The sequence below is a fragment of the Dermatophagoides farinae genome, chromosome 8 (genome assembly GCF_024713945.1).
Source record: "Dermatophagoides farinae isolate YC_2012a chromosome 8, ASM2471394v1, whole genome shotgun sequence".
In the NCBI taxonomy this organism is placed as follows: domain Eukaryota; kingdom Metazoa; phylum Arthropoda; class Arachnida; order Sarcoptiformes; family Pyroglyphidae; genus Dermatophagoides; species Dermatophagoides farinae.
In genome coordinates, this window is record NC_134684.1 from 3,005,608 (window position 1) to 3,293,965 (window position 288,358).

Here is a 288,358-nt window from a genome sequence, read left to right on the forward strand (position 1 = left end):
TGTTTGACCAAGTTAAACGAGCCATAAAAACCAACTGGCCAAGTGAATTTGTCAATTTTCATTCAGTAAAAAAAAACAGATTTTGTTTCGTTTTGTTGAACAAATGTATCAAAAAAAAAAAAAAAAAAAAAAAAAAAAAAAAATTATAGACCACAGTGATGAAAACAAAATATTCAGATTTAAAAATTTATTTTTTCGAGTTCAAGTTCAAATTAAATTTAGTTTAATAGATAATCTACAATATAATCGAAATGATGAAATGAAAACATTTTTTTTTTATTTCAAGCATATATACAAATGAATGATAAGATAATTTTCTGACAATAGCCCTTGGATTTTTTTTTCTTTCTTTGGGCCATCCGTCACCTACACACACACACACACACACACACACACACACACACACTTGATTGCATTATTAAAATCCGGTTATTATTATTATTATTATTGGCCAAATCAATTGTATTCATTCATTTTGGTGTGGTGGTCATCTCCATTGTCATTTTTTTTCTATTAATGGTGGTGATAGTGGTGGTGGTGGCCCACAGTAGTGAATGGTGGCTGTTATTATTATTTCAGCAGCAACAACAACGACAACAGTTTTTTTTCCTTTAATATTCACACAAAAGTGAAGGATACCTTTTAATCTTAAATTGGATCAGCCAAATTGAATGGATGGATTTTTTTTTTTGGCAAAAATTCAATTGGATTTTATTATTATTAGAGTGTTTTGTTTGTTTGTTTGTTTGTTTGCATATATTCATTACAATTTTTGTTGTGGTCAATTTGTGTGTGTGTGTGTGGGTGTGTTTACGTTGATGACAGATTTTACAATTTTTTTTTGTCTCATTTATTCTCATGTTTCAAAATGAATGTTCATAATAATAGGAACTCTTATTCTTATGGCCTTGTCGTCGTTGCTGTTGCTGTTGTTGTTGTTGTTGTTTATGGTCATATTTTGTTGTCGATAATGAATAATGTGAAAACAATGATTGACAAGAATTGACACATTTCTTTCCATTCTCATTTGTTTGATTAAATTTTTTCAAATTATTTGCCTGATTTATTCGATTAAAACGTTTCGATTGTTGCTGTTGTTGTTGTTGATGATTATTTTGTCGTTTAAAAAATAAAGATGGTAATGATCGATGTTCTATGGCCACTGATTTCATATGTTCATTATCCTCCGATTGTCGGCTATTTCGATTATCCGGCTTTGTTGTTGATGTTGTTGTTGTTGTTGTTGTTATCGTTTTTCGTCGTCCGCTGCCTACGGCGGCTGCTGCCCCATTACCACTTACAATACTTATACCATTTGATATTGATGATGATGATGATGTGGAAGGTGATTTCATTGAAAATAACATTCGTTTTAATCGATTTGGATATTTGAAATTTGAAACAATTAAATTGGTCGATTGTTGCTGCTGTTGTTTTTGTTGTTGTTGTTGTTGTTGCTGTTGTTGTTTTTTTTGATCAATCATTTGATTAATTTCCATTTCAACCTCGCTATAATCTGGATTTTCACTGTGGCTATCATTATTGATATTACAATTATCATGAAAATGATTATGATGACGACAATGATGATGATGATGATGATGATGATGATGTTGATGATGATTACGAAATTCAACCGATGTAGTTGATATTCTATGACTACAAACAGTAGATGGTGTCTGTGATAATTCTGCTTCAGCATATGAAAATGAATCAGAAATTTCTGAATGTGAATTCTGTTTTATTGATGATGATGATTGTTGATTTTGATTATAATGATAATTTTCTGTTGAAAATGATTGTGCTTGTTGTGTTGTTTTATAACCAGTGGTTGTACCTGTACGTGCCATAGGCAAACAAGATGTTGTAGCCATTGCTTCAGCTAATGAATTATTCACTGGTGTTAATGTACCGGTACGTTGTTTACGATAACGATGTCTATGTCGATGATGATTACACGAATTCATCATCATTCGTCTTGTTTGATAATAAACGTAAGAAACGTAAACTTAATTTAGTTATAGTTAGTTAAAATTTATTATTATCAATAAAAAAAATTTTTCATTATAATTCATTTAGTAAAATAATATCAATATATTCTCACCGAAAATTGGAAGACATAAAACCATAAACAAATGGATTCAATGCAGAATGTATAAAAGATAAAAGATAAAAATAAACTCTTGCACTATATGCAAATTTATCGAATTGACCGATTCCAGTCGATTTGATTACATTGAATATTAGTCTTGGTCCCCAACAAACATGAAATAATATCACAATGAACAATAACATTTTTATCACTTGACAGTATAGCTAATTAAACAGGTTAAAGTGAATTAAAAAAAAACAGAAAAAATTATTCTGTAAATAAAAAAATTCCAAATTCTTTTTTCATTTATCCACACATTACATACCTGTCGTCGTGCATTACGAACATCGGTAACAGTGGATGTATTGTATTCGCTGGAATTCACTGTTGGTGTTGGTGCCGGTGCCGGTATACCGATCATCGATGATGATTGATTATAATGGCCCAAACATGATGATTGATTATCCTCTATTGGTGATGATTGTTTGTTCAATTTTCGATGATTACCAAACCAATCATGAATTCGTGATATTGATCCTATATTTTGATTCGATTGCATCGTTGATTCTTGCCTATCTAATTGTACTTTATTATTACAGCCATGATAATTAATTATGGACGATGAAGCCGATAAATGTGAGAATCGTTGATGATTTTGTTGTGATGGTGATGATGGTATTGATTTCATTGATTGTTCAATTGTTATACCATTCAGTGATTTAGTTTGACAACAATAATGATGATCACAGCTAATAATTTTCATTCGTTGTAATATGGCACGAATATATTGAAAAATTTTAATGATTGAATTATTATTCGATTCTTTATCATTATCAACCGGTTTTGGTTCATCCAATACGATACTATGATTATTATTCTTGGAATTATTATTCACAAATAATCCTGTCGCATTTGTAGGTGTCATTATGGCAATTGCTCGTGAACTAGAACTTGATGAATTTGATATATTCGATGATGGTTCACAATTGATTGATATTTCAATCATTTTTTTATTTGACCATCGTACTAGATAACTACGTGGTCCACTACTAGTATTATTAGTGCCATTAGTTAGATCATTACCATTACCATTACCATTATTATTATTATTATTATTATTAACAACACTTCCTCCTATTGATTGTGTTTCACTAATGGCCGATTTATGATTTGGCATTAAATGATTTGATGTTGCTTCCGAATGTACTGGATGATGATGATGATGATGATAACCATTAGTGGCACTTGTCAATATAGTAATCACACGTGTTGATGTCCATAATTCACGTATTACACGTGAATAACAGAACATCATGAGCAATGCAGGTATTATGAATAATGTTAACAATTCATAAATGGCAAAATATATTGCCCAATTATCATTCTTTTCAAAACAATAATAAGCTGTTATAGCTGTTTCATTATTATAATAGGTCATTGAATAAGTGCTCTAGAATAAAATCCAATTTCGGTTAAATATTCATTTTGTCAATCAAAACATTGAAAACCTAAAAAAAAAATTTCGACTGACCTTGTTAAATACAGGCGGTGCAGCAAATATAATGGCCAATAACCAGACAAATATGAGACTACGTCTGGATTTTGTCACCGTACACCAACGTCTTGCATGGATCGGATATACTATCACTAAAAATCTTTGGATGGTTTTTTTTATTCAGAAATTGTATTTTTCATAAATTCTTGATCTTTATCATACCTTTCAACAGAAACGGCCACTAAATTCAATATGGATGACATACCCGATAATAATTCAACGAATGAACTTAGCTTACAAATATGTCCATTATAATCCCATGTGATGACAAAATATTCCAATGTTTCAAGTGGCATAAATATTATGAGCAATAATAGATCAGCACATGCTAATGATACAAGAAAAGTGGCCGTCGGTGAACGAATTTTTCCACCACGAGCCCATGTAGCAATCACTACTGAATTACCGATAACGCCAACAATAAACGTTATAGCATGTGTCAATACAATGGCCATAAAATTCTGATTCGAATGAAATGGATCGATCATATCATGTGGATTTTCAATATAAACATAAGTTGTTTCATTTGTTTGATGCATAAAACCAGGTGTCCATAATGCATCAATAATTGATGATGCCATTATTGATGATGACGATGATGATGATGATGATGATTGTTCAATCATATTTAAATCAACAATATCCGGTAAGATTTCATCTTCAATCATATCCATGATGATGATTAACATTTATATTAACAAAATCATGATGATATTCAAAAAAATCGTTGAATGATGCTAAAAATAAGAATAATAGAAAAATTCATTTCATTCAGTATATATATATATATATATATAGGATCACATTATTCTGTATTTCATGTCTCCAATTCATTATGATGTACAGATTCTATGATTCCAGCATAAAAAACATTTATCATTAAACAGAAACAAAAACCATATGTGACTAACTACTATAATTATAATTAACTATAACTCAACAAAGAGAAAAAAAAATAAATAAACAAATAAACAAATATATCTATAAACGCCGTTCACAAAACGTTACTATTATGTGGCATATGTCTATGACAAAACCAGAGATAACCAAAAAAAAAAAAAAAAAAAAAAAGACCAGAAACAATTCATTTGTTCATTATTGTTATATATATCAGGCGATGTGCTTGGATCCATTCAAACGAAAAAAAAGAAAAATTTTTTTTTTCAATGGATCTAATAATACTGGTGTCATTATGGTTGGAACCATTTTACAACAATAACCACCACCACCACCACGTAGTTAATGCATTTGACATGTTTAATGTATTCTATATGTACATTCTCATGTGTGTTTGTGTATAAATGGATAATAATAAAAATTCTCATTGATTATATAATACAAAATGAAATTGTTCTTTTGTGATCATTGCTGAAGGGGTGATCTGTTGTTTTCCGAAGGTCTTTTTTTGAACCAGAAAATTTTTTTTTTCTGTTGAAAATTATTTCATCATTCATTTTTCGATGAGAATAAAGGAAAACGTCTAGAATTGAAATGGAAAGAATTGCGAAAAATAAACATTTTTACGTTTTTGAAATTGATTTATTAATAGTTTTGTTCATCATTCTGGTTATATCCTGATGGAAAAAAAACTGGTCAAAAACAGGAAATAAAATTCTTTGTGATCAATGAATGATGTCTGGAACATTTTTCCCCCGTGGATTCTTTTTGAATATTGATTTCATTATTACGGAATATTTCCTGGTTCATCATATTCACCGCTAAAACTTAAATTACAGAAATCGCTGATGAAATGACATTGAGGATCGATTGCAGTTCGAATTGTAAATTTTTGTTTGTTTGTTTAAAAAGTTGCTTTAATCGAATAATTTGTTACAAATCTTCTCAATCGGATCATATGAGTCTTTTATTTTGGAAGAAAAATTTCTCGATTCCTGATCTTTGATCCTGCAAAGAATTATTGATTTCTGAAACTTTTCAAAGTTGAACAAAAAAAAAATTCTAGAAAAACACATCATTCACTTATAAGCCATAAAAAAAACCGTTGCTGTACAAAATTTTCATCAACCATCGTTTTGTGTGATTTTCATTTCAAGATTAGATTACTGAGAAACAGAGAGAGAGAGAGAAAGAGAATCAGAATTTATGTTCTCTTGAGACCAGTGTATTGAGAGGGAAAAAAACAGAACTGATTGAATGTTCGCCACTTTTCGAGATGTTTCAAAGTTATTTTTCGAATGATTTGTTTCAAATAATTTATTCATGTAAAGTTACGGAGTATTGTATATAATGGAACGGTTGGAGCTTCAGGGTTATTTGTCTATGATGACAATAATAACTTTGTTGTGTAATATAGTAACAGTAGTAGTGTAGTAGTGATTGGTAAGAATTGTGAAGACAAAGAAAAAACCACAAAATACTGGATATATAATGAAAGAAACACTTCATTTTCTACTGAAGATCAAACATAGTGAGAAAAAGTTTTCCAAAAAAAAAAAAAAAACTTTTGTCATTAAATATTTGAGATACGGGTATATATATGAAAAAAATATATATTCACATCAGGAATGAAAAGAATTTGTTTCGGAAAAAAAACATCAATGCATGAATAATGATGAAATAATGATGATTGGTTAATGTCAGCACACATACACACACACACACACACATGGCGGCTAGAATCGGTTGTTCCGATTTCAATATGGAAAAAATGAATTTTTTTTTCTTCAATTTCATTCGTTGTCTCTTTTTTTTCACTATTTTTGTTTTTGTTTGAACAACACTTCAGGGTTCTTTTGAAATTTGTCAACAAGTTTTTTGTCTCTTTCTTACTTTCAATATATTCATTCCTAGTGCCAGCGTATCGGCGTTATAAATTTTTTGGAAAACTTGTGGAAAATATAAAAAAAAAACTTTGCGTAGGTATATTGAATTAAAATTATTCATTTATTCAATTTTCTTCTGGTATTTGGCCATATGACAAAATTTTTTTTTTTTGTTACAAAATGATGAACAATGTGCATATGTTGTTGACGTTTCATATGCGCAAATATGCGCATAGTGGTGGTAGATATGCACAAATTCTGTTTTGTTTTGTTTCGTTTTTTTTTTTAGAAAAAAAGGAAGAAAAAAGTTTTTTTTTTTGAAATCAAAACTAACAAGCAATTTGCACCCAAACTTATTTTGTCATGTGTTTTTTTTCTGTTTTTTTTTTGTTTTGTTTTGTTTTCATATTGATCAGCAGAAAAAAAAACAAACACATGACAAACATGAAACACAAATCATTGGAAGAAGAAGAAGAAAAAAAAATCCAAATCCAAACAAAAATCCAAGTGAAAAAATAATTTTTTTTTTTTTTTGGCAACCATTGAACCATTGTGAATATATATGAATAAACGTATACGCTACATTACACAGGATGATTCATTTTGTTGTTGTTGTTGTTGTTGTTATTGTGCAATCAATATTAAATTTTATATACCGGCAAACGACAACATTGGCCGGCGGCAGCCATCAACAACAGCGTATACGACAAAAGTCAACCAAGAATGAAGCAGAAATTTTTTTTTCCATTCATTCATAATTGACCAAAATTTTCAGTGGCGAAAAAATATGAATTTTTCACTTTCTCTTGGAGACATTAAAAATAATTTTAGCAGAAAAAAAATGCATGAATAATGTAAATGCAAAAAAAAAAAGAAAATTATATGAAAATTCTGTTCATTCTTGCATGATGATGATGACATGAAAATGAAACAAATAATTCAGAATTCTATTTCATTCATAGAAAAAAAAGTAATATTCAAGGATTCTTTTTCAATCAATTTTTATTGTAGAATTTGGATTAGAATAATGATTTGCTTTGCTTATTCCTATACATTCATCGAATCGAATCGAGTTGTTGTTGTTGTTTGTCTCTGCCACTCTCTCTCTCTCTCTGTAAAAATACGATAATTCATTAACAACAACTGATTGTCTGTTTGGAATTTATTTTTGTCATCAATTTTACATTGAAATTGTAATGTAAATTTAATTTATTATTCTTGATCAAGCATACAAAAAAAACAAGGGAAAAAAATAGAATCAGTTTTAAACACACACACATTCAATCTGATTGTTATACAACAATTCATTATGTTCATGATAGCTAGAATTTCGATTTTTCTTTTTTTTTTATGTTTCAACTAAAAGACACCATCATTTGCTTTAGATTCGATTTATGTTTCCAAAATGGATCAATAGACTTTTTTTTTATCATAATCAACTGTGTTCATTTCAACATGATGAATGTAGCTACGAATGAATGGAAAAAATGTAGATGAAGAATAGAAAAACGAACAAATAGTTCCTGCGGTGTTTCCGGAGTACCGTTGTCAACAAAAAAAAAAAAGAACACAAATAAAACAATTGAATCGAATGAATGGATAAAAATTTGTAATGAAACGATTGATGTTGAATGTTTTTCCGGTCTACTATATATATATTCATTTCATAGTTATTGTTTGTTGTTCTTTGTTGAACAAGTAATTCAACTATCATATGATCACATTGGTATTGTAATCTAATATTAATGCCATTATCGTCATCTTGTCTGAATACAACAAAAAAAAAAAAAATTGATGAACTATCATGTAACAAAGAACAAATAATTCGAAAGGATTCGAAACTTTGCATAGAATCGTTCATCATTCATCATTGATTGATAGCCAAAATGAATAAACAAAACAAAACAAAACAAAAAAATTCATTAGTAAAATTGAATTAAAATGAACAAAACAATCGATTATCGAACAAAAAATAGTATAGCAAATTTAAATCAATAATAAATTTTGATTGCAACATCATCAAACAACATATACAATACCACCAATCCAACAAAAAAAAAATAGATACAAAGGTAATATAAATATCACTACAAGTTCATTGATTCCGTTTTTTGTTTCGTTGTTGTTGTTGTTGTTATTTTGTCATAAATCACATGAAACAAAATTAATGAACCTCGACAAAACAAAACTAAACAACTTTTTTTTCTCGGATGAAAAGAAAAATTACAATTTATTCTGAAATCTCATGAATCTTCATTCAATCTACAGTAAAAATTCATTGTGAAAAAAAAATAAAAATAAATTGGTGATTAGTGTCGTTTTGTATGACAACAATAAACAAACGAAAGCGAGGAGAGAGACAGAAAGAGAATGGAAAATGGAAATCCGATTATCCATATGTGTGTGTGTGTGTGTGAATGTGTAACACACCATATTAAATTCCCGTCCAGTTTGTCAGACATCAACCGGAACATAATATAAAAATACTGAATATTCTATGTTTTTTTTTCATCATCATCATCATTTGTGGAAACAACTTGTTCAGGTTTTTTGTTGTTGTTGTTGTTGTTGTAACTTGTTTTCCAATGGAAATTATTGAAACAATGAATCAGGTCAGTTTTATCATTTCCTTGTGAACAAAAAAATTGTAAACCGTTTTTTTTTTGTTTTGTTTTTTTTTCAATGTTTGGCATATACAATGATCGATTGGTATTATTAGGAAATGTAAATTCTGTACAATTAATCTCAATGAATTTATCTTTTTCTCATCAATCGATCCATCCAATTGATTGATTGATCGATCGATCGATTGGTTGGTTGGTTGGTTTATCTCCTAATCAATCAATTTGATGATGAATGAAAACCAAAAAAAAAAAAAAATACAGAAAAGACTTACATTCAAATTCTTTTTTTTCTTGTTTTTATTGTTGAAAAAAAAATTTTTCAATCACTTTATTTATTATGAACAATGTCTACGATAAATACATCCGCTGTACATTCATTGTTGAAATCATAAAAAACTTATTCAATAATGATGACAATGAATCGAATCAAATCACTTGATTCATCAATTTTTCTTCAGAAAAAAAGATGAAACTTTTTTGCCGTCGATGATAATGGTGATGACGATGATGATAATGTCAAATAGTTTGAAGCACATACTTTTGTCGTTGTTGTATATCATATTAATGATAATTGTTCTGAAACATTGCCCACACATTAATTTTCAACCAACCACAATGTTTACGTTGATAAAATTAATTGATTATAGTTAATTCGTTGATTCTAAAAGTTTCATTAATTTTGTTAGTTTTTTTTTCCTCTAAGAATTCTGTTTTTAGATTCTGTTGTTGTTTTTGTTGTTGTTGTTGTTATTGTTGTTGTTGATAATGATGATGTTTGTTTGTCGACTGATTTCAGATACTGTTTATTTTTATATGTTGTATTGCATTTGGTCCCTATACGTTTATTTTACACACACAAACACGCACACACACACAATCTAAAATGAACATAGAGTCAACCGACCAATCGACCAAACATCATATACAATCCCTAACCAAAAAAAAAAAAAAACACTAAACTAAATAAATGTGGAAAAAGAATCCAATCGTATGCGTGAAAATGAGAGGCACCATTCACAATGAAACTAATGTATATGTGTGTGTGTGTCTGGTACCCACAATACACCGTGTTGACGTATATTATACCATTGGGTTTTTTTGGAAATTTGTTTTGCACATGGCGTTCATAGCATCATCATCATCATTATTATCATCAATGATATAATGACTATTGGGCACATATAAACACACAAACACACGCACACATACTCATAAACAATGACAAGAAATGAAAAGTCACGCGTTTGCATTAAATTCATCACATTAGCATTTAATGATATCTTTGTATAACCATTTAACCAATCAATGACCAACCAATAACCAATGGCCAATCGAATAAAAAATTGTTTCAACGATAAATAATCCCATAAGAATTTCATTAGATTTTTCTAGATTTTTATCATGCGCATTGTAACCTTTATGAATTCAATATTCAGATTTTTTTTTTATTATACAAAAATAATTAATGAAACTAATTTGATAATATTCCATTCCATTTGGATGTAAAAACAAATATTGATTCAATAGAAACAAGAATATTAAGGTAAACTAAAGAGAAATGTAACAACTTCAAAAGGAAAAAAAAAACATAAATTCAATAGAATATTCTGCATCGGATGTAACATAACAATGTAAATCAATATTTACGAAAAGAGAAAAACCGAAAAATTCCGAATTCATCATTAGCAGCTGTCATGTCATGTTGCCATAAAATCAATAAAATTCATAATCATTTTTTTCCGTTTCATTTTTGTTTTTTTTTTGTTTCATTCACACAAATTAATCGCGTGCAAGATGTGATGAGAGAATCGTAGCGTTTTTTTAAGACCAAAAAAAAAAAAAATTCCTTGAACGTGTTTGAATGTGTGGATAGAAAAAAAAATTTCAATATTTTCACTTTTTTATTGTTCAAGAGAATTTCATATGGAGATGAAAATGTTGAAAAGAAAAAGTTTTCGTGATAAAGATTCAAAGAAAATAACCTCAACATCTGTTGTTGTTGTTGTTGTTGTCGTTGTAGCCGTAGTTGTGGCAGCCCGAAATCCAAATACAATAAACTGATTATTGGTTGAAAGAAAAAAAAAACAATTTCAATTCTAATCATTTTTGTTTGTAAAAAAAAAAAATAAGAAAAATGAATTCTCGAAGAAAAAAAAAGAACTAAACTAATGCACAGATTTCAAGTGTTCATACACAAACTAAACTGTGAAATCTGAAGTTAATATTTTTTAAAAAAATCAATTTCCAAGAATCGTGTTTGTTTTTGTTTTTTTTTTATTTCATTACCACTAATAGATTTATAATTTGCAACAAAATATAAATTTACTTAATGAAAAAAAAATGAAAATGAAAACTTTTTTTTCCATGCTTCGTGAATTTATTTTCAAACGACAATTTCCGTAGTTTTTTTTTATTTGATCAATAAATCGATATCCGTTTATTGTCGTTTTCTGTCGGAAATTCATCGAATAGCGTTGTATTTATTATATTTAAATTATGATTGTTGTTACTGGTTTGTTGTTGTTGTTGTTGTTGTTTTTTGATATCTATTGTGTTTGATTATCATCATTTTGTCTTTTCTCTATAGATGAATTTCCAAATGTCTCTAATGATTTGACGATTTTTTTTTCATTCTTTGGTTTTCACACTAAACATCTTCATCACGTTTATTATTGACATTTGGCTCATTGACAATTTTTTTTTTAGCATTGGGAAATTGTTTACGTAAACCACGACCAGAATCGTGTGTGTGTGTGTGTGTGTATGTAATGTCGTTGGGGCCAGATTTTAATATTCATCACATTCATGTTTTTTTATTCAATTTTCATTACCCACACACATTATAAATGATTATATATCAATTTGGTGTTAAAAATAATTATAATAACAATAATAATCAAATTCATGTAGAGAAAATTTGTCAGAAGAATCCAAATAATGTAATTGTATTATTCTTGCAAATTCTGAATCTGTTTGGAACATTAATAATGGTTCATGTGTGTGTGTGTGTGTGTATGTAGAAAATTTCTTTTTTTTTCTCTCATTATTTTGACGCATTGAACGCATTCAATTCATCATCTTCATCATCATCATCAATATTCTCATTAATTATAATTGATTTGAAACACAATGATGGTCAAAAAAAAACAAAAATAATGATGATGAAACAAAACAAAACAAAAATGAAATGTATCAAATACACATAGACATTTTATCATTGATTTTTTATTTGCCCATTATTTTTCAATCTAATATTACAAACAACATAATATTTTTTATTATGGCCATGACAAATTGAAACCAGAAAAAAAAACAACAAACAAACAAACGAAACCCAAAAAGAATCTATGAAAAAAAAGACTCAAACAGATTTCAAATACAGACATCCGAAAATTGATGAAAAATGATTCGGAACAAGCACAGAAATAAACATACATTAACAACTTTGTTGTTGTTGTTGTTTTTTGTTACTAAATATGTTCGCCCGTTATAATTGTTGATTTCGTCATCATTTTCAGTGTGTTTGTTCATAGATGTTTTACGGAATCTGATATAGAATAATGTAATGATTATGATGATGTCATTCGGGTGAAATATGAATTTCATCCAAAAATAGTAATTTTGAAATTGAATTCCATTAACTACTTAGACTGTTGTTGTTTTGATTTTGTTTTTTTCTTCTTCTGGTGACAGTTACCAAGAAAAAGAAACGAAAACATTGAAATTGAAATTCTTCGACAGTTTTCCACACAATAATGTGTGTGTGTGTGTGTGTGTGTATGATGGAAAAATTTGAAAATTTTTTTTTTAGACCAAGACAATAGAAAATAAACATCAACAAAAGAAAAGAATGCCATCATTTAATCAGTGTACAATCATAATGATGTCAATGACGGAAGTTGCCAGAATTAATGTATCGGTGAAATTTTTTTTTATGGTTTTTTTCCGGAAAGACCTCGTATTTTTTTTTTTTTTTGTTCACCAGTGTATGACATTGAAAACACGAGAGAAATGAGAACAACAAAAAAAAACATGACCATAAATTATTCGAAATGAATTTAAAAAAAAAATTCGAATCTCTGATGATCAACAACTATAGAGACTTTTCATTCATTCGTTTCTTCATTTTGTTTTTTAAAATTTCAATTTTCATTTTTTTTCCTGTGGAATTTTAATGAAATTCTTCATCATCAACTTTATTTGATTTCTTCTTTATTTTTTTCTTTTCCAATTCCAATTCAGAATTCTGCGGTCTGTGTACAATAAATTTTTTGGGCGAAAAAGGGGCAGAAAATCTATGAATTCATTCAGACAAATAACCCTTTCTTTTTTTCTTGGTTGTCAAAACCTTTGAAAAGGTAAGAGTCAACTGTAACAAAGAAACAAAAAATGATGACTTTAGTATTATTATATATTTTAATTTGAAAATACAAAGAGAAAAAAAAACCTTGTGATTTTTCCTGTCAGATGTTAGATGACTGAACAATTTCTTTTCATCTATTCATATGTATACCCAGTGCATATAATAAATTGTTGTTGTTGTTGGTTGACATATATCGCAACATCAGCCAAAAAAAAAAATAATAATTCCAAATAATGATGCGTAAAACGAAATGAGAAGAAAAAAAAATTCCAACAATAACATTTATCGGACAAATTTTTTCTTTCTTTTCCTAATCATAAGGCAACGAAAACAAAAAGAGAATGGAAAAAAATAGAGAAAAATTCTTTTCATAATTTCCAACCGGATACATTTATGAACAAGAAATATTTACCGTATGTATAGAATTACAAAACAGAAAACAAAACAACTTTTTCAATGTTATTTGTTTGTTGTTTGTGTTGTTATTTGGTTTTTTTTTCTACATAATTTCCAATGTAAACATTATATATTATAGAATAGAAATTGTTTTCATGTTTGGTTGAACAACAACTTTTCAAGAATGAAAATATTATTACCATTATTATCCATATACACACCGACATGTGGATAATTAAAGTTCGTTACTGTTACATGACGACACATTTCGATAATATTGTTGTCGTTGTTGTTGTTGTTGTTGTTGTTGTTCATGATGTAGTTATATAAATGGCTATATTCGATATGTTGAAATTTATACATTTGGATTGACTTGTTGATACAGTTGTCTATGGAATATTCGATGATAATCTTGTCGGATTTTGTTTGTAAACATTTTCAATTTCAATTATCATTGTACACATCAGATGGATTGAAAATTCGAATCATTTTTGGCTATTTAACTACCTTACGCCATCTATTGTCATGGAATGTAAACATTTGAAAGTATTTCAAATATTTTGAAAGTTTTTTAATTTGAAAAAAAATTACAAAAAAAATGCATTGCATTGGATCCAATATGATACAAAATTTAATCGATTAATACACGATTGTATCAATAAAGAATTGGAATTTTAAATGACAAATAAAATTGCAATAAAAGCAAAAATGAAATGAAAAAAAACAATGATCAACAACAATAAATGTGGAATGGTTATATGGAAAGGCCTATTTTTTTCAGATTAAAAAAAAAATTACATCGAAATAAATAAAATCAATGAAATTGTTTTGTTTTGTTGATGTGTGTGGCTCTATTAAAACAGTAAATCAGAAGCGGTTGCTGATCTTGAAAATGGTACCGTATCTTCAATGCTTGCCGGTTTGATTGGTATTGGCCTTAAGCTATCAAAATCACTCATACTATCACAGTGATCATTATCATTATCATCAATATATTGTTGTTGTTGTTGGCTTTGATTGGAATGATTTTGGGCAGTTTTCGTTACACCCAATTCGAATGTAGATTCTCCGGACATTTTTGATGGTTTATATGATGCAAGATTACTGTTGCCTATTTTATAAAAAAAAATTGAGAAAAAAAAATTAACAATAAATCTGCGATACAACAACAAAAAAAAGAATTACCAGTTGGAAATGATTTTTTCAATACACCATTAACAGTGTTTGCACCATTGATCGATTGTGATGCTACTGAATCGGATTTAGTCAATGTATTGACCAAATTGGAAACTAAATTTGATTTTTTTATCGGTTCAACATTTGTTTTATCCAGTTCATCACCATCATCATCATCTGTATCATCATCATCATCATCATCGGCCATTGGATATTCGAATATGGGCGGTCGTGAATGATCAAAACGTACAGAAAGCTAAAATGAATAAAAAAAAATGGGAAAAAAATGATGAATAAAATTAAAGACTTATTGCATTACAGAGAAAAAAACATGTATAGAATAATAATACACTATCATCTTAACCTGAGAATTGACATTGTAATAATAATAATAATAATCATCATCACATTCATATTGTAAATGATAGTAATTATCAAAACAAAACGAACCATTAGACCATGACATGTGTAATGATTCAAAAAAAAACAAAAAAAAAATCTTGACCCAAACAATGTTGATGATAATTATCAATGAAAAATGATGATATCATCATTATCATTTATCGTTCCATGTTCAAACAAGTGAAAGTGTTGTTGAAATCAAACAAAACAAAACAAAAAAATTTTAATTAGTCCGGTATTTTCATCTTGATGATGAAGATGACCACGTATCAAAATATCATATTCATTCATCCATCCTTTTTCTGTGATTTTTATTTATTATTTCATTTGAAAAATCCACCATTGGTGTGAATGTGGATAATCAAATGGTTGCCATTATCATCAACAATCTTGGCAAGATGATCAGAAGAAGAAGAAGAAAAAAAAAATATCAAATCCAATGATGATGAATGAGAGTGAGGATAATCTAAAATTATAAACAAAAAAAAAAAAATCCAATCGCGAATCAAATCAACCACACTCACACACACACACACACACACAAACCAATCGGGCGTCGTCAACAACAACAACAACAATAAATATGTTTTTTTGGTGCTTGATTATGAAAATGATAATCAAAATGGATCAACACACAGCAACAACAACAACAGTATATATAAAGATGAGAGAGAGAGAAAAAAAAACATCAAATCAATCAGAAGCTTAAAATGGAATATATACTAGCGATCAATGAAAAAAAAACAAAACAAAAATCGGTTCACATTGACTACATGCACCACATCGATCTATCTATATTTGAAAATCATTTGTTCCAGTTCAATTTCTTTTTTTTTTTTTTTTGATCATCTCCTATTGTTTGATCGTTTTATTGATCACATGTCTTTTTTGGATTTTGAAAAAAAAAAATTTTTCATTTTTTTTTCTTGGAAGAAAAAAAAAATTGAATTGAAATTTTTTGCTCTCAATGATTGTGATGATAGAGATGAACAACAACAATCAACACCTAATACATCATTGAACATTGGTTGCAAAAAAAAAAACAACAAAGAAGCAGTACTTGGACATTAGCATAAAAAAAAAATTTACAACAGCAAAGTATTCACCATCACAATGATGATGATGATTGTCGACAACAATTTCAAATGACTTTCAAGATGATGATGATGATGATGGCTAAAAAAAAAATTTGACTTGTCTAGAAATTTAAGCCAAAAATGACTGAATAAGGAATCCAATTTTTTTTGTTGTTGTTGTTGTTGAAACAACGTTGTTTGTTCCAAATTTTGTTCTTTTTTAAACAACAATCATCATCATCATCATCATCAGTATTTCAACGTAGAAAATGAAATGAAACTAAATCAGGCCAAAGAGTTTTTTTTTTTGTTTTGAAATGGGAGGTCATATAATGACGATGATGATGGTGATCATCATCATCATTTCATTGGAATTATACATATATTTTGCAAAGTAAAACTGACCATTATATAAATGAAAATTATAAAGAAAAAAAAACAATTTTTTTCATTTTCCATATTTTGAACATATTTGGTATTCAATCATAGTCACTGTATTTCAATTTTTGAATTTATTCTCGGTAAGAAGAGAGAATATTATGGGTGAAGCAACATGTTTTTTTTACGTATGTAAAAAAAAAATTGTCAAGAACAATGACCAATATTGGTCATAAAATAAATATGTGAATGAAGCAAACATACAAATAAACAAATTATCCACAACACACACACACACAAAAGTATACACGTACAAGAACATGGTCAAATAAAAAATGATGGCAACGAATTTTTAATCCAGTCTCGCGCGTGTGTGTGTGTGTGTGTGTGTGGATTATCATAATTATTATTATGATATGGATCCCAAGCAAGCAAACAAAAACAAAAACAAAAAAAAAAACACGTGGGCTACCGTGAATGTAATGTGATGATACCAAAATGGCCCCTTTTAAAATATCTATTAAAACAAACATAAGAAGATTATTTTCATATTTTGTTTTCTTCATCATCATTTTGATCATGGTCAAACAAAAAAAGTGGCATGGAGAATGAGATAACGAAAAAAATTTTACCAATCCTATATGGTTGTGATGATAATTGATGATGAATCGAAATACAACTAGGTCATTACCGTCGTCGTCGTCGTCGTTGTTGTTGTTAGGCTTGTCAACCACATTGTGCTATTTGAATGATTGAAGAATCTATTCTTCCACTATCTTTTCTCATATAAATCTAAAAAAAAACAAAAACAAAATTGTTCATGAGAAAATCTTTTTCCTATTTGACAATGATTGATTTTGGGAATTGTATTTGTAAATTTGAATAGTCGGATGGATGGAAGAGTGAAAAAAAAATTGAAATCAAATTTTTTTTTTCATCTTTACCATCTTCAAATTTCGGATTTAGGTCAACCAATATATATTATATCAATCACAAAGAGATGTTTTTTTTTGTTATATCTTTTTTTTCAATTTGTAAACTTTGAACACATTTAAATTCAATTATTCATACACAACAATCAACAACAACATGAAAATCAATTTGGTGCTCGTGTCTGTGTGCGTGTGCTTGAGGTCAACAAATCTATCGAAAAATCGATTCACCGACTTTTTGATCCATGACTAATGTCATCATCATCATCATCATCATCTCTTGATGATCCATGATGCAAATGGATGTTGACCGTTAAAATTGAATTTTCAATTCAGTTTCTTTGATCTTGAATGTCTTTGCTGAAGTGATTACAAACAAAACAAAACAAAAAATCTGAAAATCATTTGAAAACATTTGAATCACTTACATTTTTATTACGTTTCATCATCAATGATCCATTACTGATGATTATATTTTCACCAATAAAATTAATACCACATGGTGGTGGAATTTCAGTCATTCCTGAATAATTACTATCATCTTCATCATCCGTATCATCATCATCATCATTGTTGATTGAAGTGGACAAATGATTATGATTTCGATTACCATTACCATTTACCAATTCTTTTATAATACGTTTCGGTATCGGTTTAGCACCGAATGGTGTTGGCTGTATGGCAATATTTGGCTTTACATTTTTTGTTGTACGAAAATCAAATACCATCGATGAACAACCATTCTGTATGGTTGATGATTTAATTGTAGAATTTGTAGCAATCGTTGATGATGAGGATTTTAGATTTGTTGTTGACCACAGTGTACTTTTTGTTGTTAATGGTGATGATGATGATAAACTTACAATATCATTATGGCCATTTGTCAATGAATTTCTATGTTGTTGTAACAAGCTCGGTTTCAATGTTTTTATCGGTTCATCAACCAATGATGGTGGTTCATGACTATTGATTTTATTATTTGATGAGATCGATGATAATTCTTTTCGGTCATCATCACTATTACTAGCTTCCGATTCTTTTGATTGTACATTTTTCACAATTGTTGTAGAATTAAACGGGCGAATATTGGCCACAGGTTTTTTTGAATTTGTCTGTATTTTTGGATTCATTGAGGAATCGTTTTTTGTAACCAATGAATCAACAACATTATTATTGTCAATTTTTTCATTATTATTTTCAACTGAATCATTTTCATCATAATGTTGACCATTTACAGGAAATGATTTGTCGTTATTTTCTTGTTGTTGTTGTTGTTCGTCATATTTTTGATTATAATCATTTTGAATGGCCATGACGACATTATCATTAATGTTGTCAATCTTTTTGTTTTCATCATCATCATCATTATTATTATTATTGTTGTTATTGTCGTCATTGTCTTCAAGACCGGATATATCAATGACCACACTATTGTTGTTGTCTTTTTTCGTTTGGCTATCATTATTATACAATAAATCACTTGTTGCTGTTGAATTGTTTAAATCACATAATAACGTTTTTGTCTCTGTTGTTGGAGTTGTAGATACAAGTTTCGGTGTATTGGATTTTTTTCCATTTGATTTTTGTAGATCATTTGTTACTGATGATGGTGGTCTAGGTGCTTGATAATTTTTACTACTACTAGTACTACTAGTAGTAGTAGTCAAACTTTTATTTGTCGATACACGATTCGATCCAACAACATTGTTGTTGGTACCAACAACCACCACCACCACCACCATTCGATCGATTGATTATCGTTCCATTTACATTTCGATTCAATGTTAATTCTATGATTATGGATGAGAAAAAAAAATGGAAAAAAATTAAAATAGATTCGATTTTCAATGTTAACAACAACAGCAGCAACAAAAGAGAACAAAAACCAGATCAAAATACCGGGTCAACAGAAAAAAATGGGACAATTTTTTTTTTTTTTCATCACTCGATGAGAAAATTAACAAACATCATGTCTATTTTTATATGCCATATGCTAATTCATTTCCTATTCGTTACTCTTTTTTGCTCCATTGTCATTTATCAAGCAAAAAAAAAAAAAAAATAGAATAACCCACCTGTGTGCCCACCATACACAAACATTACTTAAAACAATTTCCTTTTCAACATACAACTGTTGCAGAATTTTCTTTTAACTTTTGAAAATGGCTTTGTGAAATGAAATGTCCGAAAAAGAAAAATATCTCACGAATTATGTGTATGTGATTAATTTTTGGTTTTTATTTGAATTTTTTTTTCGTTTGTTTGTTTGTTTGTTCGTTCGTTGAATCGAATTGTTGTCTGAGCAATTTATTTTTCGCCTACTTTTTTTTGGAATTTATATATAAAAAAAAAAAAATTCATCGTTACCACGATGCCATCACATTTGGTCACACATACACACAGATACGATGGACTATACACACACACACTAAATGACAGGTTGCGTGAGGAAATTCAATTTTCAATATAGAAAAAAAAATAAATCATGAAAAATAAACAAAAGAATCGAATGAAATGGATGCAAACACATAGTGTGTGTATATATATTTGTGAGTTGAAAAAAGTGGAAAAAACCATCACCAAAAACTCCCATCATAAGAAAAAACTTCCATCTCATCATCATCATCATCATCATTGTCCATCGGTCTTATTGAATGACCAAATAAGAAATTGGGCTACTTATCCAGCCATGCATGTATATGTGTGTGTGTGATTCTAAATCAGTAATTTTCCTTTCTTCAATTTCATTTCATCAATTTTTTTTCTAATTCAAAAAACATTTTCAGATCGTGATCCACGGTGGAGAAAATTGTTTCAAATTTTTTTTTTACTGGCTCTTTTTTCTTCATTCTTTAATTAGTTGTTTGTGTATGTGTGTGTGTGTGATTATTAGTTATTACAAACAAAAAAAAATACCATCATGACCAAATGATGATGATGATGATATCATCGATTGATCTCTCTCTCTTGGAAATAAATTTAAAATTAATTTCATTCATTTTCTCACCTCTGTCTCCCCCTTACCCCAACCCCCAAAAAAAATGATTGCTACCATACATTATTTTCAAACTGGTCATTTTCTTAAGATTATCATCAACAAGAAAAAAAAATAAAACTTAACGTTGCAATTATTACATTTTATTTTATGATTTTGTTTGTTTGCTTCCGATACGCATCTTTATCACAGACAGATCGATCATCACTATTGATCGAAACTAGTGAACAGGAGAGAAAGATGGTAAGAAAGCAGAGTTGAAAACAACACACACAAAGACTTCCTGAATGAAAAATTTTTTTTGAAATCAAAAAAAAAAAGATGAAAAACCCATAAAATTTTGTGAAATCCTGGGGAAAAAAAAAGATTTCATTCAAAAAAAAAAAAAAAAAAAATAATCCACAAGGACGTTATCGTCTCTGATCGATATAATTATTATCTTTCCATCATTGTCAAAATTGTAAACAAAATCATGTTTTTTTTTTGTTTGAAATTTTAAATTTTAAAACTTTTTTTTTCAATTAAAAAAAAATAATTTGATGAAAACAAACAAACAAACGATTAGAAATCAGTACATATTTTTTCTTCTTCTGCTTGTTTTTTCTTGGCCATGGATGAGTCTTGGCCAGAATGAAAATTGGAATTAACGAATTTTAATGTTTTTAATGCACATGGAAAATGTTCATTATTATTACTTGTTTGGCCTTGTAAACGAATATCCATTACAATTCCGTTTCATTGTGTTCATTAATTCAATTTTGGATTTTTATGTTGTTGTTTCGAATCGGATTTTGACTTTGAATTGGTATTTTCGTATGTTGTTTTTTTTTATTTTGTTCATAATTTCAAAACATTCAGTAAAATCATTAAAAGTGAATGAATGAATGATGAATGCTTCTGTTTGTCATTTCAACAATTGATTATTATGAAGATGATGATGATGACAAAATATCCTTGAATAATTCAATTCATTTCTGAAGAAATGAAATAAGAGAAAACATTGGAAAAATTTTCATTAGACTACTACCTGGAAACAACAACAACAATCTCTGTTTCATTTGTTTCATCAACACATGTATTATGAATCGCCCACACACACACACACACACACACACGCAGCCAACAAGCTATTATGTAAAATTTTGTTATTTCAAATACGATGATGGCACCCCAATCTATCTTTTACATCGATTCGAATGAATATACCAATCATCATCATCATCATCATCATCATCATCATTCAATTATTTTGCCTGCCATCATTGACATCAATGTCATCGGTAAGAAAAATCTAACGGGAAAAAAATGATCAATGATGATCCAATAATAGCCAGAAACAAAAAAAAAACAAAAAAAAATCCTTTTTTTCTCTTTTCATCATTTTTAATCATCTAAATAATGAATAAGGAGAAAACGACGATGGTGATGATGATGATGACGATAATAATCGACCGATAAACCGAAACAAAACACACACACACACACACACACTAAACAAAATGAACAAAATAGATCGTGAATAAAATTCGTATAATTGAAATCTTCTTATTACCTGCTTATTATTATCATTGATCGAAAGATCAATCAATCAAATCAATGGATAAAATGAGTGAGAGAGAGAGAGAGAAAAAAAATTGATCGTTTTGCAATGAAAACAACAATTGCAACTCAAAAAAAAATCTCATCAATTAACCGGATGGATTTTTTCACATCATCATCATCATCATCATCAAAATAATAATCATCTGTCTAGATGTAACAGTAACAGAATGAGTTCAGGCCAAAATGGAATCCTATTCATATGACAACTATTTTCAACGAACAAACAAACTAATTAAAACACACACACACACATATTGCAAACTACCAATAAATAAAAAAAAATCGATTATAATCGAACAGAACGGAAAACAAAACAAGTCAAATTAGATATAATGTAACAAAAAGGTGGCCGAATTTTTCTTTTTCTATTTCATTTTATCAAACTTTTGATGATAATTCGAACGATTCTAACTGTAATATAAATGTATTATATGTAAATTTCATGAATTTGAATAAATTACCTGTTGATTCACGTTGTTGTTGTTGTTGTTGTTGTTGCTGCTGTAAACGTTGTTTAGCAATAATATTCGATGTTTGTGAAAGATTTTGTCTAGTTGCTATTGCTGGTTTGGTCACGGCATTCGTTTTGGTCACTGTTTTTGCAATTGATCGTGATGATGTTGTTGTTGTTGTGGCTACACTATTAGATGATGATTTATTCAAAATAATTGGCTTTCGTACATTCATCAATGATGACGATGATGATGATGATGATAATGATTTTGATGGATTTATAATTCGTTGATTAGAATCACTAATTGTTTCGGATGTTGTTGAAAGACTAGATGTTGACTTATGATGATGATTAGCATTATTATTATTATTATTATGATGTTCAAATATACGTTTAACTGTTTTTACTGTATCCGGTTTCGGTAATTCATTTGATGATGATGATGATGATGATCGTGTTGTCATTGTCTTTGTTTTTGCTGAAATCATTGTTGCCATTTTCGATTGTTCTGGTGATCTGATACGTATGTTTTGTTTTTCAAGAATATCACTATTTTCTTGTTCACTATTGTTGATTATCGTTGATGTTATCAGACATTTATCCAATAAATCAGAATGATTTTCAACAATTGGATTTGTAACATGTTGTTTTTGTTGAATGTTGTGTAAACAATCATCATCATTGTTATTATCGACAATATTTGATATATTTGATTGTTTTTGTTGTTGTTGTTGTTGTCGCTGTTCAAGTTGTCGAGTTTGAGTTTCTTCAAGAACTAGTTTGTTAACATCATCATCATCATCATCATCATCATCATCATGATCAGCGCTACAATTTGTTGTTGTTTGTAAAGCAGTAGTATTATGATCAACAACTGGATTCAAATTTAAAGTCGAACTAGTTGTTGACGCTAAAACAGAACAAGTATTATTATTGTATATGGCTGCTGTTAATGATGTCGATGAAATCATTGCCAAATCTTTTACTACATTCGTTGTAATTTGTTTTTCATCATGATCATCAATGAATATTTGCCGTTGCTGAATATTATCGTTGTCGAAGTCGTCGTCGTCATCATCGTCATCGTCATCGACATCAGCTTTTTTATTTTGTTGTTTTACTAGTTGATTATCATTATCATCATTGTCGCTTTTTGCCCGATTCAGATTAAAATTATCTATGTGTTGTGATTTCAGTGAAAAGATAAAAAAAAATTTACAAAGATTCGGGAATTTAGATTTGTATATATATGAAATATAAATTGATAATTTTAATCATCGATTTGATTTGAATGGAAGAATAATCAATGCCCATCAATCGATCAAATCAATTTATTAAACCAACCTTGTTGTTCATGATGTTGTGGATGATCAATGATTGTCAGTGATGATGATGATGATGATATCGACGTATCCTCTTTCAATGTTAATGATGGCAATGTTGAAGATTTAGAATAATCACTTTCATTCAATAATTCTTGATCATCATCATCAACATCATCGTCATCATCATTTTTGGTTGATTTATTCAATGTTGTTGATGATAATGTTTCAGCACTTTTTGCTCGTTTAATATATGGCTGTGGTGTACTTAATAATAAAATATTTGAAGTCGCTGTCGTTGTTGATGATGTTGACGATGATAATGTGGTGCTATTTGTCGATGTTTGTAATGATTTAATATTATTGCTCGCCAATGAAGTGGTCGTCGTCGTCGTTGTTGTTGGTGTTGGTGTTGGTGTTGTTCCATTCATGTATCCATTGCCTGAATATGATGATGATATTGTAGTAACAGAAGTAGCACTATTATTATCATTATTCACACTAACACCATTTGGAATTTCATTTTTTCCTATAAAATGATGCTGTTTCATTGTTGTTGTATGAAGGTAATGTTGAGGGTGTTGTCGGCTACCTGTTTCATTCTGCTGTTGTTGTTGCTGTTGCTGACAATTCATTGATGATGAAATGGCCGCAGGTGATATTATTGTTGTCGTTGTTGCAATATTTGATGATAAAGTAGTTGCATTATTGGACATTAATGACGATGATGATGATTGACAATGATTCGTATTGCTAGAATTGCTATTATTATTATTATTGCACAATCGTCCACTATTCATCATTGTTTTTGTCGTCGTTACCGTTGATAATGATGAATTGATTCGTTGTGGTGGTGGCGGTGGTGGTGGTTTTTTCAACTGTTTTTGTTGAACATTTTCAACAAATTTCTGTACAATATTTTTCGGATATAATGATTTTGTTGTTGTTGTTGTTGTTCGATGATTTAAATTTGTTGTTGAATACGATTTATTCACTATCGGTGCTGGCAGTAGTGGAGGTTGTGTATCATTCTTTTTATAATTATTTGATTGTTGTGGTTTCTGATGATAATGTCCATTGGTCGTCGACACCTGTTGTTGTTGTTGCTGCTGCTGTTGTTGTTGAATAAATAATAGCTTTTTCTTCGTACCATTCACCATTTGATGATGATTATTATTATTATTATTAATTAAACGTTTATTCACGGCGGTTATTGACTCTAGTTGTTTTTGTGGTTGTTGTTTATTGTCCGTTGTTTTAATCATTGATTGTTGTTGTTGTTGTATTTGTATTTGTTGTTTAAATTGTTCAAATGTTAACTCTTCTAAACTTGAACAACGTTTTATTAATGTCGATACATTAATACTTGAAAGACATTTTTTCTGCAATCGATTCGGTTTTTGTTGCTGTTGTTTTTGATTTGATAATGTCATAAATTTATGACGTAAACGATGTACAATTCCTGGTCCATATTCATAATCACCACTACTACTATTACTACTATCACCATCTGTATCTAATGACCAATCGATACTTTGTCCACTACTACTACTACTGCTATTTGTATTCGAATCATTTGAAGAATAATAATATGATGATGATGATAATGAATCAGAATTTGATAATAATGATGATACTGAAGATGGACGTTGTTTATTTGTTGACAATTTTGTTGTTGTCGTCGTAGCTGATGAATTATTATGGAATCCATTTGTTGTTGATGTTTTACTATTTATGGCCATACCACCATTTGTATAATGTGATCGTTGAAAGGTAATTTTACCATTACTATTTATATTGGTTCCATTACGATGATAATGTCCACCACCACCACCATTGGTAATATTATTACCATTCAATACACGTGTAACGGATTTTTCATCTACCATTTTTTCCAGATAGTTATCGTTTTCAATAGTTGTCGTTAATATACAAGGAATGGTTATAAAATGTTTACTATATTTATCACACAAAATAATCTTTGTTGAATGTAAAACGGTGGGCAATCGTATTGATTGATAGCGAATCAAATGTTTGTTGACAACTATTACAACCTTTATCGTTTATGATTTTTAAAATTGAATATTTCTTATCATCATCATCATCAGCATCATTATTATACGACAAGAATGTTTGAAAAAGTTCATCCAACTGCAACCGATGTTGCTGTTGTTGTTGTTGTTGTTGTCGTTTCTGATGTGTTGCTATTTCGACAAACACATCATCACCATCATGACCATATGTTTGTTCATTATTTGTTTGATGAATAGCCGATGATGATGATGATGATGGCAAATGAATTTTTTGATTTGTATCAATAGTAGTAGTAGTAGATTTTAAATATGATAAACGTAACCGTATTACCAGAACGATTCCGTTACTGTTGTCCTCTTTGTCGTCGAGGAATCTGGTTCAAATTGAAAGAAAAAAAAACAAATTCAACATGTGAGACATTTAAAAATTAAAATACGCATGTGCGTGGATGTTTGTTTGATTATTATCATTCTTTGTTGTTGAATGGATTCGCTTGGTTGATTAAGAAAAGTGGTAATATTTTTTTTTCTTTTTATCTCTATCTATTTAGTCTTAATGGATTAATGGGTTTTAAATGATAAAAATTTGATATTTATAAAAGTAATAACCCAAACAGCAACCTAAACAAACAAAAAACGGCCAAAATGACAACCACACATACTTGTTGAATGCAAAACAATGGAAAACAATATATATATATAAATGGTCAACCTGTTGATATCAACGTATGTCGTGTAGAAAAGGCCGGATAATCTGGATCAAATGTGGTATAAATGATATAAGAAGATAAATTGCTGCTAGTGAAGAAAATTTTTTTTTTTTGCTGTTGCTTTCACTACAATTTTTTACTTTATAAAAAAAAATTTGTCCATATTTTCAAATGGTCGATAATCATTTCGATGATGAACAAACAAAACAAAAAACAAAACAAAAAAAAAAAAAAGATTTTAATGAAAATTGAATGTTTTTGTTTTCCTGTAACCAAAAAACATTCCTATATATAAAATAAAATTAAAACTGAAAATAGCATCAACAATTGATCTTTGATCGGCCAATCAACCGAATATATAGTAGTAATGATAACAATGGATGAAATGAATGAATGAATGAAAATCGTCTTAACATTCATTATTATCGGATGATTGTCGAATATAAAGATTGTCGTCCATTAGTGTTTGTTGCTAGTTAAAACGATTATTTTTTTTTTGTCCTAATCAATTGAGGAAACTGAAATCAATAAATGATTGACTATCCTTAATGATTGTAAAATGATCAATACAATTCATCATCATCATCATCCTAATCATGATCAGTAGAGACAATAATCATCATTTTTTTTTTAATCACATTAATTTGGATTCATGAGTTAAATACAATATAAAACAAAACGGGAAAAACAAAAACACTGAAAATAAATGATTATTCATTGAAACAATTCATTTTGGGCCAGCCAAAAACACATTGTTTGATTTTTTTCTTTAATTCAAATGATGAATATTTTTTTATTTATATATATTGATCCTTGAATCTGATTGAATGAAGGATTGCCGATACAAATGTAACAATCATTTATCTCGTTGTTTTTTTTAAAATGGATTCAGATTGTCAAATCTGATTTTTATTATTATACCGTTGTCATATTCAATGTTTTTTTTTTTGCATAAAGAATGATTTGACAATTTAACCATGGAGCACCAAATATACACAAAAATAAATACAGCACACACACAACACAACACACACACACACATAGAGACCAATGATTCTGGATGATGAAAAAACCAATATTTGGTAAAATCACTGATGTGACTGGACATGTTATTATTATCATCATCATCATCATCAACAACAACAACATCGACCGACGAACTCGATATATCTGCAAACAAATTATCTTTCGATATAAATATTGTATGCATGTATAATACAACAATTGAATTGAATAGTGGAATTTTTTACAGTATAGTTCTCTATGACAAATCATCATCATCATCATCATCAAAATGGAGGGAGGATCTCACCTGGATTGCACACATTGAAAACATTTGAATTATTATTATCATGAAAAAGGAAAAAAAAATTGTCGAATAGATCATCATTATCATCATCATCATCATCGTCATGAAGATGAGAATGGTGATGATAGTCATTTGGTTTTTTTTTATCATATACAAAAAAATGAACATACAAACACACATCACATCATCAACTATCATCACGATGGTTACCTTTCCATTATTATTATGATGATGATTCATATTTTTGTGTGTGTGTGTGTATATGTTCCAACAGTAAAAGTCTAAAACAGACACACACACACACATAAACACGAATACAAAGATATGAGAAGGAATCGAATGCATCATTCATTCATTTCATCCACCTTTCTTTCTATCATTGTATATATTACGATGATGATGATGATGGTTATGAGCTTCGTTTGTTTTTGTTCTGTTGTAGATTGACAAAAAAAAAAAAACAAAAAATATAATGCCATGCCATGACAATAATAATACAGAAGATGAACAAAAAAAAAAAAAAAACAGAACGTTTAAACCGGATAATCCATTTGAAATGAACAAATGATCCAAACATTTAACAATTGTTTGTGTGTGTGCAATCTGAAATTGTAACAACAACAACAACAACAACAACAACAGGATTCAAAATAATAAATTGTTGTCGTTGTCGTTTTTTTATCAATGATAATGATCACAAACTGGTTGAAATGTCGAAATTTTTTTTTTTTGATATTTTTCCCGCATAATCATGATTTTTTTTTTTGATCGATCAACCAAAATAGTCATGTTTGTGCCTATTTTCAAAACGGTTAATTTCATAGGAAAAATATTCATGACCATCATTTATTGAATGATTATTATTCAAACAAGTGATTCAAAGATTGATTTATCAATATTAAAATAACGATATTATGATAATTGAATATGCGTGAAATGGTTATCATCATGTTCAATTTTTTTTTCTTCTCATTTTCATTTATTTCAGTCTCCTATCCAATATATAATCTGATCGATCATTATTGATTTATCTATATTGATCCTTTTTTTTTCTTCGGCTCATTCATTCATCATTCTAATTTGATTGTAAATCTAAAAATATACAATGATAGATTATCCCCACATTCAAATATCAATATGGCTAATGCAACAGGTTGTTGGTCTGGTTTTTCTCCTAAATCCATTGCCTAAATCGATGAATATTGGCTATATTCAGATGAACAACAACAACAACAACAACAATTACAATAGACTATGGAAATTGTATTAAAATAAAAAATAAATTAATCAGAGGAAAAAAAATGACATCCAACCATCATTCTGGTGATCAATTGATTTTTTGCAGATCAAAAATCGATATACGATCAAAATAACTTATAGTTTATGGGGTTTAACAAATAATAAATCATTCGAATCATGTATCATCATCATCATCATCATGGTTTGTTTATTTCATTTGTTTGAAATAATAGTAAAACAAAAAATTGGGTCGCCAAATGACCAAACAACAACAACAACTGCAACAAGAACCACATCAGCAGTAGATTTTGATGGTTTTTTTTTTAAATTTCGATGATGGATGCGGTCAAGGATGAAACAAAAACCAAAACAGAAAACCAACCGTTCGTGACGTGACCATTGTCGTGATAGGTTGAAGACAAAAAAAAATAAAATAAAATAACAAACAAACAAACAAGCCCAATACATCATCATCATCATCAGATGTATGAAAATTCAAAATCAAGATCATAAATTGTTAAGATCATCATACACAATTCTTGAATGCTATGTTTTACCTTTTATTTTGGCTAATTTGTTTAAGAAAGAATTTTTTTTATACACCTATGTATTTGATCAAAAGTAAAATAAAATATAATCTGGTACCAGTCTGCTACCAGTTTTTTTTTTCGTTTAATACCATCATCACATAAAACGGATTGATTCAATCAATCATTTTATGGTACACATTGTTTGTTAAATATCTGGACAAATGAAAACTGAAAAATTTTTTTTTTCTTCAAAAGTTCATTCATTTATTTCATGGTAATAATTGGATTTAGGTTTTGCAACCAGCGAAAACAAACAACAACAACGTGTATCAATGTTTGTTTGTTTTTTTTCTTACTGGTTTGATTTGTGAGAACTTTTTTTTTTTTTTTTGGTTAAACTAATAAAATTGTGTACCTAAGCATACAAGTATGGTATGTGTTCATTTGTAAATTATAGCAAATATATTTCTTTTAACCCAAACTTGACTTTACGTTATAATAATGATATTATTATTATTATCATGATGATGAAAAAGAAATGAGGACATTTTCAATGGTGGTTGTTTTAGAAACAACAACCAACCAAAAAAAAAAACTTTGTCACTCTGTGTCTGAGTGGATTAAGAGAAAAAAAGAAAAAAAAGAAAGAGAAACAAGAGCTAAAGTCATTTGGTGGCTGATGGATCGTTATCTGGATAATAATAATAATGAAACAAAATGAAATTAACAAACACACACACACATGCACATGTACATTGTACAATGATAAAACGAAACAAAACAAAAAAAAACACCAAATAAAATTGGTGCCATTTTCATGGTGGTTAGTGATTCGTTAATTTCCTTTTTCAATCATTTCACAATTTAAAAAAAAATGAATACAGAATAATAATCCCGGTGTTTAATTCAAAATCATACAAACAATCGTACAAATGGTGATGATAGCACCATGTATCAGAATGTTTCAGAAAATTATTTTTCTCATTACCATTATATTGAAACTTACATTTCTTTGGATTTGTTTTCCGGTTCTATTTGATAATAATGATTTGCAGCTAAACATTCATTACATTCATATGAATCAAATTCAATGATGTAATCATCGATTTGATTATCAATTATCGAAATTTGATTATTATCATTATTATTTTGACATTGATTATGTTTATGTTTGGTATTTGTTGCAGCTATTTCATGATGACCGAGGTTATCGTCGATATTGATGGCAGAATTTGATGAGATTTTTTTCGATTTCGTTGATTGATGATAATGTTGATGATAATTAAATTTATTTCCACATAAACTATTGTCGTTATCGTTGTTGTTGTTGTTGTTGTTGTGGTGATGTTTATAATTATCGTTTGGCTGTTTATGATAATCAAATTTATTTATATCATCATCACCATTATTATTATTGGCACTGATTGAATTTTCAATCATAACATTATCACCACCATAATCATCACAATTATAAGGACAACATGAATGGCGATGATCTATTCGTATTAGATTAGCCAATTGTTTTATCGTTGGTGTCGTCGTTGTTGTTGTTGTTGTTGCTGGAACAGTTTTGGTAAAATTTTGTAAAATCAACGACAAAGATGACGATGACGATGAATGCAGTTGCTGTTGTTGTTGTTCATTCGGCCGTTCGTACCAATCTCGGTGGCAGCTGCGGCTGTTGACTTTTAATGGCAACGATTTTGATGTCGATGGTAACCATCGTTGTGATTGTTGTTGTCGTAGTAGTGGTGATGATGATGATGATGATGATGAAACATCCACCGTTTCAATGAATTTTTCTATGTCATCAATGTCTGTCTTATTTTTCCGTATGAAATCAACAACAACAGGTTGTCGCCATTGTTGTTTTGCTTTGGTTATTGCCTCTACTTCGGGCCATAACTCCACCTCAATGTTCTCTACATTTTCATTTTGTTTCTGTTGGTTATATTTCCGTAATAATAATGGTGTTTCGTCGTCGTCGTCGTCGTTGTCGTCGTTGACGAAGACGACTTGGAAATTTTTGCTTTTGTTATCATTATTATTGCCATTTTCTTTGGGATGGCCAGATTCATTGTGTTGTTGATCAATGTTGTTATCGTTGTCTTTATTGTAATGGTCCAATGCATTTGATAACTTTGAATTATTATTTTGAACAAAAAAATTTTGATGATGGCCACTACTACCATTTTGTGGCTTCTTTTGTTGTTCATATAATAGATCCTGAATAAATGTCCGTCGATTTTCATTCAACAATGATGATGATGATGATAGTGGTAGTGGCTTCACAGGTTGATATTGTTTATTCTTAATTTCAACTGACCATGGTAGTGGACAATCATGTTTTGTTGAAATTTTGATCATTGTTTCTGGTGGTGTTTTAATTTCCATTTCATTACATTCATTTGAATATTCAGATTCTTCTGGCATTTTTTCTGTTTGATTACTATAAATAGCCAAAAGAAAAAAAAAAGAAGAATTGAGATTAGATTCTTTCTCTCATCTATCATAAGTGTCAACCAAGTTCATTCATCCACATATTCAAACAGAATCTGGTTCATAATTTTAATAGCAACAACAACAACAACAACAACAACAAAATTGAAAATCATCCATCCGTTAATCATCAAATGGCTATAGTTTAGAATTTATTCACATTCACATTCACATTATTCTGCAAAATGGTCAAATTCACATTGAAATGGCATAATATCCTGTAAAATAGAAACCAATGTCTATGAAAATTCTAATTAACCTTTTACTGCATCAATGATTCTTTATCATTTCATATTTTTGATTCATTTTTTTTTCTATTATTCTCATTGAGATTATAATAACTTTTTGTCTATTCATTGATCCATGGATTGTTTTTTATTTTGCACATTTATGGAGATCAAAAACAAAAAAAAATCTGTCCATTCAACATGATATATATATATATGTCATGTACTAGATCCTTTCTAGATTTCACTGTATTTGTGAATGTCACTCAATACAGGATTCTAGGGTGCAGCTGATGGGGATTTTCATGACACTGGAAATGAATATTAAGTCGCCAACCTCACTAATAACAAGGAAATTTATTTAACGATTAAGGATGAATGTTCGATAAATTATTTTATTTATTTGTGGATATAAATCATTCGATTGAAAATACAATAGATTAAATAGAATTTATATGATGAAAGTGTCGATTAGTTTTGTGAAAAGAAAAGGGATTGTTGAGTCGAATGTTGAAGATGAAATGAGATGGTCAATAAATTCTATAGAGATAGAATTTATCGAAATGCGTCAACCATGGAGGTCGAAGAAAGTGATTAGTCGAATATTGAAGATGAAGTGAGATGGTCAATAAATTCTATAGAGATAGAATTCATCGAAATGCGTCAACCATGGAGGTCGAAGAATAATTAGTCGAAAATTGAAGATGAAGTGAGATGGTCAATAAATTCTATAGAGATAGAATTCATCGAAATGCGTCAACCATGGAGGTCGAAGAATAATTAGTCGAAAATTGAAGATGAAGTGAGATGGTCAATAAATTCTATAGAGATAGAATTCATCGAAATGCGTCAACCATGGAGGTCGAAGAATAATTAGTCGAAAATTGAAGATGAAGTGAGATGGTCAATAAATTCTATAGAGATAGAATTCATCGAAATGCGTCAACCATGGAGGTCGAAGAATAATTAGTCGAAAATTGAAGATGAAATGATGAGACGATCTAGCCGATGGCGATCTTGGTATTTAGTCGCTCGACTTCAGCTAGACGGGCACTCGAGTTGGATTTTAATAGTGATCTTGATGCAACAAGCACTAAATTCCAAATGAGATTCGAAGGCCTCGATTGGCGATTTGCCAATCGTTTTTATACTTTCGGTCGTTTCAAATGACATTTCGGGACAGATGGTTGGCAGACCAGGTGCGGACGCTGTCAGTTTTGACAGGAAACCCATTGTTCCATTGTAACCAAGAAATCATAATGGGCTTTTGTTCCATGTTGTCCAGGTGTGTCCAATTCCATTGTTGTTCGGGCAACAGTTTGATTCATTGCCCGTCAGTCCTTTGTTCTCGATGCCAAATGTCGTTGGTCAAGCGGATGACCATTTGTTGTTTAAGGATGACTCTCTTTTGTTCTCACTGATTTATGGCTAGGACTCTAGGTCCCGGTATCAACAGATGTCGATAATCCTGGCAGATATGTTGGATGGAAATATCTCACGGTCTCATTAACAATAGACTTCATGGCATTTCCATGCGTTTTGATTGATTATCGTTATAGCCAGGTGTTGGTCGGTTGGTACGTATCGACTCGTGAACAATGAACAGATTAAACTGCTCCGTCCGAATGATAGCCAACCATTCCATTGTTTACGATCCATCTGTTGCTTAAAGAAAATTGACGGTTCCACGGTTGGGATCCGTTCATAAATCAAGTGATAGAGGCCAAAGACATGACATATATATAAAGACAAGGACAAACCATTTTACATTAGAGAATAAATGAGAATGAATGTCCGACTTGTCAATTTATCAAATATAGGGTATAATAATAATGCATGCACTAATAGGAATGTGATATGTAAAGTAGTATGAAAAAAAGGCCGGAAAATATCTATTTACAACAACAACAACAACAACAACAAAAAAAAAAAGAGAAAAAAAAATATTGTCGGTGACAGGTGAGTAATTGATGTGTGTGTGTGTGTGTAAAATGTGTATATATGTAAGAAATATAAATGGAAACATTGTTGTTGTTGTTGTTGTTGTTTTTTCATTTTGATTACCATAAATTTGAATGTTGTTGAAATGTTGTTGTCATTGATGAAATTTTCTTTTTTTCACCATTATCAGGATTATCATCATCATCATCAACATCAACATGGATCGATGACTTTTTATTTGTTACATTGTGATCCGTTGAAATAATCGTTGATGTTGTTGTTGTTGTTTGATCTTGATCTTGATCAATATTGGCATTGATCATCATCATTGATTTTGATTGTCGATGTTCATGATGGCCAGAATGATAAACAGGTTTTATATCAGGTTCTATATTGATAGGTGTGGGGGGTGGTGGTGGTGGTTAGAAAGACAAAAAATTTGAGAAATTCTAAATCATTTATTCATTGTTTATCATTTTGATTGATCGATAATCGATCCATATCTAAAATATTGGCAGCAACATAATTTTGTTTTGTTTCAACGAGAGAGAGAAAGGGAGGGAGAGAGAAAAAGAATAAAAGGCTACAGGCTTTAGGCCAAATAAACACATTTATTCTATTGTTTTATTCCAAAAAATCAATTGTTCAAATCTTTACAATCAATATGAATGAATCATAAGATTTTTAATGTCCTGAAAATGATGATGATGATGTTTTTTTTCAACCAAACGATGAATCGATGACCTTTTTACGCTCAATTGAACATATGTCGATGATTGGTGGTTGCCAATCGACCAATTCTGAATTTTTTTTTTTATTTTATTTCTATTCATGATTCCTGCATTTAGCCCGTCCAATCATCTATACAATATGATTTTATTTTATTGTGATAAAATTGGAATTGATTTATGGTATTCACCACCACCAACACGAATGATGAATATAATCACTGTGTGGTGACCAAATAATCAATCAATACATGTATTGAGATCGATAAAATCAATAACAATCAATATATTATCAATTAATTTGAAAAGAGGCGAAAAAAAGATCATTTGGTAATAAGTAGAGAAAAAAAATGCTGAAAAATGAACAAACAAACAACAAAAAAAAACAGCGAAAAGAAAAAAGAACTAAATAAACTAGAACAAAATGGTTAGTGTCAACATTAAAATAGAATGAATGGAACAAAAAAAAAGCGGTAAAAAAAATTTTTTGTTCCAATTTGCATCAATTTTTTTTTCTTCAATTGTTTTTCTCCATTACTGACCGTTTAATGTTGGTGAATAACCAAGTGGATGATGATGATGATGGACCTTTATATTGTTATCATCACTATCATTATTTGAATTGTTACGAATAATTGACAATAATTTTGTCAAAGATTGTTGTCGTCGTCGTTGTTGTTGTTGTTGTTGTTGATGATGATTGTTTTTGTCTTTGTCTTGTTGTAATTCATGAAACCATGGTGGTAATGATGATGATGATGATGATGATGGTGATGATGGGACACCATTCTCATCGTTGATTGTATTTTCATTCATTTTGAGAATGGAAAAAAAAATTTGTCCAAAAAATTCTATTCAATTTTGATTGGAATGAACAACAACAACAAAAACAAAATCAGACCATACTAACACTAAAATGTCCTCCTTATTGATATTGGTAACAAAATCTTTACCATTATGAGCTACGGCACTTTTTTTTCTTTTTTAATTGAAAAAAAACTCTAATCAAATCTCAAATAAAAGTGTTATGAAAATGTTTTTTTATGTTATCATTTCTCAATCCAGTATCACAAAAAAAAGTCAGGTATCAATGTGTGTGTGTGTGTGTGTGTGTGTGTGTGGATGATAAAACAATCAATTATCATCATAGAAAATGGAAAAATGTCTGATGATGATTGACAATCTGTCGTCAAACAGCGTTGACAGATGTAATAATTGTAATCAAACTGATAATGAAAAAAAAAAATTTTGACAGATTTAATTTAATATAATAGAGAAATTCTAAGAACTTGAGATTTATGTCAATAATAATGATTTTTTTTTTTTTTTTTGGATTTCTTGTACCATATTTTCCATTATTGTGATAGAACATATTTATTATTGTTGAATGACGTAAGCAAAAAAAAAATGAAATATATAATTTTATTGCTTTACAGAATCATTCATTCATTGATCAAGAATCCTGAAATTGAATCAATATTCATGATTTAAACGGATTCCCTAATATTCGATTGGTTAATGTGTGTGTGTATGCGAGCACAAAAAAAACATGCTCAAATAAAAAAAAAACCAGTTCAACCGGAATGGTCAGGTTGAAAATGTATGGATTACAGCCTGTGAATGGTAATCATATATGATGATGTTGAGCAACTCTTTTATTTTATTTTATTTTTTTTTCATTTCAATGCCTGGAACAAACAAGATTTGACTAGTGATGCACCGTATACAGTGTTATGGCTATTCTTAGAATTCAACATCATCATCATCTTGTCCATATATATGAGAAGAAGCATTGGGAAAGAAAGAAAGATGGAAAAAAACCTAAAATCCAATAATAATGATATGGCAATAATTATTGGAAAACACCATGCACACCATCATCAAGGATATTGAGGCATGTGTTTATGGCATGTGTTTATAACAATGTGTGCATATGAAATCGAATTATTAGAATTATAAAAATGTGTGGAGAATAAGAAATTTAAACTTGTATATATTAAGAATCTTATGATTATGATGATGATAGCGATATTATTAAAAGATTTATAATATCACCAAGACAACGCAATACTCTGTTTTTCTATATACATCCAGTGAATAATCATCATCACTTATATAGAGACATCAGAATCGGACAGACTATAGAATATTCTCATTCACGATAATGTATCCATATATCGAATATCAAGAAAACTTTTATATAGAGAAAGATTCGAGGGTAAAACTTCTACCTCTTCGCTATCAACAAACAACATTGACATGTCGATGACAACGATAGTTACCAACAACAGCAGCAGCATCAGCAACAGCAAAAACAACAACAACAACAACAACAACAACAACAGAATTACTAAGAATAAGTTGTTATACTGAAAATTCAAAGCAAAACAATCAACCAACAATGAAAAAAAACATTTTCTAAATGATAGAAACAAAAAACCTTGTCATGATTCTGTTTTCATTCTATTCTGTTTGTTGTTTTTGTTTATGTTGAAAATTCTTGTTTTTGAATTGTCATCATTTGTTACAAGAATAATCAAACGAAAAAAAAACACACACATACACACAGACAGACAAAATACTCCTACTTAAAGAATGTGTACATTTCGGCCATCACGTCGACGACGTTTGATGACAACAACAACAACAACAACAACAATGATCAACAAAGAAAGTAATAAAAAAAAATCAAGCTATCATGATAGCTACCATCCACCACAACCATACCACCATCAACAATACAATAACCAAAAGAAAAAACCTTGAAAAGATCAACAAAAAAAAAATATCAACATGGTAGACATTTCATTTACGAGTCAGAAAAACAATCAACTATACTACTAAAAAAAAGCAATCAAAATTTAATTTACAATAATATAATCATCATCAACAACAACAACAACAACGACAGCGTTTATAATAGAATTCGACAATATTTCAAATGAATTTCATATATTCCTCATGATGAAATCAATAATCAATAATCGATTTTATTATTTCGTTTCATCATCATCATCATCATCATCGTTATTATGAGCTGGAAGAAAACAAAAAAATTGTCAATCATTTTATATTATAATAATGAAATTAATATATCTATAATAACTACTACAAATACAAAATGTTGATCATAATAATAGCCAAGTCATGGTTATTTACTTTTGTTTGAAAACAAAAAAAAAATGTTCATGTGATTTCAAATTGATTGTCGTTGTTTTTGTTTGTTCGTTTGTTTGTTTGTTTGTTTGTGATCATTCATGACAACAAACCATCATATATATAGAATTATTATTTAGACAAATAGAATGACAGATATCATAATTTGTTCTTGTTTTTTGTATTTTTGAAAGATAGTCACACCTCGTACACAGAGAATATAGTATCTCATCGTCATCCTTGATCTAGTTTTTTCTTCTTTTTTTTGGTTTTGGTTTTGAGTCTGAGTTTTCTATATTTCGGTTTTGTTTTTGTTTTGTTTTTTTTTCATTTTGAATATTTGTCGTCTGTCATTTGTATATGATTTCAAAATCAAGTCATCATCATCATCATCATCATCATCATCAACATTCATTCATTCATTCATTATTTCCTCGTGTGTTTGCCATTTGTTCATTTTGTGTACATGTGTCTCTGTTTTAAATATTTGTGAATTTCAATTTCATTTCGATGTGCACGAGAAAAAAAATGTGGTATATATAGAAAATTAAAATGAAAAGAAACAAAAAAAACGTGAAACGTTTACATTGAGCTTTGAAAATTTTTATTTTTTACATATACACACACACATACAAGAAATGATCATCAACAAATTTTAAATGTGCCCGAATCTGATTCAATAACGGGAATAAAATTAAATTTTTTTTTCTATGAATTTTAATCTACACACACTCTATATATACAACAACGAAAAAAAACCTGGGTACGTAGAATGTAATGATGTATTTTCACATGTGAATTATTAATTTTTGTGTTCATTGATTTTTAATACTGTTTTTTTCGGTTTTTCTTCCAAAAACAGAAAAATTGAACACCCCCCTCCCCACATGATCAATAATCATGATCATACTGAATGAGCAATCATGATCATCATCATTTAACATTCCATTTATTTGAAATGTTTTTACTGTTATGTTCATTTATTTTTTTTAATGGAAAATTTTCCTTTTTACTACGATTTTAAATTTTCAATACGAAAAAAAAAATTGATGAGAAGATAAAAAAAATGGCATCAATCGATTGGAATGACGAAACTATTGTTATTAAAGATAATAAAGGCCAAAAAATTCATTTATTCAATGATGATCAATATCGTTCGGCCATGTTGGAAAATCTAAACATGTTACGTAAGAATCGACAATTCTGTGATGTCATTCTACAGGTAATGACTATTGTTTGAATCTATTAATAATAATAATTAATGTTCATTTTTCATGTCCACAGATTGGAACCAATCATCAAGACATACATGAAATATATGCCCATAAAGTTGTCTTGTCCAGTTCGAGTACTTATCTTTTTGAAATGTTTATGAATCATGAATATCAGCCAAACATCACTAACAATGGCAACATGAATGGTTCATTACAATCGATCAATACTTTAAATGTACCGCAACAATTTCGTTTGGTTTCCGCTACAAATTTTGAATCCGATCCCGAAGCATTCGGTTTGATCATCGATTATGCTTATACGGCTACATTGAAAATTCCTGAATCAAAAGTACGAGAAATTTATTCCATTGCTTCACGATTGAAAATGACCAATGTGGCAAATAAATGTGGTCAAATTATTCTTTCAATGTTATCGGCTAAAAATTGTTTGGAAATTCGTAATATGAAAGCTGTTTTGAACGATGTTAGCCTTTTGCAATCAATCGATGTTTTCATACGACAACATTTTGAACAAATAGTCGAATCATCAAGTTTTATCGATTCACAATTAACACAGATAAAAATTGAATTTTTATTAAATTCAGAACAAGAAGAACATTCCATCAATGATCGTCATATGCTTAATGAAGTTTTAGAATGGATTCGTAGTTCATTGGAACATGATGTATTCGATTTGGATCGATTCAAAGATGGAAATACAATGTTAATGTTACATTATGATAAAACAAGAAATGAAATTCAGGATTGTTGTCAAATTGAATCCAATTCACCGGAAGAATCAGAAATGATTGAAGATTATAAAAAATTGAACAAACGAATTGCTTTAATTCGAAAATCATTGTCACAGGACAATATACCGAATGGTTTGGTTAAATCGTCTGTTCCATCATCAAAACCAAGGCAATTCCTTTTTACAAGATCAGATTCCGAATCATCACTCTGTTCATCGGCAACAGATGGCATTGGTGGGACCGGTGACGACGATGTTCAAGATCATCAACACGATTGGAAAGTATTGGCCAATTGTCGATTAGGTTCAGGTAATCATACACTAGTTGGCTTGGTATCGATCACTGCTGGTCAACTTTGTCTATTGTCCATCACATTACGAATCAAAGAATCGACATCCAAACAGAATAGCCTAAGTGAAAGTGGTCAATGTGATCAGGATGATATTACACAACAATATTGTCTAATACCACCTATGAGTTCGGCAAGATGTGCTGTTGGTACGGCCAATTTCAAGGGAAAACTTTTTGTTTGTGGTAAGTTTTTGGTTAATTTTCATTTGCAAATAACTTTTAATTCAATTTAATATAGGTGGATATGATCGTGGTGAATGTTTGAAAACTGTTGAACTTTACGATACGGTTGAGAATCGATGGCAACTATTGCAACCAATGCAAGTACCACGTGGCCGATTTTCAGTTGCGGTTGTTGATAATTGTGTTTATGCTATTGGTGGTTGTGATGGACATGATGAATTGAATTCGGCTGAAGTTTATGATAAATCACAAGGAGAATGGAAATCAATACAGAGTGCACCGGTTGCACGGTCAAATGCCGGTGTTTGTTCAATGAATGGAAAGATCTATGTGATTGGTGGTTGGAATGGCAATCGTGGAATGACTAGATGTGATAAATATGATCCACGAAATAATCAATGGACAGATATGGCACCGCTTAATATTGGTCGATATCAAACCGGGTGCTGTTCATTGGATTCATCTACAATCTATTCGGTTGGTGGATGTGATTCGTGGTCATGTTTGAATACTGTTGAACAGTATTCAAGTTATACTGGCCAATGGCGTCTTGTTGCGCCATTACAAACGGCTAGACGTGGATGTGGTGTTGCATCCATTGGTGGTAAAATATTTGCCGTCGGTGGACATGATGGTATTCATGCATTATGTTCAGTTGAAATCTATGATCCAGAAGAAGATCAATGGACCTATGGTAAATCAATGACAATGGCTCGTGCTAATGTAGGCGTTGCTGTTATTGATAATCGACTTTATGGTAAGTTATTATAATTATATATGGAATTTTTTACTAAATCAAAATGCCTATTTCAGCTGTCGGTGGATTCAATGGTAAAGCATTTATCAATACAATCGAATATTTTGACATGGAAAATGATCAATGGACAACATCGGTTACAATATTGGATTCAATTTGTTCAGTAAATTATTTGCTGAAAAATGGATGTGATAATGATAAACAAGAAGAAAAAGTGAAAAAAATTGACACAAATGACGGTGATTCGATGAAAGATACAAATAATAATAACAATAATAATAATAATCAAATAAATTCGAAGAATAAATTTGAGAAAAAAATGTCTGGCAACACTTCATTCAATCAATCATTGGGTTCGGTTATGGAAGTGGAAGAAACATTAAAACAGGCCTAAATAAATCCAATCATAATGAATGATAATAATAATCACCATCATGGCCATCATGATCATCATCATCATCATCGACCCCTTTGTTTGGCACAGTTTATATTTTCGAAATTATTATTTGATAAAATACTCAAAACACGTTGATTATTCACTCTATTTACTCAACCTCAACAGCATATATTGACGAAAATTTTGAGATCAGATAAAACAAATTTTTAACAAAAAAACAAAACATTTGCTATCAGAAGCTATTTCTGTTTTTTTTCTTTTTTTTCAATTTATATCATGATGTTTACACACACACACACCCACGCAAAATCAAAACATCTATATGAACTATATATTTAATTGATTGATAAAATAAAAATATACCATTTGGATCAAGTAAAATCAATTTTTCTTATTGATAAAAATTTTCAAATCTTTCCTTATCAATAATGGTCATACCACCATGAATATTCTTGTATTCCATCAATTGTTCATGATTAATGGTGAATAATCGATAAATTAATATTGACCAACGATATAAATCATCAATAATTTTATGAAACATAATTAAACAATCCTGATCAAATCGATTTAAAATGATTCGTTCATCACCATTATGAATATGACGGATATAATTGACTATTCGATTAGCTCTACGTTCATTATAGCTCATCAACCATTCATATGCTGATTGTAAACATATATATATATCGAATACAAAAAAGAATAGGAAATGAGATTTTTCTTTTTTGTTCGAATGAAAAAATAATGAAAATTGTTCTCGAGGAACAAAACAAAAAAAAAACATTACCCGTTTGAATTTCGCATTGAAACGATTCAATTTTATCCATCAATTGTTCAAGTAAATCAATGGCCACATATTCACCATCACGCAATTTTGGCATTATTAACTGTAATGCATAATGAACACGATCAATATCTTTGTCAATATCGATCATAACAGGTAAAATTTGTTCAATCAATTTAACAATACAATCATTTGTATTAATGTAATTACAATTCATCAATAACAGTGGCTGTTTATCCAATCGATAGCATTGTAATGATGGATTTATCATTGGCCATTGATCCAATGGTGTTTTCCGTATTTTATTGGCCACTTGTTTTATTGAACATGGAATCGGTATCAAATTATCCGTTTGATTCGTACTACGAAATGTTTCGGATATATTACCAAAGATAATTTGATCAAGATTTTTTATTCGTTGTATATAATTGTTAAATTGTTTCGATATTTGATCCATTTCAAGAAAATCAATATACAATAATTTCAATTCATTTAGTCGTTTTTCATTAGGGTTATTCATTTTATCTTTATCGATCAGAAAATGAATCGATTCAATTATGAATAAATATCGATTGTAATCGAATTCAAATGATTCGATTATTATAACTTAACTTTTTTCGAATAAAATCTAAAAAAAAATCAAAACAAAACAAACTTTAATTCAATATAAAATAACACATGTTGTTGTTGAATATTAAATGGAAAAAAACTGATTATTGTTTTTTTGGACATTAGAAAAAAAAAATTGACAAATGACAAATGTACATAAATAAAAAATGGGTAAATCCATGTAAATTACAGCCATGTATAAAAGATTATGAAATTTAATAATTATTGATTGATGGATAATTGATGTAGCTTTGTATGTCATGTTCGAAAAAAAATGTCCAATCGATAACAACAGAAAAATCGATCATCAATGATCATTATTTAGAATTAACGGTGTTGTCGTTGATGTTGAATGTAATTGTATGGTTGTTTTAGCTGGTACGGATGCTGCAGCGGCTCTTTCCGTTGATTCATTTGTATTACCATGATTATTTGAATTAACATGATACCATGATTTAGATGATGGACAATCAACATTATAATCCCAATCACAAACACGATACATTTGATTAAACATTGTATGCGGTGGACAATGCATTGGAATACGGCGGCCAAAATTATCGCATATATGAAATATACGGCATTCAAAATCAGGATCAGCATAATAACCTAATGGTCGTCCTGAACAGGTGAATTTTATTGCCACACCTCTACTTTTTCGATTAATTGATGTCAATGATGATGATGTTCTATGATATCTACGTGACTGGAAAAAAAAATTTCACCATTCGACCATATCACAACAACAACAACAAAAAATCGTTTAAAACATTAATAAATTGGTAAAATGACCAGAGAAAAAAAACACCATTGATGTGACTTACCTTTCGTAGTCTACAATCTAATCATTAAGTCATTGTCACGCAATAAATGTTTAAATCATGGTGGAAAAAAAAACATCGGGAATGAATAAAATAATCATGAAAAGTGGAAAGAAATTATGAAAAAAAAACAATGAATAAATGAATAAATACCGGCAATGGATGTGGCCATAATGGCCAACAATAATAACATTATGGCAAATGATTTTGTTGACCACCATTGATATTGATAATTATGATGATGATGATGATGATGATTAGGGTAATGTCCACCATTTTTATCGCTACTATTGTTGTTGATCATCAAAGCTCGATTTCTTTTATAATTATTATTCTTATTATCATTATTATTAAATGATTGATCAGAACAGGAAAAGGAGGTGGATGATGATGATGATGATGACCAAACGGATAATGGAATGAATATCATAGACATCATTTTTATGTGTGTGTGTGTGTGTATGTGTGCGTGTTTGTGTATGAAAGCGAAATTTTCTTTGAAATTTTTTTTGTTTTGTTTTGTTTTCACTTTTTATTATTTGTATATACCGTCGTATATATCATTCGATTCTCAAAACAAATATGGTTTTCGATTTTTTGCTCTTTCTTTCTTTTTTTTCTTATTTTGATGAATCGAATCAATTGATAATGATGATGATGATGATGATGATTATGATCAATGAATGATTGATGATTATCGTTGTTCCGGAAACGAGCAGCCAGACAAATAAACAAACAAACAAAAAATAACGAGAAAAAAACGATGTAATAAAGCTAAGAAATAACAACAACAACAACAAAAAAGAATGAAAACCGTATCCTTTCTGTTTTTTTCCAATTGACATTAATTTTTCATTTTTGATGTTGTTTTTTTTATGTTGAGAATAATAATAACCGATGACGATGATGATGATGATGATTATGATGATGGTAACACCAATAGAGACAGGAAAACGCCCTAAAAGATGATTTCAAAAAAAAATGAAAAATAAATCATAAAAAAATACAACAAATTAGTATCGATTGTCATGCAAAAAAAAAACATTTATACGGTCCGGGTATGGGCAAATGAAAGCAAAAAAAATTGACCATTCATTCATTTATTTATCCGGAAGTTTTGGGTTCAGAGTTACCCAATTTGAATTTTTTTTTTTAAATTTAAATTCAAATGTGTAACTAAATTTTAATTTATACCTTTTTTTCATATATTTATGAAACAAAACAAAAATATTCATGGATCCAATACAAAATCAAAAAATGATCATCAAAATAATATATCTCTAATCGATTTGATCTACACAATCAAAAAAAAAAGATGGAGTTCTTGACAACATAATTGTAATGTTTTGAATAATTTTTTTTTTGTGTGTGTGTGCCAATCCATCATCAATATTATTATTGTCATCAAGATATGTTTCATGTTTCACCAGGTAAAACGAACATCATCGAAACGTTTACATTAATGATAAGTAAATTGAATAATTTTCAATATAAATCAATAAATTGACAATGAAAATGAGATAATAATCAAGTCATCATCATCATCATGATTGTGTCCGGTGAAAACACATTATCGTGATGTTGTTTTCGACTTTGACATTGTTTTTTGTTGTTGTTGTTGATCGAATACAATTACCTGATTCTATGCAAAATCGATTGCAGACAAATTTTTTTTTGCATAATTTGACAAAGCCGAAAAATTGGCTGCAAAATAAAATGGAAAAAATTTACGAAAAAAAATAAATAAAAAATAATTTTTTCGGCTACAATTTGTTTGTTTATTATTTTGGAGAACACAACGACCGGATGATTTCCGGATGTTGAATTTTTTTTTCAATTTTTTATTGCTTAAAAAAAATTGGAAAAAATGATTTTCCATTTGATATGAAATTGATCCTGGATGAATGTGTTTTGATTTACACTTCAATGATGACGATGATGATTAGAAATAGTTGATTGATTTGACACTTGTTTGTAGCATAAAATGATGAGCATAATAATAATCACATGAACACATGTAATCATCAACAAAACTAACACATCTTCACATATTCATTGATCATCATATACATTATTATTCAATAACAGGTTTGACATATTCTATCAAGTGATGTCATCGGTCATGAACATTTTCTAAAAAAAAAAAATTTCATTTTGTCTTGATATAATTTTCTAAATCACAATTCTATACAATATCGTGATATCAACAAATGATAATCCACATTGAACAGAAAGGAAATCATTGAAAATCAAATCATTTTTTTCCATTTAGTGTTCCATTTTTGATCATCATTCAAAATGGTGGTGGATTTATTTTATACAACTATTATTATTTAATTTGGAATTTTTGTGTTCAGGAGAGGAGGGGGGAAAAATAAAATTTTTTTTGATTGTAAAATATAAAATTGAATGATCAATGAATTGTATTGTGTAGCGTTGTTAATCAAACGAATACAATTGTTAAGCTGTAAATTCTAAATTTAACTGGATGAAAACTGATTTTTCGCGCCTCAAATTTTTCCACATTTTATTTGCCATTTGCCTGCCAGGTATATCATCATCATCATTTTCATGAATTAAAGTCAAACCAAACCTATTATCATCGGATTTGATTGTTTTTTTTTTTTTTTTTGGTTGGATTTAAATTCAAAAAATTTTTTTTTTGTTGATTTATGAGAGATAAATTTTCCAAACTACTCATCTGATGGTCAATGGAAAATCAAAAAAAAAGACCACCGTGTTGAAAAAAAAAAAATTTTTTTTTTGGGCATCAACAATATTATCGTTCTAAATTTTTTTTTCATTCCATACTTATTACTGTCAATCGATCAATCGATCAATCGATTGATTGATTGATTGAACCGATAAATCTATCAGAGAGAAAAAAAAATCCTAAAGCAATGACATCATTATAATCGAGAAAAAAAACCAACAATAATCATCAATGATGATTGATTTGATGTGATGTGATTTCTGGTTTATTTTAATACCTACAATGTAAATATGTTGATTTGAAGTGAGAAAAAAAAAATGACAATCATCCACCATTTTATATATGTGTAAATTATTATTAATTTGAATGACCATGCAAAAAAAAAAAATTAATCACGTGATTGTTTTCAATTGATTACAAAAAAAAATTGGTTCAAATGGAACAAATTACAAAGCATCATCATTTGTTTTTTATCCAACCAAAAAACATTCACTTGTTCATTTATATATATATGTGTGTTCGCCCAATCCATTATAATGGCTATTAAAAATTACACACACACACACACACAAAAAAATAGTAAATTATGACGGGCGTCGTTATGTCGGTATGTGTACTTCTCATCCATTTCAGAATGGCAAAATAAAAATAAAAAAAATTTTTTTTGGCTGTCGAACAAAAATACGAAAATCTTTTTCCAATTTGAATAATGATTTTTTTTTTCGTATACGAGCTCATCATCAACAACAACAACAAATGATAACGACAACATTCATATCATCATCATCATCATCATTGGTATATTAATGCTTGTTGTTACATGTCATTTGATGTTGTTGTTGTTGTTGTTGTGAAGCAAAAACCACCCGATGAATATATATCATAATATAGCCATGCACGGTGTATAATATATCATGATGATGATGATGGGAATGAATGTAATCGTGTGTTCCGTTTCTTATTATATATATATTCGTTTAAGAAGCAAACGATGATGATGATGATGAGGAATGTAACAAACGAAATTTTTCGTTTTTTTTTCTCGTTCATTCATTCATAATTTTTGTATCAAACTAACCATATAAAACCAGCCAGCCAGCCAGCCAGCTAGTTAGCCAACCGACAACGGTGTTATTTTTTTTTATTTTTCTTCTTCTAATGAAATGAAATGGAAATTATTCAACTACTCATGTCATGATCATCATCATCACCATTATAGTCATTTTTATTATTATTATTGAAAAAAAACACATACATTGATTGATTGATATATGCATGATAGAATATAATTGTAGAATTAGATTTTTTTTTCCATAAACACACAACAATCGGTTAATGTATGTAATGTGTGTGTGTGTTTATTTTATTAACAATCATCATTATCATTATGACTCGTTCATCTTCAATGATCACTGATCATTTTTCTTCTCTTTCTCTCCGGTAATTTTAACATTGAACGAACAGGAAATGGTCAATTTTTTTCCAAAAAAAAAAATACTTACAGATGATTATAATGATGAAAATTGAATCATTCTGATGATAGATTGATAAGTATTTGAAATGAATAAATAAATGAAAATTTTGGGCAAAAAAAAACACACACAAAACACGTTACGGGTGCGAAATATTATGGCGATGAAAACATAACACAACAGAACGGAAAGAAAAAAATTTTTTTTTTTCATTTAAAATGATATCATCACGAATCATAATAGGAAAAACATTTTGATTTTGTCGATTTTATTTTCAAATACACACCATCATCATCATCATCATCATCATCGACATGTATGACATATACACATGCAACCAAAAACGAATGATTATATCATTTGACACTGTCGTTGTTCGTTGTTGTAATGGAACAATTTCTGGAACACACACACACACAACACACACACACAAACATAGCCGGTAACTGAATGATTCAAAAAAATTGAATGTGAATTTTATTTTGGAACCTTTAAAAAAAGTAAAAAAAAATTTTTTTTTTCACTTTCTCTCGGCCACACACGCACACACACACAGTCATTGAATTCACTCTCACTATTCAATATTTATTCATTTCAAAAAGTAAAACATCCGTTCTCTTCCATCATCATCATCATCATCATGTTTTCCCCCATTTTGAATCATTAAACAAAAAAAAAATTGTTCGTTCTATATGTCTGTCTGTGTTTATCTCTCTTACAGATGAATTTTTTTTTTCGTTTAAACATCTTTAAAATATTTGGCGCGCTCGTTTTAAATCCATCATTTCGTTTGTTGTCGTTGTCGTTGTTGTTGTTGCAGATTAAGGGGCGTACATGCATTTTATCATCATTAGTAACAATTTTCATTATAATGAACAAATTATGGAACACATACACACACGAAAACACAGAAAAAATGTCTTTCTGGACATTTTTCTCTCTCTCTCATTCATTGTCTGTTCATCTTGGAACATTTCTCTTCTTTTTCTCAATACCAATGTTCAAGATTTATGATCATCATCATAAATCTTCAATTTCACTTCATCTATTATTTTACCCAAAAAAAAAAATTTCAAAAAAATTTTTCCCCGCAACTTTCTCTGTTTCACAAACCAAAAAAAAAAACATGAAAATAGGCAGCATTTTTTTTTTGTTTTGTTTTCGTTTTTATTTTAGATTTTAAAATAATTTTTTTCATTTCATTTCATATCTATTTCAATATTGAATCTTTTTTTTTCTTCTTTACATTTTTGGCATAATGATCATGATGATGATGATGATTATGTTCATTGAAAATTTTAACATCAGAACACAGGACTATATATTGAGGATTGAAACCATGTTCATAATGATGATGATGATGATGACCAAAGTATGTATGGATGTGAATAAAATGGTAAAAAAAAAATCTTTGTGTCCCAAAAAAAGATTCGGCCAACGATGATGATTTTTACAGATATTCAAATATTCATAGTAGTTGAATTGAACATACACACACACACACACACGATATGATCATATGGAAAAAAACTTGACCAAGATTTTTTTTTGTTACATAGATCTGGAATTGATTTTAATTTTCTTATATATATAAATTTCGTTTATCGTTCTGTTTCTTATCAATCGAATTGAATTGAATTGAATTGAATGACAGAAGAAAGACGATGATATATATGCAAATTATGTAGATTATCCTTGAACGTGTGTGTGTGTGTGTGTGTGTGTGTGTGTATTTGCATGCAACAATTAATTTGTTTTTTTTTATTTAAAATTTGAAATTTTTTTTTTTTTTTTTTGATTATCATCATCTCAATTGTCATGACAATGATAATTCTATTCGAATGAAAATGAAAATGATGAAATAAATTTTCTTTACCATGAAATTCTTTTCTTTTTTTTACTTCTGGACACATTGGTCATTGAGACAATGATGATGATGATGATGATAATGAAAACAAAAAAAAAAACAACAACAAAACAGTTCACCTTGAACAAGAAAATTTTTCATGATTTTTTATTCAATTTAATTCTAATTTATTAGTGAAAATCTATCTGGCTCTGGATATATATATATATATATTATCATCATCACGAATGATAATAATGATCATACATGAAAAGAGAAAGAGAAAGAAAATTCTTCATCGTGAACGATAATTATCTTGTTGTTTGAGAATTTTAAATTAAAAAATAAACACACACACACACACACAGACAAACATTGAAACAATGAAAATGAATAATTGGATCTGAAGGCCTGATTATTCGTGTTTTATTGCAGCAAAAAAAAAATTCAAATTATCATTTCATTCAAATTTGAAATTTTTTTTTATGTTATGTTCCATAACGATTTTGTTTCATATCATTACAATTGAAACTTAATCACAGCTACTACATATCATCATCATATGTGCATAACAAAACCAGGTGATGATGATGATGAAATAATGGTCAACAAATAAGATAATCTAATCATTATCATTGTGATTATAATTAACAAATTATTATTATTTCTCATCATCATCTTGACCATATGATAAGATTCAAATTCAATTTTTTCTTTCATTCCAGTGAACCAATGAACAAAAAAAAAATCTCATATTGTCCCATTGAAAAGGGGAAAAAATCCCGTGAAAATGTGTGTTTGTGGTCAACGAATGAAAACAACGAGCAAAAAAAAAATTCCCGTAAAGCAAAAAAAAAAAAATTTGATCCGAAATTATTTTTTTTGTCCTCATTCAAATGATGGATCCAAATCGATTGATTGATTGATTGAATGAGTATCGATCAGAATTCAATTTTTAAACATTCATCAATACATTGTTTGAAAATAAATTTAAAAAAAAAATCCATGTGTGAGAAGAAAGAAAAAAATTGAACTATGATGATGATCATGATCATGATGATTATCCAAATCATCAAATGGAAAATTGACACAAACAAAAAAAAATGAATGGCAAAATTCTTTCAATTTAAATTGAACTTGGACAATATGAAACTAGGTGAATATAATCGATTTTAAAGATGATTTTCATCATCATCATCATCAACATATAAACAACATTGATGTGAAATGCATTTTATTAATTCAATTTAGTCGAATGAAAAAGAAGTTTATTCATCAAATTTTCACAGCACACAAGAATATCAGGTGAAAATCTGCATTTGGAAATTTTTTTTATGAAAAATGAAAAAAAATTCATCTTGTAATTGCCATGGATGATCATTTCACATACCTGTCATATATATGTCCATGATGATAATGATGATCATCATCATCAACAAATCATCATCGAGAATGATAGGTCATGATAGTTGTCTCAATCTGCCATCTTGTTTTTTTTTGCATTCAATTATGCCATCACACTGTTATTAGATTGATTTTTTGTTGTTGTTGTTGTTGTTGTCATCAAATTGAATCGGTTTGAATGGAATAAAATTCATTTCAATGGTAAAATATTTAATGTATGAATGTCTTGAAATAGTCATTTTTCACTTTATCGTTATATTGAATATAAATGTCTGGGTCAAACTGAAAAAGAACAAAAAAAAAAAAAAAAAGATTCTCATCAAAAACAAGAAAAAAAAATCTCCCAAGAAATTGATGATTATGAAATCTATACCGAATTTCAATGAGAAAAGATTTTATCGATTCATTTGATTTTTTGTTTTCTATTGGAATCAATTCAATTCAAGATGATCGATGAAATATGATGGATAATTTTTGGCCAATAACGAACGAACTCATCACACCAGTATGTTACCAGAAATTTTTCGAATGAAAAAAATAAATAAATTACATTTTGTGGAAATAGGAACAACAACAACAACAACAAAAAATTCGACAGTGTTATTATTAGAAATCTGGTGCAAATCCAGATCTTATTCTCATCATCATCATCATCATAAGCATCGGATAATTTTAAATTCACAAACAATGATCGGCGGTTGCAGATGATGATGATGATGATTATGATCCATGGATTTAGTTCATTTTTCATGTATATAAATAATCCACCATTGTATTAATCTTTTGTGTGTTGTGATTGTTTCGTCTTTTTTTTCCATCCAGCTGCTGATCGATATATATTAGTTGCTATACTGTCATTTTTTTTTTGCAAATGATGAATTATTGTATCAATTTTTTTTTCTATATATTCAAATTTGATTGATCATCATTCATTCGTTCATATATTCGTGGCTACTGTTGTTGTTGTTGTTGTTGATGATTTGATTGATCAATTAATCTTCAACACAGTATATAGCCGGTGGTCATAATCATCATCATATGGTCAATTTTTCCACACTACTCATATTCTTATTTCATCATCATCATGTTATTTAATATGATGATAAAGTTGTTTGTTTCCTCAATAATCCATCTGGTGGTGATCGAAATATATTTTTTTCTTCCGATTTGTCAATCAAAGTTGAATGTTTTTTTTTCTTTAAAAAAAAAAATTAAACATTTTTTTTTCTCATTGTTTTGACTTGATTTATTTTGATTATTTTTATTGCTGTATTCTTTCTTTTTTGCACTGCCCTCAATTGAAATAATTTCTTCATCTGGCAAACAAATTCAATGAATGGGAAAAAATCTAAATATGTCATTCATACTCAACAAGTTACTCGTGACATTCAAATTGTTGTTGTTGTTGTTGTTGATTTTTTTTTCTCAAAAACGATTATCAACCATGTATGATCGATTCGAACATTTTTTTTTCAATCTTTCGCCATTCCAAATCCGATAAACAATAATAATCTGCAATGATTGAATATGGTGAACATGGATGTTTGAAAAAACAAAACAAAACAAAACAAAAACGTCGACACACACACGCATTTTCAAGAGATTTGTAAATGTTGAATTTTGACAATTTTTTTTTCTGTTTTGTTTTCTCTCATTCAATTTGTTCATCTAAATTTTTCATATCACCAACACATCATCATCATCATTTGGATGCATAAAAAAACAATGTAACATTTCATACAAGTAAGAAAAAAAAAACTTGAACGTGATCCATTCGAATGATGATGTTCATTTTTGATGACTATGATGATGAATGGTTACAAACAGAACAAAAAAAAATTAGCAAATGCTCAATGGTTATAATGGTTACATTATTCAGTTAGAAACGACAAAAAAAAATTGTGATCCATATCCGGATTATTTCATAATGCATAATCTTTATAAATTAATTTATCAAAAAAAAAAAAAAAAAAAAAAAAACATTTCGAACAACAAAAGAAACAAGTTTTTAGAACATCACACACAAAATAAAACAAAAAAAATTTTAATTTTGCTTTGTATTCATTGTCGAAATATACTAATATATAATAGATCAATAATAATAATTCGAATTTAATCAAATTCCACAATTTGATGACCGTGATCAATAATAATAATACTGCTGATGACAATGACAATCATCACTCAATAAATTGGAATCGATCGATTGTTTTAATTGATTGTTGTTGTTGTTGTTGTTGTTGATTGAACTTCCTCAATCAATCGTCATATATGAATGAATGAATTTTGGTGAGTAGAAAAAAAAGGGAACAAAAAAAAATGATTTCATGACAAAAAAGATTTGTTCCATTCATGTCATAGTTAATGACAATAAAATTCCTCAAGTACAAAATCGATTTGTCCAAGAAAAAAACTGTGGTGGTGGTGGTGGTGATGTTGAAGAGTGTGTGTTTTTTTTCTGTGAATAGAGAAAACAAAAAAATCCTTTTTACATTGACTAATTTGTTCGTGTTTGTGTGTGTTTTTTTTTGATCTTTGTATATAATGTGTTTCGATGGAACTTGAAAGAATAAAACTTCCGATCTAAACTTTTTTTTGTTGTATGGCCACATTTTATCATCATCATCATCATCATCTTTTGTTATCGGTAAGCTGTGAGAAATAAGAAAATTGTATTTTCTTCAAATGATTTTTTAATATATATTTCATTTCTGGATCAGGGCCACCACACATTCAGACAATCAATTGATGACGATGAATTGATGAGAAATGAAAATTGGAAAAAAAAGAAGAACAAGATCATCGATATACATACAAAAGTCTAAGATCCGATAAGAGGATCTCAATAACAGCCATAACAACGAAAAGAAAAAAAAATGACAAAGACAACTATGAAGATGATATTGACAACAACAACAACAACAACGTTTAGAGTTCTTCCGCAAATAATCAACCAGGTTCTCTTTTTTTTTCTTGTTTTGTTTTGTTATGATCAATGATAAATCGAATTAATCCACTCAAATACAATGTAATTGGTCATTTTTTTTTAAATTATAAGGGCGATAATTTTTTTTTTCATTTTCTCACAAATATTATCACTCATATATATATTGTTGAAATAATATATTCAGCTTGTTTGTTTTGTTCAATTTTCGTTTCTAGTTTAGTGGGATGATGATCATTTTTAGCCTAAATTGAGAAAAAAAAACGAATGTTGAACGATACGATACTATAGTGGTGGATAATAACACAATGAATGATTGAAATGTATGAATTGAATGATAACAACAAGAATAACGATGCCATTTATGTGTGGCTGTTGTTGTTGAATTCAATTATACATTATTCAAATCAATATATTGAAATTTCAAACATTTCCGATATCTTATGGATAGTTTGAAAAATTGAAGCTGACCACAATGATGATGATATCATTTCATATATGTTTATGGTGTATACAAGAATTTAGAAAGGTAAAATGTATGAAAAGAAAAAATTTATAGTCCAAATGCACTTGTTGCTGCTGTTGTTTTAAGATCAATGACCACATCGATTCACTGATAACATGATTTTATTTGATTCTGATGATGTTATTTTTGGCAAAATAGTCATGAAAAAAAAGAAGAGGGAGAAAGAGAGAAAAAAAAGTGATTTTAAACTTTTATTTTTTCCTATCAATAATCATGAATTTACAATTTTCACATTAAAATTTTTTTTTACGATTATAGATTTAAATGGTAAATGACCATTGGAGATTTAAAATGCAAATGAAAATGGCAATGACCATCATCATCATCATCATCATCATCATCACTATATTCGAATGGCGTTTGACGCCAAGATTAATGAGTTTATTGAGCTCTAGTCATAGTCATCAGTCGATCATCATTATCATTATCAATTGGTACCGTCGGGCAAAGAAATGAAATGAAAATCAAATAGAAATTCTTGAAAGTGAATTTTTTCTTCATTTTGAATGAAAGAAAAACAAAAATACATCAATGATTAGCAAAAGAAATTATTATCAGCCATGATCATTCGGTTGGATAGGTTCGGTCTCGATTGAAAGAAATAAAAAAAGAGAGATGAAAGAAAAAAGGATCGTCAACCATCAACCACCTGTTTTTGGCCATCATCATCATTTATTTTATTCTCGATTATTCTAACTACATTACCGATTTGTCAGGGTACTCAATCATTCTATGCACACCGTAGGATTATTTCAGACAAAAAGCAAATGGTTGATAACAACGAATAATAATAAAATTCAATGACCACAATAACATGGCAAATGTCGATGTCATCGTAATGGTGAATTTTAATTTTATTTATTTATCGTTTTTTTCAGAATAACCTTTAATGTTTTTTTTTCTCTTTAGATTATGGACGATTCTTGAAGATAATATTGACGATGATAAAGAAAAAAACTATCTGACTGACTGACCATGGTAAATAAATATTCGGCAACAACAACGAAATAGCCAACATTATTAATCCGGTTGTATATAGTTGGTTTTGTTGATTAGCAAGTGAAAAAAAATCATCCAATTTTAATTCTGGTCAAGTCACTTTTGCTCTCAAGTATTCATGATCAGTATAATCAGTATCTGAGAAAAGTCAGGTATATATAAAAACCTAATCAACCATTTGTCAAATCTTCAAATCAGGTGTGTGTGTATCTTTTGTTCAGGTGGTGATCGGTGCTGTCGATCACTTTTCATTTTTTTCATTTTTAGTTTTTACTTTGTTTTGTGGTCAGTTTTTTTTCCTATAAACAATGCTCAATATATGGTTGTTGCTTTTATTAATAATCGGATCGTCTATAGCTGATCCGATTCCATTGACATCCGATGTAAAAAATGATTCTGAACATTCAATCGTTTCGGTTGTTCCATCCGATTCGACACAACAAGTTCCGATTGTTGCTGGTCAACCAGAAAAACAACCACGAACAGCAGCTGCGGCAGCAGCAGCATCGGCCGCTGCATCAGCAGCTTCTATTGTTTCATTGGCCAATATTACATTTAATCCTGGTCCAAATTCATGTCCACCATCACATCTATTTGCACCTTGCGATTGTTTTGTTTATGAAGAACGAGCACGTATTATACGCTGTATGGGCGAATATAATATCGATTTGAATTCAATCTTTCAACGATTATCAATATATTTACCGAAACCAGAAAAACATTTCCATATGCTGTACCTGAATAATACAAACATTTCCTATTTGGGCAATGTACTACATGATATTACATTCGAATACATTTGTAAGTCGTTTTTCACTTGTTTTATTATCAAAAATGATCTGAATTGATAATTTACATTTATTGTGTTTGAAAAAAAAATAGATTTCGATGGCGCATCAGCATTGGAATTTATTGATCCAAATGCATTCGATATAACAGGACCGTACGTGAAAGAAGTTCGGGCATTCAATACAAAATTGAAACAAAAATCTCTTGAAGATTCATTGATGGGTCTTTCTAGTCTACTACATTTAACCGTATCAAATGTTGGTAAATGTCCACCTGAAGAAGTGACTAGACCTTGTCGTTGTGAATATCGTATGGATAATTGGCAATGGGTACAAGCAAGATTTACAAGATTTGTTTGTGGTGAAGATTCTGAAGAAGATCTTCGTATGCAATATGTTCTTAATGCTAATCGTACACGTGAACAATTTGCCTATTCACAAACACGACGATTACAAATTTATTTTGAACGTTTAAGTGAAAATCTAGCCAAACTTGGTTGGCAAAAACGTTTTGATGAATTTGTCATTCAAAATTCGGCTATATCGGAAATTCCTCGAAATCTTTTTGGTGATATAATTTTTTATGGAGTTAAATTTGATAATTGTCCTGAATTGACGGCCATTCATCCACAAGCATTTCAAATAACCGAGCCATTCATTGAAGAATTGACCATACGTCGTACACGATTAGGAAATGAACGATGGAAATTACGTGATACATTCAACGCCATTACCAGTTTAACTAATCTGCGTGCACTTTATCTTCAAAGTTCCGGACTGAATGTAAGTGATTGATCAATCAACAAAATGAAGGAAAAACTAATTTGCAAAATTTGTATGATTTCATCCATTCAACATTATAGGCAATACCACATCACGCTTTTCGGCCATTGAAAGGACGATTCCAACGAAAATTGGTCAAAATTTCCATCAATTATCCAAATGTTCGTGAAAATTCCATTCGTCAAATTGGAAGCTATGCCTTTTATTATCTATCCAATTTACGATCAATAGATTTGTCCGTAAATTCGATTGAAAAAATATATAAAAATGCTTTTTCATTCCGTTGGGAATCAACTGAAATGTTGACAATAAATTTGGCTGGAAATAATCTTACTGATAATAATATTGAATCTGGTGCATTTGTTGAACTACAACGGCCAGTGAAAGTAATTTTAGGACAAGGTGAATTCGGTAATCCTGGACTTCGACATTTGGAAGAACGTGTATTCCGGCCATTATTAAACGAAAATGAAAAGAATATAATTACATTAAGTTCATCGGAACATCCAACCAATGGTAATCGGCTACAATGTGATTGTCAATCACGATGGATTTTCAATGAAATTGGCAAAGTACGTAATGGTCTTCGTGATATTATGTGTGTAAGTAATGGTAGCTGGGAATGTTTACCACCATGTCTTGTATTTGGCCAAGATCTACTTCATTGTGGTTCGAATCAATATTTCAATATTGAAGATGTATTCTATTCATTAAATCGTAATCTACAGCCGGAAGAAAAACATTTCAAACGATTTATGTTGTCCAATTTACAAATCGAATCGATTCCAAACAAAAGTTTTGGTGATATAACATTCGAAACATTCGAATTAGATGATTGTCCTAATCTTAAATACATCGATGAAAGGGTAAGTTATTTATTGACATTAACATTGATTATAGATGTGATCAATCAATTTTAATCGTTTTGTTTTGTTTTTTTATTAAGGCTTTTGCAATGACAAAACAAAATCTAACCAAAATTGTCATCAAAAATACACCACAATTACCTGAAATGCGTTTCTCATCATTTCAAAATCTAAAAGAATTGGCCATTAGATTTGTTGGCAAATATCGTTTAACAGATGAATCCTTTAAATCAGATCTTCCCACAGAAACATTGCTTCGACTTCGAATCGATGTTGATGGCCTACTACCATCATCCATCGAATCAAATGCATTAAGCTATGCTTATCGTCCGATTAATGTTCTTCTTGAACATCCAGAAAATATTAGGTAAACAAGAATGTAAACTATTGACATTGGAAGAGGAAATTTATGCACCATTTTTGGCTGTCAATCCAGAGAACAAAATTCGTATCAATAATTGCCCGATTGTTTGTGATTGTTCCATAAAATGGCTGTTTGATGCACCGAAAGATTGGTGGATGCGTGTCGAAGCTGGTGAACCAAACATAGGTCTACAATGTGATGATTCACGTTCATTGTATTTTTATTCGGATTATGATTTCCGTTCATGTCCAAAAACAAATCTATTGAAATATTTTATTCCGGATTCGGAGAGTAAAACTACAAGTGAAAAATCAACATCGTCTATCATAAGTCCGTCATCATCTTCAACATCGGATTCTGAAGCAATTTCAGCTTCATATGCATCAAGTGATACGATAGCGATTACTGGTGCAACAACCGGTGTAGATAAGGTAAAAATTGACGAACAAATTCCAATTGAACCAAAACAACAGTCAACACAATCTATTGCCGAAGTTAGCGAATCAAAAACCTCAGATGTTGACGTCGTCGTACCGGAATCAAAAAATGAGCCGGTAATTACTGATGGTGAAGAACATCCATCAGCAGCCACAAGTGGTGTTGTCATTAAACTTGCAGATGTTTCTGGAGCAAGTGTTCCATCATCACCGGCAATTGCCACAAGCGATCCAATAGCTGCTATTCCATCGGCTGAATCATCATCATCGTCGATCGTCAAAGATGTTTAACCAAAAAAAAATTAAAAAAAAAATCAACAACAGAGATCTCAATAATGAAAAAACCAAATTCCAATCTAACTATCCATTCAGTGCCATCTATCGGTACTGATTTAAAAATTTATTCAAGATTTTTTTTTTCAATCCCAGTTTCTTATTTTTTTTGTCTCCTTGATTGATTAATGAATTTTTTTAACTTGTGACACACTACAAGCTACAACAAAATCAATCTACTTATATACACACACACAAATAGAACCTGGCCAAATAATGGGCCAATTTAATGTGAAATGTGCCAAATTTAAGGAATGATAAGCTTATTTAAACAAAAAATTTCAAATTATACCGAAACAAAAAACAACGGCTAACGAGCTTATTATTATATATTGCCTTGATTAATTCGATTTTTCTTTTGATTACATTAAATAAAATTAACGATAATTAATATTCGATTTGATTTTGTTTGTTTGTTAAAATCTGTAAGTTGAGAATAATTTCACTGTTGTTGTTCATTTCATTTTGTATACAATTTTCAATGAATTTTTTACAGATTTTTTACCTGACAATAGCTATGACTGTCGTTGTTGTTGTTGTTGTTGTTGCCATCGATCGTTATGAAGATTATTGGGGTTTATATGTAACTTGTGATGATTATCAATCATTTTTGAATCGTACCATTTCAATGGCTATTATTGATAAAGATTTATGGCTATTCACTACAAATATTCAATTAATAGTATATCCACAAGTTATTGATGATGAATCAATCAGAAATGGCAAACCAATAACATTATTATGGGGATATATTTATTCATTGAATGATACATTTCAACAGATACAATATGAAACAAATCTAACACAAATATTGAATGCATATCAAGGTTCATCAATACGATCGGCAGCTAGTTTTGGTATAAGAAAATATGGCAAGGATCCATATAATCCAAAAGATTATCTTATTCAATTGAAAATTGCAATCGATATGAATTATGCCATAACAAGTGTAATGGATCTATTCACAATAGTCAGTGCTATACCTGGTGCAGTTATATACCAACTTCGTCGATCAATGCCACGTCATATGAATATATTTTCATTCATTGAAAATGATTATGAATATATTAAAGAAATAAATGAAGAAGATTACTTTGAACGAAAATATCGAATTGAATTACGTTTTATTTCAATTGAAAATTTCATTCTTTCATATGTTTATGAATTTTTAAGTAAAGAAAACATATTGTTACGAATTTATGATGAATCACTTAAACATTTAGTCGGACAAATGTGTCATGATCTATCGATTGATCGTATAACGACATCGAATTTTGCCACCGATTGTAATGTCTATCAAACAATACTATATCCACCATTTGATTTTGGTTTTTTTCATGATGGTTTTCTTTATCTAGTGTTTACAGCAAGACCAATGATTATAAAAATTGATAAAACTATAGAAGATTTTGCAAATAAACAACATCGATTTGAAATACTTCAATTAGATCAACTATTCATTTGTCGACCGAAAAATTGAATATTTATAAACAAAAAAACACTAAATAAAACACTAAAAAAACAAATTCGAATCATTGTTTCGAGTTTAATTTTTTTCATCATCAAATTATTATGAATAAAAATCGGTTGTTCAGGTTATTGGTGGAAAATTTTAAAATTGGTTCAATCATTAGCATTTGAGTCCAAAACAAATGGATATGTTTCCAATGTAAAAGAAATATCTGGATATTGTTTTTTCAATTTTTTCACAATGCTTCTTTGTTTTTTTTCCGACATTGTTGTCGCTTTTTTTGAATTTCGATTAGCCAATTTTGTAAACAATGTATATTGATACATTTTTTCCATTGTAAATTTTAGCATATGATAATTAAACCATTCTTTGAATGTTGTTAACGGATATAGACTGATGTCTAAGCCAAGAAGCGGAGCCACATAATGCATTATTGATGAATAATTGAAAGGAAATACATGACCATAGAATGCTTTGATTATAGCACTACTCATCGGGTATCGTTCAGCACATTTTCGAATTTTTGGTAAACAATCATAATGATAGATTTGTCGACACATCTCCACCACTTCTTCATCACTTCCATTGCAAAGATTGAATTCATCCTCAGTGCCCAGACAATAGCCAATTACACGCCAAAAATGATAAATAGCATGAAAATCTTTTTGAGTAAATTGATGATAACCCAACTAAATGTATTATATGATTATTAATAAAAAAAATAACTTTGATTATATTACATTTGAAACCATACCTGCTTAGGTATGTAAGTTGATATGCCAAAAAATGCACATTGTGTTAGAAACATTTCTCGTTGATTCATCCGTATTTCTATTTGACTATCAGCTGGTTGGTTGTTATTTAATTTATCGGCAACTTTCCTATGCATCGATCGTACCATTTTCAATGACTTAAAGGATTTACTTTCCGTATCAAATGGATCATAACGATACCAATCTTCAACATGTTTTGCAGTGGATAGATAACGTGTGAATAATTTATCAACAGTTTCGGATTTTCCCGTAGATAATAACACACGTAAAATATCATCATCACACATTAAACCAAGTATTAGGCCCATAAAATTTGTGAATACCATTCTATATCATCAAATAATCAATGTATGAATGAATTAATATTTACACAAACATACAAACAAATTAACTTACATCGAATGAAAATTATCAAATAATTCTTGTGCATGTTTAAATGTTTGTGGTTCATACCATTCCGGTGGTACATTACTTGATTCCGATTCCGGTCTAGTACCATTGAATTTACGTCCATTTTCATAAATGTAAAGTCGACGACGACGTACACGTTCGTATAGATCATCATCATCCATCATTAAATCAAATCGAAAATGATTTTATTAGTTGATTTTATTTCTAGTTTGACCAATAATCATTTGATTGCCAATTGGGTTGTCAATTTCATTCGAATTAATAGGACCACTGTTTTGTGTGAATTTATTTTATCTAATACAAAAAATAAATAAATTGATGATAACCGATGAGGGAAATCCATCAAATACGACACAAAATGCAGATTTTATCATAAACATTAGAGATTGTAACCATTGCGACGCAAATTTTATTGACATTAATGATGATAATAATTCATAAAGCCAAAAAAATTCTCTGAAAAAATGGATTTCATTGTCATTTTGTCAATTCGGAAGTATTTCCATTTCCATATAGCTCATCATTTTGTGTTTGTTGTTTCATGTAAAAAACACAACATAAAACACCGTAATTTGAAATTTGATTTTTATTCAATAAAATTGATAAAAATATGAAGGAGAAGAAAAAAAAATCACATCATGAGTATATACTACTACTAAATGAGCTTGTAATCATCATCTAAAATTGAATTTTGTTTTTTTTTCTGTGGTGAAAATATCCATCAAATCACCGTCTTTGAAAAACAAAATGAAAGAAAAAAAACATCATAAATTAGGCAATATAAAAAAAAAGAAAATCGATCATTCATCAATGATGAATGAACAAAAAAAAAAGATGAAAAGAGGGAGAAAATGGAAATAAAATCCTATTTAGTGCAAAATATGGCCACAAATTTGTTTTTCCTTTGGAAAAAAAAGTTTATATATTATTTATGATTATATCGATAAATTCAGCTTGAATTCAATTCTTCGAGTTCATTTCATTTGATCATACATTTCATTTTCTAAATCATCCGCCATTGAAATGGATGTCAGATCAGTGGACTCATTTTCTGTTGTTGGGAAATCTGTATGATAAGATGCAATCATTGAATTAACTGTATTCATTGTTGCCAATGTTTTTGTTGTCGTCGTTGTCGTTTCTGATTGATTATTATCTAGCTGTTCATCGGGTACAATTGTAGCATCATCAAAGTTTAACATTGTTTCATTTATGATATGATCAATATCAATCATTTCCATTGAAAATATTGACGTATTTGTTGCTGTTGATGATGTTATATTTTCAATAAAATGATCAATATTTGATAATAACGTTGGTTGATTATACAAATCATTTGTTGAATTTTTCAATAATAATGATGATGAATTTTCAGTCGAATTTTCATCAATAAATAAATCTATTTCATTTGTAAAATTTAACGAACCAATTGTAGTAGTAGTTGGTATTATAGTTGTTGTAATCATTTCCTTTTCAGTATCATTCGATGATGTTATATTGGTTAGATTCAAATCATCATTATCTATGGTGGTTGTTTCAATTTTTGTAACATTCAATTGATCGGTAGAATTCTGTACAAGAGTGGTTGCAGTTATATCGGTTTTAAGAGTCGTATGTTCATCTTCATTAATCGTATTCGTATTGTTGATATTGAAACTTTTTTGTTTTCTTGCATCCTGTTCCAATAACCATTGTTGATCTTCTACACTTCCAGAAACAATGAATACTGCACGTTTTTCTTCATTTGCATTGCTCGGTTGTTCACTAATATTCGGTCTATCATTTTTGTTTATTTCGTTCAATTTTGATCGCTTACGACGATATGTTCCACGACCAAGTGTTTGATCAATGAATGAATGCATTGAAAATAGATTCGAGAACAATGTTGGATGTGGTGAATAACCACGAAATATTGGATGACCAGTCAATGGATCACAACCATATTGATAGGAAGAATAGCCAGCTATATACCAATGTGATTGACTACTTAAACATATTAATGGTAAATATGGCGGTAGACAGATACCAGGTTTTGATTGGATAGCACTATTGCCACTATCTTCAGCTGCACAAACATGACGATTTGTTAATAAACCAGCAAAATGTTCAGTTGTATTACAATAGGATGATTCTAAAACTTTAAATGCTGTATCACTATTTCGATAATTTCCAATAAAACATGTTATTTCTGGATCCAGTTTAGAACTAGGTAAACATATTGATGAATGATTTAATGAATGTTCAGGTATTAATTCACTAGTTTCAATCAATGCCATATCATAATCGGCAAATCGGATTGTACGAAAATTTGAATATTTCGGATGAACACGTACACGTTCGATTGGCATTTCTTTGCCACCAACATTAACAGTGAGATTTTGTTTAGTAAATTCTAAAGTCCTAAAATTTGAATTAAACAAAATCATTAAATGATTCAAGTTACAAAAAAAGATGACCGAATTACTTACATCAAACATTGTCCACTTGTGAGCAACAATTTCGGTGACAATGTATATGCAAGACATGTTTGAACATGATTGGTGGAATTATGAATAGAAATTGGAGTAGGAATTTCTTCTGGCGTTTCAATGGCTATATTTGTTTTTTTCAATTGTGTACGAGAATCACAATGAAGTTGTTCACATTCAATCATAAGCGCCAGGTTATCGGAACAGCTGGATTCAAATGAAATAATTTTTGAAGACGATGATGATGATGATGATGAATTCGATAGAATAGCCCAAGTTGAATCATTCAAGAGACGACTAATTTTTATGGTTGAAAAATTAACGGCATATGACATTCCCATTTTTGTACATATTTCATCAGCATCATCGTAATCGAATAATGGACTAACACATAATAATGACCAATGATTTTTTGCTCCATTAAATGCATAAACATAATCATCCAAATCGGATTCGACTGTAAAATTGCAATTGAAAAAAATTGAAAATTGAAAAAAATCTAGAAAAAAAGTAGCAAATAAACAATACACTTACAACAACGATCCTCATCGGAATAATCAATACAATCAACATGTCCATCACAACGTTTACTACGATCAATACATTCGGCTGAATGTTGGCAAAAAAATTTCGAATCTTCAGCTCGACAGGTTTCCGGTTTTACTGTGATTTAAATTTTTTTATTTTATTTTATTTTAAGTTATTATCAATCTTTAACTATAAACCACTTACGGCAATCTTTTTCATCGTCACCATTAAGACAATCGGCAATACCATCACATACCAATGATTTGCTTATACAAAGTGAACTATCATCACAGTAAAATTTGCCCTTAGATTCACAACTGGATTTAGTGCCTAAATGAATTAATTTAGATTTTGTTCTCACACATATGGATTTCATTTTATCTATAGAGCTATTCTATACTCACCACAACCGGCTTCATCAGAACGATCACGACAATTATATACACCATCACATGCTTGTTTTCCCGTTATACAGGCACTATTATCACGACATAAAACTTTACCAGCTTCACATTTATCGATATGACAATCGATTTCATCGGAACCATCATGACAATCCCAAATACCATCACAATAATGTGATCGTGGTATACAATAAATGTTTGGTTTAGATTTTACTGAAATTGTATCCATTGCGATTGAATGATTATTCAATGGTAAAGTTTCATTCGAATCTGATTCAGAAATCGGTGGTATCGTTCGACCACAACGGAAATTTTGTCCACAATTTTTTTCCATACAATCTAGTTCATCAAAAAGATCCTGTGGACAATCTACAATTCCATCACAGATACGAGATTTATCCAAACATTCCGATGACGTGGTATTTGGACATTGAAATTGTGCATCCAAACACAATGGTGGTTCAAATATTGGTAAATTGGTTACATTATTCATGGCCATTATTTGATTTGATCCATTTGTTACATTGAACATTGTTGTATTATTCTCATTATGAATCATATCATGTTCATCAATAATTTCTCCATCTACATTATCATTATTTTCATTATGACTAAATATACGTCCAGTTCGATTAGTTTCAGGTACTAATGTAGTTGTTATGAATTCATTAGTTGGTTCTACAGTTTCGGTATAATTATCAGGAATATCCGTTTCATTAGTGATTAAATCAAAATTCGATAATTCGGTTGTAAATTCATCATCGTTATCACTGTCGGTATTATTCAATGTTGATGTAGAATTTTCATCATCTATCGTTGTTCTTTTTGTTGTTGTGGTTGAAAAATTTGTTGTTGTCGTCGTCGTCATTGTTGTTGTTTCTGCTGAATCAGTTTGATCGTATGTATCATTTGGTATTAGCCAACTAGGTACGAGATATGAATCCGGATCAATAGAAGAATTATCATTTTGAACATCAACAGAATTTGGTATCAATTCAACTGAAGACGAAGAATTATTATTAGATGTTGTCATCATTATTGTTGATGTTATATTATCATCACTCTCATCATCATCATCATAATTATTATCATCTAAAAATTTTATAGAATATGATTCGTAGATATTGTAATTAGAAATAAAAACATTTCATGTTTCTAAAAAACTATTTATTTAATTTAATAATATATTATGTATCTCTAACAAAGATGACCATTCCGGGAATTGGTAGCAGATTAAAATTAAAATAAAGCTTAGAACAACACACAAATACAAAAAAAAACTAACCTTTTGTTGAATTGAACACCAATTCTGTTGATGTTGGCGGAGCCAATGTTGTCGTTAGAATATTAGAATCATCATCAAAAATGGTTGAATTGAGAATTTGTTCATTGGAAATAATTTCCGTTTTATTTGATTCTAAAAATTCCATTGATGTCATATTGGCGGTAGGTGTGGATGAAAAATTGAATATAGGATAAAAAACATCACCGGCTTCATGGCTAGTCTGTTTTATTGAATCATTCAATACTTGATTATATTCATCGATTAATGTGGATAAAAAATTCGAAGATTCACTGGTAGTTGTAGTCATCTCGGTTGCTGTTGGTGGCGTTGTTGATGGCGATGACGAAGGTGATAAAGTTTTCGATCTGGGTGTTGTATTTTCATCATTGTTTTCAGTCATTTTTTCTTCTTCATTCGATGACGGTGCAGTAGTAAATGGTAAAGGTGTTTCCGAAGTGAATGGTTGACCACTGATTGGATTTTGTTGTTCAAAATTTCGAGTTCGATTTGAATCTTTATCAATATTTGATTCGGTCGTTGTTGTAAAATTTTGATTGATAATTGGCACAATTTTATCGTCATTATAATGTTCTGTAATTGAATCATTTCGATCATCATTGATCGAATCAACACTATAGATGACCATTGCAATGGGTTTTACTGTTGTCGTATTAATATTCAATGTACTATTTTCAATATTACTGCTAACATTATTTTCCGGCGTTTTCGACGTATATGACCATATATGACCAAATCGATTGAAACGTCCAATACGTTGATTTTGGCCATCATTCTCTTGTGATGATGGCTGATTATTTGATGAGATTAAATGATTTTTTTCCGATGAGATTGATGATACATCACAGTGATATTTGTAGATATCTTTTCAGTTTTTTTTGTGCAGGAATCATCATATGTATTAAGAAAACAAAAATAAAATAAAATTAACATAATCAATAATCAAAATCAATAATAAATTACTTACATTGTGCAGCCAAAAATCCACATACAAATGAGATACCAATAATAATCAATATGGCCAATATTGTCAAGATCCATGAACACAATATCATTTTCCAGGATTTTTTCCTATGACCATTTAATGATAGATTTGATGATAATGTTGTTTCTGTCGTCGTCGTCGTCGTGGTTGGTGTAGATGACGATGATGATGATGAACCAAAAAATTGATGAAATCGATGATTATGATGATGATGATGATGATTAGAAAGGGTAGATTTTTGATCACTTTGTTGATTATTATGGCCACCATTATTTATCGATATGGTACATGATGGCACTGTTGTCATATTTGAATCATGTCTATTTAATAATGGTACAATACCGACACCGATACCATTGTCATTTTGTTCAATGGCATTGCCATTATTTTGTATTGAATATTTTTTTTTTCGCTGTGGTCTTTGTTGATCATTTGGATTCATTTTGGCCACATCATTTTTATCACCAGCATTGAAACCAAAAATTAAATCCGATGGCGATGAATTATGACCGGGAATATGTAAATGATAATGATGATTATTATCAATATTTTTATTTGGATTATGTTCAATATTGATATTTTGCGTTAGTTCACCATCGACATCATCATTCTTTTGATTATGATGATGATTAGAATGTAAATTTGTTTCATCATTCATTGGTGGTTTGATTAGAAATTTGGCCGTTGGTCCACCATTACGAGCCAATGATGGAATGGCCACACCATTCATAATCATTGTGGCCATTGATGATGATGAACTAAATGAATCATTTCGTTGGTGTTGTTGTTGTTGATGATTTATATCCAATAATGATGATGTTTTTTGTGGATAAAAAAGATAAAATTTATTAGTTAATTTAGAGAATAAATTAGTTATCATTTTTTTTGAAAAGAAATTCAATTTCGTGTGGAATTCAATTCTTGACATTCGTTGCAATCAGCAATGATGAAGTTTTAAAATAAACTAAAATGATCACTTCACATATACAGAGTGTGTGTACGAGAGTCAATGGACTTGGATGAAACAAATTCCTTGAAACTATATATATATATAAAAAAAATCTTGTTGATGGCATCAACCCTTTCATCAATATCTTTTTCAAACAATTTTTTTCATTTCATTTAACAACAAAATAATCAAGAATGTAAAAGGTTAAATCACTGATTGACCATTGATAACAAGAAACGAAAACGGAATAACAAATCAAAAACAGATCAACATGTTAATCATACAGTGAAGTGAAGGATTTTCAAAAAAAAAAAAAAAATAATAATAATAATAATAAAGTGTTCAAACACACAAAATACACACACATATATAAAAATAAAAATGCAAACATATATGGTAAGCATCGATAAACTTTTGCCTTTGTTGGATTTATGGATAAATGACACACACACACACACACATAAAGACAAATACCGTGACCGGTATGTATGAAGCCAAAATTGGAATTGGATAGCAAAAACTAAGCTTGTAATAAATATTATTATTATTATTATTATTCATAACACCATGATGGAGGTAGGAAAAAAAATAAGGATAATGAGAGATTCAAAATAAAAAAGAAAAAATTCAACATATCAACCACTTGTTGTTTTCATCTCTCGCACGCTCTCTCTCTGTCTCTCTATATGCCGTTATATCTTGTCAGTTTTAGTTTTTTTTTACTCTTTCAATTTTAAATGTTTAAGCTCATCATTTTATTATTAAACAACAACAACACCGTAGAATTTAATCATCAAGACTGTTTATTAGTTTAGCTTTAATCAGTGTTTTGTAAGCGAAAGAGAGAGAAAGATATTTGTCAAACGGACGTTGACTACTTGGTGACGAATGAAGCAAAAAAAGATGAAAATGAAACAAAAAAAAAGGTGACCGAACTTGGCCGTAATGATCAAATGAAATTAAAAGAAACAAAAAAAAAATTCAATTTTTTTTCTCGATAGTCTGAGATTTAAAAATAACTGTTTTTTTTCCACCATCGTTGATAATGACCATTGAATTTGACGCAAAAAAATATTTTTGTTGTTCACCCAAAAATATTTTTGTTTTTTGATGGCCGGTTATCAGATTGAATGATGATTAGATATGGGGGCCAATAAATAGCAAAAAGAAAAAAAAATACCTGAAACTAATGATAAATGAAAAATTAAAAATGAAATGAACGTCAATCTTGATAAGGTCAAAAACTTTTTTTTTATTTAGAATGATGATTCAATTTATATAAACATTGGTGTGTGTGTGTGTGGAGAAAGTTGAGATATAGCTGTATTTATATTTATTATTTATATTATAAATATAGATTCATAATTAAATTGCCATCAAAATCCATAAATGTAAGAAAAAATGGTCATCCAATTATAATCACCATATATATATTTATATGAAGGTAATGAAAAATGACAAAATTTTTTTCTGCACAATTTCAAATGGAAACGAGTTGATTTAAAAAAAAAAATTCACCAAGGTTCACACCAATCGATAATCAAGTATAATTTCGAATGCACACACACACACACACAACAACAGGTTACATAATCAATATGTTTCGAATAGGAAAAATATGAATGATTTCAACTGAATTGAAAAATTGTTGATAATTTTTAAAGAAATGAAATTTTTTTTTCTTTTCAAAATTTTCATCCCTTTCAATCTTGTTATGATGATGATGATGATGAGTTGAATGGACAGCGCACATACAGACACACACACACACTCAAAAAGCAAAAAAAAACAATGATTTTCAATTTGATGACAACAAAATTTTCGGCAAAGAAAATGTACAAGTTTGGCAAGTAATCGTCAAAAAAAAAAAAAAAAAATTTCGTTGTTCATAATAAACACAATTTGAAAAGTACAGCTTTTTTTCCGCTTTCTCTTTCCATTTGAATTGGCTTTTTTTTCTTTCTTTCTTGTTTTGTTTTGTTTTGTTTTGTTTAGTTTGTTGAATGAATCAAAACGAAATATAATTGTTAAAATTAAACATACCGGTGACAATGGTGACATTAATAATTGCATTTTCATTATCATTGTTCATGATATAAATATAAATAAATAAATATATTACATTATCAAAAAAAATTGAAATCATACATCATGCAAACATTGACAATTAGATAACTAATTTTTATCCAATTTGTTGGGCAATGAAAATTTGCTATTCCAGGGCCAATATAATTTTTGGCAGGATTTTCATTTTCATTTTCATTTTTTTTTTTGCTTCAAATTTATTTTGATATTGAAAATAGAAAATGTAAAGAAAAATCTCTGTACCTTTTTTGTTTTGTTTTGGTAGTTTTTTTACCATATTTTTTTAGTTTTTTCTTTTTTTGTTGTTTTAATTTTTTTGTCGATATAATTGCCGGTTGTGATGACGACAATGGTGATGGTAGTGGCTGTTTTTGATGATGAATACCAATCGTACGATTTATTGAGAATAATGATGATGGTGGTAATGTTATATGACTTTTATGACCACCAACAACACCATTTCCTATTAAACTATTATAACCAGGTGCAATATGATATTTACCACCAACACCGATACCACCAAAATTATTGAGATAATATTGCCGATAATAATAGGGATAATATGGTTGTGTAAAAAAATAATCCTTTTTATTTGGATTACTATCATGATTATTGTATCGTTGTTGATGGTGATGAGAATTTTGAAAATTTCGATTAAATTGATTAGCAGAAAATTCTACACGTGATCTTGTCCTATTGTTCGGCATTACTGATGTTGATGATGATGATGTTTGTGATTGTGTTTTTGTACGCATCGATAATGGTGGCGGTGATGGTGTTGGCGTGGATAAATGGACAACTAAATTTGATTTTTTAGTTGATAAAAAAGTTGCAGGGGGTGGCGGCGGCGGTGGTGGTGGTGGGGGTATTGGTATTGAAGTAAAAGGTTGCTTTTGACGAATTGGATTCATAATGACCGGTTATCAAATGTCTAAGAGGAAATTTATGTTGGCATTTTTGTTGATGAGGTAATTTCTGTTGCAAACATTTTCAATATCATTTATCTGAAAATTAATTTCATGAGAAAGTATGGAAGGTGGGTGATCGGTACAAATCAATCATTGATTGATTGTATCAATCAATCAAATATATTATCATTGATAACGAACAAAAAAAATGGGAAAAAAATCAATTTCCATCAATTATTGAATAATGAATAATGAATGAACATTGTAACGTTGAATTGATTGATCATAATGAAGGACAAATCGTTTAGAGATGATGAGAATTGGTGAAAACCCAAACAATTGTCATGAATTCTTTGATGACGATGATGATGATGATGAAAGCATAAGAAACAAATCCACGAATACAATGGATTATCCCCAGACACAAACACACACACACACACACAAACAGAGGAAAAATCCTTTGTATACAACAATCTATTCATTCCATAATTATAATGTCTATTATTTATCATTTACCATGTATGTATCAAAAGTCAAAGTTTCTTGGGCAAAGAAAAAAAACGTTTTGTTACATTCACCTGAAAAAAAACTGTCCACAATGTACGAAAAAAAACAACATTACAATGGATAATAAACAGACGCATACACATAGACACACACAATGGAATTGCATATGGAAGACAAACACATATATTGGACAAAAAAGAAAAATCTAGATGAAATGCAAAAAAGATTTTGATCAACGTTGTTGATTTACAAGATGACTGAATATTATGATGATGATGATCACTACATCAACGAAATAATTATAACCATGACCATATAAACAATGAATGATAATGATAAGTATTAATAGAATGAGCTGACTAGAAATCAAACAAGTGGATATGATATTTGAATCGGAAAAAAATGAAATGAAAATTCAGGAATCAAATTCAATTTGAAAATAATGTGATTTTGTAAAAAAAAATTTCAAATCCAGAAACACACACACACACGTATGGTATGTGATGAATGAATTTCAAATAAAAAAAATTTTTTGTTTTCATTCTATCATCATCAAATGCAAAACAAAACATGTCTTGATTTTTTTTTCCATTTTTGAACCAATGGAGATTAAAAGCGACTGCACGTACCATTTGTACGTAGTACGCATTTGATTGTCAATATATAGGAAAAGAGAAAGGATGAAAAAAAATATATATGAAAAGAGAAATACGCGCCAATTGTTGAAACAAAATTCCAATTGAACCATTATTTGGATGAAAAAAAGAGAAAATCAAAAAAAAAACATACAGAGGGAAATCCGTTGTTACATTAGGCAATATTTTTCAACAAAGTTGAAAAAATTTTAATTTATCACTAATCAACAACGATAAGACATGTTCCATGATGACATAATCAAAAGTGAATGAAATGAATGAAAATAGAAATCAGAACAAAGAATTGAAAAACAAAATAAACGAAATTGAATGAACAAAAGAACAAAAGTCTAAAAATTGAACAAATCAAACAAATGAATTCAAATCAGTACCGACAATGTAATATTACCGTTGTTATTGGTCCAATGATTGGAAAATGTTTCAAATATCTTCATCATCAACTATGTACAATTTGATCAAAAAAACAAAACAAAAAAAACCACATGTGGTTATTGAAAAACAGAAAAATGCCGGAAAATCATAAATCACATGATATATAAAAAAAAATACAATGAACAGCAGCAGATTTAGCAAGTGGTTGCGATCAGTTTGGTACAAAAGATCAGTGATTTTTTTTGTCATAATCATATATGAAGTGGTTAAAAAAATGGATTGTAAAATTTGGTATTTTGTCCAAAATTTGGTCAATTTGGTCATCATCATCATCATCATCATCATCCACAACAACAACAACACCAGGTAGTATAGATTAAATGTTGGACAGACATTTTTTTTTAATTTCCAACTAATTGAATGGATAAAACGAAGAAAAAAAACAACTTGAAGATTGATTGAGATTAGAATTAATTGATTGAATCAATAACGGAACACCTGAGGTCTTATGAATTGCAAATTTATTCATTTTTGTTTTGTACATACATATTTCTATCTGTTTTCTTGGATAGAATGATTGTTTTTTTTGTTGTTGTTGCTGTATCGATCATGTTCGATAATGACTGGAAACATATCCACATAGTTAATCGAGATATCATTGTACTATAGACATATGTTTTCATTTCCACTTCCTGTCTATTGAGAGGATTTTTTTTTCTTTGGATTTTTTTCTGAACACTGATTGATTGTGGCCATATGGCTAATAGTTACGATGAATATTTTCAATTTTTTGATCAAATCTTGGATGAAAAAAAAGATTGATAAAACGAAACGAATCGTTTTTCGATTTTTGAATTAAATAATAATAATGATTTATAATTATCGATAATTGATCATATTTGGCCATATACAAACAAATTAACATTCAAGATAAATGGCAGGGCATGACCTCTTGTTGATGGATTTTTACATTTCTGTTTTTTTTTCGCAGGGAATTTTTCTCCCATTTGAAACTCAAAAGTTTTTTATGTTAAAAATAATTTTTTTTTCTTTGTATATCATCACAACACATATATTCATCTTAAATTAAAGTGATGATGATGATGATGATGATGATTTCAAATCATCAAACTCATTTAATCCAAAGGATTAAGGATCAATGTGAATATGAATAAAGTAAAAGAAAAAAAAATCAGGCCATAGATGTTCAAATCCGATACGGAAATCTATCATTTTCAGTCAATCAATTTGATCAACCAAATCAGTGAGTGAATTGAATTTGTGTGATAAAAAAAATCTAAATTAAATTTTACTGAACTGAAAAAAAACCAGTGAACAAAAATAAAACACACACACACACATTAGATCACAAAAAAAACGTGCAAGGTCAAATTGAACAAAACATTTTATCAAGCAGAAATCATTGTTATCAGAAATCATTTTTTTTATGGGAGAAAAAAAATGTATTCATTATATGCAAATTAAAAATTCACTTGAACTGATTTTAATTATTATTATCCACTTCATAATGATCATGATGATGATGATGATGGATAAAAATGGACTTCAGGCCATAAATGATGATAATGATAATGATGTTGATGATGACGAAAAAAAAACGGTAGCAAAATGAAATTTTTTTTTGTTATCATCTATTTTAATGGGACATTTGTTATTGTATCGAAAATGAATCTAATGATATTGTTTGAATTCATTATGGATTCACACAGACAAACAAACACACACACTGAAAAAAACAGTGTAACAAAGAAATGAGATAAAAAGTGTTTGAATGGTGGGCGAATGAATGAATTACGGGCTCCTTGAGATTGTTTTCATTTTCCATCATTATGTGGTGGACGTGTAAAAACATTCAGAAACAAACAAAACAAAAAAAAATAACAGATTTAATGAACGGAAATTTTTTTTTCTTTATAAAATGATAATATTTGCCAATTTGGAATTCAAATTCATATATGTACAAAACAAGTAAATGCAATAAAGAAAAAATGGAAAATATACTTCATATACTTACTTTGTTAGTTGCTTGAATCTTTGATCTTGATCTTGATCTCGATTATAATGATGATGATGATGATGATGTGATAATTAATGATGAAAAAAAAATCTCAAATCTTGACAAGATTAAAAGAGTTTTGAATAATAAAACGAAAAATAAAAAAAAAACCAAAGACAAACATGCAATTGAATGAGCCAGTTTTGAAAAAGATAAAATGTTTAATTCAATAGCAAACAAAAAAAAAAATTTTAAACTTTAATGTCTGATGCTAAAAAATATTAATTGGTCAAGAAACAAAAATCACATTAAAATTCAATGTTTTTTTTTCAGTGATGATTTTTATCACCAAATCAGCAATATGACGATTACTCGATAATGAAAGTTTTTTTTTGTCCATAGCAGCAATCGACGATCATTCACACAATCAAAGAATCGTTTGAATTTTCATGCACCAAGGATATGATGATGCTAATAACACAACATCAAACAGGAAAAAAAATCACCAACAACAAAATTGCCGGTTTTTTTATGATTGGTATGGGTAAAATTTGTTGAAAAATAAAACACATAGAAACAAAAAAAATGAAAATTTTTTGATTTTAGGTGAAAAAAAAATTTTTTTTTTAAAATCACGTTCATGTACAATGTGATTAACATACAAAAATAAAATAAAATGAAAAAACGAATGAATATGAAATCAAATGAAACTTTCAACATTGACAACAATTAATATATAATATATCCACAGCAATTATTATGGATTGATTGATTGATTGATTGAATGGCATCGATGAAAATGGAAAAAACACAATTGGTCGTTCGTTCGTTCGTTTGTTTTTTTTTCGCTTTCGATTTTTTTTTCTCACACATTAACATTACATATACGAAGGCGTTTATTTGTTGTTGCTGTTGTTGTTGTTGTGGAAGAAAATGATTCATTGGAATTTACCATTGAATCATTGGCAATGTATATTCAAATTCAAATTAATTTTAATTTTTGTTCATGATCAACAGGTTTTTCACACACGTACTATATGGACGGACAAACATATCCGTCATTGAATTGTAAATATCTATCTATCTCTATATCTATGATTTCAATGTAATGAAAAATTCAACAAAAAAAAAAGTAAAATTAAATTCGGAAAAACTGATTAAAATTCAGATTACATTCATTCATCATTTTGGAAACATTGATGATAATGTAAGTGTTCCAAAATGTTTCAATTTTTTTTTCTGTCTGTTTCATGGAAGTTGTTTTGAAATTGTTTGAATTTTAAAATTGAAATTTTTTTTTTGTGAACATGAAACGAACAAAAAAAATTAATTCTCGTTAAAACACGATTCAATCGATTTTTTTTTTCTCTCTCTCTCTCTTTCTCTTTTACTCTCTTGATTTGTGGTGGTTACAACAGCTAATTATAGCCACCGTCACCACCACCACCACCACCGCAATCAATAGCAACAACAATCACGACAAACTAACGAATCGTAACGAATTACGTACAAAACGGGCACCAATAATCAATGTGAAAAAAAATAAAAAAAAAATTATCGAGAAAAAAAACCATTGGCAACAAGAAACCAGAACCAGAAACCTGAATTTCTATAGAAAACAAAATGAAATGAAAAAAATCAATTGGAAAACACAACAGATGCCTGGATACAAAATAAAAGGTAATGTTTTCATTTAATACAATAGGATCGAGGAAGATTATATGATCCTGTCAAATTATTTCTATGGATTGAAAGGCGAGAAATGGCATTTTTTTCTGTAGAAAAAAAAATTCAAAAAAAAAAACGAAATGAAATTCATATTGTGAAACACATCCTATAATCAACAACAATAATAGGTATGAGTTTTTTTTTCTGTTTTCCAAAATAAAAAAAAAATTGTCAATCAAAAACCTTCAAAAAAAAACCTTAACACACACGCACAGAAAATTTGATGATGATAATTTGATAATTATAGAATCGTTGATAAGAGAAAAATGACAAAAGAAATTTCAATATTTGACAATGATGACAGTCAAATTAAGCGGCAATCAAACAAAACAAACAAACGAATAAAAAAGGAAAAAATTTTCCACATTTTATTCGATTCATAAATATAATCGAATTGAACGGAAATTGAATCAAATTTGATTTGGTCATTGTTGGATGACAAAGACAATGGATAATGATGATTATTATTTAAATGTACTGAACATTTAAATATCGATGACTAATAGATAATTTTTGTTTTTCTAATGCAAAAAAAAGATGATTAAATATTGAATATTTTATCTGATGGAAATATTTATATTTTTTTATCTTTCACTCTTTTATTCGAATGTCCAATGTCGTTTATTTGTCCATCAACAAAATAATCATGGACGTCATTTCAAATGATGTACATACATTCATTAATGAATCGGGTTTTTTTTCTCGTCCAATATAACTATTTTAAATGCAGAAAATTTTTTTTGATTCAGATTATTATTGGCCGGCACACATATTACACACACACACACACACACACAAATATTTATCGGTGTGCAAAACATTGACCGATAAATATATTGGATATTTATCATTAATAAACATGAATATATATCGTCATCAGGTAAAAATCATCATGGCAAACGTGATGCGTATACATTGACAAACACACACATACACACACACACAATTTATACCTGTGATGAGATTTTTTTTCGTTTATCCAAATGTTCGGTTGTTGTTGTTGATGATGACCGAATCAAGTTCTTCTTCGAACCAGTTTTTTTTCATTTCTAAATTTTGTCGCTTATTATGATTAGTTTTTTTTTCATTCATTCATTCGTTAGGTCAATGTGCAAGGTGATTTAGAATTTGGATTTTAGAAATGGAGATAGATAATGTACAAATATAGGTGTATAGTTGAAATGTTTGGTTGAAATACTGGATTTTTTTATGGTTTATTTTAACTGTTTTTTTTAATCTAAAAATTTAACCGAGTATCGTTATATTTGGTGTTTTGGACAAAAAAGTCTGATGATGATGATGATGCAGAGACATTTCGGCGATGTATACCGTTTCTCTTTCATTTATTCATCATTTTTTTTCAAATCATAAAATTTTCATTCAACGACCTCACCCAAACAGTAAAACCAAAGAAAAAGAGAGAGAGAGAGAGAGAGAGAGAGAGAGAGAGAGAGAGAGAGAGAGAGAGAGAGAGAGAGAGAGAGAGAGAGAGAGAGAGAGAGAGAGAAATCTTCTCCAACAACAGTAACAACGACAACATCTGAATCACAACTATTAATTTTTGGAATAACAAAAAAAAAAACAACAACAAAGATGATTATTGGTAAATCCTGTGTGTATATATTATCATTATGAAATGAAATGTACCGTTCGATTGTTGGCATTAAACATTCACTGTGGATGGAAATAAAATAAAATAAATATAATCGTCATAGGTTAGAAATAAAATTTTTACAATCCTTTTCCAAATTCACTAGTTTCACATATAAATAGATGTCATCAGATTAAACAATGCAAACATTTTAATAACACAGACACACACACCTATGTATCTGAAATATCAAACTAGAAAAAAAACTTTTGATTTTCTTTTGTTGTACAAAGAAAAAAATGAAAATGAAAATTTTCTACTTACATTGAGAATGGGGAAAAATGATCCAGATCAAAAATGATGATGATGATGATGATGGAAAATTTGTCTTAAAATATACAGATCTCATTGTGTGGATCGATAGAAAAAGAACAATTTTTTTTTCTACAATGAATATTCAGTAAATGTTGAAAAAGGAAAGTTTCCAACATAATTTGTGCCATTAAAGGGAGATATAAACTGAAATCAAAACTTGAACTGATGATTGAACACAGCTTGATTGATTGATTTGAAACAAACAATCAATCAATCCGCCACACACACACACACTCATCACAATTACACCTTAATTGATTGAAATGATGATGTAAAACGGATTTGATTACAATTGAATTTGATTTTTGAATGTCAATACTACTAAAGCCACACACACCCACACCCACCTGTTTATAATAATTTTGTTCACTTGATTAATCACAATGGATAAGTTTTGGCCATTCATCGATTATTAGCATTTTGAATACAACTTTTTTTGATTGCTACTGTGATGGTGATTATTTATTATCAAAATTTTTCTTTTCTTTCAATTTTTTCTTTGAATAGATGAGAATTTTCAAAAAAAAAAAAAAAAAAAATTACGTGACATTTATATCTCTTGATGGGGAAAATTGTTTTGAAAATTTGACGCAGGTTTTTTTTTCTTCCCATTACTGGGTAATAATTAATCGAAAAGTAATTTTTAGTGGAAAAAAATAGTTGACCAAAAAGAAAAAATAATGAAATTATCACAATTATCGACACACAGACACACACACACACACACATCAACAAACATCTTGCGTAATTATTTGACAAGAGAAAAAAAAATCACTCGAATTTCGAACCATAATGGAATTGGTGACAAAGTTCAAATTATTAGATTAGTTTCGCTTCGCCGGTTGTAAACTTTTGTTGTTGTTGTTGTTGTTGTTGTTGTTTATAATTTGACAAAAATGTTATTTTCATTCGATCGATAACTTGTCCAATGAGAAACGTTTTTGGACAATTTTGTTTTTCATCACCCCCCCCCAAAAAAAACATGACAATTTTTTCTTTTTCGACAATAATCAATCACAATCAACCGGCTCAAATTCAATTAATTTCATTGGATGAAATTGAAAATTGATTAATTTGAAACGAAATTTTTCGACGGAAATATCTGGCCGATAAATAAAATTTTGTTTGACGAAAAACAACGTGAAAATTGTCGAAGACAATCATTTGGAAGGCTTCCTTGTTTTATTTCGTTCTCAATATTTATGGCCCAATTTTTTTCGCAAAAATATCATTAGTAACCAAACAAACTGATCTGTTTTTCAAGATGAATTTTGTTTGAACTTTTTTTTCATCCATTCTTCAAATTCGATTGATGACTATGGTACAATACCGTTGTTACAGATGATGATGATGATGATGATGACCATTGCCATCATTATCCAAATACAATGTTTGTCCTTCATTCAAATCACACAATGATCTTAATATTGGTCAAATCTTTTTGTTTGAGAATACGCAAAAAAATATTCACGAAATTCATTTGAGAAAAAATGAAAATATTATAACAGCATTAATTCGAATTGTTAAAATGGCATTTCGACTATATCTACACATTGGATGCAATAGATCTGTTTTTTTTCAAATTCAATCTCTCTTGATTACCTTCAAAGATAATTTTTTTTTCTTTTGATTTTAATCATTTCATTTGGATTTTGTGTTTTTTTTTCATCCTTTTGTCAATGTAAGTGAATAAACAAAAGAAGTGGGAAAATACAACAAAAAAAAATAGTAATAAATTAAGATGAAAAGAAAAAAATATGACATGATACGTGATTTATTCGAAATGAAATTTCTTTTAGCGGAAATCACGATTTTCGTTTCGATAAATATTGATTCAATAAAAGTTGTGTCTTAATTAATAACGTTGATTATATTGATGTCCACCACCTTTACCGCTTTGGCTATTTGTTCCATTATTACCGAACAATGATGTATTCGGAGGTGGTCCTTGTCCCATTCCACCAGGCCCCAAACGTACACGTTTAGCTGATGGTAAACTATGATGAGGATCATGTCCTCCTCCACCACCATGCATCATACTACTAGATTGTCCATGATGTTGTTGACTTTGATGATGACTCATAGACATTTTATTTGTTGGATGATTAGATGAATGATGATGATGTCCCATTGGTCCATGGCCATGTCCTCCCCCACCATGATTACCATGTTGATTTTGTTGCTGTGATTGTCCTGATTGTTGCCCACTTTTCGATACCATATCTGATGATGATTGACCATGATGCCCTGATTGACCAGGCGGTCCTTGTTTCTGCCCGACACCTTGATTCTGTTGATTATTATTAGCAGCTGCAGCTACAACAGCAGCGGCTGCCGCAACTGCAGCAGGATTCTGTTGATTAGCTTGACCATGATTGGCTTGATTATTATGATTATCTTCATTTCCTTCATCGGTAAGAAATTCACGTTTAGGATAAGGTATAGGCATTGCATTGAATACACTGTAAAATCAAAATCAAATAAAAGTGAATCAAACGAAAATAATAAAAAAAATACACACGACTTACTCTTGAGTTGGTTCAGGATCTTCACTAAAATATGGATCTTGCATCGCCTGTTCCGATGTAATTCTTTTGGTGGGATCCATCGACAATAAACGTGACAAGAGCACAAAGGCTCGTGTATCGGATTTTATTTTGTGTTTATCCATATATTTCACTAGTGAACAATTGGTATAACTATTTTTCAAAAAAAAAGAGAAAATAATTTTCATTTCATCAGAATCGATTTATACTAACGGTTGTTTTTTGAAATCTTTTTGTAATTGATTATATTCGGGCATCTTTTTAATATCTTCCCAGTCTTTATCCATAGGGAAACCCATCACATTGAATATCCGATCTAATTGATCCTGATGATATGGATTATTCGTTTTAATATCTTCTTGACGACAATGAAATATTGGCTCTGAAGTTAATAATTCGGCAAATATACAACCGATTGCCCATATATCAATGGCTTTCGTATAATGTCGTGCACCTAATAATAATTCAGGTGCACGATACCAAAATGTTACAACCACTGGATCAAGATCTGCTAATGGTTTCAATGGATTATTGAATAATCGAGCAAAACCCATATCAGCTATTTTTACACGGCCCCGTTCACGTCCTTCACCCATGACCAAAATATTGGCTGGTTTCTTTTTAAATTGGAATAGAAAAATAATATTGGAGCTAATTTCAGAATTATTTCCAACATACCAAATCACGATGAAGTATCCAATTGGAATGTAGATAATGAATACCGGCTAAAATCTGATAGATTAATGATTTAACCATTCCTTTTGGTACGTGTACGGTTTTTTTATTTGCTTTAGCGCTACGATGAAATTTAATTATATGCCATAGATCGTGTTCAGCATAATCGAATAATAACCATACTCTTCGATCAGCATGTGATAGGAAAACACGTTGTAAATTTATCACATTTACATGTTTCAATTCTCGAAGTAGCTATTTAATTTCAATATAAATAAATGAATGAATATTTGAAGATATTTGAAATCATTTTCAAACTTACGGCAATTTCACGACAAGCTGACATGGATATGCCACTACCTTCAATCTGTTTTAACGCATATACCCGATCATCGTTACTGTGAATGAAATCAACGATAAGAATGAAAGAAATGTGAAGATAAAAAAATAAAATCATCAATTACCTTTCTTTTGGTCGAGCTTTATATACATGACCATAGGTACCACGACCAACTTTACAGCCTTCATATTCGAATAAATCTTCCACTTTGGCTCGTTCTTGAGCCAATTTTTCTTTAAATTCATAATCCATCGTTATACATGATGATTGATTTTTTACAAATTTAACAAAGTTAAAAGAATTTATTTATTTATTATTATTTAAATTCCTGCATTCAAACACGGGCCAACATAAAATTCGGCTCGAAAAAAAAACTAAAAAATAAAAAAATAAATCCAGAATACATTCATAAATGTCGTACAATAAAATTTAAATTTTCACTCAATAGCTGGCGCCAAATTGCCAAATCGTTACACAACATTTTCCAAAATAATTCAGCCAAATTTTTTTTTCTGCTGATCATGATGAAATTTTTTTTTCCACCAAAACCGGACACAGATATTGTTCCACACGAATATTGTTTCTGTTCAATCAAAAATCTTCAAAACAAGATGTTTCAAGTTGTCAAATATCATGTAAATGGAGTTTGTCATTCTTTTTTCACCATTCGGTTTTCAATAAACAATGTCGGCAGCATGTCTTAATTGAACAACATTCACATATTAGTAGAATCGGAATTTTCCAATTTTTCTGAATTCAACAAAAAAAAAAGAATCAATGTATCATTTTCATCATAAATTACAATTTGAAAGGTATGTCTCGTTTGAATTATTAGATTATAATTTTTTTTTTTTTGTTCACAATCATCAGAATATATATAAAAATATATGAAATCAGAAATGAGAATGTTCAGCCTCAAAGAATTAGAATAGAATCAGCATAAATCAAGTTATGATGATGATGATGATGATGAATCACACTGTAATCAGAAAGTGAAGAAATTTTTTTCCTTCACCATGATGATGATTATTGTATGGAATTAAATTTTCATTTGATGCATAATTCAATTTAGTTTTGAATTTTTTGAATTTCTTTTTTGTTCCATTTGATTCTTTTCTCCACATTTGCATGGAAATTTTAATAATTTTCATTAAATTTAAATTTTTCTTTTTCTTTTTTTTCCTGTTGTTGAAATTTTTACATTCCATGAAGATGATTTTGGAGGTTTTTCTTTTGAGAATTCACTTGTTTCATCAACATCAAATCTGATTAAAATCAATTTGATGAGAAAATTTTCTGGAAAAAAAAATTTTTTTCCAAATCTCTTTGGAGTGACGATGGAATTTTTAAATTCCAAAATCCTTGTGAAGAGAAATGTCATCATTTACCGAGATATACTATACTGTAATCCATATATGGTTGTGGTGTTGTTGTTGTTGTTGTTGTTGTTGTTGTTGTCACTACTTTTCAATGACATATGGCTGTAATAATGTGTTGTAATATTCTTGTTCATAATAATGATAATGCTATGGCTTGATAAATCTGATATGATGTGACCAGTGTTTCTTATATAACAACAACAACAACAACAACAACAAAATTTGTATTTATATGTATTTCATGACTTATGGGGCAATCTATTGCTTTGATTTTGCAAAATTTTTTTCCTATTCTTGTTCCACTACTACTACTATGCTGTTTTTTGTTTTTGTTTTTGTTTATGTCTGATGTGTTTTTTCCCTTGACGATCATCACCATTTCATAATCATGGTCGTTAAGATAATATTCTTGTTGTTGTTCATCTAAAGCCAATATTCTAAGTGATTTTTATTTCCATTTTCATTTCATTTTTTTTTTTGCTGATCTTTGCTTTGAAAAAACAACTGAAATATGAATTTCGAATTTTATATGGAATATGAGATGATGAAAAACATGAACAACAACAAAATCATATTTATATAAGAATGGCTGGAATTGCAATTTTTTTTCCCATTCTTAAAACAAGAATTCTACGTGATCAGTAATGTGAATAATCACGACTAAATTATAGTGTGCATGTGGACAACAGAAAAAAAAATTTGCAACTTTAGCCAAAAAAAAAAAAAACGTTTTAATCGTTTGATACTTGAAAATGCCATTGCCATTGATTTTCATTTACCTTATTATCATTGTCATACGATCAATTGATCATTGTAGATCAATAGAATGTTGATGCTCATTTTTTTTTCATTATACGAAAAAAAAAACGTTAGTCATTATCATGATGATCATCATTCATAATTCATTTTTTTTTCTTTGCGGAAAACTTTTTCCTAAAATGCTGAATCTTTATCTTTATCTTTATCGTTTTTTTTTTCATTGGATTTAGATTTAATTTATAACGGATATATATATGTTGATAATTTCCCTCATTGAATAATATTACAATCAATCAAATAATGGACCATTATTATGATAAGATTTGCCTGTTTTTTTTTTTTTTTGCTTTACAAATAGAATCTGGCCATTATTTAGCAGAAATGAGAGAAAAAATACCGGAAACGGAACATTTTCATATAAACAGTGGTGGGAGAGAGTGAGAGAGAGAAAGATGAATGAAATAAATCCGGAAATGGTGAATTGTAATTTTTTTTTTGTTCTCCTTATTCCGATTTTTTTCATGATGTTTCTTGTAAATTGAATGAATGAATGAATATCAAATTTATCGCCACATAAAACATTGATGATGATCATGATCATCATTGATGAACAATTGTTACATATCATTTGTTCCATCATCATCATCATCATCATCATTAATATGTTTCCGAAATGTTTTCATTAGTTATGTACCCAAAAAACCGAAAGAAAGAAAGAAAGAATTGTCACATTCATTCATTCATTCATTCATTTAATTAATCGTTTCATTAATAAATGACAATTTCAGTTTTCTATGGAGAACAAAATTTTGTTCATTTCAAAACATCAATAACGGATTTCAAAGATCATAGATCATTTAAATGTCTGTGAATGTGTGTGTGTGTGTGTGTGTGTGGGTTCTATTCAATTTTTCCTTTTTTTTAACAGACAAGAAAAAAAGAACTGTAATTGACAAAAAAAATTGACTGAACAAAAAAAAATGAAAAACCATGATACCCAAACACAGGATTTCCTTCTCGTAGCCGTAAAAAAATGATGGAAAAATTAAATTTTTTAAGACAAAAAAAAATTTTTTTTTAATTCTGCTTCATCATGCCAAGGAATGGGTAAAAAAAATCGCCCTTTGTGTGGCGGCCATAATGATGATGATGATGATGATCAATCAGTGGAATTAATCGTCATTTAATAAAACTAATTGTCATTTTTTTTCACAAAAATTTTCATCACGTTGATCGTTTCATTCGGACCTGATCATACACACACACACACACACACACATTGGACTGAATATGAAGAAGAAAATAACCGATTTTGTTGATGTAAAATGACGATGATGATAATGGTGATGGTGGTGATACTTGCAACAACAACAATCATAATAATGAAATGAAATGAAATCAATGGCAGAAAAAAAATAGCTGACAAAATATATATCATACGGTAATTATTCTAATGATAATGATGATGGAACTAGGGAAAACAATCCATTTATCTGGTACTGATGATGGCGATGATGATGATAATGCTAATGCTAACACAGAACATGTTATTCATTCTGGCATCGAAAACAAAACTGAGAAAAGAAAAACTTTCAACCATTTTAGGCCATATTATTTGTTATGATTCGGATATGATGATGATGGGCAATTATGTAAATTAATTTTTTCTGTTTTTTTCATGTATGATTTTGACATGATTTTATGGGATTTTTTCTCTTGAAATGATGGAATTGTTTTTATTTTTAGAAGAAGGAGAATGAGAATGTCTTATTTGTGGATTTTCTCGATCCAAATACAATGTTTTGATGAATGAATTCTGCTTTTACTGGGTGATCTTTTGGACCACCACACCAGTTTCGTTGATGATGAATGAATTTTTAATTTACATAAATCTAACTGTGTGAACATTAAATTTTTGTTCTGGATTTCGACCACAAACTAATCATGATAATTGAAATTTTAGTTTTGAATTTGTCATTTTTTTTTAAATTCGTAATAATTACTTTTTCATTGATTTTTTTTGGTGCACATTTGTGCACCTTCAGGCAATATCACATGTTCACATGCCGAATGTCGAATGAGAATTTCAACGGCTGCAGCCTACGGCTTGCTGGCTAATGAATTTGTTTCCACCATGAATTTTAAGGTCCAGAATTATGATTTTATTACAAAGTTTTATTTTTTTTTTCTTTCACAAATCGATCGGACAAAACTTTTTCTATTCGATCATACACAGTGTGTGTGTGTGTGTGTGTTTTCGGTAAATTAATTACATAAATCTTTTTCTTGGAAAGAAAAAGAGGAAAAAAATCGATTTTCCATTTTCTATGCCGACTGATGAAAAAAAAATATGATCGTTTTCGATACATAACTGTAACTTTTATTTTTCTTTCATCATAAGACGCAAAAAAAATGAATATGTGTAACTACAAGCGGTCTTTACAACATTATATAAATGTGTGTTTCTCTTATTCTTATCAATTCTTGTTTCACATTTTTATTCCTTAATTTTATTAAAAGCATTTTGATCTTTTGTACATTCACATACAAACGCAAACACACACACACACACACGATACCGACGTTGAATAGCCAAATTTCATTCAATTAGAATGTGGCGAAGAAGAAGAATAAAATTTAAATTGAATTAGCTTCTTCTTCTTTTGGTTATTATTAAATTTCTTGGACTACAATTTGTTGGTGGTGGTGGTGGTGGTGGTTAACAACAATGACACACAAACAACATTTGGAAATGATTTTTAATTATAACCATCATTTGGTAGTAGTAATGAATGATTTCAAGCTAATTGAAATCTGTTTTTTTTTGCAAAATATTTTATTACATGAAACAAAAAAAAACCGGTATGTTATGTGTCAATTTAAATAAATCAAAATGACCACAATGAATACAATGATGATGATGATGATGATGATGATAATTGAATTGGACAATTTGAATTTCGGTTTTTTTCTTCGTTTGTTTGTTTGTTTCTAACCAGATGAAAAAAAAGATGAAATTTTCATTAATTCTCAGTCACATTTTACTAATTGATTTATCACTATATAAATGATGCAAATGTGAAATTTGCCATTCGTTTGAGATTAAGTTATTTTTTTCTTTCTAAATAATGGAGAACAAAAAAAAATGAAATTGATTGCCCGGAATTTTTTTTTAAGACATAAAATGTGATAATCATTACTGCTACTTCACATTTTTTTTTCAGAATCGTTGATGGATGGATCGTTGATCGGGTTAACATTCAAAAAGCCGAAAAAAAGGCTTTTATGAAAACACCCGAACACACACACAACGACAACGACAAGAATGAATATTTGGAAAATGGATTGATAGAATTTTTTTTTCTTCAATAATAATGGCAATAAAAATTTCGTTGTGGCTGTGTGTGTGTGTGTGTGTGTGTGTTTACGTTTAAATAAAACCAAATAATGGAGAATAATGTGTGTAGAATCTAGAATCCAATCTACACACACATTATTCAATGTAAAGAAAACCGAAGCAAACAAATTAAACACACACACACACACACAACACAAATGATTGATGAGACTTTTGGTTTTTCTCTGGCTCGTTTGAAATCAATATTGAAACTTTCTTCATTTCTTTCTTTCTTATTTATAATAATAATCATCATCATACAGAATAATAAAGAGAAAAAGAGAAGAAAAAAAACGGATTGATCATGATGAAGAATTTGGTCGCCAAAAAAAAAATTACCGATTCTGTTACTTAACTATGCACAAGTAACAGAAAAAAAACTAGAAAAAAAGGTGATAACGTCAATCAATTTTAGGCTTTCTGATTGAAAATGAATTGTTTTTCGACAAGAGAGAGAGAGAGAGAGAGAGCAATTATCAGAATTATTTTTTCATCGATTTGATCCGATTCTATCAATTCTTATCTTTTTTCAGAATAAAAACAAATATTCTTACCCCTCCCATATTCTTAGATTGTGGAGAGAATATTCTTATTAATTTAAAATGTGTGTTTCATTCTCGAATTTCCACCGATCGGTTTTTATCATCATCATCATCATCATCATCACAACCAACAAACAAACCAACCAGTAAACAACGGAATAAACTGAAGATAAATAAATAAATAAAAAAAACATGGTTGAATGACGATGACAACAACAAAAATTCTGATTCTGATTCTGATTTAATCTATCATCATCATAGTACTGAACCGAAAATGAAATGAAATAAAAACAATTACAATATCTGTGTATGGTTTTTTTTTCGCAGTTGAAATATATGAACACACATATATGAATGAAAAACAAAAACAACATGGTCGACCATGTTTTCTATTTTGCTTTTCGAAACTCTTTTCCATCTATTAATACAATATATGTAATGAAATTCAAGCTCATCATCATCATCATCATCTTAGATTCTCTGTGATTGTCGTTTGTTGTTGTTGTTGTTGTTTTTTCATTGTTCTTGCTTGTTTTTTCCTGTTTTGTTTTGTTGTCGTTTAGTTGTTTAGTTGTGCCTGTAATCACCAAGAGACAACAACAACAACAAAGACGACATAAACATGACATACAGTATTCTGAATTCTAATGTTATTTATCACTGAAAAAAAAATTTTTTGTTGAGGATGAAGCCCAGCCCAAAAAAATGAAAGATTCAAATCTTTCAACCCGAAACCGAACCCGATTACAACATACACTGCCATAAAAATTTTCTTGGGGGTCAAATCAAAAAAAAAGAAAAAAAGAAAACAGTTAACAAAATGGTCATTTGATCCCAAATGATTTCTAGAATGGTGGAAATTTTCCATAAAATTTTTTCGAAACACAATATAAACAAAAAATGATCATGAAGATCATTATGTTTTGATGGCCAGATTTTTGTTTCCACATTTTTTTTTATTGTAAACCTTATAGATTATCATTATAATAATAATCATCATCATCATCATTATGGTAGGAAATAATCTGAATTTATCTTCAAAAAAAAAAAAAAAAAAAAAAAAATGAATGAATGGAGGGTGGACAAACAAAAAAAAAAACGTTCACTGGACAAAGATTTGAACAAAGTTTCTTTTTTTTTTGGACCTGATTGTTTCAATCAATTTTATTGAATAATGATTATTACAAACCTGGTCATAGGGTAGTAGTTACATGATAACAACAACAACAACAATCATATGGCCAAATGATCAGTATCATCATCTATAGAAAAAAAGGCGTGTTGTTTAATGAATGACACACATATATCGGATATGAACTTTTGTCCAAATGGTGAATCATGTTATAATCATCATCATCATCAAATATATGCATAAACAATGGCCGGTTTACCCTCTTATTCAGCACCACAGTTTCACCACAATCTAGAACCATGAACCAGAAAAAAATAAAAATAAAATAATGCTAACCCGATCATCGTTGAAGACAATTTGAATCAAAAATTTCTATTTTTACATTGCTTCACACAAATATTAACCAATAATAATGGAACAATCGCAAAGTTCAATGTTTCCGATTCTTGGATTCTATAGAAAGAAAGAACCGGGAACTGTTTGTGTGTGTGTGTGTGTGTTCCACTACCCGAATTTTTTTTCTGGGCGTTAAAAATATAACCATTCTATGTCGTTCTGTGTTCTGTGTGTGTGTGTGTGGTGTATAAAAATGCAACATTTGAAACAATTTTGAATTAGTTGATTTGTTGTTACCGGTTAGTATGGTTCTTATGGATCTTTTTTTTTCCATTTTTTTGTTATGTTCTAATTTATATTCTTGTTTGGTGTTAATTCTTTGTGTCAGTGTGTGTGTGTGTGAAACATTGTTTCTTATGTGTCTCAGTGTGTGTGTATGTAATTCCTTTCTTCACATTGAATTAACTGGTTTTTTTTTAAATTAACACAAACTTAACCATCAGCAAACCGATTCAGCTGATTACAGAAAAAAAACAAAAAACTTCAGGTATGTTCATTGGTTATAAATTTTTTTCTAATATCTCGTATGAATAAAAATCAAATCAAAATCGGGAACGAAACCAAAAAAAAAAAAATTCCTAATCCCAAGGAATTTTCCAAAAAAAAAAATACAAAAAAGGTGGAACAAATTCTCATCATTCTCGTCCATTTTAATTTTCTCATGATCGTTTTTTTTTCTCTCTCTCTCTCTCTCTTTCTTTCTACGAAGTTGTAATTGAGCCTGTCAGAATTACATTTCATATTTATCATACATACCGGCTGTTTCAGTATTTGATTGATGATGAATTGTGAACAAATGGAATCCATCTGTGTGTGTGTGTGTGTGTATATATAACAATGAACAATGAAAGAGAGAGAGAGAAAAAAAAGTTTTACGATTTATTCAGACATTATTATCTCTAACTTAATTTGAATGATTACTTTATGTGTGTGTGTGTGTGTGTGATTATAGCGAAATCTGATCATATAGAAACAAAAGTAAAGAATGAAAACCTGTACAAAATATTTGTAATGATTGGCTAGCCATCATGATGATGACTATGTTCTAGATCTATTATGAGAATAGAGAATTAAATTATGGTCCATTTTTTTCTGCTGATGATGATCATATGAATGGCAATTACCATTGGAATATTATTTCTCCATGTTTCTATTTTCTCATGAATGAAGCGATTTTTTTTTCTTGTTTTAATTTCCCTTTTAATACGTGAAATTGATGTAGGGGATTGATTTTTTTTTGTTTTGTTTTTACTATTCAATACCAGCCTATTATCATCATTATTAATTATTTGTGGAGAGTGAAAGAGAAAAAAAAATGCTAAAAAGTCAGATCAAATACAGGTAGTTGTAGATTTTTTTTTGTTTTGTTTTTGTTTCCGGTCACCAGAATCGACTAATCAACATTGTGGGGACAAAAAAAAATTTTTTTCTTTCAATTTTCACTGAATCTCTGGGGATTTTTTATTCTGTTTTTTTTTCTTCCAATATTTCAACCCAATAAACGTCCATCATTTGAATCAAAATTTCATCTAGTTCTCTCTCGCTCGCTCGCTCTCTAGAAACCAATTTGGAGAAAAAAAAATGAATCCAGATAAAAACAACCAGAATTGAATGATTATCTCATTTTTTTGTGTTCTCTCTCTCTCACTCTCTGAAATGAATTGCTATGGCTAGAATCATTATCATTACGGATAAATGTTTCAATAGTTATGTGTGTTTCATTATATGTCTATTACGTGTCACAACATTCATTCATTCATCCATTTCATTCAATGTTCTGTGAAAATGTTCAAAAAAAAAAAAAAAAAAAAAATTTTTTGTCGATTAATAACGATCATCATTACAATTTTGAATGAAAAAAACAAAACCAAAATGACTTATGACTTTTTTTTCTGTCTGTCATAGAACCATCTCATCATAATCCAGAGATAAATTTCCTTTTCCCTGCCCAAATAACATTCATTTCATTTCATTTGAATAAATGAAATGATGATGATCATTATGATCATAATATAGATATATATAGATTAACTTGACGAATAAAATTTTTCTTGAAAATGATTAATTTGATTCCATTTTGCTTTGGTGATTTGTATTTTTTTTTTTTTTTTTGTTTGATGCAGAAGTGAATTTTTTCCATTTTTTCCAATTTTCAATCAAATCGGCTTGTTTTGCCATCAACCAGATACCGACAGCAAAAAAAAACTTAATTATAATGATAATGATGATGATGAAAATGATACCGTAAAGACAATGTGTATCGTTTTTTATTCTTTCATTATTCTGTTGATTCGGTTGTTCAGCATTTATATATTTTTTTTATTGTGTTAATTACAATTTACCACGATATATGAATATGGTTCTTTTTTTTTTTGGATTTCTATTTCATATTCATTTCTTCATATATTCTGACAGAATTCTTGGCCATATCAAAAACATGTTGTTGTTGTTGTTGTTGTTGTTATTGTTGTTTTCGTTGTCATCATCATCATCATCATAATCATCATGATCATCATGACAATTCATTTCATTTGGCCAATATGTCATCCTAATCATCATCATTATTCTATCAAAAAAAAAAAAAAAAAAAAAAACAGAAAAAAAACTAATGTCTCTATTATCTTTGTCATATTATTAGCCTTTTGATATTGGATGATGAGCTACAATAATAATAACATAACAATGCTAATAATATAGATGATGATACTGCTGAATAATAATAATAATAACGATCGGTGGTTGACATTTTTTTTTTTTTTTTGGTTCTTCACCTAAATACATACATACCGTCGTTATTATTATTATTATGATGATGATGATGATGATATCTACGGTTATTATTACGATTACGACATGTGTATTCCCATTCTCATTGGATGAAAATTTTTTTTGTTTTCATTCTTTGGTATATATATTCGCATGTAGATGGATAATATGTTATGTCAAGAAGAAGAGAAAACAACTAAAGATTGTCGACAACATTATATGATCATTCTGTCAAATTCTGGTTAGATGATTCATACAGAAATGATGATTATATTATTAATAATTCTGTAGCAGAATAATTATAATATATAAATGTTTCATTTTCACTTGAATGATAATATTATTATAATTTGAATAGGAGCGCTGTTGTTGCAAATTTTTTTTCATATCCATTGGATTCATTTGTATTTTTCTTTTCATTCATCATACATATTGATCATCATAGTATATTGAATGAAGTAAAAAAAAAAAAATAAAATAATCAACAGCCAACCCAAACCTCTCAATTGAGATGTGAACAAAACCAACAGGAGAAAAAGAAAAAATTATTGCTGTTATCTCGACCAAACATCATCATCATCATCATCATCGAGATTGTCATTCAGAAATAAATTGAGCATAAATACGTTAAATTCATCGTCGTTTTTTTTTCTTGTAAACAACAAGAATTTAGATTGAGCGACAGAGAGAGAGAGAGAGAGAGAGAGAGAGAGAGAGAGAGAGCAAAAGATGAAATTTTCATTCATTCGTCTTTCATATTTTTTTTTTGAAGTTTTTTTCCTTTAGAAATGTTTTTTTTTCTCTGATCATTCACTTGAAAAAAAAATTCTTTGGTTGAAATTGAGAGAAAGAAAGAAAAACGTTTTGAATGAATTTCGTCATCACATCTCTATTATTCTGTTTTTTTTCCTGAAAAAAACTAATACAAAAATTCTGAAAAAAAAATTCTATCTCTGTTCATTCAATATTATCTTATCTTATTCCGAATGTTTCGATGTTCAATTCTCTATATTTTTTAGTGTTTGCATTCTATTCAGTTGGTTTTATTGTTTGTTTTTCTTCTGATGATGATGATGATGATGATCACAAAAAAAAATGGTCACAATGCCTTGAAGACAGAATGGTCATCTTCTTCTTGTTGTTCGGGAAAAAAAAGGTCGGTTTGAAATTGAAAATTTTTTTTTATTTTATTTCACATTCTGGCTCACTTGTGGTCAAGAAAAATTTTTTTTTCTTCGGGCTGAATTGAATTTTAGGATTTTTTTCATTGACAAAAATTTATTAATTTTTTCTTCTTTGGTCATTTTTTTGTGGTAAATTAGTTTTCATATTTTCATTGTTGTTGTTGTTGATCATTCCGGATTCAAAAGTGAACTGAATTTCAAAAGTTTAAAAAAAATTTCAATAAAAAACTTGTCACTATATATGCTGTGAGAATAAATCGTTTCTCAAATGGTTCTAATATTCTGTTCTTTATTGAACCTTGCCAAAACAACATGTAATATATTCCAATATAACAATATTCCTGACACTAAGTAAACCGAAGAACTGCTGCTGCTGCTGCTTCTGCTGCCGCTAAGAGCTAATTCTATCATCAAATCCATGGTTCTGTTGTTGCATTCAGATTGTTTTCGATGAGAGTGAAAAAAATGGAAAAAAAATCTAGCTTAGGTTTGCAGAAAAAAAATAACAACAACAACAACAACAACAGAATATACATAAAAAAAATAGAGATAGAGACCAAACCATTACATTACAGACATCATGTCATTGGATTTGGTTTTTTTTCTGGTGGTGAATTATTGTCGTTGTTGTTATTCTTGATCTTATCGAGTACCACCAACAGACCATACAGTTTTGAATATCATCCATGGCCATATTCTATGAACATTGAACGGGAAAATAAATCGACAAATCGTGAAAACGAAGAAAAAAAATATATTCGAATAAATAAATATTCTTTTGCCATTTCGAGGTTTCAATAACTCGATGGCAAACTTTTTTTTTTTTTTTTTTTGTTCTTATACACTATATCCTATTACGCCGATCAAGATTGATATTTTTGACATTTGTTAATTCAGGCAAGACAAAAAAAACATAGCAGTTGCTTTTGTTTTTTCAACAACAACAACAACGACAATAGTGAATAAAAATGAATTTTAAGCAAAGTAAAATTTCATCATCCATGTGGCCTTGCCAGACCCAAAAAAAAAAAAAAAAAAAAATAAAAAAATAACGATCATTTCATGTTTTCATTTATTTCCTTTTTTTTTGTTTGTCATTTCTGATTTTATTTTGGTGGGTGTTGGATATACTATGCATCTTCATCATCATCATCATCATGATCATTCAGTATCATTCAGTGTTTCAAGTTTGATTAGAATGATCATTAATTTTTGTTTGTTTGTTTGTTTGCATGCCTATATTGTTTGAATTGTTTGGTTTCATTCTATGGGTGTTTTTTTTTGTTTCGTATTTTCCATTTCACTATATTCACATCATTATCATTACACTATTAGTTTGCTGAATGAATGAATGAATGAATGAATGAAAGTCAAAGAATTGATATGAGGCCAACCAGGAATATTGTTATTATTATTATTATTTTGTATGTGTGTGATTCTCTCGGGCGAGATTTTTCGTTTTCACTTTTTCATGGAACAACAAAACGATAGTTGTTGTTGAGCTTTGTATTAACAATAATTAACACACACACACGCACATAAAAAAAAATTTGAACGATAAAAATATGCAAACACATGGAACAATGTAACAACAACAACAACAACAACAACAACAAAACGAAACGAAACGAAACGAAAAAATAACAATTGAAATTCATAACAATGACCTACGTAAAAAAAACCAGACATTGAAAAAGAATTGCATGTTGGACAAACAAAATTTTTTTTTTCATTTGTTCCATCCATTTTTGTTTAACCTTCTCATTGACCTACTAATTTATCGGAAATCAATCAATCAATGAATCAAAAAAAAAAAAATTTTCACATGAAATTTATTAATTTCTTTTTTTTATCTTTTTTTCGGTCCAATTCCTAAAACACATCCAATCCATATCATCTTTATGATGATGGGAACAAAGACAAATGGCCAAGATTATTCTTGTTTGATGATGATGAATAAGGAACACTAAAAAAAAACTGAGAATCCGTTTTGGATTTATAAAAGAGAAATGATGATAACATTCATCTCCTATTACTACTACTATTACTACTGTCATCATAATCATCAGCGACAAGAAGAAAAATGGTAGCCATTCATGTGTGATTGTTAAGAAAACATTGCTATTTTTTTTTGAAAATTCACATTTAATAACAACAGCAAAAAAATGGAGAATACATCCCGGAAAAGAATTTATAATTTTTTTTTCAATGAATTAAGACACAAGAAAGCTCAACGACCGATTCTGTTTTGAACCAAAGCTCAAGCTATCATCATCATCATATTATCCGGCTTGACCACATTGTGAATGCCACATTCATCTTATGTTCAAACCATTTCATTTTTTTTTGAAATCTGACCAAAAAAACCATGTTTCAATGTCCAGAAACAGTCATTGTTAGCCATTTTACGTAAATATTTGTGTGTGCATGTCTTTGTCACTAAATCATTGTGTGGCTTTTGTGTTTTTACTGGAAAAAAGAACTTGGTCTTTTCTTTCAGTAACAATATATATTCTGAGTCTGTGTGCACACACACAGACCACACAGAATTTATTCATTCTGGTATTTTATATTTTTATTTTCATCATATCTGTCTTGTCCAGAATCTGAAAAAAAACAAAAATTTCAAACAACCATAACAGCAAACAATCATCTGATTTTGACATTCATTTATTTTTTGTTTTGTTTTGTTTTGTTTTCAATGTAAATCTTAAATTTCATCATTATATTCACATTGGTTCATATGGCTATGATTAATAAATAATCATCATCATTATCATCGATGCTGTATTTTAGAATTTTCATAAAAAAAATGCCACAATGAAACAACAAAAAGGATGGTTCATATACCATGGATTGTGTGGTGATGATAAAAAAAAGACAATTATTTGACCTGGAAAAAAAAAAGAAATTTCCGCTCAATACCACCACCACCATCATCATCATCATCATCATCATCAACGACATAATGATGGTAACAATACATATAATAACACCATGAAGTATTGAATTATGGAAAAAAATGTCTCTTTTCTTTTTCTTTTGCTCATTCAATCAAAAGTGATCATTATTATCCACCATCATCACCATCATCATCATCATTACATGTGGTATAATTATTATGATCTAATCTGATCTACAATTTTTTTTTCTTTTGGCTGATCATCATCATCATCATCATTATTGGCTATCTTGAAATCGATTATTATTCAGACAGTTATTGTCATGTGTGCATGTGTGTGTGTATTTCGATTTTGATAATATAATGATATTGTCATCATGATGATAATTTTTTTTTCTCGAATAAGAAACGACTATTATCACCATCATTATCATCATCATCATTAGAATTTTTTTCTCTTTGGCAATATTCTATATTCTAAAAATTATTCATCCACAGAATACACATGTAAAACTTTTTTTTTATCATTTGATGGTTGGTCACTGCAATTGTTATTCATATTTTTAATGAATCATCATCTTGAAATAATAAAATTTCTTTAAAAAAAGATGCAAATCATTTTTTTTATTGGCCAAGTAAGATGATCACATTATTATCATCATCATCAATATTTGTATACAAAATGTGCCAAGTTCAATCATTATTCCATCATGATGGGGGTGGTGGTGGTGGCGGTGGCAGTGGTGTCAGTAGTAGTAGCCATCATCATCATCGTCATTGTCATCGTATTGCAATTTTTTTTCTATTTTATCTTCAAATTTTTATCTCAATTACATTGTTAATAACGACAAATAATAAAATTTTTGTACATTGTCATCATCATCATCAACAACAACAACAACAACGAGCTAAATCAACCGAATCTTCATCATCATCATCTACATCAACGATGAATGGATCCAGATCAAATCCAATTACATCGACAATAAAATGGCCCATTTCAATGGATAATGGTGTAGTATTTAAACAACAACTACTACTACCACTAGAACGTAAGTCAAAGATCAAAATGAATGCAAATTTTAAATTTGATTTTATTTCTGCATTTCTATATTTAAAAAAAAAATTGTCATCAATGTCGTTGACAATGTTGTCTCTTTAAGTACAAAATTAGAATTTGCATCTCATTTTACTGATCACATTATCATCATCATCATCATCATCATCATATAATTTGCATAAATTTAATTTTTAAAATTTAAATAAAACGATGATGATGATGATGATTAAATAGACTTGGTTCAATTAAGTTGCATTTCAGAAAGATCTGGAAAGATTATCGAGTGAAAGCATCAATTCAAATTAATGGTGGACATCAAAAAAAACACCAAACACACCCACATATTCACGATAGAATCCAAAGATTTTGATTTTATTTCCACCGAAGAAAAAAATTCCATTGATTAACCAGATTGTTTTTTTTTCGGTGTTTTTTTTTCTTGTGAAAAAAAGAATCCGATTCCAACTAAATTCTGATGAAAATGTGATAATTAATTTTTGTTTTCTTTTAGCCAAAAAAAAAAAAAAAAAAATTCTGTCTTTCAGATTATTGGGCGACACCATTTTATATATACAAGTATTAATTTGGTTCGACATTTCTTTCTGTCGTTCATTTTGATGACTAACATTTGTATCAGTTGTTTGTGTGTGTGTGTGTACGATATGTAAGGGATTTGTTTGAATTAATTTTGATCAACAAAAAAACAAAAATAACGCATACGACAACAATAATCGAACAATGTGTTTTCGAATCAAACAGAAAATGGCTACTGCTGCTGCTGCTCTAAGCAGTAAGGAAAGGGAGAAAACAAAAAAAATGTTTGATCTGCCATTCAATGTTGGCCATTGGTTTTGATCATCATCATCATTAGCCATTGTTCGGTTTGGCCATCTTTTTTTTTTTTTTTTTTTTTTGATTGTTCGAATAAAAGACGACTACTGATTTTCCTCAATATTTATCGATCAATCTCAATAATATACACTGCTTTTGGCCTGTACAGAAAAAAAACTGACCAAGTAATGATAACAAATAGAATTTTGGTGGGCTGATTTTTTTTTTTTTTTGGCCTGTCGTATTTTCACAGTTAATTTTTGGTTATGTTTTGAGCAAAAGGAAAAAAAATTCTTTTTTCTTGTCCATGGGTACAGTGTCAATTTTTTTTCTGCTTGCTAGTTCCATTATTTTTTTATTTTTTTTTTTTGGTTCGTTCTTTTCGTCGTACGACAGTTCAATCTTCAGTTTGGTGTTGGTGTTGGTATTGTGTATGTATGTTTGGAACATTGTCAAAATTCTGTCGTCTTTTATTCTTTGTCCGGTTTTTTTTCATTTTATTTTTACTTCACTTCTGGGTTCCATACAATATTATCATACATGGACAATCTTTGGTTGGTCAATTCACCATCATCATCATCATCATCATCATCAACATTGAATAATACAACCCGGCATAGTGAATAGTGAAAAAAAAATACGAAGACAAAATATTAGCAAGCTATTAGTAGCCATACAGACATCATCATCATCATCATCATCATTTTCATTCATCCTGTATAGAATGAAAATGAATACACTACTACTATTCATTGTTTGAATTGAATGAATTGAGACATCATCATCATCATCAGCAAACAGAATAAAAGTAGGAAAGAATAATAAAAATAAAAAAAAATTGGCAACGACAATCACTGCAACAGCGACGATGATGACGATGATGATGATGAAACATGAAAAACAGGAACAAAAAAAAAAAATTTTTTTTTTGCACATTTTTTTTTGGCTGTTTTGTTGAATGTCACACACCATAAAATGAAATTCATTCATTCGATTGGTTCATTTTTTTTTTTGGTTGAAAAAAAAGCGAGACTTTGGTTTGTTGTGTGTGTGTATGTGGTTAGTGTAATAATCATCTATCCGGTCCATTTGATTTTGGTTTGTCTAATTGAAAAGATGATGAACTACAGTACAGCATGGCAAAAATTTTTTTTTTTCATCTATAAATACATCAGTAGTGTCTTCTTTTTATTTGGAATTTTGTTTTCAGCCTATTAATGTTGTCGTGTGGTTATTCATCCAAAAACGAAATGGATATCTTGCCTTTTTTTTGTTACATCAAAAAAAAAAAAAAATTTTTTTTTGTCATTTGGATTTTACATCCGAAAATGAACCAAAAAAATTTTTTCTTCTAATTAAACTTATCAGTATCAGGGTACATGATATAGCTATAATGGCTACATTGAATCAATTTTTTTTGTTTGTTTGTTTTGAACATTGAAAATTGAATTGAATCATATCATATTTCCGATATAATTATATAATGAACATAAAAAAAAAACACACCAGTAACAAGAATCATTTTGAAACAATTATCCAGTGTAAAAAAAATGCTGATGATGGAATCACTCGACCCAATCTAATTGATATTTTTGCTTGTTTTGTTTTGTTACCCACTTATCGCTGTATTTTTTGTTTTTGTTTTTTCATTTCTGAAATATTTAGGCCAACCGTTTTGATTTATTTTCATATTTCTTATTGGATTCACCGATCGGTTTTTTTTCGTTGTTGTTGTTGTTGTTGTTGTTTTACTGTTGAAGAAAAAACACCAGATTTTTCTTTAAACAATGGGAATGTGAAAAACCTAACAGAATTTGCCTCAAACATTTGCCAAACAGAATAAAAAAAATACATCGAACCCTGTGTGTGTGTGTATGTGTATCAATCAATCAATTGAAATGGTGACTATTGACAATGAATTCAGTAAGAACATCATCAACAATGACAATCACAATGATGATGACGATGAAGACGATCAATTTTTTTTCTTGCTTCTTGCTTCTTTTTGCTCTACCCGTTTTCTAATCGAACTTGGAGAAAGAAAGAAACAAAATATAAAAAAAACTTTACAACAAGACAATTCGTATGGTCGTTGTCTTTTTTTTTTTTTTTTAGTTTGTCGTTCGTAGTTTTTTTTTCTCTTCTTTTTTTTCTTGAAAAGAAGCAAAACATCCATTAAAAATCAACTCTGTCGTTTTCGTTGTCGATGTCGATGTCGATGTTTCAGGAACGATTTTTTTTTGTTTTCTGGTGCATATAGATATCATGTCTGGTTTGGGTTGACTGGTTGAAATTGTTACAAAAAGAGTGAGAGAGAGAGAGAGAGAGAGAGAAAAAAAAAAAACGTTGCCTAACATCAGTTATCAATAACGGTCATTATTCAACTTCCTAAATAGATTTTGAGATTTCTTCAAATACAACAACGAAAAAAAAACCTACTTGTCTTGTCTTCGTTTTATTTTCTTTGAATAAATGAATGATTGTAGAAACGAATCGAATAAATGGTTGGCTTGCCACACCATTTCAATGGTATGGTGTTTTTTTTTATTCTTCTTCTTCTTCTTTCTTTCGATGATACATGCACAAACACACAACAGAATGGCTCGTGTTTCAAATCAAAAAAAAAAAAAAAAAAATCAAACGAAATGTGGATATGTGGCCCATATAATAATCATTCAATGGCGACTAATTAAAAATGATGATGACCACCATATTTGATTTGTTTCAATCACATAATCTTCAATGATGAAATTGTGTTATGATTAGTGTATATATGATCATAATAATCTTTGTCAATTTGATTCACTTTTCATGGAAAAAAAATCCGAGCATTTTTTTCCCCTATTCACATAGAGAATCCATTGAATCGAGACGTATCTCTTCTCTTTTTTTTTTGTAAACGACAAAAACCATAAATTATTGATTGATAAACTGGGAGAAAAAAATTCCTTGATTCAAGAATTGAAACTTTTACCATAGTGGACAATATCCATTTTACGGTGTGTGTGTGTGTGTGTCTGTGTCTCAGTTTTGAAAATCGTCAATTCTGTCCTGTCCATACAACATGCACACATATAACGAAACAATCGATCACTTGATCCAAAATGGAAAATTCTACTTTGTCCACGCAAACACACACACACACACACACACACGCCGATGAGATTGTTGTTGTTGTGTCGTCGTCATCGTCGTTTTAGTTTATAGTTTTGACATGTCAACGTGACAAACACATGTCTACAGGGCCTTTATACTATAAAATGAAAAAAAAAATTGTTTTCATCCAAATAGGCGTGTGTGTGTGTGTGTCCGAATAAACAAAATGGACATGTGCATCAACATCATCATCATCATACATCTGGCTTATTTCATTGATTTTTTGTTGTTGTTGTTGTTTATTTGAAATTAAAAAAAACAACAACAACAACAACAACAAACGACATGACAAGAATGAAACATGTCCATCACAAAGTTGTTTCAATGTTCCAGTGTTTCTTTTTACTATATGAACACCATTGGTGGTGGTGGTGGTGGTGGACACTTTATTTTTATTCTTTTTTTTTGCTTTTGTCGTTATTTTCCATCATTTGCTTTCAGATGTATCAATGACATTGACATCTCAAACGCACACACACACACACACGGACAATTTAAGTTCATGTTTAATGTCTTTGATCTTTACTTACTTTGAATGGTTCCAGTTGATGATTCCAATAAAGAAAAAAAAATATTCGAATTCTTTGATCTCATTGCGGTTTTTTTTGGTTGTTGTTGTTGTTGTTGTTTCATTTCCAAAGTCAAAAGTCTTTAATTTAATTGCCAAAACCAATTCTTGTTTATTTCACTATTCCATTTCATTGCGGTTTTTATTTTTGGTTTTTTTTTCTTCTCGAATTTCCTTTCATCTGTCTCGACCAGAGTCGGTCTTTCAGATTCGATTGTTGTTGTTGTTGTTGTTATTATTATCATTGCTGCTGTTTCGGGATTTGGAATTTTTTGGGAACATACAAAAGTCAAATTAATCTAATTATCGTTTGTTGTTGTTGTTGTTGTTGTTGTCATTTTTATTTCAGTGGATGTTTTTTTTTTTTTATCTGGATCAATGTGCAATACTTGCATATACATCTATAATATGTTCTGATGATTCGTTATGAATAATAACCCCCCCCCCCGAACACGAATTTTATTTTCTCTAATTTTGACTGTTTAGAATTCTTTTGTAGAATTTAAATTTTTTTTTCTTTTTTTCCATTCTGTTGGATCATTTTATTATTATTATTATTCGATTTGTTCGCATCATCATTATCATCAGTGTGGAATAAAATTTGCCTGAAGCTTCTATAGAACACTAAGACCAAGAACTTTTCAAGAAATTTAAAATTCAAAATACACACATCGCATACACACACACACACACACACACGAATTTATCGTTATTAGATTTGCAGAATATTTTTATTCATTCATTGTTGATTCTATGGAGAAAAAAAAGTTTTTGTTGAGAAAAAAAAAATTCCACATTTTAAATTATTAAAAATTAATTCAATTTTTTTTTCTTTGATTCTTTTTTTTTTCTTATTCTGTACATTCTTATTAGATGAAAATATTCTCCAACGGAATAACGAATCATCGGAAATGGTCGGAAACAGTAGTAGCAGTAGTAGCAGTAGTAGTGGTGGTGAACATCTACGACGAGTGATACGTTCATATGTTGAAACATTACATCATCATCATCATTATTATGAGCTTCATTCATCATCAACTTCATCAATTAATTCAATATCATCATCATCATTATCATCGAATGGACCATCATCATCATCATCATCGGCAACATTGTTATCGACAAATATTTGGCCAAATATAGCTTATATACCATATTTTATACAAGAACCATATGGATTTGTAAAATATTCCAATCAATATGGTCATCAATTGCCTTGTCAAATTGGATTTCGAAAAGTTTTACTTGATACATCATCATCATCATCCACAGCATCACATTTACGATCAAAAGATGGTCATTTTTTTGATAATAATAATAATAACAATAATAATGAATATGATATTGAAAATTTAATATCAAAAATATATTGGGAAGTACGTGATGAACGTTCATTGAATGATGAACAATATGTACCGGCATTAGATGTAACCGGTATACGTGAACACCGTTCAGATGGTTCATTAGCATTTATGCCTTTTGGTTATGAACAATCATCATCATCATCATCATCATCGATTGATTCTAAATCATCATCATCATCAACGTCCAACAATAATAACAATAATCAAATCAATATGAATACAGCCTATACAAGTATTGCAAATGAATTACACAATAGTCTTTATCGTTGTGTTGTTGAATTTAACGGTGGTTTAGGTAGAATTATTTCCCGTTCAATACATGTTACTGTTGGTAAGTGTTGGAATGGAATTTTTTTTTCGTTTTTTTTTGCATTCAATATTTCAAATACACACACACACACATTTACACACACACATCTATGGAGATGCACAAAAAAAAGCAAAAGAAATCAATAACATTATGGAAAATGAAAATTGAATGACATACAATTCTGTTATACAATATATGAAATCTGTGGAAAAAATTTTTTTCTTTTTCAAATTTTTTTTTTCGATAGCGTGATACATCAAACACCATCACCACAGTGACATTGACAATGACAGCAGCAGCAGCAGCAGTGGAACATTGCATTTTTTGTTTTGTTTTTTTGCTCGTTAAATTTGTCCAAACATCATCAATTGATTATGATGTCTTTTACAGTTTTTAATGCAACGGATATTATATTGTCGTGCGTGGGTGTGTGTGTGTGTGTGTGTGTGTGTATGAACAAACATTGTTTTTTTTTTACTTACCCTCCATCCATCGATATATCATAACATAATATACACGTCAATGACGATGATGATGATGATGATGATAAAACTGAAATTGATTTGATCCGGATTTCCAAAACAAAAACAAAAAAAAAAATTAAATTTACTTTTTATTCTGTGATGTGAGGAAAATTTGTGTGTGTGTGTGTTATAAAGCTTGAAATTTTTTTTACTGATCATCATCAGATGTTCCGGAATTTTTTTTTTTTTTTTTTTGCTATCCGTTCAAATGGTTAGTTTGGAAAGTTTTTCCTCAAAAATTTTTGTTATTTTTTCCGGTTTCTCGTCTCCATCATGTTATCATGTTGTCATGTTGTTCAATATAAACAATTATCATACACATAAACTAGAATGGGAATTTAAAAAACGAGTTCAGATTTTATAACGGAATTTAGAAATTGTCGGTATAAAATCCGATAACTGAAAAACCGGAAAACTTGAACTTTTAAAAATATCAAAGGATTGATATGAAGAGAAAAATTAATACAGGGCATCTGATTATGTTTAAATCTGTTTTGTTTGAAACTAAGGAATGACAAAGAGAAAATAGAAATTCTATTTGGATAAATATTCTATATATAAAAAATGAATCAATCATACACAATGCTCCATCTCCATCATTTACACTTGTATCCATCGGTCATTTTTTGTTGTTGTTGTTGTTTCGAATGTTTCGATATAAACAACAACAACATCAACAGCAGCGACAAAATACAAATGAATGAATGAGAAAAAAAAACAAGCAAAAGAAATTAATCGAGTTGTCGAGTTCAGAAATTACTACTTCTGTTGTCGTCATTTTCTTATCATCATCATCATCATTATTATCATGGCCACCATGATGATCAAAAAAAGAGAGACAAAAAAAAACAAAGTTGCGGCACATTAATTCTAATCATTATTGAACCATTGATCAAATCATTATTTTCATTATTATGCCCATTCGATTAACAACTGTGAATGGATATTGATTATTCTGTCTGCCTGTGTGTGCCTGTGTGTGTGTGTGTGTGTGTGTGTGTATTGGAAATGATTTTTGTTTTTCACTCACACTTTCTGGATAAAAAAAAAATTGGTCAATTTGGTAAAAACGAATGAGGCCAGAAATAAAGTTTTCCAACAACAACAATTTCAAACGAAACATGTGTCGCTATTTTGTGGATAAGATTTTTATTCTTTTTTTTCTTCATTCTTAGTTCTGTCTTTTTTGCTTTTGTCAAAATGTTATGACATGAATCATGAAGATTTTTATTCTTATTTTTTTTTGGCCGACTAGAAAACTTTAGCTGCTTTCGATTAGTGTGTTTCACCAGATCGGCCAAGGAAGCATCATCGGCTAAAAATTTTTCTTTCTTTCTTTCTTTCTTTCGTTAGGTGAGAAAGTTTCCGAAACATAATAAAAACATCGAAACAATCTGTAACAAGAATGAAACTTTGACCGAGAGAACAAAAAAAACTTTTTTTCTTTCAATTTACGTTTAAATCATTTTTTTTTTGTTTGGAGATGATGCCATTGCATATAATTGTTTTAATTGTCATCGATAACAATGATGATGATGATGATGGAGCAATGAAAACTGACATCTGCCTATATTCATTGTTCTATATTCTTTTGATTACTAGATTTTTTCATTCATTTCATTCATTTTAATATTTTTTATTCATTCATTCGAATCATGAATATCATAATCATCGTCATCCTAATGATGACGATAATTGAGTTGAATGTAAGAATTGATGCAAAAAAGAATGAGAAGAAAAAGAAATTATCACATCATAAAATTAATAAGACACACACACACACACACACACAACGCACTCATTAATTGTGAATGTTTTGAATAATGAGCATAGTGGTGGTGGTGGTGGTGGTGGTTGTCACCCAGAATATTATTAAACCGAAAAAAGAATTGAACCAAAAAAAAAAAATGAGCGATTCAAATGAAAATAGACAGCCATCATCATCATCATCATCATGAAATAATGACGATATATAAGTGGAAACAAAATGAATTATTAAAATTTTCAGATTCATTCATTTTTGTCTTTTTTTTTCTCTCTCTCTCTCTCATTCATTGTAGTTTTTGAAAAGAATTTTGCATCTTCACCATCATCATCGTCATCTTCATCGCCATCCAGCATAGCATCATCAACGACAACAACAACAACAACAACAAACATACAACCACCAAGTATACGTGCATACGATACAACTGTAACCGATGGTAATGATGCAATAATAAAATGTACAAGTACATCTGATCTATATCAAGTGGTTGCATGGATAACCGATGATGATGATATTATATTACCATTTGATTATCAATATCAATTACAACAACAAGATATGATCACAACTACTATGGGCAACTATGGTTCAAATACTGGACAACAACAACAACAACAACAACAACAACATCATCATCATAATGGTAATGGTTATAGTTATTATACGAATTTTTGTAAGTATACAGAATATATTCTTTTTTTTAAATGGTTCAAATCTCGAAAAACCAAAATGAATGATGATTTCATTTTTGAAGCATTGCATTTTTTTTTAATTATAATTTTTCTACTTTATTTTGTTTTGTTTTGTTCATCATTTTATTTTTCTACAAAAATTTTAATTCAAATTCATATGAATTTTTCAAGTTTCTCTTCATATTTTTTTTTTTGTTTTCAAAAGTTTTTTTTTTGTTTTGTTTGTTGACACAAAATGGAAAGCGTTGAAGTGAAAATCTGAAACTAAACTAGAGAAAAAATGTATGTGATTGTAGATTTTCATCATTTTTGTTTGTGAATTTTTTTTTCGTATTTCTCATTTTGAACAAAAATTTCGGTTCAAATGTTTTGACTTTTGTACTCTGTTTGTAGTCATTGTTATGTGAGAGATGCAACGACATCAGAATCTAGCATACGCACACACACACACAAAACACACCGTTGACCGCTTGAACAATTTTTCAACCATTGTAATGAACATTACGGGTATTAATTTGGATTCCGAATATAATTAATTATGTAACAACAACAACAACAAAAACAACGACAACAACAACAACGAAAATGAATCTAGAAAGAATTATAAATGATATGCTTGGCAAATGAAAAAATTTTTTTTTTTGTTTCCTGATGATTCCAAGTAATTCCATTGGTCTATCTAACGATATTTGCTCAGTTGGCTGGCTGGCTGGCTGGCTTGCTTGCTTGCTGCTTGATTCATACATATACTGTGTGTGTTTATGAAACAAAAAATAATAATAACAGCAAGCAAAAAAAAAAAAAAAAAAACACAAGATTCAAGCCGAAAAAAAAGTAAAAATTCAATAAATCACTCAACCACTCTTTTTTTTCTTTTTTTTTCTTTACTTTCTCTCTCGGAAAATGGTACTCTTTTTATTTCATCTTTATCGTTGTGTTCACATTCATTCATTCATTCTGTCATGATGAATTCAATGAGAGAGAGAGAGAGAGAGAGAGAAAAAATAAAATTTTTTTTTCTTTTACTTCAAAAATACTTAACCTTTTGATCTTCGCTCCTATTTTTTTTCTCTGTGTATGGAATTATTGCATCGTTTTCTTCTCTCTATGTGTGTGTGTGTGTGTTTTGGATCCCCAAGGCCAACTATTTCCCATCCCCAATTTTTGTTGTTGTTGTTGTTTATAATTTGACAGATTGTCTCCATGAAAGATTTTTTTTCATGGCGACATTTCCATACCATTGGATGGATAGTGTTTATACAGAAACAAACACACACACACACATTAGTAGTAGTTGGCCTTATTTATTTATTTGGAAAAAAAACTCGAAACCCAAACAGAGTTTGAAGATTGATTTTTTTTTTATTTTTCTTGCCATTTTTTGCGATGCTTTTCTTGTCTGCGTGTGTGTGTGTGTGTGTCTGTTTTTTTCGTTTCATTTAGAACGAAATTCAATCACATCAATATTGACGATCTATAGATTCTCGAAAAAAAAGCCAAAAACAAAATTTAACATAATCATGATGAAGAATCATCTCAATGATCTATAGCAGAAAAAAAAGTCACAAAAACATTTAATGAAATCATCATTATTATAGATTAATATAGATTAAATAGGGAAAACCACCGTTCCCTCTGTCCTCCCCTCCCCATAATTGAGTGAAGAAGATGATGATGATGATTTTTTTTCTTCGCCCGATTGTTGTTTATACGTTGACAATGATTCCCACTATATATATAGTGTATGATAACCGATCACGATTTTTTTTTTATTTTGATGAAGAAATTTTCGCTTGATTTAGTTTTCAATTTTTCTTTGATTTTCAATTGTTTTCATCGCACACACACACACACACACACAAACATTGAGCCTTTTAACCTTTTTTTTTTTTTTTTTTTTTTGGTTACATGAAAGATGAAATTTTGAATTCATATATTACGTATACATACAAAGTGTGTGTGTGTGTGTGTGTGTGTTCACTTGAACTAGGTTTGTTTTGCTTTATTTTTGTTTTTTTTTCACCCACCCATATATCCACCAGTTTGTGTTGGTTCATTTCATTCAAAGATTAATGATCATGGATCATTATTCCATTGCGTATTTTTTTATTCTGGATCGTGGCTGTTTGTCGTTTGGTTTCTGTGTGTTTTTTTTATATTTTTCAATAGTCTACGATGATGATGATGATGATGATGAACAACAATAATAAATTCTCATCGTAACCAGGCTGTAACACTGTGTAAACGTCAATTCCAAGTTTGTGTGTGCATGTGTGTGTGTGTGTGTGTGTATGGAGTGTCGTTTATTTTCTCTGGTGTTTCAGGAATGAAAATGAAAATTAAATTAATTAAATTTTATAATAAAAAAAACGATGCTCTAGTTTCATCCATTTTGTCCGGATACATCGTCAAAGAAAAAGACACCAAGAATTCATTCATTGAATAATTCCGTGAGATCCAGATGAGAATCAAATGAATATATACAACATTAGGAAGAAGAAAAAAAAATAAAAAAAAACACTAAGATCAACATCAAGAGTTAAGGAGAGAATGCTTGAATAATACGTGAATTGATTTTATAATTTTTTTTAGGTCTGCTAAGGTTTATTCGCACAGCACAGAATTTTTTTTTCTTTTTTTTCTCCACTAAAAACAACATTCTCAACAATAGTTTGTCTTTTTCTCACTATTCTATGGTTTACATGTCCACTTTTTTTTGTGTGTGTGTGTGTAAGTTGAACACACTACACCACTTAACAACGTCAAATCAGTGAAGAAAAAAAAACCGAATGTAGTTTTTCATTTGTCATCATCATAATCATTGTTATCATTATCATATAGGTGTGTTATAGGGTGAACGAGAAAGAATAAAATTTGAATAATTGTTATCACTCTTCATCTGGGTTATGGTTTGTTATATTATTGTTATGATATATGAAAATTGTCAGTTTTTTTTCCAGTCACACAATTATGATTCGTATTCCTTGTGTTTCAAATTGGTTATTTTTTTCCATTTTTTGCCACTCTGAGCATCGTGATTTAACCACACTCACGGAAACATAGTTTACTGTGGTGGTAAAGAAAAAAAAATTTGCATATAATTGCATCTATAATGACAATAAATACATACAATATATATAGGAATTTATTCAGAATTTGAATCATCCGTGAACCAAAAAAAAAAAATCATCATCATTATCACCATAAAGAAGATATACCAAATACAATGGCCAATTGGAATAATTATTTCCAATTTTTTTTCGCTTTCTTTATTGCAATTCAATGTAAATTGTTTTCATCACTGAAAATTATTCACAATAATCATCATCATCATCATCATGATTATTAGCCTCGAAACATTTATGCTTTTCATCCTGTTTCTCTTTCTATCTCTAGCTCATTTATTGATTATTCGAACAAATTTTCTCTACGACCTCATTGAATTCGATAATCGGATGTTGTTGTTATCACAATCGTTGTTCCATAGGACACGCAAATATTATGCAAATATAATCAACAGAACAAAAAAATAAAAGCAGCCGTATATATGATTGAAATAAAATGAACAAAATTGAACATTCATTTTGGTTCAAATTATATTCGAACAAGATTAGATTGATCATCATCATCATCATCATTGTTTTTTTTCTTTCATTATTTCACATTGTTGGATAATTAAAATTTTATGCAAATACCATACTTCTCGTGCAACAACTTAACATTAAAAAAAAAGTTGGCTTCACTGTCGTTATTGGCATAGTCATTAGAACCATTCGCGCGCGTTCACAAATACATTTAAGGCGTTGTTTCATTTCATTTTCATTCATTCATTCGTAGGAGAATTTCTTTTTTTTCTGGGTGTGTGATGTGTGTGTGTGTGTGTGCTAACACACTTTTTTCTTACCAATTCTTAACCACAATTTGATTTTCAATTGAAACGAAAACGAAAACAAAATCAAAATCAAAATTGAAAATGAAAATGAAAAACAAAACAAAAAAAAATGTAACAAGAAAATCAAAAAGATTGAATACTTTTGAATCTTTTCTTCTTCTGTTTTGTTTTTTGTTTTTTTGGTTTTTGGTGAAACCGAGAAACGAAATTAACTTTTTTCCACTCTCACTCACTCACTCTCTCTCGTTCTTTTGTTTAACTAAAATTCACTATGGAAAAAAAAAAATTTTCGATTCTTTTGTATATCTGTGTGTGTGTGTATATGACATCAAAAGGCAACATTTTTACTCATTCACAATCATTCGCCATTCGATTCTATGCTGTTTTCTGTTTGAACATGAAATCGGGATCAAAATGAAATGAAATAAATTGAATAGTAACGCCTTTTTCAATAATCATCATTTCATCTAATATATTCTGGACGCGTGTGCGTGTGTGTGTGTATGATTCAGTTTTTTTTCCAACAGAATTCTGTTGTATATTCTTGTGATATTTCAGATTTAACTTAGGTTTCCTGGTGCTGGTGCTGGCGGTGGTGGTGGTGGTGGTGGCCTTTTTTTTATGATGGCACCCAAATGTGACTATTATTTGAAATATTTTTTTCATTCATTCATTTTCATCAAATCCAAAATGTATTATCGATATGATGATGATGAACGACACAAAAAAAACGAGAATGACAATCAACAAAGATAAAGATTTACGTTTTTTTTTTGTTCACATTTATCATTTTTTTTTGTTTTTGATTTCATTTTCTTAAATTATTGATCACCGCGGTTATTTTTTTTCAATTACATTTCGAGTTTATTCTGTCTCAAAGAATTTGATTTGTAAACCTGAATTTCTTTGTGTCAGGTTTTTTCTTTCAGTTATACAGCTAGTTGTTTTTTTTTTGGCGTTGGTTGTAATCTTTCATGCCATTTTTTTTTGCATGAAAAACACACATATTCAAGATTGAAATCGATTGTTTTCAATTATCAGACCATCATCATCAACAGAAAAAAAGGCGTCCTACCTTTTTTTCTGCTAAACAATAATTTGTTTTATCTTTGATTTTTGCATTTTTGGTCATTTTTTTTGTGCCATACACACTTGTACCATAATGAATGATTTTTTTTCATTTTGATATTGTCAGTTTTTTTTCATTTTTATTCACTTAATGGTTATGGTCATTTAAACATTAATCAATTAGGGTTAAATATTGAATTTTTTTTTCACTGACCACACACACATACACACACACACAAGATAAAATTTTTGATTACAAACAAACGCCTAAAAATCTTTGTCATTTATTTGAATATATAATTCTGCCCATCATCATCATAATCATTATGGCTTTTTCAGGCTGACCATAATAATAATAACATAGTCTTTCAATCAATTCAATTGGGCGATTCTGAATTTGAATGGAGAAAAATAAACAAAAAAAAACATGTGTGTGTTTAGTTAACAATGAACATTGATAAAAATGATTTTCAATTTTCTGTACATAACAAAATTTGCTAATCATGTTCATTTATTCTGATATTGATTTTTTTCGTGTCGATTTTCGTTGTGTTTGTTTTCATTTTTATATATTAATATTAAAATTACAAGGAAAATCTACTTTATACAGCAAACTAATCTTTGATTATGATTACCAACGTATTATCATCTTGTCAATCGATCAAATTGAATATTAGTTGACCTCAAATTTTTTTTTCCACCATCATCATCATTCTTTTATTTGGAAACAATTTTCAAATGCAAAAAAAATGAATGAATGAATCCCTGAACACCAAAGAAAAATGGCACAAAAGATAACATTTGAACCAAATAATAAATAAAGTAGTGAATGCCCATGTGGGCTATCTTTTTTCCATTATTTCTCTGATATTGAAACGATATTGACCAATAATCGATAATTCATGATATTCTGTTATTATGTTCTACACATCTTGACCATTTTATCATATTTTTTTTTGTTTCATTGTCCAAAATGGTTTTGATTACGTTGATAACGGAACAAAAAACAACAACAACAACAAACAGCAGCCATTTGAAAATGATGAAAAAATACAATTCACAACTTGAAAGTTAATAAATAATTCAAAATTGCAAGCCAGCAATATTGTCTTTGTGTTGTTGTTTTCGTTGTTTTAGTTTTATCTGGAATTTTTTTTTCATTTTCCATCTGAAAAAAACTTTCTTTGGATGTTTTTCTTGTTACACAAAATGAAAACGATGCTTACCATTTCACTTTTTCATTCTAAATATTTATCACTGTTGATAATGATGATGATGATTTATATTTCCCCATAGATATACCAGCTGATACAAGATATTATGTACTGCCTTCCGGTGAGCTATTGATTGCCGCCATCCGTACGAATGATCTACGACGACAATTTCGTTGCCGTATGGCACATCGTTTAACCGGTGAACGTTACGATTCATCCAATTGGGCTAGAATTAAATTAAGAGGTAAATGATTTTATTTTTTCTCTTCATTCTTAATCAGTTTTAGTGTTTAAAAATGGCTTTTTCATTATTTAAAAAAACCATAAAATACTAAGCCATTTGATGTATAAATTGATTGTAATAAATCTAATGATGACCGGATAATTGATTCCTTAATCGATTTGGGTTTTTTAATGTTTCGTTTTGTTTTTCTTTATCGAATATATACATATAGATCAATCAAGTCACATTTCGTATAGACCACGATATAATTTGGATGCATCATTACGTCGTACATTGACAATCGATGATGATAATGATTATCCTGATGGTGATGATAACCGTCATCAAAATCATTATTTATCACATAAACCAATTGATATTTATTGTTCATTTGATGCTCAACCACCACCAAATATTACTTGGTATTTTCTCAGTTATTTTGATCCAAAACATTACCGGCGACAACCAGGTGGTGTCGATGATTTTATTGCTCATCATTTAAAGCCTTTACAATCATCATCATCATCATCACAATCAACATCATGGTCAACGCATTATACAATAACTGCCCGTCATATTCGTATAAATCAGCCAACAATTCGTGATGTTGGTACCTATGTTTGTGTTGCCAATAATTCTCATTTTCAAGTTCGCCATGAAACTGATTTACTTTCAAAACGTTTATTACATTTAAATATGACTATTATGAATCATAAAACACATCGTACTGGTTCAGGTCCATATTTACCGGGTGATATATTAACATTATCATGTAATCTAACACATTTATTAACAATGTTTGATCTGTTATCATTATTACCACCATTAATGAATGAACCAAATGATGATGATGATAATGATTTGGATCATAATCATATCGATGATGATTTTATATCACCATCATCATCATCATCTACAAATCTTGATCCAGAATTAGTGAAATATCGTCGTATAAAATTGTTAAATCAAGTGTTACAATCACGTTTTATGATTACTTATTACTGGTATCATAATCAAGTGCCAATCAGTTCGACTATTGATCATAATAATAATAATAATGTTTTCAATAATGACAACAACAAATATGGCCGAACAAATGCTGAAAGGTTTTTTTCTACCAGTAAATCATCGAATAATCCACAACAACAACAACAACAACAACATTATGAAATTTTTGGCCATCAACGAAACGTGCTTCGAATATATGACCTCGAATATTCGGATGCCGGTATTTATCAATGTTTTGTTCGGATAAATGGTGGTCCTGATTTTGAACAATGGTTACAATCATCAACATTGATAACAATGTATCAATCATCACCAAAATTAATACAAACATTCAATGAACAAATATTGATGAATCAACAAGAACTTTCATTGAAATGTATGGCCACAGGTATACCGGCACCAACAATTATTTGGCAAAGAAATCAAATTAATTTAACAGATTTGGATGCCAATTTAATCAATTTACAATACACTGGTTCATCATCATCATCATCATCATCATCGACAAATAATCAACAACATTTATATCGTTATAAAACCAGCACATTTCAATTGAAACCAACAAATTTTTTTACATCACAACCATCATCATCATCATCGTTGTCGTCGTCATCGTCGACAATAATCAAATCTGAACAGCAACTTTTATTTCAAACAGTTTCATATTTCAACATAAGTACATTACGCCCACAGGTTAGTAATAGTTTTTATCGTTACCGTGTTTTTTGTTTGTTTGTTTGTTTGTTATTCATAGAAATCCAAATCATTTTGAATTTTAAATTTTTTTCGTTTGATCTATATATGGATGGAAAAATAAGAAATTTAAATTTAAAAGTTTTTTTTCCTTCCTAGAACCAGTGAGAGAAAGAGAGAGAGAGAGAAAAAAAGACAACAACAACAAATTCTTCAAGGTTCATTTGGTTTCCAATCCAACTTCAACTATGTAATAATAGTCATCGTCCTAATATAAAATTTGATTTGATTTTCGTTCATGTGTGTTGTTGGCCTATTTTGCATAACCAATACACTTTACTTTACTTTAGTTTTTTTTTCTCTCATTTTCTGACTTGTAGATATTTTCCATTTAGAATACATGATGAAATGAAATGAAAAAGAAAAAATTTGAATACGAAAACATAAAGCACAGTGAAAAAAAAAAAATCTACATCTTCATTGAAATTTGCACTATTTGGCCAGCCATTTTGGAAATACTTGTTCTTGTTTGTCGTTGTTTCGTTGTTGTTGTTTCGTTGTTGTTGTTGTTGATGACATGATCTATTCAGATGCAATTTCATTGAATTCATCTACAATTCATACTGGACAGTAGAATAATTTTCCTGTGAATAAAAACTTCTAATGGTCTTCATCCATCCATTCAATGATCATGATGATCATTATTCAATTCTGAATGATGAAATAAAATTCACATCAAGTTTAAAACTTTCATTTTTTTTCTGTTCTCTCTTTCTATTTGTCAGTTTTTACATAAACACCCAAAACACACACACACACATCGCGGATGATTAATCGAAGCAGAAATCAATCGAATAAAGAAAAAAAATCCTGTTAATACTGACCACATACACATTTCATTCATAGAAAATCATTCCATGGATCGAATGATTTTCTTTTTTCTTACGATTCTTTTTTTTCGCCTAATATTGAGCCATTACATTTAATTAATGTATGTTTATGTCCAGTATTTTGTCCATTGCGTGTGTCTGTGTATGTGTGTGTGTGTGTGTGTGTGAATTTCAACAATCTTGATGACTATCAACCGAAACAATACATAAAGATGGAAAAAAAAATCGAATCGAAATTTTCTGTTTCTGTTGAAAACAGAATTATTCAGCCAAAAATAGCAAGCAAACAAGATAAAGTGGCAAAATAAAATGGATGATGACAATGGCGAAAATGAATATGACTATCGGAAATCGATATTAGTGATTGTGATATTTGTGAATGTTTGAATGGCCACAATCATTGGTGATTTTGGCCAACCATAATCATTGACTACTATATATACGGTAACATCACGGTTAACTAATGTTTATCATTTAATGTTTGTGAACAACTGAATCAAACAACTCGACTATGAATTCGAAAGAAAGTTTTGATTAAAAATGGGCCATCTATTAATGAATGGTCAAACCATTAAACCAAGCTATCACTGTATAGTCTAATGGAATTTTGTGATAACATAGATAGATATCTAGAAACTAAAAGTAGAACGATGACAATTCTCATTCTGGATCCATTTTGTATTGTTGCAAACACACATATATATCCGATCACGAATAATAACCAAAACCAAAAGTCCGATTATTTGCTTGTGTCAGTACTAAACATAACTGGATAGTGTTTTTGGTGAATAGTCGTTTGCAATTTTGATCGTAAAAAAATTTTATATCCAAAGTATCGATCGATTATCATTGGCTAGTTTAAACAGAATTCCTATATTATCACAGTGCAGGCGATCTTAATGTGTTTTTTTTATAATGATTCTTGAAACGAATATCATTTCTCAGAATATTATTATTCAAGAAATGATACATTTTATAAATTATAAAAATTATTGATGACAATTGTCATTGTTTTATGAATTTTTATTCATTTCATGATGATATGACGGGTTTTTTTGTTTGTTTCATCATGCTAACAACGATGTAATAACATTAATGATGATGATGATGATGATGATGATAAAATATTCAGAAATGAAATGACCTGCATATTTGCTTACCTATCTACCGATGATGATGATGAAACAAAATATTCTTATCATCATCCATAGTGCATTGTGTTTGTTGATCTAATAGTAATTTTTTTTCTGTTTCTGTAGTGTTTATCAAGCCCCATCATCATCATCATCATATATGAATTTTCTGCATTGAGACATTATAGCACTTGTGGGAATTGCATTTCCACACACACACACACATGAATGAAAAGATGTAACAGACAAAAAAAAATAATATTAATAATCGAAAAGGAAAATGAAGAAGAAGAAGAAGAAGAAGGAAAAAAATTCTCATTTTCCATCCTTTTTTTTCACCATACACCACCGACATATGAAATTTTTTTCTGTCTCATCATCATCATCGTCATCATCTCAATGTCTAATGACACACCCATAAAAAGAGAAAAAAAATCGAGTGAACGGGGAAAAAAACAAAGTTAAAGAATCAAAAAAAAAAAAAATTTTACTTCTAACCATTTCATTTGATGATGATGATGATGATGTAAACATGAAGCTCAATGTGAGCAATTTTGATATATTCAAAGCAGTAGGAAAAGAAAATTCTCTTCATCATCATTTGAATACTGGTGTATACAATGTAGGTCTTAAGATTGTCCAGGGAATTCATTTGAAATTGTAGAATTATTTACACGAGCTCCAAATATATTACAGGAATTATCATTAGATGGAAAAAAATAAGGAGAAAAATTTTGTCCCATATCAAATAACCAATCTGTCGACGAATGAATTTTTTTTTTTTGCAAATGCATGCATTTCCATACACACACAGACACACACACACACACTACTACAATGGTAGAAGAAATTCTTGAATTTTTTTTTTCTCATTCATTCATTCTTCAATCACCAATTCGCTGTTTTTGAATTATGATGAAGAAAATGTAAATAATTTATAATGTATATATATGAAAAATGATGAGAATATAAGAAACCCAGATGATTATAATGACGTTGAAATGAGCACCAGTAACATCAGGGCAAACGAAAAAAAAAATTTTAAAGAATTTTGGAAGAATAAAAATAAAAAAAATAATTCTACGATGCATTTTCATTTTTCAGTTCATGCACACACGTTTTTTTTGGGTAGATATTCTGCCTTTGCAATTAATAATGCAATAATAATTTATTTTTCTCTCTTTTTTTTATAAAGAATTTTCTTTTAAATTTCATTTCAATTCATCTGAATTCCTATTTCGAAAATCGGTACTATTGATGATGATGTTTCATGTTTCGTGTCGTTTAAAATTTTTCCATCTATGGCCAAAAAAAAAAAACGTTTTTTCTTTTCATTTCATAATTTTCTTCATATAAAAAATCGTAAAAACCGTATCTAAACAAAGCTTAGCGTGCATATTGTATGCGAAAAAGAGAAGAATTGGCAAACAGGAAAAAAAAATAGTATAAATGACGGCTCATTGGAAAGTTTTTTTTTCTCCTTAAATTTGTTCATTTTATAAACGGAGAGAGAGAGAGAGAAACAGAAAATTTTCAAAATGGAAAATGAGTTTTGTGAGTATTAAAAAAAAAAAAAATTCTTTGGTTGTTTTTTTTAGTTGCTGGCGGTGGTGGTGCTGGTGGTGGTTGATTTCAAGAGTACCAAGAAAAAAAAATCATCATATAAGAAGTGATGTAACCACTACTGATGCATCATTTTTTTTTTTTGAATCTTCATTTTATGGAACAGACACACAGACACACACACACACACACGCAAAGAGAATTATGTGTAATCATCATTTACCGTGTTAAATAATGCATAACTAAAGTTTATTATTACTTTCTATATTTTTTTTTCTTGTACAAAACACGTTCCGTCATATAGTGGAACCAAAAAAAAGAAAAAAAAATTTTCTTGAAAGCAAAAAAAAAACCAAAATGAGAAATATTCGTGATGATGCCCTGTGAATGAATGAATGAATGAATGAATGTTTGTCCATGTAAAAAGAGAGAAAGCAAACAACAACAACAATTGTTTGAGAAAGAACAATGAAAAAGTACCCTTTTTATACATTGAATGTTAATGTTTGTTTCGTTTCATTTTTTTTTTTTTTTTTTGGTTGTATGGTTGATTTTATTCAAATTTTTTTTTACTTCTCTCAACCATTTTCATTTTCATTGATTGAAAAAATATTCTTTGAAGTTTGTATGGGTGGATCCATTTTTTTTCCCCCATTCACTTCATTGTGTGTACAGACTTTTGTTGAAGAGCCTTTAAAATGTTTTTTTTTTAGTTTTTGAAGAGGAAAAAAAACAAGAAATCTTTTTTCCAATTCAACCATTGGTTGGTTGATTTGGGGTTCGGCAGAAGAAGAAGGGTTGAATTTTTTTATTTTTTTTTGCCAATAGTTTGAAAAACAAAAAACAATCATTTGTTTATTATATAATAATAATAATATGCATACGAAAGAATAATAATGATTCACATCATCATCATCATCATCATTTTAATTTTGTTGCAAGAATATTCCATCTTTACTAACATACACACACACACACATTTGTGTGTGATGGTTTTCAATTTTCATCAAGTTCAATAATGTTTCCCAAATATACAATTCTTGTACATTTAGAATTTTTCTCTCTCTCTTTTTCTGATTCTTTTTGTTGTAAATTATTCCATTTTCTTTTTTTTTGCAAACCATCCAAAATTGTTCCATTCATTCTTCATTTCAAACACATAGATTCTATACTGAATGAATGCTAAAAGTATGATTCTTTTCATTCACAAACTTTGCATACAAAAACAGAATAAAAAAAAATTTTACATGCAGATTTTTTTTTGTCTGCCTTTTCTTCATTCTTGTCGAAAACAATTCTTGTCATTCCATTCGTATAGCCATTGTTGTTGTATTTATTTATTTATTTTGATTGTTTAAAATCATTCACTCATTCAATTTGTTGTGTTCTATAGAAAAACAAGTTGAAAATGAATATATACTTTATATATGAATGTGTCCAAACGTAGTAGGACAATCTATATAAAAATCGTAGACAAGCAAAATGACATTGATGCAATTTTTGATTCATCATGTTGACTTGTTTATGATGATGATGATGATGATGATGATAAAATCTAATTTTGTCGAATGAATTTATTTATTTTTTTATTTTTTTCGTTGAGTGGATAATAAAATTTTATTATCATCATCATCATCATTATATTTAGTGAAACTTTTACATCATCATCATTATCATTGAAACATTGAATTTGAAACAAAAAACAAATTGCCATAATAACAACAAATATGAATATGAATTTTCAATCAAATTGGTTCCTGTTGTAATAGAATTCATTGTTTTTTTTTTGAAAAAAATATAAATGACAATATTATGGAAATATGTAAGTTTGTAATGGTAAGAAAAAAACCATTCATTTTACCTTATTGAAATTTTTTTTGTTTCGTTTCGTTTCGTTTCCCAATTCACATATGTCCTTTGTATAATGGTTGGCCAGAAATTTGAATCAATTGATTTTTTATTGAATAGAATTATATATGCAAGTCGATCATTTTGTTTGTCTATGATCATATTCAATTTCGTACTGGCAAGACGACAATGGACAGAGAAAAAAGTTTTAAATCGAAAAATAACAGAATGGTCAAGAGAATTTTTTTTGTTTTGTTTGTTTGTTTGTTTCCATTGCACGAATTCCTGATCTGTCTGCTTGTCATCTATTCATTCATTTATTAAGTCAGAATTCTGTGTGTGTGTCAGTGCATGACCATCATCATCATCATCTAGAATTTCGTGTTTGAAGAAAAATTGTCCGCAAAATAGTGGGGGTGGAAAAACAAAAACAATGGTAACAGAGAAAAAAAAATGAAAGTAAAAACGAAATTTTTTTTCCTGTTTTGTGTGCGTGTCTATTGATAAGTTTTTCTCCACACACAACAAACAAACAACACAAATGTGAACGTCATTTCATTGTCCCAAGAGAGCTAAGAAAGATGTTCAAATTTTCATTTTGTCGTTGCCGTTGTTGTTGTTGTTTTTTCATTTTTCTTGGCTCCTATTTATATTTTTTCTTGGCCATCAAGAATCATCATAGAATATATAAAGTCAATAGTTATGATGCGAAAAAAAAATTTTTCATATCGACCATATAATTTTCATTGCACCACACACACACTGAAAAAAAATTGTTTTTGCTGATCCAGAACTTTTGGTTTCCCTCGAATCGCATCAAAAAAAAAAAAAAAATTCTAGAATTCCGGTTATTTGAAATTTATGAATATTCGTTGTAAATAATTTATATTTATTGATATTAATGTACACACACACACACAGACAATTTCAACTTTTTTTTGTTTTGTTTTTTGTTTTTTGTTTCATTTGATTTATTATTATTTACCTTTACTGTAATAATAGAGAATATGCAAAGATGCAAAATCCAATAACGCACACACACACGAACACACACACACACGTTGTTACGCATTTCGTGATCATAAGTTTTCCTCTATCTTTTTTTTTGCGAAAAAAAAACATTACAACATCACAATCTGTTTGCAGTTTTTCTCTCTCTTTTTTTCTTTTCAATTTTTCCGTGAAAAAAAATCGTGGTTATTTATCCAAAAAAGAAAGAGAAATTTTTTTTTCAATATTTTGACATTATTCCATATGACAATGGTAAAGTGTGTTTGTGGAAAAAGCATTTTTCTATTGAATTTTTTTTTCTTTCATTTTTTTTGAATATAATGACAGTGGTGTTATTCATTCATTCATATTTAACACTTATAGCAATCGTTTCTGTCTATTGGTTGTTTTTTTTTGTGTGTGTGTGTATTTAATACGTTAAAATCTGAATTGATCGTGGATCGATTGTTGACAGTTTTTTTGTTGTTGTTGTTGTTGTTATTGTTGTCATTATTAGCGGTAATGTAAAAGTGAGGTTAGGGTGAGAGAGAGAGAAAAGAAAAATTCTTCACTTGTTATGGAATAAAGATTTTTTTCCACACACGGTAAGTAAAAAAAACCGAAAGAAAAATGGTAATTTTTCATCATTTACACAGTGTATCACTCTCTAATGGCAATTTCTTTTTTTTTTATATGATAAAATTCAAAAGAATTGAAAATCGATTATTATATTATCACTCACCCCCCCTCCATCACTTTTCGATACCGTTACTTATCTTGTTTTCTGTTATATGGATATATATTTGCATCGTGCTTTTTTTTCATGGATTTGACAATAATCAATTGATGGAAATCATCATCAGTCATCATGATGTCTTTAAGCGTGAACTAAAGGTACTGGTTGCAGCACGCTTCAACGATCCAACGCGCACACACACACACACTCTTACGTGTGGCCTCTGTTGAATTTTTTTATTATTATTTTTCAATTTTTAATAATAAACCAAAAAAGAAAAAGAAAAATTGATAAATTCTCTCTCAACATCGTCGATTCTCAATGTAATGATGATGGTAAAGATGATGATGTGAAAATCATTCAGCTGTGGTTTTTTTTCATTCTTTCTTTTTTTTTAGATGATGCATGCACACCAAGAAAATTTTCACGTTGTTGTTTAGGCGAATATTTTTTTTTCTCAACAATATCCTCATAATATCGGTTGAAAAATCGATTTTTTTTCCCACACACACAAAAAAAATAATATCAAACGATTTCAAGTGAATATAACCAATGTTGGTCCCCAATGGACGTTTATATTTTATATCCTCACATCTTGGAACAACAACCAAAAAAAAAAAAAAAAAAATTTGTTTGATTTTATCACACAAATCTTCATCATCGAAAATTCTTGTTATTGAAAATAATTTTACTTCATTGATACCCGTGTATTTCATATGATTTTTGAATGCAAAAAAAAAATAACTGGCTTGTTTCAGGGTTTTGTGTGATTTTTTTTTGTTTGCCATGCATTTGTCCATTTGTCGCCGGATATTCACAGATCGATCGTATACACAAGCAAATAACAGTAGCAGCATCAACAACAATTCTCGATTTGTATTCGATAATTACCTACAATTGTGTTTGGTCACGTAATCATCGACCAATATTAACACACACTACATATATATGCGATTCTTTCGTGTGTATGTGTGTTTGTTCGGAAATAAAAGTTTGTCGCATATTAATTCCTTAATTCTTTTTTTTCTGATCTTTTTTTTTGGTATTCGTAATCGTCAAAATAGATTCGACAGTTTGTTTCGAAGGAAAAAATTGCAATCATTTTTCACTTTTCTTTCTCTAGATTTTCAGCACATTTATTTGAAACGAAAATAAAAAAAAAAATTACAATTTAATTCCTTTGTTTTTTTTCCTCTACCATCTATTTCATTAGTGAATTCATTAGTGTTGTTTGTGTTTGTGTTTGTTCAACATTAATCTAATATAATTTGAAATTTTCTATTTTCACTAGGATGTTGGCCAATTTCGTTGTTTGGCTATAAATCGTGCCGGTTCTATTGGTCATCAGGCACGGATTGGCATCATTGGTCCACCATATGTACATCCGATTGCTGATCAAACGGCTGTTGTTGGCCAACAATTATCCATACAATGTGCCTATAGTGGATATCCAATTGAAGAAATTTATTTTGTCAAATCTAAACGTCGTCTTCCATTTGATGAAAGACATTTGATCACACAAATTGGTCATTTAACTATTACACAGATCGATAAAAGTGATGATGGTGATTATTCATGTATTGTTATTGGTGAAAATGGACAACGTGCACAGCAAACATTTCGTATTAATACGGTTATGCCACCGGTATTAAGTCCATTTATATTTTCTGATGCATTGGAAGAAGGTACACGTGCAACCGCCGTTTGTTCAGTTATTTCTGGTGATCCTCCAATCACTTTACAATGGCTTAAAAATGGTCAACCATTATTAGGTCAATTAACAAGATCAGCTGATCCACATATACAAGTGCTCAATATAAAAGAATTTATTTCATCATTAATAATAACAAATATAACTAGACGCCATCAAGGTGTTTATACGTGCCTTGCAACAACACCGAATACTAGTTCAAATCGTACGGCAATAATGCGTGTAAAAGCACCACCTAAATGGCTAATAAAACCTGCTAATAAAGTAGCAATAACACAGCCAACAATTAATCCTTTAATACCAATGGATAATTCAATGATGATGATGATGATGACAAATCATCCAAACAGTATGGTTCGTTTTGATTGTTTAGCTTCAGGCAATCCAACACCTGTGATACGATGGAAATTTTTACGCATGAAACGTCTTATATTAAACAATATGGATGTAAGAAATAATAACAACGGAGAATCATCATCATCACAAATAGAATCAGTGCCAATATTAAGTAGTCCACAGATTCATGTACTTGAGAATGGTTCATTATTAATTCGATCAATTGATAAAACAAAATTCGAAGGAATATACTTATGTGAAGTATCCAATGGTGTGGGTAAACCATTGGAAGCTCGTGCTACATTGACCATATATCAAACACCACAGATACAAGTGAAAGTAATTCCACATGGTAATGATGGTGTTGGTGGCAATAATGGTGCACATAAATTACCATCAACAGTTCAGGATCATGATCAAGTGATACAATTGGCCATTCGTCATCATAGTCAAGTGTCCTTATCATGTACTGGTACTGGTGCCGTACCAATATTTATTGGCTGGTATAAAAATGGTCAAGAAATCAATGTATATGATACAAGTTCAATTACATCAACTAGTTCATTTCGTATATTTGAATCATCCGGTACTGGTACTATATTAGCCGGAAAAAATCATGGTAAATCATCATCATCATCATCAACATCAATGGATATGGGTAAACAATTTGGTGAACGTACAACAAATTTATTGTTTAAACATGTTGGCCGATCCGATACGGCACAATATGTTTGTTTGACACGAAATTCTTTTGGCATAACACATCGTATTGTTATGCTACATGTATTAGAATCTCCTGATGCACCGGAATCATTGAAAGCAATTGAAGTTGGTAGCCGTACAGTAACATTAACATGGTCGATTGGTTATACTGGAAATCTACCATTATTATCACAGAATATTGAATATAAAAAAGAAGCTGGTAAGTTCAATTTACAAATGGTACAATGTCATCAACATTATTAATTGTTATTTTTTTTACCACTTTATAGATAAAACCTGGCATAATGCATTGATGATTAAATCCAATACAAATACAGTGACCATACATGGCTTGCAACCATTGACACCATATGAATTTCGTGTATCATTTGTCAATGAATTAGGTACTAGTGAACATTCACGTTCAATTACATTGACTACACAGATGGAAGGTAATTATGACAAAAAACAAAACAAAATCAATTCTAAATGGAATCGGTTCATTCATTATTCAATTGTAACAACAACAACAACAACAACAACAACAACAACAAAAAGTTTTACCGACAAACAAATAGTTTTTTATTTCACTGACAATTGTTGTTTAACTTTGTTAAACACACACACTTAGTTTCCCGTGTGCATGTATGAGAGATAGAGAGAAAGAATTGGTTGGAATATGGTATTCTGAAAGAAAATTTATTTAAAAAATGAAAACTAATTTTTTTTCTTGTTTTTTTTCTCATTTTTCTTCATTGGATCGGGAAATTATAACAACAACAACAACAATAACAACAACAAAACAGCACCTACAGTTATGCCGGACAATGTACGTGCCGTACCATTAAGCACACATGCAATACGTCTTACATGGTCGATACGATTACCACCGCCACCACCACCATCATCACCACAATCATCTCATCAACAACAGTCACATCCGTCCGATTCATCAATTGCTACAACTACTACTAGTGATATTGAAATAATTGATGGTTTTTATATTGGTTATCGTATTATTTCAACCTCATCATCATCATCACCGGAAACCAGTAACGTTGCTGGTAGTCAACAATCACAATCATCATCATCATCATCCACATTAGCCGGTATCAATAATCATCAATCATTGTCGTATACATATAAAACTATATCGAATTCACCAATACAGCCATTATATTCAAAAATGTCAACTATTGGAAATAATAATTGGAAACAATCATCATCATCATATGGTGGTGGTGGTATACGTACAAAATCGACACCAAATTCATTTCTAATCAAATTAAATAATCAATCTACATCAATTGAAATGGATCAAACATCAACATCGATGATGATAACAACATCACCATTTCATCAATATTATGAACATATAATCGATACATTACAGCGACAAACATTGTATCAGTAAGTGATCATCATCATCATATTATTTCATCAACTGGTTTAATTTCAAAAAAAATTCCAATTTTTTTTCCTGTTCAAATTTAATGAAAATGAAAATGAATGTAGAATCAAACAAAACACTGAAAATGCCAGTTAGATTAGAACAGAAAAAAAAAATTTTTTTCCTTCTACTTTAATGATAAATGAAGTGAAAAAAATTATAAATTATTTATCTCAACAAACGAGAGAGAGAGAGAGAGAGAGAGAGAGAGAGAGAGAGAGAGAGAGAGAGAGAGAGAGAGAGAGAGAGAGAGAGAGAGAGAGAGAGAGAGAGAGAGCTTTGGTCATTTATTTTTATATATATATTGTCTATGATGATATGACCTACACTGATCCATTGGATCATTGCAACAAAAACAACAACGAAAATAACAATGAAAAAAAAAATCTAATTATAAAACTTGGTAATTTGTAACCATACAGCGTGTGTATTGTTATTGTTATCAGACATCTTTTTCATGTTCTCCATCATTCATTCATTTTATATTTTTTTCAGTAAAATAATGACAGAACAAAATAACTGGTCGAGGTTTTTATTTTTGGGTGTTGGTAGTAGGGGATTCTCTTTTTTTTCGTATCAAAGACCGAAAGACCATAGTTCCTGTATAATAATACACCTATATAACAAAAAAAAACAAACCACCATCACACACACACACCCACAATGATAATAATAACAATACAATATAACTTGTTATATGTTTGTTATTATTACATTTTTTTGTTGTTGTTGTTCATGTTTCATTTCATTTCATCCTATTAAATTGTGATTGTTTTTTTTTCATTAATTTTCGGAAAGAAAAAAAACAGAAATTTCTCATCCATTTTTTTTGTTTATTTTTTTGTTGTTGTTGTTGTTGTTATTCCCATTTAGATTCATTGTACAGGCATTCAATGAAAAAGGTGCCGGACCATCATCGATTGAGATTACTGCTCGTACATTTGCTCATGGTAAGTAATGGTTGATTTCTGATTGCTGATGATGATGATTAACGATGAATTCATTCTTTCATTTTTTTTTCATACTTTAAAATAAATTATATTTTGTACCAAACAAAACAAAACGAACAAAACAACATGTGCAACCATTCTCATTCATATATTAGATCCACCAAGACCACCAAATTTTCGTATTGAAAATGTATCCACACATGAAGCATTACTTTCATGGGATTATACATCGATCATTTCACGTGATGGTATTTATCTTATGTCATCGTCATCATCATCATCATCGTCATCGTCATCTTCGATGGCATTGATTGGTCAAGATGGCAATTCAATACAACAACAAGATAATAATGGCCCATTATTAGTGGATGGTTTTGTTATTTCATATCATTTAGCACAAAATTATGTTATTGATGATAATAATATTGGTACAGAAGATTGGCAATCGATTACAATTAGTTCATCATCAACATCATCATTTATGTTACGTAATTTACGTTGTGGTAGTGAATATGTTACACGTATTGAAGCATTCAATGAAATGGGTAGCGGAAGACCATCGGAAATGATTCGATTTTCAACGCTTGGAAGTCGTAAGTTTTTTTTTTACTAGCTGCAACTTGAATGATTTTCTTTCCCATTTTTTGATGTTATGTTGAACAATGGAAAATTTAATTAATTTCTACTACTAATTTTAAAAAATTCATTTTCAAATAGCTCCAATACCACCGGATAAATATGGCAATCATTTTATCATATCGAACATAACATTTGTAATTATCAATTTGGATCTTTGGTCAGATGGTGGCTGTCCAATCACCGGTTATAGTATTAAATATCGTACAAGACGTCATTATCATCGTAACCTAATAGGATCATCCAATAATAATAATAATAAAAATAGTGGTGGATGGATCACATTATCCACACATCTGATGCCTGAAAAAGAAAAACTCATTATTCGTGATCTATTACCAGGAACATGGCATGATTTAATAATAGCAGCACAAAATGATGCTGGTAAACGTGAATCGGAATATAGTTTTGCTACATTGACGGAAATCGGTGCCACTGTTGAACCATTACATGCATTTGAATCACGAATGGCAACAAATACTGGAACTACTGGAGCCGTAACAATTATTGGTACATTATTTGATGATCCAATGATATTCATACCGGCCATTTGTACGATCATCGTTTTGATTGTTGTCATTTCGACATCAATATTTTTGTATGTAATGCGTATACGACAGGAAGCACTGCAGATTGCCAACGATGATACATGTATGTGTGTGTGTGTAATTTTGTATTGCATGTCCAAAATATTTTTCATTTTAAATTCTTTTTCTTTTTCTTTCACATCATAGATTGTTCTCATAGATCAAGTACACGTTTAGATGAAATGTCACTTAGTTCCTATCCGAATAGTAATGGTATATGTAAAAAATCAACATCATTAATGAATGCAACAAAATTGAATGGAAAAGTACATTTAAGTTATGAAAAAAATAATGGCATGATAATAAATAATGGCGAAACGGAACCACTTTATGAACAGACAAATTTTGCAACAGCCATTGGTGGAAATCATCAACAATCATTATTAGTAAATAAAGCGGCAACATTTCATAAAAGTCCACATCATCAACGAACCGTAATGAAACAATCGATTGGTGAAACAAATCTATTGGAAACGATTGATCTAACATCAACAACAACAACAGCTACAACGGTTAACCAACATCAACAACAGGATCAAGATCAATCAAATGAAAGTTATAGTTTTGAACCAATATTTGATCATCGTGATCCATTGATTGGACAATATTTTAAAACATTACAAACACGTTCATTTCCATCATCAACAACAACAACAACAACAACAACTTAATCATTTGAATAATCCATCACAATCATCACATTTATATCAGATGCCTGAACAGATTAAACGTGAACATTTTCAACAACAACAACAACAGCAGCAGCAACAGGCAAATCTAATATCAAGTCTTAATCCAGAAATTGAAATGATCGATATAATTGGTGATGAAACTTGTATGATGAAAAAATCTACATATCATCAGCCATTATTATCATCGACGACGACAACAACAACAACAACAACAACAATGACGACAAAACCATGTAATGCATATATGACAACATTTGGTATTGTTAGGCCACAACAACAACATCAACAACAACAACAAGGTAACATTATCAATATTCTTCATCAACAACAACAACAAAAACCTCAACCTCAATGAATTTGTAGAAAACAAACACACACACTTACACACAGATTCCATTGCCAAAAACTCATGAATGAAAATACAAAAAAAAGTGATATATTTATCTATCTCCATAAACATAGTTTTTTTTTGCTGCCGACCATTTTGTATTTTTTGATTTATTATTACAAATTTTTTTTCCTTTGCTTCCACAATTGTATAAATTGATTGATATGATTGATATGATTTTCAATTGTTTTTTTTCTTGTTCCGGATTTTTCTCTTATCTGTTGTTTGTGTTTCTGGTGAATAAATAAAAAAAAATTTTCAAAACAAAAACGTTTTTAATTGATATGAAACGAAAATATTCTTTTTGTTGTGGATTCATCATATGATTAACATCAATCATTAATCGATTGTTGACAGGATTATACATCGATAACGATGATGATTCATGATGACAAGATGAGTCGATTGAGTTCATGTTGTTATTTCTTTTCTACACAATCATTGTGAATGTAAACATACACACATGCACAAACGTTCAAATCAATTTTGACTGCATAAATACTTACATCAAACACATATGAGAAAAATGTTCCAATGTTGGAACACATCTATACATCACATCCTGTGTGTGTGTGTATGTTTACCGAAGAAATGTTGTTGTTGTTGTTGTTGTTGTTGAACAACGGGAATAAAATTCTACAAATATGATGATTTTCAAGTGTTCAAAAACAAATTCAACTCATCAAAATGGAATAAATTCTTTTTTTTTTTGGTGAATTTGCAAACAACAACAAAAACAACAAATACCAGCAGCAGCAGCAAAATCACAAGTAAATGATGTATATATTCGAAAACTGTGAGATAGTAGTAGTTCTAATATTTGAACATTTACAAATCAAATCATCATCATCATCAGAATCAGAATTAGAATCAGAATCAGAATTGTTGGATTCACATTTAGAATCTATTATTGAAATTTTTTACTTCTATTTTTCCATCTACAAATGATCTTCGTCGTCGTCGTACATCGTTATTTGGTTGGCCAATCTATTCGGTTGTTTGTTGTTTGCCCGTGTTTTTCTCCGTGTGTGTGTGTTAACAAACATTTGTGAACAAATATACACCATCGAGGGAAAAAAATGATCGTTTAACTTTTCATCATTGAAAAATTGTTTGTCATATGTTTCCGAATAAATAAATTTCGCACTTTTATTCACACACACACAATTCTTCATTGATCAATGAAACGAATGCAAACAAACTAAAAGACAAATGTTGATAAACAAACATTGATAAATCAAATACGAATTTTTTTTTCTTTTGAGACAGAAAAAAAATTTAAATGACAATTTTAAAAGGGAAAAAAGTGAAAAATTTTATTCCATTTCGAATATTGAAAAAATTGTATTGTCTTGTCCGGCATTCTATAGAAATTCTATAGATTGACCAATACACGAAAAAAACGGTTATGGCGAAGATTTAGCTATTTTTCGTGTTAGAGCTTGATTCAAAATCAAGATATCAACATTTTCATCATCATCATCATCAAACTTTAATTTCAAAATGCTTGTTTGTCTTTTGTTTCTGAATTTTTTCATTTTATTACTTTGAAGTTTTGGATTTTTTTCATCGCCATCTCCAAAGTTTCAAAATGATAATTTTTTTTGGAAAATCGTGTAATGAAATTCGTCATTCTTGAATGATGAAAAAAAACCAAGAGAAAAAAGACACGGTAACTTGACAAACGGGTTTTTATTTTCATTTCGAGAAACAAAACAAAAAAATTTCATCACATTTTTTTTCATTTCGAATCCAGTTTCATTTGTTGTCCGATTTCTTCATGTGCTGTTTTTTTTGTTTCATTTGATTTATTGACTTAAGTGTTTTCTAATGTTTTTTTTTCTTTTGCCAATTTTTGATTGTTAATTTTGGACTACTGTATCTTTTTTTTCATTTTGTCTCTCAAATATCGGATACAAAAAAACATCATCATCAACTGCCGGTAAGAATATGTAGAGAGAGAGAGAGAAAAAAAATCAGAATCAAAAACCCCGATTCCTGAATGATGAAATGGACACGAAACCAAAAAAAATTTTTTGAAATGACAAAAGTCCATTGCTAGTTGCATCGAATGAAACAGCAAAAATGAAGTTCATTTTCACTGTTGTTGTTTTTGTTGTTGTTATGGCATTTATCGCATTGAATAATCAATGTATCATAACCATTTATAAATACAAATGAATGATAATTTCATACAATAAAATTACAATACAAATTATCAAATGAAATCAAATCAAATAAACAGTGGCTGTGAAAAAAGGTCAAATGTGTGTTGTTATTATCATCACAATGTACGTTCATGTGAATGGTTTTTTTTTGCATCGTTGACTTGTTTATTTTTTTTCGATTTGTAGATCACAATGAAACGGGGGGAAATAAAGCAAAGGAAATCGTATATCGATTCTGAAGATAATCACATTTGACGGTTTTTTTTTACTGATCATCATCGTCGTCGTCGTCGTCGTTTTTTTTTCAAGGAATGCGTTTCATGTTCACAGTTCAATCGATTTTTTTTTGTTTCGTTTTCAGTTGATAAACATTTTTGATCCAAATGGAATGAATTTTTTTTTTTTTTGTTTCATCTACGTTTGTTTGTTTTTTTTTGTTCTGATGATAAAATGTAAAAATCCATTTACCCATTGACAGAGATAACGTATTTGAAAGTGAAATTATTATCAAATTTTATAGATTTTTTTTGTTTTGTTTTTATTTTCATTTTTGTTTTTTTTTCATTTTCTTGCTTGTTTTCATCGTTTTTCAAACAAACAGAAAAAAATACAATAACATTAATGCAATGTCAGAATCAATTTGATTTATCTTTGCTGTGTTTTTTTTTATTTTTTTTCAGTCATTTCGCTTGATTTCATCGATCCCTGAAATTGGATTTTGTTTTTTCCTGGTTTTTTTTCTGTATTTTGAATATTTAGGTGCGTTTTTTTGAAAAATTTGCAGAATATTTACCCAAAGCAAAACCATCATTAAATAGACCACACATATCGACCATCATCATCATCATTGGAATTTAATTACACATTGAAATGCAATGTAGTGAATGGTAAATTTGGAGATAAGAATTAATCCAAAAAAAAAAAAAAAAAAAATGGTGTGACTGTAACAAACTGAGATTGATTAATTAAATCCATCGATTTTGTGGATTATTTCCTCTTCATTTCTTTGATTATTCTTTTTTTTTGTCTTCACTGAATAATGTGTGCGTAAGTTCATTAACAACATTTTTTTTTCTTCAACATTCCGGATAATTCAACCAAAAGATATGCTGTCAAACAAAAAAAAAAAAAACATTCATGGATGCCGAGCTACTGGGTATTAACTTTGTATACTTTGTAGATGAAATCCGATCCACACTTTCTTATGACCGGGTTATTTTTTTTCTATTCGTTTTGTTTCGTTTTCAATGAAATCTTAATAATGATGATATGATCATGATTACTTGAAATGAACATGAACAGAATGAAGAACAACAAAAAAAAAAACTAAACGAAAGGAAATTAAATGTGAATAAAATATACAACTAATAAACCAAAAAAAAACAACTGATATTGGATTTTTGCGTCGTATATTCACCGATGATGATGATAATGAATGAATGAATGAAATGAAATGAAATGATCTCGATGAGAACAGAAAAAAAATAATCGAAAAACAAAACACAAATGTTTGTGAAACAAGAAAAATTCTTTCTTTATTTTTTTTCATTTCGTCTGTCTTTCACTTTTTTTTTCTTTTTACTGTTGTTGTCGAACATGTCGAACATGTTAATCTAGATTAATTCACTATTATTTTCAGGTTTTTTTTCTTGTCGATTCTTATTTCACCATCATCATTCACACACTTTTTTTTTGTTCTCTTTCACTGATATATGGATTTTATCAACAATATACGAAAAAAACAAACTAAAGAGATTATGAAACAAGACATGTGAACAACAACGAAAAACAACGGAAAACACGACAAGAACAATGTTTTTTATTTTTATTTTGGGGATTCAGCGTTTTCTTTTCAAAGTCTCATCATCATCATCATTATCATTGAAGTATAATAATAATAATGATACAGGAAACTAAGTTCAAAGTTTTTCTTCACACTTGCACACTTCTTCTTCTACTTCATCGTTTTTGAAAAATACCTGACAATTATTCGATCGACATACACGTTAATACTTTGAGAATATCGACAATATTGACATTTTTTTTTCGCACACCAAGAATCCAAAAGCATCAGATCATTGAATCATTTTGTTGAAAATTTAAATGGATTACATTTCATTAATTTTCATTGAAAAATTTTTTGTTTCAATTCCATTTTGGATCAGTTGGAAATAATCAAGAAAAAAAAACTGAAAATCGGTATCCATTTCTCTCTTCATGATTTTATTTATTGAACAAAAATGATTTACTGATTTAGATTACCTCATATACATTGATTTAATGTTTCTTTATCATCATCATCATCATCATTGTTGTTGTTGTTGTTGTTATGTTATCTACCACTGGATATAATAGAAATATATATGGGCCAGATTATATTATGATTGTGATTTTACCATGTTCATCATCATCATCATGTTTAAATCCTGAATCTGGTTTTATCTATAATAATAATAATAATAAACAACACAACATAAATGAAGTAAAGCCCTATGATTATTTGTATTAATAATTCAGGTTTTCATCATCATCATCATCATCATCATCAGCTACAAAAATGGCCAAAGATGTTTCATTATACACATGATATTATGAAATATTACCAAAAAACCAAAAAAAAATAATGATCTTCTGGTCGGAAAAAAAAACCAAACCGACTGTTTTTTTTTGTAAGTTGCAACACACAAAAAAAACAACAACAATAAAATGACATCCTTTATATAAAGCCCGGTATAATCATCATCATCATCAGTCTTTGTTTCTCAGTTAGTTGATGTCCACCAGATCTACACCAATAGCAAATGAAACAACAAAGACTTTGAGCACTATCATATATACACACACACACACAAAATAAGAATGAGAAAACAAAAACAAAACACAGTTAATCATAAGCTGATCAAATTCATTCTTTGGTTCGTATTTTGGATCGATCATTTTTTTCGAATGAAATAAAGAACAACAACAACAACAACCAAAAAAAGCCAGCATGTACCAGCAACATACAGCCTACAGCAACTGTGTGTATCCATTGTACTGCTGTTGAATTACTAAAAAATCTTCCAACAACAACAACAACAACAAAAATAATAAGACAAAAGATGATGAAGAAGAAAACAAAAACAAAACAAAAAAAAACAAATGATGAAATCGAAAAAAATACGGTTTTTTGTTTTGTTTTGTTTTTTCACCATGAACAAATCTTTCTTTCATTATTGATATATGTGAATGGTATAGAATAGATTAAAACAAATGGTATCGATTATTATTGTTTTTTTTTTGTTTCGTTTTGTTTTGTTTCGTTCATATTTCAATGACAACATTTATATATTGATATTAATATTTTTTTTTTGTTTCGCTGGGTTCATCGTCGTTTTTAATATTATTGAAAAAGTAAGTTATTTTTTTCAATATTATTTTCAATTTCAATTTTTTTTTATTTTGTTTCGTCTTGATTGTTCTCAATCATATTACTATCGGTATTTTGTGGTTTGTTTTGGCTGTAAATCACGTTCAACTAAATAGATTGTATCTTTCTTCATGTATGTTCGTGTATATATGTGTGTGTGTTCAAATTTTTAATTTGATTTACAGACAAGACGAGTTGGCCATGTTGGTATGTGTATTTTGAAAATTCACCGTCATTCAAAATTCCAATAGATACTGTATATGGTCAGCCCAATGTGAATTCATTTGTAATTAGCAATGATTTGTACAATTCATGACGGATTTTTTTTCTGGTTGGTTCATGGGTGGCCAGTTTTTTTTCCTACGGTTTCTGGTTCGAGTTTCAGAAATCAATTCGTGTCTGATTGGTGTCTGTAACCGAAAACTCTTTTTTGTTGTTGTTGTTCACCATAGTTGCATAGTGAGTAAAACTTTAATTAAACACTGATTAATTAGGCAAATAGATTGGCTGTGGTGATTCTTTTCTGTTGTTGTTTTTATTTTTTTTTTTTTGTTTGAAATCTTCTTATGTTCACTCGTTCATTGTTGGTTTGTTTTAATTTTCGGTCCGATTGGCTGATTTTATTTGGTTTTTGATCTTCACTGAACGCTATCGGGTTTATTGTGTTTCTTTTTTTTCGTCGTTTTTCTTTTGACGGCCGATGATGGTAGAAACAAATTAACCCGTTATTTTCCGCTATTATTCTACACTGATTTATTCCACTGAATCATCATCATCATCATCATCATCATCATGGAAAATAATTTTTTTTCCATTTCGTTCAAATGGCCATCAGGCACGAAGAACAGAAAAAAATATAGTCAAAGTAAAAAATGTAGAACAAAAACAAATAGAGAAAGAGAGAGAAAGAAGATTAGATCATCATTTTCCAATTTCTTGTTTGGTTATTCTGCTATATTGTTGTTACATTCTATAAAGCAATAAGAATTTTGAAAACGAAATAGAAAAATGGTAACTTTTATCGTTTAGCAGCTTAAACGAGGAGAGAAATTATCATTATAATGATGATGATGATGATGATGATTATAGTTTGGTCTATGCTCATATTAGAAATAGATCGATCATTATTATGATCCAATATATATCGATTATTACGACTTTAGGAGCTAAACAGAATGTAAGTATAAATGTAGAAAGAAAAAACGATCAAAGAAGTTCGATCTAGGAAAAGAAAAAAAAATTGTTTGTAATTTTCAATACTAATCAACTGTGTATCTGTGTGTGTGTGTGTCTTTTTTTTTATCCAGGGCGTCATTGATAATGATGATTATGATGATCGTTTACATTTCTGGTTTTTTTTTCTCCATTTCAATTCGCATTCTTATTCTTGCTCCTACCACATACCCCTCAATCCAAAAAAAAAATGGCTGAATTATTTTTCTCGTCTCAAGCCATAACCATTTTCGAGGATACTTCAATATCAAAAGATGAAGAAAAACATCATTTGACAGTTACAATCATAATCATCATCATCATCATCATTGCCATAATCACTCCTCATCAACAGAAAGAATAAAAACCGGATGGTTCATTTTTGGTCATTAAAGTTTCTTGTTTCTTGGTAAGATCAGTGTTAAAAAAAACATTCTATTTAGAACAACAAAATTCATTTTACAAGTTTCAATACTAAGAAATGATCGTTTTCATCTAATTTTTTTTTCTCATTCTTTCATTTTCAATGTCTTTACAAATGAAACAAAAATAATGCTATGGCTGTGCAATTTTTTTTTAAAAATTGGTACTTGATTCATTCAATTCTTAATTTGGTCTTATTACACGGCTAATTTAATTTTGTTAAAAATTACTTGAAACACATAACATTGGTAGAAGATAATGTTGTTGTGAATGAATTTTGTCTGTGTGTGTGTGTGTATGTGTGAGAAAGAGAAAATGGAGATAATTCTTTCCACCAACATCATCATCATCAATGAACACATAATTTCCAACATTTTTACAGCCTGAATTTTCTAAAGAAAATTCACTTTTTTTTCAAAGAAAATTAGTGTCGAAACAAAAACGTTTTCGTGTTCCATTCACGCAAACACGCACACACACACACTGAGTAAAGAACAAAGAATCTTGAACAACAATTCTTTGACTTTGTTTGGCCCATATTCATTCCTTTATTCATTCAATGATTTCTTGTCACAATTGTTCCATGAATCTATTCTCATTTCTATTTGCAATATTCACATATATTCATCTGATTGATTCTGATAAAAATTTTCTCTTTCTCTCTCTCTCTTTTTCTATTTTTATGTTTATGTACATTTTCTGGAACATTACCAATGAACAACAAAACAAAACACAGTTGATTTCAAAGAAATGGGCAAAATAATGGGATGTAACGAATGAATGAATGCATCGATGCGTTGATATGCGTTTATTTTTTCCTTTAGTTGAAAGGAAATGGGGCAAGAAATATTTTTTCTTTTTTTTTGGTAAAAAAAAATTAAATTCATCTCAATGATCTCAACTTGCCCAAACAATTTAATATTCATTTTAATATTTTTGGCCTAAAATTTATCGTTTTTTTTCTCGTTGAATTCGCAATTATTCTTATCATCATCATCATCATCGTGATGATCGAATTTGCTTCAGGTTAGATTCGATTCTTGATTCCTACATTCATGATCAATATTGATGAATTGTAATTCGTAGTTTTTCTTTCAATCTATTTATATAATGACGTTGTTGGTACATACAACACTGAAAGATAATTCAATCAATAATCAATTGATTATTAATCAATAAATATGATTGTGTTCACTACACACACACACGCACGACACAAACATGACAAACTTCCAATTGATTACAGATATCGAGTGAATGTCATTGTAATTAGTGAAAATTTTCGTTTGTTTTGTTTTGGTTTGGTATCTGCGGAAATTCTTTATTCTACAAATTTTCCAGTGAAAAAAATTCTTAAATATTTCGACGATTAGATTAAGAAAACAGTGAAAGCAAAAGAAAGAAAAAAATTCTTATTGATAATGATGCTGGAACCACCCAATAGGGTGTCCAATAAAATAAGTGATGGCCACAAGAAAAAAAAATGATGAAAATGATAATAAATTAAATTATCGGTTTTCAGACCAATGAAAACAGTTATATATTCTGAACGGAAACTATAGAAATGTTCCGGACGATTCTGATCATTTTTTTTTTACTATTATTCTCTTTTTTTTCCAAGAAACAATATAACATATTTATAGATAAAATCATCATCGTCATTTAAAATTCTGGAACTAACCTGCCTGTATATCGTTATGATTCCATAAGAACTATAGTTTCTCACCAACCAACCAACCAACCAACAACAATGTTGGCCTGTCTGTATTTTTTTTTTACAGTCACCAATCATCATCGATCGATTGTTGAATCAAATGAAAAATAAAAAAAAATGTAGAGTTAATGGCAAAGGAACAAAAAAATATTCTTGACACGTCGAAACTTTTTTTTTTTTTTTTAGTTTTTGCCGCCGAATGAATCGAATTCGTGTTGAAGAATTCTTCGCATCACATCTCACTTTTTTTCTCTCTCTTGATTACTTTTTTAGATGTTATTTTTTTCTAATTTTTTTTTGCGAAAAAAAATTCATTTTTTTCTCAACATTCATTGGTGGTGTGTTTCGAACACAGTTGAAATGAATTCTCAATCGAGAGTGGAAATATTGACCGTTGTTTTGTCCATCCAATGTCCAATGAAATGGGGTTTCACAGTTTTTTTTTTTGATTTAATCAAATTATAATTAATTCCGATAGTTTCTGTTGAATTTGGAATAATAAAAATGTGTCTGTCTGTGTGTGTGTATGTGTGTGTGTGTGTGTGTTGGAGCAGTGTGACCAAAAGTTTTTTGTCTTGTTTTGTTTTGTTTTGTTGTTATTTTTTCACATCTGGACATCATGATGAGTTTTGAAAAACTTTTCATCATTAACAGCAACAGCAACATTGGCACATATCATTTACTTGAAGAAAAAAAAATTTTTTTTTTCACATCACAAAAACAAATATAAAGACAAAAATAAAATAAAATAACCAAGATGATGATTTGATTCCTTGTTTTCAACATACAACAGATATATATAGCTAAAACTTAAACTTGATGAAGAATCAGATGAAAGAAAGAAAAAAGAAAGCAGAGAAAAAAAGTTTCAAACAAACAGATTGTTGCTGTTGCCAAGTGTGTGTCTGTGTATGGGTATATGCGTTCCAATTGGATCGACATCCATATAATAATGATCATCATCATACACATGGACAAAATGGACAAATGAAACAAAAAAAAATCCATCCATTTTATTTGAAAACAAAAAAAAAACGCCGATACTACTACTACTACTACTCAAGTTAAGCTCATATTATTATTGTATTATACAATCATCAAGGATTGATGATTTTTATTTTCAATGAATCAAAGCGATGTATATATATTTAACCTTCATCAGTAATCAGAAATATGGTATATATTCAAAAACAACAACAACAACAGCAACAACAACAACAAATAAAATTCATCCAAATGATCGATATGAAACGATTATAAAAATGGTAGAAGAGAAAAAAAAACTTTGAATCATCATCATTCGTTTGCAATCAAACACACACACACACAAAGAGAGCAAAGCAAAAACAATCGATTTGACTTTTTTTTCTCTTCATCCCAACTATATATAAGTAAAGCTAATTATAACTTTTTTTTCATTGATTATTTGTTTGTTTGTTTGTTTATTTGTTACAATTTTTTCATGTGTTGTAGTTGATTCAGATTCTGAATTTCTGAATTATTGGTCTTGGATTTTTCAATTCATTTCATTTCATTTTTTTTAATGGATAATGATGATGATGATGATGATGATGATGATGATGATGATGGAAACGATTTTTCATTTTTTCAATATCTCATAGGTTTGATCAAAAAATTTTTTTTTGTTTTGTTTTCTTTTACTTAATCATTATGATGATGATCATTGGTTTTTTTTTCGGTGAGCGGGGGTGGGTGGGTGGAATAGGAGTGGTTGAAGTGAATCTAATAATTGAGTTTTTTTTTCTATCCACCAATCTTACCGTACAAGAGAATCGATTCATTCATCAAACGCATCAGAATCGTTCTTCTTCAGGAATCTTTGATGTTGTTTCATCTTTCTTTTTTTTTGTTTTTGTTTTTGTTTACCAATATTGCCATTCTCTTTACAGTGGGCAGCAATAAGAATTCTTGAAAATGTTCGATTCAAATAGCAGCAGCAACAACAACAACAATCGATATAATCGATTTTTATTTACCAGAACAAAAAAAATTTCTTTCGTATTATTATTATCCACAATACATACGCTTGGATTTTCGTTTCATTTTTTTTTTTTTTGTTTAGAATCGAAAATTTGTGATCGCATCCTTTTTTTTTGTTCTTCTAAAGAAAGATTTTCAATGAAATTCACTTTGATCATCATCATCATTGGTTTAATTCTGTTTTTGTTCCACTGTGGTTATACATGTGTATGATGTCTGTAAATGTAAAAGTTACATGTTGAAATGGAAAAAAATCGACATTTACATCAAACCAAACATCGGCATCATCATCATCATCATCGTTGAACATTGAACAATAATCCAATTTTGATGTCTTCTTGTTTTTTTTTCTTGTTTCAATATATAAAAGTGGAAATGAAATATATGGTGGAAAAAACTTTCCATATGTACACACACACATCACACAAAAAAAAATTCTGATTCTTACAACCCAGAGAACGATTCTAAGAAATTAAAACCAATTTTCATCATCATCATCTTTGCTGGTACAGATGTGTTTCATCTTGTTTGGAAAAAATTTCAGGTTTTCTGTAACATTTTTCATTGGCATATGGTATATAGAGTTTAATATCTTCAATCTTATCTTTGTCGTATAAAAATTCTAGTTTTGAATCATCGTCTTTTGTTTTTTTTTTTGATTCTTGAAATTTATGTGTTTCATTTGTTGGTGATTCTCATTATATCATTATCAATTGTGATAATTTGGGTCTAAATGAAATTTTTGTACCATTCGGTTTCTTGTGTGTTAATAAATAGTTTGGCCATAAATTATATAACACACTTGAAAAATGAAACAACAACAACAACCAAAAACAAAATGCTTGGAATATATGGAAAAAAAATCTTGAAACAAAACCATGAAGCAGATAGAATTCTGTTGACATTTAATGTTTCCAAAAATATCTTGACTATTTTGCTGCTGCTGCTGCTGCTGTTGTTGTTTCACAATAATTTCATTTGCATTGCACTTAAATTCTTGTACATTTATTGAAATGTTTTTTTGTCGTTTTTGTTTCTGGTTCTTCTTGAATCGTGATGATTTTTTTTCTTCGATTCTTTGTCGTCATTATCATCATTATTATTTTTTTTTGTCGGATACTCGTGATCTTTGATTTTTGACCACACACACACACACTCGCACACACAGATGAAAGTGGTCAACCTCAATTAACGGTCGTCTACATATAAAACAACAACAAAAAAAATTGCACGTCATTGAATGTATGTGTGTAACGACAGGAAAAAAAATAGTTTGTCAATTTCCGTTGTCGACAAAATTTTCTTTCTCAACAACAACAACAACAACAAAAAAGCTCGACATTTTTTTTTATTGTTGTTATTCTTGTCTGTTGTCTTTGTTGTTGTTGTTGTTGTTGTTGGTTCACAAGAAGATAAATGTGGCTATTCGTGTGTGTGTGTGTGTGTTTTCAGTTAAATCAAGCAATGCAAAGGTTGTAGAATGTTAAAGAATAAAAAAAAAAATAAATAAATAAATGAATGGATCGAGAACGAGCATCATCCATATAGAAGAAGAAGAAGAAGAATTATAGCCGAAAACGAAAACGTTGAAAAAATTGCTGGTAATGGCTGTGAATAGGCAGAGAGAGAGAGAGCTTGGTAGCGATATATAGTGAATACCGTTATAGTATATCCATTATTATATGGCATCATTTTTAATTAAGCTTAATCGTCGTTTATAAATGATGCGACGATCCAAAAGTATTGTATTGTTACAGAACAACACAATACAAGGACAAATACGCAATATAACCCTTTCTTTCTTTTATTTTTTTTTCTTGTTCAAAGCACACGGTAAACGACAATGACAGTTTAGATGGTGGTGGCAGTGGTGGTGGTGTTTTAACTCATTTTCGGATGATGATGATGATGATCCAGAATTGGTAAACATACACATACACAAAGAGAGAGTTTATGGAGAAAATTGAATTTATTTTTCGAATCGATTTTTTTTGTTTTGTCTTGCTTTTCTCATTTTGATTATGATGGCCATGATGAAGATGTATATATATATCCTAGACGTCATTTTGAAAAATTTTTTTTGTTCCAGTTTGTTTACAATCAAAATCTAATGGTTAGAGTTCAGTTCAAAACCATCATCATCATCATCATCATCGTCATTATCGTTTTATGTTGTTGTTGTTGATATTATGGATATAGACTTTGAATGAATTAAGCTCTCAAAATTCTAAAAAAATGAGTTGAATAGATTGGCTTGGTTGAATTTGGTGTGTGTGTGTGTGTGTGTCAGTGTATAGACAAGATATCTTAATTAAATATTCACTATAAATCTAACCAATGACAACCATGATGATGATGATGATGATGATGATGAAGCATTTTTTTTTGGATCGTAACTTTTCATAAACATGGCTTACGTTTAATTTTTAATTTTCATTCAAGATTTTTTTCTAGTCTTATCTGATCTGTGATAAACACGCGATTTCATTGTGAATTTGATTGACATTGTTCAAGTCGATCCATACACACGCACACACACACAAAAAACGTCATGATAATCTCTATATTCACATCATGAGTGAATGATAATTTTTTTTTCGGTCGAAACTTTTTTTTTTAATCTTTTCAATATAATTCATTTCCACCTTAACTTGGTGAAAGTGGGGGGGAGGGAAATGTGAAACATGATGGATATGATGATACGAGTGTCAATGGAAATACACTCTTTTGACAGGTTTGGGTTTTCATTTTCGGTTTTTTTTTCATTCACCACTGGTTTTTTTTTTCATTGTTCCACTATTCATCGATTTTTTGTTTCGAAATTCAAATTTTTTTTTTTGGCATCCAAAACGTTCATTTTAACCATTTCTTTATTTGTTTATTGTAATTAGAAACATTTGTGAATTGTAAAATATTCATTTTCATTCACTGAATATATAAACAGGAGGAATCACATTAGGTAAATTCCACTTTTCATATTCATAACAAGCAGTTTCATTTCTTATTTTTGCCTACCATTTTAGACTAATATTTGCTTTTTTTTTAGAAAAAGAAGGGCAAAAAAAAACTTTTCATTTCAATTTAAAATCAATGTTTTTTTTTTCTTTTGATCTGGAAAAAAATTTTCAATTTCACGTTTATGCTAAAATATGTGAAGTGGCTAAATAAAAAATATTGCGTGCCTATTCAATGATTCTTTATGTAAAACAAGGAATTTTTTTTCCTGATATTTTTCCATATTTGTAAATATGGGGAAAAAAATCCATCGATTGGTTAGAGAATCAAAGAATCTTTTCCATACTTTTAGAACATGAAATATAATGCAAAAAAAGAAAAAAATGTTTTCATTTTACATCACACATAATTAGATTGGATTCATCTTGCTTTTTTTTTGTTTCATTCGACTTTTGGATTCAATTCAATTCAATTCAATCCAATCATAATGATGATTAGTATTTCATACAAAAAAAAACCTAAAAAGATAAAACGACGAAACTTTTCGTGCATTGAGACCTAGTTAACGTGTTTCTTTTATTGGTTGCTTTCACTATTCATCTATGGATCCATATATGATGAAATAATGTGATCGAGAAATTTTTCTCGTACGAATATAATCATCTCATCGATGATGATAATTTTTGTTTTAGGTTTTTTTTTATTATTTTAGCTCAAAAAAAAAAACAAACAAACTTTTCATTTTCACAAAAACACACGTACACCATTTGAATTTTCAATATGTATAGTGAATTTAATGGTAGTGAAAAAAAAATTAATAAAAGCATCATCGATGATCATGATCAACTCGACAATCTCATTTCCATGATGATGATGATGATGATGATCTTTAAAACTTCTTGAAAATGATGAGATGATTTCAATATATATTCGATTCTAGTAGTTGTGTATCTTGAGAATATATTTTGAAAATAACTTAATTGAACTTTTCGTTTCTGTAGGTTCATTGTAAAAAGAATTTTTTTATTTTTTTTTTTTTGCATAATTATTCCCCATAGGATTTTTTGTTTTCTGAAGATGGTACCCACGCACACGTTTGGCATCATCATCATCATCATTGGATTCTGTGATCAATTCTTATCCAGACTTTTGGAAAAATAGAAAATTTGAAATTCAAGTACGAAACAACAACAACAACACACGCTGTACCGTTATTCAAAATTTTCAAATTTTTTTTTCAACTTCATTATCGATTGATGTTGCTCAGAATTGTGATATGGTGGTGATTTTCAAGAAAAAAAATGAAGGGAAAAGTTTTCACTACTTTTCAACATTTTTTGCAAACTCATCTTACTCATCAGTACTTACTGTGATCATGATTATTGATATCAGAAGAAGAAGAAGAAGAAAAAGTGATTTTAATTATCTTTCCATATATTGGAATTCTTTTAGAAAACATTAAGTGTACAGAATCGATGAATGAATATGCCCAACCGATTTTAATACAAATTCAACCAATATATTCCAATGGAATACTAATCATATACATACAAAAATGTTAATAATGACTTGTTTGATCTTTTTGCTATTCACGAGCTACATGATTCTTGATGATGATTATCATCATATTGTCATTTGCATTGTGTGTCTGTGTGTGTATGTGGTTATCATTTATCATCATGATACTACAGTAGAACAAAACCAACAACAAAAAAAATCGTATTGGATTCGACTTAATTAGTGGAAATTCTGTTTCATTCTCCGTTTTTTTTTTTGCTATCACATAGTATATGATCATTGATATAATCAACTATTAAGTTTTTTCTACTCGTATACCAAAAATTGAATGGATAACTAGAATAATTAACCAATAGCAAATTCTAACGTCATAAGAATATAAATACACCTTAATTAGATAATAAGACTACTACAGAATTCGTTTGTTTAAAAAGATCAGAATTATTTACACACACACACACATACAGATGAATGCAAAAAGAATTCAACATGTGAATTACTGGAAACATGTTCCAGTAATTTAATTTCCTAATTAAAAAGTTTCATTGCATTTGATGATGATGTAGAATTCTTTATTCTTAGGCAAAAGAAAGAAAAAATAGAATAATCGTAATAGCTATACGAATCATAATCATTAACATGATTATTATTATTATTATCGAATTGCAGAATATAAAAAAAATTGTCCAGTAATAATACTTTGAGAATATATCAAAGTATAATTGTCGGTTGGATTGTTTTTTTCTTTTTTGCTTGGATCATTATCATTATATTCTATTCACCAATTTTTATGGCATTTATTTATAGAGAATATTCTGTTCTGATGTTTGTGTGTGTGTGTGTGTATGGCCACCTGTTTCAATTGAAATGGATTCTAAAAATTATGGATGAATGTGTGGTTTATGTTTTTTCTTGTTTTTATTTTTGTTTGTTTGTTTGTTTTTTTATTCGCCATAAAAATTTTTATTTTGTTCCAATGGCGAATACAACCATTGTCAAAATCAATCGTAAATCGAAATTTTCGATATTAAATCGTTTTTTGAATCAAAAGAATTGCTCCATTATCCAAAAAAAAAAAATACATTTGATTCTTTTTATTTTGTTGAAGGTAATTATTCCAAGCTGGCATTCATATGTATTGCCTACGATTATTATTATTATTGGTGGGATTTTCGAAAATATCTATACCATATCTATTGTGTTTTTTGCGTATTTTTTTACAATTTTTTTTTCTTTCTTTCTCTCACCATCATCAACTTGCCCATTTTTTTTCATGTTCATAACAATGGTTTCCTATATATATATATGACAACCGTGTATATGTCATCCATATACACACACACACACACAGATAGTATGGGAATTTAGTTTTTATTTTGTTTTGTTTTCATATATTTTCCCATTGTGAATTGACAAGATAATCTCTTCACTCAATGTGTGTGTGTGTGTGTGTGTGTGTCTAGAGCCGAAAATTTTTTTTTTGCTGCCTGTTTTGAACTTTTTTTGTTGTTGTTGTTGTTGTTGAACCAGTGTATGATGATGATGATTATGATAAGCTCCCTGGGTTAGTTTTTTTTTTGTTTTTTTTCCTTTTCATTCAAGAATTTTAGTTTTTAGTTTATTTAATAGTTAATATATCGTCATAGTTCTTTTCATATTTTCGATTCTCTCTCTCTCTCTCTCTCTCTCTCTGCTAGTTCCTTTATGAAAAAAAAGAGAATCGATAGAATGTCTACCTAAGAACAGAGAAAAAGATTTCAAATCGATTATCATGTAACAATGGATGTGTGAATCAAACAAACAAACGAATGAGAAAATAACATGATTATGATGATAATATAATGCTGAATACGTTGGGTAAACAATACCCTTGTGTTTGCTTGTTCGCATTTTTTTTTGTGTGTGTGTATGGATGTGGTTTCATTATCATGACAGATTCTTCATATACAGAATCGATCAAAATGAAAAAAAATAATAATTGATTCAAAATTTGTGAATCAATTTTTGTTTTTGTTGATTCAATCATTATTTGTATGTTGGTCATCACACATAATGAATACATTTGAAGGATTGTTATCCTTGTGGTGACGGTAGTGGTGACGGTGGTGGTTGTTGTTACAATTATCGCTGATCTTTACAAATTTTTTTTTGTTCTCCAGATTCAGCTTTCCATGCCACATCAATCATGGATATTTATTGATGGTGACACGTTTTTGAAAGTCAGCAAAAAAACACCATTGTTGACCATCATCATCATCATCATACGTCATTTATAATAACAGCCACTTACATTTTGGAAGAAAAAAAAAGAAAAAAAAAAGTTTGAAACAGTCAATAATCACAAACGTGATTCCATTTCATTACAATTATTATTGTGATTATTTATGATTGAAATTGACATTGAAGAAAATCGATTATTTTTATCACTGGATGCAGATTTATTCAGAATTTTTTTTTCTCTCCTTTTGATGGCCATTTTATTTTATTCTTCTTTTCACACACACAAACAAACTAAACTAATCTAATAATAATAAAAAAAAGTGGCCATTGTACGAGCTAATTAAATTGATTTGATTTTCAGATTTTCAGATTTTTTTTTTGGTCATTTGAAATCGAAAACACTTACAGAATGATGATGATGATGATGACGATGATGGTAGTGGTTGTGGGGCGCCATTAATGGTCCATTTTTATTATTATGACGATCATGTAAATCTTGTGCCTCGAAAAAAAAGAATGTGGCCATAAACATTCAAGAAATGATGATGATGATTGAAATTCGATTACCTCTCTCTCTCAGACACACACAATCGTGATAATGATAAAAAAAAATAGTGCAAAAAATTCAGAAAAAAAAGTATTATTGCGATCCAAAAATCAATCAATCCATCCATTCATTCATATCAAGACAACAAAATTGAAACAACAATCGAAAAAACATTTCTCTAAATATAAAATTCAATTCAATTGAAATGACTATACAAGCAAAGAAAACGGAAAAATTCAAATTACCAACTGGACATGTGTGTGGTGTGTGCAGGGGGGGATAATTGGATGGACTCTATTGGTGATCAACAACAAAAAAATGGACAATTTTTTTTCTCTCCTGTTATCGTACAACGATGATAATGATGAAAAAGAAAAGAATAGAATGATTCTTCGTCATCATCATCATAGTTGTGTAGTCCAATCAAACAAGCAAGAAACCATTCTAATAAATGATTGGTCGATTGGCGATCATTTTCTTTATACACACACACTAAAGATGAATTGAATTCAATGGAATTCAATTCAATTCAATTGAAATGGATGAAAGTTAAACACTGAAATTGACTTTATTCAATTTTCGATTCATGTATGATATGGTAACACTGGGAAATGATGAAGAAGAATAATAAAACTGTAAACTGTATTCATATTATATGATATTATGATTCGAATTTTTTTTTCATTTCATTTCATTTCATTTCGTTTTGGTTTCAGGAACCATGAATCGAATCGAATCGAATGAATTGAATTGGAATAATATTCGATTCAATGGCCGTGGGGGAGGAGGGACAGTAACAAAAAAAAATTCTCGTTTTTTTATTGTTGTTGTTGTGTATGTATGAATACAAACGAGGGGCAAATAAAAATGTGAATTTTTTTTCTGTTAAAAAAAAATGATCTCTGAAGTGAAAGAAAAAGTGATCAAAAGACAATGATCACTATTACAACGACAACAACAACAACAACAACAACAACAATGACAATGACGATGATCATGATTCTAAATACCATTTTTTTTTCTTCATTTCCCTTTTTTTCCATATATGAATCAATTTGTATACACACATTCAATCATCATAGTCAATCTATTATTAACAATTGATGATGATCATGATTGTTTGGTTGATAATATCTTCAAATAATGTGGCTATATATACACACCATACACATGAATAACAAACTGGGTCGAAAAGGGAATACAAAAAAAAAATCAAAAATCGAACCATTTGAATCGCGATTTAAAAAACACACACACACATGAAATAATGTAAAACGAATATGATGAACAGAAAAAAAAGAAAAATCTCTTTCATTTTATGATTATTATCATTATTATAGGCTTCATTTATAGATTATAGGTTGATCCGTTCATGGTATATATATCTAAATGATCATTGATTGAACTTTGATCGAATTTTGGACATATATCTAAAGTCAATATAAAGAAGAACAGAAAAAAAATCATTAGTATTTACAATGGTTGAATGAATATTCTACGGAATCTATGAATGAATGATATAAACATGGTATAAACATCATTGATTTATATTTGGATGGAGAAAAAAAATTCTGATTTGATTTGATTTGATAAATTCGAATCAAATTTGTAGGCTATCCATATTTCTTTACATTTGGCAATCAATTTATTTTCAATTATTATTATCAATTGCAACTTTTATGTATGTATACAAAAAAAAAGAAAGAAAAAAAAACTCTTATAGAAATTCAAAATCTTGAATTGTGCACAACAACAACAACAACAACAAAAACTTATATAACACAATAAAAAAACTTACCAAACAATAAATTGGTTCACACATCAAATGTGAAAAATCAAATTAGTGCCTATTGTGAATCAAATGTGACTATTGTGTGTGTGTATGTATGAAACACATTTCTTTCTTTCTTTTTTCGATTCTTTGATTCTTTGATTCTATCACAAGAATTTCATAATATGTGTGTGTGTGTGTGTGTGTGAATACAATATTGTTAAAGTTTTTTTTTCGTCCATGGTCAACCTGAAACATTTTTGTTTGTTGAAAAGAATGTTCGAATGTTTGTGCAGTGTGTATGCGTGTATGTGGAAATAGAAAAAGTTTTTTTTTCTTTCTTTCATCCATCATCATACGTATATGTGAGAGGCGAGAAAAAAAATCGATACGATTCTTTACAATCAAACAAATGATTTCCAATATTATGTGATTCAATAATAATATAATCGATCTTTATTGTGCACAAAGTATTATCATCATCATCATCATAGTTAAGTATCGAATTTAATGATAATGATGATGATAATAACAAATTTAATAATTGATTTTTTTTCTTTTCATTTTAGGACTTTTGTTACAATGATGATCATGATACATGATGATGATGACGATGACGACAATATATACTTGCGTATTAAGATCGGTAATCGAACTTAATCGAAATAAATATCGGCCATTCACTCACTAGTAAGTAAGAAAGAATGTTTGAACTTATGTTTATCGCACCACCATCATCCCCAGTCTCCAAAAAAAATGTTATCGGATGCCAATCATAAGTATAGCCTGGCACACAAATACTTTAAATGATATGCCAACATTTTTTTTTTTTTTTTGGATTTCAAATTGTACGGCCAATCAAGTTTTTTCTTTACTCATTGGTAGCATACGTTTTTTTCGAATCAATTTTCAAATCGATTTCATTCCATGATGATCCAGAAAAAAAATTGTTGTCAAAATGAAATGAATGAAGCAAAGAAAAGAAAAAAAAATAGTCATCATCATCATCGATAGTGATCATATCATATCATAATAATTTCAATATATATGATGATCTCTCACATATAAATTCAAGGATTTTCTTCATCATCATCAAAATCATCATTATAATAACAAAATGAATTTGGAAATGAATGATTGACACTTTTTTTTCCAATATTTACCAATTTCAATCTCTTCTTTTGCCATTCCTGATCATCATCATCATCATCATCATCATTTTTTCTCATTCTGATAATCAAGTTCATTGATAAACACTGAATTGACTATAATTGGATAATTACGAATGGATAAAAAAAAAAAAAATCAGCCGGCTGGAGATGCCCATTGGAGATGGCCAAAGTCCAGACAACAAAAAAAATAATGATAAAAACCATGAGATTTTTTTGGACGAGATTTCTAAATTAGGCTCATTTTCTTTTTTTTTTCCATAACCAATTTCACCAATACTTATCTCAGTATGAGTCTTTTTTTTATTTTTTAGCTAACAGAATAAAACCAAATCTTTTTGGCCGAATCATTTAGCCATCTTTTGGATTTCTCTCTCTCTCTTTTTGTTTTTTTTGATTCGTCCATTATCATCATGGATCAATGTCTATTGTTCCATAATAATAAAAAAAAACTTGACAGCAGCAACATCAGCAGCAGCAGTCGGCTTAGTTGATTTTTTTTTTGTTATTATTATTTTGCTTTTCATTCGTAAATCTCTTGTTCGACCAATAACACCAAAAGAAAAAAAGAACAATAATAACGATGATGATGATGAACAAATGAATCATTCTAAACACAACACACACACACACATTGCATGATTAGACAGAATTTCGTCAAAGATTTTGTCCATCAAACTCTTGCTTTTTGTTCCATATATAGAGATATACAAGAGAAATAATTGAATAATAGAAGTTTAGCTTAGCGACCACCCCCACCCCCCATTCACAGAATCGCTCACTCAATTCATTCACATTCACTAAATAATAATGAAAGAATCCATAGACAATTAGATTTTTAGTTGAGAATCTATTTTTTTTCTTTCGTTCCGTTTTGTTTTTAAGTAACAATATAATGATTATGTCGACATGATGATCGACGTTCATCCATCCGGTTAGAATTGAATGTGAACAAAAAAAAAAAAAAACAAAAAGACGAAGAATTCATTTCATTCAATGAATAATAAGAATTATTATTGAAAGCGCTAAAGCATCAAGCCATGGTTAACGCCATCATTCGAATTGTAGTGATTTTTGTTCTTTATCAATGAAAATAAAACAAAAAACAAAAAAAAAAACAAACGACAAACAAAAAAAATTTGACATGATTTTGACTATAGAAAAAAAAACAAGACAAGACAAAATGATGGCCAAGTGATCACAAGAATTTTTTTTTCATTTGTCGTGTATATGGATAATATGAAGAAAAACGGAAAAAAGAGAGAGATGAATGAATGTAGATTTGTTTTTTGTTTTCTCATCGAGTCTTAAATCTATTTTCTTCCTTTCTCTCTCTCTCTCTTTACTCTCTCTCTCTCTCTTAAAAGATATCCTACTGTGTCAAATCTAATTTACTTCTTAGTGGCTGTTGTTGTCGCCAATGATGATGATGTTGATGATGAGAATGATGTAGTTGATGTTTTTTTTTTCATTTCTTTTCCCCTTTTTTCATGTTTTTGGTTGGATTTTGTTTTTTTTTTTGTCATTATTTGTTCGATTTGTTGTCGAGAGAGAAAGAGAAAGGGAAAATTCCAATTCAACCATTTCAAAAAAAAAAACACACAGAGATCATATGTGTTGAAAAAAGCCGCTTTTTTTTGTTTATATATATCCATCTCTTCGATGATATTTTGTCATTATTGTTTTATACTAAAACACACACACACACATGATACATCATGGATCACACAAACAAGATACATTGCATTGAAAGAGATTGAAGAAGATTCGAACGAATAAAAAAAAAATCTTATTATCCAAGAATTTCCGTTTGTCATTCTAATGCTATTCCTACCACTGCTACTGCTACTACTACCATATTTTTGATTCATTTATCCGAATACAGAGTTCTTATTTCTGTTTCTATTTCTGTGTTTGTTCCATTTTCTAATCAATATTATCATCATCATCTATATGTGTGACAAGACAACGATGTATACAGAAGAAGAAGAAAAAAAAATGAAACATTGAATTATCATTAACTGAAAAAACTGAAAAAACATGATCATGATGAACACAAGCTGAACAACTTTTGTCCCGAGGATTTCTATACCAAAAAAAAAAGAAAAAAAATTCTAGATGTCCATTTTCAACTGACTTGTCTTGTTTCTCTTGTGTTGTGACCTAATTGGCCCAGAGTCCTCATTATATTTTTTTCTTTACTCTCTGTGCACCCACCACCACCACCACCACCACCACCACCAACCAGCACCAACATCGGTTTCTTGTATGTTACCATAAAGCGAGGTTGTATTTTTTTTTCTCGTTCAGATCAAATTTATTCGAATATGTCATATTATTTGTTGTCGTTGTTGTTGTTGTTGTTGTTGTTTGAATCTTAAAATATCCTTGGATAGAAGAAAAAAAAATAATAAGAATCTTTATTGGCCTCAATGGACCAATATTTTTTTTTGGATCATGAAAAAAATAGAGGACAAAACAAAAAAAAAACGGAAATCCAGTAGTAAACATATTGTGTGTGTGTGTGTGTGAGTCTTGATTATGGTTGATAGATTTCTGTGTGTGTGTGTGTTTCTGTCTTGTCTTTTTTTTCTGATTCATGTGTTTTTCATTATGATGATGATGATGATCATCATCATCGTTTCATTGTATTTATATTTAGGCTAACCGTGTGTGTGTGTGTACGTAGGATTATGTTCATTAAATTAGCATTATGGGGTATATTTTCTTTTCATTTTGATGTTGATTTTTTTTTCATTTTCTCTTCATGTCTTATGGATCAATTTTTTTTCTGTTTCTTATAACCGCGCTACAGTAACATGTGTGAATGCCATTTTTTTCTAGGAAGGGGAGGGTGGTCACAAAAAGGTAAATTATGTCCCACGATGTCATGATCATGATCATTTTTTTTATTATTATTACCAAAAATATATTTGCATCAATATTACATCAGTTTTAGTTGTAGTTAAAATGAATTGACATTTTATCATTCAATTCAAACGTGAATATCTATAGCCAGTATTTCGATCATCTGTTTCATAATTTTGATAAAGATAATCATAAACCTGTGTTGAACTGATGAAATGAAATAGATAGAAAAAGGTAAAAAAGTGAAAAAAAATTTTCATTTTTGCAAACAAAAAAAAAAAAAAAAAAAAAACAAAAACTTACACTTGCCCATATCGTTTATCAAGATAATAGAATATAATGGTAATTATTGCCGTGAATAAAGATGTTATGAGAAATATGTAGCTTAGAACATAATTTTTTCCACCCATTGGTGATGTATTCGAAATGATTATGAATTTTTTCCCATTGAAACGGTGAACCGGATATGCTAGATATGAAAAAACAAAAAATTCAGATAAAATTAATTAGATTTGAATTTAAAAAGATTTTTTTTTATATATTACAATAATTTATCTGTAAAATATATTGACCAGCTTGTAAACCATTCGATATGAATGAACTATTCATACGATGATGATCAATATGGCCATAAGCTTTACGAAATGATGAAAATGGTGATATTTGCATCCAATTAATGAATGCTTCATTTTCAAAACCATTATTATTCGGATCACCAATATCCAATTCATAGATTGGTAGTGGCCAATTTTTTGGTTTCATTGTGCCACGAAATGCATATTCTAATGATTCATTCAATGGTACAGATGGATTTTGATATCGTTCCGGAAATCTCCAGCTAATATTTTTTCGTATGATTGAAATTGGATACAGATAACGTTTAGTAATTCCATATTGATCACGAGCAAGGATTCTTTTTTTTAATTCAAACGTATCATTAAACATACTGTTGGCAGCCATACCACAAGGAACAATTGGCAGCGTATGATTATTAATGATTGGACAATCATCACTTGTTAATTGTTGGCCACTTAATTGAAAACTGTCAATCGAACTAACATATGGCAAATAATTTTGATAATAAAATTCCATTCCATAATAGATGTAAACATTTTTCGGTATTTGTTCCATATATACTGGAATTTGACAACGACAAATAGAACCAGGATTTTTATCAATCACATCTTTACAATGTACAATATCCATTTGTTGGGATGAATTGATATCAAATTCACGAAGACATTCTGTATATTCAAATTTATATTCGACAACCGAAAAATTTAAATAAAAACAAACCAAACCCATTAGCAGGTAAATTATGGACAATAATTTAAATATCGGTATCCATGAACCGACAGTCATTCTTGGATAATGTGTACGAAATGTTTGCTGTAAAAAATAACTATCTTTAAAAATGGGTTAAAATAGAATGATGATTAATTATCCATGTGATCGATGGATCCATTATTTTTTTTTTTTTTTTTTTTTGCTTACCACGTGGACGACGTCTACGTTTCATTGATCTACTTTTATTGTTCATTGATGTATTAGTTTCGATTATCATTTTTACATAAATTCCAGAACCAGATGAATGAATGAATGAAACACAATCAATTTATATTTAAATTAAATCCAAATCCAAATGAATTTAATATAAAATAAATATTCACATAGTATGACTATTATATTATATACAATTAAGAACTTTATTAATAATATATGATGATGATGATAGAGGGCGCTGCGCCAGTGATTTGATGATCTTGTTCAAATAGAACGTCCAAATTCTCATATATTCCAAACTAATTTGATTTGTTCACTTATTATCGTCAAAAAATTATTATACAAAGTTCAATTTCTTTATTTAAATCAAATCTCATTCATTAATGTTTTTAAATGGTGGACTATTAAAACCCATAGTAAATGGTAAATCAATAATCAGTTAATAATTGTTTTGAAATTTCAACATCAGATCGCATCATCACAATAGCAAAAATCTGGTCCTTCAATTGGTTCAACTTTCAATCCTAATACTTGCATACGACAACGTTGTTCATGGAAACGTGGTTTAGCATTTTTATAATCTTTGAACGATTCTGGACTCCAAAGACGTTCGGCAACAGCACACGCTCTTGGCCTTATAAGTAATGTATGTTATGTATAGATTAATTGCTATTCAATTAATATAAATAAAATTTACTACATACCAGGTTCGACTTATAAGATTGGATGCATCAACAAATTCTCCCCACATACATGCCTCACCACCAATCACAAGATTCTTTTCCTGTTGTGTGCCATTGAAATTTTGTGGATCACATTGATAATATTTATACCAATCGGTTCCATAGCCAATATAATTTAAATACCAACAAGCTGATAATAATACATGGTGACCAGCTTTTGCTACATTTTTCATCTCCGTTGGCCATCCATTACCTTTCCATACGTTAACAACCGTTTCCGGACGAATATTCACTTTGTTATCGAATACTTCTTGCCATACAATATAACTTCGATTCAGATTCTGTACAATATCGATCAATTTGGTTATATAATAACTTTCCAGTTTAGCATAATCATCACCAAAATGATTGGTTTTCATGAATTCTTGTAGAATTGGATTTGATTTCCAGCAACCAAATTCCACTTCATCACCACCTAAATGGATGTATTGATCGGGAAAACGTTGGGCTATTTCATGGAAAAGTTTCTGTATAAATTCATAGGTTGTATTTAATACAGGATTTATCGGTCCATAAACATTGGGTTTTGGTTTTCCTTTTGCATCATAACATTGTGTCAACAGATTTGGTTGACCTTTTCCCCAGGATTGTGTATGGCCAGGTGTATCAAATTCTGGTATGACACGTATTCCACGATCATTAGCATAATGTGATACTTTTTGTACATCTTCAGGTGTATAAATGAAATTCGATCTATATGCTCCTTTTTCACTTAATGCCGGGAATGTAGTCGAAACGAATGGAAATGATTGATCATCGACAAGATGCCAATGGAAAACATTGAATTTGTTCATTTCCATTGCATCTAATGTTTCATAAATAGCGTGAAGAGGAAGATAATGACGTGAACTGTCCAACATAAAACCACGAAATGTAAAACGAGGCTCATCATTGATTTGGCCAATATTAATGCGAAATTGATTTTTGCCAGCACGTGTAATCATTTGGCTTAATGTTTCTAGACCACGTAATGCACCCCAAACGGATTTACTATCGATTATTGAATGATCTTTATCGATTTTAATTGTATAAGCTTCATTCATATCGGTATTTGGTATTGTTTCACATTTATCATGAACCTGTATCAGTACCATTGTCATTTGTCCATCATAACCATGAATTTTGTTAAAATTTTCCGTCTTATTCGAAAAATATCTACCACGAAAATGTTCATTTACACGTGAACAATCCACTATGAACATTCTATCTAAATAACGTTTGATTGCTCGATCAAGAACTGGACAATCACCATTAACTTTTGATTTTATTGTAAAATTTTTCGGATCAATCGATAAAAATGATTCATTTGTTTTCATTTCTTTTGGATGTGGCCATATTTTATAGGCATCGATAGCAGCCACTAGTAGTGTCTATTTTTTCAAAAAAAATGTCATAGAAAAATTAGAATTTAGTAAAAAAAAAATTTCGAGAAAAAATTACCAAAACAACAACGGACAAATAAATCTTGATCGCCATTTCAGATTCAGATTGAATTTTTTTTTTTTTTTTTGATTGTTCAAGTTGTTTGTTGTGGCGTTATTTATTTAGATCAATTCATATAAAGACATTGTTTCCAATTAGGGACAAGATCTTTTCATCAGAAAAAAAAGAAATGTTTAAGATTTTTACTCGATTATCTTGGTCTCAAGTGATGTTTTTGTGTATATAATCAAAATAGCAAAAAAAAAACATTCAAATCTTATCAAAGCACAAATATTTTCAACTGATATGAAAGAATCACATTATGAAGAAGAACAAACAAACAAAAAAAACCGATTAAATTGATGTAAATGGAATTTTGATAAGGATTTTGGAAAACGATCAGTAGTACTTGACCAAAGTTCAAGTTTTTTTTTTTTGGAGGCTGATTGATTGATTGAAAGCAAAAAAATGAAAAATGAAAAAATGAAAAATTCTTTCGAAATATTCACGGCTAATGATTGTTAAATGATAACAACAACAACAGTTTGATGACACCGACAAAAAAAAATGTCACAACACAGCAAAACGGAAATCCATCACCTCTTTTTTGCTTTATCATTCACCCCCGCACACACATACAAAATACCTAATTTTTTGTCTTTCACATCTGAGTATTTATTCATCAAGTAATGTAGATATAAATTTTTTTTGTTTCTTTTTAATTTTGTGATGATTTATGTGATTAAGGTCAAAAAAAAAAAACAAATTTGAAAAAACATTAAGTAAATTGAGTTCGATGATGAATGGTGGAGAAAAATCATGTATTTTTTTAAATACTTTAATCAATGAATTTGATTTGATTTGATTTGATTGTTCTGTATTGAATTTGTTAAAATGAATGTGATTGGCCGAAAAAAAGTGGTAAAAAAAAATTCGGGATTCGAGAAATTTTCATATAAATTAAACCTAATTATTATAGCTTGGATAGCTTGTATTTTTTGTTTTATTTATATCATAGTTTATCATAATCTTTATGGCTAATCGTTCTGGTTGTGTCCATCAAAAGTGTTACTTCGCTTGATTTGGAATCATCTTGGCTGTAAACAAAAAACAAAACAAAAAAAAGATGAACATGAGTTTTGATATAGACAAGAGAATAATATTAATTTACCTTCGTTTTATTGAATACTGATTAGTCGATCGTCGTAGTTTATGATTTTTCTTGTCTTTTTTCTTGAATATAGCGCCCGTTTTATGGAATCCATTTGTATGGTTATTTATTGAATTCAATGTAATAGGAGCAATCGATATATCACGTACGGCACGAAATTCACCACAATTATTGAGATGTTCATTTTCTAAACGGAAAAAATTCCATACAAATCGTCTGTAATGAAATACAAAATAATTATTGTATTAAATTATCTAAATACGGAGAAAAAAATACCTAAACAATTCAATAGTAGCAACACCGGTGCCCAGCCAATCCGAATCAATATTGCCCACCTGATTTAATGAAATTGTAAATGCCCACATTGTACGGCCAACAAAATCACCAATATATGCCATATGATAATATGGTTTCGAATAGACAAGTTCATTTCGTAATAGACAATTTTCTGTTGATCGTACATTCATTAGGCCCCAATCCATGATTACATCCCAACTATATGTATAAATTGATGATATAACCAATGCGGCAATCCAGAAATAAAAGAATGAACTTGAAGAAGGATCACCCGGAATTGCTTTGTAAAAAATTATAAATAACCAAATTATCATCATTCAATTATGATTCAAACAATAAATATCCTTACTTGATGTTAATTCAGTTAATGTTGAAAATGCGATGACAAAAAATGTTGTTGAATATTTTCCGGCATTTACTACATGTGGAAATAGGCTACGATAATTATCATCACGATAACGTCGAAGACATTGTACAAAACGAAACCATGCTGGTAATGCAGCGAAAATTGCACGACACGTAAGATAGGTTTTACCATGTGGCATATGTGATGCTATTCCAATTTGTAAATAATTATTAATCAATTATGATATCAATACAAAAACAAAAATAAAAATAACTCTACCATTATGGTCCGAATTCAGATAATAAAAATTAATGTAGAAAAATATGTAAAAAATAGCATCACCAAACAATATTGACAAACTATTCAGTTGATCAGCAAGCCAAAAATCGGCAAACGTAACGGCATAGAATGGTGCAACTAAAAGTCGATACTATTTTTTGAATATAAACATAAACAAATAATATCATTAATGTGATAAAAATAAGAAAATTCATTTTTGATGAATATATACATACCAAAACACGTAACAACCAAAATCTAGCCGTATGTCGAAATGTTTTCGTTGGATTTATCAAAAACAAAATGAAAAGTATAACGGTGGCTAATGGAAATAGATTACCATCAATATCGAATGATGTTGCATATGAATAGCCTAACAATGATAATGCCCATATCACAGCGAAAAAGAAGCTCACTTCAAATAGATGTTGTTCAGAAATATGATCACGTGGATCTAATTCAAATATAAGAACATGATTTACACCGGATGTACGCCAACCATAAACATTGATTCCCAATAAAAATATGAATAACCATATATAGAATGGTCCACGAAATAGTAGACAAAGGTAATTAAATTTGATCACATCACTTGATTGTATTGATTGTAATAATAATGCAGCACATAAGATGATTAAAACACCGGAATAGAAACCAACTCTGAATGTGGTCCACAATGATTGTTGAGCATTCAATGGTGGTACCCGAAGTCTTTTCATAGCCCTTGAACGATTACCATCTTCCAATACATTGGCGAAAATATTTTCAGTCTTTTCAATCAATTTATCCACCTCTTTATTAGTATAGAAACGTGCATGATCAACATTATTTTGACGCCATTGATTACCGGCATTTGTATTCAATAATTTATCATGTTTTTTCAATATCTTCCGAAAACCGGTAAAATTAAGTGTTTGATAATTTTGTAATAAAACAAGATTAAGATAAAATTCCGAAAATGCCAATTTAAGATCGTTGATTTTTTTCAATAATTTTCGGCTTTGTTTTTTTTGCGTTTCTTTTGATTGTTGAAATGATGGCGGTGTTGTGAATTGAACTTCAAATTGATCTTGATCACCTGAACCAGGAATAACTGAATCAAGTTCATTTTTAAGATCATTAAATTTTCGTACAGCTTCGGCTAATTTTTCAGCAAAAAATGAATTTATCTTGTTTAATTCTTTTTCACAAAAATGTGTAAATTGTTCATCAAATTTTTGTACAATTTCAAGAAATTCATGTTCTTGACATTCAATCGGTATGGAATCAACGGCATCGTATAGCATTTCTTTCATGTGCTATGAAGAAAAAAACAGAAAAAAAATTAAGAAAATCATCATAAAAAACTGAAAAACTAACCTCATATTGAATGTATTGTTTTCTCCATTCTGGAGTTATATGCGCCGATAAATGTTCGGCAAATTTCATTGCTTATATTTTTTTTTCTTTTTTTAAGGCTGGTTGTTGTTTTCACAGCTATGATATTTCGGAAAAAAAAAGATGAGAAATTTTTCATTAATCAACAAGTTTTAATTGAAGAAAAAAAAGGATCAAAAAAAAAAAAAATCAAAATAGCCAGCTGATGACCATTACACACAAACATAGACACAAACACAGACACAAGACGCACCTTTGCACATTAATAATCATCATCATCATCAGATATCACACACACATCGTGAATGAAAAAAACTTTGCTTTCCCTCATTTTGAAAAGACAAAACAAAACAAAACAAAACAGAAATGAAATGAAACGAAACAAGTTTTCATTCGGATAGGGAAAAAAATGAGAGAGGAGAGGGAAAGAAAGATCAGAAAAAAATAACAAAACCAATTTCACTCAGCCATAAACAATCGTTTTATATCCGACGTATACACAGACGAGTTTCGACGACTACGACGACGACGACGACGACGATGTTGATGATGATGATGATGATGACGACGTCAATGAATTCAGATGCGATGTGAATATATGGAATGGTATATATTTTCAGTAATGAACAAAAGAAAAATTGTAACATATCGCCATCATCGTCAGCATCATTATTCACAGGTTGATTCTAATTTCTTTGTGTGTGTGTGTTTATGAATAAGAATATAAAAATGATATTGAAACTAGAACAGAAAAAAATTTAAAAACAAATCAAAACCACCACCACCACTACCCGAAGCTAAAATGTCTCTCTCTCCCTATTTCATTATCTGTTAGAAGGTCTTCGACAATGAAACGGCAAACAAGATAAATATGAATAGATGCATCATTTTATATGTTGTCAAGATATGAATCTTATCGAAATGAAATGAAAAAAAAGAATTTTTGTCGATGCCAACTGAAAAAAAAATTTCTTTGGTTTTAAACAGTGAAAAAAAAGAAATTTTTTTTTCTTTGCTCTATTTTCAAACAAATTGTATTTATAAAATGATTATATGTTATATGTTGATGACGATGACTATGAAGAAGATAAATCATGATGATAATGATAGTGATAATGATACGATGATGATGATGATGATACAACAAAATCAAATCAAAACAAATCAAAAATGAAAATTTTATTTGGAAAATAAAGTTGAAAAAAATGTGCACTTGCGTTCTATATAAATGTGAATGTGACCTTCTTGGCTAATTTGGATTCAATCAATTTGTAATCACGGGTTAATACATGCAAACAAAATGATCTTATAATAGCGAATCAAATTGGGAAAAGATGAACAAGAAGAAAACCAAAAAAAAAAATATTTGACATTTTGCGTAACATGCATTCAAACTGTTTTTTTCCTATAGTTTTTTTTTGTTATCGGCTATTTTGAATTCAAAATAAAACTTACCCGACGCGTGTTGACAATAATAATTTGTCGTTGATGATGATGATGATGATGATAATTTTTTTCTCTCTCCTTTGTCAACTACTAATATTAATCGTAAATGATGATTGACATATGTAAACAACATTCGATATTATGATGATTAAATGATGATGATTGAGAATGTGATGATCAATGGACAAACAACAACAACAATAACAACAACAACAAAAAAAAACACGAAGAAAAAAAAACAAATTTCCAACAAAAATAAATAAATGTGTGTGTGTGTGTTGATGATAATGGATGATTATCGAAATTGGTCGATTTTGATGCTATTATGATCACAAAAAAAATTGTAGGCAGATTTTTTTGTTTTGAATCTTGAAATCCAGAATCGAAGCTCAATCAAATCAAACAAACAATGGGCAAATTTTTTTTTTTGATGTCTCTATAAAAAAAATTGAACACACACACACACAAAAAAAATCGAAATAAAAACCAAACAGAAGGCACTTCTTTGTATGCGTGTGTGTGTGTGTGTGTGTGTGTGTGATTGAGAGATATAAAAAACTAAAACTAGAAAAAAAAACAAAAAATTATTATTCTTCAATTCGATATCGATGTTCATATATTTTTTTTTTACCAATTCAAATTTGATTTTATCAACAAAATTTGTTCAGCTATGATGATAATTTATCCGGTGATCAAATACACTCCATAAACATGTGCACATTGGATACATTGTATTGCATATATCAATTCAATACATGATGATGATGATGATGATGATCAAACATTGAAATTTTGATGTTTTATTTTCGATGATAATGATTGATAATTCGTTAATGTGTGTGTGTGTGTGTATGTATATTATTGAACAAATTAGGATTTATTGTAGTTTGGACAAATCATTTGTCGTTTAGGACATGTATCGATTTGATGATAATGATGGCCGATAAATAAAAAAAGGCACGCTAAAACCATCTCATAGTCGATCTGGATTCGGATAAAGAAAAACTGAGATTAATAATTGATAATAATGATTTGATGTAAAAATTTTTTTTTCTTTAAGGTGTCATTTCAGGTTTTTTATTTCATGATTTGATGATGATGATAATTATGACTTTTGAATATCAAAATTGGAAATTCGATACCATCACAAGTAAAATAGCTATAGTTATGTTATAGCAAGTGAGACAAAAAAAGGAAAAAAAATTCCTACCACGTTTTCATTTGATCATCATCAGTCAACTTTTCAGATTCTGATCTACTGTAGTATAGCCTAGCGGAAATCAAATGAATGAACAGTGAATTCCGTTAAAGAATGAATACCGATGGTTTTTCCATTACAACATTAACTGAAGAATTAATGTGAACAAACAAAATAAGAGGAGTAGAAAAAAAATTAAGAATCGTCATGATCAGTCGTCAAATTGAAAACATCACTAGTCATTTATTTAATGAACACACACACACATTTACATGAACAAAAAAAACAAATGCCAATGCCATGATGAACAAAAAAAAAAAAGACAAATCTAGCCAAAAGTGAATGTTTTTAGACAAAATCATCATCCATATCATCATCATTGTTATTATTATGTCAATCGGAATTCATTCAACTACTACATATACAGACAATAAGTGAATCAGGAAAAAATAATAATGTCACATAAGGTTGCTTCGGTTACAGCAATCAATGTAGTGAGTGTATGAAACAATTTGGGGATTTTTTTTTATTTATTCGTTATTCGTCATTACAATTATTATGAATTTACCATTCATCATTTTTTTTTTGCAGATTTCGATGGAATTTATCAACAAATTGCAGAAACAACATAAGACGACAAAAAAAAACACACACACACAAAACACATGTGTATTCTGATACACGCAAGACAGAATGAAAATATTTTGGTTGCAATCCAATCCAATCCAAATAACAAACATACTACTCACCCAAAAATTTTTTTTTTATTTCTTTACCATCAACGGGATATATGTTCAGTTTTTATTTCGGTTTACAAATTTCACATTGACAATGATATTATATAGGAGAAAGGATATCAAATACTACTACGACGAGATTTCTGGTTTGATATATAACATTGATGATGATGTTGAAAAAATTTTTCACTTTTCAATGATTTGGTCACATGGTTTCATGATACATAACACATACTACGTCATTTTCATCACCTGAAAGATTGTATTTGAAATTTTATGGATTTTTTTTCACATTAAAATCGATATATAGGATAGGATGTTTGTAAATCATTTACGAATGATTGATAATAATAAAAATGTTGATGTTGATGATTGATAATTTAGTTGATTATTCGAACCATTGAAATAGTATTAAACATTGACAGATGTTCAAATTTTTGAAATGAATTTGATGAAATTGAGTAAAATAAAAAAACAACTCGAATAGTTTTGTGACAAAAGGTCAAAGTAGATTAATCATTGGGTCAGGAATTTTTTTTCTGTTGTTGATGAGAAAAAAAAATGAGGAACAACAGAAAAAAAAGAATCGACAGGAGGAAATAGCTTTGAATGTTTTGAATCTCTATTCATAGAGGTCGCCATTGATGTGGCTGGATTTTTCTTTTGTTGATTTTGATTAAAAAAAAAAATCAAAATTCCAACCTATCCAACCAGAATTATGGAATCTTCCTCTCTATATATAAACCATTAAAAAAAATTACCGAAACAACAACAATTCTGTAGTAGTGGTATATTGAATGAAAAAAAATGATGGTTAAATGATCCAGAAACAAAAATGATTGCGAGCATAATGGTATATATAAAACAATTTTACATGACACACAAACACATGATGTGATGTGATGTGATGTGTTATTTATAAAAGATTTGCAAAAACATACCATATGGAATTGAAAAACATTTTGACAAACAAATAAAAAAAAAATTGAAATCAAAAACAAAAATGTCCGATATGCTAATGGAAGAAGAGGATGGATATCTGTATGATGAAGATAAAATGTAAGTACCATTCTCAAGCCATATGTGTTCATAATAAACAAACAAAAAAAAAATCAAACCGGATACAATTTTCGATCTAATTTCATAATTGAGTTCATAATTGAAAATTATGATAAATATGACAGGATTTAATTCATTTCCTTTGGTGTGTTGGTCGCCAAACAATACTGATGATATATTATTCTAGTTTTGTTTCATTTCTCTGCTTGGTTTGGTTTGTTCTTGTTTTTCTCTTTTTTGTTTTGTTTTGTTTTGCCAATATGAATCCATATTCATCATATAATGATGATCGTTATTATGATTATTATCGTTGGTCCGATTGTGACCATAATAATAATAATTATTACTACTATTATGGAGAAGATCGAATGTAATTGTTTATTTTTAATTTTTATTTATTTATTTTTTTGAAAATTATCATTATTATTATCACTACCACAGGGGAATGCGTGTATCATCGGGTTTGGTGAAAATCAAAAAAGATGATGGTAATCTAATTGGTATCAGTATCGGTGGTGGTGCACCAAATTGTCCATGTCTTTATGTTGTACAGGTGTTCGAAAATACACCAGCCGCTAAAGATGGTACATTAGAAGCTGGTGATGAAATCATTAGTGTTGATGGAAAATGTGTAAAAGGAAGTACCAAAGTTGAAGTTGCACGTATGATACAATCGATAAAAGACGAAGTGACCATTGGTTATAATAAACTTCATGCTGATCCAAAACAAGGAAAAACATTGGATATAATATTGAAAAAATTGAAACATAAAATGGTTGATAATATGGATTCTGCTACAGCTGATGCACTTGGATTAAGTCGTGCTATTCTATGCAATGGTAATTTTATTGAAAATTTTTTTTGTTGTCTTTATTAAGATTCGATATTTCTATTTTTTTTTTTTTTTGCAAACTGCAGATAGCCTAGTAAAAAAACTTCAAGAACTTGATCGAAATGAATTCATATTCAAAGGTTTAATAACGCACATGAATTATGTGATACGTAGCTATATGGATATTGTATCCACTTATAAAGATTTTGGTGATGTATTCAATGAAATTGGTGCACATGAACCACAAACTGATGCTAGTCTTGCATTCACTAATTTTGGTAATGTTCATCGTTCATTTGAAAAAGAAGGAACAAAAATGCTTAAAGATTTAAAACCTGTAAGTGATGAATACAAATAATCCGATGGTTTTTTTTGATGATTTTGTACAACTTTGATTCTTTTTTTTTTACTAGATATTGAGCGATTTGAATACTTATCTAAACAAAGCAATACCGGATACACAATTAACGATTAAAAAATATGCTGATGCCAAATTTGAATATCTGGTAATTTATTATTATGAATTTCATTTCATTTGGATTTGGATATATATTTATTATTCAAAATTTTTGTTTCTTTATAGTCATATTGTTTAAAAGTCAAAGAAATGGATGATGAAGAATATACATATCAAGCATTACAAGAACCATTTTATCGTGTTGAAACTGGTAATTATGAATATCGTCTTATTCTCCGTTGTCGACAAGAAGCACGAAAACGTTTTGCCGCATTACGATCGGATGTATTAGTGAAATTGGAACTATTGGATCAAAAACATGTACATAATATTGCAACACATATAACAAAATTCATATCATCATTAAGTTCATTCATTAGTAATTGTCATCAACATCTGGAAGTGAATAGTTTTGTTCCATTCGAATTGGATCTATCGAAAAGTTGTCTATTACAAACGTCATTATTGCCTAATACTAATTATGGTCAAGTTGTGGAATATCATGATGATGAAGATAATGATATTGGTAACAATAATAATAATTACAAAAGTAATCAAGATGACCACGATGATGATGACAATGAAATTGAATCAAGTGAAGAGGCTATTTTACTTGATAAAAAAAATGGTTCCCATAATCATCATCAAAATCGTCAACAAGAGAAAAATTTTAAAGACAATGACGTAATGGAAAAAAGTGAAATGCAAAATTTAATTGAAATTTTTGGCGATGAAAAAAATCAAATTGATGATAATAAACAAAATGATGATGAAAAACAAGAGAATGATAACGATGATTTTTTACTTTACTGAAATTGAATACCAATGCATTACACGTTTAAAATCAATCAAGAAAATATTGAAAATTTCCACTATAAAATTGGATTAAAACTATCAATCGATTGCATTATGAAAATCTTTTTTTAATGTTTGTGTGTGTGTGTGTGTAAATGATGTCAGATATTTTTTTACCTGAAATCTATGATCAAAATTGGCGATTATCAATTTGATATGCATCTAAAATGCAATGAAGATGTCAATTTTTTTTATTGATTGATTGATTGATTATATTATTTAATTTATCGAAAATCCTATTTGATACGTTTGGGATTATTGTTCTTTGCAATTTCTTAATACCAACGGGCACTTGACAACGTAACTATTTTTAAAAATCAGATATGATTTCATGTGATTTGTGCCTCCTCACTACTTCATCCTAGTTAGCCATGACATTGACTATAAGAATAAGAAACATTGAAAATCATTGTGATACTTTGGATTTGATCATCGTGTATTGATTTTTTTTTTTTTTGATTAAAAGAAATAATGAAAATGAAAACGACATTTGCATTGTTTTGTATATGCTTCTGTATTGGCTTGTTGAATGCGGCCACCAAACGAGGTGAGTATTCAGGGAAACAATTCATGATAGGTTTGAATAATACATTTGTATATCATATCACAGATCATAATGATTATTCGAAAAATCCAATGAGAATTGTTTGCTACGTTGGAACATGGTCCGTATATCATAAAGTTGACCCGTACACTATCGAAGATATTGATCCATTCAAGTGTACACATTTAATGTATGGTTTTGCTAAAATTGATGAATACAAATACACAATTCAAGTTTTCGATCCTTACCAAGATGATAACCATAACTCATGGGAAAAACGTAAGTATTATGAATAATCCTGATATATAATTTTAAAAAATTCAAATCTTTGATAGGTGGTTATGAACGTTTCAACAACTTGCGATTGAAGAATCCAGAATTAACCACCATGATTTCGCTTGGTGGTTGGTATGAAGGTTCGGAAAAATATTCCGATATGGCTGCAAATCCTGCATATCGTCAACAATTCATACAATCAGTTTTGGACTTTTTGCAAGAATACAAGTTCGACGGTCTAGATTTGGATTGGGAGTATCCTGGATCTCGATTGGGTAACCCGAAAATCGATAAACAAAACTATTTGGCTTTGGTTAGAGAACTTAAAGACGCTTTTGAACCTCATGGCTACTTGTTGACTGCTGCAGTATCACCCGGTAAAGACAAAATCGACCGAGCTTATGATATCAAAGAATTGAACAAATTGTTCGATTGGATGAATGTCATGACATATGATTACCACGGTGGATGGGAAAACTTTTACGGTCACAATGCTCCGTTGTATAAACGACCAGATGAAACTGATGAGTTGCACACTTACTTCAATGTCAACTACACCATGCACTATTATTTGAACAATGGTGCCACCAGAGACAAATTGGTAATGGGTGTTCCATTCTATGGCCGTGCTTGGAGCATTGAAGATCGAAGCAAACTCAAACTTGGAGATCCAGCCAAAGGCATGTCGCCCCCAGGTTTCATTTCTGGTGAAGAAGGTGTCCTCTCATACATCGAGTTGTGTCAGTTGTTCCAAAAAGAAGAATGGCATATCCAATACGATGAATATTACAATGCTCCATATGGTTACAATGATAAAATCTGGGTCGGTTACGATGATCTGGCCAGTATATCATGCAAGGTGAGTGTTCAGATAATTTTTTTTATTTCATGCAAGTTAATGATTTTTTTATTGCAACAGTTGGCCTTCCTGAAAGAATTAGGCGTTTCTGGTGTCATGGTATGGTCATTGGAAAATGATGATTTCAAAGGTCACTGCGGACCGAAAAATCCATTGTTGAACAAAGTTCATAATATGATTAATGGTGACGAAAAGAACTCTTTCGAATGCATTTTGGGTCCAAGCACAACGACACCAACTCCAACGACGACACCCACAACCCCGACTACAACACCAACAACTCCTTCTCCCACCACCCCGACAACAACCCCTTCTCCCACCACTCCGACAACAACTCCTTCTCCCACCACACCGACAACAACTCCTTCTCCCACCACACCAACACCAACAACACCAACGCCAACTCCTACAACATCGACACCTTCGCCAACCACGACCGAACACACAAGCGAAACACCAAAATACACCACTTATATCGATGGACATTTGATTAAATGCTATAAACAAGGTTATCTTCCGCATCCAACCGATGTGCATAAATATCTGGTCTGTGAATATATTGCCACACCAAATGGTGGTTGGTGGGTACACATAATGGATTGTCCAAAAGGAACTAGATGGCATGCAACATTGAAAAATTGTATTCAAGAATAATCATCACAATTTATGTAGTAGTCTATTATTGTTGAATAAATAAAAAATGATTAAAACTCTTTGATTCAATTTATTTAAATTTTTGTTTTTAAAAAATCAGCTGATTCAATGAAAATTGTTCGAAAAATTTTGAATAAAATCTATATGAACAATATTTATTCGTTACCATGTATCAAAAAGTATCAAAAGGACTTTGATTCAAGATTCTGTCCTATAAAAATATTGATTGATTTATTTATATTGATCAACATAACTATTGATCACATACAATCGATGGCTATCCATCTAAATTGAAATCCTATTTAATGAACAACAAAATCGGAGGGAGAAATGAAAAAAAAAATTAATTAATTAAACTTAATCTTATCTATATAATAAATGGCACAACGCATCATAATTGTCGCCAATCGATAATCATGAGATCACGGATCAATTAATCAAATAAAAAAATAAGATAAAATAAACAGTGAAATAATTTATTTCATAGAGCTAATCCATCTATTATAAAAATAAGGATTCAGGTGCTCACTTTTAGTCGGTTGATTGTTATTACCGTTCATTTTTTTAAAAATTGATTAATGAAAAATGAAAACCATATATGCAATACTTAGTATTATGGCCTGCATTGGCCTTATGAATGCATCCATCAAACGAGGTAAGTAGATATATTGAAAAACAATGACGGATTTGATTAAAGAATGAATTTTTCAGATCATAATGATTATTCAAAAAATCCGATGAGAATTGTTTGTTATGTTGGAACATGGTCCGTATATCATAAAGTTGACCCGTACACTATCGAAGATATTGATCCATTCAAGTGTACACATTTAATGTATGGTTTTGCTAAAATTGATGAATACAAATACACAATTCAAGTTTTCGATCCTTACCAAGATGATAACCATAACTCATGGGAAAAACGTAAGTATAATGAATAAACCTGATATATAATTTAAAAAAATTCAAATTTTCGATAGGTGGTTATGAACGTTTCAATAACTTGCGATTGAAGAATCCAGAATTAACCACCATGATTTCACTTGGTGGTTGGTATGAAGGCTCGGAAAAATATTCCGATATGGCTGCAAATCCAACATATCGTCAACAATTCATACAATCAGTTTTGGACTTTTTGCAAGAATACAAGTTCGACGGTCTAGATTTGGATTGGGAGTATCCTGGATCTCGATTGGGTAACCCGAAAATCGACAAACAAAACTATTTGGCTTTGGTTAGAGAACTTAAAGACGCTTTTGAACCTCATGGCTACTTGTTGACTGCTGCAGTATCACCCGGTAAAGACAAAATCGATCGAGCTTATGATATCAAAGAATTGAACAAATTGTTCGATTGGATGAATGTCATGACATATGATTACCACGGTGGATGGGAAAACTTTTACGGTCATAACGCTCCGTTGTATAAACGACCGGATGAAACTGATGAGTTGCACACTTACTTCAATGTCAACTACACCATGCACTATTATTTGAACAATGGTGCCACCAGAGACAAATTGGTAATGGGTGTTCCATTCTATGGCCGTGCTTGGAGCATTGAAGATCGAAGCAAACTCAAACTTGGAGATCCAGCCAAAGGCATGTCGCCACCAGGCTTTATTTCTGGTGAAGAAGGTGTCCTCTCATACATCGAATTGTGTCAATTGTTCCAAAAAGAAGAATGGCATATCCAATACGATGAATATTACAATGCTCCATATGGATACAACGATAAAATCTGGGTCGGTTACGATGATCTGGCCAGTATATCATGCAAGGTGAGTCTTTAAATAATTTCTTTATATTTCACGCAAGTTAATGATTTTTTATTGCAACAGTTGGCTTTCCTGAAAGAATTAGGCGTTTCTGGTGTCATGGTTTGGTCATTGGAAAATGATGATTTCAAAGGTCACTGCGGACCGAAAAATCCATTGTTGAACAAAGTTCATAATATGATTAATGGCGACGAAAAAAACTCTTTCGAATGCATTTTGGGTCCAAGTACAACGACACCAACTCCAACGACGACACCCACAACCCCGACTACAACACCAACAACTCCTTCTCCCACCACCCCGACAACAACCCCTTCTCCCACCACACCGACAACAACCCCTTCTCCCACCACACCGACAACAACCCCTTCTCCCACCACACCGACAACAACCCCTTCTCCCACCACACCGACAACAACTCCTTCTCCCACCACACCAACACCAACAACAACAACACCAGCCCCTACAACATCGACACCTTCGCCAACCACGACCGAACACACAAGCGAAACACCAAAATATACAACCTATGTCGATGGACATCTTATCAAATGTTACAAGGAAGGTGATATCCCACATCCAACCAATATACACAAATATTTAGTCTGTGAATTTGTTAATGGTGGCTGGTGGGTTCATATTATGCCTTGTCCTCCGGGCACTATTTGGTGTCAAGAAAAATTGACTTGTATAGGCGAATAATTCTGAAAAAAAATTCAATTAAAATTTAAAATTCAATTTTTAATATGAAAAATTCAATAATTCCTATGTAATTTAAATTATTTTCTTGAAAATCGTATAAAATCAGGGAATTCAAATAGTCGAAAAAATTTGTGAACATGAACGAAAGACCGAACGATGGTCTAGTACGAAGTTTAAGCAAATGTTGTGATTCACGACAACTAAATCGGATTGATGCGGATAAATTCACACGTTTTTATCAGGTACCAAGTACAAGATTTGCAAATGAAACACAAATTATACAATATTATGGCTATAAATTGGGACAACGATTTGCTGAAGGTGGTTTTGCAAGCATTTACTATGCAACACATATAATGACCAATATTCAAGTGGCATGTAAAAAAATTGATATTGCAAAAAGTTAGTACTAGTACTAATTATAATTACATATATTTTGTTATATTGATCTAATGTGTGTTGTTGTTATTGTTTTTGTTTTCATAGGCAAAAGTAGAGTAATAAATGCTGATTCATCAAAAATTGAAGATTTAAAAAATGAATTATTCATATTGAAAAAATTAAATAATCCATATATAGTTAAATTGTATGCACATTTTGTTATCAATACTAGTTTGTATATATTTATTAAATTGGCCAATTCAGGAACATTGGCACGTCATGTACGTGTGAAAGGTGTTTTAAAAGAACGTGAATCACAGATGTTATTTGCACAGATGCTTGTGGCCATTGAATATATTCATTCAATGAATATTGCACATCGTGATTTGAAATTGGAAAATATTCTATTGATACGACATCCAAATGAAAAGCTAACAATATTGGTTACAGATTTTGGTCTTAGCAGATTGATTTCATATGATTATAGCGGTAATGTTGTATTGAATCGTACATATTGTGGTACAATGGATTATATGGCACCGGAGATAATCAAAGAACGGCCATATAATGCATTTATGGCCGATATTTGGTCATTAGGTGTTTGTTTATTTGTAATGTTAAATGATAGATTTCCATTTGAAGCGAAAAATTCATATAATCAATTACAATTACAATTACAACATTGTTGGACATTTTCGGACAATGTTGCTGAAAATCCACCGGATATTTTGATACATATATTAACGGCAATGTTAGAACCGGATCCAATGAAACGAATTAAAATTCAACATCTAATACATCATCCATGGATTATTGATGAATATCTATTTGCAAAGAATTATTTTCAAAATTATAATCACATAAGTTATCTACCACCACCACCGTCACCATCATCATCACAACAACAACAACAGCGTCAACAACAACGATTTAGGCGACAATTTAGAAAAAAATTGACACCACCACCACCGGAAAGCGATAGAAAATGAATGAATTCAGATTGAAAAATTAACCACAATTAATAAATAATCAATAATCAATAATAATAACAACAACAACAACAACAACAACAATAATAATAATAATAACAACAACAACAATAATAAAAAACAGCCATAATTATTATATGAAAAATTAATTAACAGAAAATTTTTTTTTCATTTTCACCATTTTTGTGATTATAAAATATTTTCCGGAAATCATAAACCATTAAATAAATAACATGACAATGGCTTTTGGTTAATCTGTTCTCTCAAATGAAAAAAATTTTCTGCTTTTTCAATATTTATCCATCGATTTCACATCAAAATAATGATGATGACATTTTTATCTTATCGATTTGATTCGATTTGATTTGATTCGATTCGATTCGACTGTACAGTTTTATCTCTAGCTATTAAACAATGAAAATAAAAAATCTTTCAGTATTCATTGAAAAAACGGTCAACTATATATGGTTCAGAAAATGGCAAAACTTAAAATTCAATTGACGTTCATTTTTTTTTCAGGGTTGCTTTAACCAAAAGAAAAACAGAAACAGAAAACCATATAAATCAAGATTCACTTTTCACCGATCATTTTGAATGATAAGCCTTGATTGCCTTTTACGATAACAGCAACCACACTATTGAATGGCTAATTTATTATAATGAATGGATTGGATTGGACGTTGTTGGAAAAGATTTTCGTTGGACCAAACAAACAAACAAAAATAAAAAAAAAAACAGTTTCTATGAATGGATCTTCGAATTGTTGATTATTCTTTAGTTGAATCGTTTTTTGTTAACAGCCATTTGATGATAATGTAATAAATTAATGGTGATTCTCTGTGTGTGTGTGTGTGTGTGTGTGTGAGATAAAAAAAAATCTAGATTTTTTTTATCGTATGAATTTCTTTATAAATCAACAACCAAAAAAAAAAAAAAAAAAAAAGAAAAAAAAATGTTTGATACGTTTCTTACATACCAAATATGTTATTTTATTTTTCAGTAAACAGAAATCCAACAATATTTTGTTCTTGTTTGTCCAAGATTTATATCATGGTCAACTAAGAGAGAAAATGAAGAAGAAAGGGAAAGAGAGAGAAAAAATCACCAAAATCAAGCATCAAGAATTGAGAATTGAAATCTATTTTGTTCGGCTTGATTAGCCAAATACAACAAACATGATGATGATGAAGAAAGAAAAAAAAACTAAATCATAAGGGTATCCCAACATGGACATTTTATTTTTATTGAAAAAATGTTTTTTGGTTTTTTTTTCATCTCGCATTGATCTCAAGAATCCGGATGATTGATTTGAACACATTTACCATCATCAACAACAGCAGCGACAATCTTTTTTTTCTCGTTGTCATTAAGAAATGAAATGAATGGACGAGTTTTTTCAGTTTTTTCAAACACATCAGAATCCACACACACACATACACACACAAAAGCCATAAATTGCGATCAAATATGAAATAAACCAGGACAGTGTTTTTTTTCTTCTGGTTTGGTTTGTTGTTCATTTCATTTGATTTTTGGCTACCATTCATAGATTAAGTCATTCATAATGAACTCTACATCTCGAAAAGAGCAAAAAAAAAAATTTATGATGCGTTACAATTTTCTTTTTTTTTGAGTTCATTTGATTATTCGATTCGGATATTGCTGCTTGATCGTTGCAAGTTTTTTTTCGATGATGATGATGATGATGACCACAAATTAGCCCACGATTCAACATTTTCCTTGTTGTCACACTATCATTTTGACCAACAATCCAATAGGAGTGAAAAAAAATTGTTCATTCATAATCGATGATGTATTTTTGTTTTCTTCGAATCATAATATTCGGATATTATCAGCAATTTTGATAAAAAAAAATTCAATCGATCGATTCTGGATCTTGAATACAAAATAAAAAATCGATTATTACACAATGATTACCACAACAACAACAACAACAACAAAAAATGAATCTAATGCAAAATCAATTATTCTATATCGATTATTATGATTTTCATCAGTGAAAAACAAAACAAAAAACGAAAAAAAATTATTAGATACATTTTGAATGCAATTTTGGACTATTTATATTGCGCAAAATTGTTGCCTTGATCGATTTCTTATCATTTTTCTACAAAAGAATTGTTTTTTTTTGACAAGAAATCATTGTTGAAAACGATGATAATGATAATTTCCAATATAATCAACAACAATTTTTTGATTACTTTTTACCAAATTATTCTTGAATTGGAATTGGATTCTTAAAGAAAAATCGTTTAACCTTTATAATGGAGAATTTAACCCCGTAAACATAAAGTAAATTTGATAATAATAAAAATAAATAATCAAGTAATGATGATGATGAAAAAGTAGAAAAAAAACAGAAACAGAAACAGAAACTAAATGAACAATGAAAGAATTTAGATCAATTATCATCGTGGTTTTTGATGATCAAAATTTTATGATGATGATGATGATGATGATGATGATGATGATGATGATGATGATAATGATAATGATGAGAAAAAAATATTTGGCCATCTGATATCAATTCTGTTTAGTGTAGAATTAATGGTAGTTGAAATGATGATGTGCCGAAACATTTTCATTGCTGTTGAGATTCTATTTATTCTATCTACTGCCACTAAATGTGACCTGATGATGATGGTGATGGTTTCCAGGAAGTTTTTGTTTTCACATTTAAATGTAAAAAAAAACATATAAATGAAAAAAATTCCAAGACCTATGCCTATTCTTTCATTGTAAGAATCCAAGCCAGAATCCAAGAATGAAAAATAAATTTTTTTTTTTTTGCAGAAACCAAACAATCATTGAGTTGTACGTGGAAAAAATAAATGAAATTATATGTGAGAGAGCAAAAAAAAGAAGAAAAAAAATCATAAATCTTTGTATAATCAAAAAAAAAAAAAAAAAAAAAAAAAAAAAAAAAAGAAAACGACACAAAACAGTATTCATATGCATATGAAATGATTACAAACACATGAATGAATTGTAAATGAACGAAATTCAAATTGCATATATCTGCATCCGATTCTGGCCAAGTAAAAAAAAAAAAAATGAAATGAAATTAAATCTGGAAATCTGGAAGCCAAACATTTCATGATACAGCAACAATGCCAGAGGTTTGAATTTTCTTTTTCTTTTTCTTTTTTTTTTTACTTTCACGGTACGGTGTGTTTGATGATTACCCCTTGTATATGCGAAAAAAAACCAAAGAATAAGCCTAAAGAGAAATTCTTTTCATTTTCATTTTTTTTTCATCATTCTCATAATCATGGCTTATGAATTCCACAGTGTTCACAGGGTGAACATATATATATATCCAAGTAACGGCAGAAACTTTTAGATCCATCCAATCGACCATTCATTGGAATGAGAAAGAGCGAAAAAAAACAAATGATGATTCGTTGGAAATAATTCAATTTTGTTTTTTTTTTTTTTTTTTTTGGTTTACATCCAACACAAGCCACAAACCTCAAAGAAGAAATCATATAAATTATCATTGCATATTGGTCACAAAATGGTTTTGGTTTACTGACTTTTATTTCGTGATTTGATCATTAATTAATATGATGATTATCGATTACCGATGGTATGAAAAAAATATCGAATTTTTAATGCAACAAAAAAAAAAAAAACATTTATATCGCCAACAAATACAATCTGTGTGTGTGTGTGTGTGTGTTTGAACATTGATTGTCGATAAAGTTTTAAATTTCATTTTACTGCCACATTCATCGGGTTGTTTCCGAAGAACTAAAAAAAAAAAAGAACCAAAAGATCTAATTTCATTGGAATTCATCAATTTCATTTGAATTCAGTAATTTCCATGATCCAGCAATATGTAGTATAAAGTTTGACATTTTTTTTTTTTGATCGCTCAATTTTTCGTTAGTAGACTTTTGATGGTGTGTGTCGGTATATGGATATCGATTTCCGCATACCGACACACACACGCTGGAATCGATTTCCGCGTTTAAATTGATACGAAATAATAAGCTATGGCCATTTTTTGTTATTCAGAAAATAAAAAATAAAACAAGGTAAGCATACGCCCATCTTACGCCCACCATAATAGTGTTTTAGAATCTTAGAACATTGGCAAGCTTATTTGGTTTTTTTTTATTTCTTGGATTCATGCATAGTAGTTAATGGAATTGAAAAATATATGGTGGACTCATATTGTTGCACATTGGTGTTTTTTTTGAATCCAACCTACCAACCAACCACCATGACCATCATCAGAAATAGACATGCGTCAATTTTATAAATGAAACAAAAAAAAAATATTCTCCAATACAAACGACGATAGTATATAAAGGGCAGCGGCCAACATTATAATACAGTTTGATGATGATCAGTTGTTTCAAGATCATCATCATCATCATGATTGAAGTTGAAGAAATGACTGAAAATTGAGTAAAACGAAACATTAAAATTTGTGTTAATTTTCGAATGATATGAATTGAATTTTTTTTTTTCGTTCTCATTAATTAATTAATCAAATCAAATTTGATTTGATTTGATTAACAAAAATTTTGTCAACCATGGATGTCAACAACATTCGATTATTATCATTTCGTCACAAATTAATGATGATTTTATTAATCATAATATTAATAATGAATAATCAAATAAATTCTGGATTAACAAGTGCATTCTGGACCAGTAGCAGTGGTAGTAGTAGCAGCAGTAATAATAATAATAATAACTTGGGCGATACTACTAATAGATTACGATCATCACAACGACATCATAGTTTTTATAATAATAATAATAACAATAACCATTACAAGGTAGGTTGATATTTTCTTTCTTTCTTTGTTTGATTTTAATTTGATTTTTTTTCTGAACAAGAGAAAAAAAAATGAAATGAAATTGAAAATTTTAATCATTCAAAAAAAGTAATAATGGTGATAAGAATCGATAATAATCCATTGATCAATTGTTTTTGTTTGAATCTCTTTTTTTGGATATTTATGAATTGGGAATTTTTTTCCGCTTTGATTCAGATTTTGACCCAAAAAAAAATTATTCTCCACTACAAATGATTAGTATTCTTTATCACGATATTTTAATTATAGAAAAGACAGACAGAATGATGATGAGAATCTTGTTGTTGAACTTTTTGAACTAATATACTCGTCGCATACACACACACACACACACGATGTTCAACCATGTGAAAATAATTACCAAAAAAAAAAAAAAAAAAAAGAAAAACCCAGTATGCTCAGACAAAGAATAGAAAAAAAAACGATAAGATCTTATTCAATTAGAGTAAAACAGTAGTAGTAGTAGTAGTAGTAAAAAAATAATGCATCCATACAGTTCGTTTGTATTTACGAATCTTTATACTTTTTTTTTGAAACAATTGAATCGAAAAAAAGGAAGAAAATCATTGAAATGATCGTCACCATCACCACCAGAACCATAATTTGGTCGAGAAAAATTATTCATTATTACGATTTAATCAAATTCATTCATCGTGATAATAATAATGATGATGATGATGATGATTATGGTCGTCTTCACATACTTTCAATGAAACAAAAAAAAAATTCTTCACTTATTTCAATGAAATGAATGGATGAATGAATTTATTTTATTTTTTGTTTACACCTAGCGGGCAATCGTAATGGAATGTATGTTTAATTCAATTCTTTCATATGATTGTCGATGACAGATATGAAAAAAAAAATCCTGAGACAATTGTGATTGCAATGACGGAATAAAAAAAAAAACAGCGAGAATATATTGATTGCTGTCACATGCACACACACATACACATTTATTTGCAGATGTTGCAACATTTTATCAAATATTTTAATATCATTTTTCTTTTTAAAAAAAATGATGATTCAAATCGATCACTTGATTCTTTTTTTTTTGATGCTTGTAGAATATAATTGTATATTGAATTATTTACAATTAGAATATTCATTTACATGGCCAATGGCTATCATAAACACTGATATGACAATGATGAATACAATGGAAAAATCATAATCAAACAAACAAAAACAACAACAACAACAACAGCGACAACAACAATAGCGAATTCTACATTTATTGTGAAAAAATTGATTTTTTTCCTCTTCTTCTTGTGTGTGTTATCAAATTCTTGAACAAAAAAAAAACCAAAAAACCAAAAAACCAAAAAAAAAATATCACCAAATAAGACATTAAAAAATGATTTTCATGTTGGTTTGTTTGTTTGTTTGTTTGTTTGTTTCATGCAATTTTTCTTTTTTTCTCATTTTTCAAACAACAACAACAACTACAACAATAAACAAAAAAAAAATTCGGGGACAACAATGACGAATGAAAAAAAAAATTTTGACGTTTCAATTTTGTTTTTCATTTTTCTCCGATTCCGAGAAAAAAAAATTCCAAAAAAAAGAAAAAAAGATTGAATCCAATGTAGGAATTTATTGAATATGTGTGCGATGATGTTGGTGATGGTGATCACCAAAAAGAAGAAGAAGAAAAAAAAACATTCACAAAAATGATGAATACATTTTTTCTGGTTAAGCCCTCACTGTTGTATAGTGAGTGATTTTTCGGCGATTTTTGCTATTCTGGAAAGCATAGAAAAAAAACAGGAAAAGAATCCAGAATCGAAAACAACATAACAGAATTTTTTTGGTTTTTCTGGTTTTTGGTTATTTTCCGTTATAATAATAATGATAATAATAATAATCATTCGTTGTCGTCGATGATGTTGCAAAAATGAGAAATGATTTGCGAAGAAAATAAAAAAAAAAACAAAATTCAATTTTGTTTTGTTTTGTTTTGTCCTTGGATTTTCTTGTGAATTTTTTATTTTTTTTTTCATCCTGTTTCGTTTTGTTTTGTTATATAAAATCTACGGAGCTTTTTTTTTCTTTGGCCAACAAATGATCAATGATGGAAAAAGTGAAGAAAAAAATTGTAAGAAAAGGATGGAACAAAACAATTTTTTTTTATCATCACTATGGATGGTCCACCAACAACACAACATAACATAACATCCTTTCCATTTAGTGATTATTTTGTTTGACAGTGTGTGTGTGTGTATGTGTGTGTATCCACCATGATTATGATGATGATGATGATCAGACACATTATCAAGTTACCAGCATGCATTTATTTGTCCACATCAAGTGATATGACAATGAAAAACAATACAATATCATCAATATAATCATGGTTATGAACAACAACAACAACAACACCAACAAAAACACACACATAACCAAAATAAAAACAAAGAAACGAAACGAAAAATTGATAACAATATTATGTCACCGAATAATAAAACATAATTGAAAGAAAAATGAAAATGGAAAAACAAAACAAAAAAAAAAATTTCAGACCAAATACCAAATTGAATGAATTGGAAGTAATTCTCATATGATTCACCATGAATATATATGGTTTCAAACACAAAATCCAGACACACTTGAATTGAATAAAGAAACAATTTTCATTTGGTTATCATAATTCTTCTATGGGAATTTTCTAGATACAGAATGTATGAATAGTGGAAAAAAAACAATAAAAATCCGTTTTTTTTCATTTTTTTTCCATCTTCTTTTTTTTCCAACATAGCTGTTGAAAGAAAGAGAAAATCTATTTATTATATTACATCTCAAGCCTCTCTTTCTCTCTCTCTCTCTCTCGCTCAAAAATATACATTATTATCTGTTGTTGTTGTTGTTGTTGTTTTTTTTCCACTGTTGGATTCTCAATTCTAATAATAAAATGAACAAACAAAAAAAAAACGAAAGAATCTGGATCACTGGAATAATAATAATAAAAAAAAAGTTTAATTTGTGTGCCGCTTTTTTTTCTTCTAAATCACTACTTTACGCCAATATCTTTCATATTGTGATGTCGTCGCCATTGGTTGCTGTTGTTGTTGTTGATTTCATCAATTTTTTTCTTGGCATTTGTTTCAATCTGGTTTTATGAATCCAAAAAAACAATAACAACAAAAGTGATGGAGAAAAAACCTCAATTCATTTGAGTGAAAATTCAACTCATTGAGCCCATTTTAAACACAGAATGAAACTAATAAAAAAAACAAACAAACAAACATTCAATTAGCCGTGTTGTTTTGTTTTTTTTCCAAATTCTTTCAAATATCAAAAAAACAAAACAGAATTTTCAAATTGAAATGACAAAACATTTGTTGATTGATTGTGGCAAAGGTGGGAAAATTTTTGTCAGAAAATTTCAATGATCATAATGATTTTGTACAGTTTGTAAAAAAGAATTCGAATGGAACAAATTTCTTCTGTCGCATTGTAAGAGAAAAAAAATTGAATTTAATTTTCAATTTCATTTCATTTCATTTTTTTGTAGCAGTGAAATATAACTGCATGTGTGTGTGTGGGTGCGTTTGTGTGATAATGGAAATTGAGATTTGAAATTTTTTTTTGTTGTTTTTGCCATTACATCTATTAGCAATATAGAAATGGAAAAAAAAATTTCTCATTCGAATCAAGGGAATTCTTGGCTAGTGATCATCATTAGAATCAGATTTTTTTTTTTGAAGAAGAAGAAGAAGAAAACAAAAACGACGACGATGATGATGATGATGAAATTGAATGAAGCGCAAAGATAAAAATAAAAATAAATTAATGAACAAATGAAGAAAAATCTATATGGCCATTATCATTCGTGTGGAACTGGTGTAACAAGAAAAAAAATAAAAAATAAAAAAATTTTCTTAATGATTCTGTATGATATGGTGCCATAATTTCAAGAATAACAAAAAAAAAAAAAAAAAAAAAAACAAAACAAAACACAGAAACAAACAAAATGAAATGATACTTGAATACAATGTATCCAATTTGAATGAAGAGAGAAAAATTTTTGAATGAAAAACAACAACAACAACGACAACAGCACGAAGAATATGCACTTGAAATAATTATCAAACAAAACAAAACGAATGAACCATTGTCATTCCATTTGGTTCCATAATTGTACTTGTTACTGGATTCACCGGGTTTATAATTTTGATATTTTCTTTTTCATATCGATCCAATTAGGAAGAAAACAAAAAAAAAAAAAATATTGTCAAACATAGTCAGCAAGAAAAAAAATGATGATTGTTTCGATAAATTACGATTGGTGGTTTTTTTTCTTGAAAACAAAAAAAACAATCAGAACCCCAATGGCATTCTCTAGATTTTTGTTTCGAATTTTTTTTCCATGCACATATAATAAACACATAAACACATAGACACACACACACACAAAATGTGGATAATTTATGAAACGTGCTTTTCCATAGAAGAATTTTGGCCATTTCAAGTGTCATCCTATTTTTTTTCTTGATATATTTTGAAACTCAATATCCAATATCAAAAAAAAAAAAAAAAAAAAAAACAAACTTAAGACGACGACACAAAAAAAATGAAATAATACTCGACCATTTTACCCGAAGCTAATGCTGAGATTCTGTATTCTGTATATTGGAAAAAAACACACACACACACACAAACGCACACAACAAGCTTATAGAATCAGAATCGGGGAAAAAAATTGATCTAGTTTCATTGTCCATATTAAATCGTTTGCAACAATTTTTTTGTATTATTATTATTCAGAACAACATTATTTTGTCTAAAATTATCTCTATAGAGTAGAGTTGAAAATCAGTGAAAATGAATCCTAAAAGTGCAATGTGTGTGTGTGTGTGTGTGTGATGAAAAACTTCATTTGCATAATAATCGTGGTGCGATGAAATATTGCCACAGTTTGTATTTTTTTTTCTTTGCCATTTTCTTCTCACTTATTCTTTTGTCTTTGATGATCATTTATTAGGAATACATATACTGTTTGTGTGTGTGTGTGTGTGAAAGCGGATAATAGTAAGGTTTAAATTCTTGTCCACAGAATATTCTGATGTATGATGAAATATGCAAAAAAAAAAATTTTAATTTTACAAAATGACCATTGTCCATAATACAGAGTTATTAGATTGAATTATATTTACACAATTCTATTCTTATTGAATGTGATTTTAAATTCAACCAGGAAAAAAGAAATCGTTTTTTTCAGTGCTACGAATTGAATCAATATATATCAATTGATGTTGTGCACAAGAAAAAAAAGCCATTTTGAAAAAACGGTGGCAAAAAAAAAAAATACGCTGATAAATCAGAAAAAGCTCTCTCCACACACACACAACCGATGGACAATTTTAAATTTCAATCACCAAATAAAATAAAATGATTCCGAATAGATTAATATCTGATGAGCGTATTGTTCTAGTGAAGTGAACAGAAAAAAATAGCCAAAAACATTAAACATTGGTGCAGTCAACTTTGTAACTACCATCAGACTATAACCAAGGGGAAAAAAACCTTGATAACTGAACCTTGATTGAAAGTCAACGAAAAAAATAAATTTTTCGATCATCATCACAAATTGATGGGCAAAAAAGTCTAGTAAAAAAAAACTTTTTTCGCGTTGAACATTAAATTGGAAAGAAAAGTACGACCTAATGATGAACACAACGGGTATGGTTCCAGGAATTCCGACAGAAAAAAAAACTAGCAAGTCAAACATCAAAAAAAACAAGAGAGAAAAAAATGGCAAGAATTCAATCTATCATCGGAATTGGATAATTAATTGTATGTTTTGTTTTTTTCTCACACTAAGAATACGATGGGGAATGGGTGATTCTTTTTTGGTCAATTTTAATGTTTGTTTCCTTCTTTTTTTTCTATGTGCCGGAAATGTAAATTGAGGGTGAAAAACAACAACAACAAACAAGATTCATTTGTGTGAAAACATAAACTTCAAATTAAATCAACACATTGTCATTTAGTTACATAATAACGATGCGATAAATTCCAACTAATGAATCAAGTCAACAAAAATCATTAGTGTTTTGTCCATCTTTCTATCCATTCGATGATGATTCGATCACCATCATTTAACAACAAAAAAAAATCGAAAAAAAACTGGACATTATAACCAAAAACATATACACTAATGATGATAACAAACAAACAATTTTTCAAAAGTTTGGATTTATTTTTTTCCAATTACAATTCAAAATTTTCAACTTGTCAATGAGAAATTTTTAAAAAAATTTACGATTCTCTTATTATCATCATCATTATCAGATTTTCTCCTGTCGACAAAAAAAATGTCACTTTTTTTCATGAAAATGAAAAAAAATTTGAGGTAAAGAGGATTTGTCACACACACACACACGCACAGAGATTCATGAGTGATGATCACATAATGGAATCCTATAGAGAAAAAGGAACCGAGAGAGAGAGCGACCATTACTTTTTTTTTAGCCATGAAATCCAATTTTCCCATGCCAACATGTCAGTCAAATTTAACGTAGTCGAAATCCATATAGTATGCTATAGGAGAGTTGAGTTGAATGAAATGAAAAAAAAGTAAAACTAGACTGAATGAAGAACAAAAAAAAAGAGAAAAAATTGATGAAAAATAATAGCCTTTTTGCGATCATTCATTCACAAAATCAATATATTGTGGTGGCGTGATAACGTCATTAATGATGAACCCCAATTCGAACAGATGAGTGGGGATGAGTTGCGTTTTGAAAGTCAGTTGAATAAATGTAGTTATCGAATACACTACATATTGGTGACCTCCGACGTTGATTTTTTTCGTTCAAAACGTTCGGGATTAATTAATTTTTATAAAAATTTGAAATAACAAGACGTTGAATTGTAACGATGTTAAACGATAACAAAGAAAATGTAGTGAAATTCGACGATTTAATGAAAAGTTTCAATGACCTGTACATTGAAGTTGAAATGCTATGTGATGAAGTTGCACGACATGACGAAAGAAATTCAATAAACGTAAATTCAATCGATAATCGGCCGAGAGTTCCATCATCCTCTGGTTCGTTAAAGTCAACTGATACTTGTCGTTTGCAACCTAAATTTCATTCCAATGGTAAATATTGTTATTCGCATTTCAAATATTACGATAAAGCAAATAAATGTGATGATCCAAAACGATGTAAATACGTCTCTTCTATCGATGGCGATTGTTATCGGTTATTCGTGTTTGACCATAGATCAAAACGTTGGATCTTAATAGATACTGGTTCGGTAATATCCATATGGCCGAAATCAGCTAAAGTTATCATATCAAAACCTACAAATTACGATCTGATAGCAGCTAATGGTACCAAAATTAATAATTATGGTGAAACGTTTCATGAACCTGATTTAGATCTACGGCGATCATTTCCATTTACGTTCGTTGTAGCTGATGTCGAATATCCCATTATTGGTGCCGATTTTTTATCAAAATATGATCTATTGCCGGATATTCGTAGAAACAAATTGATTGATAATGTGACAAAATTTTCGATTAGAGGTCATAAACGTGTAGCAGACATACGTCATATCACGATGATCTCTGGCAACAATTTGGATGATAAAGTAAAACTATTGTTACAAAAGTATCCTAATGTATGTAAACCAAATTTATCGCTGGACGTTAAACATAACACTGAACACCATATCGTATTGAAAGATGATCAGCCTATTTTCGCACGACCAGCGCGTGTGTCAATGGCTAGAGCTACTGCCGCTAAAGAGCAGATTATGCAAATGGTTAAGATGGGTGTCCTTAGACCATCTTCATCCAGTTACGCAAGTAGAATGGTAATACAGCCGAAGAAAGATGGAACAACGAGAATTTGTGGTGATTATAGAGCGTTGAACGCCAAAACAGTTCCTGACCGTTATCCAATTCATCACATACACGATTTTTCGGCGAATTTGAATGGGAAGAAAATATTCACGACAATTGATTTGAAAACGGCATATTGGCAAATTCCGTTGGCGAAAAATGATTGTAAAAAGACGGCGATGACAACACCGTGGGGTTTGTTCGAATATACACGGATGCCTTTCGGTTTAATCAATGCACCAGCTACGTATCAACGATTTGTCGATTCAATTTTTCGTGAATTTGATAATGTATTCGTGTATCTGGATGACATTCTTATAGCTTCGGAAGATAAAGAAAAAGCAATCACCGATCTAGACAAAGTATTGAAACAATTGAATGATAATGGTATAACCATTAATCAGAATAAATGTATATTCATCAAAGAGAAAGTAAAATACCTCGGACATGAAATTTCCCCCGATGGTATTGGTATGCTTGAAGAAAAGTTAACGGTTATTGATTCATTTCCAAAACCGACATCCAAAAAGTCATTGAAACGATTCCTAGGTATGGTAAATTTTTATCGGAGATTCATACCAGGCGCAGCAAATTATATGTTGTTGTTGCTGTCGATGTCCTTTGGGACAACTCCCATTTTTTTTCTCTGGTTTGGACGAAAAATTTTTATATTTTCACTTCTCATGGATCGATTGAACTCGATTTTCTTTCTTTTTTTTGTCGTAACTCTGAAACACAATATTCATAGTGTACAGGGGCCAGGTTATTTTTTTTGTCTCTATTTTGATTCACTATAGAATAGTAATCCATCAATCATTATTGTCATCATCATTATACGAAAGACGAAATGAAAAACGACCATTGACAAATGGTAATACAATTCTAGATTCTTCAATGTATATATGCTAAACAAGGTAGCAATTAATTGGATCGACTGTCAAAACAAAGAGAAAAAAAAATTCTGGCCATAACAAACTTTGTTTTATGCAAAACGAAAAGTCATGCCATGTGTATATTATATATATATAGTCAACTTGGAACCCATGGAAAAAAATGGACCATTAAATTACAATTGAAGATAATTTTGAAAAAAAAATTATCCGGTCACACTACACTATATTTTGGACGGAGAATTAGCTCACGAACAATTTTTTTTTCGTTGATCATTTAGTGTGTGTGTGTGTGTGTGTGTTTTTGTTCAAGTTTGATGAAAAAGTATCGTTATTGAGCAATGGATCTATTGTAGTGACGAATCGATTGACATCTGTCATACAAAGAGAAAGAGAGAGAAAGTTTCATAGACAAATGGTTCATGTTTGGAACATTTCCGGACAGTCTTGGTTCGTATTCTATTTTTGATTTTCAAGTATGATCCGGAAACTATTTCATTTTTCTTTTCATTCGTTTCTCCAAATATTCGACAACAACAATGATATCATTTATTCATATTCGAATCGATTGGTTTTTTTTTGCATTCTGTTTGTCATATAATGCCATTAATATATAATATATACTTACTGGGTCATAAATAAAGTCATTGCCGGTGAAAAAAGAAAAGAAAAAACAAAAACAAAAAAAAAACAAATGAAATACAGTTGTTATATAATATTATAACCTATATCTAATTACAGTAATCATGGGCGTTTCATTTATGTATGATGATAATGATAATAATGATGGTGGTGATGATGGTAGTCCATAAAGTAATGACAATAAATTTATTTTTTTTTTTACTTTCAAATGGCTTGTCCAAAGGGACAAAAAAAAATTTATTATTATCTTGACTTGAAGAAAATCTAGATCAAGTCAAGATCACTATAAATATGTTATGATGATTCGATACGAATGGTTGAATTGAATAAATTATTGAATCATAAATATCTGAGAGATCTCAGATGAGCAAATGAAAAAAACAGTCAAGTTATAAGCTAATTATAATGAGAAATGACAAGAAAAAAAAAACACACAGCGTTATTTGTTTGGCCGAATGAGAAATTAAGAAAATGGAAATAAATAAAAAAAACAAATTGACAACAATGTGTGTGTGTGTGTGTGTTTGTATTGTTGTGATCGATGACAGTGTTTCCGGTCGTAAATTTCAAATTATTTGGCAAAAAAAAAGAAAGAATTTCGAAATGGACAAATAACAACAACAACAAATGATTGTACAAATCGGGCGTGTTAACATGTTATCTATGGATGGAAAAATATTTTTTTCTAACAAACAAGTTATAAATTTTTCATCATCATCAAGGTTTTGCGAGTTTTTTCTGGAAGGAGTGGAAGGGGGAAGGGGAATAGACCAAAATGTGATCTAAAAAATGAACGTACACACACACAGAGTGAAGATATTCAATCACAGTCCAATCTCAAATCGACATCATCGTCATCGTCATCGTATCCAATTATATCTGGATGGTAAAGTAAAAACATTGAGAAAGGGAGAGAACGAGAGAAACGATAAAATCTTGCTGTTTCAGCTAAAAATGAAAAACAAAAAAAAAAAATTCTATGGAAAACTTTGGAATTTTTTTTTGTTCACTTGTAATTGGAGAAGGTGGATGGCCAAAATGATAGTTAGTTATTAAAAAAAAAAACAACATAGTCATCATCATCATCATAAATGTGTTGTATAATGTAAAAGTTTCCAATTGGATTACAAAAAATAAAAAAAAACGAGATGGATACTTTTACCTGTCGAACAGAATAAATAATAATGAAAAACAAAACAAACACAAACAAAAATCACTGGGCAATATGAAAAAAAATACTGTCTGATCAAATGGTCTGAATCCAATGACTTGTATTTGATTTTTTTTTTTTTGTAGAATTTGAATTCAAACTGCAAAAATGGTATCATCAGGCACGTCGAGCAAGCAAGCAAATACAAACAAAACTAGCAAAAGTAAATACATCTTGCAAAACACATCACAACGATTGATAAATGAACCAAACAATTGGATGAGAAAAAAAAATTACAAACACCCAAAATGTACACGAACATACAATTAACAAACACAAGAGAAAGAATCTTGTTCTTGTTAGTTAGTTTTTTTCTCAGCACACACACACACACAGAAAAAAAATTCCGTGATTCAAAATCAAATCAACAACAAAAGCAGCAAGAACTGCCATTTCCGACAGCTAATTAGGATTCGTATAGCAGCGACAACAACAACAACAACAAAAAATGAAATCACGAATGATGAACTAGGAAAAAAAAAACACTGACCGATTCGAATTTCAACCGAGTGAAAAAAAAAATTCCTAATTCTAAATTCCTAAATGCAAATTCAATGTACCATACAGAATTGTATTGAGCTATAGGAACAAAAAAAAAAAATTCGGTAAATACTCATCCACCCACATATGACATAATTTTCATCTTTGCATAGTTGTTGTTGTTGTTGTAGCTAGTAATATTGTTTTTCCATTACAATTCTAGATTCTAATGCAAACTGAAACGAAGTGATCATTGATGATGATGATGATAACGAATTCACGAAACAGAGGAATATTCGTAAAATAACCCAAAATTTACTATGATTGTCTATATATTCGATTGAATACAAATAATAATAATAATAATGATAATAAAAATGTCGTCTCGTTTTTTGTTGTTGTCGTTGTTGTTGTTGTTATTGTCGTCTTGGTTCTAATAACAATAATAATGATAATAATAATAATAATCAAGATCAAATAATAAGATATGTCAATTCATGGAATTATTCGTTGATTGTTCCAGTTTTTTTTTTCGTTTGTGTGTGTGTGTGTATGTTTGGTTATTCTTGGATGGCTATTCGTTTCGTGTTTGTATTTGGTGTTGATAAAACAACAACAAAAACAGAATATTGAAGAGAAAAGAGAAAAAAAAAATATAAGTAAACAGGACCAATTTGACATAAATGTTATATACATGTAAACAGGAACCAATTATTAAGTAAACAACAACAGCAACAGCAACAGCAATTGAATATCCAGAATAGGCAATGGATCGAATCGAATTTTCGCATTCTTATTGCCTGATATATCAACACTCTTATATATCCTATATATATAAATTGAAATAATTTTTGATCGAATATTTTCGTGGGGAAATTGATTTTTTTTTTTTTTTTGGTTGTTGCCCATTGTCAGAGGGAAAACAAGGGCAAAGCAAGCCAGGAATGTTGGATACAATTTCCACACCCAATATTCATCCACTTGTTTTTCGTTTGGTAAATAGTTTTCTTTCTGGTTTGTTGTGAAATCTCATTTTCCATCAATGTCCATTTTCATTTGAATTCATTTTAACTAGCTGACCATTCAAAAACAAAACAAAAAAATTTCCCAATATTTGTAAATTGTTTTTTGATGCATTCCATGTTCCGGTGTAAAGTGCAAACGCGTTTGACTGGATAGAATTTTTATTCAGATTTTTTTTTTGTTTCGAAAGTGAATGAGAAGAGATTTTTTTTAATGAAACAAAGAAAAAAAAAATAAACGTTCATGTAAACCGAAAATTTTTTACCACCACCTCATATCACTAACCATTCTTGGTTTGGATTCTATATTACATGTGTGTAATATATATGGAATATCCGATAAATTGACTTTGACCATTCGGGAAATCCTGTCTATGTTGTATAAATTATCAATACACACACACACACACAAACACAGTGTACAATGCTCATGGCAATCCAATAATGAATAATGCAAATTCTTGTATACAATACAATGTAAATAATAAAATGCCAAACATGCACACCAAGAATCTAACAATGATGGAAACCCTTTTGGCCAATATTGGTTTCTGTTCATTGTGCATCATCATATATGCAGAATAAACAGAAATTCATCTGACAAAGACAGTATTGAAAATCAAACAATTGAATTGAATTGAATTAATTATTTATGAATTCAATTGTTAAATTATGAAAATTTTTTGACATTTCAATCTATTATTATCGGGTTAACAGAACAGAAAACATTGAAAATTTATAATATAATATAACCATAAAATAAATATGAAAAAATAGAATGATAATATTGGTCAAATTGAATTGAAATCATTGTTATATTGTTAACGTCCACATGATCCACCTGGACAAGTTGACATTCCAATTGGACTATTACGAGGTAATGTTGCTATTCGTCGGGGACGTCCACCGAAACCACCAACACCGCCGCCGCCACCACCTCCAGGATAATCATTACCGCCACCGCCACCGCCGCCACTCGAATATCCACTACTGCCAAGAAAATATCTTTTCATCGAATCCGAACGATCACTCATACCGAATAAAGTTAGAAAAAAATTGATGAAAAACCAAATGAATCGTAATAGAAATTTGAATGGTGTTTTCCATGTTATTGGTTCGTGGTCAACAATTTCGCCACGTGAATTTATATACACCATGATGATTGAAAATGTAAATTTGAAATCAATTTAATCAATAATAGAAACTTCAACAAAAACACAGAGTATGATGAAATAACAAATCCAACTTTTAGGCTTTATATTCAAAGCTGACGCGTTTGTTTACATGCATCGAATAAAAAAAAAACACAAACAAAAAAAAGTTCATTCATAAAGATCGTATATGCGCGCACGCACATCATCGAATGTTCAAACTATTTTCAAACAAGTCGAATTCGCTTTTTTTGTATATTTTTTTTTTTTTTTTTTTGGCAATATAATTTCGGTTTTTCATGTCAATGTCTTCAATCGAAAATGAAAAAAAAACACCCATATCTCAAGATATAATCAATTTCAAGAAAACATTCATGAATTCATTCATTGACATGCAATAAATAGCACAAGTGTCAAGTGAAAAGAACAGAAAAAAAAACAAGAATTTATTCGCACTCAAAATGAAAAGAAATTTCTCGACCATTTGGCCATTTACTCATCATCATCATCATCAGTTTTAGTTGGATTAACTATATGTTTTTTGTTTTTTTTACTTCGCTCCACCTTCGCCACTTCCGAAACATTCTTCAGAATTTACAAACAGAAACAAATTTCTTTGGAAACAGATGTATATCGTTTTTCTTACTTTATCACAAAAAATAGCTTACATCTTGATAAAATGAAATTTAATTAAATCAACCGAAAATTTCTTAATCTTCTGCTGCAAAAAAAAAAAAATGAAAAAAAATCGAATGGCTCAAGGTGAAATGTGTAGGTGGATCGTTTTTTATTTCAATTTCCATATATAAACAATCGAATGAACGACAACCAAGAAAAAAAAATTGCCTATAATTTATCAAACTTTGTAAAATTAAATCAACAAAATAAATAAGTGCACTTGTATTGTAAGTTATAATTGTGAGTTCAACTATAGTGAATGATCATCATTATCATCATCATCATCATTGGAAAAACCTAGGAAACCAAATGAAAAACAAAATAAAATAATAAGGTCAGAATCGAGGTTGTTATTTTTTTATTTTATTCTCTCTACACACACAGAGAGAAAAAAAGTTGATCATCAATGAAAATAGATCATTGTGTAATACGATTCTTAATCCAAAATTAATTGAACAAATTGGTTTTCATTCATGAAACACACACACACACACACAGAACCAGTGAAAACTTTGCTGAGTTGATTCTGTGTATTTATTTGTACGGATGTATATCCGATTAAAATTTTTTTTTTGCCGCTGATCTTAATCTTGTTTTTTCCATTCTCTTTTTTCTCTCTCTCTCTCTTTTTTATATTTAGAGCCGAGATATGCAATTAGAAGATATCCTTTCACAAGGTGAAGAAAAATGTATACAAAAACCATGCGTCCAACAACAACAATGCTGCCCGGGTTCTGTATGTGTTGATCTACATTCACAACATTCACAATCACCATTATCATTATCATCATCGATGAATAATAAACAAAGACCAGGTAAGTTTATGCTGTTTGTTGTTTTCATTCATACAAATTGAAACCAAATCATTTTATTCATTCCAAACAGATTATATGTGTAGTATGTGTAGTATAGGAAAAAATTTCATCACACCGAACACAATATATTAATTCAATTAGACAACGACGATAAAAAAAATTTTCCATTGAAACCATCCAAATTGACCACACATGTATACCCAATTGTTCGAATCATTTTAATATAGGATGACCATATCCATGTTTGAATCGAAATTCGATTCGGAAATTGGCATCTGGTAGTTTCTCATTAGCTATATATTCATTTGAATATTCTTAGTTACGCATTCAATGAATGAAATGGAAACAAATCTAATTTATATCTCATATATATAGATGGATCCGTTGATATGCTGTAGAATTTTTTTTTACAATAAAATTCATCTAATTCCGCATAATGTAATTTGCGTATCGTTACTTTAGCAACAACAAAACCTTGGCAATTTCGTCATTTTTTTTTGAAACAATTCTTGTTAAAAAAAGAATGTTGGAATTTTTTTTTATTTTATTTTCATGGATCTTTAAATGATGATGATGATGATGATGAGAATCTTTGATCTGGTTAAGATTCTGAGAACATTATTATGATTATCATGATCATCAGATGATTATAATCATTGATATGGTTTCTTGATTCTTGTTCTGACAAAAAAAAGATCTGAAGATTCTGAATATATATAAATTATTTGCTTCAGGGTATCGAATGATAAATAGAATGATAATAACGATTCATGAATGTAGAATATTCCAACTAAAGACAATAATAAATACATTAAATTATAACTAAAACATGAAACAAGTAAATTTTCCAATAAGAATCTAGTGATGTGTAAAAAAAAAAATTCTTAGCCACCAGAATATATAACCAGCGAACACATAGCAAATAAAAACAATCAGTATTTTTTTTCTTCAATGAACTCAACGGAAATTGAGTTTGGAATTTGTTTTTTGGGTTTTTGTTTTCAATTTTCTGGTTGTTGTTTCAATACGTAAATGGGCCAATTTGTATTTATGAGAATTGTCGACACACAGGCACTGGCAAATTTTTTACCTTTTTTTTTCTTTACCTAATTTTCTCTTCTTTTTTTGTTGTTGTAATCACCCAAGCATGGACAATTCGTTTGTTTACAGTTAAATCACTGTGTGTGTGTGTGTGTGTGTATAAATTGATGCTTGACTGAACATACATGATGGACCATCATCATCATCATCATTATCATCGTCAGGATGCTGATGAGCATTTTTCGTTTTGTTTTGGCATTCTGTACTAATAATTAATGGTCATACTCATTAGTTCACAGGATTCTTTTCCATTTATTTGTCTCAACTTTTTTTTTTTGATTCAAAACAGACAAAAAAATTTTTTTTTTAATTACACAACGAATATATGCTGATCTGTCAAGATAAATAGATCACCATTTTGTTTCTCTGGTGGCTTTATATGGAGAATGATGAAAGAGAGAAGTATAAAAATCGTTTGGTGAAATAAAAAACAACAACACACACACACACACACACACGCAATTATTTTGAATAAATTCATTTAAAAATCAAGAGGAAAAAAAATGGCAACAACGCTAACAAGTCCCGAAGCGGCCCGACAAATAACAATAAAATAATCAACTTTCAACGAGAAAAAAATTTAAATAAAAAAAAACTAGAAAAAGGACCAGAGTAAATCTCTCTCAACAAAACTACTAGCACAAGAATTTTTTTGCCCAAATTCTAATCATAACATTGGAAAAAAAATTGAATTGAATTGAATTGAAATTAAACCCCGAAAAAAAATTGAATTAAATTTCATTTTTTTTTATTTTCAATTATGAATGAAACAAGATTTTATTCAATCAAATCATAGAATTGAAAAATTGAATGAACCAAATAATGACGATGATGACGACAATGATCATCATCATGATCATGGAATAATCATAAATGAGAAAAAAAGAAAAAAAAATGAAAATGAATTGAAAATTGAAAATTAACATCGTTATTCATATTGATAGAGATGAAAGAAAAAACCAAATCAAATTTCATTTCATTTTTTTTTTTGAAAATTTTGAGCCATGAAAATGGTACCCTTTTTTCACTTGGTCGAATCATCATCATCATCATCATAATTCAATAATCGGTTTTTTATTCTAAAAATCGTTGTTGGTGGTGGAAAAAAAACACGAATTACATGAATTTTCATTTTGCCATCCAAAAAAAAAAAAAAAAAAATTCTGTCGTAAATCAACAACGAAGAATCAATTCTGTAATGATCATTCGATGATAACGATCATGAATCGATGAATGAATGAACAAAAAAAAAAATCAACACTACATTGTAAAATGGATTGTTTGCAAATTATTTTCAACGAAAAAAAATGACTTTTTGATATGATTATCATCATTTGATGGTTTCTCTCTCTCTCTTACACACACCCACAACCATTTTTTTTTGACAAGTTTCAAACAAAGAGAGCGAAAAAATTCTATAATAAATTTTGTTTTGAAAATGATACTTTATCTTCATCTTTCATCCACTATCATCATTCTTAAGAAAACGTGAAAACTTGAAAATGAGAGAATCACATCACATGAATAGAATCATCATAGATGAAAACCGAATTTGATCGTATAAGATGACAAGCAAAACAAAAAAAGAAGAAGAAAAAAAACTTGATGATCATCATCATTACAAATTCATCCTTGATCTAGCAATTTTTTATTCGGGCAAATAAATTAGATTAAGGGTTGCCAGATCGGCCAAGGAGACAAAAAAAAAAAATTCTGGAAAACTCGCGTAATAATACCGTTTTAACGGGGGTTAAAAAAAATTTTTTTTTTTCATCATTGTTAGGTGAGAAAGTTTCCAGATCCATGGGGGACATATCTTTCTGGATCTGGTATACCCTAAATTAGATAAATCATTGTTCAAATTGGCTTGACGAGCAAAAAAAAAAGAAGAAAAATTCGAATGAAATGAGAAGGGAAAATAAACACAATGACAAATGTGAATGAACAAATTATTTATCGAAAATAAATATATCTTTGTGTGTGTGTGTGTGTGTGTGTGTGTATAAAGATCTATTTATCTATCCTGTCTATCTAGTTGCCAATCAAGTCTGTCATTTCATCTTTTAATTTGCTTCAATTTTTTTTCCTATATATATCCATTCCATATATTATAATCATTGTTAAAAGAACAAAGAATTACTAACAGTAATACTACTGCAAAAAGAATTTGTTCAAATGGCAGATTTTCAAGTTTAGAGAACTAAATGTATTTACAAGTTAATTACTGCTAACATACTACTAATATACTAACGTATGTGCGTGTGTGTGTAATACAACCAATCACATAGACATTTCCTAAAAGTGTCTTTCTATCGTTTCATTTTCTCACGTAATAAGAGAGTATACCAAAAAACTCATTTACATTTCATTAACGTCATTCATTTCATGAAGATTGGGATCCATAGTTCCCATCATCATCATCAATGATGTTCCGTTCTAATCATTTCTCTCTCTCTCTGTGTGTGTGTGTGTGTGTGACATGATTTTCAAGAATTTATGTTCCGGAAACTCACGAACACAACCCGACAACAACATCTTGTCGTGATCATTATGATTCTTTGATTACAAATTTGCTTTCCACATCATCATCATCATCATCATCATCATCGTGTGGTTTCGGGTCTTTTTCTTTTTTTTTTCTCCAATCATAAACCAGTACCAGAATTTGAGGTGCCAAAAAAAAAGAAACGAAAAAAAAAATTCAAACAAAATTAGCTAAATTATGTGCAATAAAATCGACACAAGTGTTTTGGGCTAGATATAGAATAGCAGAATATAGGGCAAATTTTTTTTTGTTTCATCGATACAAAGCAAAAAAATGATTCGATTCTTGTGTCAAACCATTTCTTAGTTTCATCATATCACCATAGACAGATATATATACATTTGTTATTTATTCTAGGGCCCATTAATCAACAAATTGAACACATACACATGTACAATACACACACACACACACATTGGATATCTAACTGAGGGAGAGAGAGAGACAGAAAAAAAGAGATAAATTGCTAAATGGTAATAATAACAAGGTTAAAGTAAAGAAAAAAAAATGTTCACGATACGATCAACGAAGCGAGAAAAAATGGTTTTTTTTCAGTGTAAAAAAAAATTATTGATCCAAAGTCATCGAATATCGAATGATGATGATGATGATGATTAATGTATTGAATTTTTGTTTTAACATTTCAAGATATGTTCGCACATTATAATTTATATATATATTTCACACAGGATTTATTATTACTAAACCAATTCATTACGTTAATTAATTATTGAACAAATGGCCGAGCTAAATAAAATGAATGAATGATACTAATGAAACAAACTTTTGGCCAATAATTTTCTTTTGTTTTTTTTTCATTTCAATAGTGACCACCGGTACATGTTTACCGATTTATGGTGTAAATGAAGGCGATTCATGTACAGATGATGGTGATTGTGAAACTGGTTTACGTTGTATGCCACAAACAATTTTAATAACTAATGATGATGATAATGATGGCCGATTATCATTACCATCAATGCATTCATTATCATCATCATCGTCATCATCATCATCATCATTGTCATCATCTTCATTACAATCATCATCATCATCAATGATCAATTCACATCAACAACATTTACATCAATTACAAAATCAACAACAACATCAACGAACTTGTCAACCACCTGGATTGGAAATGATGAAAAAACAATTCAGTAAGTGATTCATATTCATAATACAATCATATTATAAATTATTCAATTGACAAGTTAATTGTGCCAATAACCAATACCAATAAATTTGATGTATGGTTGGTTAATATGAATGAAAGACATAGAATATTTTTTTTTATTCACTTTCATCATTCATTGATAAGAATCACACAATATTGAACTATATCATAATGATTTACGTTCACTGAATATGAACACCATGTCCAGCCATTTATATAGAAAGTTTATTATTATTGCTATGAATAATGTTTTCAAAAAAAAAAAAAAATAAAAAAATAAAAATTGAGTGATTGAGTGCTGGTTAGATGATTCTGTGAATCAATTTTTTTTTATTTTCCATTCAACTTGGAGAGGAATTTTCAATATTTTTCTCTCTCTTCACTTCACCATCAATGAAAAAGTGAAAAAAAAAAATAAAAGTGACGCCCACATTTGGATCATTTGCGTGTCAAGTATACAATGATCAAATTCAGTGAAATAAAAAAAAAATTTGCATGGATAAATCAATGGTGTGTGTGTGTGTGTGTGTGTGTGTGTGTGTGTGTGTGTGTGTGTGTGTGTGTGTGTGTGTGTGTGTGTGTGTGTGTGTGTGTGTGTGTGTGTGTGAGCCATACGATTTATTCTGGGAGTGTTGTCAAAAACGATGGATGACTGACTGACTGTGTTCACGGGAAGCTGAGAAACATATAGAAACGAGCATATTAATTTGCATTAATATACTTGCAATTTTTTTTTCGTTTCTTGATTCGAAAAAGATTTCAATTTTTTTTTTCTTCTTCTTCTTCTTGGTGACTCTCTAGATTAAATCTTCTTGACTGATTTGACTGACAATTTTTTTTTTCGTTCACCCTCTTTGTGTGTGTCATTCTTGGTGGTTACGTGTAAGCAAATTCTTTTATCGTATTATTATATGATGATGATAAGTATACAAGTGGAAAGAATAATTCTAATACATGACATTAACGGGCGCGTCATCATTATTATTATTATTATTATCAACTATAGTACTGGGGCCATTCTTTTTTTTTGGTAGAATTGATCAATCTCATTGCATTCATTTATTCAAAGTAGAAAGAACAAAAAAAAAACGATCGCTCAAATGGATTTAACGCCATAACATGATGTCGTTGTTGTTGTTGTTGTCGTTTGATTGTATGATAATAGTTTTTTTTGTTCATTCACTTCAAATCATCGGCTTAAAAAAAACATGGACACACGAATGAAAAGCAAAAAAAAAATTGTTGGTTAATAATTGAAAATAAAGTGGAGAAAGGAAAATTAATTTTTGATCCAAGAGAAAAAGAGAGAAAATCAATCTGTCAAATCATGCATACCATGCATACCATGTAAATGTCCAATGCACACACACACACGTTTGACACTTTTTTTATGGCTTGGCATGGAACTAAAAAAAAACTGATTTTTCTTTTCATTGACTTTCGATGATAATAATAATAACCGCTATGCTATTGTTCGATTTTCTGTCAGTCAGATTTTTTTTTTCGAATTTAACCGATCAATATACACACGGTACCAGTAAGTAATTGGGCACTTTCGAAAAAAGCATTACGGCCTATGGGAGAGAGAGGGTTTTTTCAAAGCTTCTAAAACAATGTTTTTTGTCGGAATCAAGCGAAAATATTTTACCAGTGCATAGTGAAAGAGTTGCTCTTTGAATAATCTGAGTTTCAACTTCCGGCTACCATTTTCGAGAGTAGATGTGTGGTGTCAAAGTTTATGTAGGGGAAATTTTCACCCCTCTCGACTGTACTGCCATCTTGCAGATTAATAAATCCCTGAGATTAGCAAAAATGTATAGATACCAATTTTCGAATGTCGTGCAATCATACTTAACATCAATTTTGACAATTTTGCATTTGTTTTAAATCTTGTTTTAAGACCTAAATAAAATATATGGTTTATTTTGTGCCATTTTTTGTTGTAAAGTAAGAATTCAAAATTCAAAATCGAGAAAATGACAAGTCCAAACTAACACGACCAGTTCAGAATCGAGAAAATGACAAATTTCAAAACTAACACCACCAGTTCGAAATTTGGTTAGTAATTCTATTTTCGAATTGAATGGTAAATTTGTTTTCAACATGTTATTTGAAAAATTCGATGGTTTAGCCATCGAATGTTAGTTGTCGTGTTGATATTGTTAAACGTGATTAAACATTTTAAAAACATTTTCTTTGATTAATTCATTCATCCATTACCGTTATCATCATTATTATTTACTATCGTTTATTCATTGATTAATCCATTACAATTTTGATATTAAAAAATCATGAATAAACAAATTGAAAAAACCGTTTTGCGCAGAATTGTCATACAATATTATAAAGACTGGTTAAGCAATCGAAACTGTTGGAATTGTTGTAAGAAAGATTGAATTACTGATTAATGTCACTGTTGAGCGTATTTGATTAGTACGTTCAATAGTGAATAAGTTCTATAAATTAAGCATGATTAGCAGTTATTTATTATTATTAAAAACCGTTTAAAGCCAAACTATTGAATCCATTATTATTATTGAATCATATACTTTCAAGCCTCTTGCAAATTCTAATAGAAAAGACCAGCAAATCAAACGTTCATCATATCATTAAAACATACCATCAAAATAACCAGACAAACGCGATCAAGCCACCAGGTCGTCCTGGACCGTCAGAACGGACACTGAGACGACTAGGTCGTCAAATCGAAAGAACTCCGGCCACAGTAAGCGAAGAATTGGCGAGCCACATGGATGTTTCCGCAAACACCGTTCGGAAATACATTCCGATGTTGGAATATGGGGCCAGAATTGCCCGAAGAAAGCCACTGCTATCTAAAAAAAACAAAAACAAACGCCGACTATGGGCAAATAAGATGGTTGAGATGCCCACGGACTATTGGAGAAAAGTGATTTTCTCCGATGAGTGCCGGTTTTCGCAATTCAATGACGCTTACCGAACTTACGTATATCGTAAGAAAAACCAGGCCTACCAAGCCAAGAGGCTACAAGCCACCGTGAAACACAACGGTTTCAGCGTGATGGTTTGGGGGGCTATATGGTAAGATTTTTTCGACCTGATTTAATAATAATAATAATCATCAATATTCCTTGAAAATAGGCATGGTGGGAGATCAGAGCTGAGACTCTGCTCCAATAGCATGAATAGCGAAGAATATATTAACACATTGGAAACGACGTTATTCCCCATCTTCCGTAATAGAAGAAATAAAGTAACGAAAAGGAACTACCTTTTCCAGGAAGATGGGGCGCCATGCCATATGTCGAAGCGATCACAGGATTTTATCAAAAAATCCAATATAAAAAATCCGGCTTCAACATCACCATTGTCATCATCTTCTAGTAAAACTCGTAATTCACCGCTGTCTAGTCTGATTATTTCGAATGCTCCGGACAATATCCAACCTAACACGACCAGTTCAGAATCAAGAAAATGACCAATATCCAACCTAACATGACCAGATCAGAATCGAGAAAATGAAAGACGAATGAAAATGAATTGATCAATCTCATTGTATTCATTCATTTATTCAAAGTAGAAAGAACAAAAAAAAAACGATCGCTCAAATGGATTTAACGTCATAACATGATGTCGTTGTTGTTGTCGTTTGATTGTATGATAATAGTTTTTTTTCATTCACTTCAAACATTGACTTTCGATGATAATAATAATAACCGCTATGCTATTGTTCGATTTTCTGTCAGTCAGATTTTTTTTTTTTCGAATTTAACCGATCAATATATATATACCATGGACCGATATATGTGTATAATTACGATAGTCAACTCTTAATTTGAAAATGATCCTAGTGATGAATAATCATAATCAGCGAATTTCATTCTGTAAAACTGTGAAACAAATACCGATGTGTGTGTGTGTGAGAAAAATGTTGATAGCAAAAAAAAAAAAAAAAAAAAAAATACAAAACTTCACTTTGAAAATTCACTTTTTTTCCATCTCATTCTTGTTGTTGATTTCGACAATGTTTACTCTCATGAGAATAAGTTGGATCACAACCTTTCAATATACTTCTCATTTTTCTCAACGTGGACTTTTGTTGGATGGACTGCATATGGACTGATATATATATGAACCTTGATGTAAAAAATTTTTTTTTCTTTTCATTTTCATTCTCATTCACAACCATGTTTCTGTCAAGTTTTTTTTCTGTATAATAAAAGTGTGAAGAAAAAGTTATTCAAGAAAAAAGAGAACGAAAAAAAATGAGATCATTTTTTTCAAAGTAAAAAAAATTTGAATAATCGATTTAGACACATATCTTGTTGCTTGGCTAACGATGATGATGATGATGATGACGGTGTGTTGTTTGTATCTTTTTTTTTTTATTCATCGTAAATATAAAACATCATCATCTTAAATATATGAGGTGATGATGAAACAGTGATCTACAATGTCCGTTGTATTCCACCTTCTCCACCCCCACTCTCCCACCAAAAAAAAAAAAAAAACTTTACATTCGTATTCATAAGTTCAGTTGTAAATGTGAAAAATGAAAATTCTTTTTTCCATTTTTTTCTTTGCTTATGAAAATTGAATCTCTACAGTTTCAAGAATATCATGTTTCAAGTTTGTTCAAGTTTATGGTTTGGTTTAAATTTTTTATATCTTGTCTGTCTGTTTGTCTTTTTTTTCTGTTTTGTTTTGTTTCGCTTCATTGCCAAAAAAATCCAAGATGGAAAATAGATTTTAACTCAACTAAAATGAATGAAATGTAAAATTTGGCATTTTTTTTTTATTCCAACTTGGAATATTTACGAATTTTTGCAAATGCATATCATTATCATCACTCAAGTCAAATCATGATCATCATCGTTTTTGTGATTATAAATCGGCAAAAAAAATTTTTTCACTTTTCATTTATATACACATCCTGTTGAAATTTTCATTACAATTGTCAATTGTCAATTGTTGTGTGTTTGGGATCGTCAATTGTTTGTTCATTTTTAGCTTGTCATTATTATCATTAGAGAGAAAAAAAATTTTTTTTGACTTGATGATTAGAATTGACTGTTCTTCCTGATGTGTGTGTGTGTGTGTGTGTATGTTGAATGAATCATTCGCTAACTTCCGATCGATTCTTTAGCATTCGATTTCGATTCAATCAGGAAATATGTTGCTGCTTCTATTAGATGCATTGCATCAAGGAATTTTTTTTCTCTTTTGAATTGCAATTTTTTCCCATTAAATTTTGATTGTATGTAATCATGTAATGATGTATTTTACAATTTTTTTTTCATTTCAAAAAAAAATTTATTCATGTCTCTCTCTCTCTCTCTGAAATCGGAAACGGAATCTGTAACAAGCTATATGATAAAAAAGAAAATTTCAAATTCATTACGTATCTGAAATGGAAAAACACACACACAGATGAACACTAAAATTACCAAAAAAAGCCCGGTTCCTGATTAGTAGTATCCTATGTCATATATATCGTATGTATCGAATCGATTTTGATCCACAAGAAAAAATAGAAATAGAAAATAAACGGTAAATGATGAATAATGTATAATCTCATCTTAGGGGTTGTCATCATCCATCGACCTGAATACAAAATTACCAATTCCAAAGAATCCAGACACACACACATGGATCATATTGATGATGATGATGATGAATTTCAGTATGAAATTGTCACATCAATTATTTAGTATTGACGATGATAATGATGATCTTGTTTTTTTTTCAAACATTCGTCATCATTACGTTGTAGTTTGTTGTTGTTGTCGTTACATTTATTACTGTCAATTGAATGTTTTTTTTCTCTTTATTTTGAATCCAAATTTGAACGAATTTTTCTCATTCGATTTTTTTCTTATTATCACTAAAATAAATAAATATAGATGCTGAATGTACAACAAGTAGTGAATGCGATGCTAGCCACGGTCTTTGCTGTCAATTAATCAAACGTCATCGTATGTCACCACGTAAAGCATGTTTATTCTTTTCGGAACCGAAAATTTGCTTAGGACCAGTGGATATTACATTTGCAAAACCGGCCAATACATTCTATTATAATAATAAACCAAATGATGAACGAAATTATTTTCGTGCAAGTATTGGTTGAAATTCTTGAAACTAGATATCGCCATCATATATAACCACAAAATAATATACTCATTATCATCATTACCATCGTAAAAACATAATAACAACAACATGATCATCATCGTTGTCATATTGGTGAATTACTGGGAAAAACCAACAACGATTGAATTTCACCAAAATATATCAATGTAATTCACAAAATTTAAGCAATGTAAACAAGAAGATTTTGTTTCAAAAATATTTTCAATGTTTTAATTATTATCAATCATTATGGATATATGGATATTATTATGAATAAAGATAATTTTGAAAAAGAGATTATTTTCTTTCAATGATTATTCTGGTTTACTGTGAAATTTTTTTCGAGCTTTAGATTTATCTATATATGTTCTGTTCTAATCATTTTTAATGTTTTTCATCATTATTGGTAGATTTAGGATTGATTTGGACCGATTTACAACACATCATTCTTAACATCAAGACGGTGAAACTTGATGTGGCCATATTTCAATTATTTTTGCTGAAATATTCTTTACTCTTATCTGGTGCCGGTTTAATAGTATCAGCACCTGGTTTCCAATTAACTGGACAAACTTCACCATGTACATCAGTGTATTGAAAAGCTTGTACCAATCGAATGGTTTCATCTACGCTACGTCCAACTGGCAAATCATTGATAGTGATCTGACGTAAAATTTGTTTATCATCAATGATAAATAGGCCACGCAATGGTACACCATCATCAAGATAAACACCATAATCCTGGCTAATCTTAGCATTTTTATCAGCCAACAATGGGATGTTCATTTCACCAAGTCCGCCTTCTTTACGTGGTGTATTGATCCATGCCAAATGAGAGAATTTACTATCAGTTGAACAAGCGATTACTTCACAGTTCATTTTACGGAATTCATCGGCACGTTCACTGAATGCAATAATTTCCGTTGGACATACAAAAGTACTGTTATGTTATTATATAATCATATGATTAACGAAAAAACAAAAAACAAAAATTAGACAAACATTATTTTTCAGACAAAAGATTAATATGAAACAACTTACAAATCCATTGGATAGAAAAATAGCACAACATATTTGCCTTTATAATCTGACAAGCTAATTTCTTTGAATTGGCCACCAACAACGGCAGCACCTTTGAATTGGGGAGCAGGTTTCTGAATTCGTGGATAATTATATTCGGCCATTTCGCGTCCTTCGGGATGAGTTACTGTGGGTGTTTACAACAACAACAACAAAAAAATTATTAAATATTAATTCTCAGGAAAAAAGATCATTCGAATGATAATAAAAAGATGAAAAAAATGGCACAAATTGGAAAATATGATTAGAAATGAAAACTAACTCGAAATTTGTGAAGCAGATTCCGGTTGAATTCGAAAACTAAAAGTTTCTGTTTAGATGAATGAATTAGAAGAAAAAAAAAATACACAGATAAACGATATTATTAATGATCAAAGGAAAAAGTTAAAAGAAAATGGATGAAGATTAATCACAAGATCACATAGACACATTTGGACAAGCCTTCTAGATTATACAATGAAAAAAAATTCATTCCTACTTCGTTTAGGTTTGAATGCCTTGTTGAAGAATGACATAATTGGCTGGAAATTTAAAGTCTACAAATTAAGCAACAAAAAAAGGGTTTGTTTGGCTATTATATAATGATGATGTAATGATAATTATGGCAGATAAAGATGTAGATCGGTAAGATATAATTGTTAACCCACACACACACACACACACACACACACACACTGGCAGACAATTTGAAAGAAAAGGTAAATGACAAATTGATGATTGAAGTGATAAAATGAAGAAAATTCGAATTGGAAAATTCTGATGACTAATATTAACTTGAATGATGATGATGATGATGAAAAAAAGGAATTTTTTTTCTATCAAACGAACACAACACGGTGAACGGAACACAAACGGAACGGCAATATGTGAAACAAACAAACAAAAAAAATCGAAATTCACTGACAAGTCATCACATATTAAATGTGCACACGGTGGGTGTGTATGTGTGTCATTTAATATAAGTAAGGCTGATGTATAGAAAAAAAACAACCTGTTATGAAATGAATCATTCACTATCCATTATACATAGTCATCATGGTTTTTTTTTGGACATTCCTAAATAAGGTGCGGACTATGACAACACAAGGTATCTATCTATAAAATGAAAAATAGTAGTAGCATCCTAATTAGCGATGAAAAGAAAACTAGATTCACACACAGGTGTGTGTGTGTATGTGTTTGTGTGCAAACAATCATCATCATCAGAACTAACCAAACAACAATTAAGATAGCCAAATAGAAAACGAAGATTTTAACAAAAACAAAACGAAAAAAAAATCAATTTAGAAATTATCAAAGTTTGGGCGCCATCTTTAGTACAACAGTGGTAATTATATAACGGCTACTAATATAAAAATGATGGCTTTTGCTGAGTGAATTCAACAACTCAACACAGCTCACACACATGTTGGATGACATCTTTTTTTTTAATGAAAAGAAAAGACAAAATGCGTACAAAAACAAAAGAAAACACAATGTGTTCGTTTTCAAGGTGAACCAGTGAAGGAGACTTTGTTTTTTTTGTGTTGGAACGTTCACATTTACCAAATAATAAAATTATCTATTAGCTAAATGATGATGATCAACATGCAGACAAAGAAAAAAGTTTATCAATTAACAATTAGATGGACAAGAAAAAAAATAATATAATGGCTTAGCAACAATATAAAATTGAAATGAATGAATGAACAGAAAAATCAATCAATCGTTCGATTATCGAATCAATATATACATACAAATAAATTGATCAATGACAAATGAATATATATATAAAAAAAAACAACTGTTATAAACTATCTAGTGGCTAAATGGATTTTCAATAATTGACACAACATAAAAAAATCGAACGAGCATCTGAAAATCAAGAATGATGCTCGAAGGAATCTTAAATCATCAACAATTGAGAAAGAAAAACAATTGCAAACTTACCCAAAGTGTGTTGTAAGCGAAAGCAAAAAAAAATCAGAAGTAAAAAATTATTATTGGAAAAAAATCAAAGTTATATGATCAAAAAAAAAAAAATCGTTGAAACAACAGACAGCAAAAGATGATTTTCAGATGCAGCACAATTGTGGCTATCAAAAATGTGAAGGAACAACAAAAAATTATAAGCCGGTGCTTGCTTTTTTATCTCTCACACAAAATAAACGTCGTTGTCGACAATGTTGATGATGATGATGATGATGATGTTGAGACCACCAATTTTTTTTATTGGTTTTAACTAAATAAAAGCCATCAAAGCAGCAGCATTAATTTATGTGTGTATGTGTGTGTGTGTATGACTGTTGTTCAAATCATTTTTTCTAGTTAGTTAGTTAGTTAAACGTGAATAATATATGTTGTACCAGAAAAATGTATGGTAAAAAAAAAAATTGGGAAAACGTCAATATATATTTTGTGTGTGTGTGTGTGTAGAAGCATGCTTTCATATCTGAAAAGTTTTCTATTGAAGAAAAACGAAAACAACAACAGAACCATAAAACAAAACATGCATGTACAAAAGTCAAGTTTTTTTTTGTCATTTTCATTTGTCAAAAAAAAGAAATCAATATTTTTTTTTATCAATATAAAATTCAAATTCAAATGGCTTACCATCATCATCAACATTATTGTTATTGGACATTGTCATGATGATGGTAGTCTTTTGTTTTTTCAATTCAATCAATTCATTTGTACTAATACAATCATGACGGCGGCGTTTTGTTGTCAAGCTATCACTGTTACAGCCATCATTATTATCGATATTGATATTATTATCATCATTATGGCCGTTATCATAATCATAATTTTTATTATTATTATCACATGTTGATTGAATTTCGATGTCCTTATCATCATCATCATCATTGAGGATTTGATTTAGATTTCTTTTCTGGCAATAGTTATTGATGGACATTTTGATCGATCGATGATGATGATGATGATTTTTCTGATGAATAGGTACAATAAAAAAAAAAAATATATATGGGTTTATGAGATCAGGTCTTGAACAAGAATGAAATGAGACAGATTAAATTTGAACAGAAAAATTTTTAAATTAACAATAAAAAAAAACAACGAAGTAATCAAATTGATAGTTTGAATGAATAAAAAATCGATGATATGACAAAATGTGCCACGTTTATAAATAAACTTGGCTTGGTATATACTACACATTGGACAAATTTTCTTTATAATGCATGAATGATTCATAAGAAAATACTGGGTGGCGACACATTATTTGCGTGTCATTTGGTCATTTAAAAGAAACAAATTTGGAAAAAATTTTTTATTTTCAACAAAATGTAATCCAAATGTAAATAAAAAAAAACAATGGAAATCATCATCAATGACATGAGAGAATTGCCACATTTTTTGTATCTACAGTTCATTAGAAAGAATATGAGAAAAAAAATTAGGAAAATAAAAATCAAGAATAATAATAATTTATTACAATGATGATGATCAATTTTTTTTTCAAATAATCAATTTCTTCGTAAATTCATAATCCTTTGAGCATATTCACGATCATAATCTTCATCATCATCATCATCATCGTCATCAGTATCGCTATCACCATCATAATCATGACGATATAATTTATCGAAATCATCACAAAGATTATCAACTCTATCTAGATATTCATCTTCATATTCATCAAATTCATCAAATTTTTTTCCATTTTTATAATCATCATCATCATCATCATCGTCGTCGTCGTAGTCGTCATCATCGTCTTTGTCTTCATCATCAGTGAATCCATCTTCATCTGGATAATCATTATAACGATAATTTTCATCATTGCTTGATGGTTCTTCATCATCATATACATTGGTATTATTTTTATTTCCATCGATATCATAATCACCTTTATCATCTTGTTCAACAAATTCCATTAAATCATCCATTAGGATATAATAATCATAAAGATATTTATCCTGACGACTAAGCATTAATTCATCGGCTACGGAATTGTTTACCGTTATCATTGGCTGACCATTACAAGTGATTGTATAATGGTTGTCATTTTCATTGCCTATACAGAATAAATTTTTCAGTTAATTAGACACACATGAAAGTAATTTATCTTACTGGTAGTATCTGATTGATTTAAATCTACTGAATCGTTTGCGGGTAATGATATGTTTAAAATATCATTTTCATCAATCGTTTGTTCGCAACAATTGTGTTGTTTACTTTTTTTCGATTCAAATTTTCCATCATCATCGTCGTTGTCGTCGTATTTATGACAATTATTTATATATGCAGAAAATTGTTCATCATCATCAAAATCATTGAATCGAATACGTTTTCGATCTTTGAAGCCCATTTTTTTCAATAAATTCTGTGAATTTAAACTAATTTCATCATGTTTCTGTGAAAATGAACCAATATGACGAAGACGTTTATTCGTTACAGATGAATCATAACGATCTTGACAATTTGGATCTTCAATGTATTTCCGTTTCACACGGATAACAGTATAATATTCATTATCATTATCATTAGACATTTTTATTATCATAAATATTGCAATTTTTTGGAAAAAACAAAATCAAACAACAGATCTTCAAAGAAAAAACAATGTGAGTTCAATCATCATCATCATCACCATGTGTTGCCATCTGTTTGATAAAAATTAAAAAAAAAACAAAATAACGTCATTGATGACGAACCCCTCAAATCGAGCTCAATGTAAAAAAAAAAATGTTTTACCATCATCATTCGAATATTATGTAATAGATGGAGCTAAAGAGGTGGAATTTGAAAAAAAATTTTATAATTTTTCAATAACCTGGTTATGTAGAAAATTTCAACTTTGTCAATTGTAAATTTGATTACAAATTAATAGATAGAAAGAAATGTTGAACCAATAAAATCATTAAATTAGTTGTTTGAAAAAAAAATTTTTTTTATTCATTTTCATTCATTCATTCATTTATATTCTATATATCTCGTTTATTATTGGTAACGCGACGATAGATTGCCGACAAAATGCAATCATTACAATCATTATATACAAACACACACACATAGATAAATACCACAAATACAAAAAAAAAAGAAAAAAACAAAGTTCAAAGTCCTATTTGGAGCTTGTTGCATCTAGTTTGTGAAACACACACACACACACACAAAAAAAATGAAATTTAATGTGGACAGAAATATGGACAGGAAAAAAATATCAAAATTCATCAGTCTCTCATATTCTGGTTTCGTAGAATTTCGGAATCGATTTTTGTTTCAAAGACAAAGAATGAAAGTTTGAATTCTTTCGATTTTTCATTTACATTTACATATATATTGGTTTCGACAGACTTCTTTCATGGCAAACAACAACAACAACAACAACGACAACAACAACGACAACGACGACGACGAATTGAATTGATGAATGAATATGTGTAGAAACAGGGAAAAAAAGGAGAGGAAAAACAAAATACAAATTGCAAAACAAGAAACAAAACAAAACAAAAAAAAAACGAACGAACAAAAATATTCAATGTCAACGACAATTTTGTTTCAAAGGGTACCGGGTGGTTTTCGGTAAAATCTGCCCCCAAAAATTTTATTTTTTTAAAATGTTAGTCATGTCCATTGATGATTCTCGAGATGGTTTTTAGTTCATTCGGTCCACCCACTTCCGGTAAAATCGCGAAAAACAACGCGAATTTTCCAGATCTCACTAACTATGAGGTGGTATGCCTCAATTTTTTCTCACGATAAAACTGATCTAATCAACATTTTATTCTGAAAATATCAAAGAAAAATATTTGGTGGAACATGTTCAAAAATCCGGAAATCCATTTTTTCACCATGTAAGTCTATGGAGTCCATCATGTGATGTCCACAACGTAAGTGTTTATGGTGTTCATTATTTGAGTCTATGGTATTGTGCATAGTGATTCGCTGTCTACAATGGCAATCATTAATGGCATAAACTAAAAACATTCTAATACGTTATTGAAAGATTTTATTTTTTTTATTAAAATGTGCACGATATGTCAATAAAAAATATTTTTGCAAATAACATTGTTCAGAATTAGCACCATGTCATTTATATATGAATGCCAGGCTCTCATAAAATAGCAAAAAAAAAAATCTTGGATACCTAAAATGTTAAGGAAAATCATAATCGTTATCAGCAATGAAGATTGTTTATCAGTCACAGTAACATACCCTACTATACTGATTTAAATGTTGATCAAAGTGTTGAAATCAAGAAAGCCGGACATGAAGAATTAGAAAAATAACTTGAAAAGCATGAAGATCAAAGAGAATAAGAAAAAAATCATCAACATGATAACTTGCGATGGTGATAAAGACTATTGGGCGTCAGAATCTGATGGAATAAAATACTAAGCCCGACAGACAAAAATTGTGTGGCAATGTCGAAACAATTCAAAGAAACAAATAGAGAGAGAGAATACAAAAAGCAGACAAACTCTGATGAATGTCACGTGCAATCAAGGCTAATGTGTACACTTACACTCCTCGTTCAAATATGAACTGCTAGAAGATATCAAGTGATTGGTAGTTGATTCAATGCGAATTTTCTTTATACTATGAATCGTGGTCAAGATTCATAATATCATGGCGAGAAATCGCACGAAAAAAAAGATACCAATTCTTGAATTTTACTAATAAATCTTTTTTGTATTCCAATATAATAGATAAAAATGTCTGAACAAAAAGTTGCTTCAAGCATAAATGACAAAAAATGTCCCATTTGCAATTTTTATTTGAAAAAAGGTTCAAAAGTTGGACGAAAAACAATCAAAACGGAACAAGATGTGCAAAATGCATCGAGGTTACTTGAAGTAAATGTCAAAGTCAATGATATTTTGTGCACAAAATGTAATTCAAAGCTATCTAGGATGATATCCTTAGAAAAGCCAAATATTTATGATCAATGCCAAACTACTGCCGGCACAAGCAAAACTCTTACTGAACAAATCCAAACTACTGCCGGAACAAGCAAAACTCTTACCAAACAAATCCAAACTACTGCCGGCACAAGCAAAACTCTTACCAAACAAATCCAAACTACTGCCGGCACAAGCAAAACTCTTACCAAACAAATCCAAACTACTGATGAACCGCGACCGATGGACATTTTTGATTTAATGGAAATGTCCTCTGACTCATCGATGGAGACCGATGCTACTGATTCTTGGATTGATACGCAATTATCTTGTCCATCTTCATTATCAATTGAAGAACCAATCTATAACGAGTCAACTGAGGAACAAGTGCCTAATCCAAAAGTTCATCTACCATTTTGTAGACCAATAATCACCCATAAATACTGTTTTATTTGTTCTGCGACTACCAATTTGATCACCATACCATTCGACGCCCGAAAACAAGTTTTTATTAAGCGAAAAATTTTTGTGCCCAACGGAAACCGATGCTGTCGTCATCATTTGATAAAAAAGCGACTATACGAAGAAGATGTGGATGCTATAGAAATCTATAGTAACAATAGTCAAATCGACAGCGATGAAATTGTCAAATTCTTTTATTCATTATCTGACAATCCCAGCAATCTTCATGGCCAAATAGGTGATCGTTCGGTGTCGGAAAGACATTTTTGGTCGCTTACTGGCCACACATGGCAACAAATGGAGATTATAAGCAAAAAACTGGTGTCGATGAAAAATTCAGGTGTCCGTAGCATAACGCAAGCCTTAGTAACGTTGCTATATAAAATGAGAACAGGAGTTTCTAATGATATAATTGCTGCAACAGTTGGCTTGGAGTCCAGAAAACAGGTGGAATCGCACATTAATTCTGTTCTGGAATCTTTCTCTACAGACATTTTACCGACAGAATTTGGCTTCAAATCACAAACTCGACAGTTTTTAATCAATGAACGAACATCTCCAGTAGCTAAAAAATTGTTCGACTTCGATGATCAATTAATGATAATATGTGATGGCACATACGTGAGACACCAAAAGAGTTCAAATAATATATATCAGCGAAAATCGTATTCCATGCATAAGAATACATCATTATGCAAACCATTTACTGTTTGCACCACCGATGGCTTCATTCTAGATGTTTCAGGCCCATTTAACGCCAAAATGAATGATGCCCAAATACTTGATTTTCTTCTCCAAGAAACTAATGGCCTGTCAACTATTTTACGGCCTGGTGATATTTTTGTGTTGGATCGTGGATTCAGAGATGTCGTACCAGTATTGAAAAAGAAAGGGTACAAAGTATTGATGCCAGCATTCAAAGACAAAGGTCGAACCCAATTGACATGCCAACAATCGAATGAATCAAGATTCGTGACAAAAATTCGATGGGTGGTCGAAGCTATACATGGCATCATTGGCCAAAAATACGACCTACTTCACCGCCAATATAAAAATTATTCACTCAAAAAATTGGGGTTATATTGCAGAATTGCGTGTTATTTATATAACACTTTTGGCAAGCGATTGACCTCCGATTATAATATGGTGGACACGATAGTGAACAGGATGAAGTCGAAACGCCATGATCAAAATTATTTGGCCGAATTGGTTGAAGAAAATCGATGGAACCGCCGATTGACGGCCTATAAACAACTTAATAGCGAAGATTTGTTGGATTTTCCGGAAATGACGATCGACGAATTAAAAATCTTTTTCACGGGAACATATCAACTTGGCCAGTCGATATCATACCTGGCTGAAATGTTAAATGATGACGACACTCTCACAATACGGTACGTTATAGAAAGGCCTGGCATCATCCACCTTAAAGTACCATCACGACATGTCAGCGCCAAAAAATATCGGTGCTATGTCGAATATGAGCCCAACACCAATGGTACAGATGGGATAAAAGGCCATTATTGCGAATGTGCCAATGGCAATCGAACAATCGGATGTTGTTCACACGTGGCCGCTATCGTATATTACCTGAGCCTCGGCAGGTATTTATCGCGAATATTTCGACCGGCACAAGCATTAACCAACATCTTCGACCACCATGAGGACGTAATCGTGATTGATGAAGACAGCGATGACGACGGTATGGGTACGGAAAACTAAAGCTGGAGCCTGATCAACCAACTGATTCAACATAACAACTATAGCCATCATATCTACTATTCATAAACATTATAATTGTATTTTAAAGATGCTGGAGTCCTGATCAACTAACTAATTCAACTTAGCAACTATAGCCATCGTATTGATTGTTTTTTTAAATATTGTATTTTTATATATGTTCACTTTTTAAAAATTGTATTTTCACATTTCAATAAAAAAATAAAATATTTCAATAACGTATTAGAATGTTTTCAGTTTATGGTATTACCATAAACACTTGACATCATAAACACTTACGTTGTGGACATCACATGATGGACTCCATAGACTTACATGGTGAAAAAATGGATTTCCGGATTTTTGAACATGTTCCACCAAATATTTTTCTTTGATATTTTCAGAATAAAATGTTGATTAGATCAGTTTTATTGTGAGAAAAAATTGAGGCATACCACCTCATACTTAGTGAGATCTGGAAAAATCGCGTTGTTTTTCGCGATTTTACCGGAAGTTGCTGGACCAAATGAACTAAAAACCATTTCGAGAATCATCAATGGACATGACTAACATTTTAAAAAAATAAAAACTTGGGGGCAGATTTTGACCGAAAACCACCCGGTACCCTTTCAATGATTTTTTTTCTCTTTATTTGCAACGAATATGTCAGGAATTGTTTCGATTGTTGTTATATTTCCGGATATTGTAATTTTGTAATGGTAAATAAATGCAAAAACAAATAAATATACGCCTTAAACGGTGAATCCATACATAATCGTCATGTTTATGGCATTGGACCAATGAATCAATGAATAAATAATTTCATCAATGAACTAATCATCATCATTTTCATCTGCCGGAAGGAAAGCTGTCAAATGATTCATTTTGCAAAAAAAAAAAAAAAATTTCGTAATGCTCAATGAAGCAATTTATTTTTGTTTCATTTTTTTTTCTTAATAAATATTCAAAAATCAATCACAATAAAATCACTATCGATAATTAATCAATTGACTAATCATTGATAAATCAATTTCACAATGATAAGAACAGAAGAAATTCTTTAAAAAACAAGAACAAAAAAAAATAAATTTCGAAACCAAACATTTCACCCACAACATCATCATCGTTATCATGTGGACACAGGATATGATTTCGTAACACAATCATCGATTGTGTCAAACAGACGGTTAGAGAAATAACCAAAAAAAAAACTGATCCACAATTCACTACTGCTACATAGCAAAACAGACAGGCTTATCTCAAATTACGCATTACAATAGGGTACATGTATTCTATATTCTATAAAATTGATTTTTATGTTCAATTCAAAGGAATAGAGAAAAAAAAATCCATGGGATTTACATTGTTGAAATCTATCTATTTACGTCGAACAATTGAAAAGAAGAAGAAGAAGAAAACAACAACAACAACAAAAAACTAATCACCCATCGACGTTTCGTTTATTGATTATTTTGCAATATTATTAGATTCTGGAAATTTCGTAATTGTGAACAAAAATTTTTTTTTTGATCAGTTTCAAACGAAAACAAGAATATTGGAGAATTCTCTAGAATGGCCAATTTTTATTTTCTGTGTAATAAAAAATTGAAATTTTGTTGTTCAAATTTCAAATTTCTGAGTTCAATTTCTCAAACTTGAACAATAATAATTGAATTTCCTTTTTTTTTATTTATCCATTTTGTTTCGCTTCAGATATTGTTGAATCAATCAATCGATCGATGGATTCAATGAATTCAATCTACTGTTGTATTATTATTATCCATGGCCACATGAGGAATGTTCAAGTTGAATAAATGACATATATGAAAAGTGGAAAAAAATGGTCGTACGCTTGAGATACAATGGATGCATGAATTTTCGTTGTTGTTGTTGTTGTTTTTTGTTTATTCAAAATCCATAATTTCAAGCAAAAAAAAAAAAAAAAAATTTTTTGCTTTTTCAACAAAAAAATTTTTTTTTTTTTTTTTTTTTGGGGTTTACGGATCTATTTTTAGCATTCATATGGCGGCTATTATCATTGTGTTGGGTGGAAAAAATGAATTTTTTTTTTGCCATGAAGAAATGCATTTCGAATGACAATAACAACGACAACGATTTGAATTGGGGGAAAAAAAAGATTCCAAAATCATTATATGAATATATATACAAAATGAAATATCCACACTACAATATTGTGTAGCAAAATGATTAAAACGTCATCATCGTCATTATATATAAATCGACACAAACGTCATTTTTATTCAAAATTTTTATATTGCGTCAATTTTTGTTTGTGGTAGTTTTTTTTTTTTGATTCTCAAACATCGCATTAATAAAATATACGGAAACAAATATTTTGGGCTATCATCATCATCATCATCATCATCGTCGTAGTTGTCATAAATGTTAATGTTATGAATTTCTACATTTATTTTATATTTCGACGCAACAATTTCTTTTTTTTTTGAAAATTGTTGCATCTCTCTCGGACAATTCGTTTGATTTATTTTTTTGTTTTGTTTTGAACTTTTCTGCAATTGCGTATTATGTTTTGATTCAATTTGTTACACTCCGAATACACAATATATTGTCGTCAAACATATACAAAAACACAGTATATCTCTCTGTAATGTGGTAAGTGAGAAAAAAAATGAGAGAAAAAAAGAGAAAAAAAAATGGACACGATTCAAATCCTATAAGGTCATTGTGACCTTAGTCGAGGTCTTATGCAAGTTTTTGTTTCCACCATTTGTATGTTTGTTTTATCCATTAAAAGATTTGCTTCCTACATTTCTTTTTGGCTACATTATTTCAACTATTTTTTTTTCTCATTTTATGTTGTTCAATATGAATGAACTTTATATTTAATTCGATCCAGAAAAAAAAATTTCTTTTGGTGATGATGTAATCATGCATGCATGCATGTATGCATTACGATCCATTCAATCGTAGTTCAATTCAACCACAAAATAGTGGATTATATCAATGAGATTGATACAAACACACACACACAATGATCGTATATACGAAATGTTTGAACGAATGTGAACAACAAAGCAGACAATTTATTTGTGCTTCCTTGGTGCATAAAAAACACACACAAACACACACGATAGACACATATATATATATGAATACAGGAACAGGAAGTTTGACATTGAAATCTAAACATTTGGAAAAAAGAACTGAAAACGTACAATCACAAATTGTTGAATGTAAAGATGAAAACATCCATACAAAACAAAACAAGAAAAAAAAGTCAAAATAAAATTGTTAGTAAAGGACAAACATCGTGTGTGGTGGTTTTATAGTGGAAACAATTCATGTATTGGTCAACCTTTTCTTTTCGCAAGCAAAAAAAAAAAAAAAAAAAAAAAAAAAATCTCATCGTTTCAAAGACGGAAGAGAACGAAAAAAAAAATCAAACAAATGAAACAAATGAACAACAGACAGTGAAAATTAAAAAATAAAAAAAATGGGAAAGAAGAAAGAAAATTTAAATGAAATTACATAATTTGTCCAATATATTGGATTCATCATTGATTTTTAAAATTGTATTTATGAAAAGAGGCCACAACAATTTTGATTTTTTTTTTATTTAAACAACAACAAAAAACGCTCTGCATAATTGTCCAGAATTCATTTTAAACATAATAGTCATTTATATGTCCATTATAATATCACACACACACACACACACACACACGCATATATAGAAAATTATACAATCGACTAGTTTTATCTGGTTTATCTGGTTTGTTTCTTGTTTAGTTTTTATTTTCTCTTTGATTGTAAGTTTATTATACGTTTTCTTTGATCATGATGATGATAGTTAGGTGCAATAATAATAATGATGATGATGATGATGATTATAAATGATCATAGTTGTCAATCATTGCCGTCGTCATCATCGTTGTTCATATACATGGATGACAAAAGCAAAAAAAAAAAAAAAAAAGAAACGTAAAGACAAAAAAAAACAAGACGCCATTTATCTCGTAGTGTTAATAACGACTGTAGACAATTTATATTGCACAATGCATATCAAACAACAACAACAACAAAAAAACGAATCACTTATGTTCGTGTATAATTAAAAGAAAAAAAAAACAAAAAAAATTGATTTCGATTACATCGAGACAGAATTTTGTTTTGTTTTACTTTTGTTGTTGTTGTTGTTTCATAAATTGGCGCCATAGGGTTAAATAACCCATGTAATTGTTTTTTTTCTGGTTACGAAATTTATCCAGCTTGTGAATACACAGACTAGAACATAGACCAATGAATTCTGTGTATTCAATTACGAAATCACCGATATGATTAAATCTAAGTGACATTTACAGAATATAGAAAAAAACGCACACATGAATTGTTAATACACACACGCATACACAGAGAGAGAGAGAGAAGCAAATATTCTGTGTATATTCTAACATTTACAATTTTAATGCAATCAAGTGCAAAAAAAAGCCATATATAAGAAGAATTTTTTTTTTTGGAGGAGAAAAAAATGAAACAACGATATTATATATATGGAATATGTTTTTTTCCTTTTGCATTCAATTTGAATTTTTTTTCTTGTACATATTCTTCATCTATACGGTAATAGCATACAAACATGGAAATTCTTTGGAATATTTTGACACACACACGAGAATTTAACCGATTTTGAAATCTAATTTTTTTTTTTTTTTGGTCGTGAATGGGTAATATTTCATAATTTTGAATAATGGAAAAAAAACTTTCATTTTCGTGAATAATAATGATTTCGTAATAATTTCTTTTCTAATTTTTTTCCTGTTTTGCTTAAAACTCTTGTCGATCGATTGTAAATATTGATCAAAAAAAAAAAAACACACACACGTCAAACAAGAATATAATAGAAAAAAAATTACTAAACCAATAAATGCCATAAATACATGTGTGTAGTGGGTGGGTGTTATTTTTTTTTTCACCACCAGTAGCATATTGATATGGCAATAATGATGACATGATGTCCATCAAATCATCAAATTGTAATGGATAAAATGAATTAGCATTGCAAATGAATGTCGCAATATATTGCTAATACATTTGACAACACTTGAAAGAAAAAAAAGAAAAAAATTTTCTATCTAAACGATCTTTGATCAGGTATATGTTATATACTGGAATTATAATAATCACTTTCATCAGCATCATCATCGTCATCGTCATCATTTATAATTATAAAAATGGTATATATAAAGAAGATTTAAGAAAAAAAAAACAGAAAAAAAACAATTTCCTACATACAAGGACAAGAAACAGAAACTAAATTATTGTGTTATTGGCGCCAAAATGGTGCCAATCATATCCAATTTCAACAGCATCAAATTAATTATTTAGATCGTCATAATGATGATGCCAAATCAATGATAATAATTATTATTATGTCGGTGACATTCTGTTCATTTTTTTTTTCTCTCTCTCTTATCATATAAATAATTATCATTAGAATTTTGGACAATCATTTGATGTCGGTGAATCGGTTATTGATTGTAATATAAAAAAAAAATTTGTTCTGATTACGAAATATTTAATGAAAAAACCAAAAATCAAATTCTTTAATGGAATTTTACACTTTTGTCATTGAAAATCTATGGCTTTTCAATATGTATATGTAATGTTTACTAATCGAGAGAAATGATTTTTATCCACATATATTACTAATTACTAATTGGATTGTGTTTTTGTCTTGTTTTTTTTTTGTTTCTCTGTTGCTCGTTCTATAAATGAGCAAAAAAAATGAAAAGAAAATCCATCGCAGACATATACACACATACATACGTATGTTTATCATACAAAGGGGGTTTTTTCCATTTTTGGGTTTAAAAAATGGAATTAATTAATTTCTGTCTCCATATATATAAATCCATCATCAGTCTCTCTCTCTCTCTCTCTCTCTCTCTCTCTCGATATATATATGTAGGTGGATGTTGTAATATGTTGTCTATGTCATCTACAAAAGAAAATACATACGTTCAATACAATTACACATTTACAAATAAATCGAAGGATTTCATCATCATCATCAAATGCAATAATAAAAAATTTCTTTTTTTTCTACATTCGATTGCTCAATATCAATAATAATGAGATACAAATGTCACGATTTACTTTTTCTTTTTCTTTTTTCTTTTTTGATTTCATTACTTAGTGACATTGGCATTGATTGGTTTCAGATTGATTTCTTTGTATTTCTCTCTGCGTGTCTGTGTGTATGCGTGTGTGTGTATGTGTGTGTCGTGTTGGAATCCGTACGAGAGTCAAAATCACAAGGGGTTAAAAACAAATAACAGAAAAAAACTTTAATTAAATTTGCCAACATAATAAAGTGGGAATATTGTTTTCAAATATATTCAGCTTATAGAATGTGAAAATTACAAAAAAAAATTTTTTTTGAGCTTGCGCACAAGTTTGTTATCGATTTATTCTTTTTTTTTCAAAAGAATTTTGTCCATTCTGAAATCAAACACACACTGTTTCTTTGTAACGGCCGTTATATTGTGTCACCTTTATTCTCATTATCGTGATCATCATCATTATTACACGAACCAAGGGAGAGAGAGTGGAAACAAAAATTCTCTGGAATAAAAAATAAAATAACAATTCCAAGAATAATACAGATGAAAAAAAAAATTTGAAACTTTCTTAAGAATGTAAAAAAAGGTTTCTTGGGAAAAAATTTTCATTTCATTTTCAACGGAAATTCATTCATTATAATTCTTTTGCCGAAAAAAAACAAGAAGAAGAAAACAAAATTCAAATTCAGGCTGATGATGATGATGATGATGATGATTTTTAATGATTCATGAATAGAACACAAAATAAGGTAATTGACAACGACGATTGGCAATGACGACTGGCAGAGAGAGAGAATAACCATGTTTTTTTTTTTGACGATTGGATATATAAATGTGTGTGTTGAATAGGGATGAATGAACATGAAAAAAAATAAAGAATTCATCATTGATGAAGATGATGGTGATGATGAAACTAGTTCCATATATAGGGATAGCACGCACTGAATTTTTTTTTTGTTTGTTTGTTCACATTCAAACCATACAGCAACAACAACAACAACCACAGACAAAGAAAGACATTTATAATTGCTATTTATAGCAGCAATAGCGGTTGAGGGTCAATTTGTCACGGAATATTGTGATGTGATGTGGCATGAATCGAAAAACATTAAATGCGGCAGAATAACAATCATCATCATCATTTTTTTTTTTGGTTTGAAAAAGACAAAATTTTCAAGATAAATTCCTTAAAAAAACTTACGTGAGAGAAATGAATGTAGATCTGGTTTCGAAATCAATTTCATCATCATCATCATCTTATGGAAAAAGAAATGAAAAAGAGAAAAAAAACCATAATTCTATTGCCGATATCATCTTGATGATGATGAAACAAGTGCTGGAAATTATTTCATAATAGTAAAATTTTTTTTTAACAAAACAAAAATCGATAACTAGAATAAATTTATCGATTAAAACTATTCAACGATGATTTAAATGTCAATTTCTCTCTTACTTTGTTCATTTTTTTTTTTGGTTCCAAAGAATGATAATGAGAAATGAATAATTTGTTTCAATGGAATAGTAAAAAAAATTTGTTCTCCAAAGAAAAAAAACAGTAAACCAAGAAAAGAAATCGAAAATAAAAAATTGGTTACTTTTCAACAAAAAAAAAAAAAAAATGTCGCAATATATCGTCGTTAACGATGATGATGATTAAATCGTTACCAATTATCAAGGGTATGCACACACACACACACGCACCATGGTGCAAAAACATTTCAACAACAACAACAACAACAAAAAAAATCATTAAAATGATGATAATGATGATGATGAAATATTGATCATCATCATGATACACACATACATTGACAATAATGAAAGAAAAATAAAATTTTATTTTTGAAACATCACACCATTTTCGTACGCATGTTGTGTGTGTGTGTGTGTGTGTGTGTAAATCATCATCATCATCATGGTGGGTATATATTATGTGTGTTTAAAAGACAGAAAAAAAAATTCAAGTGCAAATTATTTTTTTCATCCATTCGGTTTGCAATATTTGTAAATCTTTTATCTATAAGACCAACAAACAGACACACACACACACACACATGAAAACCATTCACATTCATTTAGTCTTTTTTTTTGTCACTATATTCATATTGGATGCTAAAGAACAAAAAAATTATCAAACAAACAAACAAACAACAACCACTATCGCCTCGGATGAAGATAATTGTTTTGTTTTTTTTTTTTATTTTGGTTATTGAATATTACAAGGTATATGAATGTATTAAAGCATAGTATTACTGTATATTACGAGGTTTCATATTTATTGTAATCATCTTCACCATTCGTTGTTTCCTGTCATTGAATAAAAAAAAAAAATTTTTTTTCAAAATTTCATTTCTATCATCATCATCATCATCATTTCGTAATTATTACAACAACAACAACAACAAACGATGATGAGAAAAAAAAATCTGACATTGTAGCATAGCAATATCTGCAATGAATGATGTATGGTTCTCTTTTTTGTTGTTGTTGTTGTTGTTGTTGTTGTTGTTGATCTCCAATTTGTTTGTAAAATCAAAAAAAAAAAAAAATCAAGATTAAACAAAAAAAAATCATATAAACAGGAAAAGAAAACGACTAACTCTTTCGTTTTTTTTTTCTCTCTCTCTCGTCGATAATCAATTTTCTTTTCTGCATTATGTTACATTGATTACAATGATGATGTGTACGGAAACTTTTATGTTTCCAGAATTGTAATTGAAATTTAAATTCCATATATAATGGTGCAATATTATTATGCATATGATGATGATGATGATGATGACGTTGGTGGTTAGTAATTTCATGTGGAAGAAAAATGAAATTCTTTTTGGTCATCATTCATGATTACATACACAACAGGTATTATTGCCAATTTGATTTCGTTTCGTTTTTTGCTATCCAAAAAAAACGAAACGAAATATGAAAATATAAATACCTAAAAATTGATGCAATCGATTGACATGATTGACATGATTGATGATTGACGATTGATGATGCCATCATTGTTGCTATCATTATGTATGGATGACAACACACATATAACTATATGATGATGACTAGAAAATCTTGCGACCAAGAAAAAAAAATTTTTTTTGTTGTTGTTGTTGTTGTGAGTGCGTTTCCGTCCAAAAGTTATGGGTGTGTGTGTGTGTGCTATATGATGATGATAATGTGATAATGTTGATCATCATCATCAATTCAATGATGAAACCATTTTTTGTTTCAGATTCCAGGAAATATGAATTTATAATATATACACTGATTATTGGGAAATGAAAAGAGAGAGAAAGAGAGAGAGAGAGAGTGAGTGATTCGATTTGTCAATTATCGAATAATCATCATCACATTATTGTTTATATATAAATGATATATATCAACAAAAATGGAGGATGAAACAAAAAAGTTTTGTCCATAAATAAGCGAAATTTTTATTTTTTTTTGTGATTTCATTAATTTTATTATCAATCATCATATGATGATGATGATGATGATGATGAAATGAAATGATGAAATCAAATTAAATGAAATTCAATTCGATCGTGTTCTCTTGATAATGGATCGATTCGATTGGACCCTTGAAAAATGATTGCATTCCAACGAAAAACAAAAAAAAAAAAATAAAAAACAACAAAACAAACAGATCACTTATCGATCAATCGATATTAATGTTAAATTTTTTGGAGAACATTTTTTCCTTTCCCATTGTTTTCGATTTAACCTCTAATTGTGTAGCCGTTCATCGTATATATCCTGTGCATGTACAAAATACAAAAAAAAAAATCGATATCCACAAACGATTGATGTACAAATATATCTGAATGAATGAATGAATGTGTATATACATGTTCGTTGTTATTGAATTTCGAGTTCATAAATTCAATACATACATGTATACGATAATGTTCATTTTTTTTTGGTGTCGTAACCAATATTGTTGACATTGACAATCCACATCAGCTTATCATCATCATCATCATCATCAAATTGAATGAATGAATTGAATGTTTGAATTCAAGGCTATTGATTTTGTTTAATTTCTATTTATCATCATCATCATCGTCGTCGTCGTCGTCGTTTTTGTATTTGCCATCGTCGTCGTTGTTGTTGTTGTTGACACGTATATAACGACGTACACACACACACACACACTTTCAGAAAGATTTCATTTCAATTTCCGGAAAATTTATACGTATCAAATAATATCGAATAAGAATCTGAACTGTACACATTCCGATAATCGACCGATAATAATAATAATATATAGTTATGATGATGATAAAAAAAAACACACGAATCAAATTGATCTGATTATTATTTGTTGTTATTTGGATTGTAATCCTGGATCTTTCCGAGACAAACAAGAGGAGAAAAAAAAACAAAACAAAACAAAAACAGAAAAAAAATTAATCTGGATCATAAATGGAAGAAAATCTTTTGCATCTCGATATCAACCACACACACACACATACATCTAATCTGAATTTGGAAAAAAAACAAACCACATGATCATCATCATCATCATCATCACGGAATTAAACGGCCCGGAAATCTGGTTTATTTTTAATCGGAATAAATTCATTTTTTTTTATTCCAGAAAATATTATGATTTCCAAATACGAGCAAATGTGTGGTGTGATGTTGTATTCTCGTATGATCCAATTTTCAATCAATTTTTTTTCAATTATTTCTCGTTCACTGATGCTTACAACAACAACAACAACCTCATTCATGATTGATTCAATGTGAATGTATCAAAATTTGGACCATTTGTAGTTGGTGTTCCAAATTTATTTTCTCTCTGTTTCTGTTTCTGTTTTTTTTGTGTGTTCAACATCATTAAATGGGAAAAAAATTGATTATTGACACACAAAAATAAAAAAAAATTTGCGGTCAACACTGTTAAATACATTTGGAAAAAAAGGTCAATAAAAATGGAATGAAATTGAATCTCAATGAATGAATGAATGAATGGAAATGAAAACTGAGATTGGTTCAATTCATCAAGGATGAATAATAATTTTGAATTCAAAAAATCATTGGCCGATGGCGATGACTCATGCAACAAATATTAGTTATTGAATTCAAATCACGACCTTTAGAAATGACAAAATTTCAGAAAAAAACAGCAACATGAATCTTGATGAGAATTTCAAGTAAAAATAAATTTTATTATTTCAAAAAAAAAAAAAATTCACTTGATCGAATATATAAAAAACAACAACAACAACAACAATGAAAACAACAATAAGTGAAGAAAAAAATTTGTTATTCCTTTAAATAAAATGATGATGATTGTGTTTTGTTTTGTTTTGTTTTGTTCCATAAATGAATATATATCATATCATTTTTCAATTTAAAAATCTAAATGTTTTTTTTGTGTGTGTGTGTTTTTGTGTAAAATTTGTCATTTTGGTAATTGTAATTATTTTTTTTTATTTATTTATTTTTTTTTTTTTGATTATATTTATTTTCAAAATTTGAGATCGGGAACAACTTGGTCAAAATTCGCCGATAATGATGATGATAATAATAAACTATGATGTGCACAACATGATGGCAATAATGATGATGATGGCTGTGATGCAAACAGATAATGATGATGATTATGAGCTGCTCCTGTTGCTACTGTTTGCTGCTGTTGTAATGCTCGTATAGATGATATTGTCGATGTAGATGGTGATGATAATAATGTCATCGACGTTGATGGCGATGATGATGATGTTGATTGTTGTTGACCATTATTGCTACTATTGATGTTATTGTTGTTATTATTCATCATCATCGCCATTGGTGATTGTGGTGGTGATTGTTGTGACAAATTTTGATAACGATTCGGTTGCCGATGATAATTATTATTATTATTATTATTCTGGTTATTATAATTATGCTGCTGCTGGTGCTGCTGCTGCTGATGATGATGATAGGAATTCTGATTTTGTTGTTGTGATGGAAAGACACCGGAAGAAGGTGGAACTGTTGCTATTGATGTTGTTGAATTTCTTTTCATCATAATACTATTATTCATTGAAATGGATGGCCGAAAAGAATCAAACCAACGATGTGCTAATGTATCGTCGGCTGTTAAACGTTCATCCGGATCCATACGCATTAATGATCGTATTAAACATTTTCCATGTTTAGATAAATGATCTGGAATGTAATAGGAACCACGACGAATCTTACAAAACACTGATGATGGATTCACATCATGAAATGGATAACGGCCAACTAACATTGTATAAAGTATGACACCCATTCCCCAACAATCGGCTGCTAGGCCACTGAATGAATTGGATAAAAGAATTTCCGGTGAAACATATGCTGGACAGCCATGTTTATCGGTTAATGTATCATCATCATCAAAAAGGGAAGCTCCTTCTAAGGTTTCCAATTTTAATTGGGTTCTAGGCCATTAACAAAAAAAATGGACATGGGAAAAATTGAAGAGAAAAAAAAATTTTTGGTTGTTTATTTGGTTGCTATTCAACGAGTTTCACAAATTCAAATCGATAAATAATCTGAATATATCAGACAAGTTTCAATGCTATGCTAAATAAAAATCGGAATATACAACTCACCTTTCTTTATTGCTAAAAATAAATTTCCTAAGTTTGAGATCTCTCAATATGATTCCGTTTCGATGACAATCGGCAACAATTTCAACAATCTGTCGAAACAATGGCATTGCTTCATTTTCACGTAATCTTCGTTTATTTCTTACATATGAATGTAGATCACCAAAGGACGGACTGAATAATATAAATGAATGAACACGGCCAATGATAATTTTTTGTACCTGATTAATACCCGTATGACCATCCATACGAAGATGTGGTGCAAGAAAATCGTAATAGTTTTTACTTAAAACAACCTTTATATGTATAAAAAACAAAAACAAAAACAATCAACAATCATTCATCAACTCTTTTTATTATCATTATAAATTCCTAGTGTCAAATATAACAACAACAACAATAACAAAAGAAAAATTATTATCTAAAAAAGGAATGAATAGCAAGTGACATGGATTTCTTTTTTTTTCTATTGCTCGACTTATTTTTATTTTCCAGGTTATCACATTGAAAAATATAAAACAATTCGTGACTGCCCGACGCCATCAACAACAACAACATAAAATGTGAAATGTGGAACAACAACAACATACATCAAGTTCCAGGGCATTGCATCTTAGTAAAAGGGAGATCACCATCTATGTACAGAAAAAAAACTATTGTGACCTGAACTAGAAGTGAATGAACGAAATGAGCAAAAAAAAAAAAATATAGAAATCCTGTTCTATCTATTGGGGCAAAAAAAAATCCTGATTTGTGTTTGCGGTCGGTGGCCTGGCTTATATAAAATTTTGATGATGGTGATGGCCTAATAGACACAAACATACACATAATATAACAATCATCATCATCATCATCATCATCATCACGAATGAAAAATATTTGAGCCAATGTACTCAATTAAGGTTATGACTGTATTCAAATTTTTTTTTTGCTTTCTTTTCATATTGCGTGTGTGTGTGTGTTTGATGTTGACACAGAAATCTATCCATATCAAACATATAAACACATCAAAGAAAAATGACTTTAAACTCTATTCATAAATTCAATTTAAAATAGGAAAAAAAAAATAATAATTATCCATCATACCTTACACCAAAATTCTTCGGCAGTATTCAATTCTAAACAACGATATAGATTACTTGCTTCAATTTGACTTGTAAGTACAAAATTATCGCCAAATATTAATGGTAAATTCAATTTGATTGGTACATTTATTTGTGCCGGTGCTGTTGTTGCCAATATTGTTGGCTGCGGTGTTGATGGCTGTGGTTGTATCCATGATGATTGTTGATTATTTGTAATACAATGATTCGTCAATGATATTGTCGATGACGGTAATGACGATGATGACGACGAAGATGATGATGAAAATAATGATGGTGAAGAAATTATTGATCCAGAATTCGGACTCGACACATTTGGACTAGTGGCCAATGATGATGATGGTTTCCACCCAGGTTGATTTGGATGGATATGAAATATTTTATAAAATGGATTCACAGTATTATAAGATGATGAAGGCGATGAATCATTTGATGGCCAATTTGGTATCGGTCCAAATGTTGAACCATTTGATATTGTTCGTACTAATGCCTGTGTATTTAAACTTGATAATGGACTTGGCGATAAAATCGATGAGGATGATGATGATGTCGATATGTCATTATCGATGATCGGTGTAGTTGGTGTTGATGATGATGGTGAGGAATTTTGTCGAACATTGGAAGATTGATTATTTGATAACATCAATGTTGTCATTGATGATGACCGTAGATTTGACCATTGAAATGAATGATGTATAGAACTTGATGATGGTGATGATAATGTCGATGATGACGACGATGATGATGATGAAGCTCGTTCAAAATATGAATTTGATTTAGAATCGACAGATATTGGCGTTGTTGGACCACCATTATCACCATCACTACTATTATTACTACTGGATAATCTTTGATTTATCAATGAGGGTTCCCTGGTTTGAACATCATCATTTTCACTATTGGTAACCATAAAAATCGGTACCATCAATTTATTACCATCAACATTGATCACATTTTGGCTATTTTTGATGATGATGATCACTAATATGACTATGATGATGATTATGATGATGACTTTGGTTAAAAATATTTGGCCCGTTAACAATCTCGGTGGTCATGATGATGGACAAAGGTAATTTTTTTTTATTTTTTTTTTTTTTTGAAGATTCCGTTGTATGTTGTTGATAGGCAAAATAAATTTACACTAACACCTGATATTTGAAAAAGATCACAGCCATATTTTTTTTTATTTGTGGATATTTTGTCAAAAAAACATTTTATATTCTATAACACATACACTGAAGAATCAAATTTTTAATAAACGACTGCTGATGATAATGATGAGGATGCTGGTTATTGATGAATAAAATGATGATTCGTAGATCATTTTTAAAGGTATAAAACTGGTGACTTGATTTATTGGAATCCGTATTATAAATAATACCGTGTGTATGCAATCCGTTCATTGATGAGGCGGTTGATTTTTTTTGTTTTACTGTTTAACACAAGCGAATATATAAGAATTTTTTTGCAATGATATTAAACACAACAACAAACATAACCACCACCACCACCACCATCACCAGGTTATTTGATTAAAATTGAATATATTTTGTGACGTTACAACACACACACACATTTGGATAGAATTACTAGCAATCATCATCAATGTTGAATGAATGGAAAAGATGAAAAAAATCATAATGAAATATAAAACAAATCCAAAGACTCGAGAAGTAAAGGGAAAAAAACACAGCAATGGAACAACAACGAAATTAAATGGCGAACGAAATGGTCTTCTTCGTCTTTGTATATTTGTTTCTTTCTCTCTCTCTCTCTCTCTCGTTTTTTTTACATTCCCTTCTATCTCGGTCTCTCTCTCTGTCTATTTCTCAATTTCTCTGCATCCTACATTTATATATGTGAAAAAATTACCAATCGGGAGAAAGAAAAACAACAACAACAACAAAAAAATCATTATTTCTATCGAATAATACTGCCTGCCAAGTTCGTTGGATATACGATATATATTTTTATTATTACAGTAATACCCCGCTTAACGCGGGGGTTACGTTCCAAAAATTCTGAGCGTTAAGCGAAACAGCGCTAAGCGGGGCTATCTTTACATAATGCATTTTTACCCTTCATATACAATGTAACAATGTAATGCAATGTAGGGTAATTATACAGCGTTATATCGAATCAGCGCTAAACGGGGCAGCGTTAAGCGGGGTATGAGTGTATATCCTCACCCTCATTATATTCATTGACATAAATGAAAAATTGGCATCAGATCAGTAGCAATACATTTTATATATAATATATATAAACCGATACTTTTTTCCTCATCCTCCTCTTTATTTATTTAAATGATAGCAGTATGATTCAATGAAACATAGCAATGTGTAAAAATAATGTATCCGAAAGATGATTAAGTAGTGGCATATAATAGTGATAGTTGGATGTAGTAAAACATAAAACAAAACTAAAAAATAAGAAAATGGCCTTTATCGCTATGGTCACAATGGATATCATAGTTTTATGCAACAAGTATATAGAATCATCATTTGATTGATAAATGGCGCCCATGAATGACATCATACACATATAATTAACGGATACGGATTTTCAGACATATATAATTGTGACCACACGTACTTACAAACGGATAGACAATTTTTTTTTATCAAATTTTTTCAGCATATTGCGCCAATCGGTTTGCACTCTCAATGTCTCGCCCCTTCCCCCCACACACAATCATCACCAACACCCACTGACTACATCACAAAAGAGAGTGAGGAAAAAAAAGAAAAAAAAAACCGACAGCGATTGCAACATGATGAAGACAAACCAAAATGATATACACTCAAAAACAGAAAAAAAACCCCCAGGTTTGGGAAGCATAGAAAATAAGTAATCGGTATTACACTTTAAGTTTGTGAATCAACTTTAAACTATGCCGCTACTTATCAAAAAAAAAATCGGGGACTTTTTTTTCGTATGTATGATGATGATGATGATGATAAAGATTAGATGCAAAAATACAGAACAGAACGCAATACGACCACCGCCAATTGGAATCGATTGTGTATGTGTGTGTGTCTGTGTGTGTATATGACAAATCCAATGACGTAAAAATAATGTCAAATTATATGGCAACAACAACATCAACAACACGAAACATGCATTTCATATGTACAAGTTGTTTCTTCTTTTGCAATAATCATAAATATACGAGAGATACGACGATATATAATCAAACAAACAAAAAAAAAACGAGTATTGAAACAACGTGTCTTGGCAATTTCAAACGGATAAAATGCAATTGAATTTGAAAGTCAACTATATATTTTATTATAATAAAAATCGATTCTTTCAATGAAAATAAATGCATCAATGAATGAATGAATGCTACATCTGCATTTTTAATTTTTAATTAAATCAAATAAATTAAAATGAATGTGTATGTGTCTAGGGTGGAAAGAATTTTTTTTTGTTTTGTTTTGTTTATTATAAATATAGATGCATGCATTAAAAACAGGATTAAATCATGATGATGTGTGTGTATATATAGCGATATATGTAATTCCTGGAATTCAGAATTAAATATTAATCATGTTGTGCATATCACACAGTGTACAAGAACATCATCGGTCATATGGTTGCGAAATTCATTAGTAAATAAAAAAAGAAAGAGTTGAAATGAATGAGGAATGAGGAAAAATGATACATACACAACACATGTAAATTGACAATTTCTATTAATAAAATATTCAAAAAAAGGATGATGAGGATGATGATGATATATATAGGAATTGTATGAATTTATCTAAAGAATCGGCCAATGTCAATGCCATTCATCAAAACAAAAATCTTAACAAAATGATGGCCATAATGAGAGAGAGAAAAATGGCCAAAAGGTCAATAAAAGAGAAAAAAAAAGATTGAGAAATCAAAAAAAAAATCTCCAATAAGATACATTTGCTATAGAAACAAACTTATGACGACAAATTTCCAATGAATTTTTTTCTCACTGCAAGCATTGTGCAATCGCACACATGTACACAGTAGTGAATCGAGATGAAACATCTGATTATGATTGTAAGCAGTGAATATGAATCATTTCTGGTTTTTTTTGTAAGCGGATAAAATGACCGTTTAATTGATCGAATTGAGAATTGAGAATATCAAAAATGGATTGAAATATTTACACTATAGACACCTACCTAAAATATCATGATGATGATGATGATTTCAATGTTCAATAATTTCTCTTCACAAATAGTTTTGTTTTTCAATTTTTGATGACGACGTAGATCCATCATCATACATACAAACAGAGACACACGCATACACTGTTTGTTTGAACAAAAAAAAGTCAATGATTGCGAAAACAAGTTGCCTGAAACATTATTTCATAGAGATTTTGATAAATTGAAATGAAGAATAACAAAAAAAAGAGAGAAAGAGTTTCACTGTTTTTTCACTATCTCTCTCTCTATGGAGATATCATTTCTTCCTGACAACGATGGCGACAATCATGATTTGTCGAGAATGCAATCTGCCATAACATTCATGTTCAGCTGGCAATTTATTTATTTATTATATATTTGATTTTTAGCTTTTCTCATCATTTCTTCTATCTTTCACCATTTTTACTTCATCAAATATCAAATAAATATCAGTAGCTTGATAAATTATATATATTGTATATATTGCGCAATCAGTTAAAATGAATAAATGATGATGAAAAAACAAAACAAAAACAAAAATAAAATTGCCACTTTTTCAATGGAATATTGAAATTATTGATCGGCAAACAAACAAAACAATTGATTGATAATAATGGATAAATGATGACAAGAAATAATGAGGTTTTTATCAAACAACCAAACACACACGCACTTATGCTAGAGGAAATCGAATTTGATGGAAAACATTCGAAATAATGGACGACAATATCGATATATGATCGATGGAAAAAACTTAATCAAAAGGAAAAAAAAATTACAACTTCCTTTTTGTTGTTGATCATCATCAATAGTTTTAAGCTGGAAAAAAAGGTGTGAAAACAAAAATCGATTAATTTATTTTTTTTTTTTTTTTGCTAACATTGACACCTGTCCACTGTGTTGGATGATGATATATGAACGAAAAAACCTTTGAAACATAACTTCAAAAAAAAATATTGACGTCTAGACTCGAAGAAATTTTATTTGTGTTGTACCACCTCTCGTACATACCAGGTGCAACCTAAATTGTGACCTAAATCTGTGATCTACTGGTCATGCATAGGTTATTATTCAAAAAAAAACCAGTCCATTTTTTTCAGCTTTTATTTTTTCAATTTCAATTTTTTTTTCACTTAAAATATACACAACAAACAGAAGAAGAAGAAAAAAAAACATTTTCTCAATTCAAATCGAATCGAAAAAAAAATTGTACTAAAACTTGAAAACTAATAATGATGATTTGAATTATATTTTCAATGTGAAGCCGCTTTTATCTTTTCTTTATCATTATTACCGGCTTTTGCCTGATATTGTTGTATACGTTCCATTATGACTGGCCTAAAATGTCGAATCAAACCCTGGAAATGAAATATTGAAGAAAAAAAAAATTTTAATGAAAACTAGTTCATAATGGGTGTGTAACTCACTTGTACAGGCCATGCAGCACCATCGGCAAGAGCACAAATAGTATGTCCTTCAATTTGTTTGCTCATTTCGAATAACATATCAATTTCTTTTGGATCAGCTTTTCCTTCCACAAGACGCCACATAATTTTATTCATCCATCCGGTACCTTCTCGGCAAGGTGTACACTGGCCACAGCTTTCATGTTTATAGAATGAAGCTAAACGTGCAATAGCTTTGATCACATCTGTTTGTCGATTCATAACTATCAATGCAGCCGTACCAAGACCGGATTTATTCTCCACAAGTGAATCAAAATCCATCAATACGGTTGAGCAAATATCTTTGGGTAGAATAGGCGTGGATGATCCACCAGGTATAACGCCAAGTAGATTATCCCAGCCACCAATTATTCCGCCACAATGCCGTTCAATTAATTCTTTCATCGGAATGGACATTTCCTCTTCAACAGTACATGGATTATTCACATGACCGGAAATGTTGAACAATTTCGTTCCACTGTTACGTTGACGGCCAAACGATGCAAACCATTTGCCACCACGACGACAGATTGTCGGTGCAACGGCAATTGTTTCCACATTGTTTACGGTTGTAGGGCAACCAAATAAACCGATATCAGCTGGAAACGGTGGTTTCAACCGTGGCTTTCCTTGTTTACCTTCAATCGATTCGATCAATGCCGTTTCTTCACCACAAACATAGGCACCAGCACCTCGATGAACGAATACATCGAAATCATAACCAGAACCACAGGCATTTTTACCAAGCAAACCAGCCTGGTAAGCTTCCTGTATGGCGATCTGAAGATTCGATGCTTCATTATAGAATTCACCACGAATATAAATATATGCAGCACATGCACCCATAGCACGTCCTGCAACTAAACATCCTTCGACCAATTTATGTGGATCATGACGCATAATTTCACGATCTTTGCAGGTACCAGGTTCTCCTTCATCGGCATTGACAACCAAATATTTTGGACGACCATCAGATGGTTTGTTCATGAAACTCCATTTCAAACCAGTGGGGAAACCGGCACCACCACGTCCACGTAATCCGGACGTTTTTACTTCGCCTTGTATCCATTCATGTCCTTTTAGTAATATTTCTTTTGTTTTATACCAATCACCCTAATTGATTATGAATCACACAATGAATCGAATGTTAAACATGAATTATGGACATACTCTTTTAAGGGCTCCTTTTAAACGCCAATCATGACGGCCATATAGATTGGTGAAAATACGATCTTCATCGGCTAATGGGCCGAATTTTGTCTACAAATTTAAAATCATAACCAATTCAGATATTATTATCGATGTTTTTTTTCATTTTTACCTTGGGTGGTGGTGAATCCGATGCTGAAGTTTGTTGGAAACGTATCTGAAATAATTTAACTTGTGATGCTATCAAGATTGAAAGATAGCAGGTTACAAGAATGAATAAATAAATGATTGCACATATTTACCGGTTAATGTTCGATGATGTTGTAAAATGGATTTCATATTGGATCGAATCACCAATGGATTCTACAATACAACCGATATAAAGAATATTCAAACAGAGCAAAAGAGAAAAGAATGGATATTGTAAACAAACAACAAATATAAAGATTCGACATACACACAAAAACACAGACAACTTGGCTAGGTCATACTCCGGGAAAATTTCCTAGAAATCTATTTCTAATTAAAAATGATAATTTTCCCGAAAATTGAATTAAATGTGTTTTGTTTTTTTTTATGAATTTGTCCAATGAATTTTTGTACAATTTTTATTTTTTCTTTTTATTGTTTTTAATTATTGAAAAAAAATAATTTTATTTGCCCATATAAATTACATTACAATTAATTCATTTTCTTCACAAATGCAGTTAAAAATGAATAATACAGATTCATCATCACCATCGACGTCCGAAGGACAATCACTTTTGGCGCCACAACAAACATCAATGGATTATAATTCTGGTGAAACATCAACATCGTCGAATACAAGAAAAAAAATGTATACAACCGTACCGATATCACGTGTAAATGTTATAATGCGTTCATGTCCAAATTTGACCACAGTTAAAAATGATGCCATTGCTTTAACATCACAAGCGGCAGAATTATTTATACAAGATCTTGGTTAAAAATACCTACAAATTAAGTCCAGATAAAGAAAACCTTACTTATAATATTCTATCAGATTTCATAGCCAAATCTAAATATTCATTTTTACGTGAAGCCATTCCACAGAGAATAACTGTTCAACAATATGAAGAATTGAAACGAAAACATGAAAATGAAAACAACAATGATGATGGTGACGATAATGATGAAGAAGTCGATGACGACGACGACGACGATGATGATGATGATGATGAAGGAGAAGAGGAAGAAGAAGAAGAAGAAGAAAGATCAAATTCACCATAAATTTCAAATTAAGACAAACAAACATTCATCATCAGTATTCATTTTTGTTATGTGATTGTCATTAATTGTCATGATGATTGAAAAAATAAAAAAAAAAATTTTATTTTATTAATCAAAGATTAGTGCGTACCTCACTACTATTTACAATTTACATTTTTTTAATTATTATCCAAGACGAAAAAAAAATCAAAATTTTTATATCAAAATAAAAAAAAAATCATCAACCACGATTGGGCATTTTTTTCACCTTATAAATTCGTACCAACCAATGTTCAGTAGTATAGGCTTCTTCCAATGTGGTCAATTCAAAATCTTTATTACCGATTTCTGTACCACGAACACGATCATAGCCAGGCGGTTTACCACCTTCCGTATATACTGATCCAAAACGATAATAAGACATTTTATACATCAAACAATTCAATAATGTTTTTGAACCTTCTTTATCCACACGAAATTCACCACTGGTTGTATAATAATCTTGTTCTTTTATATGGCGACCACGATCAGTGGAACCACCAATACGTACCATCCATAAGAATTTATTAATATCATCTGATGAATATCCAGTTAGGCCACCAAATATGATCAATACATAATCAACATCTAATTCTTGCATTATTTTATATGCATGTTGTTCATCCGATGCCATTGCTTGGCCAACACGTGATATATGTGTATTATTCCAAGTATTATTATCCACAAGTATAGTACGATTAGCCATTGCCGTTATTTGATAGCCATAATCCCACCAGGACATAATTTTTGCATCTTCCGGTGTGTTCATTCGTAGCCAATAATATGCTTCACGAAAATCATCGAATATAATTCGACTACCATCATGTGTACGTGCGGATAATACAATCGATGGTGAACTATATGCTTCGGATGTTACCCAAATACAATGATAACCATATGATAAAAGCATACCAGTAGCTATGAATACAAAAACAGTGGCCACTTCTTTTTTCATTACAAAAGTATTTTCAATTCGTTTCTGTTTACGTTCAGATTGATGATGTGTTGTCGATGATGATGATTGACCTGTTGTTGAATCCAAATGGCCACAATAAATTGTAAGCAATCTTGATATGCCAATACCAGAAAGTATACACATGACCGGTGCCAATACCAACATTAATCGTACCATAACACCCTGAAATTCATCAAAAATTATTGTTAGAAATTGGAAAAAGAATTTTAGTCCAACTATACTTACAGCAAAATAAATACTAGTCACACCATATAGTATGATGAATATATTATAATCGGTAAGATTTTTAAAACAAAAATATAATCCAACTGGAAATAGAAAGACAAGAATCTGTAGATCAAAATAGAATGATGACCATGATGTTGGTTGATGTTCGGACACTGATGCAATGATGGGTATATTATTTTTGGCATATGATGGATCCAATAATGAATAGAAACGGCCAGTCCATGGTGATATTTCTATATTGTGAATAGATTGTATATATATGTGTTAATCACTATTGTTTGAAATTTAACAAACTAATAAATGCTTACTGCCAATAATTGTCAATATAATGATGGCGGACAATGAAATAATACCGATAAATAAAACTAATGATCTAAATAGAATACTATAATATTCTTGTGAAAGTTTTGAACGAATAAATGAATTGAAAGCATAAAGTTGACAAAGACCAAAAACACCAAATGCTGCCATATGTTCACTGGATTGAACTGGTTGAAAACCAACAAACGGTATCTGCATAGATAACAATGTTCCTATGCAATACATCTTTAAAGAAGAAAATTTAATAATTTAAAAAAAATATTTTTTCAGAAAATCAAAAAAAAAAATTTCGACTTACCGTCGAATAGGCAACATATACCCGTTTGGTAAACCGACCGGTAATAATCAATGTAAAAACATGTAACGGTATAAGATTGATAAGGAAAACATAACCACCCCATGATGATACCATGTAGAAATAAGCTAATGAACAAAGACAAGACCAGAATATTGATCCAGTTTTCACTGCTTTAATCCACATATAATAAGTGAATAGCATACAGAATATGGCTATTCCTTCGTTATCATATGATCCGGCAACTGAACGCGAGATATAACCAGGTACAATCGATATCATTGCAGCAGCAACTAATCCGGATGCTTCATCTGATAATTCTTTTGTCAATGCATATGTTATGATTGTAGTAAGTGATGAAAATAATGGTGCTAAAAATACACAAACATCTTTTATATCGACAGGAAAGCTTAACATTTTAAGTAAATTAAATAGTACAGCCGATGTGACCATCAATCCTGGATAAATGGTACCACCGATAATACGACCCAATGGATACCAGGCTCGATCATCAAACCAATTATGGAAATTATAAAAACCATTTTCAGCCAAATATCTTGTTGTACGATAGTTGAAATATGGATCAAATTCATGTATAACACTTTCGAAACGTAACACAGAAAATAATCTTACGAAAAATGCTACAATGTAAACAAATGGAAAATATTTACGAATATCTACAAAAATGAAAACCGACAAACAAAGCTTACCCAACAAAGCTGATATGACCAATATGACAATTTTCATTAGGCTAACTGTCGAACTACTACTGTTGTTGTTGTTGCCAAAAATTGTCGTATCATTTTTGGCCATTGTTTGGCTATCTTTTTTAACATTTAAAAACGAATGTCCAGCCATTTTGATTGTTATTCATAATTTGAATAATAAAATGTCACAAAATAAATAATGGAAAAAAATTTTGTTTCATCAAAAATACACGTGCCATAAAATAACACAACGGTCCGTTTTTTGTCATTTTTTTGTATGCGCATTACTATTCCACACAAACAACACCTACAATGTGAAAATAGCTTAAAATGATGGCGCGAAATTTAAATAAATAAATGGTTGACCTTTTCGTTACAACAGAAACGAAATTTTCAAGGTTTTTTTATTCATTTTTGTAATTGAATATTAAAAAAAAAATCTTTGTTGTCCTAATTGACTAGATAATAATCTACTGATGGGAATGTGTCAGATAATTTCAGATTGAAATGCACCATATGGTCGATCACGCCACCTGAATGAAATGTGTATCCATCTGAAAAATGTCACATTTTTTATCCATTCCTGACACACAAACATTGATCAATCACAAACAGAGTAGAATCATTGGATAGATTGATTGATGGCCAAATTCTTGCCATATTTACCAGTCTGATTTTATTTTCGTTCTACTCAGGTAATCATCATTGTAGTTTATTTTATTCTGTTTTTTGTCCAAAATCGATGACAAATTTGAATTGAATTTCTATATTAAGTAATAAACAATTTTTCCTGTATTTTTAAAAAAAAATGAAATCAAAAATAGTCATTTCTGGAACGCCTCTGCAATTGAAAAAAAAAACAAACGGACCACGAGGTCATCGTAAACAAAAGTCGATTAAGTGTGCTTGTATATACAATTCCGTGTCCTCTGGTGTGTGTGTATGTGTATGCGTGTTAGTTCCATGGAATAAAACGTGAAAGAAAGAAAAAAAAAATCATTGCATACACATCACGATCATTTCGTTTTTTTCTTTCCGAAATAAAAATTGAGAAAATGCTCACAATAATAATAAAAATATTGAGTTCAATATAGTTCAAAATTGTGTGTAGAATTCCTACGCACGTTGAAAACCTTGATTTGAAATGAAAAAAAAGCCAATGCATGACATGTCTGTTTTTTTTTCATTATTATTATATTCGTCTAATAATTAGCTGCATTTGATCAAATCGAATGCAAGAATTGATGAAGTGTTACTTTGGTGAATTTTTCTATTTTTTTTTTGCCAATTAGAGGAACGAATATTCTGTATTGAAAAAAAAATAAATGGTCTAGCTTGGCCTTTATTCAAGGATCATCATGAAAATAATAATAATCTGTTTTATGATAATTCTTGTACATTGAACAAAAAAAAATATTCTTTATTCGGTGGCTATATATATATGCCAGACAAAAAAAAACATTCACATTCATTCAATATATATAAAAACCTAGTTCAAGGTTAACCTATTTATACACACACCATATACACGCCCATATATCGACATTGAATGTCAATTTTTTTTTTGTTTTCATTTCTTTTCATATTGTTCAAATAATCAGATCAAAATAATACGCGTATTATATGGTTTATCCTTGTCGTTTTTGTTGTTGTTATTGTCTAATCTAATCTGATTAAATCGTTTTTTATTATCATTGTTGTTTTTTTTTACTATCATCATCATCATCATCATCAATCGATCCATTGCAATTGATTGAAACACGCAATTTATTTGTTTTTTTTTTCTGGATTGTCATCATCATCATCATCATCATCATCATCATGATCATCATGTAGATCATTTCACCACATTGGAAAATTATCATTAAATCATGGTCGTTTTTTTACCAAAAAAAAAAAAAAAAAATTTTACAGTTCCAAATGCGTAGCCATAAAACAACAACAACAACAACAAAAATGCCTTGACACAAACAAGATCAGCAGAAAAAAAACAAACAAACAAATCAAATCAAATTTGCTACGTGTAAAAAAATAAAAATTTCTACATTCATCATCATCATCATGATGATGATGAATATGAATAGAAAAAAAATAATACAAAATGATAGTGAGAAAAATTCCAGGGAAAAATTTTGGCCATGGTCCCGTTTCTTTTTTTTTGTTCTTTGGTTCATTTTGATCATTCTGGGCACAAGAATTTTACACACACACAAACGCACTCAAAAGAAAAAAAAATTGCACGCATGTATTTTGTTTGTATGACCGTTGTATGTACCTCAATATTTCTTGGATCATCATCATCATCATCATCATTCGAGGTCCTTGAATCTTTTGAAATTTTTTGTTGTTGTGTTTGTGTATAGGTTGCCATCCCCAAATAATTCTAGCATAGCAATTGTCCATAATAATTTGATTGGCGACGTTTTTTTTTTCTTCTTTACACTGTTACACGATGGGTCTGTTTTCATATATGGATTTTTCTTTTTCTCCACTTTTTTTTTGGTAGAAGGAGTGTTTTCTCCATCTCTATCTCTCTCTCTCTCTCTTGCTCATCGGCGTCATTATCACATTCGATTCGAATTTTTCGTTATTTTATTTTCTGGTTAATTCAATTCCATTACCACTACCAAACTATAACTATATGATATATGAATATTATAATCAACAAAGCGCATGCGATATATCAATTTGGCTACGTTGTAACCAAAAAAAAAATGAAAAAAAATGAAATTTAATATAAAAAAAAAAAAATGAAAAAATGAAATTTATATATGAGAGAAACCTATGATCCACAATGGATAATGGCGCCCAAACTTTGACTACTACTACTACTTCTTTCGTCCCCCCTCTCTCTTGTCATTCATCTTTTTTTTCTCAGTGTTTTGAGGAGGATGAAATTTTTTTTTTTTTTTTTTGTACTAAGAGATTAGAAGTATAATAATAAGAAATGGCGTGAGAAACACACACACACAAAAAAAACAGGGGAAAGAAATTTAAATACTTTTCTCTTCTTTTCATTTGAATTCAAAATTGATTGGGAGGGGGGGAGAGCATGGAGTGAAAAAACCAAAATCCAAAAAAAAAAAACCAGAACCAACTGACGACAACGAGTTTTTTTCTATTTCGTTTACCAACAACAACAACAAAAACGGGTAACTCTACCTGCACACTGTATATATATAAACCACCAGAGGCGAAAAAACTTCTGATCATCATCATCATCATCGAGAAAAAAAAGGGAAATCCATCAACAGTGTGTGTTGGATACAAAAAGGACCCAAAAAACACACACAGGGTCCATTGATAGCCATTAATAATAAAAATAGTTTCAGATCAGATAAGACAAAAAAAATATGCAATAAAAATAACCAGAAAACCACATCAAAGACACAGACACAGATACAGACAATCAAATAGAGATTTGTTGTTTCATTTAATTCAACAGAAAATTAATAATAATTCCATTCCATTGCATTGCATTTAAATTTTAAAACGAACAAAACTCAATATATCTCAGTGGTTTATATTCTCATCATCATCATCATCAACATCCTCCTCATCTAGTATACGACCAAACCTGACCATCATCATCATCATCATCATTATCCTTATATATCCGCAACAAAACAACAACAACAATTTCTGGTGGTATATATTGATGATATGGTCTCATTTATTCATTTCATTCATTTAACAAAAAAAAAACTTCTATATAGTGATAAAGATGATGATAGTGGTATATATCAATATTATAGACCACTACTATAAATTGTTTTTAGTATATTACATTACATTAACAACAACGAGCAATAATACATCCACAAACAACGAACGATTATTTTTTTTTCGTTCGTACGTGTGTGTGTGTGTTTGTGAATGTGAGTAAAACGATCCAAACACAAACATCATCATCATATTATAATGTACACAGAGTAAAAAGCAAGTAAAAAAAAAAAACAAAACGAAATACTTAAAACTCTATACTAGCCTGATCAACATCAACCTCATCAAAATCATCGTCATCATCAAACATTAACCAATTGCTACAAGTTGAGTTTATTTTCCTCGAACTTTTTTTTCTGTATATTATGATCGTGTGTGTGTATTTGTGTGTAATGAGAAAAAAAGTGTACGTAGATTTTTCTTGTGAATAATTGTGATGGGGTTTCTGATCATCAAAAATTGTCGTGTATAATAAAAAAAATTAAATTTGTTTTCTCCAATTTCACAAAATCAATCAATATCATCATCATCATCATCATCAACGAATGGAAACCTCAAAAATATTCATATCATTAGTGATGAATAATAATGAAAAAAAAATTCTGCCTGTTTAGTATTTACTCAAATTAATAATCAAGTTTGCCAACAACAAAGGTGTTTCGAATCCGTTTGTATATGTGTGTTCCAGGATCCAATGATTGTGTCGCTTGTCTTTGATTTTGTCCATCTAATCGAACAATCCATCCATCCATCCATTCGAATTATTATTCAAATTTTCTCAAAACTTTGGACCCAATATTTTCAACCATCTATCTTTCATTGCTCATTCATATTGTGTATGTGTTTGTATATTTTATTTTTGATCATTAATCCTTCTAGTCTTGTAAAACGAACCTTTTTCCATCATCAGATCAGAGATCAAATTGAACTGGATTGAAACATTTGTGTTATTTTTTTTTGTCGATACTGATGGTGATGATGATGATGATGGTTGTGGTCAGATTTTAATTTTCGTTCTCCAAGACAAGTGTTTCAAATGTAAGTTTTTTTTTCTACGTGTGTTTTCTGTGTTCTTTGTTTCTTCTGTTTCAAATGATAATGATGATAATGGAACATATTGCCATGTAAACTTGTTCCATTCCATTCATTACGAATGGATAGTAAACACGATTCGACGATTTTTTTTGTTTTGTTTAGTCGTTAGACTATGTGTGTGTGTGTTTGTGTGGCTTCCATCTGTTTGCGAATTTTTTTTTGTTATTCGTTTGTTCCACATGATAAAAAGGTTTCATTCAATTTTCGTTGTTCCATTTCTTCTCTTTCATTATCAATTGACATTATCTTTTCTATGTAAAAAAAACAAGAACGATAGAAAAAAAAGAACTGTTGTGTATATATCGACATCTTTGTTATTGTCTTTTTTTTTATTATTATTTGGCCAAAATAATCGAAAACATTAAATCATCAAAATGTCCTTTGTGTGTTGTGTTTTTTTTTCTAATTACGAAATTCAAGTAGCCACATAATTAGTGAATCGTGTGAAAGACGTGGTGGATTACCAATGGATTATCATCACATTTTGAACCCCATCATAGGTATTTTTTTTTCTTCCAAATAATCAGATCATCATCATCATGCATTTCATATGGGAAACGAAGAAAATTCATAATCAAAAGTCATCAATTCAAGTCACACGACTTTTTTTTATTTTTATTTTCCTTAAAATATTTATAAGTTTAGCCTGTGACAGTGTTATAACCTCAATATCATCATCATCACTCCTCATGTGTTGTATATATAAGAAAATAAAAATTTTTTTTTTTGCTGCCTTTACACACACATTCACAATGTTTGTATATATGATGTTATGTGGTGTGGCATATAGCATGTCATCATTATCGAGATATGATGATGTTGATGTAACAAATACGACACAACACACACACACACACATCTTATATATGTGCTCATCATCATCATCATTGTAGCCGTATAGTTTTGATTTAATTTTTTTTTCTTGATTGAAAAACATATATATACACACAAACACACAGCCAACAACAACAACATATTTTTGTGTAATAATAAACGTCTTAGATCTCACAATCTTCTTTGTTTTTTTTTTGTTGATTAATTTTTTTTTTCATTGTTTGTTTCATATAAACACAGTTTTTATGTATTCAGAAAGTAGGTGTGTGTGTGTGTGTAATTTGATCAAAGAATTTATATATTCATTTTTTTTTTTTTTTTTTAGTAAGCAAACCCATTTTTATTTCTACCCATAATAATAATAATTTTATATATGATGGAACTTTTTTTTGTGAAAAGGTCAATCTTTTATTTTCTCTTCATAGTGGGTGGTGGGTGGGTTTGGTTTAATTTTTTTTCCAATAAAATTTTTTTTTTGTTTTCTTACTTGTGCCATAAACCAATGATGACAAGAAAAAAAAACACACACAAATGACAATCTTGATCAAACTCAATATGTGTGTGTGTAGCTTCTTGGTTGGTTTTCTTTTTATTATGATGATGATGTGATAATAATGATCATTATCTGGTAAATTGTTTGTATTGGAATTTTTTTTTTTTTGAAATTCGAATGTTTAAAATTTTTTTTGTTTTCCATCAAGTTTCGTTCGATTTTTTTGTTGTTGTTGTTGTATCGAACAATCATTGTTTTTTTCTTTCTCAATTTTTTTTTTTTGTTGGTTGTTCATTGTTTTTCTCATGGCTAACCTGTTTTTTTTATTTGATTTCTTTTTTTTCTGTTTCTTTCATTCTTTTTTTCCATAATAGCGGTGAATTTTGATTTTGCTGAAGTGGTGCACACCACTATATACACCAAAAAAAGATGATTGTTTGAATTGAAAAAAAAACCGAACCGACAAATCTGTCTCTTTTTTTTGCTGGTCATTTTTGGTTGGTGGCTGAAAAAAAATTCCTGGAAAAATCGTGAATAAATAGTCAAAAAAAAATTTGATCATCTGTTCTAATATATAAATAGAAGAATCAAAAAAAAAAAAAAACAAAATCAATTCGTGATCGAATATATATTTAAAAAAAAATAGGAAAAAATTAAAAAAAAAGTAAAAATGTCCAAAACAAATTTATGTAATACGGTTGTTGGTGATAAATATCGCATTATACGGCCAATTGGTGCCGGTTCATTTGGCGATATATATCGTGCCATTAATCTACAGAATGGTGAAGATGTTGCCGTCAAAGTTGAACCAGTATCAGCACGACATCCACAACTACGTTATGAAGCACATGTTTATAAATCAATACAGAATTGTTTTGGCTTTCCAATGCTCAGATATTTTGGTATTGAAAAAAATTATCAAATTATGATCATCGACCTATTAGGTCCATCATTGGAAGATCTATTCTCATATTGTCGACGGCGATTTTCATTGAAAACCGTATTAATGTTAGCCGATCAGATGTTGATCCGTATTGAATATCTACATTCACGTGGATATATTCATAGAGATATTAAACCCGATAATTTTCTAATGGGTATTGGTCGTTTTTCACCCCGTGTATATCTTATTGATTTTGGTCTGGCGAAGAAATATTATGATGTACGTACAGGAAAACATATTGAATATCGTGAAGATAAACATTTAACAGGTACGGCACGTTATGCATCAGTCAATGCTCATTTAGGTATCGAACAAAGTCGTCGTGATGATCTTGAATCATTTGGTTATGTGTTGATCTATTTTCTTCGTGGTTCATTACCATGGCAAGGTCTAAAAGCATCGAATAAGAAACAAAAATATGATCGTATAACCGAAAGAAAAATGTCCACACCAATTGAAGCCCTTTGTTTGGGTTTTCCAGCCGAATTTCAAATGTTTCTCAATTATTGCCGTGGTTTACGGTTTGAAGAAGATCCGGATTATATGTATTTACGGCAATTATTTAGAATATTATTCCGTAGTCATCATTATGAATATGATTATGAATATGATTGGACGATACGTAAAGAGATTGAAAGGCGAGCTGGTATTGATAATAATTATAATAATAATAATATGGCCAATACAAAAATACCGGCTAATAAACAGCAACAAATGCAACAGGATTCAACGAATGTACATGATGGTTTATTTGAAAAGAAATAGTGATTTTTTTTCTGTATATTATATTCTCAACAACAACAACAACAATATCTGACATTCACACACACACACACAAAATATATTTACACCAAAATCCGTTGCAATATACATTTTATTAATGCATCATACATCGATATGAATTGATTGATTGGAAAAAATGAATTGAATGAAGAATAATTTTTTTTGTTTGTTTTAAATGCCTCATCATCATCATTTGTTACTGAATTTCGTATGAGAAAAAAAACATTAACGATGGTCATTGGTCAATTACCCAAATGGAATTGATTCGGTGTAACATTTGTAACATGGTCTGTCAACGGAATCGTTATAATCACATATAGAACAACAACAACAACAACAATAACTTTCAGCATCAAATTAAAGTCAATTTCATTGTCATCACAAATATCATCCATTTTTTTTATTATTCTTCATTATGAACATCATCATCTTGAATTCAAATGGAACCAGTGATGAAGAATAAACTTTTTATTCGATTGGAATAAATGGCCATAAATTCTCAAATCAGAATTGTTTAATTGTTACCATTTCTTTTTTTTTCTCATAATACGAATATACAAAAACTTGATATTCACAAAAAACACAATGATCATCTTCTTCATACTTTCATCATCATTTTATCATCATTTGAAGAAATTGTAATATGACATTGTTCATGATTGTCATATTATCATCAGCTGTTAATTGTATGTTGATTTGTTTGTCATCATCATCATCATCATTATATTTCCATAATATTGATGATATATTATACCTGTTGTAATCATTTTCTTTTCTTTTCCTTTGCCATAAGATTTTATTGTACACACACACACACACACCCACTTACACACACCTACAACACCCGATAGTTAAATGTCCACAAATTTTTGTTCTCAGAAAATTAAACTCCAAAATCCTTTCTTTTTTACAATCCTTCAATTATTAGGATTTTTTAGTGAGTAAAACAAAATTCATTTATTCCGTTTGTTTGTTCCCGCACACACACACACACACACACACACCAACCAACCATGAGCACACACATACACCCTTCATTTTAATGATGATGATGATGGCCAATTCAATGATGAATGAATTTTATTTTATTTTTTTTTTTTGTCATGAAGATTGTTATCTGTTGTTTTCTGTTTTGTTTATTTGTCATCATCATCATCATCATCATCATTTCATTGATTATTACCATTTATAATCATGTGTATGTGTGTATGCATGTGTTTGTGTGTGGGTGTGTCTTATATAGGATATGTTATTATAAAAAAAAAATTTTTTTTCTCCCAATTTTTTGTTTTTTTTTTTCATCATCCAACATCATCATTATCAACTCAGCACTGAATTTCCGCTTATTATATTATTATTATGATTGCAAAAAACTAATATATTCAATGTCTCTCTATATATATAAATAACAAAAAAAAAAATTCTTTATAAATAAAAAAAAGTCACAAATTTGAAAAATTATCTTGTCTTGTGTCTTAATTCAAAACGGAAACAGAATGCAAACAACAACAACAATGTGGGGCCATGATATCAAATAATTTTCATAACCACCTGTATTGACTTTGAACAATATGTCCCTGTGTGTTTATCTTCATTTGTTTTTCAATTCAAATAACATGTACACGTATTGGCCATATGGACGTCAAAAAAAAAAAAAAAAAAATGAAATGAAATGAAATATGATGAAACAAACAGACTATAGTAATAAAAATAAAAATAATTTATGATGATGATGAGTGCATGGACAAATGCACAACATTTGTCTTATTGCATTCAATCGTTCATTGTTTAGACATATATACGATCGAATTAAAATATCAACAATAAAATTTCATAAATCAATATAAAAAAAAACAAAACAAAGTCATCAATAAAATCGAAATGAAAAAAATGATGATGATGATGATGACAGTGAAAATCATCCAAAATGTTGTTGTTGTTGTTGTTGTTTTTGTTGGAGATGAACAATAATTTTCCACTTTTTTTGAATTCCGTCAACAGAACAGTACAATTATAACTGTCTATAATTACCTCCACCTTAAAGATACACATTTTATTTATATTTAGTTTATTAGGCCATTTGATGACCATATGACCAAACCATTGGTAAATATATAGAAAACAATGACCATTTTTTTTTTCTCTCTCTCTCTCTATTATGATCCAAGAAATAATCTATTAGATAGAAACATAGATGAAAGTAACTATAAGTATTGCTTACTTGTATATTTTAATTGTTTTCTTGTTCCTAATATCAAATACATGATGATATCAGGGATCAAAAGCCAAGAAAGACCTAACTTGCTGGTTTGCTGTCCAACACTTGAACACACACACACACACACACAATGAATGATACTCTGATGTATTCGTTATTATTGAAGGATTGATTGTTGATGGATCGATATATCTGAAATTAAATCGATGGATTTGAATAGTAGTAGTTAGACATGATGTAGATCGATATCTTTGGACAAAACAATTGACTTTTTTTTCCATTCAGATTTCGATCATTCTATTGATCTATCTGCAAACTATTTCTTCATCATTGTTATTTGAGAAGAACAAGAAAAAAAATTCCAAGTTCTAGCCATTTCTGGTTGCTATCATCATCATCATCAGCCTTTTTTTCATGAGTAATCTAATTAACTACAAAATTCCGGCCATCATTCATTTATCATTGAGGTTTTTTTTTCTTTCATTTAGATTTTTCTTATTTGTTTTTGTTTGCAAATGTGGAATTCATATCGTGTCTCGATGGTAGGCCACAATATGAATGTGGCGATCAATTTTACATCCGATTATTATTATTATTGATGTAATCCACAAATATATCTGAAAAAAATGATCAATTGGATAGTAGAAAAAATTCAATCCATCACTGTCACACTTACCTTTCTATCGATGATGATGATGATATGACCATTGTATCATGGTGTGATTATAATGATAATACAAACGTTGGTTGGTTCTTTCCTTTTTGTATTGATGAATTGTTCATATATCGATGATGATGATGATGATGATGATCAGGATATTCGATTTTAAAATCTTCATGATGAATAGAAATGAATTTTGTTTCACTTTTCATTATTCATCAATCATAATGAATGTGAAAAACAGATTTGATGACAGAATTAAATTCAATTATCAAATGTCAAAACGACAATTCTTCTTACTTTCTTTCATTCTTCATTTCTCACTTTTCGGTTTTTTTTTAATTTTCATCGTTTTGCTTCATCTTTTTTTTGTCGTTCTATTTTTTGTCTTCTTTTCATGTCTAGTTCTAAGATTTATCATACGAAAACAAATAAAATTTTTTTTTTCGAACGAATTGAATGAACAAAAACAAAATAAAAATCATTAGTTTTTTTTACATTTGAAATTTACGACACATGACACATACATACAAAATGAACAAATGAGAATAATTTGAATATTTTTAAAAATATAACTAAATTTAAATTGAATTGAATTTCATCATTTAGAGAATGAATGAATGAAAAATATTCATGAGGTTCGATCCAATTCCAGTCACAAAAAGAATCTTGTTGCATTTATAATTCATAAATGACATATCACAAATGATCATGATGATGACAGGTAATTTGATACAACAACAACAACAACAACAACAACAATGATTGAATTCTTATAATAACATGAATATATAATGAATTTTGCTACATGTCATGAGTTGTAAACGGAAGGAAATGAACGGTCTTAAGGAACAAGAACAACGAAAACCAATGATTCAATTAAGAATCAATGTATTGCAATATTAATTAATAAATAATTTGAAACATGGTATGTGTTTGGTACAATTAAAATGTCATTAATTATTTTTTTTTCGATTCATTACCATGATGATTAAAAAAACGGGCATACACATACAAAATCTGTTTTTGTCATTATACAGACAAAAAAAAAGAAAGAAGAGGCAGAATAAAAATTTAGCGTATCAGGTATTGATTTGGTCCGCTTCATCAACATTTTTTTTTTTTTTAGTAATTTTGCTAACGAAAACGATCAATACCAGACAAATAGTGGATGAATTCGAAAATCGTACAATGAAAGAATTGGGAAAAGAAACCGCCCAAATCAAATTGACGGAAGGAACCGTACATTTTTCACGAAATTCAGTCGTCTATTTTTTCAATGCAAAAAATTCACGAAATTTTTTTCAACAAATTTCGATCCTGAAAATCATAATTTACTTTGAAAAATGTGAATTTTTCAAACCAACAACAGCAACAACAACAACAACAAAAACGTGTCAATTTTTATGGGCTCAATATTAACAATCATTGAAATGAATCGACAACGATGATGGTCATCATCATCATAATCACCGTGTGAATGATAATGTACGACAATAAAATGATTTCCTTCTTTTTTTTCAGGAAAAAAAATCGGGAAAATGAGTGCAATTGAACAAAAAAAAAAAAAAAAAAAAAAAATCAAACCCGATGATCATGATGAGCATGTAATTTCATAACATTTGACCACATTTTAGTTCTTCGACATTTTTCTCTTTTGTAAAAATTGAAAAAAAAAAATTTTCACAATATTTATCAAATTATTATTACAAAATGGTGGTCAAAGACGAATGAGATCCAAATGGAGAAAATGAAAAAAAAAATTTTTGTTTTTTTTCCATGTATTTCACTCATTCCAATTCCATTGTCATGTCACAAATCATTATCATGAAAATGTTAATGATACAGATGTTGCTGGCTGTTGGCGTTTTGTTCCAATACGTACAAATTTTTTTGTTGTTGTTGTTGTTCATCTTACCACTATAGTCAGAAAATGATAGCTGCCTTTTTTTTTTTTGGCCATCCGTAACGATCCAGAACCGATGCCAACAACAGACACTTTGAAATGACCACTATCATCATCATCATCATCAACACCACCACCACCACAAGATCATCACACCGTAACAATAATTATCATCTGTCAAATGATCCTATACGAATGAATACGAAAAAAAAGACATTTGTTCATCATGGCCAATTGTTGTTTGCCTATCGCTTCAAATGAATGAATGACCACAAATCACTGTGAGGACAATTGCAAATCTCTTTTTCTTTGAATTCGAAAATAAAGCTGCCACGCGCATTATTATGATGATGATGACAATTGTCTACAAAGACAACTAAATTGTAGAGACAAAAAAATGGTGTGAATGAATCGATCAATGGAAAGGGAAATGAAATTTTTCCCTGTCTAATGATGATGATGATGGTGATGAAAAAATCGACCCTATCCACAGATAATAATAATGTCATTAATTTGGATTTAGATTTAATCTACGTTCGAAACAAAAAAAAAATCCGAGCAATCTGATCAAATTTTTTAAAAAAGTTATTATTAGAATTTTTCACAATTTGAATGTGTATGTTTGTGTGTTTGATGGAATTTTTTTTTTTTTTTTGTTCATTTGTCTCAACGACCAAAAATATCGTTGAGTATTATATCGATTGTGTTTGTACGAGTTAAATGTCTGTGTGTATTGGATTTACAAATTTAGAGAAAAAAAATGGATGATGATGAAAATCTCATGATGAGCTAAATGGTTGTATATTATTTATTTCGATTTTTATACGACATTTGATTTGATTTTGGATTTCGATTTTGATTATTTCGTCCACTTCCACCGAAATTTCCACGTCCACTTGGACCACCACCACCGCTATTACGATTCAATAATGGCCGTTTATTTGTATCGATTTTACCACGTGATTGTCGTTGATGTTTAGATTCTTCTTCACGAACCATATCGATCACTTCATCAGGTATACGAAGATATTTGATATTTACACCACGTATATAAACTTCAGGCATACGCCAAAATCGATCACCATCACGTGATGTACAGATCACTTCACGTAGATTGATATTCATCCAATTATCACAGCTAACCAAATGGCCATTATAAGTTTCACCATTTTTTAGCTCAACTAACATCGGATGATTCTGAGCAGTACGCAACAATGTCAATGGTAACATGGTCAAATTGTTCTTATTCTTATAGGATTTAATTTGAAAAGAACCGAAAAATAAAGATTTTTAAAATGAAATTTAAATAAACGGCTTTCGAATCATATGATCATTGACAAATCGAATATCGATTGTATCGATGAAAAAATATTTTTTTAAAATTTTTTCTGATCAATGGCGACACCTGACGTCGAAAATTGACAGTTGTTGATCGATTTCATGATTCTATAGCACTGTTCCAGAAGAGTTTATTGACATTACACTGATCCAGAATGTGTTTGTGTTTCATAAAAAAAATACCTTTGCCAGCCAATCTGGTCATCATCTATCTTTTTTCTTTTTATCATATTAAATCGATTTTTTCACTTATAATAATGATGACAATTATCAATTGAATGGAATGATCAAAATTCCATTGAAATGGTCTTAGCCAGATGGGATTATTTGCCTTCAAATTTGATTGAATTGATTGCAGCCAATTTTACCGATTTACATGATGTATTATCATGTATGTTGATGTGTAAAAAATGGTATTATACATTAAATGATGATAGATCGGATATATGGCGAATATTCTGTCAAAATAATCTCTCAAAAGCTGTAATGAAATCGAATGTATTATCAAGTCTGACATCTTACAAGGCAAAACTTCGTGCCTATTATTATTCCTGGGATTCGAATGAATGTTCAAGGAATATTTATATCAAACCAAATGGCTTTACATTGCATCGTAATCCAGTTGCTCAAAGTATTTGTTTTGTTTTGTCTTTTTTTCTGCCTGATTGATTAATTGATTTGATTTATTTTTTAGGCACAGATGCTGCCAAAGGTAAAATCGGATTCCTAACCGGACGCCATTGTTGGGAAGTTTGTTGGGATGGACCACTTGGAACCGTAGCTGTTGTTGGTATTGCAACCAAAGAGGCCAGTGTTCAATCACAAGGTTATATCGCATTAATAGGATCAAATCCACATAGTTGGGGTTGGAATCTTGTTGAAAATCATCTTGTACATGATGGCCATTGTATTGGATCATATCCACGGCTTAATAATGCACCACGTTATCAAACTGGTGATCGTTTACGTATCATTCTTGATTGTGAATCACAAACATTAGCATTTGAACGTGATTATGAATTTCTTGGTATTGCATTCTATTCATTACCTCGTAAACCATTATATCCTGCTGTATCGGCTGTTTATGGCAATACTGAAATATCAATGGTATATTTAGGATATCCATTGGATGGATGACAATCTTGTAAAAAAAAACAATAAATTTATACTTAATTATTATTGCTATACAAATGTTTGCCAAGCAAACAAATCAATTAATTAAATCATTATTATCATAATAAAATTAATTCTGAAAAAAGAATTAATGAATGGAAAGTGAAATCTTTTCTGTTGGATGTCATATATGACACACGCATACACACACACAAACACACACAAATCTTCTGTTGCTCAGTATTGTAAACATAAAGATTCGTTGTTCCATTATTATTTTATAATTTAAATCCATTATCATCATTGTTGATTTATCATGATAAACTCATTGATTCCATAAATAATGACAATTACAATGGTGATGATCATGATGATGAAACCTTGAAAATATTACCATTTATGAGTATGAATTTTTTCCATTTTCAAACAATTTCCATCATCTGGATTCTTGTTATTACAATCATCATCATTAAGTTTATCGATGGATGCCAAATTGATAATAAAATGATGCACGTCTGTTTGCACACATATTTGGAAAGAGATTTTTCCATTATTGAAGAGCTATTAAAACGTCCACCATATAGCAATAATGGTCAGATATTGATCGAAGAAAGTGAATATGACGATATGTGCGCCAAAATTAATGAATTAAAACAATGTTATGAAAGAATGATGTCTGCCTGCATTTCATATGTTCAATATGATCATATGAAACGTGTAATACGAACATTACGTTCATTATATGAAAATCTTTGTGGACAATCATTCCTAATAAGATATCTGATTGAAGGTGGATATTGTATTGAATATGTTCGTCGAGAAAGTATATGTCTTGATTCGAATCCAAAAAATAAGATTCCATCGCTACCAGAACGATTACGATGGCCATTGTCATTAACTTCGATGTTTCGTTTCGAAATTGGTCATCAGATTTGTCCATATCTATCTAGCTTTAATCAATGTCTTTCGCCTTTAATTGACCAACGATGTCCAGAAACGACACGTGAATTATGGAATACATCAATGAAAAGTTTACTAAACAATTGGTGTTCTAATCACGGTATCATAGCTGAATTTTCTGCTTCAAATCTAATCATCATTTTATCATCACATCTAATCTTTTTACATTGGTTTCTTTGAAATAATATTGATCTATACTATATTCTTGAAAATCATTTCATTCACATCATTCATACTGCTCTTATCTGGAACATGATGATTTTTTCTTGTCATACAATTTCCGATTATTTTGTTGGTTTTTTTGTTTGCGTTTTTATTGAAATAAAATTTGTATAAAAAAAAATTTCGAAAAAATCGAATTATAGTTTTAATGTCCTGACTTTTATGTATGGCACAAGCATCATGGTTTTTTTTATTTTTTTTCATGTGATGAGTTTCAAAGTCATTTGGATAATCGGATTTTTTTTTTTTGGATTTAAAAATAAAATCTGCCTATTTGACCATTGAAAATTATGGCATCGAAAATCACTGGAAAGGGTAAAATATTACATGAATTACGTATTCATCTTTGTCCTAATGGTTCTACTAGTCAAGGCGCAAGGTAAACATTTTATTATTCGTATTTGTTTTTATGCAAATCAAATCAAATAAAACTTTTTTTTTTGATACGTAGAAATTTTATCCAAGAACATTATGCAAATCTGAAAAAACAATTGCCTGATACACCAATATTGATTCGTGAAGCTCGAGGTATTGAACCGAAAATTTGGGCTCGATATGGTAAGTGTGTATAAGTTGATGAACAATTAAAAAAAAATTTACATTCAAACTTTGTTTCCACTTAATCAAATATCATACAGAATTTGGTAAAGAACAATGCATCGTATTGAGTAATCAAAATTCATCATCGATAATGTCAAATATGAAACAATTGATTGTTTAGAAAAAAAAATTATTTACGAATAAACACATATAGAATTCATTCATTATATGATATTTTATCATTGGAAAATGTTTTCGTTTGCAATGCGTGCTTTAAATTGTCTATATTCTTTGTATCGGCTTTCAGCCCAGATCTAAATAAAAAATGAATGAAATTAGAGGATAATAATTTAAAAAAAATGTCCATCAAACATACACAATATTCATCTCGATGTTTTGGTTCCGTTATTGTTTCCCATAAACAAAATAAAATGTCAATCATTTGTGCAAACAATACAAATAATTTTCCTTCTCTGAGCAATGTATTCGAAGAATTTCGTGGATCATGACGATAATTTTGGCCATAAATATGACAATTTTCATCCAAATAATAATGTATGAAACTTAACATTTTTTCATCACCAATAATACCTTCATCAGAATATTGTTCAAATTTTTCACAATCAGCAAAATAACGTCCAATATCCATGCCACGAAGATTATAACCAGAATAATCGAAATCAATAAATTTTATATCCATTTGTTGTTTGTCGTTGATGATGAATATATTACTATGGTTAAGATCCTGATGACAGAATACAATGACAGGATCAATTGATTCAATTTGTTCGCGAAGAAATTTACATTCCATTCGAACATTATAGTCTATTATCGTGTGGCATTTATTCTTTCGCAATGCATTCATTCCAATTGATGATTCATCGTATATTTTTTGCCAAAATTTTTCATCAGCCCATCCTTCAAATACATAACGATATCGTTCTTTATAGGAATTTTTTGTTATCGGTACTTGTAACGAATGAAATCGTGCCAATCTTGAGGCTAATAATTGAACGAATTTTTCATCCATATCATTTTGTCGGCTAAATGCTTTGGCCTAAATGTTGAAATTAAAAAGTTGATTTGTTTATTCATTTAAATTTTAATTCAATCAAACAAAATTTACCTACATCGATATATTCCATGACAATATAATCATCACCAGTCAAATATATTCGTGGTCCTAAACGTTCAAAACCGGTGATTAATGAATTCAATTTCGATTCATATGGATTGTATGGTGGATCAGGACGAAAAAGTTTGATAACCAATTGTTGAATCGGTATTTGATTACTTCCATCATTCACGATTGGTTGTTTGCCATTTTTAAAAACAATTCTATAAATTTCACTAACACGTCCTTGACTGTATCAAAAAAAAAGATTACATTACATAAAATATAAATTCAAGTTTCGAATAAAATGTCAAACACAAACTCGAATCTCAAAATTTCGATATCATCGATAGTCACATGAAATCCAATGGAAAGTTGATTGCAAATTTCCAATAATCGTTTATCTCTATCCAACATCGATGGTGATTGTTCATCGATAATAGAATCCATAATAATAATGATGATGATGGTGATTTTCAAACCAAATTTAATTCATTTAATCAATCAATCAGTGGAATTAGACGCCCTAGATCATCATCATAAATCATAAATAATAACGATGTGATAATCTTAAGACAGATTTCTTGTACTTTGTACTTATCATCATCATACATAAATCATAAATAAAAAGCTGATAAAATTCAATTGGATACATACATACATACACAATCAATATATGTAGAACATGAAAATGCATTCTAAATTTGACCGAAAAAAAAATTTAATAATAATTTTCAGACACACAGATATACAAAATAATGATGATGATGATGATAATAGAAATTAAATAAAATTCGTCAAATGGTTGTCTGTGTTTATTTTCCTGTTAATTCATTCGATAAAGATTATTTCTATACATTGGATTTATCATGTATGACAATGTGTAGAAAATTATCCAAATAACTTAAATGTTCACTCATCCATTGTAATGGTGTGTCCATTTCCGGTTGAATACCATGTACAATTAGATTATATTTATCATTATTTAAATATTCATCACCGAGTACTTGTATGATTAGATCACGATATGTGGCTTGATCACCAGAATCAAGTATTGGTTTAATCAATTTCTGCACAAGCAATGGTTGATCACTAAATGTTGGTGAACGTATGTAGAAACGAAATGGAATATAACGAAATGTTTGCTGATTGGTTGTAGGCGCCATTAATCGACGATTAATTGACCAGAATTGATCAAATTTATGATTTACGACGGCCATCCAAAGTTGATTATGGTCTTTCTTTGGCATTGTCGAAACGATCGGTTCACGTCGTTTGAGTGCATCGGCTTCTTTTAGGCTGGAAAGAAATGCCGATTCCATTGATGAACGATTATTGCAACGAACTATTGTGTCTTCGGGAAAACGCTAAGCAAAAAAAAACGAATATTGATTAATTTTGTCCAAAAAATTCAACAATTCAAATGTCATACATCAAAATTTACAGTTATATTCCATGGCAGTTGAATATCAGGCTCATACAGATCATATAAGAGACCAATGGGATAATTACTATGATAATGAATGAATTTATCATATAATTTCCTTGTTCAATTTTGATGTTTACTTACAATTTCAATGGAATATCCAGATATTCTAGCCATAAATTAGCTGAGGTTTTATTATTAATATCGATAAATTGAGAAAAATAGACAGCTATTTTGTCGATAATCAGTGAAAAATAAGAAAGACGAGGTACTAACGACTGTAGAAAAGAAAGCAGAACAAAACAATCAATTTAAGTTTGAAATTTTCGAAAAAAAACTTACGTAATATGGTTCAGGAATTTTGATAGAATGTCGATCCTGGTCGGATAAATGAAATGCGACGGGCAATGTCGAATCCCAAAGATAACGGAGAATTTCACCGTCTTCGGCCATTTATTGGTATGAGCTTTTTTTTAGTTTTATTTGTCGACAATATTTTCATTGATTAATTATCACATTTTATGAGAAAAAAAAGATTTGATTTATATTTAAAGTTTTGTTTGCAATGGGTGGTAAATCAAGTTTTTTAATGATATATACAATGATTGATTTTTGCAATATTTTTTGCCAAGTTCTTCATATAGAATGTTACCACATGCGATCGTTGATGTTTACGCAACTCTTTCAAAACATGTGAGTTTGTATGTGAATCTCTGGTATATTTAATTTTTAATTCAAATTTTGATAAACAATGGGTTCAAATTCCTCGAAAGAAGTATCTGGTCCATTGGGTACGGTCACAATTAATGATAATAAAGAAAATGTTCCTATAAAATCAACATCTTCATCACCACCCAGTGGTTGTCCAATGCATTCAAATCAACAACAATCAACAATCGTTTCTGAATGTCCAATTAATCCGGATAATCGTATGCCAATGGAAGCAAATCAACAGCCATCAGTTGGACAACCATTTGATTTGAATAAAAATCGACAAACATCTACTATACCGAAATTTAATCCAAAAGATGAAAATGAAAAATATTGGGTATATCCATCCGAACAAATGTTTTGGAATGCAATGCTACGAAAGGGTTGGAAATGGCAAGAAGCAGTTGAAGGTAAAGATGAAACAATCAATAAGGAAAAATTTACATCAGAAGATATGAGTCATATAATTAAGATTCATAATTTCAACAATGAAATGGCTTGGCGTGAAGTACTTAAATGGGAAATGTCATTCCATATGAAAGAATGTCCATGTGGGCCAACATTAAAACGTTTTGGTGGCCGGGCACAGGATTATTCACCAAGGGCGAGAATTCGTGGCTGGTTGGGTTATGAATTACCATTCGATCGTCATGATTGGATTGTTGATCGTTGTGGTAAAGAAGTTCGATATGTGATTGATTATTATGATGGTGGATTTCTTGAAGATACAGGAAATTTTGCACTACTAGACGTACGACCAGCATTGGATTCATTCGAAGCACTTTGGGATCGTATGAAAGCTACTTATTGGCGATGGACACATGAATATTTTGATTATGGCCACAAACACTCATCATCATCACAACAAGAAACAAAACAATCTGGATGAATTGTTTTTTTTTTGTTTTTGTCATTTTGTATTATTAATATTTTTTAGAATATCGTAATCATGATAATTATTGATTAGTCAGCATTGTTATTATAATCAGAAATGATTAAAATGATTCATTTTTAACAAAACGTGTTATCATATCCAATGCTACTTTCGGTTGATCATATGGTAATATATGGCCAGCATTTCGAATAATCACCTGATAAAGATTACCAGCTTGCCGTACATAACCTGCAACTGATGGATCATTTGGACTAATACGATAAATCAAACGTTTAGCCATACGATATTCATTCGATCGTTTCCATTTTAAATGTCTTAAAAAATTTTCAGTTAATGGTGCAGCTACAATTATATCCAATTGACCACTGTAAAACATTAATCGATAATTTCCATCCAATAATTTTTCAATCCATGGACTAACACTGGCCATCATATCATTGAGTAGATGTTCTTCAACACGAATAGAATCATCGCCAAAATGTAAATTGCCCACATGTATTGATTCACGTGTTTTAGCTGATGCCAAGAATTTAGAATAATAACCAAAATCATCTGGCTGTCGATCATAAAGAATGTTGTAATAGAAATTCAAACCAGTTGCATTGTAGAAATAGGATTTTTTATCAAAATCACCATCCAAAAGACGATCAAATATTTGTGCTGCTTTCATCATCTGTCCATCATCAATGTATTTTATGGCCAGTCGTTGTTCTTCTTTGAAATGAGCACGTTGAATTTCATCGATTAAACCTACTTGATATAGGTAATCTCCATAATCAACCATATGTTTTGGATCGGAAAATCCATCACCAATGGCTAAACCTTGAAGATTTATGCCAGATTTCTCTGCTTCTTTACCCATGCAGTGAATTTTATATCCAATAGCCGGAACATATTTTCCGGCATAAGATTCACCAGTCAAAAAGAATGGATTTCCTTTATATTCATAGTAAAGAGTGAAAAATTGTCGTAAAGCTTCATAAAGATTTTCGGCAACATCTACTTCGTTGGTAGCATAACCACGATCATCTTTAGTGAAACTAAAACCGGTACCGACCGGATTATCAATGTATAAAACGGCAAATTCCCGATTCCAGGTACTATCACGCATATAAGGCTTTCCATTTGCCGAAACTTTGATTGGGCCATTTTCGACAAACAAACCAAACAAAGAGGAACCACCAGGACCGCCTTGAAGCCAAAGTAGCACGGGTACATCGGTTTTTTCTGTCTAAATACGATATTTGAAATTAGATATTAGATAATATATTGTTATGAATACATACCAATGCAGGAAAAAACCAGAAAAACATATTCGAATCATAAGTCTTGTTTACGGTAAAAAATCCGGAATAACTTTTCAAATCAAGACCAGTTAAGCCATTAACTTCACTTAAACGACGTCCTTTATCCAATTGACCGGATTCAATATATGGTGTTAAAAATAATGGTTTCGAATCAATTGTACCGATCAATCGATTAGCCGGTTCAGTTGGTGGATAAAGATTTTTTAGGAAAAAACCATTTGATAATCCAATGATCAATGTGATTATAAAAATTATCGAATTAATCTTAATCTTAATCATTATGGTGTTATGAAAATTGACAACAGCAAAAATAAAATGCAATACGCTACAAATGATGATTGATTTTATTGTTCCATAACCACATAAATCACTCGATCAATCTATAAATAACAACGTTGAATTGATGATAAAAAAATGCCATTACCTAGTTATCGATATGGATGGCCCTTTTTTATTCTTTGCCCATGTAGTAACACTACTACATTTTAATCTAATCGCTTAATAATCATCATTTGATTTTAAATCAAAAGTTACATTTTTCATGTCTTTCAATTCAATTTTCCTTCTTGTCTACCACTGTCTGACAAGCATCATGTCTTTGTCTTTGAGTGTTTGCGTGTGTGTGTGTGTGTGTGTGTGCGGACGGGTGTGTTGGTGTTTTTAACCTGATGAATGCGTCATCAACAATCCGGATATTCATTTAGTCAGCATTGTTATTATAATCAGAAATGATTAAAATGATTCATTTTTAACAAAACGTGTTATCATATCCGATGCTACTTTTGGCTGATCATATGGTAATATATGGCCAGCATTTCGAATAATCACCTGATAAAGATTACCAGCTTGCCGTACATAACCTGCAACTGATGGATTATTTGGACTAACACGATAAATTGAACGTTTAGCCATACGATATTCATCCGATCGTTTCCATTTTAAATGTCTTAAAAAATTTTCAGTTAATGGTGCAGCTACAATTATATCCAATTGACCAGTGTAAAACATTGTTCGATAGTTTTCATCCAATAATTGTTCAACCCATGGACTAACACTGGCCATCACATCATGGAGTAGATATTCTAAAACAAGAAAAGACTCATCGCCAAAATGTAAATTGCCCACATGTATTGATTCACGTGTCTTAGCTGATGCCAAGAATTTAGAATAATAACCAAAATCATCCGGTTGTCGATCATAAAGAATGTTGTAATAGAAATTCAAACCAGTTGCATTGTAGAAATATGATTTTCCATCAAAATCACCGACTAAAAGACGGTCAAATATCTGGGCTGCTTTTAACATCTGTCCATCATCAATGTATTTTATGGCCAGTCGCTGTTCTTCTTTGAAATGAGCACGTTGAATTTCATCGATTAAACCTACTTGATAGAGGTAATCTCCATAATCAAGCATATGTCTTGGATCGGAAAGGCCATCACCAATGGCTAAACCTTGAAGATTTATGCCAGATTTCTCTGCTTCTTTGCCCATGTAGTGAATTTTATATCCAATAGCCGGAACATATTTTCCGGCATAGGATTCACCAGTCAAAAAGAATGGATTTCCTTTATATTCATAATAAAGTGTGAAAAATTGTCGTAAAGCTTCATAAAGATTTTCGGCAACATCTACTTCGTTTGTAGCATAACCGCGATCATCTTTAGTGAAACTAAAACCGGTACCGACCGGATTATCAATGTATAAAACGGCAAATTCCCGATTCCAGGTACTATCACGCATATAAGGGGTTCCATTTGCCGAAACTTTGATTGGGCCATTTTCGACAAACAAACCAAACAAAGAAGATCCACCAGGACCACCTTGAAGCCAAAGTAGCACGGGTACATCGTTTTTTCCTGTCTAAATACGATATTTGAAATTAGATATTAGATAATATATTGTTATGAATACATACCAATGCAGGAAAAAACCAGAAAAACATATTCGAATCATAAGTCTTGTTTACGGTTAAAAATCCGGAATAACTTTTCAAATCAAGACCAGATAAGCCAACAACTTCACTTAAACGACGTCCTTTATCCAATTGACCGGATTCAATATATGGTGTTAAAAATAATGGTTTCGAATCAATTGTACCGATCAATCGATTAGCCGTTTCAGTTGGTGGATAAAGATTTTTTAGGAAAAAACCATTTGATAATCCAATGATCAATGTGATTATAAAAATTATCGAATTAATCTTAATCTTAATCATTATGGTGTTATGAAAATTGACAACAGCAAAAATAAAATGCAAGACGCTACAAATGATGATTGATTTTATTGTTCCATAACCACATAAATCACTCGATCAATCTATAAATAACAATGTTGAATTGATGATAAAAAAAATACGATTGCCTAGTTATCGATATGAATGGCCCTTTTTTATTCTTTGCCCATTTAGTAACACTACTACATTTTAATCTAATCACTTAATAATCATCATTTGATCATTTGATTTTAAATCAAAAGTTACAACATTTTTCATGTTTATCAATTCAATTTTTCTTCTTATGTCTACCACTGTCTGACATGCGTCATGTTCTTGCCCTTAAGCGTTTGCGTGTGTGTGTGTGTGTGTGCGGATGTTTTTAATCTGATGAATGCGTCATCAACAATCCGGATATTCATTTTCATTTCAATCGGAAATAATGGAATTTTGAAATCTCCAAAAAAAAACAGTTTAAAAATTCAAAAAAAAAAAAAAATGCCAATCATTGCAACTATATTTATTGTTGGCAATCGATTTTTGTTGTGACCAAAATCCTTGCCATAAATACACACACACACACACAAAATATAATGATTGGCGGTAAATTAAAAAGAAAAAAAGAAAGAAATCACTACTATTAATATTTATTATAGTCAATCATCAACAAAAAAAAAATAATTGTTTATTTCATCGTTTATTTTGTGCTGAAATATTACGGATCTTTAAACAAAAAAAAAATGACTTTCAATATTTTACAATCGATGATGGTCACCAACCACCATTTAACTATAAATGATGATGGTGATAGCAACAACAACAACAACAACAACAACAAAAAATTCCAATTATCAGTCATAAAGTATTGTATTTCAGTATATTTTTTTTTTAATCCTATTAAAAATTTTCCCATATTTTTTCAAGTGTATGTTAATTACAAAATAGCTTTAAGATAAACAAATCTAAGTGCATGAACAAAATGACAATGTATTATAATCAGCCGATAATCATCATAATTATCCTATCCTATCCAATTGACTATTTAAGATCGGTTAAAATTTTTATTTTTTTTCATCGAAATCAATGATCGAATTTAATCGTTGAAATGTGTGTGTGTGTGTGTGTCTGTATATATCGAAATACTGGTTGAACACTCTTAACGTTCACTGAACAAGTACCGTCATCATCAAGGTTTGTATCGTATACTTTGATATAATATACAAAGAAAGCAGAAGAGAAAAAAAAATTTTCACTACTTATTTTTTTTTTTATGAAGCACTTTATCAAAATCTTATATCAGGCATTGTGAATTGTGATTATGATTATGATGATCGTGGTCTGATTGAATATATATACGAAATATCCGAAAACGAACTAGGTTCCTTAGCAGTTTGGTCCGGTTAAAAAATGTATGTATTTTTTTTTTTTTAATGTTGAGAAAAATTACTTCTAAATATAATCATTGTTTTGATTATGTTAAATAAATATTTGGCGCTTGATATCCAATATATCGTTTCATCGTGGCAATGGTGTGTGTGTGTGTGTAGTGTCTTTATAGTGTTGGTCGTTTCCTTCTGCATTTTATCAAAATTTTGTTAGTCGCTCTTCAAAAGAAATTCTTTCACTTTGTTTTTGATTACCTGTGAATCCAGATCTAGAACTGAATTTTTAAAAAAAAACAATCATGGTTCGATCATCAGAAATCATGGCCAATGTTCCTATTGATAGGTATGTATGTTTATAAACATTGATATTGACAGGTGATTCATGATCAATCGTATTATATTATGATTATTATTAGAATGAAGATAATATTCATCATATTTTTCATCAATGGTATTGGAACACTATTACCATGGAACATGTTGATCAATGCTGATAAATATTTTGTCTCATATAAATTGAATGTTACCGATTCAACACCAACAATCGATAATTATCGTAATTCATTTCTTTCCTATTTGGGTATTGCAAGTAAAGCGCCGAATATTTTGCTACAATTAATCAACATGTTCATCAGTACACAGTAATAAGTTATTAATGTTGTCATTTTTTAGAATTTAAAATTTTCAAATTTTTTTTTTCACCATTACATAGGGGCTCTGTAAATCTTGGTTATCGAATCACATATTCATTGGTTGCACAAATCCTAGTGTTCATATTCATCATCGCAATGGCCATTGTTGATTCAAGTGGTTGGCCGTCGATTTTTTTCTGGTTGACTATGTTGTCCGCTGTTGCCATCAATCTGGCTAATGGTATCTATCAAAGTTGCGCATATGGTCTTGCAGCACGTTTTCCAATGAAATATACAAATTCCGTTGTGATGGGAATGAATGTCAGCGGTACTATAGCTGCCATTTTGATGATCATATCGATTGCGTTATCACCTAAAGAGAATCTTGAGGCTTTGATTTTTTTCTCTTGTGCCGTAATCATTCTGTTTATATGTTTTATCGGACAGTTTTATGTGAATAAAAATGTAAGTATCCCGTTTAAAATCATACTCAAATCTCGTAATAATCATCATTGTGATTGATTACTTGACAGGAATTTTATCGATTTTTTGCCACACCATCAATGCTGAATTCAAATCTGAATTTAATCAAAAGCATCAATGCCTGTCCAAGTTGTTTCGAAAAAGGCCATTCAAAAACAAGTAACAATAACTGTCCACATTTGAGTAGATCATTGGAACGTGCCGTATCGTATGATGGAAAATCATTTCATGATAAACAACCATTGATTGAATCAAAAACACAACAATATCTTCAAGTATTTAGATCCATTTGGATGTTGTTATTAAACATTATTCTCATCTATGTGGTTTCATTATCATTGTTTCCAACTGTTCACGCAAGAATCATTCCGAAAGATAATATCATATCATCGGCCTATTTTTCACCCGTTTTCTGTTTCCTATCATTCAATCTATTTGCCACTGTCGGTAATCTGATTGCACAATATGTTCAATGGCCTGGACCTCGTTATCTGATCATATTCAGTTTGATTCGTTTATTGTTCATACCATTTTTTTTATATTGTAATTATTATCCTGGCGATAGCTTACATCGTTCATTACCAGTCATTTTCAATAATGATTGGATGTACATTGTTGGATCAATCACAATGGCCATTTCATCGGGATATTTATCTAGTCTTTGTATGATGTATGCACCAAAATGTGTTCCATCACATCTGGCAACAAGCTCTGGACAAATGGCAGCATTGACCATATTGTTGGGCATTTTGATTGGTATAAATATTAGCCTTATTTATCCATGTTTGGTTAGATAGTTATATATTGATTTTAGAATTGATCAAAAAACATTTTTTCATTTTTTAATTGTTATTTTAATTGTTAAATTTTGAATATCATTCACCTGTAAACTGTTTTGTTCAAAAACGATTTTAAAACAAAATTAAATACATTATTAGTTCATTTACAAATATTATGATTATTATCATAAACCATATATTCATCATCAATATTGATCATATCGAGCATGAATCAATGCCTGTTTGAAAATATCATCCATAATTGTCAAATTTTTTATTGCCAATTGATAAAGTGTACCATAATATTGTTGAATTTGCCGAACGAATGTTTGAAAATTTATCCAACAATATTGTTCACCATTTTTCAATTTTAATTGTACATCTTCCATTTGTGGTAACATTGTTACACGTGCCATTTGTTCAGCCCGTTGTTCATACACACATAATAAAAATGATTGCTGCCGATCAAGGCCATTGATAATTTCATTAACCGTTTCGTTTATTTTGTCTGCAACTTTATTTGTAAAATTATTTGTTTTACCATATGGTGGCCTCATTAAATTGAATATGAATCGAATTTCTGAACAATGCCATAAAAATTCATTTATTTCATCCAATAATTGGCGATGTAATCGAATAAATTCGTTCGATGATTTTACCGGACCAGTTGGAAGAAGAATAGGATCATTACCGGCAGCAAAATGATCGCTAAAATCTTTCCGATATAGATTTTCATAGTTTACAATGTCCTCTTCAGTGGATAATTTTGGCATGGAATAAATAAATTTTTCCACACAGCTTGCTGTTTTACTTAGGTTTTCAATCGTATAATTTGGCAAAAATTCTTTAGTTATTTTCAACATTTTATGTGGACAAAATTCATATAAAAATTTCTTAATCTTATCTATGTGATCTTGAGTCAGCAATCGAGGATTTTCAGCTACACTTTTTTGATAAAAACTTTGTATATGATTGGCAACAGATTTCATCTGATCGGACGACATACTTTTTTCAACCACACGCGAATACCAAAAAATAAAAAAATAAACAAACAAATTTCAAAAAAATCAAATTCAATCGGCTTTTATACAATTCTTTTCAAGAATTTTTTCAGAATAAAAAAAATAAGAAAAAAAAAATCAAAAATTTAATTTCATCAATCTAATTTTTGTTCTTTTTAGCCAATGAAGCTTTTGAACCACCCTTTTTGTTTCCTACTTTTGACTGTGGTGCTGATGATTGTTGCGACGGAAATGTGGTCGAAGCAGTTTGTGATCCTGTTGCTGCTGATACGGCTGAATTTGCTTCCGAAGCAAAACCACTAGCGATTGAACTACCTACTTTACTTTTTGATCCTTTGTTTCCTCCTTTTGCTTTGCTTCCCACTTTACTAAGGGCACGACTGCCACCTGCCCCACTTAGCTCACTAGTAACAGCACTACCAGCACTCACTTCCGATCCAATAGCTGAACCAGCGCCGGCAATAGATTGACCTTGAACAGCACTTGTTGGCTGAACATTACTTCCGGCATAGCTAGACAGTTGACTTGACATTTGGCTACTCATTTTACTACCAAGTGAAGTATCCATAGCACTGACCATTTCACTTGTAGCAACGGCTGAACTACCGACTGCTGAACTACCAATTGCTGAGCTACCGACTGCTGAACCACCGGCTGCTGAACTAGGAGCCACTGAACTTGTAGCATTCGATGAATTTGGGGCAGCGGATGCTACATCGTATGATGATCCAGCCACGGAACTACTACCATCGGCTGTACTAGAAGTTACTTTCGATGCATTGTCTTTTTTCGTTTCTTCGACATTCGACATTTTCGACACTTCCGATTGGTCAGGTTTTTGACTAGTGCTTTTTTCACCACCATCTGCTGTTGAAAGATTCTTTGTTCTGTTGGAACTTTCACGAACAGGTTCGATGTTTTCTGTATTGAAAAAAATTTATTAATTAAAAAAAATAAATCAAATCAACTTGGTTTCTTTTCTTACTCGATTGTGCACAACCCATTTTAACACAAGATTAGAGTAGAAAACAAGAGAAAAAAATCGCAAAATTTAACCCGAAAAAAAATTGAAATTATCCATCAATGCGAAAATGTTCAAGAAACTTATAGAGCAAAATGTTTGATTGTTGGCAACCAAATTTTATTCAATTAAAATAATTGTTGTTTTTTTTAAATTGTAAAAATTAAAAAAAGAAAAAAATGAATAGTACGAAATTCAATTGCAACCGCCGTAATATTTATTGCGAAGGTGGTGGTGAAGACATCATCAGTGGTGCTGCCGATGATGATGGTTGTATTGTGTCAGATGTTACCGAAGGAGCTGAAGGTGTTGGTACCATATTCGATGTGGCCGGATTAAACAATGTTGTATTCGTGTTCGATATAGGCGGTGGCATTACCAGTGGTGGTGGTGGTGGTGGTCCATAATAGCCGCCTGATGATGAGGTTAATGGAGGAAGCGAGGAAGGATAGGAGGCACCACCTGGAAATGTTGGTTTATACGATTGAAACGACGTTGTTGATGTTGATGATGAGCTATGTGGTGCTATAACTGATGATGGTGAAGGCATCGTGAACATTGGTGGCGGTTGGATTTGTCCACCCGATGCAAAAGGCATCGATGATGATGAAAAAGTTGGGGATGTATAGCTAGAAATGAATGGCGGTTGAATAAGAGCAGCCGACATCATTGTTGAACTGGATATTGGTGGTGGTGGTGCTGAGCATTCAAAATTCATTGATTGTCCAAATTGTTGCGATAGACAAGTGTTGACATATGATGATGATGTTGAATAGGGAGGAATCATCGATGAAGACAAATTAGGATTGATGTTATTATTATAGGATGGAGCCGGTGTAAAATACGAAGTTGACGGATTGGTCGGATGGTGTTGATATAGATTTTTAGATAATAATGGGGTTGAAGCTGGATTAATCATAGTTGGTGTTGCTTGTTTATCCACAGCCGTCGATGTTATTGAGGCTGCTGATGACGATGAAATTGAAGATGAAGACACGACAGATGGTACCGTGGATGATGTTGTTACTACTGTTGGTCCCGACTGCTGCTGTTGTTGTCGTTCACCACTCATATCCGTTATGCTTGATGATAATGGCGTGGATAAAGGCAGGGGCTTAGGCATTGACATTTCATTGGACTGTCCAGTAATAAGATTTCCAGTATAAAGTCGATTTATATCCGATGGTGGTTGCTTGTTTTGCTGTACTTCATCACCTGTGTGACCTGTGATGGTTGGTTTTGAAGAAACAGGCACAGTACCGATTGTTGATTGCGAAGTAACGTCCGACAATAATGGAGAGGTTTCTTGATTATTAGATTTTGGCCGTGGAATTCGATGTAAATAACCATAACCAATGTCACAACCAAGTAGACCGGAACCTCCCCAGTTACTGAATTTAATCCAAATTATTAATGATTTTAAAAACTTAAAGGAAAAAATACTTACGAATTAGGCACAATTGTAACCTCACGACATGAATCCGTATCAATATTGTATACAAACAATTTCAATGATTTACCTTCATATGTTTGTATCAAATTGAATATATCGTCATTCTATTTGAATTGAAAAATTTTTAGTTTTTATTTATTAAATTCAATATATAAAAAAGAGATTACTTACATCCTGTAGGAATGAATCGGCACCAATAATATAATCTCGATGAGCTTTCAATCCGGCAATATCGGCCGGTGAATTTGGAGCGATATCCAACACATGCCATACATTTTCATCAGCATTTTCAAACGATGCATAACGTATGCTTACACCCAATAATCCTTGACCATTCCAATTATTAGTAGGAACAATATCAACCTGACGTACGTTTTGATATTTTGAATTATACACTAACAAACGAAGTGATTTATCCACATGGGATTTTAATATATCTTTTAGATCATCATTCATTTGATTCTGTATTGAATGTTTAAAGCAAAAAAAATTATTAACCAATTAATAATTGGCATTAATTGATTTAGACTCACAAGACGAGTATTGCCGGCTACAATTATATAATCAAAATATGGTTCTAAACCTGCTCTGGAACCAGGAGAATCATCTTGTACCTATATAAAGACATATTGGACAAAATTTTAATTCCAAGAAACAAATATTCTATACCTTTAAAACATGAAAACCTTCAGTACCACCACCGGGAATTTCCGTAGATTGTGATCCACCCATAATAATATTATATTTATTTATCGATAAATAAAGATATTTCAGTCAATATGAGATGAAAAAAACAAAAAATTAAAAAAAAGGATAATATAATATGTCGGCAACAAATTATAAAAAAAAAAAAATTCGAAACTCAACAGACGGCTGAAGTTTACACGTCAGGCTTTAAGAAAACAGGCTAGTCACATTCATAGATGACATTACGGGGGGAATAATGTGTGTGTCTGGCCATTGATGAAATCCATATCCATATATATATTATATATATTCTTTAATATTCACATGTAGTAGTGGTAACATTGATCAGTGAATTCCAACTTTCGGTCCTAGAAAAAACTTTGATATTCTATTCTATTATATATCACAATTAAGTTAGATTTACTTGTATTCGAAACAAACATATTTTGATGATGGTTAGGTTAGAAAGTTGGATACCACTGATTTGGATCAAAATCTTGGGGGGTGGGCAAAGAGGAAAACTGTACTAAACTATGCTCAACACTCAATGGTTAATGCAATCAATTCAAGTTCTCATTCGTCGTATTCTAATTCTATCGAATTATAAATTTTGTTCATCATATATTCAACTTTGAAAGTGTTAAAGATAACAATATAAATTCTTTAAATTGATTTTTGATTCTGTAATCAATCATTGTCATCATCATCAAAAAAAAGAGAGAAAAAGAAAGAAAGAGAGTTAGTAGTAGTAGTAGTAGTAATGTTTGTCGATCATATCACAGAAGAAAAAAAAAAAATAACACGCCGCCTAATTGAGTAGTAATAAAAAGAAAAAAAAATTCATTCCATTTTAGAATCTTCTATTTGATTTGAGATTCGATTCCTGTTTATAATATATATAATAACCAGCCCGAGAACAGGCGCTTCGCGCCTGTCCTGGTCTGGCCCTGCGGGGCTGACTCCTTGACGGTCAATATAACTGGATACCCGCAGGGGTGGCGGCTGCGCCGCCCCCCTGCTTGGTATCCAGTCAAAGGTATCAATCCTTGACGGTCAATATAGCTGGATACCCGCAGGTGTGGCGGCTGCGCCGCCCCCCTGCTTGGTACCCAGCCAAAGGTGTCAATTTTAACGCTTCGTGCCTGACGGTGGGTTTCTATGCACGGCGTGTTGCTTCCGGCCTTCGGTTTGGTACCGCAGGGTCAGCCATCACTTGTGCATTGCATTAATTATTATTTTATCGAAAGATTTTCCTTAAAACATTAATTAATTGTCAGAGCAAAAGCCAATACGACAGGAAATCGTCCACGAACCAATTTAAATGGTAGCTTAAGATCTCGATCGTTTTGCTGCAAAATGAATCATAGCCTCCTTGTCAATATTCGAGCTTCAATGCTGCGTCTATTTACAAATAAACGCGTGCCATTGAGCAAACCACTTTGTGGTTCAATATTGCGACTGAACATGATAATCGATCCAATGTTTAATCCAAGTTTGTGTCTATAGATCCTATAGGATAACCTTGTGGGTTCATCGCATGAAGACACTCAACATTGAATCGTCAACCGCTGTGGCTTTCTGTAATATCGTAAATGCTCCATTTTCTTTATTTTAAATGAAAAAAGTTATGAAAAAAGTTATCAGGTATTTTAGGTATAATCAGGTTAAATAACCGAAATAACTTACCAAACGATGAGTAGATCATAGATCACGGGAACAAAAACACAGAAAAAAATCATTCCAATGAATGCAGTCTTCAGGCAAGATTTTATCATCAAATACACACTCACACAGGCACACAAAATGAAAATCACGTGCCACATGTATTATCACAATAATCAATTCGAAAAATTCGAATTCGAACTCTTTCTATGTACTATTGAATGAACAATGAAAAAAAGCTTTGTCAAAGCTACATACCACAGAATGCGTTTCTTTGGAAGCGACTTCTACTTCTGAGCTGGACGAACTGTTCAGCGGCATTCAAAAGTTTTCCCGCATGCTCAGACACACACACACAACACACACTGAGTAGCTTATACTAAATAGTTATGTTTGTACTGAAAATAAGTAGGAATGTCCAGCTCGGCTTCCCCGCATCAAATGCCAAGTTAATACACAGTGCCAGTACACAGTGCAAGCACTTGGCGAGTGTAAAAGTTGCAGTTACCGACAAACAAGCGTCATAGAATAGTAGATATAGTGAGTATATATATGTTTGTTCTCTATCCACAAATATATCACATCAACATCTTAATCTTTATATATATTCTTTTGCCAATATAATAATATCATCATTTGTAACATCAATTTTTTATTTATTTTTAGAAATTGAAAAAAAAAATCTACAAACATTTACCCGAGCGGCATCATCATTTCAATTTTCAATGTTTAATTTGTTTGTTGCTGTGGCTGCTGTTGTAGATGTTGATATTTGAGTTTTTTTTGTTTTTTTTTTCTTTTTGATTAGCATCACGATTCTCATCAAAATATCAATTTCATCATCAACATCATATCGTTCGAAGACATTTTTTTTCATTTCATTTCATTTGCTCTTTGTTCGTATCAACTACAACGTCGTTGAATAAAATCGGGTTTTCTTCATTTTTTTTCTTTTTTTTTTTTTTTTTTTTGTTCAAACAAGACATTTTTCATTTACTGATTATTTGTTTTATCAATTTTCAATGTGAGTTCTTTTGTTTATATGTATATGTGTGTGTACGTTTTAAAAGTTTTCACAAGTTTATATAACGCAGAATTCCATCTAAACGACGCAATTTTTTTTTCGTCTTCACAATAGATATAAACCTAACCCAATATCAACATTCTCGAGTGAATAAATCTGACGTTCATATTCAAATATCTATTTATGATTTATGATGAAAATCATACATAATGGATGAAACAAAAGAACGTCTTAAACAATTGATTGATTTTTTTACCGGTCATTATTTAACATGGTTAAATCAACAACAAGCCAGTAATAATAATATCAATATCAATAATAATAATGACCAACAACAACAGGAACAACAATCGGCATTTGATCCAGATCAAATAAAAGCGTTTATTGATGATATATCATCATCATCAAATATTGTTCAAAATGATGATGAACAATCATCACAGCCACAATCATCATGGACATTCATGACAAACGCTTCATCATCATCAACAACACGATCCGATACACAATCATCTGGTGCTATAGGTGTCAAAGATGGTAATACCGGTGCTATACAGCAAACAAATCCGCCAATATCTCGTCAGGATTTAGAAACACTAATTAAAACAATGGAATTGTGGTAAGTAGACATGATATTTTGTGATTGATTCAATTAAAATGCTTATATGATGATTACATCATTTTGATATCATGTAGCAAAAAGAACATGACTCATTTCGCAACAAGTGAACGCCTATATTTGATGCCTTTGATGACATTATGTGGACATGTACTTCTTACCGAGACTCATCTAAGTAAGTTTATCGTTTTTTTTTGCCAATATCTAAGTAATGACCATTATTTTTCTCTACTTCTTTTATGAAAAAAAAGTTTCACGTACCTATTTATCGATCGTATCGGAAATATTGGTCTACATTTTACAATTTTCATTAAATGAAATTTCTCTTTATAATGATGAAGAAAATAATTACATTGAATTCAATGTACAATATCTACAACAAATGAAAAATGTTGATGAAATGAATGTCGATACCGATGAATATTATCGCCATTTTCTCAAATATCGTTTAATCAGATTTTTAAGCTTTTTATTATTGGATGATAATAATCATCTTAAAGAAACATCTAATGCTCTAACACAACAGGATCTAATATGTTTATGTCAAATGTTACGTATGAAATCGATGCCTGATACATTGCGATTACATTCATCTGTAATGAATGTGGATTCAGAAACATCATCTTTAACCGCTGATATGATTCAATCATCATCTGTCAAACGTATACGATTAACACAAAGTTTATTGGAACGAAATTCAAAGGAAGAATTTTTCGATCAACTACTGACACCGTTTATTTTTTCAAATACTGCTGCAAATCATCCGACCGATTTACATAACATTTCATCATCATCAATACCATTAAATCAACAAACACCAGTGAAAACATCTATGACCACTTCGGCTACTGCTGCTGCTGCTGCTGCTACAATCATTGCACCAACATCATTATCGTCAACAACTGTTGCTGCTGAACCATTTTCAAAACAATCAAATATAAATTCTATATGTTCAACAACAAAACATCACTCCATAAAACAGATACGATCCTATCTGATTAGCCATAATCAAATGTATTTCCAATATATTGGTGGTGCAACTTCAATATTGAATCTGATCAATAATTATACATTACTACGTCCATACCTATTACATTTATTGGCCATTGAAGAGGGTGCCAATCTTCGTCTAGATCGTTTGGATGGTACACATTTTGATCTAATCTGTGATCGTTTAGTTGCCGACATTGTACTTGTTGATAATGTATTCACATTGGATCGTCTATTGGAACCATTAAGCTGTGATCGTATATCGAAAATGATTGTGCTTGTGCAAGCTGCTTTAATGGCTTGTCTTTCATTGATTTCTTATGCTAATCAAATTGATCAATCGCAATTATTATCAGTAGCTACTGTTTCATTAGCCGATTCATCCGAATTGAGTCGATCTGAACGAGCGACATTGGATATCATTGAGAAAAGTTTATTATTATATGATAAAGTTTTCGACATTTTTCGCCATTCAAATCGTGTAGCCGGACAGATTAGTCAAAATGCTCATATGTTCACTTCTTGGCTACTATTTACTGGTTTACAAATGATTCTTAATACAAAACAAACAACTTCGAATAAACGTCAACAAGGTTACAGTTTTCTATGCATACCATTGGCTAAACATGCATTGAAATTAATGTCATTTTTATTGAATGATCTTCATCTGGAATTTGGTGATCAAACCAACAATATACTTGAAGAACAATTAGATGATGTTGATGATTCAAATGACCATAAAAATATTCAGGAGCTTAATTTTTTCAAAAAATTCTCTTTCAATGTTCAACCATGTCCATCAACTATGGGTAGTGTGACCACAACACCGGCAACAACACCAGCCGAATTGAGTCCCAGTTCATCACGTACATCTATACCGACATCGGCTACAATGAACACCATTTCATCAGGCAATGTTCGTACGATGAATGCCACATTTAAATATAATAAATTTGGCCATTACTCTGCTTGGCAACGAATCGATATGATTGTATCAAGCAATCTAAATGTTATACATTTATTATTTAGCTATTTATCTGCCGGTTATCGTCGTGCAACATTATTACGCCATTCTCGTAGTAAATTAACATTGGATTCGAATACTAGTTCAATAAATGAACAAGATCAACAAGTACAAGAAGATGAATTTACATCGATCGCTAGAAAATTTATTGAACAACATCAACAAAATAATCATTCATCCAGTATGAAGGATGATGATGAAGTATTTGAAGATGATGTACATATGCAACATTCATTTTTGTTTGAAACATTTAATGAACAATTCAATGCTGATAATAATGAAAATAAGGTGGACACATCAAAACAAACAGATGTGAAAACAATGCTAGAACGTGATATCGATAGCCATTATGAACTAGTCATATCGATTTTGGATCATCTTAACTATTATTTTATATGCTCGAAAATCGATGCATTACGATCATATTTTAAACAGATGCTTACCGATGCTCAATTGATTGTATTGGCACATGTTATTCAAGATTTAGATTCAGAAATGGATAATGTTCAAACACTATCACCGCTTTCTTCAAGAACATTTTATCGATTTTCCAATTCATTAACATCACTTATGCATAATTTGATTGCCGTACAGATACTTCCGGATGAACAACAAAATTCTTTGCTTGCCTATCTTGGTTTTAAACCAAGTCTTGAATCCGAATGTTCATGGCCATTACATCATGGTGTACGTAGTTTGGCAATTTTGGCACAAATTATATTGTTACGACAGCAAAAAGAACAAGAAGATATAAAATGTGATTTCAATTCAACAACCATTCAAATATGGAGAGGTTTCATCAATAAACTCAAACAATCAGCACTTTCATTCAAAGGTGAAGTTGCCATTTTCAATCCAGAATGTCCTGATTTTCAAGAAGATTTAAATGTTGAACATGCACAGTTAATGTTGTTTTTGTTTCATAATTTGAAATTACTACAACGAAAACATGTATTTTCATTGGTTGGATTATCATTGAATGAAATATCGGTTAAATTATCCGGTAACAAATGTTCAATATCGGCTGCACAGATTCTTTATATTGGCCGTATTTTACATCTATTTGAATATATGTGTAAAAATCTATACGATACACCTGCCTATCTATTTGAACAGATTAATCATAATTTATTGAATTTAATCATCAATAATAATGATAATATGGATGCTATTCGTGCTATGCCACCTAAATCAAAAGAAGCTCTCATCAAAGTTAAATTGGAAAATCTACAAAAATCACCTGATTCGTTTCGAAATATAAAATTTTTTGTTGATAAAAAATTGGAATTGAATTATTTTAGCCATTTGATTTCTAGTTATCGTAATACATCCACATCATCGTCATCATTAAAAACAACTGTTGATCATCTTAATAATTTGAATGTATTCGATTTTATCATACATCCACGATTCTATCATCTAATGGATGTGACAATAACGGCACCGAAATGTTCATCATTACGAAATTTTAAACCAAAACTTGATGGTATTGCCTGTAATTTTATGTTGGCTGGATTTCAATCACTTTCATATGGCCAATTTTACAATTCACTATTGGATCTATTGCAATTTCTTGGCTATCAATATGATTTTGATTCACGTCAAAACCATCAATGTGATAATCATCAAGATGAAGATAGAACAATGTTACGTTATCCACAATTTGGTTCATTTGGTCTTTGTGCTATGGATTATACATTCGGCACAATGTGGCGTTTGATTAATCAATTGCCACCAAGTTTACAATTTCTTAACGATATTCATTCAGTGGTTAATTCATCTGTTGAGAATGAATTTTATTCTTTTGTTTCTATTGATGCTTCTCGTATACTTAACATGTGTATATGGTTACCACGTTTTGAAAATAATCGACCTGTTTGTCAATGGGTTTCCGAACTACTTAGTAAACAATGTGATTCCAATTCGAATACTATCGAAACAATCATTAAAGATATGGTACGAAAATTCGGTTCACTACAGTTCAATTATCAATTATTAAAATGTATTGGTTGGTCATTTTTTCGTTACACACCATCTACATCGAATGATGTATTATCATCTAAAAACATATTACTCACACAACAACAACAACTTTTGCCTCTTCAATCGTATCAGTTTCCAAAATTTTTTACATTATTCACCATGGACATTTATCTGGAACGATTGATCTTTTTATTTAATGAAGAATTTAAAAAATTGTCAAAAAACAGAAACGAAGATGATCCACAAATGATAGTGGAAAAATATCTAGCTCTAATGCTTGGCCTATTCGATAAAATACATCAAGAGGTTAATGCTGTCCTATTATATGATGGCCCATTATCACAAGCTGGTCGTAATAATTCAGCAGATATGCAATATCTATTCTATCGTTCAATGGTGAATATTTGTTCATCAAATTCATTCAATTCACAACTATCGGAAATTGCCGCAAATATTATCGATTATCTACCGCAATCAATTGTATCGAAAATTGATCAATGGGATCGTATACATGTTAATAGTGATCGTAATATTACTGATCAAGAATTACCGGCATTGCTACAAAAAGGCGTTCTTTTTGATATTCCATTGATCGAATTAGCAAGCCAATCAACAACAACAACAACAGCCACATCTTCACAATCAAAATGCAAAACAAATCATCTTTATCATTTATCTGCATTTATTAATGAAAAATATGCTATTGATATGCCAACGGTTACATCGGTAGATACAGGTGATGGTAATATAACGTGGATAAAACTTAAACAATTTATGGTTAAATTGTTTAAATTTATTGAATATGTCTATTCAAAAAAAGAATGTCCACAACGAAGTGATTCATTTGTTACTTGTTTAATGCTACAATTAAATCTTGTATCCAGTACATTTGTATCAAAATCATCATCAATTGATCATCAATCATCGTTGACATATCAAATATTGCATAAATTATTTTCCAATCAAGATTTTACCAAGACAGATATTGAACCAGATTCATATAATTTGGTACTTTATCCACATTTTATTGGCAATGCTTTTTTCATTCTATCCGTTTTCAATCATCCATTATTTTCCGAATTAAAACCAATGGATCAATCGAAAATTGTGAAAATATTTCAATCTTGTTCGCCGGAATTTTTTCGATTGTTTGGAAAAATTCTCAAACATTCATCTGCTGGTGTAGCCGCATTTGAAGAATTGCTTGGCAATAGTTCACCGTCAACACCTACTGTTCTTACGCAACCGCAACAACCATTAATTTCGGAAATAAATTATAGCCTATTGGATTTGATCAAAGTTACTGAACATCCATTGATCACTTCAAATTATGCTGTGAACGTGATGAAATTGATAAAAACATTGTATTCACAATCGGAAAAATCTACTGATGATGTCGGTTTGATTCGTCTTTGTATGGGATTATCAAATGAAATACTTGATTATAATGATCGCATTCAATTATTGACCAATTGGTTTCGGCTTGTTTTGTTTAAACGTATGAATACTGATGGTGATAGTGAACGATTGGAAACAATTAAATCGAATGATGATCATCAATCATATTATATTGATGATTCATGTAATGCCAATCTTTACATGTTTTTCAAATTCATTTGCAACATTATTAAAGGTCCTGGTCGAATGGATGAAATGGTACTAGTATCTGTTGCTGAAGCTACCATTCAAAATGTACAAACATTATTGAATGACACATGTATCACTTATTCGAATAATACGTTCCTATATTTTTCTGGTCTTTTCACCAGTTTGGTTTATTTAATTTCGGCCACCGGTAATTTAGAACAAGAATACATACCCGGTAAACCGATACATGGACATTTTCGATTGATTCATGAAGTAATGAAATGGCTTACAATGATAAAAGATCATCTATGCAATCGTGAAATGTTGAATAAGATCGAAACATCATTAATTGGTAATGGTAAACAGCGATTTTTATTGGAATCCAGTTATCAGATGCTTGCCTATATATCCGATATATTCAATGCATTGGAATATAAATATGTTCTACTTAAAAATCGTAAAGATGGCAGTGGTGGTGAAGAAGATATTAAACAGAAAAAAGATGATGGTAAAATCAAATCATCTATTTCAAATCGATTGTTTATTGATGATGACTTTGATGTTGATGTTGAAAATACGACCATAATCGATACTGATGATGAAATGGATCTTGATTATGAAGATGATGAAGAGTTGGCTGGAAAATTATGTACATTTACTCATACAGCTAAAGATTTTATCAATCAACATTGGTATCATTGTCATACATGTAAAATGTTGGACGGTGTTGGTGTTTGTACTGTATGTGCAAAAGTTTGTCATCGAAATCATGATATAACATATTCAAAATATGGATCATTTTTTTGTGATTGTGGTGCAAAAGAAGATAGTTCATGTAAAGCATTGGTAAAACGTCAACCAAATGCCAGTGATCGGGATAAAAAACTATTAAAAAAACGTAGCCAACAACAACAACAACAACAACATCATCAAACGGCAACATTGACCGGCAATAAATCCAATAATAACAAAGTAGATGATAAAAAAATGACATTTATCGATAAAAAACGTGCCTTACATATATCAAAATATTGGTATACATCATTCTATTCGCTTGATTCACATCAATCAAAATTATCGGATAATTATAAAATGTCTCGCAATAGATTCTCAGCCAATCCAATGATTGTACAAAATTATGAACGTTTTGGTTTGAAATATGAAAATCTTGATAATTATAGTTCATTATTCATGTCGTATATCGTGCCGATTTCGGATACGGTCATTTCACTTGTTGAATTTTTTGTACCAATTTTGCAAAATTTTTTCGATATTCATTCAGAATTGGGTTATTTAACCAATATTCGAAAAGCATTTGATGAACATCATAGTTCAACAAATTCATGGTCATTACAAAAATGTGAACAACTTATGGCAGTGCAGAAAGCATGGCAAGATTCAGTTTTCGATAATGTTCAAATATCAAATGATCAATCACATTCGGCACGTCATGTATCCATAATGAGCGGTTCAGTTGTACATCGTAATTCAATGTTGGTGATTGGTGCCAATGCATATGATAATTATTGTTCGAATTTATCTCAACAGCAGCCATCATCAGCTTATTATCCATGTTTGATGGCCATTGCACATGATAAAAATCGTTTATCAATCATACATCTAAATCAATTACTTGGTCAAGTTTATTCAAATTCACGAAAGAAATTAAATCCACAAAAAATTGCAGCCATTTCGTTTCCATTCACAATAATATCAATATCGAATAATCCATTGAATGATGAATTGATAGCTATATCTGGAATTAAAGAATGTCATATTCTTACATTAGCTGCTAATGGAACCATTACTGGACATTATCCATTATCAATGCCATTTGATAATAATAATCATTTGATTAAAACTTATTGGTTTCCTGATCGCCATACAGAATTGGCTGTTGTAACATTTGATTTCATCAAAATTTATGATTTATCCCGAGAAAATCGTGATGAACCTATTTACAATTTTGTCATCACTCAACGAAAAATTCGTGATATGACTTTTTTCTCATGTAAAGATCGTAATGGTGAAAGTAAACGTTTCATTCTAATTTTTTCTAGCCGTGGCCATATTTATGCTGAAGAATTGAATGCCGAAAGTCAATGTTCATCATCAAATGATGTATTCTATGTTACATCAATTTTGAATGTTTCATATCCAAAACAATGGAATCCAAATAATCAATCAACAGTAGTCGGAAATTCCATCTATTATTCACATTTATTGCAAATGTTATTTGTCAGTTTTCTTTCTGGTTTTTCATTCTGTTCCCCATTTGGCATACGAAACATTTATGATCAGAAAATTACGAATATAACATCTTTGGATTTACAATCATCAATAGCAAATAATAATAATAATAATTCATCGAAACAGGATTCATCATTGATCACACAATCAGATCTTTCATCTTCATCATCATCACCACCACCGATTCAATCACATCAACAACCATTGTATCGATGGACCGAAGTTTTACAACATCCTGGCCTTATTTTTGCATTAACGCATACGAATAATCCAATTTGTTTTATGATTGAATCAAATCGTATAAAAATTCAAGAATTAAAACCGAAGAAAAAAATTATTGATTTTGTTGCCATTTCATCACAACTCAATGATCAATATCGCTCAAAAATTACAACATTATTATCATTATGTGATGATGGTTCATTACGATTTTATCGTGCCGTTCAAGAACAAACTAATTTCTGGTTAAAGCCTGAAATTTATAATCTAGATGGAATGCCAGCCTATCATTCATCCACGATGTCAAAGAACGCTGAATCAAAATCATCATCACGTGCTGGTTCAAATGAACCACAACAATCATCGTCATCAACATCGAATAAATCAACTCCTCATTTTGCTGTAGATTTTTTCGAAAGATGTACCATGTTGAATGATATTGAATTTGGTGGATCCGATGTATTAGAAGTATATAATGTACAACAGATAAAAAATCGTCTAAATTCAACCAATATGTACATTGCCTGTACAAAGCCAAATGGTTTCAGCATAACTGTCACACAGACCGGTTCTTTCGATATGGTTATGGCTGGTGTACGTGTTAATCTAGGTGTATGTGATCCAGCACGTGCGCCTACAGCTATTGAAGTATTTGGCCGAACCGTTTGGGTAGCTGTCAATCGTCATCGATGGTTTGATATACCATTCACACGATCTGAGATGAAAAAATTAGTCGAAACAAATACTTTCAGTATAAGATTTGCTCCCAGTGGTGATTCAAATCAGGTAACCATTGTTGACTCAATTCGTGTTTATGGCCGTCTCCGTGATCTTGTTGGATTACCATCGGTGAATGAAGAAGAAACTGCTAATGCTATTGCAAATACTAATGGAACTAGTAATGCACCATTCGGTGATTTACGACGTAGATTAACACAATCGGCAATGCAGCAACGATCATCATCAATATCGATGAAATCACCGATTCAAAAATTACGTCTTCTTCTATATGCTCCTTGTATTACTGATGATGAATTGATTATTACGATGAAATCAACAAACCAATCTATCATCGTTGTAAATCGTTTGATGGCCAATTCATTGGATGTATTGGAATCATTAATATCGTTTACGAAATCAACATCCGAAATGAACATTGATCAACGACCGCGAGCATCATCGGCAATATGGATAATGACTGCACGTGATCTATGTAATGGGCAAGAATTTAAGCAAAAATGTGACACATCATTATCTATCGCATCGAAATTATTGACCATATCATTGAGTAATCGTTTGGATAAATCAATTTGTTTGCTATTAGCAAAACTTTTACCATCACGTAATCAATATGATGAACATCGTGGGGATATTCTTTTCGAGAATGGTATTGAAAATCTCAGTCGTGTTGATGATATTAACGTATATCGTTATTATCTCTCATGGTTCCGAGAAAATGTACACGAATATCCGAAAAATTTTATCCGTTTCATAATGAAATATTTTAGTAAAAATTCCAATGATCCGCATACATATACTGTACAATTTTGCAGCTATCTTGTTGATTTATTCTGGCGTCTATATTCACTACGACCATCGAATGATCTGACCAGTCCATTGACAATGGTTGGCCATTATTACGGTCTGGAACAAGTAGTCGGTTCATTGGTATTTATTTTACATTCATCAACATATGCCATCATATCATCAACGACGTCTGTTGATCAACAAAATGATAATCAACAGAAAGTGATGAATAAATGTTCACAATTGCTAATACAAATGTTATGTGCTCTAGATCCACGAATTACTTTTGCAACGAAAAAAGCCTTATTAAGAATTTTGTATTCAATTTCGAGTGGTGTTTATCGTCATCATATAGAAAGACAATCATCATGTAATCGTACAACATCTGTATCAAAACAGTCAAGTGCCTCTTCATCTGCCATTGGTAAATCGGATAGTAATCGTGAACGACGTCCTTCTGCACGTTATTTAGCGACTCATCGTCATCAGAATACTGCTAATGTATCTATCAATAATCAAGAACCATCAACATCATCAGTTGGAAGTCTTTTACATAGACAAGGTGCAACAAGGCGTTCACGATCATCCGGATTTAGTTCAAGTTGGTGGACAACCACCAATCGACCTGATTCATCATCAAACACTGGTGGTGGTGCTAGTTCACTTAGTGGTCAAGGATCAGGATCCCTATTTGGATCAATATCAAGTCGAAGACAAAATACAGCAGCCGCCAGCCTCTTGGAACGTGTTAGTGAATCAATATTGGATTCAGATTTTGATCCATATCAAAATCTATTACTTAATATTGATAGTGAATTTCCATATTTTCAAGATCTTATGGCCAATCTTCGTCGTGAAAACCAAGAACAGAATGAACAAGAAATATTCGAATCAATCACAGGTGAAGATGATGATGATGACGAAGAAGAAGAAGAAGATGATGATGATGATGATGATGACGACGACGACGACGATAATGATGTAGATGTTGATCTTGATGGTGAAGAATTGGATATTTCACGTTTGGCCGAAATAACTTCTGATAATAACTATGGTGCTATTGGTGATAGATCATCTGCTCCTCCTCCATTGTTTCCACCGAATTCTGGTTCAGATAATGGTGCTAATGTACAACAGCAACAACAATCAATACCATTGGAAGAAGTATTAGAGGTTGAAGATGTTCCTGTTGATGATGATGAAGATGATGACGAAGACGACGACGACGATGACGAAGAAGACGAATTTGAAACTATGGATGAAGATGAAATGATGGAAATTGCTATTGCATTAAGTTTGGAAGACCAACAACGAGGAGATAGCGGTGGTAGAGCCGATGGTGAATCGAATTCAATCGAAATTGATGTTGAAAGACAACAACCAAGTCGTACATTAGAGGAAATTGTTGCCGATTACCAGAGACAACGAATACAGCGCCAAAGACAACGAGATCATCATCAACAAGGTTCATCTAATATTATTCTACCTGAAGAAGATGAAGAGGATATTGTACGGCAACAACAATCCAGTCAGGAACATCATCAATCATCACAACAATCTGATCCTGGTCAAGCTTCATCACATTATTCCGTACATTCAGAATCAGATGATGATGATGAAGAATTATTTGATGATGAAATAAAATTGGCCGATACAACTATGGAATCAATTGAAGTGGAAGAAGAACATGAATTTGATGATGATGACGATGAATTGATTTCCATGGAAGCATCAACACAATCATTAAAAGGTGCTAAACAGATTTCGAAATCAACTGAAGCAATCACAAATAAACGTTGTAGCAGTGGACATGTGTCTAGTTCTGGAACAAATAATATTTCATCTACTCATCTACATGCTGGTCAATCACAAAAACAATCATCAAACACAACTGTTTCAATAAGCGATGGTCAACAATCAAAATCAAAAGAAAAAGATTCAAAAACACAGCAAAAAGAAATTCAAAAGAATAGAAAACGACTTCGTCGAATGGTAACCAGTAAATTATGTTTAGCTTTATTGAAACAAATGAATCAATCATTCGATAATATGATCAAATTGAATGGCATACAAGCTATACCATTTCTACAGGTTCTTACCATACTTACGGATTTTAATTATACCGAATCTGACCAGAAAGAATTTGCCATCATTTTCAATCAAATTATGAAAAAATTATTAGATCATTTATTGGCTAAATCATCAAATGATTCAATAATAAATGTTTCGGAATCAGCTTCAACAACAAATGATACGACAGCAAGTCCATCACATATTAAATTACGTTGCCATAATAAATCCATCTCTCAATACAAAGATCGTATTGAACATATAGCAGAAAATGAAATCCATCTATTAACGATGCGATTATTCAATATATTTTTATCATATTTTAAACGTTTCCCAACAATTACATGGCAAACATTTTTATCCAAAGATTTACCGATAAATGAAAGTTTCCGACAATTGATACCATCATCACAATCTGGACAAATGAAATCTTCTTTCGTAACATTCAATGAAGAAAGTATTAAAGCTTCCACTTTGACAACGGCTAACACAACTTCCATACATCAAAGCCTATTGTTAGCGGCTGCACAATTGATACAATCCAATACCAATGTGTTGGATTACTGTTATACAATGTTACATCATCTATTGAAACATTATTGGCGACAAATGGCTATTCAATCTGAATCAAGTGGAACAGATTCAATGGATAATAAAACTACGACAAAATCTCAAGGATATGATCGATTGATAATTGAATATAATTCGAAGAAAAGTATCCATATGCGGGATGATCGATTATTGAATTCAATGTTTATACCTACAGATTTAAGACCATTTTTTACCATATTACCTGAAATTGTTCAACCATCATCACCATCACCATCCACTGCATCTAATCAGCAGCAACAAAATTCACAACAAGCTCAAGATACATCCGGTGTTGTTGTTGTGAATAATTTTACGAATTCAAGTATTAATCTTTCAAATACTTGTACGGCAATCAATTCATTTGTATTTGCAAACCGTGCATTTGATCATTATTCAGAATTATTAACAGAAATGTCTTTACGAATGCCATATCAATTAAAAAAATTGATATCATTCCTCAATGCTCAACAACAGCAACAACTACAAACCAAAAATGATGATAACAAAGACAAAGATTCAACAGTTGATAAAGAATCATCATCATCACAGCCATCGAAACCGATCATACCAATTGATTTTAATGTATCATGGATTGAAACATTATGTGAATATATGATGTTGCCATCAGTAACACCTTATATTCGAAAACAAGTACGAAAACTCTTGTCCAATCTATGCGGTTCAAAAGAACGTTATCGTCAAGTACGTGATTATTATGCCATCAAAACAAATCTACGTGCTGTACGACGTATTATTGTCATGCATTTTTTCGATCATTCATCATCAAATAATTCAAATCAAATGAAAATTAAATTACAAGATTTAGGTATCACTGAAGAAGATCTTGATGATGAAGAACAATTAGATGAATTGATTCGTATAATAATTGCAACGGTCATTCAAAATGATGACAATAAAGCCAATACAATGATGATGACAATGATGTCATCTGATCAACATCGTCTATTGAATCTTCCTTATGCACAATTAATCAATCTGGTCGAATATCTGAAAGCTTGTCTGGATATTGCATCTACACGTGTACACAATTGGCAACGGCTTTGTCGTCATGAAATTCGTATCATACCATTTTTGTTTCGAATTTCATTCCTATTCGGTGAAGGAATTTCTTCAATCATATTGCAATTATTAAGCTTAGCATTATTCTCATCATCGGATAGCAAGAGCAGAAAACCAGAAGAGAAAAATCTGACCAACAATCTTATTTCCATTGGTAATCGTATTCATTCTAATTCTAATCATTTGTTGAAACTAATTTATTATTTTTTGACAGATAATAAAACAGATGACAATGTTAAAGATTCAGGAAAATCTTCTACATCACATGGTAATCATCAATCATTCATATGTTGTTATGTATTTGTCGTATTGGATCGTCAAATACTTTCACATTTTATTCGTTTCTTTTTGCTGGAATCAAATTCAACACAACAACGTTGGGCTACTCATTCATTACTTTATATGTTCTATGAATCGCTACAGCCCATTCATCAGGAACAATTTCTTTCCTTATTTTGGCAATTATGGCCAAGTATTGCTTGTTATGGAAAACGTGCTTCTCAATTCGTCGATC

General features: G+C 30.0%; 41 protein-coding genes and 2 long non-coding RNA genes across 82 annotated transcripts in view; 18 read left to right on the forward strand and 25 right to left on the reverse strand.

The window, feature by feature from the left end:
• Nucleotides 1–680: 680 nt before the first annotated feature.
• On the reverse strand, nucleotides 681–10,073 carry LOC124496288 (uncharacterized). 2 transcript variants are annotated; one of them, XM_075733558.1, is made up of 6 exons: nucleotides 9,327–10,073; nucleotides 3,810–4,384; nucleotides 3,624–3,747; nucleotides 2,418–3,542; nucleotides 2,105–2,316; nucleotides 681–1,977 (listed from the first exon to the last, which is right to left on the reverse strand). In XM_075733558.1, the coding sequence occupies exons 2-6, from the start codon at nucleotides 4,334–4,336 to the stop codon at nucleotides 864–866; spliced, it is 3,102 nt and encodes a 1,033-aa protein (XP_075589673.1). In that variant the 5' UTR covers nucleotides 4,337–4,384; nucleotides 9,327–10,073; the 3' UTR covers nucleotides 681–863. The 2 variants fall into 2 exon arrangements, with proteins under 2 accessions (XP_075589673.1, XP_075589674.1); XM_075733559.1 differs by having other exon boundaries at nucleotides 1,839–2,008.
• Nucleotides 10,074–13,454: 3,381 nt separating this feature from the next.
• LOC124495692 (uncharacterized) lies at nucleotides 13,455–26,449 on the reverse strand. 3 transcript variants are annotated; one of them, XR_012832381.1, is made up of 6 exons: nucleotides 24,173–26,449; nucleotides 22,836–24,005; nucleotides 18,206–19,567; nucleotides 14,999–15,245; nucleotides 13,830–14,924; nucleotides 13,455–13,727 (listed from the first exon to the last, which is right to left on the reverse strand). XR_012832381.1 is itself a non-coding variant. In XM_075733422.1 (4 exons), exons 1-4 carry the CDS (start codon nucleotides 26,037–26,039, stop codon nucleotides 19,449–19,451), a joined length of 3,090 nt encoding a protein of 1,029 aa, XP_075589537.1. In that variant the 5' UTR covers nucleotides 26,040–26,449; the 3' UTR covers nucleotides 19,038–19,448. The 3 variants fall into 3 exon arrangements, 1 of the variants encoding a protein (XP_075589537.1); XR_012832380.1 differs by having other exon boundaries at nucleotides 13,455–14,924; XM_075733422.1 differs by lacking the exons at nucleotides 13,455–13,727; nucleotides 13,830–14,924; nucleotides 14,999–15,245 and having other exon boundaries at nucleotides 19,038–19,567; nucleotides 22,836–23,471; nucleotides 23,538–24,005.
• On the reverse strand, nucleotides 26,116–36,285 carry LOC142597751 (uncharacterized). Its single transcript, XM_075733423.1, has 4 exons — nucleotides 35,909–36,285; nucleotides 34,762–35,026; nucleotides 30,978–32,420; nucleotides 26,116–26,557 (listed from the first exon to the last, which is right to left on the reverse strand). The coding sequence occupies exons 1-4, from the start codon at nucleotides 36,180–36,182 to the stop codon at nucleotides 26,116–26,118; spliced, it is 2,424 nt and encodes an 807-aa protein (XP_075589538.1). The 5' UTR covers nucleotides 36,183–36,285.
• Nucleotides 36,286–37,166: 881 nt separating this feature from the next.
• Nucleotides 37,167–42,557, forward strand: LOC124495422 (influenza virus NS1A-binding protein). Of its 2 annotated transcripts, XM_075733425.1 has the most exons (6): nucleotides 37,253–38,589; nucleotides 39,066–39,285; nucleotides 39,385–39,744; nucleotides 39,807–41,022; nucleotides 41,078–41,779; nucleotides 41,836–42,557. In XM_075733425.1, exons 3-6 carry the CDS (start codon nucleotides 39,589–39,591, stop codon nucleotides 42,171–42,173), a joined length of 2,412 nt encoding a protein of 803 aa, XP_075589540.1. In that variant the 5' UTR covers nucleotides 37,253–38,589; nucleotides 39,066–39,285; nucleotides 39,385–39,588; the 3' UTR covers nucleotides 42,174–42,557. The 2 variants fall into 2 exon arrangements, with proteins under 2 accessions (XP_075589541.1, XP_075589540.1); XM_075733426.1 differs by having other exon boundaries at nucleotides 37,167–39,285; nucleotides 39,807–41,019.
• On the reverse strand, nucleotides 42,499–43,546 carry LOC124495423 (proteasome activator complex subunit 1). Of its 2 annotated transcripts, none has more exons than XM_047058799.2 (2): nucleotides 42,967–43,546; nucleotides 42,499–42,842 (listed from the first exon to the last, which is right to left on the reverse strand). In XM_047058799.2, exons 1-2 carry the CDS (start codon nucleotides 43,481–43,483, stop codon nucleotides 42,568–42,570), a joined length of 792 nt encoding a protein of 263 aa, XP_046914755.2. In that variant the 5' UTR covers nucleotides 43,484–43,546; the 3' UTR covers nucleotides 42,499–42,567. The 2 variants fall into 2 exon arrangements, with proteins under 2 accessions (XP_046914755.2, XP_075589542.1); XM_075733427.1 differs by having other exon boundaries at nucleotides 42,499–42,899; nucleotides 42,967–43,480.
• A 56-nt stretch (nucleotides 43,547–43,602) lies between these two features.
• Nucleotides 43,603–49,003, reverse strand: LOC124495424 (uncharacterized). The gene is made up of 4 exons (XM_075733428.1): nucleotides 48,609–49,003; nucleotides 44,547–45,351; nucleotides 44,397–44,413; nucleotides 43,603–44,278 (listed from the first exon to the last, which is right to left on the reverse strand). Exons 2-4 carry the CDS (start codon nucleotides 44,830–44,832, stop codon nucleotides 43,880–43,882), a joined length of 702 nt encoding a protein of 233 aa, XP_075589543.1. The 5' UTR covers nucleotides 44,833–45,351; nucleotides 48,609–49,003; the 3' UTR covers nucleotides 43,603–43,879.
• Nucleotides 49,004–54,260: 5,257 nt separating this feature from the next.
• Nucleotides 54,261–60,266, forward strand: LOC124496102 (uncharacterized). Its single transcript, XM_075733296.1, is given in 8 exon segments — nucleotides 54,261–54,475; nucleotides 54,549–54,856; nucleotides 55,557–56,139; nucleotides 56,208–57,098; nucleotides 57,180–57,868; nucleotides 57,949–58,734; nucleotides 58,815–59,099; nucleotides 59,101–60,266. Coding segments are annotated over 5 exon segments (2,979 nt in total). The 5' UTR covers nucleotides 54,261–54,475; nucleotides 54,549–54,856; nucleotides 55,557–56,139; nucleotides 56,208–56,605; the 3' UTR covers nucleotides 59,827–60,266.
• Nucleotides 60,200–61,348, forward strand: LOC124495504 (uncharacterized). The gene is made up of 2 exons (XM_047058896.2): nucleotides 60,200–60,293; nucleotides 60,365–61,348. The coding sequence occupies exon 2, from the start codon at nucleotides 60,386–60,388 to the stop codon at nucleotides 61,346–61,348; it is 963 nt and encodes a 320-aa protein (XP_046914852.2). The 5' UTR covers nucleotides 60,200–60,293; nucleotides 60,365–60,385.
• A 46-nt stretch (nucleotides 61,349–61,394) lies between these two features.
• Nucleotides 61,395–62,959, reverse strand: LOC124496181 (uncharacterized). The gene is made up of 3 exons (XM_047059672.2): nucleotides 62,509–62,959; nucleotides 62,094–62,439; nucleotides 61,395–62,028 (listed from the first exon to the last, which is right to left on the reverse strand). Exons 1-3 carry the CDS (start codon nucleotides 62,685–62,687, stop codon nucleotides 61,492–61,494), a joined length of 1,062 nt encoding a protein of 353 aa, XP_046915628.1. The 5' UTR covers nucleotides 62,688–62,959; the 3' UTR covers nucleotides 61,395–61,491.
• Nucleotides 62,960–63,094: 135 nt separating this feature from the next.
• On the reverse strand, nucleotides 63,095–79,854 carry LOC124496178 (uncharacterized). Of its 6 annotated transcripts, XM_075733290.1 has the most exons (9): nucleotides 75,727–76,490; nucleotides 71,489–72,249; nucleotides 68,194–68,969; nucleotides 67,209–68,090; nucleotides 65,924–67,015; nucleotides 65,724–65,849; nucleotides 65,526–65,654; nucleotides 64,992–65,448; nucleotides 63,095–64,923 (listed from the first exon to the last, which is right to left on the reverse strand). In XM_075733290.1, exons 2-9 carry the CDS (start codon nucleotides 72,154–72,156, stop codon nucleotides 63,498–63,500), a joined length of 5,556 nt encoding a protein of 1,851 aa, XP_075589405.1. In that variant the 5' UTR covers nucleotides 72,157–72,249; nucleotides 75,727–76,490; the 3' UTR covers nucleotides 63,095–63,497. The 6 variants fall into 6 exon arrangements, with proteins under 6 accessions (XP_075589405.1, XP_075589409.1, XP_075589410.1 ...); XM_075733294.1 differs by lacking the exons at nucleotides 71,489–72,249; nucleotides 75,727–76,490 and adding an exon at nucleotides 79,352–79,854; XM_075733295.1 differs by lacking the exon at nucleotides 71,489–72,249 and having other exon boundaries at nucleotides 65,924–66,922; nucleotides 75,727–76,561.
• A 1,306-nt stretch (nucleotides 79,855–81,160) lies between these two features.
• Cdk8 (cyclin-dependent kinase 8) lies at nucleotides 81,161–83,337 on the reverse strand. The gene is made up of 6 exons (XM_047059671.2): nucleotides 83,088–83,337; nucleotides 82,946–83,021; nucleotides 82,627–82,878; nucleotides 82,162–82,565; nucleotides 81,931–82,101; nucleotides 81,161–81,864 (listed from the first exon to the last, which is right to left on the reverse strand). The coding sequence occupies exons 1-6, from the start codon at nucleotides 83,213–83,215 to the stop codon at nucleotides 81,258–81,260; spliced, it is 1,638 nt and encodes a 545-aa protein (XP_046915627.1). The 5' UTR covers nucleotides 83,216–83,337; the 3' UTR covers nucleotides 81,161–81,257.
• Nucleotides 83,338–90,825: 7,488 nt separating this feature from the next.
• Nucleotides 90,826–97,141, forward strand: LOC142597741 (uncharacterized). Its single transcript, XR_012832373.1, has 2 exons — nucleotides 90,826–91,055; nucleotides 96,438–97,141. It is a non-coding gene; the product is annotated as an uncharacterized LOC142597741 (long non-coding RNA).
• A 1,041-nt stretch (nucleotides 97,142–98,182) lies between these two features.
• LOC124496176 (uncharacterized) lies at nucleotides 98,183–130,673 on the forward strand. The gene is given in 13 exon segments (XM_075733297.1): nucleotides 98,183–98,472; nucleotides 103,909–104,730; nucleotides 107,294–107,674; nucleotides 113,950–114,111; nucleotides 114,323–115,791; nucleotides 124,243–125,920; nucleotides 125,991–126,152; nucleotides 126,507–127,110; nucleotides 128,024–128,100; nucleotides 128,256–128,693; nucleotides 128,818–129,387; nucleotides 129,471–129,955; nucleotides 129,957–130,673. Coding segments are annotated over 13 exon segments (7,365 nt in total). The 5' UTR covers nucleotides 98,183–98,369; the 3' UTR covers nucleotides 130,371–130,673.
• Nucleotides 130,674–154,453: 23,780 nt separating this feature from the next.
• Nucleotides 154,454–155,976, reverse strand: LOC124495387 (cell cycle control protein 50A). Its single transcript, XM_047058751.2, has 4 exons — nucleotides 155,873–155,976; nucleotides 154,924–155,784; nucleotides 154,682–154,847; nucleotides 154,454–154,585 (listed from the first exon to the last, which is right to left on the reverse strand). The coding sequence occupies exons 1-4, from the start codon at nucleotides 155,940–155,942 to the stop codon at nucleotides 154,501–154,503; spliced, it is 1,182 nt and encodes a 393-aa protein (XP_046914707.2). The 5' UTR covers nucleotides 155,943–155,976; the 3' UTR covers nucleotides 154,454–154,500.
• Nucleotides 155,977–156,218: 242 nt separating this feature from the next.
• On the reverse strand, nucleotides 156,219–158,518 carry LOC124496024 (beta-hexosaminidase subunit beta). Its single transcript, XM_075733221.1, has 3 exons — nucleotides 158,065–158,518; nucleotides 156,586–157,994; nucleotides 156,219–156,515 (listed from the first exon to the last, which is right to left on the reverse strand). Exons 1-3 carry the CDS (start codon nucleotides 158,098–158,100, stop codon nucleotides 156,347–156,349), a joined length of 1,614 nt encoding a protein of 537 aa, XP_075589336.1. The 5' UTR covers nucleotides 158,101–158,518; the 3' UTR covers nucleotides 156,219–156,346.
• Nucleotides 158,519–158,868: 350 nt separating this feature from the next.
• LOC124496112 (solute carrier family 53 member 1) lies at nucleotides 158,869–165,317 on the reverse strand. 5 transcript variants are annotated; one of them, XM_075733216.1, is made up of 10 exons: nucleotides 164,910–165,317; nucleotides 163,594–163,946; nucleotides 162,972–163,526; nucleotides 161,499–161,615; nucleotides 160,376–161,437; nucleotides 160,140–160,290; nucleotides 159,864–160,067; nucleotides 159,494–159,794; nucleotides 159,218–159,433; nucleotides 158,869–159,143 (listed from the first exon to the last, which is right to left on the reverse strand). In XM_075733216.1, the coding sequence occupies exons 4-10, from the start codon at nucleotides 161,565–161,567 to the stop codon at nucleotides 159,059–159,061; spliced, it is 2,088 nt and encodes a 695-aa protein (XP_075589331.1). In that variant the 5' UTR covers nucleotides 161,568–161,615; nucleotides 162,972–163,526; nucleotides 163,594–163,946; nucleotides 164,910–165,317; the 3' UTR covers nucleotides 158,869–159,058. The 5 variants fall into 5 exon arrangements, with proteins under 5 accessions (XP_075589331.1, XP_075589332.1, XP_075589335.1 ...); XM_075733217.1 differs by lacking the exon at nucleotides 164,910–165,317 and adding an exon at nucleotides 164,729–164,855; XM_075733220.1 differs by lacking the exons at nucleotides 162,972–163,526; nucleotides 163,594–163,946; nucleotides 164,910–165,317 and adding exons at nucleotides 161,770–161,842; nucleotides 161,971–162,490.
• A 202-nt stretch (nucleotides 165,318–165,519) lies between these two features.
• Nucleotides 165,520–168,344, forward strand: PICK1 (protein interacting with PRKCA 1). Of its 2 annotated transcripts, none has more exons than XM_047058956.2 (5): nucleotides 165,520–165,956; nucleotides 166,398–166,795; nucleotides 166,875–167,125; nucleotides 167,202–167,294; nucleotides 167,372–168,344. In XM_047058956.2, exons 1-5 carry the CDS (start codon nucleotides 165,901–165,903, stop codon nucleotides 168,056–168,058), a joined length of 1,485 nt encoding a protein of 494 aa, XP_046914912.2. In that variant the 5' UTR covers nucleotides 165,520–165,900; the 3' UTR covers nucleotides 168,059–168,344. The 2 variants fall into 2 exon arrangements, with proteins under 2 accessions (XP_046914912.2, XP_046914914.2); XM_047058958.2 differs by lacking the exon at nucleotides 165,520–165,956 and adding an exon at nucleotides 166,240–166,326.
• A 140-nt stretch (nucleotides 168,345–168,484) lies between these two features.
• On the forward strand, nucleotides 168,485–172,964 carry LOC124495677 (putative chitinase 10). The gene is made up of 8 exons (XM_075733452.1): nucleotides 168,485–168,647; nucleotides 168,711–168,923; nucleotides 168,980–169,779; nucleotides 169,840–170,430; nucleotides 171,016–171,088; nucleotides 171,145–171,357; nucleotides 171,414–172,213; nucleotides 172,274–172,964. The coding sequence occupies exons 1-8, from the start codon at nucleotides 168,572–168,574 to the stop codon at nucleotides 172,910–172,912; spliced, it is 3,405 nt and encodes a 1,134-aa protein (XP_075589567.1). The 5' UTR covers nucleotides 168,485–168,571; the 3' UTR covers nucleotides 172,913–172,964.
• Nucleotides 172,965–173,049: 85 nt separating this feature from the next.
• Nucleotides 173,050–174,366, forward strand: LOC124495676 (testis-specific serine/threonine-protein kinase 4). The gene is made up of 2 exons (XM_047059096.2): nucleotides 173,050–173,314; nucleotides 173,399–174,366. The coding sequence occupies exons 1-2, from the start codon at nucleotides 173,050–173,052 to the stop codon at nucleotides 174,280–174,282; spliced, it is 1,149 nt and encodes a 382-aa protein (XP_046915052.2). The 3' UTR covers nucleotides 174,283–174,366.
• A 4,278-nt stretch (nucleotides 174,367–178,644) lies between these two features.
• spab (space blanket) lies at nucleotides 178,645–205,102 on the forward strand. 2 transcript variants are annotated; one of them, XM_075733223.1, is made up of 4 exons: nucleotides 178,645–179,096; nucleotides 193,704–193,878; nucleotides 198,352–198,684; nucleotides 204,584–205,102. In XM_075733223.1, exons 1-4 carry the CDS (start codon nucleotides 178,848–178,850, stop codon nucleotides 204,805–204,807), a joined length of 981 nt encoding a protein of 326 aa, XP_075589338.1. In that variant the 5' UTR covers nucleotides 178,645–178,847; the 3' UTR covers nucleotides 204,808–205,102. The 2 variants fall into 2 exon arrangements, with proteins under 2 accessions (XP_075589338.1, XP_075589339.1); XM_075733224.1 differs by lacking the exon at nucleotides 178,645–179,096 and adding an exon at nucleotides 193,266–193,397.
• LOC124495559 (uncharacterized) lies at nucleotides 191,873–192,531 on the reverse strand. The gene has a single exon (XM_047058966.2). It carries the CDS (start codon nucleotides 192,389–192,391, stop codon nucleotides 192,056–192,058), a length of 336 nt encoding a protein of 111 aa, XP_046914922.2. The 5' UTR covers nucleotides 192,392–192,531; the 3' UTR covers nucleotides 191,873–192,055.
• Prx2 (Peroxiredoxin 2) lies at nucleotides 205,013–208,983 on the reverse strand. Of its 10 annotated transcripts, none has more exons than XM_047058965.2 (4): nucleotides 207,819–208,060; nucleotides 206,152–206,199; nucleotides 205,851–206,016; nucleotides 205,013–205,749 (listed from the first exon to the last, which is right to left on the reverse strand). In XM_047058965.2, exons 3-4 carry the CDS (start codon nucleotides 205,991–205,993, stop codon nucleotides 205,296–205,298), a joined length of 597 nt encoding a protein of 198 aa, XP_046914921.1. In that variant the 5' UTR covers nucleotides 205,994–206,016; nucleotides 206,152–206,199; nucleotides 207,819–208,060; the 3' UTR covers nucleotides 205,013–205,295. The 10 variants fall into 10 exon arrangements, with proteins under 10 accessions (XP_046914921.1, XP_075589340.1, XP_075589342.1 ...); XM_075733225.1 differs by lacking the exons at nucleotides 206,152–206,199; nucleotides 207,819–208,060 and adding exons at nucleotides 206,368–206,460; nucleotides 207,626–207,791; XM_075733227.1 differs by lacking the exons at nucleotides 206,152–206,199; nucleotides 207,819–208,060 and adding exons at nucleotides 206,368–206,425; nucleotides 207,626–207,713.
• A 159-nt stretch (nucleotides 208,984–209,142) lies between these two features.
• Nucleotides 209,143–210,647, reverse strand: LOC124495557 (uncharacterized). Of its 2 annotated transcripts, XM_075733222.1 has the most exons (3): nucleotides 209,961–210,647; nucleotides 209,323–209,904; nucleotides 209,143–209,249 (listed from the first exon to the last, which is right to left on the reverse strand). In XM_075733222.1, the coding sequence occupies exons 1-2, from the start codon at nucleotides 210,391–210,393 to the stop codon at nucleotides 209,354–209,356; spliced, it is 984 nt and encodes a 327-aa protein (XP_075589337.1). In that variant the 5' UTR covers nucleotides 210,394–210,647; the 3' UTR covers nucleotides 209,143–209,249; nucleotides 209,323–209,353. The 2 variants fall into 2 exon arrangements, with proteins under 2 accessions (XP_075589337.1, XP_046914915.1); XM_047058959.2 differs by having other exon boundaries at nucleotides 209,143–209,904.
• Nucleotides 210,648–212,647: 2,000 nt separating this feature from the next.
• LOC142597771 (uncharacterized) lies at nucleotides 212,648–215,038 on the forward strand. Its single transcript, XM_075733729.1, has one exon. The coding sequence runs from the start codon at nucleotides 212,747–212,749 to the stop codon at nucleotides 214,916–214,918; it is 2,172 nt and encodes a 723-aa protein (XP_075589844.1). The 5' UTR covers nucleotides 212,648–212,746; the 3' UTR covers nucleotides 214,919–215,038.
• An 11,128-nt stretch (nucleotides 215,039–226,166) lies between these two features.
• On the reverse strand, nucleotides 226,167–232,993 carry trbl (tribbles pseudokinase 2). 2 transcript variants are annotated; one of them, XM_075733194.1, is made up of 4 exons: nucleotides 232,864–232,993; nucleotides 228,681–230,289; nucleotides 227,598–227,890; nucleotides 226,167–227,423 (listed from the first exon to the last, which is right to left on the reverse strand). In XM_075733194.1, exons 2-4 carry the CDS (start codon nucleotides 229,620–229,622, stop codon nucleotides 226,490–226,492), a joined length of 2,169 nt encoding a protein of 722 aa, XP_075589309.1. In that variant the 5' UTR covers nucleotides 229,623–230,289; nucleotides 232,864–232,993; the 3' UTR covers nucleotides 226,167–226,489. The 2 variants fall into 2 exon arrangements, with proteins under 2 accessions (XP_075589309.1, XP_046915508.2); XM_047059552.2 differs by lacking the exon at nucleotides 232,864–232,993 and having other exon boundaries at nucleotides 228,681–230,537.
• A 952-nt stretch (nucleotides 232,994–233,945) lies between these two features.
• ND-51 (NADH dehydrogenase (ubiquinone) 51 kDa subunit) lies at nucleotides 233,946–235,967 on the reverse strand. The gene is made up of 5 exons (XM_047059421.2): nucleotides 235,766–235,967; nucleotides 235,636–235,703; nucleotides 235,485–235,574; nucleotides 234,297–235,427; nucleotides 233,946–234,227 (listed from the first exon to the last, which is right to left on the reverse strand). The coding sequence occupies exons 1-5, from the start codon at nucleotides 235,800–235,802 to the stop codon at nucleotides 234,123–234,125; spliced, it is 1,431 nt and encodes a 476-aa protein (XP_046915377.2). The 5' UTR covers nucleotides 235,803–235,967; the 3' UTR covers nucleotides 233,946–234,122.
• A 68-nt stretch (nucleotides 235,968–236,035) lies between these two features.
• On the forward strand, nucleotides 236,036–236,831 carry LOC124495673 (chromatin accessibility complex protein 1). The gene is given in 2 exon segments (XM_047059093.2): nucleotides 236,036–236,422; nucleotides 236,424–236,831. Coding segments are annotated over 2 exon segments (549 nt in total). The 5' UTR covers nucleotides 236,036–236,164; the 3' UTR covers nucleotides 236,715–236,831.
• On the reverse strand, nucleotides 236,792–239,573 carry Stt3A (catalytic subunit 3A of the oligosaccharyltransferase complex). The gene is made up of 5 exons (XM_047059420.2): nucleotides 239,263–239,573; nucleotides 238,556–239,193; nucleotides 238,245–238,482; nucleotides 237,934–238,169; nucleotides 236,792–237,870 (listed from the first exon to the last, which is right to left on the reverse strand). The coding sequence occupies exons 1-5, from the start codon at nucleotides 239,408–239,410 to the stop codon at nucleotides 236,935–236,937; spliced, it is 2,196 nt and encodes a 731-aa protein (XP_046915376.1). The 5' UTR covers nucleotides 239,411–239,573; the 3' UTR covers nucleotides 236,792–236,934.
• A 3,509-nt stretch (nucleotides 239,574–243,082) lies between these two features.
• Nucleotides 243,083–248,588, forward strand: LOC124495972 (casein kinase I). 10 transcript variants are annotated; one of them, XM_075733197.1, is made up of 3 exons: nucleotides 243,083–243,818; nucleotides 243,862–244,020; nucleotides 245,779–248,588. In XM_075733197.1, the coding sequence occupies exon 3, from the start codon at nucleotides 246,075–246,077 to the stop codon at nucleotides 247,110–247,112; it is 1,038 nt and encodes a 345-aa protein (XP_075589312.1). In that variant the 5' UTR covers nucleotides 243,083–243,818; nucleotides 243,862–244,020; nucleotides 245,779–246,074; the 3' UTR covers nucleotides 247,113–248,588. The 10 variants fall into 10 exon arrangements, with proteins under 10 accessions (XP_075589312.1, XP_046915379.1, XP_075589311.1 ...); XM_047059423.2 differs by having other exon boundaries at nucleotides 243,893–244,020; XM_075733196.1 differs by having other exon boundaries at nucleotides 243,083–244,020.
• Nucleotides 248,589–252,418: 3,830 nt separating this feature from the next.
• Nucleotides 252,419–253,244, reverse strand: LOC124496049 (U6 snRNA-associated Sm-like protein LSm4). Its single transcript, XM_047059509.2, has one exon. The coding sequence runs from the start codon at nucleotides 253,143–253,145 to the stop codon at nucleotides 252,720–252,722; it is 426 nt and encodes a 141-aa protein (XP_046915465.1). The 5' UTR covers nucleotides 253,146–253,244; the 3' UTR covers nucleotides 252,419–252,719.
• Nucleotides 253,245–253,405: 161 nt separating this feature from the next.
• Fsn (F-box synaptic protein) lies at nucleotides 253,406–254,514 on the forward strand. Its single transcript, XM_047059508.2, has 2 exons — nucleotides 253,406–253,884; nucleotides 253,948–254,514. Exons 1-2 carry the CDS (start codon nucleotides 253,557–253,559, stop codon nucleotides 254,388–254,390), a joined length of 771 nt encoding a protein of 256 aa, XP_046915464.1. The 5' UTR covers nucleotides 253,406–253,556; the 3' UTR covers nucleotides 254,391–254,514.
• A 71-nt stretch (nucleotides 254,515–254,585) lies between these two features.
• LOC124495569 (uncharacterized) lies at nucleotides 254,586–255,713 on the forward strand. Its single transcript, XM_047058978.2, has one exon. It carries the CDS (start codon nucleotides 254,766–254,768, stop codon nucleotides 255,504–255,506), a length of 741 nt encoding a protein of 246 aa, XP_046914934.2. The 5' UTR covers nucleotides 254,586–254,765; the 3' UTR covers nucleotides 255,507–255,713.
• A 24-nt stretch (nucleotides 255,714–255,737) lies between these two features.
• ND-B8 (NADH dehydrogenase (ubiquinone) B8 subunit) lies at nucleotides 255,738–256,796 on the forward strand. The gene is made up of 3 exons (XM_047058977.2): nucleotides 255,738–255,927; nucleotides 256,000–256,106; nucleotides 256,187–256,796. Exons 1-3 carry the CDS (start codon nucleotides 255,839–255,841, stop codon nucleotides 256,267–256,269), a joined length of 279 nt encoding a protein of 92 aa, XP_046914933.2. The 5' UTR covers nucleotides 255,738–255,838; the 3' UTR covers nucleotides 256,270–256,796.
• On the reverse strand, nucleotides 256,144–257,679 carry LOC124495564 (choline/ethanolamine kinase). 2 transcript variants are annotated; one of them, XM_047058973.2, is made up of 4 exons: nucleotides 257,525–257,679; nucleotides 257,219–257,453; nucleotides 256,465–257,145; nucleotides 256,144–256,402 (listed from the first exon to the last, which is right to left on the reverse strand). In XM_047058973.2, the coding sequence occupies exons 1-4, from the start codon at nucleotides 257,650–257,652 to the stop codon at nucleotides 256,328–256,330; spliced, it is 1,119 nt and encodes a 372-aa protein (XP_046914929.2). In that variant the 5' UTR covers nucleotides 257,653–257,679; the 3' UTR covers nucleotides 256,144–256,327. The 2 variants fall into 2 exon arrangements, with proteins under 2 accessions (XP_046914929.2, XP_046914928.2); XM_047058972.2 differs by having other exon boundaries at nucleotides 256,144–257,145.
• Nucleotides 257,676–259,211, reverse strand: Atg5 (autophagy protein 5). Its single transcript, XM_047058975.2, has 4 exons — nucleotides 258,971–259,211; nucleotides 258,773–258,906; nucleotides 258,635–258,713; nucleotides 257,676–258,569 (listed from the first exon to the last, which is right to left on the reverse strand). Exons 1-4 carry the CDS (start codon nucleotides 259,079–259,081, stop codon nucleotides 258,054–258,056), a joined length of 840 nt encoding a protein of 279 aa, XP_046914931.1. The 5' UTR covers nucleotides 259,082–259,211; the 3' UTR covers nucleotides 257,676–258,053.
• Nucleotides 259,212–259,326: 115 nt separating this feature from the next.
• Nucleotides 259,327–261,952, reverse strand: LOC142597735 (putative serine carboxypeptidase CPVL). The gene is made up of 2 exons (XM_075733208.1): nucleotides 261,521–261,952; nucleotides 259,327–261,465 (listed from the first exon to the last, which is right to left on the reverse strand). Exons 1-2 carry the CDS (start codon nucleotides 261,818–261,820, stop codon nucleotides 260,335–260,337), a joined length of 1,431 nt encoding a protein of 476 aa, XP_075589323.1. The 5' UTR covers nucleotides 261,821–261,952; the 3' UTR covers nucleotides 259,327–260,334.
• Nucleotides 259,380–260,359, forward strand: Cchl (Cytochrome c heme lyase). Its single transcript, XM_047058974.2, has one exon. The coding sequence runs from the start codon at nucleotides 259,380–259,382 to the stop codon at nucleotides 260,226–260,228; it is 849 nt and encodes a 282-aa protein (XP_046914930.1). The 3' UTR covers nucleotides 260,229–260,359.
• A 77-nt stretch (nucleotides 261,953–262,029) lies between the features above and the next one.
• On the reverse strand, nucleotides 262,030–263,956 carry LOC124495571 (putative serine carboxypeptidase CPVL). Its single transcript, XM_075733210.1, has 2 exons — nucleotides 263,460–263,956; nucleotides 262,030–263,404 (listed from the first exon to the last, which is right to left on the reverse strand). Exons 1-2 carry the CDS (start codon nucleotides 263,757–263,759, stop codon nucleotides 262,274–262,276), a joined length of 1,431 nt encoding a protein of 476 aa, XP_075589325.1. The 5' UTR covers nucleotides 263,760–263,956; the 3' UTR covers nucleotides 262,030–262,273.
• A 510-nt stretch (nucleotides 263,957–264,466) lies between these two features.
• On the forward strand, nucleotides 264,467–267,178 carry LOC124495563 (equilibrative nucleoside transporter 1-like). Of its 3 annotated transcripts, XM_075733211.1 has the most exons (7): nucleotides 264,469–264,618; nucleotides 264,681–264,947; nucleotides 265,033–265,165; nucleotides 265,304–265,484; nucleotides 265,558–265,782; nucleotides 265,854–266,238; nucleotides 266,307–267,176. In XM_075733211.1, the coding sequence occupies exons 4-7, from the start codon at nucleotides 265,441–265,443 to the stop codon at nucleotides 267,051–267,053; spliced, it is 1,401 nt and encodes a 466-aa protein (XP_075589326.1). In that variant the 5' UTR covers nucleotides 264,469–264,618; nucleotides 264,681–264,947; nucleotides 265,033–265,165; nucleotides 265,304–265,440; the 3' UTR covers nucleotides 267,054–267,176. The 3 variants fall into 3 exon arrangements, with proteins under 3 accessions (XP_075589328.1, XP_075589326.1, XP_075589327.1); XM_075733212.1 differs by having other exon boundaries at nucleotides 264,469–264,947; nucleotides 265,409–265,484; XM_075733213.1 differs by lacking the exons at nucleotides 265,304–265,484; nucleotides 265,558–265,782 and having other exon boundaries at nucleotides 264,467–264,947; nucleotides 266,307–267,178.
• Nucleotides 267,179–268,102: 924 nt separating this feature from the next.
• LOC124495567 (uncharacterized) lies at nucleotides 268,103–269,118 on the reverse strand. Its single transcript, XM_047058976.2, has 2 exons — nucleotides 269,043–269,118; nucleotides 268,103–268,978 (listed from the first exon to the last, which is right to left on the reverse strand). Exons 1-2 carry the CDS (start codon nucleotides 269,059–269,061, stop codon nucleotides 268,197–268,199), a joined length of 801 nt encoding a protein of 266 aa, XP_046914932.1. The 5' UTR covers nucleotides 269,062–269,118; the 3' UTR covers nucleotides 268,103–268,196.
• Nucleotides 269,119–269,181: 63 nt separating this feature from the next.
• Nucleotides 269,182–271,420, reverse strand: LOC124495562 (Golgi reassembly-stacking protein 2). The gene is made up of 5 exons (XM_047058969.2): nucleotides 271,201–271,420; nucleotides 271,065–271,145; nucleotides 270,703–270,993; nucleotides 270,526–270,635; nucleotides 269,182–270,469 (listed from the first exon to the last, which is right to left on the reverse strand). The coding sequence occupies exons 1-5, from the start codon at nucleotides 271,261–271,263 to the stop codon at nucleotides 269,296–269,298; spliced, it is 1,719 nt and encodes a 572-aa protein (XP_046914925.2). The 5' UTR covers nucleotides 271,264–271,420; the 3' UTR covers nucleotides 269,182–269,295.
• Nucleotides 271,421–271,797: 377 nt separating this feature from the next.
• Nucleotides 271,798–288,358, forward strand: part of poe (E3 ubiquitin-protein ligase-like protein poe) — a 22,916-nt gene continuing 6,355 nt past the window's right edge. The window contains exons 1-6 of the mRNA XM_075733204.1: nucleotides 271,798–272,126; nucleotides 273,547–273,904; nucleotides 274,019–274,523; nucleotides 274,601–274,698; nucleotides 274,775–287,998; nucleotides 288,059–288,358. The exon at nucleotides 288,059–288,358 is cut by the window's right edge and continues 4,893 nt beyond it. Coding sequence (XP_075589319.1) covers nucleotides 274,114–274,523; nucleotides 274,601–274,698; nucleotides 274,775–287,998; nucleotides 288,059–288,358 — 14,032 coding nt within the window. The 5' untranslated portion in view covers nucleotides 271,798–272,126; nucleotides 273,547–273,904; nucleotides 274,019–274,113. The remainder of the gene's footprint in view (nucleotides 272,127–273,546; nucleotides 273,905–274,018; nucleotides 274,524–274,600; nucleotides 274,699–274,774; nucleotides 287,999–288,058) is intronic.
• On the reverse strand, nucleotides 272,675–273,412 carry LOC142597736 (uncharacterized). The gene is made up of 2 exons (XR_012832366.1): nucleotides 272,905–273,412; nucleotides 272,675–272,822 (listed from the first exon to the last, which is right to left on the reverse strand). It is a non-coding gene; the product is annotated as an uncharacterized LOC142597736 (long non-coding RNA).

Bases quoted from the DNA above. Each gene is read 5' to 3' on its own strand.
- LOC124496288 (XM_075733558.1), bottom strand. From the start codon at position 4,336: ATGTTAATCATCATCATGGATATGATTGAAGATGAAATCTTACCGGAT. The intron at 3,543-3,623 runs GTCAGTCGAAAT...ATTTTATTCTAG, and splicing joins CACCGCCTGTATTTAACAAG to AGCACTTATTCAATGACCTA. The intron at 2,317-2,417 runs GTATGTAATGTG...CTGTTTAATTAG, and splicing joins TTCGTAATGCACGACGACAG to CTATACTGTCAAGTGATAAA.
- LOC124495692 (XM_075733422.1), bottom strand. From the start codon at position 26,039: ATGGTAGATGAAAAATCCGTTACACGTGTATTGAATGGTAATAATATT. The intron at 24,006-24,172 runs GTTGGTTTAATA...CACAACACATAG, and splicing joins ACAACATCATGAACAACAAG to ATAATTTTAATCTGAATCGG. The intron at 23,472-23,537 runs ATATATCAAATA...AACAAAAACAAC, and splicing joins ACAACAACAAAAACAATCAA to ATGTTACAAATCCAATTGTT.
- LOC142597751 (XM_075733423.1), bottom strand. From the start codon at position 36,182: ATGAATGAAAATACAATCAACGATGAGAATGGTGTCCCATCATCACCA. The intron at 35,027-35,908 runs GTCAGTAATGGA...CTATCAATATAG, and splicing joins TTATTCACCAACATTAAACG to AACCTGATATAAAACCTGTT. The intron at 26,558-30,977 runs GTAAGTTTCAAT...AATTTGAACCAG, and splicing joins GAAAACAAATCCAAAGAAAT to ATTCCTCGACGACAAAGAGG.
- LOC124495422 (XM_075733425.1), top strand. From the start codon at position 39,589: ATGGCATCAATCGATTGGAATGACGAAACTATTGTTATTAAAGATAAT. The intron at 39,745-39,806 runs GTAATGACTATT...TCATGTCCACAG, and splicing joins TCTGTGATGTCATTCTACAG to ATTGGAACCAATCATCAAGA. The intron at 41,780-41,835 runs GTAAGTTATTAT...TGCCTATTTCAG, and splicing joins TATTGATAATCGACTTTATG to CTGTCGGTGGATTCAATGGT.
- LOC124495423 (XM_047058799.2), bottom strand. From the start codon at position 43,483: ATGAATAACCCTAATGAAAAACGACTAAATGAATTGAAATTATTGTAT. The intron at 42,843-42,966 runs GTAATGTTTTTT...GTTTACAATCAG, and splicing joins TCAATGCGAAATTCAAACGG to CATATGAATGGTTGATGAGC.
- LOC124495424 (XM_075733428.1), bottom strand. From the start codon at position 44,832: ATGATGTCTATGATATTCATTCCATTATCCGTTTGGTCATCATCATCA.
- LOC124495504 (XM_047058896.2), top strand. From the start codon at position 60,386: ATGACTGTCGTTGTTGTTGTTGTTGTTGTTGCCATCGATCGTTATGAA.
- LOC124496181 (XM_047059672.2), bottom strand. From the start codon at position 62,687: ATGATGGATGATGATGATCTATACGAACGTGTACGTCGTCGTCGACTT. The intron at 62,440-62,508 runs GTAAGTTAATTT...TTGATGATATAG, and splicing joins TTTGATAATTTTCATTCGAT to AATGGTATTCACAAATTTTA. The intron at 62,029-62,093 runs GTATGGTTTCAA...TAATACATTTAG, and splicing joins CAACTTACATACCTAAGCAG to TTGGGTTATCATCAATTTAC.
- LOC124496178 (XM_075733290.1), bottom strand. From the start codon at position 72,156: ATGAATCCAATTCGTCAAAAGCAACCTTTTACTTCAATACCAATACCC. The intron at 68,970-71,488 runs GTACAGAGATTT...TGATTCATTTAG, and splicing joins ACCAAAACAAAACAAAAAAG to TTCATCATCATCAATGGCCA. The intron at 65,655-65,723 runs GTAAGTGGTTTA...TTTAAATCACAG, and splicing joins TGACGATGAAAAAGATTGCC to TAAAACCGGAAACCTGTCGA.
- Cdk8 (XM_047059671.2), bottom strand. From the start codon at position 83,215: ATGGATTATGAATTTAAAGAAAAATTGGCTCAAGAACGAGCCAAAGTG. The intron at 83,022-83,087 runs GTAATTGATGAT...TTTCATTCACAG, and splicing joins AAAGCTCGACCAAAAGAAAG to TAACGATGATCGGGTATATG. The intron at 82,102-82,161 runs GTTAGTATAAAT...TTTGAAAAATAG, and splicing joins AAAGATTTCAAAAAACAACC to TTATACCAATTGTTCACTAG.
- LOC124495387 (XM_047058751.2), bottom strand. From the start codon at position 155,942: ATGATAATCGAAACTAATACATCAATGAACAATAAAAGTAGATCAATG. The intron at 155,785-155,872 runs GTAAGCAAAAAA...CCATTTTTAAAG, and splicing joins ACGTAGACGTCGTCCACGTG to ATAGTTATTTTTTACAGCAA. The intron at 154,848-154,923 runs GTAATATATAAA...TTTCATATCTAG, and splicing joins TATTTTACAGATAAATTATT to CATATCCGGTTCACCGTTTC.
- LOC124496024 (XM_075733221.1), bottom strand. From the start codon at position 158,100: ATGGCGATCAAGATTTATTTGTCCGTTGTTGTTTTG. The intron at 157,995-158,064 runs GTAATTTTTTCT...TTGAAAAAATAG, and splicing joins ATTTGTCCGTTGTTGTTTTG to ACACTACTAGTGGCTGCTAT. The intron at 156,516-156,585 runs GTATGTAGTAAA...ATTACTTATAAG, and splicing joins AATCTTATAAGTCGAACCTG to GCCAAGAGCGTGTGCTGTTG.
- LOC124496112 (XM_075733216.1), bottom strand. From the start codon at position 161,567: ATGAAATTTGCCGAACATTTATCGGCGCATATAACTCCAGAATGGAGA. The intron at 161,438-161,498 runs GTTAGTTTTTCA...TTTTCTTCATAG, and splicing joins AACAATACATTCAATATGAG to CACATGAAAGAAATGCTATA. The intron at 159,144-159,217 runs GTAAATTAATAT...TTTTGTTTACAG, and splicing joins CAGTATTCAATAAAACGAAG to CCAAGATGATTCCAAATCAA.
- PICK1 (XM_047058956.2), top strand. From the start codon at position 165,901: ATGTCCGATATGCTAATGGAAGAAGAGGATGGATATCTGTATGATGAA. The intron at 165,957-166,397 runs GTAAGTACCATT...TCACTACCACAG, and splicing joins CTGTATGATGAAGATAAAAT to GGGAATGCGTGTATCATCGG. The intron at 167,126-167,201 runs GTAAGTGATGAA...TTTTTTTACTAG, and splicing joins TGCTTAAAGATTTAAAACCT to ATATTGAGCGATTTGAATAC.
- LOC124495677 (XM_075733452.1), top strand. From the start codon at position 168,572: ATGAAAATGAAAACGACATTTGCATTGTTTTGTATATGCTTCTGTATT. The intron at 168,924-168,979 runs GTAAGTATTATG...AATCTTTGATAG, and splicing joins CCATAACTCATGGGAAAAAC to GTGGTTATGAACGTTTCAAC. The intron at 171,358-171,413 runs GTAAGTATAATG...AATTTTCGATAG, and splicing joins CCATAACTCATGGGAAAAAC to GTGGTTATGAACGTTTCAAT.
- LOC124495676 (XM_047059096.2), top strand. From the start codon at position 173,050: ATGAACGAAAGACCGAACGATGGTCTAGTACGAAGTTTAAGCAAATGT. The intron at 173,315-173,398 runs GTTAGTACTAGT...TTGTTTTCATAG, and splicing joins AAAAATTGATATTGCAAAAA to GCAAAAGTAGAGTAATAAAT.
- spab (XM_075733223.1), top strand. From the start codon at position 178,848: ATGGATGTCAACAACATTCGATTATTATCATTTCGTCACAAATTAATG. The intron at 179,097-193,703 runs GTAGGTTGATAT...TTTTATATTTAG, and splicing joins ATAACAATAACCATTACAAG to AGCCGAGATATGCAATTAGA. The intron at 193,879-198,351 runs GTAAGTTTATGC...TCATTTCAATAG, and splicing joins GAATAATAAACAAAGACCAG to TGACCACCGGTACATGTTTA.
- LOC124495559 (XM_047058966.2), bottom strand. From the start codon at position 192,391: ATGGTGTATATAAATTCACGTGGCGAAATTGTTGACCACGAACCAATA.
- Prx2 (XM_047058960.2), bottom strand. From the start codon at position 208,785: ATGTCCATCAATAACTATTGCCAGAAAAGAAATCTAAATCAAATCCTC. The intron at 206,017-208,481 runs GTAAGCCATTTG...AAACACCCACAG, and splicing joins CAATAATGTTGATGATGATG to TAACTCATCCCGAAGGACGC. The intron at 205,750-205,850 runs GTAAGTTGTTTC...ATAACATAACAG, and splicing joins TTTTTCTATCCAATGGATTT to TACTTTTGTATGTCCAACGG.
- LOC124495557 (XM_075733222.1), bottom strand. From the start codon at position 210,393: ATGATAATAAAAATGTCTAATGATAATGATAATGAATATTATACTGTT. The intron at 209,905-209,960 runs GTAAGATAAATT...TATTCTGTATAG, and splicing joins AAATCAATCAGATACTACCA to GCAATGAAAATGACAACCAT.
- LOC142597771 (XM_075733729.1), top strand. From the start codon at position 212,747: ATGATATCCTTAGAAAAGCCAAATATTTATGATCAATGCCAAACTACT.
- trbl (XM_075733194.1), bottom strand. From the start codon at position 229,622: ATGGTACCGATTTTTATGGTTACCAATAGTGAAAATGATGATGTTCAA. The intron at 227,891-228,680 runs GTATGATGGATA...ATACATATAAAG, and splicing joins CCGAAGAATTTTGGTGTAAG to GTTGTTTTAAGTAAAAACTA. The intron at 227,424-227,597 runs GTGAGTTGTATA...TTAATGGCCTAG, and splicing joins ATTTTTAGCAATAAAGAAAG to AACCCAATTAAAATTGGAAA.
- ND-51 (XM_047059421.2), bottom strand. From the start codon at position 235,802: ATGAAATCCATTTTACAACATCATCGAACATTAACCG. The intron at 235,575-235,635 runs GTAAAAATGAAA...TTAAATTTGTAG, and splicing joins CGGATTCACCACCACCCAAG to ACAAAATTCGGCCCATTAGC. The intron at 234,228-234,296 runs GTGAGTTACACA...TTTCATTTCCAG, and splicing joins GTGCTGCATGGCCTGTACAA to GGTTTGATTCGACATTTTAG.
- Stt3A (XM_047059420.2), bottom strand. From the start codon at position 239,410: ATGGCTGGACATTCGTTTTTAAATGTTAAAAAAGATAGCCAAACAATG. The intron at 238,170-238,244 runs GTAAGCATTTAT...TTCACAATATAG, and splicing joins TATATTGACAATTATTGGCA to AAATATCACCATGGACTGGC. The intron at 237,871-237,933 runs GTAAGTATAGTT...GATGAATTTCAG, and splicing joins TGACTAGTATTTATTTTGCT to GGTGTTATGGTACGATTAAT.
- LOC124495972 (XM_075733196.1), top strand. From the start codon at position 246,075: ATGTCCAAAACAAATTTATGTAATACGGTTGTTGGTGATAAATATCGC.
- LOC124496049 (XM_047059509.2), bottom strand. From the start codon at position 253,145: ATGTTACCATTGACATTGTTGCGTACTGCTCAGAATCATCCGATGTTA.
- Fsn (XM_047059508.2), top strand. From the start codon at position 253,557: ATGGTCTTAGCCAGATGGGATTATTTGCCTTCAAATTTGATTGAATTG. The intron at 253,885-253,947 runs GTATTTGTTTTG...TTTATTTTTTAG, and splicing joins TCGTAATCCAGTTGCTCAAA to GCACAGATGCTGCCAAAGGT.
- LOC124495569 (XM_047058978.2), top strand. From the start codon at position 254,766: ATGAGTATGAATTTTTTCCATTTTCAAACAATTTCCATCATCTGGATT.
- ND-B8 (XM_047058977.2), top strand. From the start codon at position 255,839: ATGGCATCGAAAATCACTGGAAAGGGTAAAATATTACATGAATTACGT. The intron at 255,928-255,999 runs GTAAACATTTTA...TTTGATACGTAG, and splicing joins TCTACTAGTCAAGGCGCAAG to AAATTTTATCCAAGAACATT. The intron at 256,107-256,186 runs GTAAGTGTGTAT...AATATCATACAG, and splicing joins GAAAATTTGGGCTCGATATG to AATTTGGTAAAGAACAATGC.
- LOC124495564 (XM_047058972.2), bottom strand. From the start codon at position 257,652: ATGGATTCTATTATCGATGAACAATCACCATCGATGTTGGATAGAGAT. The intron at 257,454-257,524 runs GTTTGTGTTTGA...TTTTTGATACAG, and splicing joins ATCGAAATTTTGAGATTCGA to TCAAGGACGTGTTAGTGAAA. The intron at 257,146-257,218 runs GTAGGTAAATTT...TTCAACATTTAG, and splicing joins TTGTCATGGAATATATCGAT to GCCAAAGCATTTAGCCGACA.
- Atg5 (XM_047058975.2), bottom strand. From the start codon at position 259,081: ATGGCCGAAGACGGTGAAATTCTCCGTTATCTTTGGGATTCGACATTG. The intron at 258,714-258,772 runs GTAAGTAAACAT...TCATTATCATAG, and splicing joins CTGGATATTCCATTGAAATT to TAATTATCCCATTGGTCTCT. The intron at 258,570-258,634 runs GTATGACATTTG...TTTTTTGCTTAG, and splicing joins ATATAACTGTAAATTTTGAT to CGTTTTCCCGAAGACACAAT.
- Cchl (XM_047058974.2), top strand. From the start codon at position 259,380: ATGGGTTCAAATTCCTCGAAAGAAGTATCTGGTCCATTGGGTACGGTC.
- LOC142597735 (XM_075733208.1), bottom strand. From the start codon at position 261,820: ATGATTAAGATTAAGATTAATTCGATAATTTTTATAATCACATTGATC. The intron at 261,466-261,520 runs GTATGTATTCAT...TATCGTATTTAG, and splicing joins TCTGGTTTTTTCCTGCATTG to ACAGAAAAAACCGATGTACC.
- LOC124495571 (XM_075733210.1), bottom strand. From the start codon at position 263,759: ATGATTAAGATTAAGATTAATTCGATAATTTTTATAATCACATTGATC. The intron at 263,405-263,459 runs GTATGTATTCAT...TATCGTATTTAG, and splicing joins TCTGGTTTTTTCCTGCATTG to ACAGGAAAAAACGATGTACC.
- LOC124495563 (XM_075733212.1), top strand. From the start codon at position 265,441: ATGGTTCGATCATCAGAAATCATGGCCAATGTTCCTATTGATAG. The intron at 265,485-265,557 runs GTATGTATGTTT...GATTATTATTAG, and splicing joins GCCAATGTTCCTATTGATAG to AATGAAGATAATATTCATCA. The intron at 265,783-265,853 runs GTAATAAGTTAT...ACCATTACATAG, and splicing joins AACATGTTCATCAGTACACA to GGGCTCTGTAAATCTTGGTT.
- LOC124495562 (XM_047058969.2), bottom strand. From the start codon at position 271,263: ATGGGTGGATCACAATCTACGGAAATTCCCGGTGGTGGTACTGAAGGT. The intron at 270,994-271,064 runs GTGAGTCTAAAT...CATTCAATACAG, and splicing joins TAGCCGGCAATACTCGTCTT to AATCAAATGAATGATGATCT. The intron at 270,470-270,525 runs GTAAGTATTTTT...GATTAAATTCAG, and splicing joins GTTACAATTGTGCCTAATTC to TAACTGGGGAGGTTCCGGTC.